Source organism: Nuphar pumila, chromosome 6 (assembly GCF_984573655.1).
Source record: "Nuphar pumila chromosome 6, dmNupPumi1.hap1.1, whole genome shotgun sequence".
NCBI lineage: Eukaryota > Viridiplantae > Streptophyta > Magnoliopsida > Nymphaeales > Nymphaeaceae > Nuphar > Nuphar pumila.
This window is the reverse complement of record NC_143254.1, coordinates 26,401,667-26,686,375: the sequence shown is the minus strand read 5'-3', so window position 1 is coordinate 26,686,375 and position 284,709 is coordinate 26,401,667. Positions and strand designations below refer to the sequence as shown.

Here is a 284,709-nt window from a genome sequence, read left to right as displayed (position 1 = left end):
GTCTTTTGAAAACACAAGAATTTTCTGACTCTTCAATCTTCTTCTTCCTTCTTCTCGATTTGGCTTGCAGAGTACAAGTGTAGTAGAGATCATCTGTCCTTGCGAAGCAGTGACTCTCTCGAGGTTCAAGCCTAGTTGTATCCTGAGAACTCAGTCGCAATAAACCCCTTTTCGCTTATTCGGACTTCCCGGAGTGGGGCGATTGAAGTTCTAAAGATAACGATCTTAAGAACGTGCCTCTAGGCTTGAGATCTCTTTTCTTAAATCCTGTTTTGTCACAAGGTTGGACTAACAATTTTAGAACTTCAATATGGCCTCTGGTTCGACATCCAACTCCATCAATCTGCTTAGCCGTGACCTTGAAAAACTCGATCGATTTGATGGGTCAAACTTCAAGCGGTGGCAATCAAAGGTCTCTTTCTTGTTGTCCGAGCTGCATATCGATTATGTTCTAAAAAAGGCATGTCCCACTGTCGCTGCTGGAGAAGTTGAGACAGAAGAACAAAAGAAAGAGCGAGAGAAGTGACATACTGACAACAACCGATGCAAAGGGCATATCCTGAACACTTTAGCTGATTCTCTCTTTGACCTGTATTCACCATTGGAGTCAACTGGAGAGTTGTGGAATGCTCTCGAGATCAAGTACAATGCAGAAGATGCTGGTAACAAAAGGTTTATCATAGATCAGTATGTTAATTTTTCTATTGTTGATGATAAGCCTATACTTGCTCAAATTCATGAGATGCAAATATTGGCCTATAAGATCAAAGAAGAAGGTATGTATTTTGATGATGACTTCCAAGTCGCTGTCATCATTGAGAAACTACTGGATTCCTGGAAAGAATATAGGAATCACCTAAAACATAAAAATGAGAAAATCACTTAAATGGTCTTCTTAAGGACATTCGAATTGAGGAGCAGATTCGTCTTTGTGACAAAAAGAATTCGAGTCCTAAAAAGGGTTATCCTAAAGTGAATTTTGTTAGTAACAAGGGTGGCAAAATCATGAAAACCCAGAAAATCAAAAAGAATTTTATTTAAGGGAAAAAACCAACTGATAAAAAGAAAATTAGTTGCTATGTTTGTGGCAAGTTTGGCCATTTTGCTAGAGAATGCAGAGAAAGGAAGAGGACTGGTCCTAAACCAAATGAGTCAAGGGAGAGGCTTGTTGTTGTAATCTCTGAAACCTTCAAGGTGGCTGCAAATAAGGACTGATACCTGCATGCTGAAAGCACTGTTTGTGTGGCAAACGACAGGAACTTGTTCAAGTCATATGAAGTAGTGAGGGAGGGATGCAATCTCTTTATGAGAAACTCTTCCTCAACTAAAGTGCTGGAAAAAGGGAGTATGGAGATTAAGTTCACCTCCGGGAAAGTCCTAACACTTGAGAATGTCCACTATGCTCCAGAAGTTCGAAAAAATTTAATCTCTGCAGATCTCCTGTCACGAAATGGTTTTAAGATTGTTATTGAGTCTAGAATTATAATTGTGACCAAAGGAAAAATCTTTGTAGGGAAAGGGTTTGCCACTGGTGGTATGTTCAAGATGAGCATAAATGAAGCTACTACTTCTGTTAAAATGGTTGACTCCTATTTTCTTTGACATTCACGATTAGGACATATAAATTCTTGTTGCATTCATAATATGAATAACTTTGGTCTTCTTCCTTATCATGTTAGAATAGAACATAAACATAAGTGTGAGACATGCATTCAAACTAAGCTAACTAGACTCTCGTTTCCTAGTGTAGAAAAGGATTATAAATTGCTTGAATTAGTGCATTCTGATGTCTGTACGATAGATAATGTTTTGAGTCGTGGTGACAATAGGTACTTTATTACCTTTATAGATGATTACTCAAAATTCTATTATGTTTATTTGTTGAAACATAAATCTGAAGCATTTTCCAAATTTCTTCTTTATCTTGCTGAAGTACAAAATAAGTTTAAAACAAAGATTGTACATTTAAGAACAGATAGAGGAGGTGAATACTTAGGAGGAGAATCTGATAAATTTTGTGAAGATAATGGTATTATCCATCAAACGTCAGCTCTCAGAACTTCTGAACAGAATGGGGTAGTAGAAAGGAAAAACAAAACACTTATAGAAATGATGAATGTTATGCTTCTTAATACAGGTTTGCATTCCAACTTATGGGGAGAGGCTATACTTTCTGCTTGTTATATTCTTAACCGAGTTCCTTATTCTAAATCTGAAAAATCACCTTATGAATTGTGTTTTGGTAAGAAACCTAATCTTAGTTATTTTCGTGTTTGGGTTGTTTAGCATATGTTAAAATTCCAAAAAATAAAAGGAAGAAGGTTGGACCTAAAGCATTTAAATATGCATTTGTTGGGTATGTTGAACATAGTAAAGCATATAGATTTTTGGACATTGTTAATGATGTTATTGTAGAATCTAGAGATGCATCTTTCATAGAACATAAAAATGCATTTGATTCTCTTCTTGATAGCAGTCGTATTATAGTAGATGAACATCCTGTTAATGACATGATTGAATATTCTAATGATTGTGCTGATGAACCAGAAACTGAAGTTAGACACAATAAACACATTAGAAAACCAACTAATTTTGGTTCTGACTTTTATACATTTTTAATTGAGAATGATCCTGTGTCTTTTCAAGAGGCAATGTCTTCTAAAGATGCCGCCTTTTGAAGAGATGCTATTAATGATGAAATAGAATCAATTATGTCTAACAATGTTTGGAAATTAGTGAATTTACCTATTGGTTGCAAAACTATTGGCTGCAAATGGATTTTCAAAAAGAAATTAAAAGCTGATGGTACAATCGATAAATTTAAAACTCGTTTGGTTGCAAAAGGCTTTAAACAAAAAGAAGGTATTGATTATTTTGATATTTTTGCTCCTGTAACTAAAATATCTACTATTAGAATTCTGATTGCCATGGCTGCCATATATAAGCTTCAAATCCATCAAATGGATGTGAAAATGGCCTTTTTGAATGGAGAATTAGACGAAGAGATATATATGGAGCAACCTGAAGGTTTTGTAGTGCTAGGGCAAGAGCGCAAAGTTTGCAAACTTGAGAAATCTTTATATGGATTAAAGCAAGCCCCTAAGCAATGGCATGAAAAATTTGATAGTTCTCTGGTACATAATGGTTTTAAAATTCATGATGCTGACAAATGTGTCTACAGTAAAGTAGATAGTAGCTCAATTATTATTATCTATTTATATGTTGATGATATGCTTATTTTGGGTAACAATAATGAATGCATAAATCAAACAAAAAGATTTTTATCTTCCTTGTTTTGTATGAAAGACTTGGGTGTTGCAGATATTATTTTAGGAATCCAAATTATAAGAAATAATAATGGCATTGTATTATGTCAATCACATTATATTGAGAAAATTCTTACAAAGTATGAATATCTTAATAGTTTACCAGCATGCACCCCATATGATCCAAATATGAAATTGACTCCTAATGTTGGTGCAAGTGTTCAACAATTAAAATATACCAGTGTTGTAGGTAGCCTTATGTACGCAATGAACTGCATAAGGCCTGATATTGCTTATGCAATGAGTAAAGTGTGTAGATACACTAATAATCTTGGTCATCAACACTGGAATGCAGTGAACAAGATTCTTAGATATCTAAAGCATACGTTAGACTATGAAATTCACTATACTGAGTTTTCTGCTATTATTGAAGGGTATAGTGATGCAAGTTGGAATACCGACTTTGAAGATTCTAAGTCTATGAGTGGTTGAGTTTTTACTCATGGTGGAGGAGCAGTTGCATGAGGGTCTAAGAAACAGACCTGTATAACTCATTCTACAATAGAATCTGAGTTTATTGCTGTGGCATCTGCTTGTAGAGAAGCTAAATGACTTAAGAATATGCTAATGGATATTCCACTAGGTGAAAAGCCTATACCTGCTATTTCAATGTTTTGTGATAGCCAATCAGCTATATGTAAAGCATGTAATATAAAATACAATGGAAAGTCTAGACATATTAGTCTAAGACACAGTTTTATAAGACAAATGATTGATGATAATATTATTTCATTGAAATATGTGAAGTCATGTCAAAATTTGGCAGACCCATTTACGAAAGGCCTTTCGAGAGATGTCATCAATAAAACATCGAGGGGAATGGAAATTAAGCCAATTAAGTCATCACCTAAGGATACCCAACCTAGAGCGCTGGAGATTCCACATGCATAGGTTCAATGGGAAACGAATTGGTGAATGACAAATATTGAGCATATTTATGTAAGCCCATTACTGATGTGTGCTCATGAGCTGTAACTGATGTGAGGGTTGAGCTAATATCTCTTAATGAGTTTGTAGGCCTTAAGGCTAGGGTGTGTGTTACAGTACACCTAGACAAACTCACCTATATGAGTGTAGAAGTGTGAGCCATTTCTTATAAGAATTGACAATTCTCTAGAGTACTCATGAATCCAGAGAAGCACAAGGCTCTAAATGTGCCAACATGATATCCACACAATTGAACTTTTGGAAACCTATGTATGATTGAAAAACTCCGTTAACAATATAAGGAGCTAAGTTCAAGGTAAGTCCACTTAGCACCTTGGTTAATTTAGTTTTTCTTTCAAAAAGTGGGGGTTCAAGTCTTGCAGACACTCTCACTGATGCACAAGTTTCTATGCAAGCCAAATATATTTTAAAACTAGTGGGGGATTGTTAGGAAAGTTTTAAAATATTAAATCTTGATGATTTTGTTTACTACCAAAAGTGTTTTGAAAAAGTTTAGTCTCATATCTAAGAGAGAAAAGTTTTTCAAGAGGTTTAAATAGAGACTTTGTTATCTATTCTTTACTTTGGTAAGCCTTGAGTCTTTAGGTGGATTGCGGACGTTGTTGCGCATCGTGCAGCAATGGACGCGCCTGTTCGCGCGCTCGCGTGTGTGCTCAAAGGCGCTTGAGGCGCAATGTGGCATTTTGATGGCGCACTTTGCACTTCGCACGCTCGCAGCGGTGCGAGGTGCAAATGTCCGTTTTGACTTTTCGGTTTTGAGTTATCTAGCCGTTTGAAAGGCTTTAAGTTGCATGTATATCGAGTTAATGTTGCATTGTGACTGTTGGACGGTTTTAAAGACCTTTGATTGACAGTCAAAGGTGGGTGATCGTTCAGGTACCTTTTCATCCTATTTTCAAACCGTCAGATTTATGGCCATTAATCTCATTTATCGCAAAATGTTTTGGCCTCTCTAAAAGTCTATAAATATCTTCTATTTTCGTCTTTTGAAAACACAAGAATTTTCTGACTCTTCAATCTTCTTCTTCCTTCTTCTCGATTTGGCTTGCAGAGTACAAGTGTGGTAGAGATCATCTGTCCTTGCGAAGTAGTGACTCTCTTGTGGTTCAAGCCTAGTTGTATCCTGGGAACTCAGTCGCAATAAACCCCTTTTCGCTTCTTCGGACTTCCCGGAGTGGGGCGATTGAAGTTCTAAAGATAACTATCTTAAGAACGTGCCTCTAGGCTTGAGATCTCTTTTCTTAAATCTTGTTTTGTTACAAGGTTGGACTAACAACACTAACAGTCAACCTTTTCATGTGTTGTATCTGTTTCGTGGGGAAGGTGGCAGCTGCTAACCACTTTTTTAGCAAACTGCCAACTAACTGAGATTTCGAAGGAGTTTCTCCACATTTTTCTTAAATTTGACTGTACATATGTTTTTTACATACTTGATTTAATAAAAAATCAATTATCTGCAAATTCTCCTGTCTTTGATGTGTAGATAACAAAGAAAGTAGACACAGCAATTTTGAAAAACAAAGATGGGCACTGACACAATCTTTTCAAAAAATTTAGGCAAAAAGACAAAAGACAATGATGGCTGAACATGCATGTTATATCCAAAGGCATGTATATACATAGCTTAACACAATAGTCTCTTTATGAAGCTTGTCCATGTAGGTTTAGATGTCTTACCGAGCACGTTCAGGCTAAAGACTAAGTTAGCACTTTGTTTCACACGAAAGATTTTTCTTGAACCCAGTCAAATGAGCAGAAAGTCAGAAAATATTTACTAAGCACGATTAGAGAAAGGACAAAACAATTGCCTTGTCACGTATGAGATGAAAAAAATGACTAGCAAATTTTTTAAAAGACAAACTTCTTGAAAAGATAAGGATATAGACAAGCTTTTGGGCAAAAGCATAATAATATGACAAAGATATTTGGAATAAAACGATGACATATTTGCTCTAGATACATTTGGAGATAAGGGTGGTAAGACAGTTAGTGTGCTCGTTGAAATGGGTAATAGATTGCTTCATTAATTCATAGGACAACCTATGAACCTAATGTCCTTTAAGATAGAATCGGGCAAGGCTTATCTATTGGGTTCTTGCAAGAAAATATGTTAGAAAAATATATAAAAATGCATGGAATGTATGTAAATGATTACTAGAGGGATCATTTATAGAAAAACAAGCTTTCTTAGGAAGAAAAGTGCTAACGACAATTGTAAGACCTCATAAATTTTTTAGGTTTAAAAAATATAGTTAATAAAATTGTATGCATTTTATGTGTTAAATAATAATATTTTATTATTTAAATGAAACAACATGGTTAGTTTATGCACGAACACTTAATGGATCGTGGGCCCTAGATGAAATCCATAGCCCAGTACACGTATGAAAGGGTATTTAAATTAAGCAAGTTTTTATTAAGGCACAGGCATGACATAAAAAAAACTAGTTAAAATGTAGCTTAGTTTTGAAGCTTGACAAATAGGCTTAAATTACAATTACAAAACTGAATTAATAAGGCTTCGTTTTAAGCTATGATAATTAGATAGCTTAACTTACAAGCTTATTTATTAAGTTTATTTTTGGAAAGTTTAATATTTAAGTTTTTGTAATTAAAAACCTAACTAACTTGGGAGTTTTCATTAGGAAAATCAGATTTCCTGATAGACTCCTCCATGAGAGGCACCACTTAGGGGAAATCCACCCTAGGTGGGTTACCTCATTATATTATGAGCTTGATTGCCCCTTTTTCGCAATATCTATTTTTGAGAAAGAGAGAGAGAATTAGAAACCTAACTAACTTGGGAGTTAATTTTCAGATGGGGTGAATGACATATGAGAGGCAATAGAATATCTCTAATTCTATTCATAATGCTGCTACACGGACTTTAATTGTAGCTTTCTCTCCCTAGAAAATAGTCTTATAAGATTCAAGAGCATATCATATAATTTAAAAGCATAGAAAATAGTCTTAGCAGACTGCATTATTGATGCAGAAGCGGAGCAACTTGAAGTTCGGGTCTAAAAGATTCATTTGGATCCAATTTAAGTTTGTTTAATTTTTGTATTTTATTTAGATTGTGCTTGGATTTCCAATCTACTCAAAATCCATCATAGGATTAGAGTTTTCTTTTCAAGTATAAATACATTATTTTAGATATTTATAATTTGTCTTTTATAATGTATTATTCTAAACTTGGTTGATTCTTCCTCTTCTATAAACCCTTTTCCCACATAATTTAATAGTGTAGTCGTAGTTCGTAGCTTGGTAGATTTTCGTGAATCAGGCAATCGATTGTCTTAGTCGATAGATCTCAGGTTCAAATGCCATTGGGTAATAAGCCTCAGCTTGGCTAATAAAGTCGACAAAAAAATTTACTAACACCAGCTTGGATATATTATGAAATGAAAAAGAAAGGTCGAGATGATTTTATGTACATGGTAGTTTTGTCATATTTGAAGTAATGAATGTACATGAAAATCACCATCTACGGCATCCATGGTCTTTGACAAGGTTGTTGCTCCACTTTCTCATTCTCATGTAAGCCCTCACTTTCATGATTGATTTCATGATCGATGATGGGCCGTTCATTGGTGTGGAGTTGTTGGGCCTCCCTATTTTCTCCTACATTTTTTTTTCATGAATGATATTTTCATCTTTGGTAAGGCCATCGAATCCAACGTAGCAAACTTGCTGTCGTATGTTTTTAATGAAGGGGAGGAAACCACGTTATTTGCATCCTACCAATTCTTTCAAAAATGAATTCTTGGGTTGGTTTCAATCTTGCCATTGAGTGAAGGGTGATGCTCGTGAAACATGTGCTTACTTCTTACCTCCTGCGTTTTTGTGCAAATCTTTCCCATCCCAAACAAGACAAAAAAAAAGGATCAATAGAGATTTTCAGATCTTCATTTGGTATGTGAAAGTACAAAAAGAAAAAATTTATTGGTGTCTTGGGATATCATTACTCTAAGCAAAGATGAGGGTGGTTTGAAAATTCTAGAAGTAGGTAGATGGAACAAGACTCATATTAATAAAATGGATTTGGTTAATTTTAACCATAGACAAGCCATGTGCGATAGTTTTCAAGCACAAGTATGAGCTGCTTGGCTGGTTGTGGGAATGGTGTGGTGGTTCAAAATGGGTTGGATGATAAGGAATTTGGAAAGGGATGATGAAGATCATTCTTGAATTTCTTGAAGCAATTTTCATGCAAATGGGTGACGGTTCCAAAATGAGATTTAGGAAGGACGCTTGACATCAAGAAGGGTGTTTGATGATCGATATATATCTCGCCCTCTATTAGGCTTCCCGAGGTAAAGAAGAACCAATATCATCTTTTTGGGACCAAATTCATGGTTGGGGTATCCAATTGCGGCGTAATCCTTCTCATCAAGTGTTCTATGAGTGGATGGATCTAATGAAGAAATTGTTTACATTAAGGCCAAATGATTTATTGGATTCCTTGTGTTGAAAACACTCCAATGATGGTGCTTAACCCTACTTTGGATGCCCAACAAAGCGTTGTGGGACATAGCATTTCCGATCCATGGATCTATCAACGCTTGAATGATTCTATATAATGGGATGTTCACCCACCAAGTGCTCAAATCTAGAAGTATTCATATTGCAAGCATGTGTACTCTTTGCAAAAGGGAAGAAGAGTCTAAATTACATTTATTTTGGGAGTGCGAAGTCATTAAAGAGTGCTTCAAATTGGTTTGGCAAACTGCAGCTCCATACACAGCATTGAATTGCCAAGCACAGAACATGGACACCAGATTATACCTAGAAAACTCTTGCCCTTATTATTTCATCGTGCTAAACATACACTATTCAGAACACCTGTAAAGATGAAGGCTTTATTATAGATATCTCATATCAGATCATCTTCCTAATAGCTAGAAAATAAAGGAATATTCTACTCCGTTGCTGCAGGTGCCACATCTATATCGTCATCATCGTCATCTCCATCATTTTCAACGATGAACAGCTTCAAACTCTTCTCTTTAACAGCAAACTGCATTGAGTAATACATGCTATTATCATATGCAGTTGCCCACAGAGACTTCATCCCAATCATGGTGTGAGTTTACTAAGACAAAACGAGAAGCAAAACCTGTGGAGTTGCATAAGATGGGGGCATCCTAGCTTCATTCTTATAGTGAGGAGGTCACTGCTTTTCCTTCTCCTGTACATTCTTGAAATGGGAAAGGTATGGCTGGTGATATGGCACGTGCTGGTCCACACACGTGTGCTTGCAGGGGATTCACTTGAGGGGAGCTCATGGAGGGAGGTGGCATACACGTTGGGCATGTGGAGACAACAGCTCTTGCACGCTCAATCCTTGGTTTAAGGGATGCCATATAGGATGGTCAAGGTGTGAGTCAACATGTCTTTGACTATGCAATGCCCGTGCCTTCTGTACTTCATTTTGAAGTAGGGTATGTCATTAAGGTTGGAATTATGGTTAATGGTCGGCATCGAGTCCAGTGCGCGGCCCCAGATGGGTCAGGTTTGGGCTAGTTGGCATCGGGTCCAGTGTGCGGCCCAGATGGGTCAGGCAGCCCAAACCTGATAAGAGTTGGCTAGCCAGGCCCCACTAATAAATAAATGGGTTATGACGTGATCAGGTAGGGCCAAAATAAATCATGTTTGAGCAAGTACCAACCCATCCCATTTATTGATCATGCTTTACGGGACCAACCCGACCCACATAGGCCGGCTCGCAGCTCAGCTCATGTTCGACTCTCAAAGAGCTTGTCCCAATGCCAGCAGGGCTTGGCACAATAAGCATGTCTATATGATTATGTAAGATAAAGATTAAAGGGAAGTGGCTCTCTTTGAATACCGCCAGTTATTCAGAGCAAAATAGCATTGATTTTTTTTATAGGAAAATTTTTCATTTGGGGCTCAATCATTTGCCCTTAATTTAAAAATTGATACTCACTTTTCTGAATTTTCTAATATGTACCACAGTAGGTTTCCTAAAAACTGTAGAGTAGAGACCTTAGGTTAACCTCTAAGATCCTCAAAAACCTTAGGGATGTTCGGATTTTATCCAATATCCAGCCAAATTCGATTCCATTTAGTTGCATTTGGTAAACCAAGACCATATCCCATCATAATGGGATGCAAATATGGTTTTAATTTTTTCCTACCAAGTTTGACGAATATCCGAATTTGATAGATTTCCCCGTTTATATGTAAAAAGGTGAAACTAGTATGAACTTTTCACCATCCAAGTCCTAATATGAATCCATTTAGCCAACATTTGATTAGTTGAATATGGTATTGAACCAGAATTACTAAAAGCTTCATAGATAGGCAAGAAATCTGCTTTCTCGAAACTCACTTTGAAAGTGCAAAATGTTGGTTTCCGGCGAGGCGGCAAAACAGACGGCGTCACTGTAGCAGTGGCCCTGCAAAACAAAAACAAAACACACAGAAAAAAAAAGACAGCGTACCTGATGCTGCCATTTACGGAGGTTGGAGGTCGCCAGAGAAAAGGATTCTTCAACTCAGCCTGTCTGCAGCCACCACAAGCGCAGGCCTCCTTATGCAGACGGTGAGTCGACCTCTTCCCCTCTCAAATTTCTGTATTTTGCTTGACTTGGGTCGCTCATGATACCCAGTCAATATAAAGCATACGGTGGGAACGGTTTGCGTAACCGTTCCCCTTAATCGCATGCATATTTATCGGATGGATCATCCCTAATGTGGGGATGTATCCACATCGTGGATAACCACCACGTTAATCGTGGTGGTTAATCCAACATTCTCCCACTTGATTCGACGATAAATCTTTTTAACCAGAAAACCTTATGGAAATAACTTGATGAATAGAATGGGATCTATTCTAAAGGTCCTTAGTTGAATCTCTAATCCTTATGAGATTAACAACAACCAAAATGAGAATCAAAAAACTGAAAGTGATCACTTTATTTATATGCATATGTCAAAAAGAGTTTAACAATCCCATCCTCATTACATGTTCGGAATATAATCCCGGTGCTAGCCCTTTAGTAAGAGGATCAGCGATCATCTCTTTGGTACCAATATTGACAATATGCATTAAATGATTCTCCGTCCTTTCTTTAACAACAAAATACTTCAATTCCATATGCTTGCATGACGTAGTACTTTTGTTGTTGTTTGAAAAGGACACCGCAGCTTCATTATCACAGTAGACCTTCAGTGGCTTCCCAATGGAATCGACCACCATTAACTGTGATATGAAGTTCTTTAACCATATAGCCTGCGAAGTAGTCTCGTACAATGCAATGAATTCTGCCTCCATGGTGTGGGCAGCAGTGGTCGTCTGCTTTCCCCTCCTCCAAGAGATCGCTCCCCCAGCAAGTAAGAAGACGTACCCAGTAGTAGACTTTCTACTATCAAGGCATCCTCCTAAATCCGCATCTGAGTAGCCAATGACCTCGAGGTGATCAACTTTATGATACGTTAACATATAGTCTTTTGTCCCTTGCAAATACCGCAAGACTTTCTTGGCAGCCTTCCAATGGGGTAAACCTGGATTAGACTGAAATCTACCAAGTACCCCTACTGCAAAAGAAATATCTGGTCGAGAACATGTCTGCGCGTACTGCAAGCTGCCAACAACTGATGCATATGGATAAGCACTCATCTGTGCTTTGTCAATATCGTTCTGTGGACAATCCTTTAGGCTCAGCTTGTCACCTTTTGATATGGGTGTAGAAGTAGGAGAACAATTCTCCATCCCATATCTCTTTAACACCTTTTCTATATAGGATCTTTGGGAGAGGCCTAAAAACCCTTTTGCTCGGTCTCAACGAATCTCAATGCCAAGAACATAAGCAGCCTCACCCATATCTTTCATATCAAAATGTGATGCAAGAAACTGTTTTGTCTCTGAAAGTAACTTAATATTGTTGGTTGCAAGTAAGATGTCATCCACATACAATATCAATATAATGAACTTACTCCCACTTTCCTTAAGGTATATACATTGATCAATAATGTTTTCTGTAAACCCGAAAGTCACAATGACTTGGGAAAATTTAATATACCATTGTCGGGAGGCCTGTTTAAGTCCATATATTGATTTGTTAAGCTTACAAACCAAACAATCATTTTCAGAGAAACCAAGAGGTTGTTCCATGTATACCTCTTCATTCAGATCCCCGTTGAGGAACGCTGTTTTCACATCCATCTGATGTAGCTCTAAGTCATAATGAGCTACGAGGGCCAGAATTATCCTCATTGACTCCTTAGTTGAGACAGGAGAAAATGTCTCATTATAGTCAATGCCCTCCATCTGGGTGAATCCTTTAGCAACCAATCTTGCTTTATGTCTTTCTATGTTACCTTTGGAGTCCTTCTTGGTCTTAAAGACCCATTTACACCCTACGGGCTTTACTCCTTTAGGTAACGTGACAAGATCCCACACTTGATTTTTAGCCATAGAGTCTAACTCTTCTTTCATGACTTCAATCCAGTGCGAAGATTGTTTGCTCTCAACAGCTTCCATAAAATTCAACGGGTCATCATCCATATCTATGAAATCACCAGGCTCCTGAAGGTACACCACATAATCAGGATGTATTGCAGATCTCCTAATCCTTGTGGATCTCCAAACAGGTCGTTCCTCAGGCTCAGATTGAACCTGATCATCCTGTTCGTGCTCTTCCGCATTGTCCACAATAGGTTCACTTTGGATTTGTGCATTAACAATTGAATGATCAACCACACCATCATTAGGAATAACAATGTGGTATCTTTCGATGTTTTCCTTAACAGGTGATGAAACTGGATCCTGTATTTCCTCAAAACCAATGCTTTGAAGTGCACTTAATCCTACTGAACCATCTTCTAGGAATTTAGCCTTATCCGTTTCAACAATCTGTGGTGAGTGAGATGGGCAATAAAACCTGTACCCTTTTGATCTTTCTGGATAACCAATGAAATATCCACTGGTTGTTCTTGGATCAAAGGCTTTAATGTGGGGGTTATATAATTTAGCCTCTGCAGGACATCCCCATATGTGCATATAAGACAGTGATGGTTTCCTACCTGTCCACAACTCGTAAGGAGTTTTAGGCACAGATTTCGTAGGAACCTTATTCAAAATATGCACAGCTGTCCTTAAGGCTTCACCCCACAACTTTATGGGAAGTGTTGAATAATTCAACATAGCCCTGACCATTTCTTTAAGCGTACGATTTCTCCTTTCAGCTACACCATTCTGATAGGCACTACCAGGCATGGTATATTGAGGCACAATGCTTTCCTCTTTAAGAAATCGTGCTAATGGTCCTTCCCTTTGCCCCATCTCAGTAAACCTACCATAATATTCGCCACCTCTATCAGACCTGACTATTTTAATAACCTTATCGGTTTGTTTCTCTACTTCTTTCTTAAATTCCTTAAACATTTGAAAAACATCAGATTTTTCGAAAATCAAGTAGAGATACATATACCGAGAATAGTCATCAATAAAGGTAACGAAATATTTTTCGCCTGTGTAACAGGGGGAAAATGGTCCACATACATCCGTATGAACTATTTCTAATATCTCACTACTGCGTTTGACACCCTCTTTATATGTGTTTGTATGCTTAGCCTTTATGCAATCAACACATGGGTCATTGTTAGTAAAATCTAGAGATTGCAAGATCCCTTCATTTACCAGTCTCTTTATTCTCTTTTCAGAGATATGACCCAACCTTCGATGCCAAAGCATGTAAGATTTATCATTCATCATGCTACGTTTATTTCCAACTAATGCGTATTCAGAAGTCAAAGACTCCTGAGTTTGGATCTTCACATTCAATCTATATAAACCATCATAAACTGATGCAGAACCAATTTCAATTGAATTTCTGAATATGAACAATTTGGAATTTTCAAACTTAAAATAATATCCAAATTTATCCAACTTTGAAATTGAAATTAAGTTTCTACTATACGATGGAATATAAAAGACATCATGAAGATCTAAAACTACGCCCGTATCCAGAGTAATCCTGCAGGTTCCAACACCCTTCACATGTGAACGCATCTTGTTTCCCGAATAGATGCTTTTCTCATGCATTGTTGGTTCCCTTCTGCTCAGGAACAGCTGTAGACAGTTGAAAATATGAACAGTAGCACCAGAATCAATCTACCAGCTATTTTCAGGAATTTGTAATAAATTACATTCATGAGAAACAAATGACAAATTACCTCTCTTTTCCAACCACTTCTTGTACTTTATGCAATCTGCCTTTATGTGTCCCTTCTTCTTGCAAAAGAAGCACTTTATGGGAACAGAGTTTGATTGCTTATCTTGGGATGACTTATCCCCAGTTGGCTTTTTCCTAGCATTTCTCTTAAATGCATTCTTCTTTGGTCCTACCTTGGACGTATGAGAAGCCATATGTGCACTTTGCACCTTCTCACCTTTCATCCTCTCTTCTTCTTCAACACACTTAGACATGAGTTCATTAAATGTCCATTCATCATTATGTGTGTTGTACGAGATTTTGAAAGGTCCGTATTCCAAAGGTAAGGACGTTAGAACTAAATGCACTAGGAAAGAATCAGAGATAGTGAGCTTCATGTCATTCAGCTGAGACGCTATGTTTCTCATCTCCAAAATGTGCTGGCGAATGTTTCTCCCTCCAGTATATTTCATAGATATCAGTTTTTGACATCAGGGTACTGGCTCTGGCCTTGTTTGAACTCACAAACTGTGCCTCAATGGCATTCATGAATTCTCTCACTGTTCTGCATTGTGGGATAGCACTCCGAATGTTCTTAGCTACTTTAGATTGCAAAAGCAACAAGCTAAGTCTATTCGAGCGCTCTCACTTCTCAAAAGCAATCTTTTGATCAGCAGTACTCTGATCAGTGAGGGCAGCGGGTTCATCTATCCTTAGGGCCAGATCTAAATCCATATACCCTAATGCAAATAAAACAGTTTCTTTCCAATCACTAAAATTGGATCCATCTAGAAAAGGTATGGAGCTAGAGCCATCTAAAATCACAGAACTAGAAACTGCATGACAAAAGACACGTATCAGGAAACATTCATACGAGACTAAAACTTTAGTGGAAAAAGCAAAATGATAAAGGCCCTTGATATGCTTCTTTCCAGGCGAGTGAAGGGGGTCATCGGAGTCCTACTTTGGTAAGAGTTCCGACACGCGAAACCACTTCGCCTACCAACTATATTCGGTAAAACTAAGGTTCTTGTGAAGATAGACCATCAACACAAGGTATCTTTGGATACACATGTGTGATGTATCTCGACACATTTACCTTATTCTACCCTACTTAAATTTCAAACACGATAAAACTACCTTTGGGTCGTCTATCGTTTCATGAATATAAGTACAATGTGCATATCGGCTTAGGAACTGTATGATAGTATAAAATTCATTCATGACTCACGTGTATTCAGTCACTTTGGTGACATTAAAAACACTGATTCATTTAACTATCCTTAATGCTAATATGCAAAATTATATCTTAAAATAGTCCATAAACCGAATGGACTAGACATATGACCCTCGAAATGGTTCTTAAACTGAATGAACCAGTCATATGTATCACGATCCGGTCTTAAAGCACTCTGAACCGATCTGAAACAGCCCCGAACCGGTCATCCAAGGGTCCGAACCGGTTCTGAACCTTATGAACCGGGTCAAATATGAACAAAAGTTCATTAAAACCCTATAACCGTATGCCAAAACCCATATATTTTCTTATATTTAAGGAAACAGGGTCTTAGCATCTCCGAACCGGTGAGAAACTGGAAGGAACCGGCCAAAAACGGCTCCGAACCGGTCCCGGAAGGGGACTGAGTCAGTCCCTGATCCGGTTCAGGCCAAATAATGCCTGGACCCTTCTGGATCCGGATCAAACCCGACTGCTAACTGGATCCGGATCAGACCCGGGGTTATCCGGATCCGGGTCGGACCCGGTACAGTCCTTATCCGGGTCGGACCCGGTACAGTCCTTATCCGGGTCGGACCCGGTACTAACTGGATCCGGGTCGGACCCGATACTAACTGGATCCGGGTCAGACCCGGTACTAACCGGATCCGGGTCAGACCCGGTACTAACCGGATCCAGGTCAGACCCGGTACATACCGGATTCGGGGTCGGACCCGGTACATACCGGATCCGGGTCGGACCCGGTTACCACTGGATCCGGGTCTGACCTGGGGTTTTCCTTATCCGGGTCGGACCCGAGCGGGTCCCCACCCGAATCCCTGATCCGATCCGAATCACTTTATGGATCGATTTCAGGTGGGCGGGTCCGGTTCAAAAATGAACCCGACCCGAAAAACAAAAACGATAAGAGTCGAAATTAGGGTTTTCCAAAACCCTATTTCGCCCTTTTCATTTTGTTGCAGGGTTTTGCCGCCGCCTGCCGACAGCCAACGCCGGCGCTGCCGGCGATCAATGCCGCCGTCCGCCGGCGACCAACGCCGCCATCTGATGGCGCCCTTCTCCGACGAAAGCATCCATCCGCCGGGCAAAAACGATGCTGCAGAAAATTTCAGAAATCCGGCGACTTAAAAAATCGCCGGCGACAACTCCCGCAGCCTCCTGATGGCGGATGAAGATGAAGACGCCGGCGGGATCCTCGACGACAGAAAAACCCCCATGAACAGAGGTAAGATCTTTTTTTTTATTATTATTATTATACTGTCGCCCAACGGCGACAGTCGCCGGTGCCGGCGACAGGCGCCGGTGACCAGCGGCAGGGTCACCCCACGGTGACCTGCGTTTCTGGTCAAAACCGGAGCACACCCCGCGCAGCAGGAAACGGGGTGTGGGCCCATAACCCAATGTTGGTTTCCGGCGAGGCGGCAAAACAGACGGCGTCACTGTAGCAGTGGCCCTGCAAAACAAAAACAAAACACACAGAAAAAAAGGACAGCGTACCTGATGCTGCCATTTACGGAGGTTGGAGGTCGCCAGAGAAAAGGATTCTTCAACTCAGCCTGTCTGCAGCCACCACAAGCGCAGGCCTCCTTATGCAGACGGTGAGTCGACCTCTTCCCCTCTCAAATTTCTGTATTTTGCTTGACTTGGGTCGCTCATGATACCCAGTCAATATAAAGCATACGGTGGGAACGGTTTGCGTAACCGTTCCCCTTAATCGCATGCATATTTATCGGATGGATCATCCCTAATGTGGGGATGTATCCACATCGTGGATAACCACCACGTTAATCGTGGTGGTTAATCCAACACAAAACTCCTTTCTAAACTTGATTTGAATCTCGATTCTCATGCTTCTCCTATGCTTCTCACACGTTTCTTCCCTGCTTCCATACATGATTCTCATATGCTTCTTTCACCCTTCTTTTTTTATTTTTTACGTGCTTTCTTTCATGCTTCTCTCTCACTTTTCATGTACCTTCTTTAAATTGGCAACCATCATTTTTAGATTTTGAGAAAATTTTAATTTGTACACTAAGAAATCACAAAATTTAAGAATAATTATTTTTATTTTAGTTTTTATTTCTTTCTCATTTAATTTATATTTTGATACTCATTTGATCTGGTATTACTTTCTCTTTTATTACTATTTTGCTTTTAAATTGATTCTAATCTTTTTGCTTCTTATAAATTTTAAAATATCTCGCTTATTGCTTTTGCTTTTCATTTCATTTCTCGCTTCTGCTTCCTAGTTTGGATCCTTGTATTGGTCAGATGTGAATTCAAACCATTTACATCCCTAGAAAACCTGATCCTAATAAGTTTCCTATATTGTCCTTCGGAGTTGAAAAATGTTTCTTTACATTCACAGAAAGTGGAAGTGAAAGGGTAGGTATTCAAGATTAACTGAACTATATCTCTTCAATGTAAAGTGGTGCAGATAGTGTCGAAAAAGAGTGGTGAGGTTATTTGGTAGGAAAAGATTTCAACAATGAGAAATTCACACTGAACTAGACAGATGGGGCAAAGTTCAGTTTGAGAACAGAAAAATATATCAGACGTGGCTGATATCGTTCCAAGTGGTGATCAGGGGCTTGGGGATTTATGAAATAGAATGCTGTTTCATCAAGAGACGATTAATTAGTCTCCAACATAATTGCTGGTATTCTCAGTCTCATTAGAGAGAAAGTGATTCCTTTATTCAAAGATGTGAGCCACAATATTCATTTGATGGTATTATCATCATTTGACCCAATTTAACTGAGATTTAACCTGAATTAATGACCAATGGTAAGAGTAGGTCAAGATCAGGCTGTTTTTTTTTATTTTAAAAGAGGCCCATGTCAGGAAATTCAGAAACATGGGAGCCTCTTTTGAGACTATGAGCAAAAGTTTGGCCCCTAAATGGAATTTTCCCTTATAACTTGTCACCTCTGGTGGGTCACCTAGTGTATATAACTCTATTCGCAAAGCCCGATTGCTTTTTGAAAGTTTCATAGTGGCATAAAATAGATTAACATTTGAGCACTATTCAAAATGAGTGCTCTTATCTGGCAAAACATTGAAACTTGATCTCAGCTCACACTTGTAATCTTAAAATTGGATCTCAGCCTTTTTAGAAGGAAAAATAAAATAAGAGGAGACCTCAAACTTACGCAGAAGTACACAAACAATAAGCAAACAATCATCCAATACAAAAAACAATCTACAACAAAATCAGAAAAACCACAATAAGCTTTTCTGCAGCAAACAAATGGCTCCAAAACGCACACAATACTGTAAATTTATTACAACTAAATCACACCTGCTAACCGTCTCCGTGAAACTTGGGAATGGAATGCCTCCATACACAAGTACACCACATACTGGAAATTTATTACATCTGCAAACAAGTCTAACTAAATCACACCGGCTAACTGTCTCCGTGAAATTTGTCCTTCAAAAAGCATCCTAACAGGATCAGACACCAACATGCTCTCCAGAAGCAATATACCTTTTATATGGGATATGAAACACTAAACCAACCAAGCTACCTGAGCCATGCAACCTGCTATACAGTATTGATCTTATGATGGAGGTGGTGCCAAGAAAGGAATTGGAGGAAACTGGAACTTGGGAATGGAAGGGAATGTGGGTATGAAAGGGATAGAAGGAATCGAGGGGATCTTGGGGATTGATGGGATTGAAGGCATTGGAGGCAGAGATGTTGGCAAAGGCGGGATGGTTGTGGGCATGGTTGGCAATGGTAAGGTTGGCAGAGGAAGCGTTGGATTCGGCAGTGTAGGGATTGAAGGCAGTCCAGGATTTGGCAGTGTAGGGATTGAAGGCAGACCTGGAATGACTGGCTGCGCTGTTGGTGCAGGTGTCTGCAGTAAGTGGCGAGCAGCAGTGGCCATTTCAGCGCTGAACAAGCAGAAGGATACAATGATGGTTAAGAGGAAGAGAGAGTTGTGAGCCATGGCTAAGATGGGAGTTGAGCTACTGCCTTTTGCAATTACTGAGTTACCAAATGTGAGATGAGCACTAGTGGAGCATGTGGATTGGTATTTATGGAGGTGTAAGTGATGAATGGAACAATGTGGTTGGCCTCTTTAGGTTAGCTTGGTAGTTTACCTTCCTACCAAAACTGTGAGCCATGTCAACCATGAGTTTTGCCACCACCACCAACACATCTGACTCCCACGATCACTTTGCTTATAAATAATGAAAAATGCATCTTCTTCTTCTACTCTATATGGAAAAGAGCCATCAGTCAGGAGGGTAGTAAGACTTTAAGGTTTTATCCATCTTCAATTGGCTGAATTGACAGGAGAGCTGCATGTGAATAGCGTTTGCTAAGGTTTTCTCTTCAATTTCAATTAGCTAGCCTACGTTAATTAGTAGGTAGACTGCTGAATAGCTTGTTGCCTGGTAATCTTAGCTAATTTGGCTAAGGTTTACACGTGGCAAGCTTAAGAAGCAAGTGGTCTTCACATATATGAACGAAACGTGGTGCCCCACGAAGCCGAACTGCCACGCAGCGCATACTTTCTCTCTATATATATAGAGAGAGAAAAGTTTTGAATGATCGATCATTTAACCGATGGCATTCTCTACCGATCGAGTTTTTCATCCATGGGACTTTACATATTGCATTTTTATCATTCATTTAGTGAGCGACGTGTCTTGGGTTGTAAATGTTTAATGTTTAACTGTGTTTTGGAAAGCGCTAAAAATCAACTGCATACAATACTTTATTTTGTAAAGTTTTTTATTTTTCTTGGGAGGAGAAAAATGAGTTAAATGCATTATGCGCCATCGATTTTTCATGTTTAATAAAACATGTCTATATGCCATAGAGTCTTTGTATAAAACATATCTTTAATAAATAAATTATAAATAACAAATATATGAGGTTGGATTGACGAGATGCTTAAGCATTGGAGAAGAGAAGTCGTCCGATTGGTTGTAGATTTTTCACCTTCCTTTGGTTAGATGGTCCCCTTTTCCTCTCTCTCTCTCTGTATATATATATATATATATATATATATATATATACTATGCTCATATCGTTCAACTAACCAACCTACACATAAAGCAAAACACTCAAAAGCCACAAAGAGTATTTTTTTTAAGGGAAAGGACATGATTTAATATATTGTATCTCAGCGAGGTCCTGTGTCAAGCTGAAGGCGCAGGATCAAATCCCACTGATGCATGGGAGCTACAATTGCTTTATCACGGTTTGAGCATGTAAGGTTGAGTAGTCATGTTCTTAACCTGGAGTTTTACTTCAGAAGAAGGCGAGCCTGCTAAGTGACTCAATTCTCAATGAGGGTTTTCATTCACCATAAAAAAAAAAATTGTTGTATACCAGTTATGTTGCCCATAAGAGCTCCACTCAACTAGTAGGAGGAATTAATGAATGTCACCAAATTTGATGGGATGCCAGGAGTTCAACCTCCATGAATGCACATCCTTCACCACGAGGCTGAATTGTGGGCTCTCCTTGGTGGGCAAGGGCGGGGCCCTAAATTTTTATGACAATAAACTTGGTAAGCAAGACTGTTTCCCCAATTTTTCCAAAGAAAAAATGCCATTTGTCAAAGTACATTTTTCAATTGGAGACAATTCTACTATCATAATCAGGAGTCTTGGGTTCAAATCCTGCATAAGTTTATATATATATATATATATATAGAGAGAGAGAGAGAGAGATGGGTCCAACCCCATAAATGTGTTGGGCATGGTCGATTTACGAGGAATCCACACCTTGATCATGTGTTTTCAATGAAAAAATGATATTTAAAGCCTTGAAAATTTACAAAAACTTTGGACCGTTAATTTTTTGAACCTTATAAAATCCCACTCATGTGTTGGAATTGAACACTTCAAGAGCTGGTCCTTATAAAATTAAGTACAGAGATCACATCTGTATGGTCAGAATTTAAATATAAAACAAAAAACCCTGAAAACTCATTTAGCACCTATCATTTGGCACCTACCTGTTATTCTCTCTCTCTCTCTCTCTCTATATATATATATATATAGAGAGAGAGAGAGTAATCCGCTGGTTCTGCCCACTTTCTTGTTCTGCTCTGTCCCCTCAAAATCATATATCTTTGGTATTTTTTCTCACATCTAACACCATAGATGTGATCTGCATGTTTTGTTTAGTGAGAAACAACTTTTGGATTACCGGGATCTGACCTGTATACAAGTTTTTCCGTTGATCCAAAATCAATGTCTGTGAAGCTGTCAGCTTTTCTTGGGTCATAAATTTTTTTTTTTCATCAAAAAACATGATCCAAGAGTCAATTCCCACTAAATCGAGCATGAAAAACACATCTGATGGTTCAGATCTATCATAAAGCACTTCAAAACTATGGGGCAAAACCAGAAATGGGGCATGATATGTTCATTTCTCATGTATAAATGGGACGGGAGTAATGCCTAACTTTTTGTTCACCATTACTTGGATGTGCATGCACACACATTAATAATAAAACTAACCGTTAGTGACAGTCATGACTGCCCATAAAGGTCTTTTTTCTGCCCACATCTTTAGCAGCGGTCAAGGAACGCCACAAATTCACTTAAATCAACATGGGGTGTGTGTTCAACCTTGTGTCCGACGTTTTGGTCATCCACTATTACTTAATTTCTTTTATATATAGTGCTTCGGGAGTACCTAGTAGAATTCATAGATGTATGCTGCGTCTTTATATATATATATATATATAGAGAGAGAGAGAGAGATTGGTTTCTCCTAATAGTCTATAAAGTGTAAACAGTAGTGATTTTTCATATTTCAAGCCATGTTTGATGAATCAGACCCCATCGACGTCTTCAGCATGATCCATTTGCTAGAAATCGACTTTTGAATTATGTTTTTTTAAATTAAATATAATTTTATGAGCTTTCAAATTTATAAAAAAGCATTGCTATTGAATTTTGTATCCTTATAAGAACCTGCTAACATGTTATAATTGAATATTTCAAAAGTCGATTCTTAATAAGTATACCATGTAAATCACATAGGTTAGATTAGATTCCAAACAAGGTATCAAAAAAATAAAAATTTGAGACCGTTCACACCCTTCTACCATTAGGAAGAACCAATTACTATATATATATATATATATATTCTTTCACGAGTGTGTTCGCCTACTCCGCCAAATACAGATATACCGCCATGAACTTTGGTAATGTTGATCAATTCAATGATGAGTATTGTTTTACCCCTATGACTCTCTTGTTCCAAAGTCCAATTTGGTCAAACCAATGGCCAGCGTAGGCATTGACAATGGACTTCTTGTGCTGACCTGATTGGGATGGAGGGGCCTTTAACTGTGTGCATATGGATAGCACCCTTTTAGGTTAGGTAGGGAGTTGTTAATGCAATAGTATGTAAGCTCACACCTGACCCGATGGCCTGGAGCCGTACCCGGTTGTGGGTCTGACTCGTGTTGGGTCAGGCCAATTTTGACCCACTAGTTGGGTTCGACTCGACCCCGTAGGCCGGACCATTGCATGTGTCTCAAAGTTTATAATAATAAAAAAATATTATAAGGACTTTTATTATTTAATTTAAGGCTATTTAATATGCATTATGGGTCGCTTTAGGGGGTCGTTTTGGTTACTTTATGGCCCTATACGAATTATGATTATGTTTTCTTTTTATTCATATGCATGTATTGACGTATTTGAACCATGATATTCTTTTCAGAATAAGGGTTTGATATTTTAATTGAGTTGATTGAAATAATATGTTACCAAAGTAACCTCTCTTGTGTAGATTGACTCGTTTAGAATATTAAGATGTTTATATATTTGAGGTTCATGCGAATAGCGATCGGCCCAAAGAAACATTACTATTTGGCCTAGCTTGAATATATATTTTTTAATAATAAATATGGGACAATTGTATGGTTTTTCATGTGAATAATGAGTCAGTCTAAAGAAATGTTTGTTGTTTGACAAGATTAATTATCTGTGTTTGATTACTGTAATGAGAGTACCACTTACAAGTTGACATTTTTATCCAAAGACTAAATATCAATGTTGTGCTGAGTATCTTGTGATGAGGTTCACCATAGTTTAAATATATTATTTTATTTTAATGCATGTGAACATGTATGCTAATTGTGAGCTAATTTAGTTCTTGATTTAGTTAATACTTCTATTTTTACGATATCTACAAATATCAATTCAATCCCTATTTTGAATGGCTCTAACTTCAAAAACTTTAAAGAGAATGTTATGATTGTTCTTGAATTATAGATTTGGACCTTTCATTTTGAGATGATCAACCACCCGCTCTTACAGATATGAGTTCCACTGAGCATAAAAAAACTCTAAGCGGTGGGATCGATCTAATCACATGAGTCTTATGATCATGAAACATGCAATTCCTGAATCCTTTTAGGGTACTTTGTCTGAAGAGATTAATGTCAAAAGGTTCATTGAAGAAATTTAAAAATGTTTTGCTAAAAATGAAAAGGCTGAGACAAATACTCTTCTTTCGAGTCTAGTTTCAATGAGGTATAAAAGAAAATCAAACATTAGGGGGTACATTATGGAAATATCTCATCTTGCTTCGAAACTAAAGGCATTAAAGTTATATTTGTTTGAGGACTTATGCACTTAGTTTTGATATATTTTCTTAAATAATACAATCAGTTTAAGGTCAGTTATAACTGCTAGAAGAACAAATAGACTCTTAATAAACTCATTTCCCACTGTATGCAGGAAGAGAAAATGATGAAACAAGAAAATACATAAAGTGCATACTTGACAATAGCCTCTAAGAACAAATTTAAGAAAAAAAAAAGGAATAAGGAAGTTACAGTGGACTTTCAATCACAGAAGAAACAAAAGAGACATCAGGATCCAAAGTCCAATTGTTTCTTTTGCAAATGAGAGGGTCACATGAAGAAGTACTGTATCAAATATCATGCTTGGTGTGAAAAAAAAAAATGTACAGTCCTTACTTTGGTTTGTTTTGAGATTAATTTAACTTTTGTACTCAAACACACTTGGTGGATGAATTCTGGTGCTATCACTCACATAAGTATGTCTAAGTTGTTGAACGTCAATTAATACTGAAAGATTTATTTATATGGGTGATGACAAATCAATTCAAGTTGAGGCAACAGGGACATTTAGGTTATTATTGAAAACTAAAAATTACTTAGATTTGAATAAAACATACATTGTACATTCTTTTAGACGAAATTTAGTTTCTATTTTCACATTGGACAAATCTGGTTATTCTTGTTTATTTGGACATAATCAATTTAAATTGTTTCTTGATTCAAATCTTATTGGGACTAGTTCTTTATGTGGTTGATAAGTTATCACTACAAAAAAAATGCTAATTAGCGACAGAAATTTGCGATAGATTTTTTCTGTCATAAATTTGCGATGGATTAACTAGAGAAAACTATTTGTCGTTAACATTCAAAATATTTGCAAAATTAGCGACGAAAATATCTCTCTCGCTAAATCTGTCGCTAATTAGCGACAACATTTTTTTGTCGCCAAAATGCTAGAAAAAAATGCTAATTAGCGATGAAATTAGCGAAGGAATTTTTCTGTCATTAATTAGCGACAGAAAAAATTTGTCGCTAATTCCGTCGCTAATTTTTGATTTAAACCGTCTCACCTAAGGCGCGAAATTTTCCCTCCCTCTGTTTTTCCCTCCCTCCGTTTTTCCCTCCCCCCATTTGATTTAAACCATCCCCACCTAAGGCGCTTCTCAGGACACCAGAAGCCTCGCCCTTCCTCTAACGACGTGTAGCGGCCTCTTGCACCCTCCGAGCGTGACAATGGCGTCGGCCCCCGAAGGCCAAAGGCTCACGAGATCAACTCCCGCTACCTCTCCCCCGCACCGTCCTCCTCCTCCCGGCGGTGCCCCTCGCCAGTCTCCACCGTTCGTCTCGCCTCTCCCTCGCCGGATCCCGTCTCCACTACGACCCCGAAAAGGTCGCAGTCGGTCGATCGACGCCGCTCCTCTACCCCCTCCTGCACGTCCACTCCTTTGCCGACAGTTTATTTCGTGAAGCAGGCACCGACGGTCCTCTGGTCATCAACACAGAGCTTGTCGGACTCCTTCCAGGGGGAGTCATTCTCCTTCCCGATCGGCCACCGCGAGAGGCCGTCTGCGGTTGCTCGCGTCCCTTCTCCCGCCGTGACTGACTCGCTGCGGAAGAGCGTCCCGACGCCGGAACGTGCTGGTTCTGTGAAAAAAAATTGCTCTCTGCTGGAGAACGCGCCGGCAGAAAGCAATTTTTTAATTTTTTTTTTTAAAATTTAACGATGGATTAGCGATGGATATTATCCACCACTAATTTAAAATAGCGAAGGACTTGCGACGGATCATGTTCGTCGCTCATCCATAGTGAATTAGCGACGAAAGTAGCGACAAATAAGTTCTATCACTACTTAGCGTCGAAAAATTCGCGATGAAAGTTATCCATCTCTAATCCGACGCTAATTAGTCGCTAAACTGTTTAGCGATAGATTAACGACGGATTTAGGTCATCGCGAATCTACAGATTTCTTGTAGTGTATATTTACTCAATATTGTTGTCTCATATAATAAAACCTCGCATTCAAGTTCTTGTGGTACAAAACAAAAATTAACAAATGAGAACTTTGCTTTATTATGACACAAATGCTTAAGTCATATTTCTAAACAAAGAATTGAGAGGCTTGTGACAAGTGAAATTCTTGATTTTCTTGATTTTACTGACTTTTAGGTTTGTGTTGAGTATATAAAAGAAATGTTACGACAACGAAGTCATATATGACATTTCTAGAACTAGATTTTGATGATGAACAAGTGAATCAATTGCATTTCAGCTAAGGCAATGAATAAAGATGACAAGAATTGAAAAATTCAATGAAGAATCTTTGAAGACAAATGTGCAAATGTAAATTCCATTAAATGTCTTAAATTCTTGTAAGAGCCTTACTTAGAGTGCATATTTCAATTGCATTTCATCTAAAAAGTCTTTAGAAAAACTTTTTTAAAAGAACCCTTCATGAAAATCATTTTAGAAGACTCTTTACTTAATTTTCATGTTTATTAGTCGACCAACAGACTCACAAGTCGACCAACTTTTTTGTGCCAATTTTTCAAAGCAAAAATGTCAACTTTCTGATTAGTCGACTAATCGACTCTTAGTCGACTGGACAAAATGTTTGATTTCTGAAAAATTTAGCAGGAGTCGACAGAAGGTTTTCTTAGTCGACCAGATAAAATGTTTGTTTTTAGAAAAATTTAGCAGGAGTCGACTGAAAGGTTTTTCAGTCTACTGATGATTTCATCAGTCGACTAACTTTTCTTTAGTCGACTAAGTTTCAAACTCTAGATTTAAAAATAGTTCTATTAAACACAATAGTCAATCGACGATAACTGTCAGTCTGCTAATATTTGATTTTAGTCGACTAACTATTGTTCCAGTCGACTAATATAGTCATTTTCCTTTAATTTTTAAAAGGTGTATCTTTTCATTTTTCAAACGAATTGACCGTTCAAAAGTGACTGTTTTGACACCCTTTCATACTACCAACGTATGAAATCTTTCAACTATAAATAAGAGTGAATTCTACACTAAAAAACAAGAAATCTCATTGAATTACAAAGATCAAATTCTTTGCTTTTCACTTCTATGCATTCAAGTATTTGTTTTCTCACTCACTTGATATTTTCACTCCAGTTTTTCACTCAAATTCTTTTGAGAGATAGTGAATTCGTGAGTTGAGTATTTCAACAACCTCAGAAGCCAATTGCATTTCATCTGCATTTATAAGAAAGACTCATAGGTTGATTGTAATTTGTTTATTTCTTTTTTTCTGTAAAAGAAAAATGATCTCCTTGGTTTAAAGGAGGTGTTTGCTTTCAGTAGGGTTGTTACTGAAAGTGAGACCGGATTTGGTTTGTATGTTCTTGTGGTGACACAAGGTTGATAATGAAAATCTCAAGCGAGTTTTGCTTGGGGACTGGATGTAGGTTAGAAAGACCAACCAAGATAAAATCTTGTGTTTTTTGTGTGATTGTTGTGTGAATTTCAAAATCCTTCAAAATTTCGAAGACGTTATTTAAAAGCACTATTCACCCTCCCTTAGTGCTTGTTGCATTGATCCTACATCACTTTTATTTGGTATCAGAGCATGTTTGTTATATCGTGATTTTTCCATCATCTAGCATAGCAACAACATCGTCTTTTCAGCACAAAAAAAGATGCTCCTTAGTTCATCCTCCTCTCTTTGACGAAATAAATTATGCCTATTGGAAAGTAAGAATGACAATATTCTTACAATCTATGGATCTCAAAATTTGGAGAGTTGTTTCAGAAAAGTACCAAACACCATCAACTGATTTTAGCCTATGAACCGATGAAGCAAAGAAAATTGATTCACTCAACGCCAAAGCTATGAATGCGCTATATTGTGCCATTGACAAGGTAGAGTTCAATCACATCTCTCAATATTTTACAGCAAATGAAATTTGGCATATTCTTCTTGTTACTCATAAAGGTACGTCAAAGGTAAAGGAATCTAAGATTGCTTCTTTAGTTCATAAAATTGAATTGTTTAAAATAAAGCAAAATGAGTCTATATCAAACATGGTAAAAATAATGACCGATATTACTAATACTCTAAAATCCCTTAAAAAAAATATTCGAAGTGGATTTAGTTAGAAAAATCCTAAGGTGTTTAACTCCTGAATGGGCGAGAAAAACCACATTAATAGAAGAAGCAAATTATTTAAACACCCTTTCTCTTGAAGATTTGGTTGGCAACTTAATGACATATGAAGTCCAACTTCATGATAGACAAGAAGAAGAACCCAAGAAAAAATCTCTTGCTTTCAAGGTCACTTCTGACTTTGAAGATTCAAAAGAAGATGAAGATATTGCCTTCATCACTAGGCAATTCAAAAGATTCATCAAAAAGGGAATATTTCAAAGGAAGGTAAAGAAAACTGATTCTTCCAATCCTAATGAAGTCAAGTGCTTTAATTGCAAAAAGGCACGACACATCAAGAAAGATTGTCATATTCTCAACATCAAGACCAATTCAAGAAGAAAAAGGTGTTTCAAGCAAGTTGGAATGAAAGTGATTCCTCCTTCGATGAAAAATCAAATGAACAAGTCACCAACATGTGCTTTGTAGCACAAGAAAACTCGGTAAGTCAATTTGATTATGATGACTTATTAGAATCTTTTAATGATTTATATACTAGATTTAAGAGTCTAAGTTCTAAAAACAAAGAGTTAAAAACTGAAAATTTAACTCTTGAGTCTAAAAACAAAGTGTTACTTTAAGAGATAGAAGATCTCAAGAAGAAAAACTCCTGTCAAGCATCTGAGATAAAAGAAATTAGAATTAGAACCAATGTCTTATAAGAAGAAATATCAAGTCTGAAAAAAAATAAAATTATCTTCTTTCTATAGTGACTAAGTTCACTAATGGCCAAGAAAATCTAGAAAGACTTATTAATTCTCAAAGATGCTCAGTAAATAAAACCGGATTGGGATATAGTTTCTTTGATACTCAAAATAGACCAAATTATGTGGTAAAGAATCAAAGTCAAAATTCTCAATCATTGGTTTAAAAAACTCAATTTTCTAGTCATAATAGAAATGCATCTAATCATAGTACTTATAAAGCTTATAAGCCTAGACATGATTATTCTAGATATGCTAAATCTTTTTATGAAAAGAATATTTATTCTCAAAGGAAACCAAAATCCAAATAGATATGGGTTCCTAAGACTAACGCTCATAGACCAGCAAATAAAAAGGAGTCAAATGCTTTGTCTTCCAATATTGTTGTAGGCACACAAAATAAGGAGCAAATGGATCTTGGACAACGGTTGTTCCAAACATATGACTGGAAGGCCGGAGTTATTTTCCACCCTCCAAAGGATTGAGGAATTGTCACCTTTGGTGACTATAAAAAGGAACATTAATCGGTATTGGTAACATTGGTAATCCAAAATTTTCCTTGATAGAAAATGTTCTTTTAGTAGATGGTTTAATGCATAATTTATTATCCAGTAGTCGATTATGTGATAAAGGTTTTCTCATTCCTTTTGAACATGATTTATGCTTAATTTCTGATTTTTGTTCTAAAAAGATCATTTTTAAAGGTAAAAGAAGAAATAATGTATATGAACTTTATCTAGATGAGTTACTCACTTTTAATGAAAAATGTCTTATCGCTTCAAATAAAATTCATTGGTTATGGTACAAGCAACTTGGACATGTTAACTTCAAATTAATTTCTAAGTTATCCAAGAATAATCTTGTTAGAGGCCTATCTAGAATACCATATAAGAAGGATCACTTATGTGATGCTTGCCAAATGGGTAAACAAATCAAGAGTTATTTCAAAGCAAAAGATATAATTTCAACAATGCTTCCTCTTAAACTTTTACATTTAGATCTATTTGGACCATCTAGAATTCAAAGTTTGAATGATAGTAAATATGCTTTTGTTATAGTAGATAATTATTCACGATTTACTTGGGTGATTTTTCTAAAAAACAAAAATGATGCTTTTTCTGAATTTTCTAAACTTTGTAGAAGAATTGCAAATGAAAAATCTATATCTATTATTACCATTCGTAGTGATCATGGTGGTGAATTTGAAAATGAATCTTTTCTAAAGTTTTATGATTTACATAGTATATCTCACAACTTTGCTTTTCCTAAAGCGGCTCCGCAAAATGGAGATATTAAAAGAAAGAATAGAATTGTACAAGAATGTGCTAGAACCATGCTTCAAATAAAAATTTACCAAAATAGTTTTGGGCTGAAGCAATAAATACATGTTATGTTTTAAACTGTGTTCTTATTTGACCATTTTTACATATAATATGTTTTGAATTGTATTATGATTGTATACCAAAGATCTCATATTTCAAAATTTTTGGTACTAAATGCTTCTTGTTAAATACCAAAAATAATCTTGATAAGTTTGATTCAAAATCAGACGAAGCAATATTTCTTGGATATTCTTCTAGAAGTAAAGCTTATCATGTTTTTAATAAAAGAACATCTTGCATTGAAGAATCTTTATATGTTACATTTGATGAGAATAGTGAGCAGATTATACCTCTAAGCAAAGGAGAAGAAGTCATACTTAAAGGAGAACCTTTGATAGAGAGCACTTCTCAGGAAAATATTCCTCTTCCACTGGTTTGAAAAGAAGTTCTCAATCATCCACATGAGCAGATTATTAAAGAAATAAAAAGTGGTGTCCAAACTAGAAGACAATTGAAAAAATATATTGCAAATATTGCTTTCATATAAAAAATAGAACCAAAGAATATCAATGAGGCTTGTGATGATGAATTTTGGCTTTTGACCATGTCTGAAAAACTTAACCAATTTGCTAAGAATGATGTATGAGATCTAGTTGATAGACTAAAGGATCATCCAGTAATTAGAACAAGATGGGTTTTTCGAAATAAGTTGCATAAAAATGGTGAAGTCATTCGAAATAAAGAAAAATTCAGTGTCACTCTCGACAACTGAAGCAGAATATATAGTTGCTAGTTTAGCGTGTTCACAAGTTCAATGGATGAAACAAATCTTAAAAGATTTTGGTTTGAATTACTCTACAACAATTATTTATTGTGATAATACTAGTGCTATAAATCTTTCGAAAAATCTTGTTCAGCACTCAAGAACTAAGCATATTGAAGTGAGACGTCGTTTCTTACGAGATCATGTGTTAAAAGAAAATATTTCGTTAAATTTTATACCCACTAATGCACAACATGCCAATATCTTCACTAAACCACTTAAAAATGAAGATTTTATGAGAATTAGAAGAGAGCTAGGCATTTGCTTATTTTTAGATTTATAAATTTAAATGCATGAAGTAATGATGGAAATGCAAAACAATTTGATTGTGCTAACTTCTTATGTTTTGCAGCATATTGATAGGACGAGTAAAATCTTCATCTATGCATCTAAATGCTCTATCTTTAACTAGTTTATCATCATAAAAAAGGGGGAGATTGTTACGACAACGAAGTCGTATATGATATTTCTAGAACTAGATTTTGATGATGAACAAGTGATTCAACTGTATTTCAGCTAAGGCAATGAAGAAAGATGACAAGAATTGAAGAATTCAATGAAGAATCTTTGAAGATAAATGTGCAAATGTAAATTTCATTAAATGTCTTAGATTCTTGTAAGAGCCTTACTTAGAGTGCATATTTAAATTGCATTTCATCTAAATATTATTTAGAAAAACTTTTCTAAAAGAACCCTTCATGAAAATCATTTTAGAAAACTCTTTACTTAATTTTTCATGTTTATTAGTCAACCAACAGACTCACCAGTTGACCAACTTTTTTTGCGCCAATTTTTCAAAGCAAAAATGTCAACTTTTTGATTAGTCGACTAATCGACTCTTAGTCGATCAGACATAATGTTTGATTTTTAGAAAATTTAACATGAGTCGGCTGAAGGTTATCTTAGTCGACCTGACATAATGTTTGTTTTCAGAAAAATTTAGCAGGAATTGACTAAAAGGTTTTTCAGTCTACCGATGATTTCATCAGTCGACTAACTTTTCTTTAGTCGACTAAGTTTCAAACTCTAGATTTTAAAACGGTTCTGTTAAGCACAGTAGTCGACTGACGATAACTGTCAGTCTGCTAATATTTGATTTCAGTCGACTAACTACTGTTTTAGTCGACTAATATAACTATTTTTCTGTAACTTTTAAAAGGTGTGTCTTTTCATTTTTCAAACGAATTAACCATTCAAAAGTGTCTGTTTTGACACCCTTTCATACTACTAACGTATAAAATCTTTCAATTATAAATAAGAGTGAATTCTACACTCAAAAATAAGAAATCTCATTGAATTATAAAGATCGAATTCTTTCCTTTTCACTCCTATTCATTCAAGTATTCATTTTCTCACTCACTTGATATTTTCACTTCAGTTTTTCACTCAAATTATTTTGAGAGATAGTGAATTCATGAGTTGAGTATTTCAACAACCTCATAAGCCAATTGCATTTTATCTGCATTTATAAGAATGGCTCGTAGGTTGATTGTAAGTTGTTTATTTCTTTTTCTCTGTAAAAGAAAAAAGATCTCCTTGGTTTAAAGGAGGTGTTTGCTTTCAGTAGGGTTGTTACTGAAAGTGAGACTAGATTTGGTATGTATGTTCTTGTGGTGACATGAGATTGATAATGGAAATCTCAAGCGGGTTTTGCTTGAGGACTGGATGTAGGTCAGGAAGATCGAACCAGGATAAAATCTTGTGTTCTTTGTGTGATTGCTGCGTGAATTTTAAAATCCTTAAAAATTTCAAAGACATTATTTAAAAACACTATTCAACCCCCCCCCTCTAGTACTCGTTGTCTCGATCCTACAACACTTTCAAGAAAACTAAACAAACATAAGGAAATTAGGTGTCGAAAGAAGAACATACATCCTAGAACTAATTCATACAAATATTTGTGATCTATTCTCTACGACTTCTTTGAATGGTCAATAATATTTTATTACGTTCATAGATGACTATTCTCAATATGGGTACTTATATTTAATTCATACAAAGTCACAGTCTTTGAATGTGTTCAAATAATTTAAGGTTAAAGTTGAAAACCAACTTGGCAAAAGAATTAAGGTCATCAGATCTGACCGTGGTGGTGAGTAGTATGGTATATATGATGGATCAGGTGAATAAGGTCCAAGATTTTTGGCCAAATTCCTACAAGAATGTAAGATCGTTCTCAGTATACCATGCCAGACACTTCTAGTATGCATGGTATTGCTGAGAGATGAAACAAGACCTTAAATGATATAGTAAGGAGTATGATTTCTCATTCTAACTTACCAGTGTTCCTCTAGAGAGAAATATTAAAGACTGCAGCTTATGCTTTAAACATAGTACCATCTAAAATAGTAATCAAGACCCCATATGAAATATGGACAGGCAAAAAGCCTAGTATAAAGCATTTTCATATTTAGGGATGTCCAGTTGAAGCTAAGCCCGACCGACCATATAAAAAAAACTAGATTAAAGGACGGTTAGCTGCTATTTTGTTGGGTATTCTGAAAGATCCAAGGGCTCTAAGTTTTATGACCCTGTGAATAAATCCTTTTTTTAAATGAAAAACACTTATTTCTTTGAGGATGCTGAGGACCGGATCGACCCATTGAACCAATGTACCATTTTAGAAAACCGATCTGGGTCAGCAGATACAAGAACCGACTCAACGATTTTTGTTTTTTTATAGAGGCCAAAACTTGACGACAATCCTGATTCTCGTCGATCGACGGCTAAGCCTGACATCTTCTGCCGCTGATGGAAGCCCGAATTGAAGGACAATCACCGTTGGTCCTGACAACGATGGCCAAAAATCATTCTGAATAATCATCAAACCCAAAACAAAAAATTGACAAGTCGGTAGAGTATCCGTTCAACGAGCAGAGAAAGAAGGATCCTTTGTCGCTAGTCGTCCGACGACGTGAAGAAGGAGGGCCCTCCTGACGTCCGATAAATAGGGAGAACATCGGTGGGAGGGCCGATCGACCCTCTTGTCTGGCTGTCAAAAGAAAACAATGAACCTTCTTTTGCCGACGTCCTCAGAAATTGAACGATGGCAACCCGTCGTCCGGCGTCTGAGTTTCTGCACGAGTGACACTGCCCCCTCCTTTTGTCGATGACCAGAAAAGGGATGAAACCCTTTTCCATTCGGCAATCAGGGTAGTCCATCCAACTGAATGGGAGGTAGACCCCCCCCCCACCCCCCCCCCCCCACCCCTTCTGTCAAAAGAAAAGGGGGAGGGCCAATTGATCCTCCCTCTTGTAGTATCCGACAAACAAAAGTGGGAAGAGGCCGAATGGCGCTCCCAACCATATTGTCTGATGACGCAAAGGGAGAAGGTCAAATGGCCCTCTCACCCATCCGGGTATAACTGAATGGCTGAGGAGGGTCAATCGGCCCTCCTCCACCCCCGTCTAGCCACCGATCAAGTTAGATCGGCGTCAACAACAAAAAATAACAATTTAGGCAATAAAATCGTATTTTTAACGATTCAACAGAAACACCAGCTTTGATACCAATTGTTGGAATTTTAAATCTACCGAAAACTAAAAGGACCGTCAAACATATTCTTGCTAAACCGTTGAAATCAAAACAGAAACTAAATCTTGATGTGAAAGTGTACCTGAATCCATAAGCGCTTCGATAGATCGTTGATGGGTATGATCTTCTAGAACCTGTATATGTGGCCTTATTCATTTTTCTAAACCTTATGAGAAAAATAGATTTATCTTGATGGTTATTGGGAGCCTCAAAGAGAGGGCCATTATATAAGGTTTGGGGACTATAACTTAATTTGTTTTTAATTAGGAGTATGTCTTCAATTCAGCCTACTATAGAATTGTAGAGATAATATGTCTCTTCACATAATGTACCATACCATATGAGATATCACATAACTCAATCAGATTAGATCATATAAATTGAGCCCTGTGACCGTCTATAATGTGTGATCCACACAATTTTTTCCTAACATGTTGCGCCAGTATTGGACCTCCTTGCTTGTCATAGAAGGATGAGGCAGTAGAGAGTGCAGATGCTATGGCTGAAGGACTAAAACTAGGGAACTTCTGCCTGATCAGAGCAGCAAGTCCTGCAATGTGGGGTGTAGCCATGCTTGTGCCCGATATCATTGATGTAACAAAATGTTTGAATGAAGTTAGACAAACCAACTAAATTTACAAGTTCTTGTGGCTAAGAAAACATGGATGGTACCTTCAAATTCTACTGAGTCAGTTCCTCCAAAACTCCATGCACCCCAGATAAGGTTACCGGGAGCTATTGAGTTGGGTTTCATAAAATCTGCATCATCAAGAAATGCATTTTCTGGATCTGGTCTTCTTAAAGAATAAAACAATACTTTTGGTGCGGAATTATTGTATGAAGGTTTCAATCCTGAAATTCTAGCAATGTTTCCAAACTAGACAATTGTGTTTGACAAGTATTTCTCACCAACGAATCATTGTAATATTGGAGAAGAATCTGCGTATAAACAGTTGCTTGAGATAGCAGAAACATGAAATTTTAGCTAATATGTCAAGCCCAAGAATAGTTTAATATATGCAAAATGACAATGAATAAATATTTCTGCCACTCTACTTCGTGGTTCAAAGTTCTCAATCACTGGTGACAACAACAACTATGCCTTCATCCCAAAACAATTGGGGTCGGCGATATGAACCACAAAAGAAAATCATTCTGGGTCTTCCACATGAATCCTTCTCCTCCAATCATTTCTATCCAATGCCATGTCCTCGGTGAGGTTTAAAGCATTCATATCCTTTTCTATCATCTCCATCCAAGTCTTCTTAGGCATACCCCTACCTCTTTTAACTAATATATTTTTTCATTTCTCCATCCTTCTAACTGGAGCATCATTAGACTTTCGTCGAATATCTCCAAACCACCATAAAAGATTCTCTCTCATCTTATTTTCAATGGATGTGACACCTACCTTCTTACGTATCTCCTCGTTTCGAATCTTATCTTTTATTGTATTTTCACACATCCATCTGAGCATACGCATCAGCTACACTCATTTTTTGAATATGATGTCTCTTAGCCACCCAACATTCCGTACCATATAGTAAAGCGGGCCTAATTGTCATCCTATAGTAAAGTTCTCGATCACCGGTGACATGAAAAAAAAAACATATCCAACAAAACTAATTATTTTAAACAAGTTGGATCAAGCAGTTAGAGTCAGTTATGTAGTATAAAGTTAAAAGAGCTGAACCAGGAGACACGTCCAACAGAAATGATTATAATTTCAAATACATAAATTTTTACATCACAATACCCTTAGAATAACAGGTAGATACATGGAATGAGGAAGAGCACAACATGTAGACCTTTCACCTTTTGCAAAAGTGCAATGATCACAGAACAATTCATGATATTGAAAAGTCACACAATACAGGTCACAAATAAGTCATTCCAACAACTTCTGGTCCTGATAATTCTGCATCATGCAAGACCGTCCAAATCTTGCATGATGCAGCATTACCCTGATAATGCTTGTGTTTTGCATGAGAGAGAGACCTTCGAATTATCAAGCCTGACATTTTCATCGACATTGGGTTTAACTGAAACCCAGTAACAAAAGGATCTAATAAGAATACCACTCCTGCTGCACTGAGATTCTTGGCTGTATCAAGCGCCTGTTTGATGGAGGAGAATCCTATCACGAAGCGAACAGAGTAACTGCATATCAAGATGTTTCCTTTAACCAACTCCTGCTTCAGTTGACTGGGATCTTCGCATTCACCCAAATACAAATCCGTTGAATCTACAGTCTCATTCAATGCATGAATTGCAAAGACCAGAGTGTACATTACATCTTTGCATGTTTCAGCTGCAGACGAGATACAGACGTTAGTGTTTTGATGCATAATGTCAGCAAAATGGACCCATTGATTCTTAGAAATAAGCTGAAGCCAGAAGAAAATGCATCCATATTGTGAAGGATCAAAGTTTCATGCCACGAAATGTTAATCATGCAATCTCAATGCAGATCCAATTCATCATTGTGTTTGGTCAAAATATTGGAGCAGAAACAAGAAAAAGAAAACAAGCCTCACGACACTAGATGGTAATTACATGTCCAACTTACGTTCAAGACCAACTCCCGGGATAGTCACATTATTGCCAAGTACAATTGAATTTGAATAAGTTCTATCATGAGCTGCAGCACCTACTGTGAAGATCCACGGACTGAAGGAAGAAATACTCTTGAATGAAGGTCCAGTATTTCCAGCCGCCAGGATGACAAAAATGCGAGCCTTTACAGCTGAGAGAAGTGCCATGTCTATTGGATTGAAAAAAGTTGCAATTCCTGGAGGGCGTCTGTTTGAAGTGATTGATAAGCTTATAATATCCACTCCATCTTGAGCTGCCTACAAACATAAATATATTATCACTCTGGTTGGTAAATTAACATAATATGACATTTCAAAACATGTGAATTGATAGAAAAAAGTGCAAGATGCATCTATCTCACAGTGCACAGATACATATCTGAAAACACAGCCGCCAAGGCCAGGGTCTAGATTGACTTCAGACAAACTCTGTTCCAGCCATTGTTGGCAAGCATGAACGAATGCAATAAAATAATACATCACCCTTGCAATTTTTTTGTATAATGTGCTAACATCAGCAATTAACCCCAGCAAATATAAAGTGATGAACCCTACAACTGATATGGCCTAGCAACCCACCCACCGATTTTGATTAGTCACAGCACATGACATAGACTAGTTTCAATTATGGCTGGCTTAGTTGGTAAGGTGATGTCTTCATATTATTAGGGTAAATTCATAAGTTTACATGTTCATATTAAGATTATGTTATCATATAATAACATATTCTATGTTTTCTTGACAGTCACTAGGATGATTGTGTTTTTCCCTGTTATGGCCGGGGATGGGGTGTGTCGGGCATCATTAGGCCGCTTCCGGGATGGACTTAGTTGTTAGGTGCAAGAAGGGAGGGGAGAGGAAATTCCAAAAAGAAACGTGGGGTGTTTTTCCTTTTTGGAAAAAGTTTGGCTTTGATGGTGTGAAATAGTCCCACATTGATCGTGTTTGAGTTTGTTGTGGGATTTATAATCCACATGTAAAGTCTTACACTTGTTCATGAGAACAAGAGGGTTGGATGACTACCACACACACATGCATGTGCGCATGAGCCCGCCCGCCGTGTTGGGCCGGGCTCGAGTAATTGGCCCTTTAGGGCCATATCCAATTAAGACCAATGTATCTTTTTGCCCCGATTTTCTGTTTTTCTTTGGATTATATAAAGAATGTCTTTTGGAACTGGTGACCCTTAGCAGAGTCACATTTGTTCAAAACTGATAACTCTTTGCAAGGGTCATATTTATTCAAAATAGGTAACTCTTCACGAGTCATGTCCTTTCGAACAGATCTCTTCCACGTCTATATAAACGTGGTTAGAGAGGTTCCAAGGGGACGGATGGACACTCTATCATCTCTCTCTCTCTTGCTCCACGTCTGCAGTTGTAGTTCCTGAGGTTGTTTTCGAAGGGTGATCTACCATCGGCGTGCACCGATCCAGATCGTCGAGGCTATTGTATCCTGAGGGAAGGATGCCAGACCCTGTTTGCACTGTATGTGGGGGCGAATCTTCTCTAAGGGGAGTACTTTCGTACGCCTTAGCCATTTATATTATATTAACATGCTTCTGTTGTTTATGTTATGTTCTATGCATATGTTTGTTCATTTGCATATGTTTGGATTTTGGTATATGGTGGAACCTGACATGTTTACTCCTTGTTATTATTTCGATCGTCTGTTGATCATGATGTCTACACTGTTATATTTCCTTATTTATATCATGTTTTATATCATGATGATGATTGTGAAACCGTGTGATCCGAAAATCGATCCAACAGTCTTAGAGAATATTCTAAGCATGTCGACCTCTTCCGCTCTTGTACCAAAAGTGGACATGTCCGGGATGCCGGAAAAGTTTGTCGGTCAGAATTTCAAGCGTTGGCAGCAACGCATGAAAATCTGGTTCACTACGATAGGGCTGTTGTCGGTTCTGGAACTCAACTACCCTTTGGTTTCTGATACTGACCCTACTGCGGTCTCTGTAGCTGTAGAGTGAAAAGAAAAGGACAGTATATGCCGTGGTTGCATACTGTTGGCTCTGTCCAACACATTGTTCGATGTGTACTGTTTCTCGTCTACCACTACTAAAGGCCTATGAGATCAACTTGACAAGAAGTACAATACCGAAGATAAAGGTCTTGAAAAGTACTATGTTGCCAAGTTTATGAAATATCTGATGGTAGAAGGCAAGTCGGTCACTGAGCAGGCACACAAGTTTCTGTTGTTGCTCCATAGTTTGGTTGAGGCTGATATGAAACTTCTTGAGAAATTTCAAGTTATGACCATCGTGGAGAAATTTCCTAAGTCTTGGGTAGACTTTGGTATGTCTCTCAAGCATTGTAGATGGAAGATTTCACTGGATGATCTTATGGTATCCCTTGTCATTAAAGAAGAGCATAGAAGCCAGAAACAGTTCGTGATGCCAATTGAACAGCCTAAAGTGAACACAATGACCGAATCTTTTAAGGGCAAGGGACAAAAACCGAAATCTGCAATGAAAAACCCGTTTAAACCTAAGGCCAAAATCCAGAAAAAGGCAAAGAACAAACCGTGCTGGAACTGTGGGCAGGTTGGGCACTGGGCTAAGGAATGTCCTTCCAAGAAGGCCAAAGCTCATGGGACCATATATGGAACGCCTTAAGTCAACATGGTGACTGAGGTCGTTGGGACCAGTACTGGGTATGTTTCGGTTAGCCCACAAATCTATCATGTTTATGAGCCAACAGAGTGGTTGGTTGACACTGGGGCTAATGTGCACGTTTGTGTTGATAAGTCTGTCTTTGTCTCATACCAGGCTGTTGCTGGCATATCCGTGACTATGGGCAATTCAACAGCTGCAAAGGTGTTAGGGATTGGACGCGTGGATCTGAAGTTTCCTTCAGGACGAGTTCTGTCTTTACACAGAGTGCATCATGTGCCTGTAGTTAGAAGGAACATTCTAAGTGGTTCATGTCTTGTTAGAGAGGGTTATGAATTTAACTTTAAATATAATAAAGTTGTTATTTTACATTCTGGAACATTTATTGGCAAAGAGTATTTAGATGATGGTTTGTTTAAACTTCGTGTTGAACATGTTTGCAGTGATAAATTAGAAAATGATGTATCTTTTGATTCATTGTCTAATGTTGCATATAACATAGAATCATCTGATTTATGACATAATAGATTAGGTCATGTGAATTTCAATTCTGTGAAACACATGATGAACTTGAAAATGATTTCTGAGCATTCCATTGATAAAACTAAGAAATGTGAAATTTGTGTGCAAGCAAAACAAAGTAGGAAACCATTCCATACGATTGTTAGAGATTCTGAAATATTGGATCTGGTGCACACATATATCTGTGAGTTTAATGGAGTGTTAACCAGAAATCATAAAAAGTATTTTATCACTTTTATAGATGATAGCACTAAATATTGTTGTGTATCTGCTAAAATTAAAAGATGAAGCTTTTGATAAGTTTTTTATTTTTAAGAATGAAGCAGAAACACAAACTGGTAGAAAACTTAAAAGATTGAAGTCTGATAGAGGGGGAGAATATACCTCTAATAAACTCGATGAATATTGCAAATCTGTTGGCATAGTTCATGAGTTTACTGCTCCATATTGTCCTCAATCTAATGGGATTGCAGAAAGAAAGAATAAAACCCTAACTGACATGATCAATGCTCTACTTACGAGTTCTGGATTACCCACTTATATGTGGGGGGATGCTTTGAATACACCTTGCCATATTCTTAATAGAGTTCCTCAGAAGCATAAGGATAGTAGTCCTTTTGAACTCTGGAGAAATAGGAAATCTAGCTTGAAATACCTTAAAGTGTAGGGGTGCCTTGCAAAGGAACTTGTCTCAGAGCACAACAGGAAGAAACTGGGTCCTAAAACGGTAGATGTTGTCTTTTTGGGTTATGTAGAGAACAGTTATGCCTACAAGTTCTTAGTAATTAAGTCTGAGATATCTGACATAGATGTAAACTCTATTGTTGAGCTTCAAGAAGCTACATTCTTTGAGAATGTATTTCCCATGAAAGTTAGTGTACCTCAGTATCTTTCTTCTTTAGATATACCTTCAACTTCTGATTCCATTCCTGAACATGTGGAAATGGTGACAGATGTGGGGGTAAAACCATCTTGTTCCCATCCTAAACCCATTGAGTCTGAGGAAGTGGCTGAATCTAGAAGAAGCAAGAGACCACGGATTACCAAGAATTTGGGAAGTGATTATATCACTTACCTTATCGAGGATGATCCTCCCACTTTTCGAGATGCAATGGCTTCACCTGAAGCAAGGCATTGGAAAGACGCCATCGAGAGTGAAATGGACTCCATTATCTCTAATGGCACTTAAGAACTGGTTGACCTCTCTTGTGGTAGTTCCACAATTGGGTGCAAATGGATCTTTAATAAGAAGTTGAAACCAGATGGATCCATTGACAAGTACAAGGCGAGACTGGTTGCCAAGGGGTTCAAACAAAAGGAGGGAATAGATTATTTTAACACCTATTCTTCGGTTACTCGGATGACCACAATTAGGGTGTTTATTGCACTGGCTTCCATTTATGATCTTTCAGTCCATCAAATGGATGTGAAGACCGCTTTCTTGCATGGCGATCTTGAAGAAGAGATTTATATGAATCAACCTGAGGGTTATGTGGCTCCTGGTAATGAAAACAAAGTTTGTAGACTTTTCAAGTCATTATATGTACTAAAACAAACACCTAAACAATGGCATAAGAATTTTGATAATGTTATTTTATCATTTGGCTTTGTTGTCAATGAATCTGATAAGTGTGTTTATTGCAAAGTTAAAAGTGATGGTTGTATTATTTTATGCCTGTATGTAGATGACATTCTATTGTTTGGTTCCAATATGGGAATTGTGAATGAGACAAAGTCGTTTCTTAGTAGTAAGTTTGATATAAAGAATATGGGTGTTGCAAATGTGATCTTAGGCTTAAAACTGACTCGTTCAGCTGAGAGGATAGTCATTTCTCAATCTCATTTTGTTAAGAAAGTACTTGAAAAATTTGGCTATAACCAAGGGAGATCTGTAGCAACTTCATATGACCCTTCTATCCCTCTTCATAAAAATATGACTCGTGTTCATGTGTCTCAATTGAGGTATTCCCAGATTATTGGAAGTTTGATGTATCTTGCAAATTGCACGAGACGAGATATTTCATTTTCCGTGACAAAATTAAGTAGATACACAAGTTGTCCAAATCGCACTCATTGGAAGGCATTAGACAAGGTACTTAGGTACCTGAAAGGAACGATTTCATTAAGCTTGCATTACAAGAGATTCCCTGTAGTCCTTGAGGGATATAGTGATGCAAGCTGGATAGCCATGAACTCTGGAAGTTATGGTATGACAGGGTATGTATTTACCTTGGGTGGCGGCGCAGTCGCCTGGAAATCAGTGAAGCAGACCATCTTGTCTCGGTCTACTTTTGAGGCTGAACTCTATGCTTTAGATTTCACAGGATTGAAAGTTGAATGATTAAAGAGACTTCTTGAGGAACTTCCTTTAATGAGCAAACCAATTTCTGCAATATCTGTGCATTGTGACAATATGACCACTATTGCAAAGATTAAAAGCACAAAATATAATCAAAAGCAGATGAGACACATCCAAGTCAAAATAAAGCCTGTAAGAGAACTGGTGTCTCAGTTAGTGGTTGTTGTGGACTATATTGGATCCAAAGAGAACACAACTGATCCATTAACGAAAGGACTAGATAAGTCATTAGTCCTAAAATCCAGAGAGGGGATGAGACTGAAACCCACCAGTAGTTCATCTGCATTAGCAACCCAACCTATCTGAGTGAAGATCCTACAAAGTAGGTTCAATGTGGTAATAACAAACTGTAGGGTGAACGGGATAGAACCTTATTTATGAGATACTATGTATCTATGTTTGTTCTCCTGATTACTCTAGAAAGGTGTTGTAGCTGCTAGTTAAGGAAGAGTTAAAACTCTGAATGAGTTCAAAGCCTTCTAGGTGAGATATTAGCAGTGCATCTCTGGAGAAGCCCACCTATGTGAGTGTGACTGTGTGGCCGCAATTTAAGGAATTGGGTTATTCCTAAAGTCACTCATGAAACAGGATTTGGGCGCATGACCTTAACGCGCTGCCCCTAAATATTACAACTAGAACCTTTATCATGTTGTTGCTAATGGACACTCCTACACCAAAGGTTCAAGTTCAAGACTTCAGTTCACTTCGTTCCTGTGGGGGTAAAGTTAGTCAACTAAGGTAGTGGTTCAAACGGGAATGTACCATTACTAAAAGCATGATATGTCTTGCTGCAGATTATCTCATCTTGCATCTTGGTTTCCTTCTGTTTCATTCTTTGAATTTGTAGAGAAATGTTAGGTGCAAGAAGGGAGGGGAGAGGAAATTCCAAGAAGAAACGTGGGGTGTTTTTCCTTTTTGGAAAAAGTTTGGTTTTGATGGTGTGGAATAGTCCCACATTGATCGTGTTTGAGTTTGTTGTGGGATTTATAATCCACATATAAACTCTTACACTTGTTCCTGAGAACAAGAGGGTGGGATGACTACCACACACACACGCGTGCGCGCGCCTGCCCGCCGAGCCGTGTCGTGCCGAGTTGGGCTCGGGTAATTGGCCCTTTAGGGCCATATCCAATCAAGACCAATGTATCTTTTTGCCCCGATTTTCTGTTTTTCCTTGAATTATATAAAGAAAAAGAGTCATGCCTTTTGGAACTGGTGACCCTTGGCAGAGTCACACTTGTTCAAAACTGGTAACTCTTTGCAAGGGTCATATTTATTCAAAATAGGCAACTCTTCAAGAGTCATGTCCTTTCGAACAGATCTCTTCCACGTCTATATAAACGTGGTTAGAGAGGTTCCAAGAGGACAAATGGACACTCTATCATCTCTCTCTCTCTCTTGCTCCACGTCTGCAGTTGTAGTTCCTGAGGTTGTTTTCGAAGGGTGATCTACCATCGGCGTGCACCGATCCAGATCACCAAGACTATTGTATCCTAGGGGAAGGATGCAAGACCCTGTTTGCACTGTATGTGGGGGCGAATCTTCTCTAAGGGGAGTACTTTCATACGCCTTAGCCATTTATATTGTATTAACATGCTTCTGTTGTTTATGTTATGTTCTATGCATATGTTTGTTCATTTGCATATGTTTGGATTTTGGTATATGGTGGAACCTGACATGTTTACTCTCTGTTATTGTTTCGATCATCTGTTGATCATGATGTCTACACTGTTATATTTCCTTATTTATATCATGTTTTATATCATGATGATGATTGTGAAACTGTGTGATCCGAAAATCGATCCAACATTAGTGACAAAATCTTGTTAGAAAACACCATTGTATGGTTTGGGTAACTATGATCATTTAGACACTACAATGACGAGGCTACTGGTAGTCATTGTGGGGATGAAGCCAACTGTTGGGATACTGGTCTCATAGGCACTTCGGTCAGAGCCAGTCAGTCATGACTGGTAGTTGTCACCGATTTACATCCAATTGTATCTCATCAGGGATCGTTGTTACATAAGAAACGAGTGAGTCATTCACATACAATGGAATTTGAAAAGATGTTTGAAAAACATAACATAGTTTTAAGATGAATATTGTAAGCTTATGAAAGGATCTTACAAAGTAATATGAACAGACATCACCCACCCAATCCAATCATGGAAAATACCACAATAGGTAATAATAATAATAATAATGAAGATTCATTAATTAAGAAGGCTCAAGTAGTTGAATTTCCAAAATATTTGGAATCTTTAAACACATGGATTATTCCATTTGTTAATCCTAAACAGATATATAATATAGGATTCTTTGACTATAAAACTCGTTTTGCTATTAAAACTTTAGAGGAAACGATTCAGTTGTCTGAATCATCTCAGACCCTTAGGTTGCTAAGTCTAAGGGATTTACAACACTATTATGGAAATATGAATTTCTTCACATAGGAATGATCCAAGTTGCTTTTAAACCCTTAACCTTACTTGGACTAAATGCTAGCATACTAGCATATGTCAGGGATGGAAGATGATTGGATTTCCAACCTTCCTTAGCAGCCATAATAGAAACTAGTCTATGCCATGGTACTTCAATGTATTCCCTAACTTGAATTTATCATAAAAATATGTTAGATGAAGTATGGTTAACTATACATACAAATGAGTATAACTTTTACCCAAGAACTGAACCTATAGCCATCTGCTATAGAATCCATTACAAGGACTTGAAAACCTTAACTCCATCGCACTTGTACCTGCACCGGCACCATGCGGGTGCAACACTTGGACATGGCTTCCTTTAAATCAACCACACTGAGGTTCATTTCTGTCCAAAAGTAGATTAAGTTAACCCTAACCGAGTCCAGTTTTATATATATATATATATATATGCAACAGTGTGGTGTTATTTTTTATTAATGAGGAATAACAATTGTAGATTGTTAATTTGATTTATTGTACGATGAATTGTTGATATGATAATTGTTTTTATTTAATTGATGTTAACTTAAAATTGTTAAAAATTATATATATATATATATATACCCTCCCTGCACCCCAGCACCCAAGCTTTTTTAAGGTGCCACATCACCGCATCCGCACCACATAAGTTTCTAGGTAAAACTAAGTTAGTTCAAACATAGCAACAAATAGGATGATTAAATGAGAAGAAATTAAATTCCCATAATCATGGGATCTACCAGAAGTGGTAGCACCTAAACTTGTAGTTGATAAAGATACTGACCAAATAATACAAACTACAGTGGAAATTAGATTTGATTCCACTCGAAGGGTTAGACTACCCAGCTTAACTAGATCTAACTCAGATAGATCATTCCAGACTTTTAAAACTGCACAATAAACTATTCCTTCTAGATCGTCTATTTCTCAGACAGTGAAAGAAGAAATAGTAGAAGGAATAAAATTAAGCCAAAACCAAGTCCCATAAGAAATTCACCATAAGGAACTAAAGAAGGAAAGTAGGAATTCCCCTACACCGTCTGCAATGAGTTTTCATACTTGAAGAAGGTAGTGAAATCAGGGAAATTCTAAATCAAGATTTTTTCTTAGAAAAGTGAAAAAAAAAAATTAGAGAATAGTATTTTCAGAAATTCTCTGAAATTGAACTTAAATATTTCAAAGATCAATATTACAAAAATCTAAATGAAACACAGTAAATAAAAGGTTGTGTTTCTTGGTTCTTAAAATTTTATTAAAACCAGAAAGAAAAAGCAATTTTAGTTGTTCAAAGAAATTGGACAACGATAAAAGATGATAAAATATTATCAATTTCCTCCTGAACAAACAATAAAGTTAGATTCAACAGAAGCATGTGCTTATCTAAATTTACACAAGTTAGAGGAAGCACATGTCGTCATTAAGGAAATAAATTCTTTAATTAAATCACGAAATTACACTAAGAAATCCCTTAGAATACAAAAAGGGGAGATTCTAGCAATTTTTAATAAACAAGATACCCCCAAAGGTAATCTAGGGTTAGGGTTTTCTTCTTCCGTTCCCTACAAAAGGGCGCTCTTCGGCCCTTCCTTCTCTGTGGTTCGGAGAAGAAAAAGAGGGGAGAAGGGTCGCCGTCGAACGTTTCAGAGAGGGAGACGATGAGAGCAAAGGTCAGTTTCTGCGTCCTCTAGATCTCCTGATTGTTGGGTTTCATGTTTTGGGGTTTCTTGTTGGGAAATCCTAGAACCCTAATCTGATTGTTGCTTGTTTTTGAGGATAGAAGTAGGGAAGATGGGTCTTCTATTAAGTTTTTCGTTTTGCTTGTTATCGGAATCCTTATGGATTTGATGCCTGAGTGTGTTTTGATTAATGTTTTGCCTGCGTTATTTGTTTTCGGAACTCTTTTCTTTTTGTGTTTTTTTTCTTATCTGGTTGGGAATATGGAATGCATTGGTTTGTTTGGGATTTATTCTGGGCTTGGTTTTGAATGATAAACTGTTAAATCTTATATACATTGAACTCGTAACATCGCTCTGTTTGTGATATTTTGTTTGGCCTTTTGTTTAGAAGGGAGTCATCCACCAGTTACCATTTCCCTTATTTATCCGTTCCTCGAGCAAAAATTTATAAAAAAAACTCATTTTTTCGCTCCCGTTACCTTATTTATCAAGATTCAGTATGATTTTCATGTTCATTTTCTGTATTTTGTTCTGAAAAAGAAAGAACCTTATGGTTGAAATTTGGAGCATGTGAATTTGTTCTACGCTAGCTAAGATCTTAAAGTTTGTATTGAGGATGTTGATGCTTTTGGATTGAACTTTATTTTTTCCACCATCACCATTGCCATCGTTATGATCTGTTCAGAAGTTCAACTTCGTCTCACTTCAGCATTGTGAATTTTTTGGTGAACAAGTAGCTTGGCTTGTGATCTTGTGCAAGCCTTTTTCCGTGTTTGAAATATGGTAGCTGGACCAGTAAGAGTCACGTTTTCTTGACTGAGGGATCTTGGTTTTAAATCCCTTTGTGGTCATCCCTGTTTAATTATTAAAACGATGTTAGAATTTGATTTAACATATGCCTCTCCTTTCAGTTTCAAGAGAATGATCATGCATCTATTTCTTGCTGGCTTTGTTCTGGAGGCAGATAATAAAACTAGAGGACGGAACTTATTTTTTCCTTGAAATTGTTTTTCTTTTGGATGGTTCCGACTCAGACATTTGTTGTCTTATTCTTTTTATCTTCAATCCACTAAATAGTTAAATTGCTCCAGTACTTATGCATTATTTCATCATAGTAAGAAAATGATCTTTTAGGGAAATATCGGTAGCCAATCTCATGATAAATTGAGAGAGAGAGAGATGGATGATGGTGGAGTGGTTGGGGAATTCTGGTGTTTGGATGAGCTCCTTCTTGATGTTCTTGGGATGATATTCAACAAGCTCCCCCTGCAAGAGTTGTTGTGGTGGTGCTGAGGGTCTGCAGATGCTCACTGCAGAGAGAGAGAGAGAGAGAGAGAGAGAGAGAGAGAGAGAGAGAGAGAGAGAGAGCATTACCAATTCGACCCCGATGCGAATTGGTAGAGGACTCATTCTGAATCGGTTGATTCAGGCTGATTTTAGCAACATTTGGAAATGGAACTTCGGATGTGAAGGTTTTTTCTGCAGTGGAGTGAATTTTGCCGTGGTATTCTGCAAATTCGTAGTTTATGTTTTGCCATTGTTGTGATTCACATGGGTTTCTACAACTGAAAGGGCTCTTTTGTTGCTCATTAGGGTTGTCCTTTCTTTCTTCTCTATCTTTGCATTATTTCGTTTTACACCTTTCATATCTCAGCATGTACGGCAACAAGAGGTACTAGCCATCTGAATCAGTACGATTTCTTCTTGTTTTTTTGGCCTTGAGAATTTCCGTTGATTTACCTGGGAAGGCTGGGATGCTGTTTCTCGAGTCATTGGTGCTTGTACTTTTTTTATGGCAATATTCTCAGTCTCTTTATAACTCTGAATGTATATTGACTTGAAGATACTCCTTTTGTTTCTGCAGTGGAAGAAGAAGCGCATGAGGCGATTGAAGAGAAAGCGCCGAAAGATGAGGCAGAGATCGAAGTAGGCGTAATGGGCTTGTAACCGAGGAGTGGCATCCGTTTTGTCACCGTTGCTTGCTATCTTAATTGCGGGTAGCAGGGATTCTGGTATGGATTCCTTTCTACCTGTACTTGGGGAAGGCCGGTGTCTGAGGGACTGCTAGACCCTCTTGCGATGTTTTTTTTTATCCCTTTTCGGCAGTTGTTAGTCTTAGGGTGAACTTAATCGAAAGGCTTTTTTCTTTCAGTCCTGTAGTTTGTTGAGTGAACAGTTGGAATTAAGTAATCTAATGTTCTGCTTTATTGAACGAGTTTTGTTTAATCATCTTTGTCTGTTTTCTCGATATATGCGTTCATGTTCTTACAGAAGTACCGATTAATATTGGTGTTTGTTTGGTGATCGTTCCAATTGGAGTGATTTTGAGTATTGATTCATGGTGGTGGCATTCTGTTTTTTTCCGGTCTATTCGATGTTTGATTCATGGTGGTGTCGTTAACAATGTATCGCTTCTATTTGTTCATTGCTGTCAAGTTCGTTGATGAAACTAATGTACACACAGCGAGCGAGCGAGAGAGAGAGAGAGAGAGAGAGAGAGAGAGAGAGAGAGCTCGTACTGCAGTGCCAAAAAGGTCATCCCGGTCTGCTATTATCTGCGTTTCTGTATTTGTTTTGTCATTTTAGGCTCTGCAAAAACGTGCGCCTGTCAATGCGTTTCCACGAAAAGTTTCCACTTTTCGTGACTAACAAAGTGGCCCTTAAGCTCTCTCTCTCGCTCTCCATTAAGCAACTTGAGCAATTTTAAGAATTGGATGATAACGTCCTACAATTGCAGACTGGGGGTGGGGGCGGGGGACAAGGTCTCCACCCCTGCCCTATCTCAAAATCCGAACCTCCATCCCTGCCTCCATCTTGGCACGGTGATGGATTTTAACCTCCACCCCCACCTCCATCCCCGTTTCAAGCCCTCCATCTCCAGTCCAAGCAGGGGCGAGGTGTGGCGGCCCCCCGTTTTCCCTCGGTCTATAGTCATCCCTTGAAGGATTGGGGATGGGGCAGGGGAAAACGGAAGTCCATCCCTGCACGGAGATAGATTTTAACCTTCATCCCCGTTTCATGCCTTTCATCCCTGGTCCAAATGGGGTGAGGCAGGGCGGGGCCCTGTTGTCCCTTGGTCCACTGCCATCCCTATCCGCTAGTCACTATAAGTAGCAGAAACTGTCACTTTTTAGTAATAGCGATGGCTTAGTGTCCGACAGTAAGGCCTGTCACTATTACTTATAGTTACTACTTAGAGCTGTCACTATTTTTTTTACCTTCACTATAAGTCCACACAAGTGACATCTTCGTGAGTATTAGTGGCTGATCAAGCCGTCACCAGTTCACAGAAACATACAAAAAATGAGCATTGGTGACAAGACTGTCACCAATACTCATTCAAGTAATGAAAGAAATATTTACACAGTTGAAAGGCCGTATCCGAAGAATGGCTTAATGAAACACTCCCATAGATCAAAATTTTAGAACTATAATCAGGTCTTTAGAATTGCATTTCTTCACTTGAGAAATATGACATCTATTTTATCCGTAGAATCATCGAGAATCATATGGTCAATGTTGATTGGAACCCAGTGCATATAACTTGTTCAATTTATGACCAATATACATTTGCACTAACTTCAAGGTGAATCTGACCATTTTACACTCAATTATTTTGAGTGACAGGAAAAGCATAAAAAGCCTAGGCTGATTCTTGTGGCATGAGTGATCTTCAAAGAGACAATTTCAGAGAAAAAATATTTTTTTAAATGAAATTTGTATCACATGTTAAAAGCATGCTCAACAAATGGAGTATACCATGCATAGATTATGAATCTCGTGTATGCAGATCTTCAGGGATTCCTGTTAGCATAACTCTAGCAAACCAAATAAGTTAAAAACAAACTCACTTCTTCGTTAAGTGGAATGAACAACCACAAAAACCATATGAAGAACCGATAACTTCAATATCTGATCTAGATTCAGCTGTAGAAGTATAACTACTTCTTTCATGTTTATCATTGAAACAAAAAGCACATAAACCACAGTGGGAAAGATCATGCCAAAGATTTGAAAGTTTAGAATTTTACCTTTAAATATGACACCCTAGAATTTGGTTTTGTTCTCTGCCATGCATGTGAAACCCTACTGACTTGTCTTTGGTCTCCCCACTATGTACAAGCAAAAGAAGTGAACTTTGAAATTTTTAGCATCAAACTTTCAATAATCCTTACTCTATTTCATAGAAAGAAATAATTGAAGCCAACTTAAGATCCACAAACAACACCTTCATAATTTCAGGATCATTCCATGACCCTTTGCTAGATTTAAGACAACCTCTTTCAGTAGAACACATGCAAGATCCACAGAAAAACTCTCAACCTTTGGATATGGATGGTTTGGGAATTCATGACTTGAGAGATTCAATAAAGCTTTATTAGCCAAACGAATTAGGAGAATTTATAGGAGAGAGTTTTCTTAGTATTATTTTTTCAAAAAAATACTGTTTAATAGGGTGGTTTTGGTGATGGGCAGAGAATAATAGGTGGGGCTAAAGATTCTGGCATTTGGAAGGGATGAATCTCGGTTTTGGATTTATTCAATGAGGTGGGGGGGGGGGGTTTGCATGTGGGACATTGTTTTGCTGAGAGAGCCATCTAATTTGGCTTCTCAACAATGGATTACACTCATGGCTTTTTTATAAAGTCTCTCTCACGCACGAAGACAGAGTGTCTTGGTCTTTAACTACGAATGTTTTTTTTTTCGTCCTCCATGTACTCTTTCCTCTGGCCACCCTCTATCCTTTGGCTCCCCGAGCATGCTTTATGGGGTGCGAGATTGCCCCTTTGTGGGTCTCTCATGTGCTGGTTGATCCTTATTGACGTGGTGAACTCCAACTCTAGACTCAAATTTTAAGAGGTATTACAAAGGTTTTATCAACCAAAGGCCTGCTAATGTGTGATTAGGTATTTTCTATTAACTTGGCCAAAAAAAATATTAAAAACATAAATGGTGTTGGAAAAGTAACATGGCCATGTCGTGTAGTGTCTTTAGACACAGAACAGCTGCAGCTTGGGGTGCCCACTCGTGGCCTTAGGTTCGCTTAGGGTTTTATGCTAGACGAGCCAAGCTCGGTGAGCTTTGCTTGTTTCACACTAGGTCTTTTTTCGAAGAAAATCAAATTCATTAAACATCAGAAACAGGAAAATACAGGGGATGAGTGGTCACCTGTGTAGAACAACATAAGAAAATATACAAGCATAAAATCAGTAAATGGTTACAACTAAGAAGAAGAGGCTTTCATTCCAAATGGCTTGTTCATAGTCAGATACCTAAATAAGCTGCCTTATGGCTACGTTCACCAAGCTCAATTTTCGAGCTAAGCTGAGAATTTCATGAGCAAGCTGCTCATCCCGTTTCCCATGATTACTCCTAGCCCAATTAAGATTTAAGGAGTTCCCAAAAGTTTATGCCTGACCTTTAAGGATGCAACTCTCCAAAATAATACGATCCTTGTGCTCATATCAAGGAAACTCTACCAATAATTGACAGTGAATGGCACCCATAGGGTGTGATAATGACATGCATAGAATAAGGTTGATATTTGGTGCAACTGAAGGCACCAAATTATACGGAACTATTGAGGTGAAATCATAGGTTTTAATATTTTTTTTATAAAGTAAATCTTATGAATGTGATCTACATTGTTTGTTTAGTGAGAAATGAGTTTGAAATTATATGATGGTGATACATAAGCAAGTTTTTTAAGGGATTGAAAAACTAAGGGTCCACAATGCACTAAAATTCCATCAAATAACACAATCCTAGGTTTGATCTTTAGCAAACAAACTTTCCTGAATACATCTATGCCGTCAGATTGAATTGATAAAACTTAAACATTTGATTTCCGGCTCAATATTTCCATACAATTTGGTACCTTCAATAACACCAAATATTAACCCCATAACTATGCTTAATTTTCAGTTTTAAACTTTCAAAGCCTACGACATTATTTTATGTTGTTAAAGCTGCCCATCAACTAGACGTGCACGTGAAAGAGAGCACGACCGTCCATCATCTAAGACCTCTCTTTATCATGCCACTCATTCGGTCAACGAAGTTGGAGTTGCAACAAGGAGTAACAGTAGGGGGGCGTTTGAATCCCGGACAGCACTGAACAGGACAGTGCATCCTGTCTTGTACTGTCCGTATACAGAACAGGATGTGCTGTCTGACCCTGTCCAATTGCCATCGTGAGGGCATATCCAATATAATTGCACCTCATCTGCCGTCGCCCTCGCCTGATGGCTTGCTTATAAAGGCACGACCTCCTTGCCATTGGTCACACCAACAGGCTTTCCTTGAAGCCCATCTCTCTCTCTCTCTCTCTCTCTAGAGGAGACTGCCCCTTGCTTTCATGGCTGGCTCTCCATCCCCCACCTCCTCCCCTTCTCATGATTTTGAAGTATTCTTAAGTTTCATGGGGGAGGACACTCGTACGTGGTTTCGCAGAGCACCTCTACGATGCCCTCACCGACAAGGGAGTCAATACGTTCATGGACAAGGCCGAATTGAAGGAAGGGGATGGCATCCCTGATCGGCTATGTGAACATAAACAGGAACCCTAGAAGGGTTTTTGGTTCTAAATCAAAACATGAAAGTTATAAGTCTGTGTCTTAGATTTTCAATTATTATAAAAACATAAGTTTTTGACATTTGATATGAGATATACAAATATGATAACAGAGATTATGTGCTAAGGGTAAAGCATCGTTTTAAATCTAGATATTTGTGATTTTGGAGATGAATAATATAAAAAGGTATAGGACTTTTAGGAAAATACATCAAATTACCCGTACGGTCATTTTTAGCAAAATTTTCTCCTACTTGTGTTTAATACAACAAATACTTAAATTGTGATTCATGTGGCAGCATGAGGTAATTGAGCTTCATCTCTACCGGGTCTCCCTAATTGTTGCAACAGTTATCATTTGTCAAGACTAGGCCTGCAACTAGCCAGGTAAACCCGATCCGAACCCGTTATGCTGGACCTAATCTGTTTTTAATAGTTGATTCTTGGGCATGAAAAGGTCAGACTCAAACCCATCTGAACATGAATCATTTTTATGATGATCCTATTGGTTCAATGTAATATGCACCCGAACCAGCCCTAATCCAATGCCACCTTGTACCTGAACATGTTGAATCGACTTGTATCCACACCCATTATAAGCAAAATCCACAAAGGCGCGAGCCGATTCATACCCGAATGGCTATAAAAACAGGAAAATTTATACCTGAAATGAAACCCTACATGAATATCTACACGTAGTCACTTATATCTAATCTTAATTTTTATTGAATACTAATTGCCCCTAAAATTTGTTTAGTTTTTTAATCCAGTTTAACCTTCTTAACCTGGTTTTAACCCAATCCTATTAGCAACTTGTTTAATCCTAAACAACCACTTAAGCCTATTTATACCAGAACCATTCTTACCCAAGCCATAAAAAACAAGGATAATATTTGCTACCCTCGTGGGAAAGGAGCCCCCTAGTGAAAAAGTCTAGTACTTTAAATCGGTTTAATTATTTCTTTGCACATCTGAACCTTTATATGTGATTTCCATGTTTGGTTTAGTAGAATCTGACCTTTGGATCATGTTTTCTGATGTGAATGTTGGATTTTCTAAAAGTTAAAAAATCAACAGCCTGCAGTTACCAATTTTTTGATTCTCAAAAGATTGTATTTTACATAAGAAAATATGATCAAAGGATCGATTCCTACTTTTTGATTATGCTAAAGACATCCATGGGAGATGGGATCAAATCTGATCAAAACAATCTCCACTAACGAGTTCAAAATATGTATTTCCTTACCCACAAGGGTAGCAAACATTTTCCCTTGAAAACTCAACCTGATCACCCTAAATACAGCCTCGGGATCAGATTTGGTCGAAACAAACTCAGCTTATGAGTTCGAACTAGGAGGTTCGTTACCCCCAAGGGTAGCAAATATTTCCCCTTAAAAACTCTAACAAGTTCAGATCCAACCCAAACCCGACCAGACCCACTCACATTCCAACCAAACCATGTAACAGATATATATCCGAACCATTTATACACGACCAGATATTTAACGGAACCCTATAAAACATATTCGGGTCCAAAATAAATCACAAGACCCAAAGAAAACCCTTAATCCCATGAAAATCAATTTGGGTCTAATTTTCAGACCCTAATCCAAGATCGGGTATGATGAAGCCCAACCGGAACCCGAGTTGTGCTTGGCTAGTCTGTTTCCTTATCATCGTATGACAAGTGAACGGGCAACGGGAGCCAACGAGAAGCCAATGGCCTCTACTTTGCTTGGTCTCTCGTTACCCATTCACGGCCAAGGGACCAATAACTCATGCCGGAAAAACCTCAAAGGAGAGAGGAGAACCCATTCCGTGGTTTCAGCATGCATCTCCAATGATCCCCACTTGCTAGAAGCCGCCAAACATGCTGTATGTGTTCACATTTTTTTCTCCCTTTTGCTGTTTACTGTTGAATTGGTTCATTCTCTAGCTTTCCTACAAGTAACCAAGTTGATGGTGTCAATGGGTTGCTGTTCATACGTGGTGGGGATCTTTGGTTAGTTGGTAAAAATTCATGTTCATGGATGTTATACCAGTAAGTGAAAATTCACAGTGCTTGGTGTGTGTGTGCATGGTCACTCATTTTTTGACTCAAAATGATAGTATTGGAGTGTTTTGGTGTTTAACTTGTATTCACAAGTTTTTTTATCAAATGCCTTATAGTTTCAGTTTATAACGTGTACATGCTGGAATAAATAGTCAATCATTTGTATGGGCATACTTTCTGAGGTTCAATCAATAGCATTGCTGGGGTTTTTGTCAGTTTTTCTCGATTTACTGTTGAAAGTCGTATTTGTCGAAGTGAATCCGATGGTGAAAATCGTATATTGAAGCTAATTCTTAATGTGAAAGTCCAGAGGAGAGAAATTCTCAGTTTGTGATGTGTGTGATATTTTTTTCGTTTGTGGTGCCTTTACTTGGGATCAAATTTAGTACCAGGGATTTTCTCTGTGTAGTTTTGTTAGTGACCATATCAATGGAAGAAAATCCCAGTTGAGGGTAATTATTAATGCACGATGGTTTTGCACTTACTGCTTATACATATTGTGCCACCCCCCCCCCCCCCCCCCCCAAAAAAAAAAAAAAAAAAAAAAATTGGTGATATAATGCTTTACCTTGATTTTTTTTTTCAACTAACAATTTCATGGTTTTCCTTGAACCTTTCTTAAGTGGAAAAATGTTTCTCTAAATCATTAGCAAGGGATAATCATGTGAGTTTGGCCCTGTAATCTCAATACCAGACCTTGAAAATTGATGGTCTAGATTTTACATTGTTAACAACCTTTGATACTGGAGCTAGGTGATTGTGGACCTACTGGAGAAATATCCTAGTCATACTTGGAACCTGGACTCCTCAATTCTAATCACCGGAGCAAGGCCCACATTTCATACTGGAACTATGTTGTTCCTCAACAGGATATTTGAGTTTTACCATAAAATGGGGAATGCCTGTTTTGGAGGTGGCCTCACTGGACATATTTTTCATACCAAAACCATGTAATGGGTCCTCGTTGAAAATGCATTGGTTTTTCTGATAAGGGCATGTTTGCATCCCATGGATGAACAGTCCACAGGAAATCCATGCAGTGCCTTCTTCCACAAAGAGCAAGTTCGACAACCCCCATCCGCCACCTGCTCAGTGCATTTTGGTCACATTTGCATTGCACAGTTAGGCCCATGAAAAGTGTTGGTTTCTGTGTTTCCATGGGAAATCCACCTGTTTCTTCGCGATGCAAACATGCCTTGAATATGGACCATCATTTTCATGTTGAAATCCTTAAACAATAGTGTCCATTGAAGTGTTGAAGCTGTTTGGAGACAGGATTCCATGTCAAGCAACTCATATTCATGGTGTCATTCCTTCTATTATCTTCCAAAATTTTATTGTTTGTGACTTTGGGAAGATCTTATAGGTGGATACTTATGTGAGAAATGGCATGGTGGTGGGATTAGGAACCGGCCCTGCTTCTGCTATGGTCATAAAGCAATTGGGTCAACAACTTAAAGTTGGAAACTTGAAAGATATAGTAGGAGTCCCAATGTGAGTGTATTCTCTAATTCCTAATAAATCAATTTCATTTGGCCATACATAAACTTTTATTAGGTTTTCTTAAAGCCTCTAAGTGATCTTGAACATTTGATTTAATTTGTGTTGCCTAATTAGCTTTAGAGTTGTAAGTCCTTTCTCTTTCTTTTAAATCACATATATCACTTTTGGTTGGTTTCTGGTGAATCTAGTGAATCATTAATATGGTCAGAAATTGTGTTGTAAACATATTTTTATTATTGTTTCAGACTTGTTTTTTTTCCTTTTTGTGGCTAGTTACTTTATTAACGTTTTGTTTTGCACTTGTACTTGAAGAATGTGTTAGAAGTAATGAACGAAGAACATTTAAGCATGTGCAAATTGGTTATTTCAAATTTTAATCAACAATTTGCATGCATAACTGTGTTTCCCATTTGTTGTATAGGTGATGTTCAAGGTAGCACAAACTTTTACCAGTTGAATGATTTGGTCTGCACATGATGTGTTACTCCTTCTCTAGTACAATTAGCTTGATGGAATATTGCTTCAATTTGGGCTGCAGAGCTCCACAGTAGTTCTGTAACTAGGTTGATGGTTAGAATAATGCAGAAAGCATGAAAGACATGACATGTATAAACAGATAGATGATTCATATACAAACCATGAGGAAGGATATGAAGGAGATGGGATAGCTGGATAAGCACCTTAGATCTTTCATGTTGATGATCTAATGCTAATTGTAGCCTGCTCACCAAGCATGGGTAGAATCATCAACCACTCTTGACTTTTAGTAGCATATCCTGCATCAGATCTTAATCTGATGTTTGGTATTTGAGAACCTTTTGGTAGACAGTTAGGTTGTCAGTGTCATCCTCTGAAACCACCCCCATCATTTATACATGCTTAATAATCTCTAACCATAGATGTTGCTCTCTCTCTCTCTCTCTCTCTCTCTCACACACACACACACACACAAATCCCTCCCCAACCCATTTATGTCCCAAAGGCCCGGACATGTATGTGTGCATGACATAAACGCGACACCAATTCAACAAAAATTTGAAAAACATAAAAGGTTATATATATATATATATATATATATAGAGAGAGAGAGAGAGAGAGAGAGAGATGTAATATTTTGTATTAATATCATAGTCACCTATATTATTCAAGGTAATTTCTCGGAAAAATCATGGGAGTTTTAAACATTAAAAAATATATAAAAATATAAGAAAAAGGTTTTGCAAAAATATAATGAAATATCTTTGAAAAGTTTTTAAAGTACAAAATAAACAAAAAAATACAAAAACTGGCATAAAATATTAAAATAATGAAAATTTTAAAACAATGTCGCAGACATATCACAATATTTTCATATCTGGTGATATTTTAAAAATATCACGATATTTCTCCGATATTGCCAGTTGACCTGAATTTGCTGATAATGTCACAATATTTTGCTGATATTATCGACTGACCTGAATTTGCTGATAATATCATGATATTTTCAAATTATCGGTGACACTGATTAATATAATACAATATATTGGCCATCTATGATGGAAATTTTGTAATATTTGTTACATGAGATGAGAGTGCTAAAATTACATGTGATATGATTGATGAAAAGACAAAAATGATGACATTTACTCTCTCTCTCTCTCTCTCTTCCTAGCACTCGTACAATATCAAACTTATTTTTTCTTAAATTTACAATGGTTAATGCACATGACACTGTGATAGGTACCTAATCAATACACCAAAAGGCCATAGGGTGATCAAGGTGCATAAAGTCAAGCACTTAAGCCACTAGGATCTTAACAATCCACCATATTCTGCAGTCAACGTCCTTGGTGGCTCACTCTAGGATGGATTTTGAAATGAAGTGGATTGAATCCGATACACATGCAAGAACACATTTTCAATCAAGTAAAAATACTTGATTGAATCACGAAACCACCCACACAAGGGTCTACAAACTTGTTATTGCATAGAAGCACTCAAGAATGAGTTAGGAATACAAGGCCACAAGAGGCCAATTTATAATACAATGGAGCCAATGGGGTGCAGCTCAATATGGCTGTTGGGGCTGCACTCAACAATCATAAATATAGTTGTTGGGGCAGCTCCAACATCTATATGGAGCTGTCCCATCATAAATATAGCTGTTGGGGCAGCTCCAACAGCTATATGGAGTTGTCCCATCAAATCTGAAAAAGACAAAAAAGTAAAAAAAGAAAAAGACAAAAATAAATACATGAAATAAAATGCGGAAATGTCAGCCCCTAATGGGCTGACACCTATTACAGAGAAAAGATCGAAATACCCCTAATGGGTATTTCAGTTAACAATAAACACATATATACATATATATATATATATATACACGTATATGTATATCTTAACACCCCCCTCAAACTCATGGTGCAACAACCGAGAGTTTGCCAAGTAGGAAGTGAAATCTGGGTGAAGGAAGTGCTTTGGTGAAGAAGTCTGCGAGTTGATACTCTGATGGAACATAAGGCAGTGTGATAGTCTTCCGCAGAAATTCTTCCCAAACATAGTGGCAATCCATTTCAATGTGTTTTGTCATCTCATGAAACGTATGATTGCTCACGATATATACAGCACTCTTGTTGTCACAGCATAATCTGAAAGGTTCTGTGGTGTGAATTCCCAAATCCTCTAGTAGTTGTCGCAACCATACTAACTCAGACATAGTTGTTTCCATGGCGCGATACTTAGCTTCAGTTGAGGAGAGAGACACCTTCTGTTGCTTCTTGCATCACCAGGAGATTAGGGAGTCACCTACAAAAACACACAAACCAGTAGTTGAGCGTCTATCATTTACATCCCCTCCCCAGTCAGAATCTGAGTATGCAATGACTTCTAATGAGGAAGAAGATGATAAAAACAATCCATGACTTGTAGAATTCTTAATATATCTAATAATTCTCATTACAACACTCATATATACTGTAGTGGGAGCATGCTGAAATTGATTGGCAGAGTGAATAACATGAGAGATATCAGGACGAGTAATAGAAAGGTAGGTCAAAACTCCAATCATTTGTTTGTATGAGGTTGGATCTTGCAGAGGTTCTCCATCATCCTTCTTCATTTTTGCATTTATAACATCTGGAGTGACAACCCGTTTTTCATCTGAGAGTCCTGATCTCTCTATGATCTTTGCGGCATACTTAGTCTGTGACAAAAAATAACCACGAGGTGAGTAAGCTACTTTAATTTCAAGGAAATACCGTAAAAAGCCAAGATCTGTCATATCAAAGTTGTCTTTAAGCACATCTTTGATATGGTTTACTCCCTGCTTATCACCTCTTGTGATTATCATATCATCTACGTAAAGCAACAGTATAACCATCCCTGCATTGGAAGACTTAACAAACAATGCAGTGTCAGTAAAACAAGATTTAAAATGCAGTTGAGTCATCAGATTACTAAATCTATCATACCAAGTTTTGAGAGCTTGTTTTAACCCATACAAGGCTTTTCGTAGACAAAGAGTTTTTCCATGTGCTAAATTCAAACCTGGTGGAGGATCCATGTAGACCTCCTCATCCAGATTACCATTTAAAAAAGCATTTTTTACATCCATTTAAAAAATTGACCATTTTTTGATTGATGCTATAGAGATGAGAGTTCTGACAGTCGTCATTCGAGCAACTGGGGCAAAGGTCTCATCATAGTCAATTCCATATTCTTGACTATATTCCTTAGCTACTAGTCTAGCTTTATATCTTTCTAATGTCCCATTCCATTTGGTTTTGATTTTATAAACCCATCTACATCTTATAGTTTTCTTTCCTTTAGGTAATGTTTGAATTTCCCAAGTTTTTGCCTTTTCTAATGCTTCTAATTCATCGTTCATGACTTTAATCCATTCTTGATGATTTTTAGCTTCATAGTGGGATGATGGTTCAAAATATGAGTGTATGGCCATTAAGCATGCTCGATATCTTGGTTCAAAGGAATCATAGGATACAAATCTACTAGGGGCTTTTGAAATTCTTACCGATTTTCTAATACTAGCAGAATCAATATCTTGATTTTGAGAATATCTTTCTAAAGCACATGGTGGGTGCCCTTCGGTCCGCCTAGTATATGTTTGTATGTTACTATGGGATGGGTCGATATTGTTAAGATTATTGTCTATATTTTCACTTGCATCATGAGAGTCAGAGTCTTCATGTTTACTTTCATGCTCATTATGAAGATTTTCATACCCTTCATGTTCATTAATGAGATAAAAAAGAAACGAATAATCATAGTTTTCTTGGGTTTTTTCCTTGCTAAAACCATCTTCATTTTCAAGAAATGTAACATTTCGTGAAACATATAATTTGTCCCTTTACCTGTCATAACATCTATATCCTTTTTGATTTTTGGCATAGCCCCAAAAAACACAAGGGATTGCTTTTGGGAAAAGTTTGTCGTTCTTATGGGTAAGAACAAAACACTTACATCCAAAGACTCAATCTTTTATAATCGGGGGGGATTTTAAGCAATTTTTCAATAGGGGATATATTTTCAATAGCTTTTGAGGGCATTCTATTTATCAAATAGACTGCCGTAAGAGCAACTTCGGCCCAAAACATTTTTGGAACATTTTTTGATACAAGAAGTGTTCTAGTGGTCTCAACAATATGTCTATGCTTTTTTTCAGCTAGTCCATTTTGTTGAGGAGTGTAAGGGCAAGATTTTTGATGAATGATGCCATTTGAATCAAGAAATTTTTTAAATTCTTTTGATACAAATTCTCCCCCATAATCGGATCTAAAAATTTGAATATTGGTTTTGAATTGAGTCTTTACGTAATAGAAAAATCTTTTAAAACAATCAAGTACTTCTGACTTTTTCTTAAGAAAAAAGATCCAAGAATGTCTACTATAATCATCTACAAATATAATATAGTAAGATACCCCGCCTTTAGATATAACTGGAGTCGGTCCCAAATCCAAATACATCCGAATGTACTAACTCAAATGGATTTTGGATATAAATTGTCTTTGCCCAAAGGGTAAAGCTTTCATTTTGCCAAGAATGCAATCTTCACAAACCAAATTCTTTTCTTTATAATAAAAAATGAAAACAAGTGTAATTTGGTCACACTAGGATGTCCTAGTCTTTTGTGCCAATTTTCTATATCTTTCTTTTCCACAAAATTACAAAAAGATTGTTTTGATAACTCAAGATTGTCCATTAGATAGAGATCTCCTCTTCTATGGCCTTGCCCAATTGGTTTCCCGGACTGAAAATCCTGTATTAAACAATGATTAGAAGAAAATAAAACTTTACTACCATGATCCGTAATTTGTGAAACCGATAAAATGTTCAAATTTAATTTTGGTACAACCCTAATATTTGGTATGTGAAAGTTTGGTTGTTTTTGAAAGATTCCAAGACTTTTGATTTTTAAGGATGTTCTGTCAGCGGTTGAAACATAAGAATCATTTGAGTTAGAATGACATTCGAATAATATTGACTCATTTGGAGTTATATGAAAAGAGGCACCAGAGTCCAAGATCCAAGAAGTCTTACCAAGGTCACCACTTGTGGATACGGCCGCCCCCGAAAAGGAAGAAACTTGAGTTTTGAACATTGGTTGTAGCGCTTCCATTAATTGAGCTAAAGATAGGGAGCGAATGCATTTGGAGTTGTCAACATCATTCCTTTCCACCGAAGCAACTCTCTTATCATCTCGGTGATCTTCTTTCTTTCTTTTTGGATAAAACGGCTTGATGTGTCCCGGTACATAACAATGATAGCATATGATTTTGCCACCTTTTTTATCATTCCTCTCATAGTTGTTAGGATTTCTCCCATTCTCATTTTTCACAAAGTGATGAGGTTTATAACTCCTAGTATGATTACCGGGCTTTGACATAGCAAGCATGGTTTCTTCATCCTTTGAAGTGGATGGCTTCTTCAATCTATTTTCTTGCATAGTCAATTCTTCAAGAGTTTCGACTATGTATGGCACACCTCTTCTACCTCTTCTATGAAGGAGAGCCGATTTAGTTCCTTCAAATTTGGGCCTAAGCCCATTCACAAATTGGTAGAAATGCTCCATTTTAATTTGATTTTCACAGAGTTCTACATTTTGAGGACAATGCCATTTTGACTCAAGAAGAGCCAATTCATCCCAAAGGAGAAAAAGTGCATTGTAATATTCTCTAATACTCATTTCTCCTTGGGTCATGGTTCTCACCTTGTTTTGAACATTGCATATGTGTGCAATATCTTTAAGACTATACATGTCTTTAAGATATTTTCATGCATCACTAGCGAAATCAAATTTCGCTAAGCTAGAACATTTGTGGATGTCCACACTATTGATAAACCATCCAATTATTTTGGAGTGGCCCATCCTCCACTCTTTCCATTTTTTCTCGTAATCGGAAACAACTTTACCCATTTCCTCTCCTTGAAGAGCAACCGTTTTCCCATTCTCATTTTTCGTAAGAATGAGCTTGGGTTCTCTTTCGGTACCGTCCACCAAACCCTATAATCCCTTTTCCCATATTTTGTGTTTAACTATGGATGCCCACATCACATAGTTTGTATCGTTTAGGCGTACGGGAATGGAGACCATTACCTCTCTTTCATTCTCCATTTCCTTACAAGGCTAAGAGAAAGGGTAGAGAACGAAGAAGAAAGAAAAAAGTGTGAAATACGAGCACTTATTTGAGAGATGGCATGCTTCACGATGCAACAATCCTCGATTTGTTGTATCCCCTGAGCGTACGATTCTCCTCTTGATATTGTCACAAACTTTCTTCAAAAAACTTACCTTTGGACCACCAAAGCTCTGATACCATGTAATGAAGTGGATTGAATCCGATACGCATGCAAGAACACACTTTCAATCAAGTAAAAATACTTGATTGAATCATGAAACCACCCACACAAGGGTCTACAAACTTGTTATTGCATAGAAGCACTCAAGAATGAGTTAGGAATACAAAACCACAAGAGGCCAATTTATAATACAATGGAGCCAATGGGGTGCAGCTCAATATGGCTGTTGGGGCTGCACTCAACAGTCATAAATATAGCTGTTGGGGCAGCTCCAACAGCTATATGGAGTTGTCCCATCAAATCTGAAAAAGACAAAAAAGGTAAAAAAAGAAAAATACAAAAATAAATACATGAAATAAAATGCAGAAATGTCAGCCCCTAATGGGCTGACACCTATTAAAGAGAAAAGACCAAAATACCCCTAATGGGTATTTCAGTTAACAATAAACACATATATATATATACATGTATATATACATATATATACACGTATATGTATATCTTAACAGATTTCACTTTAGCCCTAGCTCCAGGTAGCCCTTTTCATCTTTTATGGCTCTTATTCTAGTCCAGATAGCCTTTTTTCTAGGGCGCCCATTTCGAGAATTGAGCTAGAAACATGATGGTTGCTTTGATACCAAATGTGAGGAGCCTAACTGATACACCAAAAGGCCATAGGGTGATTAAGATGTGTAAGCCAATATACTACTAGCATCTTAACACAAGGGTTGACCATGTCATAACGTACACTACATTGTATCCCGTGTTGTACTGTGTCATGTGAGAGGCACACCTATTTTGGCATCTCTCTCTCTCCTCTTCCTTCTTGATCTGTGGTATCTCTGTTGTGATTTTATATATTACCTTGTATTTTACCAAGATCTCGTCCATGTGCTTTGTGTGGTGGCTGTTCAGCCATTTTGTTGAGAGGAGGCACCCACTAGCTGCCTTTGTATATAAGTGATTGCCTAAACTGTTGGACTGAAGAGCAAGGATTGTTATGAAAAGGCAATCATTTGGTTACTAAGAATTAAAATACCAGAAGGAGCTGTTCTGATACATATTTGATGATATGCATACTAAATCAGCAGTTCACTTTGAATGAAGGATAGCTCATATATGATAAGAAAAATGTAATCATAAATACTACCAGCCTCATGATATTTGGCATATTTGTTACTATAATTAGATTTGACAGTCAGTGGGTGTAAACAGCTTGCACATGCTGTGGCTGAAATGTCATGGATATGAAAATTTGTTTGAATTTATAGTCCATATTCATGAGGTGACTTTCAGTACTTGCTGCAATAACAGAAATGCTACTTTTGGTCACCGAAAATGTTGTGTTGGTTAAAGGACACTTCAAAATCAAATGGATCTTGCATTCAAGAATGGCTCATTCTGGCTCAACCAGTTCAATATTGGGCTCAGTTTCACCATGAGCTTGAGCTTGAGCTTGGTAGCTTGGACTTGGCTCTCCGTGAACTTGGGTCTAGTCTAAGCCAGTTGATCTGAATAAAAAGTAGTTATGTTTTCCTTTAAAATGGCGAGGAAAAAGAATTGAACTTCTGACCTTTAACATACACATATATGATTTATCTTGTTGATCATGTCAGGCTTGTAAAATTAGGCTTGCGTTCAACTTAAGGAGCCTATTTTATGTGCTCAAACGAGCTCGTTACCTAGCTGAACCAAGTGTAGTTATCAGTGGTTTGGTTTGTTTACCGGCCCCCATTAAATTGTAACCAAGGGCATGGAGATTAAATTTGCTAACATCACCCCCTTATTTTTGTATGTAGTCGGCCAAAGATCTTTTTTAACATCTAAAGAGTGCACACTTTCGCACATTGTACTATTTGTCTAAGGTGTATTTGTCATTGTTATTTGTCATATTCAATCAGTCTTCAGGGTGTCTTAAAATATCCAAAGTTTGAGATGAAAATTTTGAGATTACTTTGATACTTTAATTGCAGGTTGCTTATATCCACCAACCAATGGACATATTTTCCAAGAAGAGTTTCATCTATTCTAATATGAACTTACTCAAGAATATCAACTTTCAGTCAATACATAAGATAGATTGAAGAGAGAAACTTCAATCTATTTAAACAGATCTACCAAAAGGTGGGAGTTCAAAGCTTATTGCAGAAGATTCCAAAACATAGTGCTGCTAGAACTATTTATTTTTTGATCACTTCATTATACACACTGTTGGGTTGTGATTTCATTGTTAGGAAAGATGCTATTCAATTCTGTCACTTGTGATGCGATTATGGAGTTCATAAAAAATGGAGGCATTTCAGCTGTATGGCAACTATATAGGCAGATTTAGACATAGCTGCTGTAAAGTCTTATGACAAATCACTATTTCGAAGCCATTGTCCTAAAACATGACCATGTGGGTTGCTTCTGAAATTAATCAGGATGACTGGAAGTCATTTTGAAGTACTCAAGTACTTTGATTGACTACCTGTTGTGCCTTCTTTGAGTTTTTGACATCCAGATTTATATTCTGTTTTTGTGGAAGAGGAATGATTCAACTGCTCGCTTTCATAGTTCTCGTTAAATCTGCTAAAGTATCACATGGCTTGACCATTTTCTTTAGATTCATCTTTGCATTCCTACTGGGGTTATTTGTTCCATTAATTCCAAACTTTGCTACCTGTTATGCTCAGTCAAGGAAACCTTTCTTTTATATTGTATAAGTCTACCTACATATATTTATCATGCTAGCTTAGAGGATTTCACCTGTTATGCCATATCACAGGTCTACCTCCAGTGCAACTGAAGCAGCAAAAGCAGGAATTCCTTTGGATGATGACATACATAAAGTATGCATCTTTCATTATCTAATTTATATTTTTGTTGCAAGAACTGGTTTATGTTTATTATATCTGAAATTTGTTTGTCATTATAAACTGGTTGTGGGGCAAGGCGGCCCATCCAATGTTGTCTCTGCAATGGGTCTTCCAATGTTTGTCATATTATGTTAATTTAATTAATTTGGAAGTTCATCTTATATTATATTATTTTACCAATTCTTCAGCCCATTTTGTTGGCTTTTTGTTGATTAATTTTTTATCTTTGAATTTGCTGTAAGTATTGTGGCAGATAGAACAGAAAGTGATTTGCTTTGTGTATGTGAGTGTTGGTGCTTGTAATTCATGCTTATCATAAAATTATGTTATATCTCCATCATTGAGAAGAAATTTGACAGGCTGTTCGGATTCACAATTTCAATGCATTTTACCATATCTGGATGCTCTAAATAGAGTTTCCAGACTTTTCCAGCTTTTCATACTGGTGCGATCCAAAACAAAAGAAAACACCTTTGTTTTTCCTTGCAATTCAAATACAGAAAAAATTGTCTGAGGACAGAGTATCCAGGACTTTTTTGTCTCGGGAGAAAAACTCACCACGGAAATTTGTCTCACACTCAAATGCATCCTAAAATTTCATATACTAGTACTACGTAGCTTCCAACTAACAATGGAATGTAAAATTGAGATATATGATATATCCTGAGGCAAACATATAACAATTGTTACTACACCTGTTTTCTTGTTTTGTTTTATTACTGTATGCTTTACACTATAATCTATGATCTCCTTTGTGGATATTTTGAATCTTGATTTACATTTTGAGTCATTTTGTTATTATTATAGTTTTTTTCTGTTAATATGGCTACTTTTTCCATATTATTTATTAATTCCATGAAGTTTACCAAATTTCAATGTTCATGTATTTATTTTTTGCAGACAGATTTTGCATTTGATGATGCAGATGTAATAGAAGAAGGAACAGTTGCTGCTATCATTGGTCGCAGGAGACTGCAAGAGTCTGAGTCTATTATACAGGAGAAGGTAAATACTGTTCATTCATACGTTTCTTTCTTTCCTTTGCCTTAAATCCAAAAATTTTAGAACTTAAATAAATATAAAGAACTTCAGAATGTGTGGTGCCATATTGATAAATAGGTAAAAGAAAATGATGATGCATCTTCAGCTGTTCCATGAAGTGGTTAGATGAATCTAATCCTTGTGTATAAATTTTACCGTTTTGTTATTTGTTCATTTTTCAAAGGGATAATTTTCTGGTTTGGTTATTCTTTTTTTCATTTTAATTTTCTACAAAATGTTGATTTTTTGCGGCATAGGTGAAGGGAGAAGAATTATGATTTAGTTTTGGGGTAAATTTCTGATAAAAAAAGCATTTGGTGATTAGGTTTTGCCATTGCATTATATTCTTACTTCTCGGTCTTTGCAGTCTATAATGAAGGCAACAAATAACCTGGTATTCATCATCAGCAAAGAGAAGTACACTGGAAAGCCTGAGGGCTCCATTCCTGTTTTAGTTGCTACCGTAAGTTGTAATGTCCAACTAGCAGCAGTGCTGATTAGTGTGAATGCATATCATAATCGTAACAACTTTAAGACTTTTGTTTCTTTCAGGATAGATGGATGGAAATTGCAGAACAGATTGATGATATGTTCTTAGGGGATGCAGAGGTGTTCTTCATTCCTTTGTTTGGTTTTGATTGCCTAAAATGGAAATCAATTGTCAAAATAGTTGGTCATTTGTTATGAACAGTAATTTTTTGCCAACGGCACAGGTCCATATAAATAATGCATAGTATGTGTGTTTCTAACCATTCCATTCCCAGTTTGAGTAATAATCCAAGGACAAACCAGCTTAATTTTGATGGTATACGTGTTTGTTTAAGGTGGAAATTGCTCAATCTATGAAACCAATGTATATTATTATCTTGTTCCTAGTTGGGAGATGCATAAGAGCAATATATGTACTATCTTTGTCAAGTATTGAAATTGAACAATGCTGCAAGGGAAATCATAATTAATAAAACTGATTAATTTAAAGGGAAGTATTGAATAGTAAAGTTTGTAGACTGTGTTTTTCTTTTGGATAGCCTTGGGTTCTTGTAGCCTTGTGGTAGGCTGTTATTATACACATGGTGTGCACGTACATAGTGCCAACTAAACTTCTCTGATAGCTAGTTGCTGCTGTTGAATCCTTAAGATGCAAAGAGAAAAAAAAAGGCAGCAAGAACGTCCCTCATGCACCTTATTGTGCTCAGACATTGTAACAGTGTCTGAATGGTCAGATTAATATCTCACATGATTTTGAGTTTGAGTAATATTCCTAGACATATCCGGCGATCAGTTTTAACATTGTGTTTAGCGGCATTCTATGCAATCATATTAAGGATCAATTTTACTCTGCAACCAATTTGGTTTATGGTTGTAAAGGCAAAGATGCTTTCAGAAGTTTTTAAGCACATTTCATCTATCTTGGCCAGCAAGATGGGAAAACCTATTGTTCTAGTATGCTTGTTTTTAAGTGTTATGATACATGTTTATTGGCATTCAAGCAATGCCATAGCATTTGCATCCATACAGAAGTACATAATGTTTTCACCTTGTTTATTTTTCTCTAAGAGGAATGAATTGTAAATCTTATTCATGAGTTTTGACCTTGTTAAATTTTCAGGTTTGGAGGCGACCTTCTTACGGATTTGCTGGTCCATTGGGAGGGGACTTCCCCTTGATCACAAGAGAAGGATACAATATTCTTGATGTCATATTCACTTCTCCTATCATGGATCTAGGTATATACTCCTTTTCCCCCTTGGCCACAAGAGACTGATGTGGTATGAAAAGACATGTTTTTTACATTTTAACACCATTTTTACTGATAAATATCTTTTTTTTTGGTATATACAATATGTAATATAATTTATATTATTTCAAATTTTGTCCTTTTTCCTTACAGTCATGGTGTGTGCTTTTATTGCCAAAGCATTATCTTGTTTATTTTTGCTTACTGTATTTACAACTTGACTTAAATAAGAACCATGAACCATCTATTGTGTCCATATGTTTGTGTGTCTGTAAGTGTATTCTGCATGTGCATGTGTTTGTTCATGCATATTAAAAATATGGAATTGGTAGATATATGAAATGTCACGAACAGGTTAACAAACTGATGTTTCTGACTTATACATGGTATAGAAGTATAATCCCCAAGAACACTTCCTTAACCTCAATATGCTATGAGAGAGTGGTGTTACTGAAATTCACATAATGAATGAAGTGGTTTATGGATGAAAAACTATATCTGTAACCTGAACGGAGACCGGTTTACCTGAAGTGCTGAAAGCTTTAGCTCATTATTCAGTTTTAGGACTTGTTTGGGAAGCGGTTGATGGAAAAAACTGAGGGAAAGAATTTTGGGAATCAAGGATTCTCAAAATTGTTTTGTCATTTGATAAAATGGAGTTTGAGAAAACAAAAAAGTAAGCATGGAATCTTCTCCCACCAATTCCTTCACAAAGAGAAGATATTTGCCTATTCCTTCTCGTGTGAAATGTTCTGCTTCTCTTGAAAACGTCCAGAGTTATTTTTGGGATTATCATTCTTTCTCCCTAGTCCCCTAAACAGGACAGAGAACCCAACAGAACTAATCTGAATCCTTGGGGGAATAATAGGTGCACCCAAACAAATGAGGAACCCCAATTCCTCCACAACTCAGGCCTGGTCTGGGTAGGTGTTTGAGATGAGCAGAGTCCAAGTTAAATTGGGTTTCAGAGTGCACATGTAGCCCAAACCCTGCCCATCCCTAGCTTACCTTTGACCATGTTCATCCGTGTGTGTGTGTGTGTGTGTGTGTGTGTGTGTGTGTGTGTGTGTGTGTGTGTGTGTGTGTGTGTGTGCATGTTCCTGTATCTAGCTTTGTGAGCATCAGTTTCTCCAGTACTCGGTGCCCTTTGCACTGGCATTCCTTTCCATGTCTAACAGACATAGCTTAGACACATGGAATGCAATCTGACTGTAGTGTGTATTGTCTGATTTAACTTTTGATGGAAAATTTGTTCTTATAATTTGCTATCTCAGTATTTTATCTTCCATTGCTCTTCTAGGCTAGCATGTTCATTCTATGATTGAGCCTTTTTTTTTCATGAGCAATTTCTCATCATTTTTCTTATTCAAATAAATATTTGGATGATCACAGCAAAAGTAGCAGAAAGCCTCGATGAGATTGATGGGGTTGTGGACCATGGGGTGATACATGGGATTCCGTAAGTTTATCTTTGACAAATCCTCTGCTTTTTTTTCATACTGAACTATTTCCTCCCAATTGCTGAGTAGTAGATACGGAGTTCTATTTATGACACTATGGTTATTCTGGTGTATATGTGGTTCTCAAGTGGCATTGCCAAAGTTGTCTGGTGGCCAATATTTTTTCATGCTTTCATGGCGTAACCCAATAAGGTGCTTGATGTAGCATTACATTTCTCATCTAGATTTCGTTGTCCATCACTGCAGAAATGCTCAAATCATGCATCCACTTCATATGCTTAAATTTTTGCAACATTTCTCATTTGGATTTGCTGTTCACTTTGTTCTGTTACAGCCATCAAACATCCAATTGAAATGCTGGAGTCATGCTATAAAACTCGATCATTCATTTAGCTTTCTATCATTTGTAACTATTCTTTGGCCTTGGTACTAGCATTAATTATTCTTGAACATGGTTTTACTAGTTGGGTCTGTCTTGATAAATTTCATCTCTGACAATTTAATTGGATGTTAGGCCTTGGCCCAATAGTATTTCTTTTTCTTTTGCTGGTTTTGAAATCCTACTATGGCATTTGTTTAGATGCTAAGAAAACTAGACCCTGTATTTCACATGCAAATCAAGATGCTTTTTTCATGTCCCACTTGATTCTGCTTATTACTTCATAATGCATACTCGTTATTTTTTCTCCCATTATCTGAATCGCTGTAACAGATCCTGCTGTATACTTTCACCCATTTATGTTGATGAATTTTCCTGCTTGTTGTTGAACAATATCTTGGACAGAGAGCATGAACCCACCCTACTTGACATGCCATGGTCTTTCATTTCAGGCAGCATGTTGACGTGCAAACCATGATTATGGCCAAGATATGCATTGGATGTGATTTTGACCTTATATGATTTCTCTAATTCACATCAAAATGCTTTTCCACAATTGGTTGTTATTTCATATGCTATATTCAAAAGGGAAACATCTAAGCTAGTGCCTTTCTTTCTTCAGTATTTGTGCAAATCTATATGGGGCCATCAGCAGGAGCCAACCATGCAATTCTCTTAGATTATCAATTTTTCTCGTTATCCATAATGTGATACTTATCTTTCTCCCTTTCCAGCTGCTGCGCAGTAATAGCTTCTAAATATGGTCTGGAAACTGTTGATAATTTGTCAAAGAATGCAGTCAGGTCATAGACTTTATATACTTTGCTGCCCAGCCATCCATTAGATCACAAAGCTATCTTTTGGGACTGCTGATGTAAGAATCCTGTGACCCATTTCTTGCTTACGGTTTCTGTACTATAAGATGCACCTCCTAACATTTAAGGCATTCACCTGTGCCGGATTGCATCAGCCTGTAGTTTGCTATTATTTATACTGTAAAAGAAGAGGCATAGCACCAATATGATGGTTCTAAAATCTGTGTATTATATGTGACAGTTGCTCTTGTAATAATTTTTAATGTTTTTAGGTAATTCAGAGATTTGCCCCATTTTTAGTTCGCTTGTGCTTTCACCAATCAAATGTCACAAGATCTATGAAAAATCTCGTGGTAATTTTGGATTCTCTTGTTGAGTAATGGAGATCACAGCAGAGGATGCCTGGTTGCGAATAGCGAATTACTGAACTCTTGGTGAAAAGCTCTCGTACTACCTTTACCATTAAACGTGCTCTTGCAAGCATGGAGCCAAATCAAACCTTGACAAGGCAATGAAACAACCATTAAAGCCCACTAGCATGCAGGAAAATTTTGAAAGATCAAAGAGAGAATAGTGATACACTGACACTGGAAATTGTGTGAAGATCATGACAACACATCGAATTAGTCAACTTACTGAATCGCCTTTAGAGCATACCTACCTAACTATAGTAACAAGTCAACTCTATCTTCTAATCCACTAGCTGTCTCAGTTCATCTATAAGCCTTCTGTTGCTTTTCTTATGTACTGATACAATTCAAGTCCGATACAAGAATGGAAAGGGAAGAGAAAGATTATTGGATCGTAAAGAACGAACCTTCCAATGGTAAGATTTGAAGCACTAGAAAGGGGAGCTGGACTACGATACTACCAATTTCTTTGATAACACCATGAGTTCTTGCACCTGTTACTTGATCAGAACATATTTTCTACTTGAAAACTCTCTAAAAATGACACTAGCTCTTCTCAAAGACTTGACCGACTCATCTACTCCCTACCACTGTGACAAATATAGCAAGATTTATGAAAATCTCGCGATAATATCGCAAGAAATTGCCTGAAAGTTTAAAACGGCAATTTCTCAAAATCTCGCGAGATTTATGAGAAAAACATAAATACCACGATTTAAACATTATATTTACATTTTAAACGGCTATTTATCATGAAAAAATCATGTATTTTTATTTTTAAATAATTTGTATTAATATTTTCTTATACAAAATAATTTTTATATTTTTTTAATTTATTTTTTTGTTGCTGAGATTTTGCCGAAAAAAATGTGAAATTTATGGAAATTTTTTTAATTTCTCGTGAGTTTTTGAAAAACTAGAAATTGCCGATAAAAACGTTTCACTATGCTCCCTACACTATACAACCTAGAAGATGGAACAAAGAGTTCTTGTGGCATTAGAGGCTCTATTCTCTCTGCCCATAAGTTCCTATGCCTAGGGTCAACGGGTCAGGTGCCCGATCCATCAGGGTATACATGAACCCACCCAAATAACAAATTGCTGGGTTCAGGTTATTCTGGGTCACGAAAATGGAGTCTCAAACATGGACGTGCATAATTTCAGAAATTTATTTTTATCAAAACTACATATAAAATACTGGCGACGTCCTCTGGCTGAGGATCTTAAGCCAACCAACCTATCCAAACTATCTACAATTTAATAATCTACGTCCAGTAAAGGTAGAATTTGGATAACTGCATTTGGGTCTTGTAATGGGTCAGCAAAAAAAGATCCATGCCGAGGATGGATCCCAAAATTCGATCCAGATAGAATGGATTCAGTTGACCCATGTCCAGCCAAATCTGATTCCAGGATGGTTGGGATTGATGTGCTAGATCCAATTATGTTTGGATTGGTTTATTACCTATCTCCATAACTGCGGACCCCAAATTGCTGAGACTCAATTGGATTGGATTTGGTTCTTACTGCATTCAACCACAATCCGACCCATTCACCACACTTCCACTGACCTACGTTCAAAGCTAGGGGTGGCAGTGGACCAGTGCGGGGGTGGGGGACAAGGTCTCCATCCCTGTCCTGTCTCAAAATTATGCCCTCTGTTTGTGCACGTGTTTGGATTTTAACCTCAATCCCCATTTTATGTCCTCCATCCCCGGTCCAAACAAGGTGAGATGGGGCGGGGCAAGGCGGGATCGGGGTGGGGAAAAGCTTAAGTCCATCATGGCCTCCATCCCGTTTTGATTTTAACCTCCATCTCCGTTTTTAGTCCTCCATCCCCGATCCAAACGGGGCGATCGGGGCGGGGCTCCGTTTTCCCCCGGTCCACTGCCATCCCTATTCAAAGCGGCCACCCTGTAAATATGCCAAGCGGGTGCAATGTTCGCCTGATACGCGAAGCCGGCCTCTCTCTCTCTCTAACTATCGAAAGGTTTATACTCTCTCTCTCGTTCCTTTGGTTGCATCGTTGATTGTTTGTGAATCGTCTGGTGCCTCTGAAATTCTAAGTTTACGTCGCTGGACTCTCTATCTCTCTATCTTTTTTCTTTGTTGCCTTATGGATTGTTTCTCGATCCTCTGGTTCCTCTGAAACCCTAAGTTCTAAGTTGATTGGTTTTCTTCCCTCCTTTCAGAATGATGGCTTTAGTTTTTTTCTTCGTTATTTTGATCCTTCTACAGTCAGGAATATGGGTTTTGAGTTTCTTTAATCGATGCATATCCTTTGCTTCAGGGGCGTAGCTAGGATTCATGTGAAGGGGGGGGGGGGGGCAAACAGGGGTGTAGCAAAAAAAAAAATTATTTGTGCGATAGCGGGGGTTCGGGGGCAACGCCCCCGAAAATTTTTTTTTGAGATAAAATAAAAATGGCTACAATTATTAATAAAAATCTATTTCATATGGACAAATCAAACTATTTGATGCAGTCAGGGCTGGGCTAGGACTGGACTGGGCTACAAAAATGGATAAAAATCTATTTCATATGGAATCAGGGCTGGGCTAGGACTGGGCTTTTAAAAAAAAAAACAAAAAAAAATAACTGTTTCGGGAGGCAGGACTGGGCTACAGCCCAGTCCTGCCCCCCCCTAGCTACGCCCTTGCTTTGCTTCTTCGTATTATGAGTGATCGAGATTCTTGTGTTCAGAAAGTTAGTGTTTCGTAGTAGTGGAACGGTCGAACTAAATTAATGGGTTTAATTTTTTGTTTCTGAATTTTGTGCGTCTAACGAAATAGTCATCATGGATGTAGACTCGACAATGATCGAATTATTCTTTTAAATTGTTTTTTTTTTCCTGGCAGTTTCTTTCTAGTGCTGATCTTTTTCCTAGCATTTGTGGGTATTGATCGAAATAGGTTAATATGGTAAAAAACTAAACTTGTTTTTTTGGTTCTACTTTCATTGTTTTCATGCTTGGATAAAGATTTGCAATTGACAATATGCTTTTGGAATTGGGGGTAGTCGTTTCCGTAAATTATCTGCATTTTTCTAATTTGTTGTTTATATGATTTATCTCTGTGGTTGTCGATGGTTGAGTTTTATTCTGAGATTTCCTGGTTTTTCTATTTTTAAGTTGTTCCATTGTGTGATCATGTTGGTGGCTTGGCAATAATTTAAATCACCATCGCTGATTTTATATTAGTAGAATAGATGGTCTAAGTATCTGAATAACTAATTTTTTCTGCTTCTATGATATATATTTATCTTTCTTTTTTTATCTCCAGTAGCAGAGTAGGAAAGAAAAATGGCGACATTTGAAATTTACAGGAGGTCTACAATAGGGATGTGCTTGACTGAAACTTTGGACGAGATGGTTCTAAATGGAACCCTTACTCCTGAACTTGCAATTCAAGTGCTAGTGCAGTTCGATAAGGTTAAACCTGTCATATCTTTTTAGTGTTACGAGTAAATCTACATTTATATTTTCTGTGGTTCAATAAGGATAATTGGTTTGTTTATGCTGTCATTGGAGGTACCTATATTTGTTTCTTCTTTTGATGAAAAAGTGAAAACAGGGGAATTGAACACTTTATTTGCATAAGTACAATATTTGTTTTCTGTGATGCAGTCTATGACGGAAGCTCTTGAGACTCAGGTGAAAAGCAAGGTCACCATAAAGGTAAGAATGTATTTCTTGCATCAATTATTATAGTTAGATTTAAGGAAGTCATAATTTTGTAAATTTTATCGCAAGTAATTTCAATAAAAGTACTGTCGAAAGAATGATGCTTCATTTTAATCTGGAAAATAGAACATCTGAAATCCTAGTTTGCTTTAGCCTTAAGACACTCTTCTATGTATGCTGTTATAGGAGCTGAACAAATCATACAAAGTACAGACTGGTTAGATATCATTTCAAACTTCAAGTTGAGTGCCTGCAACTCTTTCACTTTAAGGGTTGTGTACGGAGTTTAGATGTTGGAACCTGATCTACTAGCTCATTATCTTTAGGAAGAAAGATCATGTACCACATCAGAGGTGGTTTTTGAGTGGATATTTGAATCAAATGAGATAACAGTACATTCAACAGAAATACTAGGATAAGGAAGGCAATAGAATGTGGTATTATTCACTCCTTGGGCAAGTTGGTTGGGAAAAATATGAAGTAAAATCCCCTTTTAGTCTAACACTGGATTGAGCTTTCAAATTGATGCACGTAGTGAGGTTGTATGAAGGTGAATGTAATCTTATAGGTGGTTTTGTCATGGAGGGTTTTGAAAATGAGGGAAAAGGTTGAACTGGGCTTTTGTCCATTTTCCAGATGAAGAAATATATGGATTAGCAAGACAGAGATTGAAGTTCATTGAGGCTTTTAACATAAAGGGGCTATCAAGGTGATTGATCTGGACTATATTAACAATATATTCAAATGGGTCATTAGTTTTACTTTGGCGAACAACTGATGAAATAGAGGAAAAGGTTGCCATGAAAAAAAGTGCAATTAAGAATGGTGTGGGAAGCAGAAATGGAGTTTTTTCTAGGTCCATATGAAATTGGAGAGCAAATATGGAAGCATTTGTGAAGCAAAAAATGAATTTCCTTCAAAATTCAAATGTTAAAAAGGCTGAAGAGTGATTTTGCATCAATTTTCTATGCTTTTTCTTTAATTTGCGCAACTAGACCATTATAAAATTGAGCTTTTACACTATTAAATTCAAAGCAAGATAGTCCACGACAAATTTGATCTGCTTTATAATTCAAAATTGATGTGAAGATCTTGTTGCTTATGATGTCATTTACTTTGGAACGAGGAATTGGAATGCATTTATTTTTTGTCCTAATTTTAACAAAAATGTTGGATTATTCCCTGACCATCTCTTCCTCATATGCTTTCTCTCTATGATATTTTTCTTAAGTATTTTAAGAAACCAAAAAATTTAACTTGGTAAAGTTTGAGGTAACTAAATGCATCATTATACAAGTTCAAGAAGAATATCATCTGATAACTTTAAGACGCCTAATCAACTGCCATCCTTTTGTCCTTCCATTGGAAGGGGCATCAACTTGCGTATTAATTATGCATCTCCTCTTAATAACTTGTCTTTGTAACGCCCCAAAAATTTTAACCTTAATTATAGTTCAAATATTGAAATTTTGCGACCAATTTTTTTCTTTTTGGTAAGTATAAGTAAATCAGATCTTATAATACGAAAACGATTTTTAAAAACGGTTAAGACTTTGGGCGCGGTTACACTAAAGATAACAATCAAATTAAAATGTACGACATATACACATTTCAAGCCACGTACAATATAAGACTGAAATATGAAGAGTTTTAATTTCATTTCAAATCAGAGTATGAAAACAATACTTCAGTCTCTACATGATCAAGTACTTAAAACGAAAAGATCATGAATACCAAGATCGCAAGGTAAGAGTGGACACTCGAGGATGCAGCGACCAGCCCTTCGCTCCAACTACTCATCATACTTTACCTGCATTACTTGTTCCCCATAAAATGGGGTCAGACTCGCTAAAGTCTGGTAAAGCAACCCAAACTCAAACTTAAAGAAAACATATCAAGCATTTAAAGGTAAAGATATATTATTCATCCATCGTCAAGTGATAGACAAGGGAGTAATATCCTATGAGTCATTTATTTCAAGCATTCGAACATAAAGCATTTAAAAGCATTTCATCACTTAATATTCTGATGCAGTGGAGAGGATGCGTCAGCTTACTCGTTCTTGACGTCGACTGGAGAAAAGGGCACGATCCACACGGTTGTGCGTTGTGCAGGAATGAAAAGAATGCCCACCGTAAAGGATGGGGCTTAAATTTTATTCAATGGAAACTTTAAACGAACATTAAAGAAATGTAACTAAAGGATCAACAATAGACTAGAATAAAGAAAGCAAAGGAAAGGACGGTTGGAAGAAAACAGACAGAAAAAAATAAAAGACTGCGGCTCTTTAAGATTTCTCTATTTTCCGCATGCAGCCCTAGAGGAGCTTTTAAAAGCCTCATCTGGATCCGGGTCTCAGGTCCTGCTGTACGGGTCTGGGTCCATCCTGCCCTTCATCATTCTCCCCTGGTGGGAAAGAAGTCGGCTCTGACGACTTGTTGTTTCCACAGTAAGCATATAGATCAGACACATTAAATGTAGGAGAAAGGTGCCAATTTTTGGGCAGCCCAAGGAGGTAAGATCGGTCAGATAGGCCCACTAGCCGAGGAAACCCGGTCTCCTTGGTGGGAAGGAGAACTATCTTATGACCCTTAAGGACAAATGTGTACGTGTTCTTACGACCATCATGGATGGTCTTACAGTGAAACTGTCAAGGACGTCCCAAAAGGATGTGACATGCACTCATGGGGGCCACATCGCACCATACTTCATCGTTGTAATGCTCTTCCATGGAGAACCGAACTAGACAACGCAGGGTGATAGGTACCTTGTTCCCTTTTTTGAACCATGCCATCTTATAAGGTTGGGACAATTTTTTCGTTTCAAGGTGGACACGACATTCTCGGACACCATATTCTCGCACGTCCCGGTATCAATGATAACATCACACGCACACCCCTCACAGTTGCACCGTGTTCTAAAAATATTATTTTGCAACCATTTTGTCGGGGTCGACTCTCGGGATGTGGTCAACACATGACAGATGGTTAACAAGTTTTCGATGCTGCCATCGAACTCTACGACTTTCATCTCGTCATCCCCCTCAACAAGCGACTCACGCTCGCTTTCACTATCGGATGCTGACTCGACAGTGCCCTCTGCTAGATGGGTGTTCTTACTCACGGTGGGACACTTGGATGCAATATGACCTAACTCTTGACACCTAAAACAACGAACGGTAGACTCACTGGGCTTAGCTTTGGATCTGGTATGGTACGCGGGTCCAGACTGTTCGGGTTTGCTAGGGTCGACTCCAGGGGTAGACTTTGAGTCTTCTTTCCTAGGAGAGCTCGCTCCCCTGGTTGGGAAATTTGACTTGGGTTGACTGGACTGATCACTACAGGATGTCCTATGTTCCTGCCTCCTTTTCAATTTCTCCTCCACATTCATGGCATAATTACTTGCCTGATCTAATGACTCGATTGTGATACAACTAAAGTCGTCAAAAATAGCAGGACGGAGATCAGAAATATACCTTGTGACCTGCTGGCGAGCAGTCTCCTCGATCTGCACTCGCAGGGATAGGCAATGAAACTCAACAATGTACTCCGCCACGGTACTTGTGCCTTGACACAAGGTAAGGTATTCCTTGTAGGCTCTCTCAACGTGATCTGACGGCACGAACTTAGATTGCATCAACCTCTGCATCTCTTCCCAAGTCTGTATGCGCTCTAGCCTGCTCTGTTCCCTTGACCTCTGCAGCTCAACCCACCATGTTTGCGCCAGGCCTCTCAACCGAATAGAGGCTAGGGAGACACGACGGTGCTCAGCGACATCGTGGTAGTCAAAGAAGAACTAGACGACATAAGACCAGTCGAAGAACTGCTCTGCATTGAACCAACCTGCGAACTCTGGAAGCTCCAGCTTCACCCCGTACGTGGAGGGGCGCTCTGGTGCTCTCTGCTGACGGGCCTCCACCATGCCGGCAGGGTACTCGTTCCAAAAAGCATCATCGTCCCACACTGCTCCATCATCGCGGTTTTGCTCGCCTGGTTGCTAGTGCTGATGTACTCCGACGACGTGTGGTCGACGCTCAGGTCGCGTCGGTCCCTGCTGAATCTGCCTCGGTCTGGCTGGCCCGTGGGCGGGAGCCAACTGTGGTCGGCGTTGTGGCATCAGTATGACAAGGGGTCCTGCTATGAGTGGAAAGATTGGTCGGGTTTCGGGTTCTAGGTGAGTAGGAATGGGATAATATGGGTGTGGGTTATGGGTCAGGCTAGGATAGTGGTGTTGCGTCGGATACGGTATTGGGTTCTGGATCGGGATTTGGTTAATGGGTTGGTTCGAGTTTAAGTATTGGGTCTGATTGGTATAATATTGGGTTGATTCACCCTATTGGATGTGGATCAGGTCTCTTCCTAAACTATTCGTCGGACCCAGATTTGGATAGGTTGGGTCGAGGATCGAGTTGTGGGGATAAACGACTTGGTTTAAACTCGATCCACAATCTATTTGATTATAGGTCTGGTTTTGACCCAACTCAAATTCAAACGGGAGTTCCGTCTGGGTCCGATATGGGGTTGGGTCGGTGTGGGATCCAATTTGGGGTTCAAGAGAAACGGGTCGGGTTGAATTCAGAGCAAACCGCGAACCGACCCCAGTTGAGTAGGCTGGGTAGGGGGTTTCGGAGCTCGAACCTGTTCTCGGGGATCCAAAGGATGGTCCCCGAGATCCGGGCCTGGGCCCTGTAGTAACCGGGTCCGGTCCGGACCCTCTCAGGTTCGGACCCACCCACACGGGTCCCCCTGCTCCCGCCCGTTGGTTTGTTGCCATAAGGCCTCCACGCGCGGGATCAGGGAGAAGGGAGAGCTCCTTCCCGGGTCAGGTTGCTGCACCCAGGGCTGCAACAGGGTCCCGCGTGCTGCTGGGGTCCTACGGACCAGACCTGGCGTGCGACAGACCCACAGGAAATCGAAGCCTGGGCTGGGGCGCACCCGGGTGCAGCGGGATACCTGTCAGGAGTGTCGAGTTTGCCTGGGTGCCACCAGCTACCGGATCGGGATGATAAGAAGGCCCCACGCTCGGGGCAGGGGTGCGATCAGCAGAAATCAACCGATCGGCATCGGCTGCGACATGAGATGTTTGACGGTTGATGCCGTCACCCGATCCCACCCCCGTATTCAGCACAGCCACCGCACGCGCCTCCCCAGTTGACTCGATGGCCGCAAATCGATTCTCGACCCCATCTAAGTGCCTTGACATGCTGGCCACGTCCCGACTGACGCGCAACATGTTCTCTTGCAGTTTGGTCATCATCTCCATCATCTGCAACATTGGGTCTGCGTTGCCGGCATCCTCTTGCTCATTTTCCGTCGCCGGATCGCCCCTCACCTCTGAAACCACATCGCTGACGAAGGAGGAGGCGCTGGCTTTGATACCACTTTGATGCAGTGGAGAGGATGCGTCGGCTTACTCGTTCTTGACGTCGGCTGGAGAAAAGGGCACGATCCACACGATCGTGCGTTGTGCAGGAATGAAAAGAATGCCCACCGTAAAGGATGGGGCTTAAATTTTATTCAATGGAAACTTCAAACGAACATTACAAAAATGTAATTAAAGGATTAAGAGTAGACTGGAATAAAGAAAGCAAAGTAAAAGACAACTGGAAGAAAACAAATAGAAAAAAAAATAAAAGATTGCGGCTCTTCAAGATTTCTCTATTTTCTGCACGGAACCCTAGTGGGGCTTTTAAAAGCCTCATCTGGATCCGGGTCTCGAGTCCTGTTGTACGGGTCTGGGTCCATCCTGCCCTGCATCATTTTCTATTCAACCTTAACTCACGTAATAAAGCATAATCTATATGCATTCAAGTCATACAAGTAATCTCATATATATATATATATAAGACATTTAAATCATTGCATCATTTTCATATGCATTCATAATTCTTATAAACAATAAGTCAAATCACATTTGACCATTCCAACGTGAAACACATACACATACCTTATAAGTAATTTAGTTAGATATTCATGATACACATTAATCATGATACATAGGTATAATCTATTTACTCAGACAATCATAATGCAATCATTTGCAATGAAACTATATAGGTGTGATGTATCATTCACCTAATAAGTCAAAAGTAATCATTTGTAGGTGATGTGTCATTCACCTATACACTAACATAAGCGTCACAATCATAACCTCATATCAAGATCTAAAATCAATAAGGATCTGATTATCATATCTGAGTTCAATATATAATCATGCTATAATAGAGAAGCCAAATTTATAGATTTATAACTGGTTATCTCAATCAACTCAGAAGATCATCACAATTCACCATAACATTTCATTTATTCATAATAAAGATTTACAAAATTCACGCCAGATCACCTGGTCTGGAAAATGTACAACCTCACAAGGAGTTACCGCCCTAGACAGATGGTCTGCCTGGTCTTGGACAATGCACTTCCTCACAAGAATATACCGTCTTCGCGGGCTACCCGCTCTTGGACAATGTACTTCCTCACAGAGACTTGCCGCTCTAGCCGGATTACCTGATCTGGTCATGCACACCCTCACAGAGAATCCTTTGTAAGGAAACGACTTTAAATATATTAGGTTCAATAATGAACCAATACACATGCACATGAAGTGCGGATATACCCACTAAAGGGGAAAACACAAGCACATAATGTGCTAACACATAAACCCACAAAAGGGGCAAAAATGCTTTTAAGGCATAAGTTAATATTATTGAAGAAAAGAAGGGTGTAACATCCATTACAATGAAGCAAAAGCTCTTACAAGGAGTGACTAATACAAGGGGGGAAAGCCCCTATTTATAAGCCTTTGAGGAGCCACATAGGGGGCTCCCAAAGGAGTCGTAGGGGGCTCCCCAACGACTCTTTGGGGAGTCCTCCAATGTGGCGCAAACCACAAAAAATAAATTTAGAAAAAATAAAAAAGAGAAATAAAAATAAAAGAGAAAATACAATCATATTCCAAAATGAAATATGCATAAAATGACTAAACTACCCCTACGACTAATATAGGAAAATATATATTTTATATATATAATTAGGAAGATACATATACATATATACCATATATGTATATGTATCATCTTTTATATATATAAAATATATCTAATTACAATAATTGATGAGTACATTTTAACACCCCTTCTCAAACTTTGCGTGGGAAAACAAAAAGATTGAAAAAATTGCAAGACTCCAAGAGGCTTCGGTAAGGATGCCATTGAAATTTGCAAATGCCTTCTTCCAATTGTCTTCTAATGGTGAACACATTTTCCGATCTATCCAGGGTACTTCTTTTTATCCCATCTCCAAGATCATGTGGAATAACAAACAAGAACAAGTAAAAAATATCTTTGCACTTTACTCAAATGGAACATTCCTAACAAGATTAATCAAAACCATATCGGATGACTCACCCACAAAACAATGGTGCAAAAATATAACTTATGCATAGAAATTTGAAGCACATGATAGGATAATTACTTTAGCATGAAAAGAAAATTTAGTAAACCAAAATTTCAAAATCATATATCATGTCAAAGAGGAAACGAATTACAAGAATGCATAATGTTTTACAAGCTCTAAAAATAGACAAAACACAACCCTACAATGGGGAATAAAGCAATGGTCCGCCATGGGACCCTATAAGAGGCTTTATAATGAAGTGCCGAACAAGAGAAACGAAGTCTTCAAGAGCAAACAAGAGAGCACGCACATACCCAAATAGACACTAATGGGCAAGAGAATAACAAAACCCCAAAAGTAGCAAAACACCCAAAAGAAGAGAAAAATATATATTCCACTCAAGAAGGCTTCAAAGAAGCATATAAAGAGGTATGAATTAATGGGTGTTATTCATTTTACAATGCATAATCTACTCATTTCTCTATTTTAGTAGGGAACCTTACACATTTAGGAATATCTTACTCAAATGATTGCAATTATAAAAATTCATTTTGCATATTAAATACAAAAGTGGCCAAAACCATAAGCACTTAATATGTAGATTAAATGCCAAAAATTTTGCTTTTAAAATATGCATATTAATAATATGATTCTCTTGTATCTTTAAAGGGCAAAATATGAATGAAATTTTATAAATTTCAACAATAGTTCATCTACTACAAGCAATTACATCATTAGCCTTCCAAAACCCACAAATCAAGTGGATAAGCTACTAGAACAAGAACATAACCAGAATGCCATTAAAGGCCAAAAGACACACACAAAGGTGTGTAAAAATACCTCTTGTCTACATATAATAATACTTGAAATGAGTGTATCAACGACAAGAACAAGAGAATACACGCCAACATGGACCAAAAGCATCTCTTGTCTACGTAAAAAGACACTAAAAAACAAGTATGTTCAGCTATTAGAGCAAGAATATCAAGCCAACCATGGGTTAAAACACAATACATCTCTTGTTTACATAAAATGACACTTGAAATGAGTGAAAGAAGCCAACCATGGGCATACATTTCAGCGACTAGAAAAAGGATACAACTGCCAACATGGACTAAAATCACACACCATGGTGTGAATCAACGTGCCTTGTCTACATATAAAAACACTCAAGACAAGTGTGTTCAGCTACTAGACCAAGAGAACAAAGCCACCAAAGGGCTACCAATACACAAAGGTGTAATAAAAAATCTTGTCTACATATGATGACACTTAGATAAGAGGTATAAAAGGAGAAGACTTTTGAGGCAATAAAACTTGTAATGACAAATATATAAATAAAACCTTGAATATAACCAATAGAACAATATTCGCGAAAGTATCTTTAACAAGATACTACAACCAATATAACAATATTTTTGAAAAATAAATACGTGCACATACGCACAACAAGAACACTTGAAACACTTGTGCACAAAAATCACAAAATACGAACTGACAAATGTGCAAATGTACTCATAAGATTCATAAACAACAAAAGGTTGAGCAATAGTCCCAAAACCCTTGAATTAAATATACCTTAAAACATTTAAGGTTCCAAACACCATATATCCATCACATTTATATATAAATAAGAGCATCCATAAGATCAATGGCCAAAAGAAAACGAGTGACACACTCATAATTAGAGATCATATAAAAATCATTCTAGAGTCCCAAGGTGCCATAACTCACCTCAACAACCATCTATAATATGACAAGTGGACAATCTAAAATCACATAACACAAGGTGCCCATAACTCACCTCAACAATCATCTCTAATATAACAATAAGGCCATAAAAAAAGGATTGATGCATCATATAACTTGTGATGGATAAAAAATAAATGCCTTAAAAAGACAATGAACTCTTAGGAAAATCATTTTACAAATATGTGATTTTACAAAGAGGGCCGATTCAAAGGTCCAACATAATTAATCACAACAATATGCCTTATAACAATGATTTTGCATAAACACGAAATTATGTTCAATTATGATCATTATAAAAAAGACTTAATAAACACAACATGAAATATATAAGCAATGTTATGTGTGAGAACGAATTTGGAATAATCCAAGAATCAAATCAAGCTTTTATAAATTGCAATTATATGCATACCAAGATGTAGAATAACAATAATCTTAAATGAGCAAATTTAGGACATGTAACAAGATATTGCGGAAGCACTTATAACGATAAAAGAAATAATCTCACAAGTCCATTAAGGGACAAAAAACAAGCCCTAAAGAAGGCAATATAAACATCTCTTTATTGAAAAGAGAGTACCATGTGAAAAAGTCTACGAAGAGACAATATGCATACAAGCACAAATACTTTATAAAAGATGTGCACAAAGGCACTCTCACAATACTTGAACAAAATACGCAAAAAACGTAAAAGTAACAAACATGCACTAAGGCATGTAATATATAGAAAAGGGCAAATGCTCGAGTCTCTCAAGCTTTCATAAAGATGATAATATTTAATAAGTCTCATAAAAACCAATATTGTTATTTAAAAAGAAGCTTATAGCAATCATGAAATCTTCCTAAAGAGTATATACTCATAAGAAGATTTACAAGGATCAAACGGCCTCTCAAAGAGAGATCAACACAAAAAAACAAATCCCCAAATGAGGGTACATACGAAAAACTTTATTAAAGTGGAGAAAATCTCAAAAAGAATAATAGGATTGCGTTATGACATAAATCTATAAACAAAAATTCATAATATTATATGATTTAATAGATTATAACCAACTTCTAATGTAATAAGTATGCAACATTAATGAAGACCATAAATTTTATAATAAAACATATTCTTGAAATTGAATTGAAGAATGTAAAGAGAATAACCATATTTAATGAGATCATTTTTAAAACTTAATTCAACCGGTATTATAAAATGCATTCTTAATCAAATATTGCTCGTATGAAAAAAAACTCATTAGGTAGGAAAATAAAAAAATCATTTTTCAAAGACACATGATATTATGAAAAGCCTCATATAGGACATTTTAGAGGGTAAACACATACCTTTAATATGAAATAAATATGATGAGAGTATGTGAGCAATGCTACATATCTCACAAACATTTTACTTCTAACATAACTTTCTTAAAAGACTTATTTTTCAAGAAAAGACATACGAAAGAGAATAATATACGAAAGAAAAATAAAAAGTTCAATGGAATGTTAAGACTCCAAACTCATAATGACAAGGAGAACACATATGCAAAAGCATATCTAATTCTTCATAATGCACAATACTTAAAGAAATATAATGCATACCAAATAATTTTAAGAAGCAAAAAAGAGAAACGAAAACTTCACCATTTTTCTTTAAAATTTCTTGAATAGCACGCTTCCCAATGCAACAAAGAGCAACTCGATCCCAACCTTACTCTGATACCATGTAAGGAAACGACTTTGAATATATTAGGTTCAATAATGAACCAATACACATGCACATGAAGTGCGAATATACCCACTAAAGGGGAAAACACAAGCACATAATGTGCTAACACATAAACCCACAAAAGGGGCAAAAATGCCTATAAGGCATAAGTTAATATTATTGAAGAGAAGAAGGGTGTAACACCCATTACAATTGAGCAAAAGCTCCTACAAGGAGTGACTAATACAAGGGGGAAAAGCCCCTATTTATAAGCCTTTGAGGAGCCACATAGGGGGCTCCCAAAGGAGTCGTTGGGAGCCCCCAACGGTCACATTTGTGACCGTTGGGGGCTCCCCAACGACTCTTTGGGGAGTCCTCCAATGTGGCGCAAACCACAAAAAATAAATTTAGAAAAAATAAAAAAAGAGAAATAAAAAAAAAGAGAAAATACAATCATATTCCAAAATGGAATATACGTAAAATGACTAAACTACCCCTACGGCTAATATAGGAAAATATATATTTTATATATATAATTAGGAAGATACATATACATATATACCATATATGTATATATATATCATCTTTTATATATATAAAATATATCTAATTACAATAATTGATGAGTACATTTTAACATCCTTTGAGAACAGTTCCTCAATGGGTACCATATCCAGTGAAAACTATTGTGATACATGCATCAATACAATTGACCACTCTCTGGGTCGATAGCCATCAACACATGCATAAGCATATATATAATCAAAGCATCACACCATATATCACTTAATATGACATTAAAATTATAAAATCACACATTTAACCAATAAGGCTTCATGAACCAAAATTCACTATTGAACTTAAACATTTATCGCATGCATTCATAATTTCATTTCACATGGCATTTAAATCATATCATAGATAAGCATATTATCCTACGCATCATATCATCGCCACAAAGAACATTACACTTCGTAAATTGAACCTCGAGGCATGTGTAAACAAAACATGAGTTCTATGCATGCATACGTGAACATGTACATTTCATAATACAAAGCAACTAAACCTCAACGTACATAACTCCTACGTAGTTCGAGATTTGCACACACGATAAAAGTCATATGCATTTTTCACCACATGAATCAATATATCACCTTAGATATAATTGTGTAAGCATTGGTCAAAATCCCATTGACCATCCTACCGTACATCATACACATATTTTTCAAGCAAACAAGTCATACAAGTTCAAAACAATTTATAACATTCACATGCTTTCTTCTATACAAGAATAAATGAGTCCATCATATGACAAGACAATATATATAACATTCACAGTATGCATCGAACACGACTTATATATATCCATAGTAGTTATATGTACACTATGTATCAAATTCATACAAACACAAAGCAACATAGTATGCGCAAACCAAAGTATGATGACACACATTGCGTACATATTATACATTCATAAGTGCACAGGCATTCAAACCCACACACAGGTGTACCTACAACAAACACACTCCATATTTCGCTAACTACAATCATGACAAACATGATCTCCGAACTACAATCACAAGAGTCTTAGATATCCACAACTAAGTGAAGTATATGAGCATAACTTGTATTTGCAATTCATTTAGATATTCAGTGTAACATCATGCTTATACAATCAGTGCCTAAACATGCTTTCTATAAGTTCAGTTAAGGTATCTTACCGTAATAATGTGAAGAATAATGAATCGAAACTCAAAAGACCAAGAAGTTTTAAAGTCCGCAAAGAACGCTACCCAAGCAATACAATGAACCCTTCGTGTGTGATCACAAATGCCAAAAACTCAAAAAATGCCAACTATAACAAGATTAGCCAAAAATAGCAAATTACCTTATAAATCATTACCAAGAGCCAAATAACACACAAATACACTCCAATAATTTACAAACTCCATCAAAAATATATTTAAATATAATATATATATATATATAAATAATGATTTATAGCCCAAAATAGTTCTATAAATGCAAATTATACCTTGATTGGCTTGAATGAACAAATGAATATGTAATAAATAAATAAATGAAATTCAAAAGCTAAAAACACATTTCTAATTTGGAGATAAAAAAATAAGTTCTTTATTTATTAATAATCCTTAAAAATTATGGGTTTTACAGTCTTTCTAGAATATCTTCATGAACATTGTTTTACACCTTACTATTTAATCTAAGTTAAATAAGGCAACTCAAATGCGAAAACATGTGCGCTCCAAATAATTTCATGCCTCACGTAATAATAGTACAATTCTTCACACTCTTTGAGCTCTCTAAGCATGCTTGCCCCAAGATTTCATGCTCTTCCAATGTGCTATGTTTCACGACTCAAAAGTATGCTTCTTAAGTGGTAGCAATCCCAGTAATGTTGGCTCTTCTAGAAAAGTGGTTCTAAAAAAATTTTCTTGTTAGATAACCTTAGATGAGGGAGTTGCTTGAGACCAAGCGATGACAATCTATGACAACCATAAATAGATGACTAGGGATGCATCCTCACCTACCTGTATAGGCATGCTTTTACATGCTCATGGAGTAACTTGGACTCTTGATAAAGCAATCACCTAGAGGTAATGCAGACCACCACCACTTATTCATATTTGATGCTCTCATCTACAATGGTGGTGTTGAGAAAATTCTTGTGTAATAGATGTGTAAGACCTACAAATTTTCAGCAAAAATTCGGAATAAATCTACGAGGTTTTTTATGTAAAAATAACATGTGAACCCGAAATGCGAAACAAATAGATTTCAACGAGCCAATTATGCTTAGGGCATATACGTTATTGTAGAAATATGCTCAAACAATTAGGGAGCCATAATTTTCTTCCTGAGAAAAATTAGGAGATTTCTACGAGCCAACTTTCTTAGTTTTGCTGATACGAAGAGAATGATGTACTCAGATTTTTTCGCAAAAATATCGCCGAAACCTCGAAAATTCGCAGGATCCATAAAAATGTTGGTGGGTCCCACATAAAAATATCTCAGAAAATATCTTGCGGGACCCACAAAATATCTCATGAAAATATCCAAGTGGGCCCCATACAAAAGGAATCACTTGTCCTTATCTTAAAAGAGAATGGTAAAAGGGTAAAAAGGACAAGTCTTATTCTTAAGGAAGCCTCTACCTTTTGCCTATATAAAGGAACCCCATACAAAAGGAATCACTTGTCCTTATCTTAAAAGAGAATGGTAAAAGGGTAAAAAAGGACAAGTCTTATTCTTAAGGAAGCCTCTACCTTTTGCCTATATAAAGGAACCCCCTCCCTTTTTATAAAATTCAACCCCCTCCCTCCACTTCTCTCTTTACCTCTCTCTCTAGAACCTCCCCTACCTAGCCTAACATACCTGAGCCCACTTGACTTAGTTTTGACCTAACTTGAGCCCAACTGGGTCTAGTCAAACTTGATTAGAACAGTCTCTTTTGGTCTTAGCCTAGGTCTGACCCACCTAACTTAGACCTAACCTACTTAAGCTAAATCCGGACCCCCCTGATCCAGTTGACTTGGACCGAACTGAGTTGGGTCAAGACCACTTGATGTTAGCAGCTTGACCTACTTTTCCTTTTTCTCAACTAGGTCAAACCCATCTAACCTAATTTAACATCTTTAAAGAAGGTTTGAACCCAGTTTAGCCAAAACTAGGTTCGAAGCGGGCTGAAGCGTAATTGAAGCTATTTTCACCTGTTGGAGAGTAAGTTTGCTCGCCGATTTCTCTTTATCAAGTGATTGCTAATTTCTGTGGTGTGGTATAGATCATATACATTCCTACAAATAGTATCTAACCCTAGTCTTTGGTTTACACCATTTGGGACACTTCGGTGTTCACGTGCGTATCTTTGTAACTATTGTTGAATATTTTTCGATAAAGGCTCTTGTTTGCTGCAATTATATGTATTTGCTTGTACTTTTGAGATTGTCGTTGAACGATGTCAAGGCTTCTGCTCTTCGCATATTACATATATACGTATTTGCTTATTCTTTTAAGATTGTTGTCGCATCGAACAATGTCAAGGTTTCTGTGTTTTGCAATTTGTTTATGCATTTAAGATTGTCGTCACGTCGAACGATGCCAAGCTATGTCACATAGGTGCGGGTGCGGGGGTGCGGCAAAAATATATATAATTTTTAAGTTTTAACAATTAACAAAAATAACACTAATGAAATAAAAAAAAAGTATCATAATATCATCAAATCAATTTATCATGCATGCACTAAATCAAATTAGCAATCTACAATTCTATTCTACATCATAAAAACTAACAACACAATTAAATCAACCTAAATATATTATAGAAACAATCAAATAAGTAAAGAAAAAAGGAATTAAATTATATAGTATACTAACAAAAGAAGCAAAAAATGCATAATTACATACCAAAAGTATATCCTACACAATGTATATGATGATGAGGTAATGAATCCTAATAATTTTCTGCTTCATCATCAAATGCATCATAAGAAGGAAGACTGAGCTCAGATAAATCCATGTTTGTATTGTTGAAATTATGCTTTCCCTCTAAGTCACACTCTTCTTGGTTTACATCCCAAAATTTGGATGATCTTTGTCTGCATTATTAAAAATTTTAAACAATTTGAAAATGTTAAATACAAGTATATTTAAATGAAAAAACTAAGAAATAGTCAAATATCGGGAAAGTAGTCAAAATTTTGAATGAACATATGCTAAATCCTTTGCACGCTTGCTGACGAGTTTGTTTATCTTCATGTTGTGGATTTGAGAATATGTGGTGTAACGACAACGGAAACTTTGATACCAAAATAGTGTAGAATCGACGTATGGTTGATTCATGATCCGAGATCTAAATGGATCTCCATGCGCGAAAGCTTACGGGAATGACTATGGAAGCCGAACAAGACTCAGTCAAGGTGTGATTTGAGGTAGCAGACCTCTGTTTCGACAGAAAAGATAAACACAGGAAATATGCGCGACAGACACGCTTTTCCAACGAATCCAAGAACACAGAAATCGGGTCTGTGTTGTCCGAGATATAACAGTTTCTTCGAGACAGATGGACAGGACACCCAGAATAGATTGGTGAACCGTCCGACAGTTTTGAGAGGGTTTTCGAACCCTCAGACGACGGAGTCTAGAAAAACTCCCAACAAAAAGGTTGTTCGGGATCCACTTTTCTTTCCAACAAACCTATATTTGCAATTTTTTGATCAATATTCTGGAATTTATGTTTGATTTAGGTTGTATTTTCTGTTCTAAAATATATGAATTGCAGAACAGGATATGGCGCATGCAAACAATCAAACAACTATTCGAAGCAGTAGATGGTTGATTCAGCAAAACATCAAAACATGAAAGATATGCTTCAAGATGTAACAATTCTAGAACTTCAATCGGATCAACAAACAACGTTGAAATGAACATGTTATGACAGAAATACGAAACTCTGTCAGAAACTTCAAACAACAGAGGCTAAGTTAGGTCACATGCAAAGGACTACAATTTGCCAAAGATTTTCGACACTCAACGAAAAAAAATCAGGCAAAATGATAAACTTCAAACTTACAGAGCCAAACATTAGCTTTCCAACAAGCTATGACTCATAAATTTTCATGCAACAGATAAGGAGAACAATAACAGAGCTACTTTGCACAAGACAGGACTCGGGCTTTGTCCAAATGTCAGAAACTTTCCAGGAATTTTCACGGCCAAACAACGACGATTCAGGAGAAACAGTAAACAACAAAGTTGACAGATAGGATCTTATCTTTCCAATAAGCCAAAGATCATCCGATTTGGACCCGTATCTAGGGAGATACGGTCAAAACACTGGGATTGTGTCTGACAAACCCGAGTGCATAAACGAGTTTCTTTCACTGAAACAAGATTCAATCAAACCAAACATGCAACAACCACAAACGAGTTGCAAAACAACAAAATCACATAAATAATTTCCTTAGCACTTTGGAGAATAGTTTTACAAGTTCTAATGGAAAATCTAGCATACAAAGAGCAACTAATATGCAAGACACCAAAACAAAAGACAACAAGTTGGAAGATGTTATCTTGTTTGCAGCAACAAGATCAATGAAGAAGATAGACAACAACTTCCACCAAACAAGAAACACCACCACCACTTGGATGCTCTCCGGATAGAACCTCCCACTTATGCAGAAATCCTTACTCACGAACTCTCACAAGAATCTTCTTCCAAACTCACAATTAACCTTTCTTCTCACCAAAAGTTGAGTTTTCTCTCTTCCTCCCCCAATTTCGAATTTTCTTGAATCAAAAGCAAGCTGACTGCTGGAGCCCCTCCCCTTGGACTCTTAAACTCCAAGAATGGAGTGTCATAAAGGGAGGGAGGGCCTTTTCAAGGTCCTCCATTCCAAGGTTGGACTTAACTAAAATTAGCACAGGAGCTTTAAGGCATATCCAACAACTAATTTGACTTTTGAGTCAAATTAGAAATTTGAAATATGGCCATGGACGTCCACTCTAAGTGGCACCACCCATGGGGGTCCAAAAGTAGTTTGGATCTTGGGCAAGATCCAAATGACGTTTAAAGATTCAGACCCACAGGCAAAATGCATTAAAAATTAAAATGCAGAGAAAAAAAAAACTACCCTTAAACCCCATACACCCTCTAGTACCACAAAAAGATCCTACAGGACACTAGAACTATCCAGATTCGTAGAATTTGACACCTAAAAAAATAAAAATAAAAATAAAATATCTAATATGATTCCTTACTTTGACAAGATGGAATCAACATTACAAAATGCAATTTCAGAGAAGGTAAAAGCAAAATCTCAGAAATTCAGAAATTGGAATACAATAATCAAAATGGATTTTGCTCGAAGATCCAAACATCTCGAATCAAGTATGGTGAGTTGGGTTTGGATCCAACTCATCTTCTTTGAATTGAAGATTCAGATGTTCTGCATCAATATGTGCTCTAATTTCTTTCACAACAGGATGGACTAGCAGGCTAGAATAGCAATCTCAATGCAAGACGTTGAAGAAGAGGTGTTTCTGATCCAAATATTGACCACCATGTAATAGGATTTATATTATCCTCCTCTCTCGCGGGTAATGCCTGTCCATATAATCTCGAAGATACAAATTTCCCAAACTCTTGTGTGATTTGATTTAGAATGTGTGATTCTAGATAAAGTCTTGTCATACACATATTTCTATGCCTTGATAGTTCTGGATCTAAATTTGGAGGGACATGACCGATACCACCTTCTTGTCACTTTTTTGCATAATATTTTGGATTAAGAGAATGTGTCATGCAATGCAAAGGAGTGTTGCTCTTATCCCATCTTCTGACTAAAACTGAATGAATATGGTTAAAAAATTCTGAATCATCCAATACAAGATTTTTTTCTTCATGTTTGAAAACTACAACTTGTATTTTTTCAATCATATTATCCCACATTTCATAAACTTTGTAAATCATGGGTGCATTCTTATCAACTTCTCTCAACATTTCTCAAATAAGTTGCGTAAATTGAAGGAAATATACGATTATATCCTAAAACTCATCATCAACAATAAATTTCTTAATTTCTTGAGCCTTGACATCATCATTAACACGATAAAATATCCAATTCTCATTAGTCACCATGCTAACCAAAACATTCTTCACTTCCTTAATCATCTTCACTATCACAATGATGGACGCAAAATGTGTTTCAGTGACCTTCAACAATTTCATGTCAGAATGCTTATTAAATATAACATTAGCATGATGATGGTTGACAACAAAATTCTTAATGCTTTTGACATTTTTTTCTAATTTCTCAATTCATAAACATAGAGCATATGCTAGTGAATTTTCTTCTTCTTTGGGGTTGCAGATGCTCTTGAGGGTCAGATTCAAGTTGTGTGCTACAAAGAGAGTCTAAAAAATATGAGGATACTCATTCTTCAAACTCAATGTTGCACTTTTATAAACTGGAGCGTTGTCTGTGATGATTTATACTACTTTCTGATCACCCACTTCTTTTATTACTTTTATAAACAATCCCTTCAAATACTCAATATTTTTATATTCATCAGATGTAATAACTGCTTTCAAGAATACAGTGTCATTAAACGAAGAAGCAATGAAATTGATTAGTGGACGCCTTTAAATATCTATCCACCCATCAGAAACAATAGAAACTCTATTTTGCTCTCATGAATATTTTTTAATATCTAGCAATCTCTCAACATTTGCCCTCTCTTCTGCAAGAAGTGTAGTTCATGGTTTTTTTGAGCTTGGAAGTATATAACCTCTAAAATTACAATTTGCCAAAGAAGTAACTAAATCCTTCTAATAAGGATTTCTAGCTGCATTAAATGAGATTGAACTAGAATAAAAATACCTCCCTACTTTTCTATCAATCTCTTCCCTTCCATATGTATTAAATGCTGCTTATATCGTTCATCTTCCTCTACTTCTTACATCTATTTTTTTTAGCATCTTCTTGGTGGCTTAAAAATGACACACTAATTGCACAAGAATCACTCATTATCTTCCTCTTCTTGTATTCTTCTTATATTTTCTTGTATTGTTTTTGCATTACCCACATCAACTCTTCTTCAACAATGAGCCTTAACTCTTGTGTAAGACCCAACAAAATATCTTTTACGGAACTTGCATCAAAATCTCTTGTTTCCACCACCTTATCTAGTTTTTGCAAGCTTATCTACATGTATCCATAGTGGCCCCTTGTCATCACATGTTGCAGCTAAAAATCTTGAATTAACACTCTCACTACAACTACCAGAAACACTAGCAGCAGAACTCACATGTGGGGATGAGGATGACGCAAGTCATTTTCCTTTATCCGACGTTTTTGTCCTAAAAACAAAAAAAATGTTATATTAAAATCAATTATACACACGATTAATATTAAAATTATTGAGTGCAAGGTCAATAACATGTACAATAAGTTCTAAAAAATATAGTAGTAGTACATATAAATAAATACCGAAAGGGTTCTTAAATAAAAACTGCATGTACATGGCATTAAAAAATGCATGTACATGGCATTAAAAATGCATGTACAAGTGTTACCAAAACCGTATATACATAGGCACTAAAAACTGCATGTACATGGCATCATCCAAAACACATATACATGTGCACAACAAAAAGAAAACACACGTACCTCTTCATTAAAACACATACATCATAAAAATTGTATGTAAATATGCAACAACAATGATGCAGGTACATAGACTTTTTAGAGGAAAAGCATATACCTCTACACATACAGGTTTGCATAACGGCAAATATACACAGCTAATAGAAAAAAAGAAAAAAGAAAAAAAAAACAAGCAAACAACCTACTGATATGCATGAAAATCCCAACACATAGTATATCCAGATTTGCAGGAGCAATGCATACATGTGCAATGCAGGGAAACAATTAAATTGCACCTCTGCACAGTAAAATAACGAACAACATATAGGTAAACAGGGAATATAGAATTTTTGCATGAATCCTAAAACCCATTCCAATTCCTATCAAACAGAGTTTTTTTTTTAATTTGAACCCTAACGTGAGCATCCGTTAAAGTTTTTTTCCCTAAAATCCAACATGAACAAAAAAAAAATGATTCTCGTTGCTTTAAAACCCAACGTGAACATTTATAAATAAAACCAGATTTTTCAACACCTAAAATTACAGATTTTTCATCAATCTAAAATACAAGTTTTGGATCAATTTAAAATACAGATTTTGCATCATCTAAATGAGAGAGATTGAAGCAGAGAATGAGAGAGAGAGAGAGAGAATGTGTTCGATCAAGATTCTGATTGACGAAAGAAGCCCCTATTGGAAAGGCTTTGCCTTTGCGCAAAATCATTTTTCGTAAAAACCTAAGTCACTTGCGTATGACCTAACTAAGGCCTAAGGTTCCAATGAACCACGATAGATGCGAAGTACGCACAACAGTGCACATCTATCCTCGAGTTAAGCGCAACGTTTCATCCGTCAAAGAGAGAAAGTGTTGCTGAAATTTCTGAAAAGATGTTCATCAAGTTTAAAAGAACGCAACACTTTCTCCGTGAAAGAGAAGAAGTGTTGCCGAAATTTCTGAAAAGAAACTCAATAAATCTCAGAAAGAGCGTAGCACGTACTCCGTCATGCGGAGGAGGTGTTGCCGAAATTCTGACAAGTACTTTCTATAAAGTAGAAATGGTTATCCTGCTTCCTCCATCAAGTAGAGGAAGTGTTGTCGAAATGTTTGGCAAAAGACTTGCCTGAATTAGTTTGAATGGCATTATGATGTTCCTGTTGTCGGAACCCTGTCGGAATGACTTGTTCTACATCTGCCTGTAAGTGCACCGTACTCGTAAGGGTCGGTGCGTCAGAATGGTTGTTGCGCCTTGACTAGGTCAAGTGCTCGTTGCGGCTACATACGCCGAGCAGTCGATCCGATGTGATCGTGGTACATACATGCTCATGTGAAATACTGTTGTACAATTAGACTCGTAAGGGTTGGAGTGTCGGAGTTTGTTGTCCGCTTGAAAAAAGTGAAGTGCTCGTGATGGTTGTAGATGCCGAGAGCAGAGTCATGCATGCATCTCAATAAAACTTAACGATACTCCTTTGACCAAACGGTTGAATCATGCTTCAAAATACTGAATGGGGTTGGGGTACATATTTTCTTAGTGCGGGATGCACTAGTTTGCCCGAATGACATTCGAATGTCCTATAAAGAATGATTATGTCATCGAACCCTTTTAGGACTATTGGTCACAGTGAAAGACGGTGATGGTACAGCCACGAGTGACACATATTTATCATGAACCAAAGAGTTCAAAGGACCTCCCGTCACTCAAAAGGTTTGGAGGTTGAGTTATCCTTAAGATCTGAGAATTGAACCCCACTATTGCAATAGAGGATGCATTCAAAACGACTTGGTAAGGTTATCTTGGTATATGGCCTCTGAGGTATCTAAAATACATAGAATAATAAACTCTCAGAACGTCGCGTTGATGCCGAAGTTCAAGATTCTTCTGTGTACCGAGGAGGGCGAACGGTTAAGATCGAAACAATGCATTAGTTCTAGGTTCGGCGATGTATGAATATATGAATGAATGTGTGTTGTTCTGACAAGTCTTGCATAACCTTGTGAAATGTGTCAATATCGGTATACTATTGGACTTATAAGGCAAAGACTCGTGTTGTATCCACACGATTAAGCTAAGCTCGAGAAACTCTCGCTTGGATTCATGGGATACAGATGTGCTAAGTCGTGGAGATTTGAGCTCGATGTTCCAATCAAGGCCCTGAAGAGGCTCACATGATATATGTGCTAAGTTTTTGAGACTTGAGTGAAATGTTCAAATCATTGCTAAAGATGTGTGTTATGTTAAAGATGGCGTGTTATGGTTCTGGATTTACATTCGGTCCAGATCCATACTTTAGTTTCTATTTTGCACATGTGAATATACTTGTATTTTGTATTTACAATTAGGGACATTATCGTCCATAGTATTTTTGTAAAACACTGTATATTAACACTTCTCTAGGTCACGATATTGACCTATTCTGTGCAGCAACCACCTGTCTTTCTCTTCCCCTTTCTCTGCTGAAGGTTGACGTGGCTGGAAATACAAAGTCTTTCATGGTATCAGAGCGAGTTGAACCGATCCACGCTCACTAAGGTTGGCTTCGTATGACTTCTCTCCCTTCTGCTCATCCTTTTCATTTTATCTTCTCTCCCTTCTTATGCTCATCCTTTTCATTTTCCTCAGTACCCTTCTGTTTTGTGTCAGATCTGAATTTCAGATCTGGGCCTTTTTCATATTCTCTTGTATTCAGATCTGTATTTCAGATCTGCATTCAGTCTACGACTGATCTGATCATATTATTGTCTTCTTTTCTGATCTATACTTAAATCACGTCAAAGCTCTAATTGTTCTTCCTACCCTAATCCTTTTCTTGTTCACACAAAACTAGATCACATCAAAGTGTTCTGTTTTTTCTTCTATCCTCTGAACTTTCCTAATCGGCCAAATACCAGGTTTGTATTTTTCCTTGTTCTTCTTGTTCTCTCTTCTATTGCCTTAATCGGCCAAATACCATTCTTCTAAAATAGTTTCGTTAAGTATACCTTTCTTTTAACACTATTTTCGTTATTCTCCTAATCTCTTCCTTAATTTTTTCGTTAAGTATTTCACAACAGAAGTCCTGCATCTCATTGCTGTTGTGTTGATAATTTTATTTTATTTTATTTACAAAATACGTCATATCTTGGAATCTCATAATCCATTATTCTGAAATATTGGGTGTCATAAAGACCTGTGTTGTGGTTCTGGTACATAACCAGAACTATTTTCGAAAAAAAAAGGCACGGGATCCACCCTTTAACCGCATAAAAAAGTTTGCAATCTATAATTGAAAAATATGGATTTGTCCTCTACTTACTCTGGTCTTTCCTCTAGCTTTCTAAGTCAACTTGTCTCTGAAAAAACTAAACTATTCAAATTTTTTGACTTGGAAAGGACAAATCATTCCCTTCATAGAAGCCAAGATCTTTTTGGGCATCTAGATGGATCAACTCCAGCCCCGCTTCAATTTATCACGCAGGAAATACATGATGATAAAGGGGTTGTTTCATCTCGGATTATTCCAAATCCTGACTTCACAGCTTGGATGAAAAGAGACCAAGCACTAGTTGCATACATCACTTCTACTTTGTCACAGGAAATACTGATTGCCATTCCAGATGATTGTTCAGCCGCTGAACTATGGAATATGTTGGCTCAAACATATTCTCAAATGTCAGAAACCAAGTTTTATATCTCAAGCGAGAATTTCAGTCATTAAAGAAGGAAACCTTGTCTGTTATGAAATATCTGAACAAGGTAAAAAGCATCACAGATCAATTGGCTCTTGTTGGATGTGCGATCTCAGAAAGAGATAAGGTACAACAAGTTTTAAGCGGATTGAGAGCAGACTATCATGTTCTTGTCACATCCCTCACATGCTTGCCTGTTTTACCCAGTTTTGAAGATTTACAGGCTAATCTTTTACATTATGAGATTAGTTTGAAGAACCTTTCTGATGATGGTGGTGGGCAACTTGACTCACAAAATGTTTTGGCTACCGGGCTGGTTTATGGACAAGGTCGTGGTGGAGGAAATAACCATCACGGAGGTAGAGCTCGAGAACGTTATGGTGGACAAGGGGGACGTGGATTGCTTCCTACCCCAAACCTGCCTCCTAATTCTCATACAGGAAATCCAAGAAATATTCTCACATGCTTCCTCTGTCAAAAAAGGGGGCACATTAAAGCGGACTGTTGGTTCAACACTCAGAACAAAGGCAAGAATTCTATTATTCAGTCAAAAAGGCAGCTTGATGGGAGTAAATCTAGTGGAGATGATGTGCAACAACTTTTATTGGCTGCTCTTTCAAAGATGACAATAGCACAAAATGACTAGGGAGTATGGTATATAGACTCTGGGGCAACCACCCATGTCACGGGAGATGCAGGTAAACTCTCGAACTTATCTCCTTATTTCGATAATCGTAGTATTGTCACTAGAGATGGAACTCGTCATTCCATTTCTCACATTGGGAATGCCATAATACCCTTCTTAAATTCATCCATTAAATTGTCCAATGTTCTACTTGCTCCTAATATAAAAAAGAACATTATTTCTATTTCCAAACTTGTTGATGATACACATTCTTCTTGTCGAATTTACTCCCTCTTCTGTGTTTGTCAAGGACCTTCAAACGGGGGAGACGTTCGTTAAAGGGGAGCGATGAGGAAAAATGTATATCTTCAAGGAAGATCCTTTTGTTCATGTTTCTGTTCGTGTCGTCTTGAAGCCTTCGTTGGAGTCCGATGAATCCTCTTCTTAGTATGTCTAAATGTAATAAGTCAAATATTTGGCATAATCGACTTGGTCACTGTAGTTCCTCCTTTATTGAAAAGCTTATAAGAGATAATCGTGTCTCCTCATCTAGTTTGAGTCCTATTTTTTATAATAAGAAATGTACAAGTTGTCAATTGTGCAAGAGTCATGTTCTTCCTTTCAATTCAGTTAATAAAAGAGCTTCAAGACCTTTTGAGTTTATCTATTCTGATGTATGGGCTCCTGCACCTATCTGTTCTTTTTCGGAAAGTCGATACTATGTTATTTTCATCGATAGTTATTCTCGTTATACTTGGATATATTTCATGAAACATAAATCTGAAGTTCGTCAATTGTTCAGAACGTTTCATGCCTTTGTCAAAACTCAATTTTCGTCAAATATTATGAATTTTCAGTGTGATGGGGGAGGTGAGTACACTTCAAATGACTTTATTGCTTTTCTTCGAAACAATGGAATAAGTCGCAGAGTTTCTTGTTCGCACACACTGCAATAGAACGGTGTGGCTCAACAAAAACACCGCCACATTGTTGAGAGTGCGATGAGCATTTTGCACGACAGTCATATTCCTATTGAGTTATGGACAGAAGCTTTTCACTCTGCGGTTTATATTATAAATCGTTTGCCGATGGTCATCTTAGCAAATAAATCACCTTATTATACTCTTTTTGGACAGCACCCAGATTATGATAATTTATGAGTTTTTGGCTGTGTTTGCTATGTGCATATTGACAAATCATTAAGAAATAAGTTTCAGGATAAAACCTCTAAGTGCAGATTTGTGAGATATGCGGATGATTATAAGGGATATCATTGCTACGAGCCTCTGTCCAAGCGTGTTAAGATCTCCAGAAATGTGGTTTTTGATGAGCAAAATTTTGAAGATGGCATTCTTTACAAAATATGTGTCATGATGTTGAAGTTTATTCTCTATGGTTGAATGTTGAGTTGTTCGCTAACATTAACGGAGAGTGTTCATCTGCTTGCTGTGTTGCTCCCATGCCTATTCTTGCACCAGATGAAACCTCTTGTATAACTCAAATCGAGGTTGACAATTTGCCGCCCAAGGAAATTAAGAAGTTTTCAGGACCAGTCTATACGAGAAGAGCAACAAAAAATGTTTCCACCATTCCTGATGTGATTGTTGATGAACCTAAAAATCATTCCTCTATTAGGAGATCAGAAAGAATTCGACACCCAATTCAGAGATAGGTCAATTATAATAATTTCACTTTGGATTTTCAACTATTTTTGTCACAGGTTGAAAAGCAAGATGAACCTACTACCTTCTATCAGGCAGTCAAGTCATACAAGTTGATAGAGGCAATGAATGATGAAATGGAAGCGTTACATGAATGTCAAACATGGAAAGTTGTTCTCAGACCCAATGATAGAAACATTGTGGGATCTAAGTGAGTTTATAAGATCAAGTATAAACCTGATGGGAGCATTGAACGGCACAAAGCAAGACTTGTTGCACGTGGTTTCACTCAAGAATATGGTTAGGATTATGATGAGACCTTTAGTCCTGTGGTCAAGATGAGGACAATTCGTATCATACTATCTCTAGTTGTCCATCACAAATGGACATTGAGCCAGATGGATGTAAAAAATGCTTTCCTTCATAGGGCTCTTAAAGAAGTTTATATGGAACAACACCTGGATATGCGGAAGGAGATCGTAAGGCGTATGTTTGCAAATTAAAGAGAGCCCTTTATGGTTCAAAACAAGCATCACGGTCGTGGTTTGATAGCTTTTCTCTCAAAGTTTAAAATCTTGGTTTTTGCAGATGCACTCTTTATCACTCAGTTTTTATCTTCAGGGACGAGCATGCAATCACATTCTTATTGATTTATGTAGATGACATCATTATCTTCAGGGACCAATTTCATAGAATACTGTTTTTCTAAATAGTGGTGTTTGTAATAAACAACTCGTTATAATAAATCGAACACCTTGGTGGTCAACGAGTGCTTGGCCGCATACCTATGACTTGCCCGGTATTTTCTAAAACCGCTGACTCATTATTGTTCATTTTCGCTGCTAAAATCCTTTTAAAAAAAAGAAAAGAAATCCATGAATTTTCGACTTAGTATTGTTTTGGAAATCCGGGGCGTTACAAGATGCCTCAATTGTCTAACCGCCAGACTACCATCTATGCTAACACAGTAGCTAGTTGGCTTTGTGTTGGTTTTCCTTCTCATACAGGCATTGAGTGACCGAAGGAATCCTGTGGCTCTTTAAGAGATTTCTAACCCAGATACATGACTTATTGATCCGTCACATTGACAAACCAGAAGGTTCTGCTTTGCAATACTCTGAGAGTCCCATAGATAGTGTTTTATCTTTCCACAAGTTTGTGTGTTGAGTCCATATGTAATATGTGCTTGCACACAGTGTGCTAGTTGGTGATTTGATGCTTTTGTTTTGTCCAGCTACACATTGTTGCATCAGCTGATTCAATCCTTTCCCCTATTGCTTACATATTGAACATCCCATCCATTGCCATTGTGAGTTCCTGGCAGAACCCTGAACTTAATAAGGGTGGCTTTCTTGTTATGGGTGAATCAGGAACTGTTCTAGCATTGCGTAGCACATTTAGAGTTTGGATTGATTTGAACTGATGGTTGGGCCATGAAATCTTTGCAATTGTACTGATATTTGCTCTTTCTATCCAGATGCTTATGTGAAGTGAACAAAATGGTTAGGAATAAATAGTTCACTCAAATGTTTGATTTGCAGCAGTTGCTTGGCTTAGTTTTCATCATGTCTAGATCAGGGACAGACTCCTGATTTGGCATGGCTGATTTAAGACCCAGTTTTGTTCTTGTCCCTCGGCCTTCCTGAATCGTTGTCTTATGGAAAATCCGTGCAACCCAATACTTGAATTCGTTGTGGTTGTTGCTTCTTGGACTTTTCTTTTCGTTGCTACCCTTTTTTTTGTGGCTACGTTTTATCTCATCTTTTCTTAGTGGTTAACTAGAGAAGGTTTCAAAGATCTTGCACGTAGACTTCCCTGTTCATTGTGTAATTTAGTGTTGTTGCACAATAGATGCTGAATCTATGCTTTTGATATCATCTCTATACTCTTGCCTTTGTTTATTGTATGAATTTGGGATATGAATAAGAGCAAAATCCATCTTTTTTGCAGGGGCATTTGCACACCTACCGATTCTGCGACAATGTGTGGACCTTCATTTTACAGGATGCATCATTTAAGAATGAAGAATGTCAAGAAAATGTTGGGAGGGTGAAAATTGTGGCTTGCGACTCAAAGCTGCTGTCACAGTGAAATGATCTTTTACCTGCCAACGCTACTAAGTTACGACGGGTAACATTTTCAGGCGCATGGTTGGTATTGGCAACGGGGCACTCAACTTTGGGTTACAGATCTCAGTTTCTGGGTTATGGCTTTCATGCCTGACCGATCCCATCTTCATTTGTCTTCTGGTTTATAGGTTGTGTTATGACATACCTATAGCACAAATGAAAGTGCTCTCTCTCTCTCTCTCCATTTTTTATTGCATCTTTGAACAGTTGATACACCAAATGAGTTGCTGCATGAGTCTACGATGCTCGACATGTAGAAGCAACATGGATGGATATGACTATGTAGTTAGAACGAGCAACTACCGTATGTGGTGGAATGCTCAAGGACTCGCCATATGCTGCCCCCCCGAGAAGTGGGGTCTCGTTGAATGAATTCCATGAAAATTTTAAAACTTTGAGGAATGGACAACAGCTGCTATTTATGAAGGATCTGCAATTGAATGAGATTCACCGTTGACATCATGTTGTACTTTGTGCGCCCAATGGAGCAGCATCCTCCACCCTAATATTTATCAATCCTAGATTCCAATTTCATTAGCCAACATACTAATAGTTGAATGGTGTACAAAGGCAGCAAAGAAAACTAAGTCATTTCGACGGCCATGAAATTTTTGGGTGATATTTTTAAATTCTCAAATTCTGGTTTTCCATCGGGACAAACTTCTCAAAATAAACAAATCAAATGCGGTTTGTGAGCTGTTGTTGGGGGCAGTGATGAAATTGGTGGATTTCAAAAACGTCCTCAAATTGGTGAATTTGGCAACAACGTCCTCATGGGGACGTTTTTGAAATCCACCCATTTATAACACATCTCCCATCCCAATAACTCCCATCCAAGGTGACAAAATGTTTTTATCGGCAAAATCTTGTTTTTCAAAAACTCATGAGGAATTGAAAATTTTTCATAAATCTCGCATTTTTTGGCAAAAATCTTGCAATTAAAACTATTTTTTATAAGAAAATATTACTAAAAATCATTTAAAAATAATAACACAGTTTTTTCATGATAAATAGCTGTTTAAAACGTAAATATCACATTTAAATTGCAGTATTTATGTTTTTTTCATAAATCTCATGATATTTTGAAAATCATGCAAACATTCAGGCAATTTCTCACAATATTATCGCAAAGATTTTCATATATCTTGCGATATTTGTCACTATGCTCCCACCCCCGTCTCTCCTCTCAAAACGGTGACCCTAATCAATAGAGATGTTCTGCTCCCAATTAGGATCCCAAACAGAGCCTAAATGCATTGAGAACCATAAAATCAACAATTAATAAGTGTAAAATGTCAGTTTTTTTGGGCAACCAATTGTTGATAAACTACAGATATTGTGATAAAATATTGATGTTTCTAAACAATGGGATTATAGTACTTTCAAAATATCATGATTTGACAAGTAAGCAAATTCTATCTAAATTATCCCATTTTAAAAATATTTCTGAAAATATCAGGATTTTGTTTCACTTGGAATGAAATTCACAAAAATGCAAAAAAAATTGACTGCCAACATGTGCAGATTTCACGGGCCACGGAATTCCAATCTTGCTGGCAAAGTAACAGCAGTCATTTATTGACCCAATCTTTTGCCAGCAAAACAACTCATCATTAATAATTTATGTATGATACAACACTTTCATCTGATTGCAGGGGGGAATGATGAATCATGAATTTACCAACTTTTCACAAGCTGAATCAGTCTCCACAGCTGATGCTTCCTTAGTTGAAGCAGATACAGACTGTCTCCACCTTGTACAGCCAATACATGTATAAACAGAAGCAACTGCTGTCGCCAAGAAAAGGAATAGAGAATAGCTGACGAATTGCTTGAAGATTGACATACCAGACACTTCCTGGAAGATTGTCAGAAATAGTCAATATAACTTACATAAAATAGGCATTTTAATTGATGATAAGAAATGAAATGATTAGGTTAAAAAAAAAACTTACAAGAGCTGCCTGCAGTAAGGTCTCAAGTAGAAGACCCATGAAGTTGTTGACTGAGAAAAGGAGAATAAACTGTCTGTTTGAGAGGAGTCTGCTACAGCGCACGCTTGCTAGGGAGGTGAGGGTCTGATAGATGCCAGATTGAACCACATAAACCGTGTAAGCAACCCAGATTTTCTGGAAGGAACCCATAATCACACAAAGCATGCCCATGACAGCTGATCCAAGCATGTAGATTAGAAGGCCTGACTTGTCAACCAAGTTTTCAAGATAAATGGCACAGAATGCTCCAATGCTCCCTGCAGCCTGAGATGCAGCTAAAACATGGCCATTTAGTCTTGAGTTTGAATCGATGGCATCAAAGAGGTTGGTACCATAGTTTTGTACCAGTGAGAAACCTGCATAAGAAAGTGCCCACCTGCAGGTATAGGAATCCAGTGACATGCAAAGTAAGACAAAATGGGTTGAGTATAATGACTAGAGAATTTCAGAAGGAACCAAAGTTGAGACTGGTTTCTAATTATTGTGAGATCTGTTCCAATGAGACATGCTATTGAAAGGAAACAGCAAGTTGGAAACCAAATGTCACGTTTCAGCAGCTAGCAGAGGCCAGCAATGTCAACATTACTAATGAAACAGAGATGTAATCTATTGGTGAATCTGGTTAAGGCACAAACCTGCCAACAGGCAGATGTATGGTCAACCAACTCAGCCCTGATTGGAACGGCTTTCCATTCATAATGCCTCTTTTGTGGTATTATGCATTCTGCCCTTCTGGCCTATAACAGATTGCCCCTACATCTAGAGAGTTACACGTTTATATAAACCTTAATAAGTGATCAAATAGTCCCCTTCTTACTGTTTGAAGGGTTCTATTTGTTGGATCACTTGTTCATGGAAACTTGTTCCACCAAAATCCTGAAACTGGACTTTTACAGAGCTGTAAATTGGATTTTGAGTTACCACCTACACAACTCCTCTGTACTCCCACCATTTTGGGAGCCCTTGTTCCTTTCTCATTGGAAGGGGGTTCCCTTCCAACTCAAAGCAAGGATTGCCATTATTGATCATTTTCTGTTGTTTCACGTTATCCAGACATGTCCTAGGAAGAATAGCTGATCACACCTGAGACATCTGTATACGAATTCCACAAGGTCGCCCAGCTTCATGAATCAGAAGTGAGGAAATGATGATAAAATACCACATCTGCTCGACCCAAGAAAATAATGATTTACAAAGTTTTACAGGAGGTCAATAAACAAAAAGTATCATCATTTGTCATTTACTGATTATGTTGAGACTTATGTATGTGTATAAAATTTAGTGTGCTATCCCCCTTTTTGTATTTATGTGTACATTTCATTCTTTTCAGGTGTACTTATGTAATTTAGCCTTAGTTAATGATAAAAAGTAGAGTCAACTGTTTTTGTCTTGTAGTGCCATAGAGGGGACGTCCCCTATTTTCTGGTTGTAGCTTCTCATTCTCAAAAGTAATGAAGTTTCAGTTCTCTCTTCTCTCTGTGTTTCTTCTTCTTTGCTTCTTTTTCAGCTGTGCATATCTGAATTAGGGGTATCAGCGGGTCGGGTTTGGTTCACACCCAGGTAGAACAAGACTTGGGCCCGATTTTTTGGTATGGTATCGGGTCCAGACCTAGGTCTAATCGGGTCCACTATAAGAGAAACCATACCCGAACCCGATAAGAACTACATGAACCAGACCCAGACCATACCCGGTAAAATAATGTTTTTTATCATTTTTACAATGAAATTTTGCAGGTCTTAATCAGAACTCTGGTCGGGCCCGGGTTTGGTATAAAATTTCACAAACTATACCCGGATCCATGTATTAATCGGACCTTTGGGTCCGGACCCGGGTCTTATTATTTATCACCATACCCCGGACCCTATAGGGTTTGGTCCGGGTCGGGTCCAGGTAAACCAGACCCATTGATAATCTGAATAAACCTATAGTTGAAATATGATGTGTCTTTGTACTTCATTTATATCAAAGGGATAATTGTTCCATTTCTACATTGATCTGCATTTATACAAAGCCAAAGATAACATTGCCTCTATTCATAGTGAAAATGATCAGTTAACAGGTATCAGTATTCAATATGTATGTTTTTGGAAATGCCAAAGATAACGAATGACCAATACCAGCATCCAAACAAGGGACTGGTAATGATAGGCAAAATCAAATGATGTCCAAAGTTTTTATTCGATATCAAAGTCGAGCACATGCCAAAACCTGTCGTTCCTTGGGTACCCGTAACCATTAGAAATTTAGTAGTAGTTACGGTGAGGAAAAAGCTTCAAATCAATTTTAACTCATCCAAACTTTGGTTCTCTTATATAACCCATGGCCATCACTAAACAGTTCTTAAAATACCCTTTCATATAGCAATTGACATCTTAATATTTAGGCGAGAGAAGAGTAACAAGCTTTTTCTAATAGCTGTTCAGGTCATCTATGGCCTACTTAATTGCTTAGAAATAAAATTGCAATATGGGAGAAGACTAAGAAGAAAGAAACTAACCACAAAGAAAGAGTCTGCAAGTTCCTCCCACGCCAAGTTTCATGAAATATCCTAAGCCACCCCTGCACTTATTTCGTACAAATAAAAGCTAGTTAGCATGCAAAGTAATAAAGAAAAAGCTTTAAGTAATAAAGAAAAAGCTTTAACTTAATTGAATTGCATCAATTCAAACAAGATACTCAGAAATACTGAAAAGTTGCAAAGCAAACCACATCTAAAAAATTGAAAAGCCAGGCTTTAAGGTTTTAGTAACAAACTCAACAAAATAATGTGCATCATTGCGTATCTGATTTGATAGACCATATGATGTTAAGGATAACTAAAGGGATCAACTCTGGTCCAGCAACATTCAGCTTTTAGGTCTACCATAAAACTTACAAAATGGTAAAGATCAACTCCAGATTGACAAGGGGATTTTTAATAGATAAATACATGAAGTTAATGGAAAGGATGTAAACTCACAATATCCTGGCTCCAGTAATTTGCAAGTGGAGGATATGATGCACTTGAAAATTTGGTATCCTTAGGTAACAAAAATGTGATAAAGCAACAGATCCCTAACTGAGGAAACATCACAAGAATCAGCTGATATCAAGATACAGTTAGTCAACAAAGAGGCACAGTTTGCCAGTTCCTACAGACCGAAACAAGGCTCACTATAAAGAACACTGTATATGAAACCTCTCGCAGAGCAAGAAATTGACCTGCAGCATAAAAACAAGAGAGATTACACAGAATATTCCACTCTCTTAACTTTGATTCCAACAGATATCCATACTTGTTTCATACCAGAAGAGTGCAAGAAAACCAAGGTTTGAAAAAAAAATACACAGATTAGAAAAGCATATTAAAAATGACACTAATTCACAGAGGCCTTGACTGAAAACTTATGTCCAGGTCGAGTAAAGTTTCTCTTTGAGCTACTACACGGTTGTAAGATTGTACCTACCTTATCCTTAAAGAGTCCCAAGTTTTTGTAACCTGCATAGTAGTTCAATCATTTTGACATGTCATCATCTAGGAACTGTAACCCTAACAATTATATTGAGTCAAATTTATTAAGATGAAAAACACTGGAAGTATTCACTAGATATCAAATGGAGGTGATATACTGTTTTTGTACAGAAATAAAAAACATTAATGAAATGAAAAAAAAAGTGGTAAGAAACTGAAAAGCGGTAATAGAAATACAACCACAATAAGTAAAAGAAAAATCCAAAATATGATCCTTAACAGAAAATAGTTAAAATATTTGCCAAGAACAGCCCTCTCAAAATATGCCATTATAATATCCACATCATGGAAATTAATAAAGCATGAATAAAAATCATGTCTGGCATGCATCTATATCATGCAGATTGCAGAGTATGAGGCGTTATATTTTTAAAATGCATGCTATCCTGTAAGATTTGGACATAACAATATTATAAGGCTTTTATTTGGTCTTATGCAATACATGAAATTTGATATACAACTTTTACTTTAAAAGAATATATTATTGAGTTGTGTTTTCCTATCATTAAGGGGTGAGAACATAAGCCAAAGTGACTTCATGGCACAGGGCCACAAACCATGTGCACTTTAAGGGTGCACCCCAATCTCGTTGATGGAAAGCTCCCTCTGGTTGGGAGCATGAAAAAAGTACAAATTAGCTCCTTCGATGTCGGATTGAGACTTGCAAGCCAGGAGCATACCCATATAAAGCTATTAGACTAATAAAGACTAAGGATAAAATGACAAAATACAGAAACAGAACAGCCAAGCAAAAACATTGTGAACAAAAAAACAAAAGATGCACATATTTTGGATGTAAAGAAAAAATTGCAATAGATGTGAATGAATATGACCACACACATGTTAAGTTGTATATATATATATATATTATTAAAATAAATATTCATAAATCTGGGGTGGTCATACGTAATTTAGCACAATTACGTATGCCTACTTGTAATCTTCCATTTTACTAATCCTTATTTAAGTAGGTGATTAGGGTTAATGAAAGTCATGCTCTCTCTCTCTCTGTTATCCCTCTCTCTCTCTCTCTTCTCTCTAAAATATATCAAAGTCTGGTAGTTTCAACATGGTATCAGAGCGGGTCTCCCTTCTGGGATGACGTTGTTGCTGCTGATCGTGGTGATGAAGCTGCTGCTGATCGTGAAGCGTGAAGAAGAGTTGGATGTCGTGGATCGTGATCTGCTCGTGGACCTTAAAAATCAGATTGTGTCCGATCATTGTGATGCATAAGAAGAAGCACGCTGATCTGAAGACAGCGATTGGATCTGAAATAAAGAGATCACGGTTCAGATATGAGTGGTGTCGTCTTGGGTTTAAAAAATTTTTAATGGAGGATGTTAAACTATGTTGCAGTCAGCGATCTGACCGGAAAAAAAACAGATCGTTGTTGAATGTCTGTGATCAGATCATTACCGTGGAGATTAAATGGTAGGTGCTTCAGTCTTGAAGTTGGTAGTCTTTGCTTAAAAAATTTATGTCTTGAAGTCGATAGTCTTTTCCTAAAAAATATATATTTTTGGTTGTGGTGATGATATGATCGCTATTCAGATCTGGAAGCAAGTTGTGCAGAAATAGCTGGGTTGTTGATTTTTTTTTTTGGTTGTGTCTAGTTGCTGGCCTTGGTGAGCAAATAATTTTTTTTATATGTTGAGTCACTTGCTCAAGATAACGACCAAAAAGCAGAGGTCACTGGTGAATATAAGGCCTTTGCGAATCCATTTTCGTGTGGATCTTCAGTTAAGCTAGATGATACTAATTATGCAAGGTGGTCTCACACCTTCATGATGTCGGTTTTTGGTCATCGGAAAAAGCACGTCTTATTAGAATTGGAGCCCACTGAAAGAACCAGAAAATATGTCACCTGGGACGAAGACAATGACATTGTGACGTCATGGATAATGAACAGTGTACAGCTTCATATAGTTGATGGATTGATTTATTATACCTCAGCTAAACAAATGTGGGACAATCTCCGTGATACGTATTCTCATGAAACCAATGTGATTCGTATTCTACAAGTTGAGCAAGAAATTTACCAGTTGCAGCAAGGAGAACAGACTTTGGCCCAATACTATGCCTTTGTTAAATCTGCCTTTGAGAGGCTAAATGCACACAGACCCTTATGTTGCACCAAACAGAAGATCCATCAGGAGCAGACTATGGTTGTCCGGTTCCTTACAGGATTATCATCTGATTTTTCAGTTGCCAAAATTCAAATGCTTACTAGTTCTGATGTTCCTACTCTTGCAGAAGCCTACAATCGTTGAGTAGGCTTGCCATCACTCTTCCTCAAACCCAATCTGAATCACAAGCATCAGCCCTAGCAATCACCTCAGGTCGTGGAAGAGGTACTTTCTTGAATTTTCGAGGAAGAGGTCGCGGTCACAATATAGGAGGAAGAGGAAGGCTTCAATGTACATATTGTGGTAAACTTGGACATCTTGAAGATAGGTGCTGGGATAAGACTGGTCGACCTCCTATCCCATCACCTAAACCGAATGTGTCCAAGGCTCAAGTTGCTAAACTCGGGGCAGAGACTCCCACTACCTCCTCCAGCGATTCTGTTATCCTCAGTCGTGCAGAGTAGGATGAATTGTTGTCGCACATGCTTCCTAGTTCGAGTGCTCTTATGCCTGTTGTTGATGTTGCATGTTCTACAGGTGATAGCCTGAGTTATCAAGGTAGTAGATGGATTATTGATTCAGGTTCCTCTAGACACTTGTGTGGGACTCCTTATAATTTTTCAAAGTTAAATCCTATTGCTGAACGTCGCAATGTTATACTTGCTGATGGAAGATCTTCTCCTGTTGTAGGCCAAGGAAACATTTCTATATCCCCCACACTTTAATTGACTAATGCTCCTTCATTTCCTCAAAATTTATTGTTTGTTAATCGTATTGCTAAGGAACATAACTGTAGGGTGATATTTGATCCTGTGTGTTGTATTTTTTAGGACTTGCTGACGGGAAAGATGATTGGTGGAGGCCATGAAGAGGGTGGTGTCTATTATCTACATCACCCAGTTGGATCTATGAATTCTGTGTCCGAGCCATCTTCCAGTACCTATCAGTGGCATCTCCGTCTTGGTCATGTTCCTTTTCTAAAGCTTCGTAGACTTATTCTTCAGATTTCTTTGTCTGACTCATTCCAGTGTGACGCATGTCAATTGAGCAAACATCACAGAAGCTCCTTTCCTTCTAGTCAGAGTACATCAAGTCAAGGAATATTTGAGATTTTGCATGTTGATGTATGGGGACCTAGTAGAGTTCCTAGTAGATCTCAGTGTCGTTATTACTTAGTTATTGTTGATGATTTTTCTAGATTGTCATGGGTTTTCTTAATAAAAGAAAGGTCAGAGGTTGCCTCCATTCTTATGTCTTTTGTCATTGAAATAAAGACTCAGTTTCATTCTCTTGTCAAGATTATCCGCACTGATAATGCTCTCGAATTCAAGTCTAATGAATTGTTACAATTTTATCAAAATCGTGGTATCCGTCCTCAAACTACTTGGGCCCATACATCTCAGCAAAATGGAGTCACTGAGAGAAAACATAGACATCTTCTAGATGTAGCTCGAACCCTTATGTTGCAATCAAATATGCCACCCTCATACTGGGGGGATGCCATTCTCACTACTTTTTATCTCATTAATCGCATGCCTTCTTCATCATTGGAAGAACAAATTCTTTTTCAAATTCTCTATCCTAATGCTTCACTTTTCCCGATTTCTCCCAAAGTATTTGGATGTGTCTCCTTTGTTCATAAACTTAGACCCAACCGTGATAAATTATATGCCCAAGCCATCAAGTGTGTCTTCATTGGATATTGAAAAAATAAAAAAGGATACCTGTGTTATGATCCCATCTCCCATCGAGAGTAAGTTAGTGCAAATGTATCTTTCTTTGAATATGTTTCTTACTTTTCTACCACTGCATCCAGACCAGAGTTACCAGAAGCGCCTAGGTAAGTGGGGAAGCGCGCTTCAAAAGCGCAAAACATCACGCTTCTGAAAAGTGTGGGGAAGCACCATTTTTTTATGGGAAGCGTGCTTCCTTTTTATGAGAAGTGTGCTTCCCCCTCGCTTCCTCCATTTTTTTTCAACTTTTTTTTTGGATTTTTTTTTCGCTTCCTAGGTCGCTTCTGAGACGATTCCTGATTCGCTCCTAAGTGGCCCCACGCTTCCCGCTTCGTAAAATTTTGAAAGTGCCTCGCTTCCCGCTCCCGCTTCCCGTATCGCTTTCCGCTCCTGCTTTCTCAACTGGCAACCATGATCCAGACTACATGTTGAACAAGGTGATGCCATGCCTCTTCCCGTTCCTCCTTTTCCCTTGGAGTCGTTTTCACAGACTATTACTCATTCTCAGTCTCCCACAACTGCTCGGTATCATAATCCTCCTCTAGTGTACACTCACAGATCACCACCTGAATCAGAACCTACATCACTGCCTTCTTCAGAAGTAAGTTCTCCTAAAAGTATTGAGATGTCTAATGTTGATGATGACAGACCTATAGCTATCAAGAAAGGTACAGGACAATCCACATTACATCCTATTTTCAAGTTTGTTACTAAAGCAAGGCTTGGGGTTCACATGAAGAATTTTATCTCAGCTTTATCTGCCACGTCGGTTCCACTTAATCATCATCAAGCATTGTTAGATCGCAAGTGAAAGCAAGCGATGCAGGTTGAGATGGATGCTTTGCGCTCTTGCGACATATGGGATTTGGTTGTTCCACCTATTGATGCAGATATCGTTGGATGTAAGTGAGTCTACACCATTAAGTATAACTCGGATGACTCCATTGAAAGATACAAAGCCTGATTGGTGGCTAAAGGGTATACTCAAACATATGGAGTTGACTTCTTTGAGACTTTTTTTCCAGTCGCCCATCTTGGGACTATGCGTCTGGTCATATCAATAGTTGTTCATTGTAGGTGAAGTTTATATCAATTAGATGTGAAAAATGCCTTCTTGTATGGGGATCTGTCTGAGACTGTGTACATGCATCAACCTCCCGGGTTTGAGGTTCGAGGGGGTGTAACAAGGTGTGCAAACTAAAGAAGGCCATATATGGTCTAAAACAAAGTCCCCGTGCATAGTTTCAGAAGGTATTTGAAATTATGTCTGCATTTGGCTTCAACAGGTCAGTATCAGATCACTCTCTGTTTATCAAGAAAACCTCTGCTGGTATTGTGGTTATGGTTGTGTATGTGGATGATATTATTCTTACAGAGAGCAGTGAAAAGGACATCTCAGACACAAAAATTCATCTTTAGAAGCACTTTGTCACAAAGGATCTTAGTTCTCTCAGATATTTCTTGGGCATAGAAGTGGTTAGAAGCAGTGAGGGGTTAGTTCTATCACAAAGAAAGTATGTACTTGACCTACTGTAGGAAACAAGGATGTTAGGTACCAAACCATCCAATATACCAATGGATCCTAAACTTCATATGTACGATGAACAAGTAAGACCAATTGACAATAATAGTTTTAGATCCTTGGTTGGTAAACTTTTATATGTTACTGTAACAAGGCCAGATATCTCATTGGCCATGAGCAAGATAAGTCAATTCATGGACAAACCAACCCGAGTGCACTGACAGACAACTATGATGATTCTCAAGTATTTAAAATCCTCTCCTGGAAAGGAATTGCTATATAAACAAAGCTCCAACCTTGATATAATTGTGTACTCAGATGCAGACTATGAGGGGGCCATCAATGATAGAAAGTTCACTACAGGGTTCTGTGTGTTTGTAGGAGGAAACTTAATTACGTGGAGAAGTAAAAAACAGATTGTGGTACCTCGTTCGAGTGCTGAATCAGAATATAGAGCTATGGCTCAAACAACTGCTGAAATGATGTGGGTTAGGTCCATTCTGAGAGATCTACAAGTGATGATTCCATCCCCAATGTTGATGATGTGTGATAATAGAGCAGTCACCCATATAGCTAACAATCCAGTTTTTCATGAGAGAACGAAACACATTGAAGTTGATTGTCACTATATACGTGACTTAGTGCAGTCGGGGCATATTTCTACTAGTCATGTGATTTATGAGGACCAAGTTGCAGATGTCTTCATCAAGCCTATCGCAAGTGCAGTTTTTTCAAAATGTTACAGCAAACTGAGCATGATAGATATATATGCTCGAGCTTGAGGGGGAGTGTTAAAGAAATATTCATAAATATGGGGTGGTCATACGTAATTTAGCACAATTACGTATGCTTACTTGTAATCTTCCATTTTACTAATCCCTATTTAAGTAGGTGATTAGGGTTAATGAAAGTTGTGCTCTCTCTCTCTCTCTCGTCTCTCTAAAATATATCAAAGTCTAGTAGTTTCAACATATATATTAGGGGTATTTTGGTTATTTCAGCCCTTGTAATAGGTTGTGTCCATTAAGGGCACATTTTAGTACTTTTATTTTATTTTGTTCTTTTTGATTTTTTCTGCTTTTATAGGGACTATTCGATCAAAGACCAAATAGAGTTGTTTGGTTCTTTTTGGAATAGTCAACGTAGAGTTGTTTAATCAATAGACCCGTTGGAACAGTCCAACAACTCTTTTTGAGACTACCTCTTGTATATAAGGGGTGAACGCTCCTCTTGTTCTTCAATGCTTCTCTTAAGCATTCATGCTCAATAATATATATTTTTTATGTTCTTGTGTTCCTCTTTTAAATTTTTTGTTGTCCTTAATGCACTTAGTGCTTGTGTAGTGCATTTGTGCTTTTGTATTATCTCTTAGTTGAACTTGTGTAAGTGCATGTGCACTTTTTGTTTATGATCTTGTAAGCCCTTAGAAGCCCTTGTTTTGTATTTTTCGCATATTTTATTACATGGTGTCAAAGCCAAGAAATCATTCTGGGCATTTTTCCTTTCGGGTCTTGGGGATTTTTTTGTTCATGTTCATGTTCATGTTCATGCTTCGTGAAAGTTCATGATCATTGTGTGGCCTGAATTCAAGGGAAATCTTGACCCGGTATGTATCTTAAATCTTTAGTGTTACTTGAGTTATCTATCTCATGCATTATGCATAAAAAAATACTCATTTTTCTTATTTTTGAAAAGTTATTGGTTATTTTTGTTAGAAAACTAAAATCCTTAAATGTTTTTCAAAATTATAGTTAGATTTATTCTTATTAAATGTTTTATAAGGTTTATAATAAATGTTTTATAAGGTTTATAAAATTTGTTTGATCTTGTGAAATGATATATGTATATGCTTTTATAAGATCTAGTTTTAATCTTAAATTTTTTAACTTTTTTTATATGTATGTATATGATCTACTATTCTTAAGCATGTGTTGTTGGCATTTAGATGCTTTATTCGAGCATTTCATAGTTATAAATGTCAAATCATGTTTGTATTTATTGTTATATTGAAATTTGTTTGTTTTTGAAGAATTGTCAAATACTTTAAAATAATTAAATTTTTTATTTTAAAATGGTTTGGTGTGTCATTCACAAGTATGTTTTATAAGATTTTGCTTTGATGTATTATTATATGAAACATAAAATATTTTATGAAATATTAAAAAAATTATGTGGCTAGGATCTTAGTGATCATGGATACCTTGTTAGTTTTGAAATTTGAATAAATGTTTTTTTTATATTGATATATGATCCTTATGCATAAGGTATTGGGTATGATTTTTTTTATGGGAGTTATTCACTTTTATGAATATGTTAAAAATAGTTATGTTATTGTTGGTCCTTTTGTGGCCCTTGTGATAATCCCTTGTAGATAATTATGCCACATATCATATATTACTTTTCATATATATCTTGTATTAGAGTAATCTATTACTTGCATATATGCTTAAATGTGTTCTTATATATATCTTATGTGATTCTTCGTAGATTTTGTATAGGATATGTGACTTTAAGTTATTAATATTATTGCATATACATGAATTTTGATTTCTTTATGAGTATCCATGATTAGTTGTACTTGTGTATGCTCTTGGTTTTATATATAGTTCTTTGAGAATCTCTATATATGTTTTAACCCTCTTTAATGTTGTATGTCTTTGTTGTCTCATAGTAGACTTACTTGTATTGACCATGCATATGATTGCACTATATTCATTCTAAGGTTTCATCTAATTTTATTGGATTTGATTTGAAATTTTGTTTTTTCAAATTGGTTCCTACATATGAACTCACTTATTTGGAAATTGATTTATGTGAGTATGTTTTGCCTTCTTATGACATTGGTTTTGTTCATCACAAATTTGTATATAATGCATCATTTCTTTTTGGCATTATTGGGTCAGAGTTAGCCGTTGAAGTGAGTTATGTGTACACTTCATATCATCTTATCAGTCTAGATTTTCAAGAGTTATGAGTGACGTGTTGTCACTTGTCTTGAGTCTGATTGATGGTTGATTGGCCTCTGGATGCATGTTGCTTTTGTTAAACCAGGGATGTTTGTTGTGGTGAGTTATGTTCACCTCGGTTTTTTGTCAATTTAGATTGTTAGCTTATAGTTTGGCTCTAACTGACGGTTGTTTGATCTTTGGTTCTGTGAGTGTGTTGTATCACTCATTTGTTTATAAAATGTCTCTATGAATTTTTTAAACTTTTACTACTTGTACGAAAAAATGTTTATTGATAAAATTTTATGCATTCCATTGATAATATATATATATATATATATATATATATATTAAAGATTGTTATTTGGTTCCTTATACTTAAACCCATTCTAGGTTGTGTGAGTGAATTCTAATGGGTTGTGATTTGTGAGATTGCTCTTATTCATTATTATGTGCATTAAAAATATTGCATATATATGTGTTTTGTATTGATTATCTTGTTCACATTATTGTATGCATAAATTTAATTAACACTTTTTTTTGAGATTTTTTTTTGAAGTGCTAATACTTTATATGCATTGTTTTTAGTACAAATTGATGATTTGTTTTGTTTAGTATTTTTTTTTAAATTTGAGATATTATTAATACATGATTGTTTATCCCTTCTTGATAATTTATATGTTATTTAGTGATTAAATTCCCTTATGATCAATATTTATGTTTTCTTGAAAAATATGTTGATTTTGGGTTTATGATTGTCTAAAATTGATTTCATAAAAATTTCTCTTTGAGGTATTGATGCAGAGCAGGATGGACCCGGATCCATACAGCCTGACCCAGGCAGTGGACCGGATTTGCATCATGGGATTGGGGATCGGACCCAAGTAGTGGATCTGATCCAGGTTCCCGTACCGAGATGCGGAGAAGAGGTGCCTATGCGTACCTACTCCAGATGAGCACAGAGAGTACAGGCCAGGACGCCCCCAGATCCAGCAACACTCAAGAGTTGTCTCGGGTCCGGGACTGGACTCGAGACCCGGATCCAGCCGAAGCCTTAAAAAGACCCTCCTAGGGTTGCGTGCAAGATAGAGAAGATTGAAGAATAGCAGCAGCCTTTATTTTTTTCTGAATTGTTTTCTTCCGGCTGTTTTCCCTTTTTTTTTCTTTATTCATTTTCATTGTTTGTTCCTTTTCATTTACATTCATTCCATTGTTCATTGAAGATTATATTGAAATAAAATCAAGCCACACTATTTTCAGTGGCCATTCTTTTCTATTCTGCACAATGCACGACCGTGATGGTGGTGCCATCATCAGTCGTCATCAAGAACGCGGAAGCCTATTCTCCACACTGCATCAAAGTGGTATCAAAGCCCAGCGTTTCCGCTTCGCCAACGACGGTTCAAGAGGCGAGGAGCGATCCGACGAGTGAAAAAGAGCGGGAGGAAGTCGACAACGAAGATCCAATGTTGCGGATGATGAAAATGATGACAAAAATGCAAGAAACATGTTGCGCGTCAGCAGGGACGTGGCCGACATTCAAGACGCCTAGATGGGGTTGAAACTCGGCTCATAGCCATCGAGTCGACCGGGGAGGTGCGCGCGGCATCTATGCTGAATGCGGGAACGGGATCGAGTAATGGCGTTGACTATCAAGCACGTGTTGTCGCAGCCGACCCAGGCCAGTAGGCCTCTGGTGATCACGCCGCTGCCCCGAACCCGGTACCCCCTTTCTGTTAAAATGTATCATTCAACATTTGTAATATTATATATATTTTATATATATAAAGGATAATACATATTCATATATGGTATATATGCATATGTATTATCCTAATTATATATATAAAATATATATTTCTCTATTTATAGGCATAGGGGTAGTTTAGACATTTCACAATTTTACGCATATTCCATTCGGAATATGTTTGTAATTTAATTTTATTTTTTCTTTTGTTATTTTTCTCCTTTTTTTTGGGTTTGCGCCACCTAGGGAGGCTCCCCAAAGAGTCGTTGGGGAGCCCCCAACGGTCACATTTCTCTTGTGTTATAAATAGAGGTCTCCCCCTTGTATTTCTTTACTCCTAGGAGGAGCTTATGCTCCATTGTATAGGGTTTTTACCCTCTTTCTTCAATAATATTCAACTTATGACTTTATGTCATATTTACCCCTTTTATGGGTTTATGTATTAGCACATGATGTGCTTGTGTTGTTCCCTTGAGTGGGTATATTCACACTTAATGTGCATGTGTATGGGTTCATTATCGAACCTAAAGTATTCAAAGTCACTTTTTAACACTTTCCACACCGATCCAATAACAGTTGGCACCCTCCGGGTGAACCCGAGACTCCTGGCTGGAACCCCACAGCACTCGGGTGTGCCCCAGCCCAGACTACGATTCCCTGTGGGCTATGTCACATGGGTGCGGGGATTCGGCACTTCCAAAAAACCCGGGTGCGGTAGGGGCAAAAATGTAATATATATATATATATAAGGGGGGTCTGGGGGTTCCCCTGGCGCAGGTCCCGAAACCGTGTCCGAAGCCGCACCCGCGTCGAGTCGCGTCGATGCGGGTGCAACACCCTGCTAGCCGAATCTCTGTTACATAGCCTGTGGGCTATGTCACACGGACTCGACTAGGGAGGCGCCACACCCGAGTCGACACGGGTGCAGACACGAGTGCGGCCTCGGACACGGCCCAGACTTGGTCAACGCCGAGTCGAACTCGGTCAACGAGTCGAGGCCGAGTCCGTCCTTATTTTGGACTCGGTCAATGTTAACTGAGTCCAAAAATGTCCATTTTTAGGGCAAAAAACGAAAAAATGATCTTTTATATATTTTTAAAAAAAATATATATAGCATGAGTCTCAAACATAAGCCCCAGAGAAAAAAATTTGCATCATCCGTGCCGGGGGGAGCCCCCAGACCCCCCTTTCTGCAAGGGCAAAAGTATAATTTGCAAAGTTTGTAAAAACACTCATGCTGGTGCCAAACTTTAGAGGACAATATCCATATATATGCACACACTGGATATATTAATATATATATATATATTTTAAAAAATATCTATATATATAGCCGAGTCCCCATGTCCAAAATTTTTAAAATTGCGCCGCACCCTTGTCGCACCCGCACCCATGTGACATAGCATGTGGGCCTGCTGCAGGCCCGGGTGCATCAACCCGACCCGAGAAGGAGCTTGTCCTTCCCCCTGATCCCGCGCGTTGAGGCCCTATGGCAGCAAACCTGCGGGCGGGAGCAGGGGGACCCGTGTGGATGGGTCCAAGCCCGAGAGGGTCCAGACAAGAAACTTTTTTCACGGGACCCAGACCCGGGTCTCGGGGGCCATCCTTTGGGTCCCTGGGAGCGGGTCCGAGTTCCGAACCCCCTTACCCGACCTACCCAGTTGGGTTTGGTTTGCGGTTCGCCCCGAATCAGACCCAACCCATTATGTTTGAACCCCAAAATGGATCCAATGCTGACCCAAACTTGTATCGGACCTGGACGAAGCTCCAGTTTGAATTTGAGCTGGGTCAAAACCAAACCGATTTTGTTACGGATCCAGGATCGAGTTCGAACCAAGCCTTTTCACACCATAACTCGATCCATGGTCCTACCCATCCCATTCTGGATCCGACGAGTAGCTTAGGACTAGACCCGATCCATATCCAATCGGGCGAATCATCCCAATATTATATCAACCAGACTTAATACCCGCACCAGAACCTTGTATCATACCCGATCCACTATCTCTACCCTAATCCAACCCATAACCTAGACCCATGTTATCCTGTTCCTACCCACCTAGAGCCCGATACCCGGCAAGTCCGTCCACCTTTTGTAGGACCTCCTGTCATACCGATGCCACAATGCCAGCCACAGATGGCTCCTGTCCACGAGCAAGCCAGACCGAGACAGAATCAACAGGGATCGGCGCAACCTGAGCATCAACCACATGTCGTTGGAGTTCGTCAGCACCAGCCAGGCGAGTAGTACAGCGTAGAGGTTGATGAAGCAATGTGGGACGACGACACTTTCTGGAATGAGTATCCCGCAGGAATGGTGGAGACTCGTCAACAGAGAGCACCAAAGCACCCCTCCACATATGGGGTGAAGCTAGACCTTCCAGAGTTCGCAGGACGATTCGATGTGGAGCAGTTCTTCGACTGGTCTTATTATAAGATTTCGTGTGGGGGTTCAGCCTTCACTGCAAAAAATAAAGAAAAGACAAAAGAGGGAGATGCGCAGTGGCTGGGGCGGCGCACGTTAACCCGACCTCCAAGCCCTAAGCTTTATAAATAAGCAAATATACAATGGCTGAGATTACATAAATATTACAAGAATGCCATTAATGAAACATTATTGAGCATGTGTTAGAATATTTAACGTGCGTATGGATCTGGATCCAGATCCATACGCATACTATATTTTAACACCCTCCCTCAAGTTGTACGTGGTTTTGGAGCATGTACAACTTGCTCTTCAATAGCCAAAATTGATGTCCTGTTAACCCCTTGGTAAACAAGTCTGGCACTTGATCTTCTGTTCGAACATGACGTAGTTCTATCTCCTTCATCTCGACTTTCTGCCGTATAAAATGTTGATCAATCTCAATGTGCTTCGTTCTGCTATGCTGAATAGGATTACATGCAATGTTTATTGCGCTTTGATTGTCACATAGAAGAAATGATTGAATAATTGTCTCCCCAATATCACTCAATAAGTGTTTAATCCATGTAGCTTCTGCCGTGCCTGCAGCCATCAACATGTATTCAACCTCTGTACTCGACTGTGCCATTGCGACAGATCGTCTCTCATCTGGATCCCCTGCCCAATCTGCGTCTGTATAAGTGATGAGTTCATGCCCTCTATGCAGGTTATCGTTCTTGCGATAAATAAGTTCATCTCCTATAGTTTCTTTTAAATAGCGTAGAATGCGCTTCACAACTTCCATATGACCTTCCGTTGGGGCATGCATAAACTGGGATACCTGATTGACAGCATAAACTATATCAGGTCTGGTAAAGGTCAAGTACTGCAGCATCCCCACGAGGCTTCTATACGTTGTTGGGTTGACATAAAGATGGCCATCTTCAGAGCTCAGCCTTTGATGTAATACACTCAGAGTGTTGACTGATTTGCAATTCGTCATCCCGGCTCTTTCCAGAAGATCAAGAGTGTATTTTTGTTGCATGAGTGTCAATGTGTCTTGTTGCATGTCAACTTCCACACCAAGGAAGTACCTCAACTCCCCTAAATCTTTCATCTTAAAAGTTTTCATTAAAAGCTATTTCACGTCTTGCACATGATTATCTGAGCTCCCAGTGATCACAATGTCATCAACATATATAAGAAGTATAACGATGTCTGTCTTTTGGTAAATAAAGAGAAAGAGGTCCAGAGAGCATCTTCTAAAACCATAGCTTTGAATTTGCATAGAGAAACTTTCAAACCAAGAACGGGACGCCTGTTTCAACCCATACAGAGATTTCCTTAGTTTGCACACCCAGGCAGTAGGATCCTTCTCGTCATAACCAGGAGGTTGCTCCATATACACTTCTTCCTTTAAAGTTCCATGCAAGAATGCATTTTTAACATCCATCTGGCTAAGCCTCCATCCTCGGTCGACTGCTAGGGATATGATGACATGAATTGTACCTATTTTGACTATCGGACTAAAAGTTTCATCGTAATCTTCACCATATTGTTGTGTGAATCCCCGAGCAACAAGTCGCACTTTATATCTGTCAATACTTCATTCAGGCTTATACTTTGTTTCATAAACCCATTTTAAGCCAACTACATTCTTTCCTTCTGGCCGAGGTACTATTTCCCAAGTCTGGCACTCATGAAGTGCATCCATTTCTTCATTCATAGCTTCAGTCCAATGACGAGATTGAAGAGTTTGATTAAAACAAGTGGGTTCATCCTGTTTTGTGAGATGAGACATAAACAACTGGAAATCAAGAGAAAAGGTCTCATAACTCACCCATCTTTGAATAGGATGCCTAATGCATGACGGCCTTTGAGCCGGATCATTAGCGATGTTTTTTACATTCCTCTGCTTTATATTTTTGTCCCGTCTAGTGTATATCTGTCCAGAGAAGCGTTCTACTGGGGGTGGTTCTACTGGAGACGGTTCAACACGCATTTGTGAGTCATCCACCCCCTACTCAAGCCAAAGGAAGGACAATTCGCCTGACATGTTTCTCCTGTATTAGCAAAAAGATCAGCGCTCATCCATGGATCATATGCCTCTACTTCTCGAGATGGCAACTCTGTAATGAAATATGCGGAAAAGTAAAGAGTGCTCTAAGCACTTACAACATCCACTAATGAACAAACAACAAGGGCTAATACCCAAACCCAAAGGAGACAACACAACATAAAAATATAAATGCCTCTTATTGAAAGAGAGAGAACTCTCAAGAGTGAAAAATACAAGAGGGGTTCACCCCTATTTATACACAAAGGAAGGAGGGGAGGAGTGGCCATATGGCCTTAAAAGAAGAGCCACCTAGGGGCTCCCATGGAGTCGTTGGGAGCCCCCAACGGTCACAAATGTGACCGTTGGGGGCCCCATCGACTCCATGGTGGGGCCCCTATTAAGTGGACAAAAAACCAAAAAAATAAAAGATAAAAAATAAATAAGAAAAAATACAAAAAGAAAGAAAAGAAACAAGTACCCCTATCGGGTACTTGTGAAATGACTAAAATACCCCTATCGGGTATTTTAGATTATACAAATATATATGTATATAAATATATACATATATATGAATTACATATATTTTAACACCCTCCCTCAAGCTTTACGGAGATATGACCGAAAGCTTGTTAAGAAGAAACAAAAACCGAGGAGTTGTAAGAGCCTTAGTGAAGAAGTCCGCCAACTGGTACTTTGATGTGACGTAGGGTAGTGCTATGGTTCCTCTTAGGTATTCATCACGAACGTAATGACAATCCATCTCAATATGCTTAGTACGCTCATGGAAGGTGTGATTGCTTGCAATATAGATTGCGCTTTTGTTGTCGCAACACAGCTTCGAAGGAGTAGAGATGACAATGCCCATATCACTGAGGAGGCTTCTTAACCACACAAGTTTCATGGTTGTAGTAGCCATAGCACGATATTCGGCTTCCGTTGAGGACAAGGATACTTTGTGTTGCTTCTTGCATCTCCAAGAAATCATAGAGTCACCTAAGAAAACACAAAATCCGGTAGTTGAGACTCGGTCATTGGGATTTCCTCCCCAATCTGCATCAGTATAAGCAATTAAATCAAGAGATGAGGCAGAGGAAAGAAAAACTCCCTTAGTTATGGTATTTTTGATATATCTGACGATCCTTAAGACTGCACTCATGTGCACAGTTGTAGGTGCATGTTGAAATTGACTGACAGAGTGAACGGCATGAGCAATGTCTGGCCGTGTGATGGATAAGTAGGTTAGAGACCCAACAAGTTGCCGGTAGGGAGTAGGATCCTCGAGAGGTGTTCCATCTTCCAACCTTAATTTTGCATTGATGACTTCTGGGGTTTCTGTTTTCTTATCGTCGGAAATACCAGATTTGGAACAGATGTCAGCAGCAAGTTTCATCTGAGAGAGAATGTACCCTCGAGGAGAGTACGCCACTTCAATTCCTAAAAAATATCTTAAGAATCCAAGGTCAGACATATCAAAATTTTCTTTCAAAACCTTTTTAATATCATTAATGCCTTTCTCATCACTTCCTGTGATGATCATATCATCAACATAAAGTAGTAAAATAACTACTGAAGACCCTGCACTTTTCACAAACAAAGCAGTGTCAGTATAACATGAACGGAAATTCAAACTTGTCATTACATTACTAAACCTATCATGCCAAGCCTTTGGGGCTTGTTTTAAACCATATAATGCCTTTTTAAGTTTAAGAATTTTATTTTTACCAATACATACTCCTGGTGGGGGATCCATGTAAACTTCTTCATTTAATTCGCCATTTAGAAAAGCATTCTTAACATCGAGTTGATAGATAGGCCATTTTTTCACTGACGCAATAGCAATAAGAGTCCTAACACTAGTCATTCTAGCAACAGGTGCGAAGGTTTCTTTATAATCTATACCATATTCCTGAGCATATCCTTTAGCTACTAACCGTACTTTATAACGTTCTAATGAACCATCACTCTTGGTTTTAATTTTGAAGACCCATCTACATCCTATAGATTTCTTTCCAGTGGGTAACGAAGTTATTTCCCAAGTTTTTGCTTTTTCAAGGGCACTAAGCTCTAAGTTCATGGCTTCAACCCATTGGGGAATATTTTTGGCCTCATTATAGTGTGAAGGTTCATGAAATGAATGCAACGCAATTAGACATGCTCTATATCTAGGAGTTAAGGACTCATAGGAAACAAACCTATTAGGAGGATTGGAGATCCGACTGGATCTCCTTAAAGATGTTTCTTCAATGTTGGATCCTTGAAAGTATTTTTCTAAGGCACTTATTTGAGTTTGTTGACCACGCCTAACATATGTTTGGATTGGTCTATTATTCTCATCTATAGCATTATCAAGAGGAATTTCCTCTAGGTCATTCAAAGACTCATTAGAGATTTCCTCTTCTTGAGGAGTCTCATCTTCTTGAGATAGAAGATCAAATAAAAAAGTATATTCCAAAAATGTTACATCTTTAGATACATAGAGTTTGTTATTTTTCAAGTCAAAACATCTAAAACCCTTTTGATTTTCTCCATAACCCAAGAAAACGCATTCAATAGCTTTAGGAGATAATTTGTCCCGTTTATGAGTAAGGACAAAACATTTGCATCCAAAGACTCTTAATCTATTGAAGTCTGGTGTTCTTTCAAATAGTTTTTCGTATGGAGATGTATTCTGTAAGGATGAAGATATCATTCTATTTATTAAGTAAGTTGAGGTTAAGGCCGCTTCGGCCCAAAAATTTTTTGGAATTTCTTTGGAAATAAGGAGTGTCCTAGTGGTTTCCATGATATGTCTATGCTTTCTTTCGGCCAAGCCGTTTTGTTGGGGAGTCCTAGGACACGATCTTTGATGACAAATTCCATTTACTTCTAAATAGTTTTGAAATTCATTTGATAAATATTCTCCACCCGAATCGGATCTAAGAGTAGAGATATTACTTGAAAATTGATTTTTAACTATCATATGAATTTTTTTGAAGAACTCAAAGACTTCGGATTTTAAATTGAGAAAGTAAATCCATACATACCTAGTGTAGTCATCGATGAAAGTGACATAATAGGAGTACCCTCCTTTAGACATGACGGGGGAAGGACCCCAAACATCCGAATGGACTAACTCAAAAGGTCTTTTGGACACAAAAGTTCGGTTTGGAAAAGGAGTAGATTTCATTTTGCCAAAAATACAATTCTTGCAAACAAAATGTTTCTCATTACAAAATTTCTTTCCAAATGGAAAGGAGTACATTTTTTAGAAACTTGGATGTCCAAGTCTTTGATGCCAAATATCAATATTTTTATCTTGGACATGGTTACAAAAAGAGTTAATGGGGAGTTTCAAGTTGCTCATGTAATAGAGATCTCCCCTTCTATGGCCTTGCCCAATCAGCTTCCCGGACCGGAGATCCTGTATAGAGCAATCCTTAGTTGAGAAGGAGATTTTACATCCATGATCGCATATTTGAGCAACAGAGAGGAGATTTAAATTAAGTTGATGTACAACTCTTACGTTTGGCACAAAGAAGTCTTTTGAAAAGTTTAAAGTTCCAAAACTTTTTACTTGTAAAGATGTACCATCGGCAGTTGAAACATAGGAGTTTTTATAATTATTACATAAATCGGAAAGCTCATTTTCAAGGGGGGTCATATGAAAGGAAGCTCCAGAGTCAAGGATCCAAGACGACATACCTGGAGGAGAGGAAGAAGCTACGGCGGCACCCGAAGTTGATGGAATCTTGAGTAGAGTTTGTAGTGCCTCCGATAGTTGAGCAAGAGAAAAAGAGTCCGTTCCTTTGATTGCTTCCTCTTTCTTTTGAGTGGCTTCTTCAACGGAAGCAACTTTATTTTTTGGTGCTTCATTCAACTTAGGGCAATTAGGTCTTATATGACCCGGTTCTTGACAATAATGGCAAATGGCTTTTCTATAGTTGCCATTATAGTTATTTTGCCTTCCAAAATGAGGAGGTTTGTAGGTTTTCATATGGTTGCCGGGTTTAGATACGGCCAAGACATCATTTCCTCCTTTAATCATGCCAAGACGGGTTTCTTCTTGGCATATTTCGGCAATGGCATCTTCCAAAGGAAGAGGCTTTGATCTATGTAGGAGGGAGGATCTAACTTGTTCATACTCGGGCCTAAGCCCATGTAAAAATTGGAAAAAGTGTTCTTTTTCCATTTGTTCTCTCCTTAATTCCACATCTATACTAGAAACCCATTTTGGTTCTAGCAAGGATAACTCATCCCATAGAGGGCCAAGAGTGCTAAAGTAGTCCCTAACACTCATTTCTCCTTGTTTGATAGTCCGGATTTTTTCTTGAAGAAAGAATTGACGAGCAAGGTCTTTTTGGGTAAACATACCTTTCATGAAGAACCATGCTTCATTTGCCATCCGAAATTTGGCAATGTTGGCGCAAATCTTAAGCTCCACATTGTTCATGAACCAAGCAAGAATCTTGGCATGCTTACTTTCCCAATCTTCTATTTTAGATTGGTGATCTTCAATGGCCTTCATGCGGGCATCTCCTTCAAGAGCTTTTTCTTGATCGCCGTCCATCTTAGTTAGTTGGAGTTGTGGTTCCGGAATGGTGCCCATAATGTATCCCCAAAGCTTTTTCCCTTTGAGGTTGTTTTCCATGGCGGCGGCCCACATCATGTAGTTGGATCCATTGAGCTTGAAGGAGAGATCAATCTTTTGTTCTCCTTCCATAATAATCACACTTAAAAGGATAAAAGAAGAGAGAACCAAAAAACAAATATAGCTACACAACTAGCTATATTAAGAAGAAGAGCATACACAAGGCTCTGATACCATGTAATGAAATATGCGGAAAAGTAAAGAGTGCTCTAAGCACTTACAACATCCACTAATGAACAAACAACAAGGGCTAATACCCAAACCCAAAGGAGACAACACAACATAAAAATATAAATGCCTCTTATTGAAAGAGAGAGAACTCTCAAGAGTGAAAAATACAAGAGGGGTTCACCCCTATTTATACACAAAGGAAGGAGGGGAGGAGTGGCCATATGGCCTTAAAAGAAGAGCCACCTAGGGGCTCCCATGGAGTCGTTGGGAGCCCCCAACGGTCACAAATGTGACCGTTGGGGGCCCCATCGACTCCATGGTGGGGCCCCTATTAAGTGGACAAAAAAATAAAAGATAAAAAATAAATCAGAAAAAATACAAAAAGAAAGAAAAGAAACAAGTACCCCTATCGGGTACTTGTGAAATGACTAAAATACCCCTATCGGGTATTTTAGATTATACAAATATATATGTATATAAATATATACATATATATGAATTACATATATTTTAACAAACTCTTCAGACTCATTGACCTGAAAATTTTGTTCATCAAAAACAACATTCCTGGAGGTCCTAATACGTTTTGTAGTAGGGTCATAACATCGATAGCCTTTGTATTCATCCGCATACCCAACGAATCTGCACTTAACAGCCTTGTCCTGAAACTTATTTCGCAGAGATGAATCAATATGTACATAACATAAACAACCAAAAACACGCAGCTCATCATAAGAGGGATGTTGCCCAAATAAAATATAATATGGAGAGTTCTGATCCAGAAGTGCCATAAGAAGACGATTTATGACATGAACAGATGTGTGAAAAACTTCTGTCCAGAGACTAACGGGCACATTGTTATCATGTAACATGCTCATCGCACTCTCGACAATATGCCTGTGTTTCCTTTCCGCAACCCCATTTTGTTGAGGGGTGTGAGAGCAAGAAACCTGTCGACTTATTCCTTTATCCCGAAGAAAGGCAATAAACTCGTTTGATAAATACTCACCCCCCACCATCATATTGTAAATGCACAATATCACAGGAAAACTTTGTTTTGACCATCAAATGAAATTCCCGAAATATTTGAAAAACTTCATGCTTATGTTTCAAGAAATATATCCAAGTATAACGGGAATAAGAATCAATAAAGATAACATAGTAACGACTACCGGAAAGAGAAGAAATAGGTGCAGGTCCTCAAACATCAGAACAAATAATCTCAAATGGCTTTGAAGCCCTTTTATTAATAATATGAAACGGAAGAACATGGCTTTTGCAGAGTTCGCATGAGGAACATTTATTATTATTTAAAAAGGAACATAAACTAGACTCTGAAAGAAGACCATCAGATACAAGACTTTCAACGAAGCCCCGACTACAATGGCCCAAACGACTGTGCCAAATATCTGGCTTATTACAATGAGATGAATTAAAAATTTCCAATGAAGGGAAAAACAAAGACTCTGAAGGCAAAGACACTGAAGAATGCTTGGACGACTTCAACTGGAGGATTGGGGCTGAAGGCGAAGACATTGAGGGAATCTCCTTGAAGACGTGCATGTTTCCTTGTCGCTCCCCCTTAGCGAACGTCTCCTTCGTTCGTAGATCCTTAACATAAACAGAAGAGGGAGTAAATTCGACAGAAGAATTCATATCGTCAACAAGTTTAGCTATAGAAACAATGTTCTTTTTAATATTAGGAGCAATGAGAACATTGGACAAGTGAAGTGAGAGCTCTGACATAGGGATATGTGCACTGCCAGTATCCAGTATGACTAATAGAGTGATATGTTCCATCTCCCGTAACTATACTATCTTTTTCAGAATAAGGCAATAAGTGAGATAACTTACCGGCATTACCTGTAACATGAGTGGCAGCACCGGAATCAACATACAACTCCCCTTGTTCATTTTGCTTGATCGTCATCTGTGACAACGCTGATAACAAAAGTTGTTGCACATCTGTAGATGGCGCTTTCGTGTCCACAGTAGTAGCTGACTTATTTTCAATTTTGTTTATTTTTTCTCTATTTTGTAGATTAAACCAACAATCAACTTTCACATGTCCTCTTTTGTTACATAAGAAACAAGTGGGCACTCGCCTCTGATTCCCTGTATTAAAAACACCAGAAATATTAGGTGTAAGCAAGATACCATGTCCTCCCTGCCCAAAACATCCGCGGTCTCTGCCTCCTTGATGTCGTCCATTCCCTCGTCCAAAACCGACAGAAGTGTCCATGACCAAAACTGAATGAGAATGAGCTGATTCATTTCCTTCTGCTCTTTGTTTCATAATCATCTAATGCTGGAGAAGTTTCGCTTGAAGATCGTCAAAAGTAGGCAAGTGAGGAAGGCATGACAAAGTTGTGGTAAACATGTCAAAATCAGGGCCCAATCCATTGAGGAGTTGTTGAACTTTATCTTTATCTGAAATAGCACTTCCAATAACCGCCAATTGGTCAATAATACTCTTCAAACGGCCTATGTATTCCATGACTGGCATGGAGCCTTTCTTCAAACTTTGAAACTTATTTTTTAAGTCGAGATCCTGACTCCGTATAAAAAGAAGTATTTGTCTCTTCCAAGTCAAAAAATTAGAGTAAGTTTTTCTGTAACGAGCTGACTCAAAAAATTTGCAGAGGGACCGGAGGACAAGGTGGATGACGAAGAGTAATCCATATCAATGGGACAACGAATAAATGAACAAAACGAATGAAAAGAAAGAAAAAGAAAGTTGGAGATCACTTAATCAATCAATAGAACTTCAATAAGGGATGCACCCGTGCTACCAATAGACGTAAACTGTTATGCCTTTTTTTTTTGCAGATTCAGAATCAAGATTGTAGACTGTTATAACCTGCCTATAGGCGTCGCACAGAAAACACTAAACAGTAATAAAAAGGAAACTTCTGTAATAAAAAATGAATCAAAGGGATTGCAATCAAAGAGACTACAATCAAAGAGGAGAAAACTGCAGTCGTTGATGTCGAAGGACGTTAATGGTGAAAAGGAAAACTGCAGACGTTAATGATGCTGCAGACGTTAATGATGAAGAAGAGAGATAGATGGTGATGATAATGAGTACTGTGAAGAAGAAGAATGAACGAGAATAAAAAAAATGAACGATTAGTAGAAGTTATCAGGAAAGAAGAAGAATAGACGAAGAGATGTATCAAAAACTGTTCCTTCAGAGATCTTCAGATCTCGCTGAACACACTTCTGGTAGGGTTCCGCAACCTCTGCTCTGATACCATATAAGATTCTGTGTGGGGTTTAACCTTCACTGTACAAAATAAAGAAAAGAGAGAGGAGGGAGATGCATAGTGGCTGGGGCGGCGCACGTTAACCCGACCTCCAAGCCATAAGCTTTATAAATAAGCAAATATACAATGGCTGAGATTACAGAAATATTACAGGAATGCCATTAATGAAACAACATTGAGCATGTGTTAGAATATTTAATGTGCGTATGGATCTGGATCCAGATCCATACGTATACTATATTTTAACACTTATGCCGTCCAGTCCTTCTTCGACTACCACACTGTCGCTGAGCACCGTCATGTCTCCCTAGCCTCTACTCGGTTGAGAGGCCTAGCGCAGACATGGTGGGTTGAGCTGCAGAGGTCACGGGAGCGGCAAGGGCTAGAGTGCGTACAGACTTGGGAGGAGATGCAGAGGTTAATGTAGTCTAAGTTCGTGTTGTCAGATCACGCTGAGAGAGCCTACAAGGAGTATCTTACCTTGCGTCAAGGCACCCGAACTGTGGCAGAGTACACTGCTAAGTTCCATCGTCTATCCCTATGAGTGTAGATCGAGGAGACCACCCGTCAGCAGATCATGAGGTATGTTTCTGGTCTTCATCCTGTTATCTCTGATGATTTCAGTTGTGTTACAATCGAGACATTAGATCAGGCAAGCTGTTACGCCATGAATGTTGAAGAAAAGTTGAAAAGGAGGTAGGAGTATAGGTCCTCCCGTAGCGACCAGTCCAGTCGACCCAAGTCGAGTTTCCCAACCAGGGGAGCAAGCTCCCCTAGGAAGGAGGACTCAAAGTCCACCCCTAGAGCAGACCCTAGCAAACCTGACCAGTCCAGACCCGTATACAATACCAGGTCCAAAGCCAAACCTAGTGAGTCTACCATCTGTTGTTTTAGGTGTCAGGAGTTAGGACATGTTGCGTTTAAGTGTCCCACTATGAACAAGAACACCCATCTCGTCGAGGGTATTATTGAGTCAGCATCCGAGAGTGAGAGTGAGTCATTGGTTAAGAATAAGTATGAGAGGGAAGTCGTAGAGTTCGACGGCAACGTCAAAAATTTATTGTTCATCCGTCATGTTTTGATCGCACTCCAAGAGTCGACCCCTGCAAAATGGTTACGGAACAACATTTTTAGAACCCAGTGCAACTGTGAGGGTCACGCGTGTGATGTTATTATCGACACTGGTGCTTGTGAGAATATGGTGTCCGAGAGTGTTGTGTCTACCTTGAACCTAAAAATGGAGAAATTGTCCCAACCTTATAAGATGGCATGGTTCAAGAAAGGAAACAAGGTCCCTATCACCCAGCGTTGTCTAGTTCGGTTCTCCATGGGGAAGCATTACCACGATGAGATGTGGTGTGATGTAGCCCTTATGAACGCGTGTCACATCCTTTTGGAACGTCCCTGGCAGTTTGACCGCAAGACTATTCATGATGGTCGTAGAAACACATATTCCTTTGTTTTTAAGCGGCATAAGATAGTCCTCCCCATTAAGGAGATCGGTTTTCCCATAGTGGATAAGCCTAAGTGAGTTCCCCGGCTAGCAGGTCTATCCTACTGATCTTTCTTGAGTCATTGTCGGAAGGGTGGTTATTGTTATGTCTTGGTGACTAAGCCGTCGATGAGTACGCCCCTACCCGTTCCCGCGGACATCGCGCCCCCTATCGAGGAGTTTTGCGACATTATGCCAGACGACCTCCCAGATGGCCTACCTTCCACGCGAGTGGTGCAGCATGCGATCAATTTTGTTCTAGGGTCGAGTTACCCTAACCTCCCCGCGTATCGCATGAACCCATCCGAGCATGCCGAGTTGTTGAGGCAGGTTCAGGAGTTACTGCAAAAGGGCTTTATTCGTGAGAGTGTGAGCCCTTGAGCAGTACCCGCCCTGCTCACCCCTAAGAAAGATGGGTTCATACGCATGTGTGTAGATAGTCGAGCGATCAATCACATCAATCTCAAATACCTTTTTTCCATCCCTCGTTTGAACGATATGTTTGACATATTGGCTAGTGCCTTTATTTTCTCCAAAATTGATTTAAAAAGTGGGTACCGCTAAATTCGTATCCGAGAGGGGGATGAGTGGAAGACGGCATTCAAGACACGTGATGGGTTGTATGAGTGGTTAGTCATGTCATTTGGGTTATCTAATGCCCCAAGTACTTTCATGAATATGATGACCCAAGCGTTGCGTCCTTATATAGGAAAGTTTGTCGTTATATATTTTGAAGATATTTTAATTTATAGCTCGTCTTTGTCTGATCACTTGAGTCACCTGCGTCAGGTCTTAGAGATTTTAAGGAAAGAAAAATTATATGTTAATGCCAAAAAGTGTGAGTTTATGACGTCCAGTGTCGTATTCTTAGGTTTTATTGTGTCATCTGATGGAGTTAAGGCATATCCCGCAAAAATCCGTGCGATCGTAGATTGGCCTACCCCAAAGACTATGGGAGAGATCCGTAGTTTCCACGGGTTAGCCACTTTTTACCGACGTTTTACGAGAAACTTCAGCACCCTCATGGCCCCTATCACGGAGTGCCTAAAGGGTACTAGTTTTCATTGGATGCCTGCTGCGGGAAAGGCCTTTACGATTATCAAAGAGAAAATGACTAGTGCCCCTGTCTTGGCCCTTCCTGATTTTAGTATAGTTTTTGAGGTTGAGTGTGATGCCTCTAAAGTGGGGATTGGTGCAGTCTTGAGTCAGAACAGCAGACCCGTTGCTTTCAATAGTGAGAAGCTGACTCAGGCCAGGTGCCAATAATCCACTTATGATGTTGAGTTTTATGCCGTGGTACAAGCCTTTCGTTATTGGAGGCATTATTTTATTTATAAGGAGTTTGTCTTGTACATGGATCATGAGGCATTGAAGTATCTGAATAGTCAAAAGAAGTTGAGTGCTCGTCATGCCAAGTGGGTCAGTTTCTTGTAAAAGTACACCTTCACGATTCATCATCAATCTGGTACTCTGAACAAGGTGGCTGACGCTCTTAGCAGGAAGAACAACCTTCTAATGACTATGTCAGTGCAGGGCATTGGGTTCGAACAATGCAAGGAGTTGTACCCGACGGACCCTAATTTCCAGCAAGTCTGGGAAGGGTGCCTCTCCTCTGATCGCACTATCGACCAACGATTTAGTATACATAACGGTTACCTCTTTCGCGGTAACAAGTTATGTGTGCCTGCTTTCTTTCTTAGACTTCAGTTGATTTTCGAGTTACATGAAGGGGGACTAGCTGGGCATTTTGGACATGATAAGACGTTCACACTGTTAGATGAACGATACTTTTGGCCAAAAATGCGCAAAGATGTTGTCAAGTTTGTTTAGAGTTGTCGAGTGTGTCAGGTGTCCAAGGGTCATCGTCAGAATAGTGGTTTGTATACTCCGTTGGCCATCCCTGAGCAGCCCTGGGAACATGTGTCTATGGATTTTATTGTAGGTCTTCCCAGATCCTCGCATCGTTTTGATTCCATCTTAGTTGTGGTTGACCGATTTTTCAAGATGGCTATCTTTGTCCCATGTAAGCAAACCACTGATGCCTCGTTAGTAGCCTCATACTACTTCAAGGACGTGGCTCGTTTTCATGGATTGCCTCACACGATCACCTCAGATCATGACACGTTTTATGAGCCATTTTTGGAAATCGTTATGGGCTTTATTGAAAACCAAGCTCCAGTTCAGTAGTACATACCACCCGCAAACCGAAGGTCAAACCGAAGTCGTGAACCACACACTAGGGAACTTGTTGAGGAGTCTTGTTGGAGAGAATGTCAAAACATGGGACCTAGTCTTGCTTCAAGCCGAGTTCGCATATAACAGCTCCATCAACCGGTCCACGGGCAAGTCTCCTTTGCAAGTGGTTTATGGTCGATCACCCACTCATGTAGTGGATCTAACCCTTGTGACCAGCCTCCCAAATCCATCCCCAGATGTGTTTGATGCCATTGAGTACATGCAAGATATTCATAGACAAGCCTGAGCCAAACTTGTTGAAAGTTACGAAGCCTACAAAGCTTTCGTAAACCAGGGTCGTCGAGATGTCCAGTTCCAAGTCGGTAAGTTAGTATGAGTTTACCTGCGTCTCGAGCATTTTCTAGTAGGTACCTATGGCAAGTTGAGTCCTAAGAAGTATGGTCCTTTTAAGATTCTTAAGCGGTTGGGTCCTAATGCCTACCTCCTTGAACTACCCGACGATTGGCACATTTCACCTATATTCAATGTGTCTGATCTATATGCTTACTGCGGAGACAACAAGTCGACAGAGCCGACTTCTTCCCAACCAAGGGAGAATGATGCAGAGCAGGATAGACCCAGATCCATACAGCCTGACCTAGGTAGTGGACCGGATTTGCACCATGGGATTGGGGATCGGACCCAAGTAGTGGATCCGATCCAGGTTCTCATACCGAGACGCGGAGAAGAGGTCCCTCTGCGTACCTACTCCAGACAAGCACAAAGAGTACAAGCTAGAACGCCCCCAGATCCAGCAGCACTCAGGAGTTGTCTCGGGTCCGGGACCGAACCCAAGACCCGGATCCAGTTGAAGCCTATAAAAGACCCTCCTAGGGTTGCGTGCAAGATAGAGAAGATTGAAGAATAGCAGTAGCCTTTATTTTTTTCTGAATTGTTTTCTTCCAGCCGTTTTCCCTTTTTTTTTTCTTTATTCCTTTTCATTGTTTTGGGATGAAGGCGTAGTTGTTGTTGTTGTTGTATTCATTTTCATTGTTTGTTCCTTTTCATTTACATTCATTCCATTGTTCATTGAAGATTATATTGAAATAAAATCAAGCCACACCGCTTTGGGTGGGCATTCTTTTCTATTCTGCACAATGCACGACCGTGAGGGTGGTGTCGTCATCAGTCGTCGTCAAGAACGCGGAAGCCTATCCTCCACGCTGCATTAGGTATGCTCCTCTTATCTTTTTTAATGATTGTCTAAAACTTATTGCTACTTTGTTTGAAAAATTCTACTTGAGTCTTATTCTTGTTCAATATATATATATATATATATATTTGTTTTAAAAACTATTTAGTTAGAATATCTTCTTTTGTGTAGTTGGGACCTTTGTTTTGTTCTCTCTACAGGTTCTTAAAGATGCGATGGATTGAGAAAAGAATATCTTCGGTGCATCATGAAGATAGAGATAGTCGATGAAGGCATTTGGGGATGATCACCAATGAAGACATTTGGAGACTTGTATTTGCAAAATTCTTTGATATGTTATAAAGATAAAGACTTCTATTAAGACACTTGAAGACTTTGGATCCTTTCCATTGATTCTTTTTTGTGTTTCCAAACTTTCAGTATATCACATCGTAAGTTTGAAGAGTGTTAAGTTATATATATATGATGATGTGTTAGGTAAATACTTATTAGGGGTATTTTGGTTATTTCAGTCCTTGTAATAGGTTGTGTCCATTAAGGGTACATTTTAGTACTATTATTTTATGTTCTTTTTGACTTTTTTTGTTTTTATAGGAACTATTTGATCAGAGACCAAATAAAGTTGTTGGTTCATTTTGGAATATTCAACATAGAGTTGACTAGTCAATAGAATTGTTGGAACAGTCCAACAACTCTATTTGAGACTACCTCTTATGTATAAATAGGGGTGAACCCCTCTTTTGTTATTTAATGTTTCTCTTAAGTATTCATGCTCAATAAAATATATATTTTTTATGTTTTTGTGTTCCTCTCTTAAATTCTTTGTTATCTTGAATGCACTTAGTGCTTGTGTAGTGCATTTGTGTTCTTGTATTGTCCCTTAGTTAGACTTGTGTATGTGCATGCGCACTTTGTGTTTATGATCTTGTAAGCCCTTAGAGATCCTTGTTTTGAAGAGCCAAAAGCCATATAACATGTGGTAAAAATCTGATATGTAGTAAAACTCTCAAAGTTTGTAAGGTTTATATTTTGAGCTACTAGGCAATGAACTATCCAAGCAAGCGACATTCATCTCTTGGAGGTGTGAGATATTCTTGGGCCTTGGCTATTGAGAAGAGAGAGGTGTTGTGAGCTCTCTAGGGTGTCAACTCTCTTCAGCATGGGAGAGGCTTTCTTTTGGTGAAGCCATATAACATATGGTGAAAATCTGATCTGTTGTAAAACTCTGAAAGTTTGGAAGGTTTATATTGTGAGCTGCCAGGCAATGAACTATCGAAGCAGGCGACATTCACCTCTTGGAGGTGTGAGATATTCTTGGGGCTTGGCTATTGAAAAGAGGGAGGTGTTGTGAGCTCTCTAGGGTGTCAACTCTCTTTGGCAAGAGAGAGGCTTCCTTTTGGTGATGCACAAGAGGTATGTATTCTCTTGTGTTTTAGAGAGGAAGAACATTTGCGGATCCAGCCCTGTGAAAGGTGTGATAGTGTGGTCTGGCTCAAGGTTGCCAAACTAGGAAGCGGAAGTGGAAGCGAGAAACAATACGGGAAGCAGAAGCGAGAAGCGAGGCATTTTAAAATTTATACGAAGCGGGAAGCAAAGTTTCAATTTAAAAACAAAATATGAATAAAAAATGAAGCAATATGGAATCAAACAAGAAACAAATAAAAACTAAAATAAAATTGATCATTCTTATATTTCATGATTTTTCTGTAAAAGACTTTAATTTTTTGTTAAAATCTAACAATGATGGTTACCAATTTAAAGAAAGTACATGGAAAGTGAGTGAAAGCGTGAGAGAAAATACATGAAAAAGCTAAAAAGAAATGTGAGAAAAGTATATAGTATGCATAGACCATGTGTATGAGAAGCATAGAAGAAGCGTGTGGGAATCGAGCTTCCCATGAAGTTTCAGAAGCGAGGAGTATCGCGCTTCTGAAGCGAGCTTCCCACCTACTTAAGAAGCTTCCAGTAACTCTGGTCTGGCTACATGCATTGGGTATGTTTTCCTAGTGATTGAAGGTGATCAAGATTAATGGTTCAGTTGGTACTCTCTTTGCTTTGTTTGGCTCTCTTATAATAATTTTGGTTATTGATTCCTTCGTGATAAAGACTCTTGAACTCTCCCCATGGATATAGGCATATTGTTGAACCATGTAAATCTACGTTTCTCGTGCATGTGTTTATTTGTTTGTTGGATGCTATTATTGTTAAAATTGTACATATATAATGTATATATATATAATAATAATACTTTGTAATTTTATTTGTTTATTTTTTTGTCTTATTTTTTGGTCAACATAGTGTTGACCTAGCCGTTGGAGCTAGTCCAACGGCTAGAGGGCTAACTTTTTGCTTGTATAAATAGGGGAGAACCCCCTCTTTGAAAGTATGCTTTTTGCATAATTGGTGTATGAATAATTTTTTTTTTATTTCTTCAGCCTTCTTTGTGTGTGCCCTTTGTGGGTTTTGTGAGTGTGCCCATAGTGGCATCTTTGTGCTTGTCTATTTTGGTTTTTGGTGGACATTTTTGTTCTTACTCGAAGACTCTTGTTTTCTCACAATTATTTATAGTGTTCTAATCACACACAATCAGATTTGGACCTAGCTTGTCATATATACGGACCTCAAAATCACAGAAGAAAGAAAAGAAAATCATATTATTCCAACTATGAAAGTGAATAATCATGTATGTCATGAAATATGTAGATTAATCCAACGGATAATGAAAACAAAATGATGGATCTATAATAGGAAATCTGTATTTCTCAATGAACAATTAACTGATTGGTTTCAGAAAAATGTGGTGCTACATACTTAATTCAGAAGCTAACATAAAGGATGAGAGTGCTGCAGTTGTAGTAACACTAATCTGCAAAGAAAAACAAAGGTAGAATTACATAAGTATCAATATCGAAACTGAATGATAGTTATATCAAACCAAGATAATACAACTATAAAACTTTGACTTTGTACCAAAAGGAAATAGGCATCAAAATCATTATTTTCTTGCAATTTGCGAAAAACTTGTTTGCAAAATTTGAAAAAGCAATTGCTCAGGAAAATTACAATGCAAGTTATCAAAATTCTTTTCCAAGTTGAATTAATAAATAATTCCGGCTGCATGGTAGTCAAAATACTTCACAGCTCAAAATAAGATAATAACACAGCTGAGAGTGTATGGAACAGACATAAAATGGCAGTCTCTCTGATTTGCATCATGTATTTCGGGTGTATATGGAAGTTTACCTTTACATAAATATATAGAATGAAGTTTAATTTTGTGAATATCAAGAACAAAATGATTTTCTAATACCCATTAAATAGATATGTGAACAAGCATTAAGATGTCCAGTAAGGAAACACCTTATTCAAAACACTTGAGGTATGATTTTTTATGGTTGACAACTCTTTGGCCTTGAGGTTTCTTCTTTTTTACACTTATATTGCAGGAGGAGCATAGTTCATCAGCACTGCTTCTGAATTTTATGTTTATATGATGCTAAGCACAAGCATCATATCACAGACATCATTCTGTATGACTATTGGTATCTGCTGCTAGAAGTTTGTGGTCAGTAGTGATAAACTAGAAGGATGAGTGAATGACAGTCTTCTAATCATTAGTTATATATGTTGTACTTGAAAGCTCATTCCTAACTCCAATATCTTGTGCAGAAAAAGGTCCATATCTAAACCTGTATAAAACCTAACGCTTGACATAATTGTATAAGGTGAGGGAAGAGTTACCGTAGCCTGATAATCTTCTTCAGGTACAAGAAGAAAAATGTACGATGTAAACACCAGCTTCGAAGCCATCCCAAATCCATATAGGACCTGATAATGATGGAAACAAAATATTGAGTGAACACAAAACCTTCTTCTGGTTGAGGTAATCACGTTAGCATTAGAATAGAACAGGATGCACATGATGTGTAAAGCAAGTACAGGAAAAAGGACATTTGAACAGCCATATCCACTGAATCCAAGCACTAATGGCATTTTCTATCTCCTTCTCAGGCCCAAGAAAGAAGTAACCAAAAAGGGAAAATTAGAGAAAAAAGTGCATGATACAATTACAGGGGAGAAAATGTTGATGACTTCATCAATGATCATTCAACTAAGATATTGAACTGTACTACAATAACCACAGACAATGAAATAGTTAAAGAAAAGTTTTATGTTTTTGGCTGTATAACCAAGTCCAGGAAAAAGAAATGGAAACAAAATCCTAGAACATAGCTTTAGACATAGCTGGCCCATGAAAGATTCATATGTTGCATGCAACACAAATCAGTAAATTGAACTCTTGATAGCCATTCAAAATGTAAAGTATATCAGCTACTTCCTATATTTCTCAACATAAGGTTTTTAAAGAATTCAATGCATGTATAAGCTTTGCAGAAACTAGCCATCTAGAATAAGCTAAGCCAGTATTGGTATCCATATATTAATTATACCACTTCTACAAGTTAACCTCCAGTTTTGCAAAGAAATATTATAATGAGTGTGTAATGAAATAAGTGGAAATGAGCACAATGTCCTAGAATGGACATTCACAAGCAAGATGCAAAGAACAAGTCCACAATGGACAAACACAAGGCCTAGAATGGCTTGCTAAAAGGAAAAATCTTATAAAGCAAGAAATGGGCTTGGAAAAGCCACACGTTACAAAGGGGTTTACCCCTCTATTTATAAGCAAGAGAGTGAGAGAGAGAGAGGGAGTGAGAAAAGAGAAGAGAGAGTGGGCATTGGGAGGCCCAACAAGGAGTCGTTGGGCCCCCAGATGTCACATTTGTGACCGTTGGGGGTCCAACGACTCTTAGTTGGGACCCCCAATGCATTATGCATTTAATGCATATACAATAAAAGAAAAAGAAAAAGAAAAAAAAGAAAAAGAAAAGGAAGAAAATAAAAGAAAAGGACTAAAATGCCCCTATTGGGCAGAATTACAGAAATACCCTTAATCAGGTATGATATATATATATATATATATATATATATATATATATATATATATATATATATATATATATATATATATATATATATATATATATTAACAGAGTGATGCTGCCTACAGAATACTTATTAATACATATTGTTAAAACAGCAGAACCACAAGAGAAAAGATAAACTAAATTTCAAAATGCTGTGGGCATGGTTGGTTCCTGAATATCTATTAGCTATCCAAAGGTTTTATGGTGAACAGGTGACAGTTCTCCTTGTTTTCATATTGCACATGTCAACAGGCAAATCATCAAGATTCTATCTGAAGTGGAAAGAGAAAACACAAACCACTAAATATACTTTGAACATGCTAGAACCTTCAAAAGAGAACTAAAGACACTGGAAAAGGAATGTCTTGGCAATGTAAGGCATATACCTGCATGATTTGCATTGCAAGAAGGGACATTCCATACCATGCGATTATATATGTCATGAATACTCCAAAGGACCCTAAGGAAGTCATACAAAATATTAATATACCAAAACACACTCAAGTTGCAACAATCAACTTTGAGATTGAATCCAGATAAACCAAGAATAGAAAGCATGAAAAAAAAGGAACAATCTACAGCTGCAGTTTGCAAAAAATAGTTAAGGGACCATGCATCAGGTAAAACAATAACCAATTTTTTATGAAACCCTCAAGAGAAGCAAATGCAAAACCCTTTCAATAATAAAAAGTTTTAGTAAACTGAATTGCACCAAGAAAATCATTCCAACAATGTAGACTCTATGCACATTTAGCTATCTATGAATGCATTCAATGACTATGTCCGAAACAGACACTAATTACTTCTCCAATAAAATGGATAAAAGCATCCAGAAGGCCTCAGATTTTCAAAAACCTAAGACTTAATATGATCACAGATCATGCCTTGTGATTAGGCAACAGTGATCATGTGTTTAATCAGGTAGGGGCTTTTAGTAATATTATGCACCTCTGAGCTCCTATATTTTTTTATGTCTTTCCCTCCTTCCAAACCATCAGTTGCTTCGTTGCAGAGGGAATTTCCCATGGTTGTCAGTTGAGGAAGAGGGAGCGGGAAGCGATACGGGAAGCGGGAGCGGGAAGCGAGGCACTTTCAAAATTTTAGGAAGCGGGGAAGCGTGGGACCACTAAGGAGCGATTCGGGAAGTGTCTCGGAAGCGACCTAGGAAGCGTCTCGGAAGCGACCTAGGAAGTGTCTCGGAAGTGAGGGGGAAGCGAAAAAAATAAAAATAAAAAATAAAAAATACAAAAAAATTGAAAAAAACAAGGGAAGCGTGATTCCCATTAAAGGGAAGTGTGTCCCCCATTAAAGGGAAACACGTCCCCCATTAAAGGGACGCTTCCCCAAAAAGGGGGATGCTTCGCCCACGCTTCGAAAGCGCGACGTTTCGCGCTTCCGAAGTGCGCTTCGGGGAAGCGCGCTTCCCCTTTTAGCTAGGCGCTTCCGGTAACCCTGGAATTTCCACACTCGTATTCCCACGCTTTCTCTCAAGAACCAAAGGTATCCATGTTAAATTGTAATTCATAAGACAATGTATTTTCTATATATAAAACAAGATACATATACATATATATTTCATATATATGTACATGTATCCATCTACTTATATATATAATATATATTTCTTTCTTGTATTAACTGTAGGGGTATTTTAGTCATTTCCACATTTTATGCATATTCATGTTTTTTAATATGATTGTAATTCTTCCTTTTTAATTTTTCTTATTTTTGTAATTTTTCATTTTTATTTGTGTTCTTTTTTATGTAATATTTCTGTACACAGTCTGTACATGTACAACAGTCAGTTGAAATTAGAGAAGTTGGGTTGATTTCCAACAACTCTAATAAGAGCCGTTGGGAATAGCCCGACTCTTTAAGAGTTGGTAAGCATTATAAATAAGGGTTATGTGAGCCCATTGTAAAGTGTAATACAGAGAGGAGTTTTGTCTCCTCACATTTATTAAAACAGTATTGCACTTCTTTTCTTTGGACTTTTTACATGGTATCAGAGCCGTTGGGAATTATTGAAGAAGAAAGGTGATTGTTGAAGAAGATTGTGTGCCTAGAAAGGCATGCACCTACCTTTCTCTTGATCCTCAACTTAGAGACTGCTTGCAATATATATTGAAAGAATCATACCACATCAAGTAAGCTCTAAAGACTCGTTTGTGGTAAGATCCTCTTCACTTTATATTTTCTTTCTTCTCAAAATAATGAAAAAAGACACTTCTCTCTTGGGTTCAAACTCAATGGCTCAAATTATCATGTTTGGGCCGGTAATATGGAAGCCCATATCAAGAGTAAAGGGCTTTGGGATATGTCCAAGGCTTAATGCCGGAACTGGAACCAATGATTACCATGGTAGAAAGAGGAGAAATAAAGATTCTTGAAGGTGAAGAGAGAATCAAAGCGCTTAGACTATTGTAAGAAACATGAGGAATGAGAGATGAGAACTTTTAAAATCCTATCATGGATCTTCTCACCCGTTGAAATAAGAATCAATGCCAACATTATCAAATTCAAAAAGGCCTCTCAAGCATGGCAATATCTTGAAAAAATGTACACTTTAAGAGACTTATCCCACAAGTACTATCTTCAAAAAAGGGCTTCGACCGTCCAACAAGACGAAATGACTATTAGAGAGTATTTTGCAGAGTTGTCCTTCATTTGGGATGAGCTTGCCATGCTTGAGCCCAAATGGAGTGGTGAAGCCATTGAACTTAGGCATAAACCATTTGGGATGAACTTAGGCATAAACAACTTTTTTAAATAGCTTAGACCCAAATTTGAACAAATATGATCCTCTCTTCTATCCACCTTTACTTCCCCGTCTCTTGAGGATGTAATTACTAAATTAAGTGGGGAAGAGAATCGTATGGGTATAAGCAAAAATAACCCAAGTGTTCTTGCAACACCTTCCAACCTATGTCACAGGGATTCGGCTAGCAGGGTGCCGCACCCGCATCGACGCGACTCGACGCGGGTGCGTGTGCGGCACCGGGTGCGGTCAACCCTATCCTGGGTGCGTTGACCGCACCCAGGATCATTTAAGTCCATTCTTGTTTTGGATTTTTTTTTTTTAAAAATTGCCCAAATAGGCTGCGATTTTTTTTTAAAAAAAAGTAATGCTGACAGCTGACAGCAACTGTCAGCTGCAGCAGCTGACAGACAGCAGCTGTTGACCCCCTTTATATATATATATATATATATATATATATATATATATATATATATATATATATTTTACATTTTTGCCCCTGCCGCACCCCCGCACCCGCGCCCGCACCCATGTGACATAGCTTCCAACCAAGAAGAAGGTGAAGGTGTTAATGTTGTTTCAAGACCGGAAAACAATTTAAGAATCTACAAACTTCCCTACTTGAAAAATAAAAAACAAGGAACAAGGGAAAATAGTGGGCAAGGCGGAAAAAGAGATTATAGCAAAGTTGTGTGCCACTTTTGTAAGAAACCGGTGCACATCAAACCAGTTTGTTCAAAATGGAAGAAGTTACTTGCCATGGCTACCACATCCCAACCCCAAAAGGAAGAAAGTTCATCTTCTTCCAATGAAGCTCTTTCTTTGCATCAAATTGTGGAAGCACTTCAACCGCTTCGGAAATTTCCGGAGCCGCCATGTAAAACCCAATATATATATATATATTTCTTTTTTTTGGGGTCGGATCCGGACCCGACCCAGACCCAATGGAGGCACCGCCTCCCTCACGCCTTCTAAAGACAACGAGGCAGGGGGGGTTTCAAATACGAAACCCCTCTCCTGCTCTCGCCCTCTTGTCTCTCTCTCTCTCTCGGTACCCCGACTTCCTCTCCCCTTTCACCCTGCGCCGGCAACCTCACTGCCTTCCCCTCTCGTCTCCCTCGATTCGCCGGAGCAAGCCTGAGCCGCCCTCGCGTCTAGCCTTCCCCCAACATTGACGGCTCCCTGCGGGCGGATGCGACCCCAGTGCCATCCCCTCCCATTTGTTCTGATCAACATCGCCGTCGGCGACCTCCAGGTATGCACCGACTTCTTCTCCTTTTCCTTCTGTCTCTCTCTCCCTTTTCTTCTTCCTTCCGTCGACCGACAGAGGCAAAAGCCTCTGCCTTTCGGTCTGTTACGACAGGGGATAGCCGTCCGGCAGGGGCTTAAGCCTCTGCCACTTTGCTGATAGGTCGGCAAGGGTAAAACCCCTGCCGCCTGTAAGAAAGGTTCTGATAGGGGTTTTGGGGCTCCTGTCTGCCTTTTCTTTCACCAGAGAGGGTCGAACCCCCTCTCTGTCTCGATACGCAGGGTAGGGTTCGACCCTCCCTGCCTCTGTTTGTCGCAGGGAAGGGATCGAGCCCTCCCTGCCTTCGAACTATGCAGGGGAGGGTTCGACCCTCCCTGCCTTCATAGTACGCAGGAGGAGGGGTTGAGCCCCTCCCTGCTTGTCTGTTATGCAGGGAAGGGGTCGACCCCCTCCCTGCTTCCCTGTTTTCCTGCTCCCTTTAACAGAAGGGTAGGTGTGAAAACACGTGAGAGAGAGAGAGAGAGAGAAAAGAACCTTTTGAGAAGTCGGCAGCCTGTTGAATATATGTTGCTGCGCCAGTACCTTTATTGCTATAGGGTTACAAATTACCTTTTACAGGGACAAAACTGCCCCTTATAAGTAACACATGTTACATAATAATACAACTAAAGCAAAACTCGTGGATGGATATGGATCCGATATCGGATCCATATCCAATTCATATTCCACATTCTAATACCCTCCCTCAAGTTGTGCATGGGGTTGAACCATGTGCAACTTGTTCTTCAGATACCAGAAGCGATGACTTGTAAGACCTTTTGTAAACATATCGGCAACTTGGTCTTTTGAAGGCACATAAACTGGTTCAATCTCTTTGTCGGCTATCTTTTGTCTGATGAAATGTTGATCGATTTCAATATGTTTAGTCCGACTGTGATGAACAGGATTGAATGCAATTTGTATAGCACTTCTATTATCACACATAAGTGTCGAATTTGAGATATCCTCTCCCATCTCTGTAAGAAGATGCCTAATCCAGGTCACTTCTGCTGTGGTAGCTGCCATAGATCTATACTCTGCCTCTGTGCTAGATCTTGCCACAGCCTTCTGTTTTCTGCTACTCCATGAGATAAGATTTCTTTCAATGAAAACACAGTATCCTGAAACAGACCTCCTCTCATCTGGATCCCCTGCCGAGTCTGCATCTGTATAGGCCAGTATGTCATGCTTCGGTGATTTCCATGAAGATTGAGTATATGTGAGTCCATCACCCACCGTTCCTTTTAGGTAGCGAAGGATGCGTTTGACAGCATCCATGTGACCAGTCTTTGGTTTATGCATGAATTGAGATACTTGATTGACAGAATACACAACGTCTGGTCTAGTGAAGGTAAGGTATTGTAACATACCTACTAAACTCCGATACTTGACTGCATCAGGATATAACTCACCATCACAAATACTGAGCCTTTGGTTAACAACACTGGGTGTGGGTAGAGGTTTACAATCTGTCATTCCTGCTTTAGCTAGAAGATCAAGAGTGTATTTATGTTGACAAATTGCGGAGGTATTTGAGTAGAACCATCCAAGTGACCTGAAAGATCTTGACTGCGAATAAAAGGGGTAATCTGCCTTTTCCAAGTCAAATAGTTATTTGTATTCAGTTTTTCCGAAACCAGTTGCCCCAGGAAGTTGAAGGAAAGACTAGAATTGCCTGAAGAATCCATTTGTGGACTTATGACAAAAATGTGGCAGAAAACAAAGAATAGATTGACGCAGCTTATGACAAAAATCGGTACCAGAAGAAATGAAAACAGTGAATGAATAAAAAAAAAAAAAAGGAGTGACCAACTGTAAATGAATGAAATAGAAGAAGGGACCTGCAGTATGTGAATCAAGAGGACAAATTCAGCCTCTTTGTGTAAGCTGTGAATGAATGAAGAAGAAGAAATGACCAACTGTGAATGAATGAAGTAAAAGGAGAGACCTGCAGTTGCTGTGTGAATTAAGAAAAAGAAGTGCAGTTGCTGTGTGTGAATTAGGAGGAATAAACAAGAAAGGCTACATCAGTTGCTGTGTGTGGATTAAAAACAAACAACCACAGCAGTTGTTGTGTATGAATTAAGAGGAATAAGAAAAGGAGACAAACAAATCAAGTAGCAGACGCTGACAAAAATGAATAGGGGAAGAATAGAACCTGATTCACGTGAACTAATTCACGTTGAACTGATTCACGTTGCTGAGGAAGACAGACGTGAGGAAGACAGATCCACGAGTTCTGGAAGAAACGAGGAGAACTCGACCGTTGTTGCAGCAGATCTTGGCGTGTGCACGTGAACTGATGTCGAGGGATAGGATTTGGCTGTTCACGTTGCTGAGGAAGACCCTTTTTCACCCAGGAATACAGCGTGCTCTGATACCATGTGAAAACACGTGAGAGAGAGAGAGAGAGAGAAAAGAACCTTTTGAGAAGTCGGCAGCCTGTTGAATATTTGTTGCTGCGCCAGTACCTTTATTGCTATAGGGTTACAAATTACCTTTTACAGGGACAAAACTGCCCCTTATAAGTAACACATGTTACATAATAATACAACTAAAGCAAAACTCGTGGATGGATTCTAATAGTAGGGTCGAGCCCCTCCCTGCTTCCTCTATTGGTTAGGGGAGGAGTCGAGCCCCCTCCCTGCACCCTCGTTGTTCAGGGGAGGAGTCGAACCCCCTCCCTGCGCCCTTTTCTCTCTTTAGGCAGGGGCATCGCCCCTGCCTCCGCTGTTTTTCGACAGACAGGGGCAAGGCCCCTTGCCTCTCTCTTCTCTAGCATCAGGCAGAGGCTTCACTCCCCACCTGTTTGCGTATTCATCAGGCAGGGGCAAAGCCCCTGCCTCTTTGCATGTTTGTCAGGCAAGGGCGAAGCCCCCTGCCTCCCCTTCGTTGTTGATAGGCAGGGGCTTTGCCCCTGCCTCTCTTCTACTTTGTCAGGCAGGGGCGCAGCCCTGCCTGCCCTCGCTTTCTGAGGGTAGGGGTGCAACCCCCTGCCTTCTCGTAGTTTGCTGACAGCAGAGGCTCGCAGCCCCTGCCCCTGCTTCTTGCACTTATAGCAGGTGCACAAGGGCATGATGCCCTTGCCTCTGTTTCCTTTACGTTAGGTCAGCGACAATGCCCCTGACCTTTTGTTTTTTGTGTTAGCTTGCTAAGACTGTCACTTTTGCAGCTTGTATGACGGATCCCGCTCGCGCTCCGTGACCCGAGCCGTCAATCGTTTACACCTGCAGGCGCCAGCAAGCTTGCAACTCCTCAAGGTAGAGGAAGATTGTACGGAGGACTTGGACAATTGAATTGAGTTCAATTAACTAAAAAGGATAATTAAATAAATATATATGCATATATATTTATACGAGTATGCATTTAACTTAAGGATGCGGTTTTGCGATCCTTGTCGTTTACTTTCTATTATGCCTTTCCTTTGCCGTCGTGCTTTGCACCTAAGCTCTTGCTTTTGCAAATGTTTCATTACTGCCTTGTCATTGCAGATGACGCTCAGGTTTTCGCTCATTGCATGTGTCATAAAGCCATCCTCGTGGAGGATGCAAGGGGCATTTACCACTCTCTCTCTCTTACGACAAGAGTTGAGTCGGGAGCTAGCGATACATCCTGGTCTAAGGAAAGGAATTCCTCGCAAGGATCCTGGCTTTTCGAGTGAGCAGTCCTGCAAAGTAGACTTGAGATTTTAGGGAGCTGCACAAAAGCATCAATGACTGCCCAAATCGAAGTATTTGGAAGAATGTCATTGGCTGGTTCTGTTCGTCTATCTGATATATCTCGGGTAACCCCAAATTGGGGCTTGAGCAAGCTTCTTAGCGGGGGTTCTATTGAGAATCGTATCCCGTCTATCGAGGCTGGTATCGAGTCATGCGAGGCATGTAGATACCACAATAGCGGATAAGATTCTAGAAAATCGCATGCCAAATGTGGCATAAGCTGTTGGTTGTTTCAAAAGATAAAGAATGTCAAAAGTAAAGTTTGAGAAACATTACATCTTTGTGAAACACTTCTGTTGAGGCTCCTGTTGAGGAGTTATACCCTTTTCATCCTAGAGTACTTGTAGTCGTGCACTACACGCTAGTACTACAATGATCGGATGAGACGGTTGTGCGACCTCGAACCGTGCTAAATGCACAATGCTGTAAACATATAAAAATGGGATCCCCTTCACAGGTAAGATGCTCATTAGGTCAAAAGACCAGAGCATATAGAATGAGTCGGCAGTTAATTTACCCCTGATGCACTCATTCGCCCTTGTGTTTCTGTCAAGGGAGAGGATGGATTGGTACAAAACTCCAATGGACAGGTTGTTAACAACCACCCAACGGGCAAAGATCTAGCCTCCCCAGTCATTGGAGTTAGGGGAAGGGACTATCAGACATTATCCTAGGTGGTAGATCCCATAGACTTCTACAGAAGTTGGATGCATCCGTTGCCAAGTACCTACCTTTGGGGAATTCTCTCGGCTAAAGTCGTCTCCTTAGGAGCGGACTCAACTAGCTATTTGGGTTATTGAAAATACATAGAATAACAGACGGTCGAACTAGTCTCAGTTGTTTCTACATTTTGTCTGCGCGTACCCGTAGGCCAGTAATATCGAAACATAAAGTATGCTCACACTAGTTGATGGGTCATAAGACTTGCTTATTGCATAGTAGTTCACAACTTATGATCAAATGAATCGTCATGCTGCGTTTGACAGTTGCATTGCTTACTTGCTTTGAACTGCTTACCTGCTTTGAACTGTCTACCTGTTTTGAACAACTTACTTGTTTAACTGCATATCTGCTTTAAATTGCTTAGCATGCTGAATTAAATGTACTTAATTCAGTTTCTTGTAGTCTCTCTTGTGCACCTACTAGTTTTTCGCGAAACTAACTCATTCTATGGGTACAAGTGATGATTAGGTACACCACGGGCGATGACGCGATTGCAAGATGGCTTCAAGATTTCCTCTTTCTGCTCTTAGCTCGCGTCCTAGACGTTTTGGGGTTTTGTAACGGATTTTCCTTGGGATATCCGAATTTTGTAGTATTTGGAAACTTTTTTTAATGAAAGTGACTTTTTCAAGTGTTTTGCAAGTAGCATGAATTATGAGTTTTGGTTCTTTTAGCTAACGTGCCCAAAGTTGTCAGCTTGCCTTTCTAAATTTAACAAAAGAATAGTCTTTCGCTGATTTCATAAACAAACTCTGAAAGAAAGAGATTTTTTTCTAGTCTCTTGCCTGTTTTCTGAAAGAATCGAAAGTTTGAAATTTTGGGACGTTACACGCCATGTCAACTTTCTCTCCTCCTGGTAAGACTTCTTGGCTTTTAGATTCGAGTGCCTTCATTCATATGTCTCCAAGTATTTGTTCCTTTTCCGAATATTAAAAAAATTTCTCTCCATCCTTTGTTTCAACCACGGATGGAACTTCTCTTGAAATCAAAGGAATTAAAAATTTTGAAAAACAAGGTTTTTTTTATCCCCAAAATTAGATTTATACCAAAATTAAACTTAAATTTGTTTTCGGTTTCTTAACTCTCGGACCATGGATGCGATATAAAATTTTCATCTGATAAATGTTGGATACAGGATTGCCAGTGCGGAAGGTTGATTGGAAAAGGCTCTAGGAATGGAGATCAATATTATGTCGACTTCCTTCAAATTCCAAAAAAACCTTTTTGTAATATTGTCCAACATAAAGATATTAATGTATGGCATAAAGGTTTGGATATCCCAATATTGTTAAAATTTCTTTTTTACCTTTGGTTAAACATCATTGTAAAAGTGATTTCACTTGTAATGATTATACTCTTGAAAAGATAAGAAGATTATCTTTTAATCAAAGATCTATATTTACAACAAGACCATTTGAAATTGTCCATTCGAACGTATGGGGACCGACACCTGTTTTATCCTACGTCACAGGGATTCGGCCAACTTGGTGCCGCACTCGCATCGATTCGGTCAACGCACCCAGGGTCATTTGTGTCCAATTTTTTGACAAAAAAATGGCTGATTGATGAAGTATTTGTTTGCTTCTTGTAACTTGTGTTTGGTTGGTAAATACTAGCCGATACATGTTCCTAGGCATCATGAAAAAAACAAGGACGTTACCATTAATGGTTACTTAAAGGGGTTACATGGAAAATGAAAAAAGAATTAATTCTACATGATTTTTTGTTACTTTTATCTTGGGAAGAAACTTATTAGAGGCTAGCAAAGATGTAACAGCCGAGGGGTGGAGATTTAACAAAGGAATGGACTGCTTAATTCCCATTAATTACTCTTTCTCTCTCTCTCTCTCTCTCTCTCTCTCTCTCTATATATATATATATATATATATATATATAAGTAATCAATAAATGCATTAGAAAAGTTAATTGCTTTGACCGGTAAAATATCATATCCATTTATGTTTTACGCCCTGCAGTGTAAGGATGAAAGTGGGGTTGAGTAGACCTGACCCAACCCGAATTGACCTAGCTCGACTCGGTCATGCCCAAGATGAACATTCATTAGTGTTAATGTTGTTAATTGTTAAAACTTAAAAATTATAATATATATATATATATATTATCGCACCTCGCACCCAAGTTTTTTGAAAGTGTCGCACCCGCAGCCAAGTGACATAGGTTTTATCAAAAGGGGGGTTTTCGTATTATGTGATTTTTGTTGACGATTACACTAGATATTGTTGGATATTTTTTCTTAAGCACAAACATGAGGTTTTTACGACATTCAAAACATATCATATGATGATCAAAAACCAATTTAATGGTGACTTGAAAATTCTTAGAACTAACTCTAGAGGAGAATACCTATCAAATGAATTCAAAGATATCTTGAGAGTTATGGTATTCTCCATCAAAAATCTTGTCTGAAAACACCTTAACAAAATGGATTAGCCAAAAGAAAACATAGACATCATTGAAACTACTCGAACCCTTCTCATTTCACATAACATACCAAAAAAATTATGGGCCAAAGCAGCTCTCACATCTGTCTATCTCATAAATCGGCTTCCATAAAAAAATTTAAACAAAATTTTGCCTTTTGAAATATTATACACAAAAGAACCTGATTATAATAGGTTAAGAATTTTTTGATGCAAATGTTTTGTTCTTACAGACAAGAATGACAAGCTTTCCCCAAAAGCTATCACATGTGCTTTTTTTGGTTACTCTGAAACTCAAAAGGGGTTTCGATGTTATGATATTAAAAACGACAAATTATATGTGTCCAGAAATATGAGTTTTTTGGAAAATGTTAGTGGTTTTGAAAAATGTGAACCGCATGACGAAAATATGAATTATTCCTTTTTATTTGAGTTATTATTTAGAGATGATGCTAGTGATGATGAGTTCCCACGTAATGACTCTAGTGATAATGAAGTTGAGGAAAATAACTCTTTACTACACTCATTTACCTATCAACCTATTGATGAAGAAACATCTAGAGATCCTATCACATATTCTCATAGAGATAAAAATAATTTTAGAAGTGCAATAGAAAAATATAACAAATTTAGTAGAACTATCTCTTCAAATGAGGAAAATCCACGAAGAACTGAGAGAAATAGAAAAGTCCCTTCTAGGTTCATTTCTTATGATTCATTCACACCTAAACATAGAGTTTGCCTTAGTGTCATTCATTCATATGTAGAACCCAAAAACTTTGAAGAAGCCAAAAAAAATATTGAATGGATAGAAGCTATGAATAATGAACTTAGAGCTCTTAGAAAAGCGAAGACCAGAGAATTTCAACATCTTCCTAAGGGTAAGAAAACCATAGGGTGTAGATGGGTGTTTAAGGTCAAAACCAAGAGCGATGGATCTCTTGAAAGATATAAAACTCGTCTAGTAGACAAAGGATATAGTCAAGAATATGGGATTGACTATGAAAAAACATTTTCCCCTGATGCACAAATGGTTATTGTCAGATGCCTTATTACTATCGCTTCTATTAAAAAATAGAACATCTACCAAATGGATGTTAAAAACACATTTTTAAATGGCGATCTTAATGAAGAAGTGTATATGAATGCTCCTCCAGGAATAGAGACTCCTAAAGAAAAAATATTTCGTCTTCAGAAAGCACTTTATGGACTAAAACAGGCCTCCAAGGCTTGGTATGACAGATTTAACTCTATATGTTGAAAAATGGTTTCTCCGCATGTTTTACAGACACCGCTTTATTTGTTAGAAAATCTAACGCAAGAATAGTAATATTGTTGCTATATGTCGATGATATGCTAATAACTGAAAGTGATTCTAAAGGAATTAAGAGCATAAAATCTATTTTAAAAGATAAATTTGAAATGTCTGACTTAGGATTTCTGACTTTCTAGAAATTAAAGTTGTATTCTCACATAGAGGTTATTTTTTATCTCAAACTAAACTTGCTTCTGAGATTCTTGACAGGTCAGGTATTCCAGATGATAAAATTTGTGAAACTCCTACTATAGTAGGAACCAAAATGAAAATTGATGATGGAATTCTTCTCAAAGATCCTACTCCCTATAGACAACTTGTAGGCTCCTTGATGTATCTGAGTATTACTAGACCAAATATTTCACATGCAGTTCATACTCTCAGCCAATTTCAACATGCACCAACAATCGTTCATATGAGTGCAATTCTGCGGATCATCAGATACATAAAGGGATCGTTGAATAAGGGAGTATTTTTATCTTTTTCCTCTGAATTAAATTTAAGAGTTTATACTGACTCTGATTGGAGAGGTGATCCAAATAACTGTCACTCCACCACTGGCTTTTGTGTATTTTTAGGAGACTCACTAATCTCATGGAGATGTAAGAAACAACAAAATGTATCGTTATCTTCTACCGAAGCTGAATACCGAGCCATGACAACTACTACCATAGAGATTGTATGGATTCATCAACTACTAGAAGATATGAGGATTAATGTAGAAGGGTCCACCAAGCTATGCTATGATAATAAGAGTGCAATTTATATTGCCAAAAATTACACATTTTGAGCTAACCAAACACATCGAGATGGACTGCCACTATCTCTGAGAAGCATATCCGAAAGGAGTCATAGAACTTTCATATGTAACTTCAGAATATCAACTAACAGATTTCTTCACCAAATCGTTGTGCTCTCTGCGATTCAACTTCCTTCTTGGCAAACTTTCAGTCATTATGCCCTAAGTTTGAGGGAGGGTGTTAAATTGTAATTCATAAGACAATATATATATATATATATATATATATATATATATATATATATATATATATATTCATATATATGTACATGTATCCATCTACTTATATATATATATATATAATATATATATTTATTTCTTGTATTAACTGTAGGGGTATTTGTTAAAATGTATTCTTCAATCATTGTAATCATATATATATATATATATATATATATTATATATATATAAAGGTTGATACATATACATATATATTATATATGTATATATATCTACCTAATTATATATATATAATATATTTCTCTATTATTAGCCGTAGGGGTAGTTTAGTCATTTCACTTAATTTTATGCATATTTTATCTAACGAATATGATTGTAATCTTTGTTATTTTTTATTTTTATTTTTTTTATTTTCATACTTCTCAAAGTACAATGAGGGGCCGACTCTTAGAGACGTTGGGCCCCTCCAACGGTCACAATTGTGACCGTTGGAGGGGCTCCAACATCTATAAGAGGAGCCCCTCCTTGCTTCTCTTGGGAGAGATAAATAGGGGACTTCCCCTTGTATTTTGGTGATTTTTTAGAGAGCTTTAGCTCCATTGTAAAAGAGTTTTTACCCTATTTCTCATAATAAAGAAATATTCTTTTAGCCTTTTGGCTTAACCCCTTTGTGGGTTTATAGGTTTAGCACTTTATGTGCTTTTGGTTGCCCCTTAGTGGGTTTGTATATTTGCACCTTAAGTATGCATTTATGGGTTCATTATCGAACCCTTTGTTTTCTAACATGGTATCAGAGCGAGGTCATGATCGGGTTGTCTTTTGGTGCATCGGAAAGCGTCACTCAAGAAACTTCAAAGAATGGTGAAGTATTCATTGTTTTTTTCTCTTTCTTGAAGTTATTCTGTATGTATCCCTTTTTCTTAAAGTATTATGAAACTATTTTCTTGCATGTATTTTGCACATTTTAGTGTTTGTGGTACTTGAGAACCCCTTTCTTTTCGCATATCACATTTCACTTGTTCGCATGTTTTAAAATTTTTCTTTTTAAAATTGGTAAACTTGTTTGTTTTCTAGATATATGATTGCTCAAAAATGGGTCTTATATCATATTTTTTAAAAATTTAATGTCAATCCTACTTGAACTCGTGTATGGCTTTAGGAGTTTTCTATTTTTATGTTGACTTCAAGTATTAAAAGCTTGAAGTTCATTTTTTCCATGCCTTTGTGCACTTGTGAAAGTTCTCCTTATGCCCTTGTGCACACTTCTTGTTTTTAGCATTGTGTTTATATACAAATATTTTTTTATAGAGATTTTTACATGAATGAACATACATGGTTGTAATAAAAACCTTTTATATGTGTAGAGATCTCTTAAAGAAAGTTTGATTGAGATTGAAAATTTTAGTATATGAAGGATTGTGATAATTCACATACTTCACTGTGCATTCATCGATTACCCATCACATATAATAGTAATTTATGTTTTTCAAAATTGTCTTCAATTATGTAAGATTGATAATTTTTACATAGTTGTTTCATGATTGACTCATAAGTCAACTTCTAAAATTATATATGTTTTCTTGATAAATGAATATTATTGGTTTTTGCTTAATACTCTTGACTCTCATATGAAACCTAATTTGTTTTGAGGTCCTCTCTTGTTTGTGTGTCTTAGTGCAATTTTTTGTGAAAAATTGATATATGAATTTGGTAATTCTTGAATGTGAATTTCTCACATTTGAATTAAGTCTTTCATTTTTTTGTATGAACCCTAAGTGGTTCTTGTTATTGATAACTATTTGTGAGAATTCCGCAATCTTTGTGAAAAGAAGGATTATAAAGGTCCTTTAATGTTTTTGGTTTATTTAAAGAATCTTTAAAAGTTTTTGTGGTAAGTATTAAATTTCATATTGTATTTATTGCATAATAAGATCTTTTGGTATAAAAGATTTCATTAGTTTGGATTTTTTTCTAATGGTGCAAGTTTATAAACTTGTTTGTTTGTATTTTTCATATGAGATTTTCAAACCTCTTGATTATATCACTTTTATTAAAAGATGCCCACGTTGGCCGTAATATGTTCTCATTGAAAATATAATTGCATAATTAAAGCTTGAGAGTCTCAAGCATTGCCCTCTTTCAATAGATACATGCCTTTGTGCATGTTTGCTTATTTTTACTCCTTTGTGCGTATTTGTTCAAGTGTTGTGTGAGTGCCTTTGTGCACATCCTCTTCAAAGTATTTGTGCTTGTATGCGTATTGTCTCTTTTGTGAAAGTATTAGTGCTTGTTTGAATACTCTTTAAAAGAAGCTTTTATATTTTAGTGCCCTTCACAAGGCTTATGTATGTATTGTCCCTTAGTGGACTTGGCTATTGACTCTTTTATTTGTCCATTGTAGGACATTGTAAGTGCTTATAGCATTTTTATGGCTCCGCATATCTCATTACAATCAAGGAATATTAAAGCTTGGTTTTAGTCTTGATTATCCCAAAATGATTCGTTCACATAGCATTGCGTATTCGAAAGAATGTTGTCTTTAAAGCGTATTTTTGCCTTTTATAACACTCTTATGTTGTCCATCACAAATTGTTATATAATGCATCACTTTTTGGCCTTGTTATTACAAAGATGTTTGTTGGGGTGAGTTATGTGCACCTTGTGTTATGTCATTTTAGATTGTCAACTTGTAGTTTGACTCTAAATGACATGTTATGTGATCTCTGATTAGGAGTGTGTCACTCGTTTATTGTTGGCCATTGATTTTATTTTGGATGCTTTAATTATGTATACATGTGATGGATGTCTAAGGTTTGAAACCATAGTGTTTCAAGGTATATTGAAAAATTAATGTTCTTTAATTGTATTTTCATTATAAGCTTCCTTACCTCAAGTGTTTTCTCCTTTTATGTCTCTTATCTAAGTGTCATCATATGTAGACAAGAAATATGTTGGCTTTGTTCTCTTGATCTAGTAGCTGAACACACTTGTTTTGAGTGTCATTATATGTAGACAAGGATTGTTGTTTCACACCATTGTGTCTGATGTTAGCCCATGGTTGGCTTTTATATCCTTGTTTTAGTCGCTGATACACTCATTTCAAGTGTCATTTTATATAGACAAGAGATGTGTTGTCACACCTTAGTGTGTGTTTTAGCTCATGGTTGGCTTTGTACTCTTGTTCTAGTAGCTAAACATACTTGATTTAGAGTGTCATTATATGTAGACAAGAGTTGTTTATTTACATTTTTATGTGTGATTTTTAGTCCATGTTGACATTTGTACTCTTGTTCTAGTTGCTGATACACTCATTTCAAGTATTATTATATGTAGACAAGAGATGTTTACACATCTGCATGTGTGTCTTTGGCCCTTTGGTGACATTATATTTATGTTCTTATTCTAGTTGCTTATACACTTGAATTGAGGTTTTTTGAAGGTCTAATAAGGTGATTGCTTGTAGTGGATGAACTATTGTTGAGTTTTACAAAATTTCATATTTATGAGAATTTGAAATTTGGTTTTAATATAAGATTTTCTAATTTATGTTCATTTTATAGCACAATTGCTATGTGCACATGTTTTCTTTTAATCAAAGAATATATTTTGGTTGTTTTGTCTCATAAGTGAAACTTTTGAACTCTTGTGTTTTATATACTCTCTTTTATCATATGCTCTTGAGCATTTCCTTTGTGAAATCTCCTTTAAGAGAATTGCTCAATTCAATAACACTTGTCTTTCTCGTCTTGTAAGCTTAAGTAATATACCTGATTAAAGAGTGCTTGGAGCATTGTTCTCCAATTGTTCAATAAAATTCTTTATATTTTGGCATTTGTGTACATTTTGTTCTAAGTGTTCTAGTGCCTTTGTGCACATATCCCTTTGTGGAGGTGGTGTTTATTTTGCACATTATCTCTTTTGAGATATTTTTACATGGTTCATTAAATGACCTTTTTAGTGTTGATTCATTTCATTACATGATATCGTATGCATATGCTCACAATGGCTTTTTAATCCCTCACTCAATTAAGATTTATATATTTTCTTATGTGTTGCCTCTTTGAAGGCTTTTTGTGTTGTTCCTTCGTGGACTATTTCTTTATTCCCATTGTGGGTTTGTGTTTATCCATTGTTGGACTTATGAATGCATTAAGCATTCTTATTATTAATTTTTGCCTACTTTCTTACATGGTATTGTACATTTTCGCATTCACTTTAAAATTTTCTCATTTTTACTTATTTTCAAGGATATGTTTTTAAAGGTTGGTCTTCTAAGAACAGTTTGCATGCATAAGTAATTATCCTGTCCTGACGAATATTGTGCTTTAAATAAAATAATTATGCCTTTACTATGCATAGAATATCTTTTTGCATTATTGTTCTTTTTTTATGAATCATATGATATGTTTTTTATTAATTCATCTTGTTTGGAATATTCAACTTAATTAAAGTGCAAAGATATCTTTTACTTGAACATTTTTTTGGTTTGTTCCACAAGATCTTGAAGATGAGATAGAAAGGAGTACCTTGGATAGATCATGGAAGGTGCTCACTATTAAAGACAATTGAAGAAAGACATTTGCAAATTTCAATGACATCCTTACTGAAGACTCTTGAAGCCTTGAGATTCTTCCTCTTGTATTCTTCAATCTTTTCGTTCCCCCACGCAAAGTTTGAGAGGGGGTGTTAAAATGTATTCTTCAATCATTGTAATCATATATATATATATATTATATATATAAAGGTTGATACATATATATATATATGTGGTATATATGTATATGTATCTACCTAATTATATATATAAAATATATATTTATCTATTATTAGTTGTAGGGGTAGTTTAATCATTTCACTTAATTTTACGCGTATTCTATCTAACGAATATGATTGTAATCTTTGTTTTTTTTTGTTTTTTCTTTTCGTACTTCTCAAAGTACAATGAAGGGCCCACTCTTAGAGACGTTGGGCCCCTCCAACGGTCACAATTGTGACCGTTAAAGGGGCTCCAACGTCTATAAAAGGAGCCCCTCCTTGCTTCTCTTGGGAGAGATAAATAGGGGACTTCCCCTTGTATTTTGGTGATTTTTTGGGGAGCTTTAGCTCCATTGTAAAAGGGTTTTTACCCTATTTCTCATAATAAAGAAATATTCGTTTAGCCTTTTGGCTTAACCCCTTTATGGGTTTATGGGTTTAGCATTTTATGTGCTTTTGGTTGCCCTTTAGTGGGTTTGTATATTTGCACCTTAAGTGTGCATTTATGGGTCCATTATCGAACCCTTTGTTTTCTAATAGTATTTTAGTCATTTTTATATTTTACGCATATTCATGTTTTTTAATATGATTGTAATTCTTCCTTTTAATTTTTCTTGTTTTTGTAATTTTTCATTTTTATTTTTGTTCTTTTTATGTAATATTTCTGTACACAGTCAGTAGCTGACTGTGTACAGTGTACAACAGTCAGCCACTGACTGTTGTACACAGTTTGAAATTAGAGACGTTGGGCTGATTCCCAACTGCTCTAATAAGGGCCGTTGGGAATAACCCAACAACTCTTTAAGAGTTGGTAAGCATTATAAATAAGGGCTATGTGAGCCCATTGTAAAGTGTAATACAGAGAGAAGTTTTGCCCAGGGTTACCGGAAGCGCCTAGCTAAAAGGGGAAGCGCGCTTCCCCGAAGCGCGCTTCGGAAGCGCGGAACGTCGCGCTTCCGAAGCATGGGGGGAAGCGTCCCCCTTTTTTGGGAAGCGCGTTTCCCTTTAATGGGGGACGCGTTTCCCTTTAATGGGGGACGCGCTTCCCTTTAATGGGAAGCGCGCTTCCCATCACGCTTCCCCCACGCTTCCCCCTCGCTTCCCCCACGCTTCCCCCTCGCTTCCCCCTCGCTTCCCCTGTTTTTTTAAAAAAATTTGTATTTTTTATTTTTTATTTTTATTTTTTTCGCTTCCCCCTCGCTTCCGAGACGCTTCCTAGGTCGCTTCCGAGACGCTTCCTAGGTCGCTTCCGAGACACTTCCCGAATCGCTCCTAAGTGGTCCCACGCTTCCCCGCTTCCTAAAATTTTGAAAGTGCCTCGCTTCCCGCTCCCGCTTCCCGTATCGCTTCCCGCTCCCGCTTCCTCAACTGGCAACCATGGTTTTGCCTCCTCACATTTATTAAAGCAGTGCATTTACTGCACTTCTTTTCTTTTGTGGTGTAAAGCATTTGAATGCTATTTTATGCTATCATTTGAAGTATCAAGTTATTTGAAAACTTGATTGCTTGCAAGGACTTTTTACAATTCATCATCCCTATTTCCCATCTTCAATTGCTCAAAAAGATATTTTGCCATAAAGAACATTTGTTTTTCTTATAACCTCATCTTATGTAGCGCAAATGGTTTCTTGTCCAAGGCTTTGTCTTTCATTTTCTGTTTCATGAATGGAGCTTTTTCTTATTGGTTTGTGTGATTCAGTGTCTTCCATTAATGAGTTTGTCATACTCTGATCAAAACAAAATCTCCAAATTCCAAACCTTCAAAACATGCATGTGATGTTTCTCTATTAACTCATATGTTAGTCGTAATTGAAGCTTGAAGAACAAACTCATCAAAGAAAGTCCAACTAGATTTGCCTACACAAATATACCTCGAGATTAATAAACTCCAAGTCATTTACTGTGCAACCTACCAAAGCACAAATTGAAGCTAGAAATCCATTATGTAACACTTTACAAATCCATATTTAACATTATTATAGAGCCCCAACACATTTACTCACCTTAACATTTAATAATAAAGTAAAGTTGTGGAGTATGGTGTGTCAGGCTTAAATACTTCAAGCAATTTAACTATTGAAAATTCTCTTTTGGCATCACGTTCATAAAATTCAAAAAAGATAAATTTTTATCAAGAAATATAGAAGCTATGAAATATCTTCCCCATTGCCACATTCCTTAGATATTTCCTCAATCACAGACCACATTTATCATATCATGTCAGAGAATCTACTGCTAATTTTTGAGAGACTTGAAATTGCTAGCCGAGTAATCTTTAACTTATAGCACTAGCATAGTCACCTAGAACAATGACCACCTTGTGAGAGAGATAAAAGCAAAGAGGTGTCATGAGCAAAGTGAAAATAAGCTGCGCATAGACACTGTAAGGATATATGTCAATAGTGACCTGCAAGGGGAAAAAGAAAAAAGATGTCTCTTAGAGGACCTCAGATCTAATATGTAGCCAGGCAAACAAATGCATCAATTAGAACTGATTGCAGTTCATGAATTATCAGATAATAGAGTTATCATAAACATCTTTTAAGTAATAAACAAGAAAAAAACAATGGAACAATGGGATTTAAACTTTAAAGCCTAGCAGAGCAGGGAAGACACTTATGAATGATAAAGTACATTCCTTTCAAAAACACAAGTTCTTTAACACCTTTTGAACTGATAAAGGGGGGGGAAGGAAAAACTGATGGCAGATAGGAACTAAGCCACCAAACGATAGAACATAAATTAACATATCTAGGTTTATTACAAGTTGAGCTCCAGACAAGCACATTATTTACAATGAAGTGCTTCTATACCTGCCAGACCAAATCTTAATGAGTCAAGAACAGTCAGATTACCATGTTAACCAACCTCAAACACAATTTACAGAAATTGTTGCATAAATGAAAGTATGTCGCTCTGCATGACTTATTTGTTTATTTGGCACATGGTGATGATGCACAGGCTTTTAGAAGAGACTTTGATATTTTCAAATGTTTGCAGAACACTGAGAAGGCAGGACCAGAGAATATCTTCATATAACATTGCATTACATGTTCTTGACCAAGCCAATGGAATGGAACAATGACTAGGCACATAAAAGATCAGTATCCTTAAAGTCTGAAGCAGATTTGAGAAAGGGATTGATTGAGATTTTGAACCTTTTCTTTTTCACGAGTTCTATTAATTGAGACGTGAAATGCAACCTGCCTAAATCACGAATTAAAAATTCATTAAAAGAGTACACTAATTTCGATTCCAATTTTACTCTTGCAAATTTTTCGTTAATTGTGGTCTTTGCACACACAGAAAAAAACCAAGTGCTTCTAAGCCTCAAACTTACGCTAATTGAATTCTTATACGAGCTGTAGAGTCCACACAAAATAACAGGATAACTGTGCCTTCGATCAAATAAAAACAAACCATAAAACACAGCATCCATTTTTGTGGTAACCTGTCTTTCGAACCATTGAAATAGCATCTCCCACCGTTCATTTACAAAATCAATTGAGAGTATGTGGCAGGCCAGCAGCAACGATGCGACGGTACACCGCCATGATCGTTCTTCCGCTCATATTAAGTCTCACTCCGAAAGACTCCACTCAAGGAATCAAAAAATTGATATTGATGAACCGAAATATGGAAATTACGGTTTAAAATTAAAAAACCAAAGCATGATACTATCAATATTACATAAGTTAGCCAGAAGTGAACCCTGAACTCGTTCTTTTTTTCGGTGAGCTTACATCAGCATGAAAGAGGTCCTTAAAAGAACAACAAATCCCAAAAGCAATATAGCGAGCAGAATTTTGAAAACCAGTGTGAGCTTTACCTGATAGTTGGTGAATTGCTTAACGGTGGTCAAGTAGGGGACGAGGTAGGGTTCGATGGGGAGGAATTGCGAAGAGAACGAGTAGGCGAGGAGGAGAAAGAACAAAAGCGTCGGAATCCCCCTCTCTCGCAGGAAAAAAGCCCCAATTATCCCCCCGAGGCCCTCCATCGCGCCGGGAACCCGCCGGAGCGCCGACGAGATTCCGGTGGGAGTGCCCGCCTTTTTCTTCCCGGCAGTTGAGAGAGAGAGAGAGATTATTTGTTTTAGATTTAAAATTTTAATAACTTGAATACGGGAAAAGGGCGCCGGAAATTCCTTCCACACCGAACCCCGTTTGTTTCATGTGGTTTTCATGAGAAATTGCTGACCTGCAATCCTTTTCTCTTTCTTTTTACTCAAGCAGGGAAAGTGCTATGCTGACATTGACATGAGTGGGCCCAATTTATTTCTAGCACCATCCACTTTTCCTGTGTAAATCCTTTCATACATCCCCTCATATGAAAGGATTTTTCTGGAAAAACTAAAGTGGTGGGTGTTTTTGGAAATCTGCACCCTTTCCCTTAAACAGACGTTTTCAAAAAAAAAATTTCTTTTTTTCCCAATTTTTATTTTTTGTCATTGTTACCCTATTACACAAGTTTCATCATGTAGATTCGTACACTTAAATATTGGGTTTAGGTTAGAGCATTGCATAAAACACGTTGGAGCTCATACAATTGGTTATGCTTTACGTGAAGCTATGCTCCAAATAGAGCACATGCATCCAGTGTTATCAGAATCGACGTGAATCGCTTCAAGTGGAACCAAGCCCACCGGTTCAACCTCGATTCAGTTCAAATCAGGCAGAATCAGCCGGATTCCGGCTGAATCAGGGTTGAATCGGCTTTCTTGTTTCATTTTTTTATTATTTTATGTTATGATTTCTTAAATTACAAAAAAAAACTAACCATTGGATTCAAGGCTTATTTCTGAATCGTTTTGAAAACTGATTCAGGTCTGAAATCAATTTTGACAACAATGCATGCATCGTATGTATCTTCAAAGCCAACTCAAAACTATGGTATAGATATCCTTGATGGAGATAAGTACTATGGTAACTTTGTAGTAGGTAGTTAGAACTGTCAAAACCTAAATTTGACATTAAGGATTAGCTCAAAGCTTACCATCTAGCGTTAACTTTGAAATATGAAAATAGTAAGCGTGGCGTGTTAAACATGATCAATAGGTTACTTTTTACTTTTGAAGATTAAAACTATGAAAATTAGAAGTATATCACGAGAAGTTCTACTTTGAAAATTAAAGGTGACATAAGATCTAAAGGTCGCCAAACTGTGGTCCTCATGCTGCGTGACATAAAATCTCAAGGTCGCACCAACGGGGCTCCGCTTGTCTGGCAGTAGTAGTTAGTGCACATCTCCTTGTGTTGGAACATTGCAAGTTCAAACCCCAAATGGTATGGCTGTATAAACTGGTAGGGGTCGGCCTAACCCCAGCTTTATCTGTCCAAAAGAAATCTCAAGGTCTCCCCCTCACTTGCAAAGAGCCTGCTGCTTTGGCCTTCTGGGAAGGGGTGCGAGGTATTGAACTCGTGACATCCTTCAACTTGAATGTCTTAATCGGCCAGGTGTGCAGAACCCTTTGTTGGTTCATCCCCTCAGTTCATCATTTTTTAAATCTATTACTCAAAGAAGCCGCATCTGGGATCGAATACCTGGTCACATTGGCTCAGCCTCACACCTACAATTGTCATCCGAAAGGCATAAAGCTCTGAAGCTAGCACCCTAGTCCGCAGGGCCTATGCTGGGAGTCGGCTTGTACAAGGGGTGATGACCGCAGCCTCTTGGAGTCAGGATGAGAGAGAGAGAGGGAGAGCTACTTTCATCCCTTCTATTCATAAAAAAAGAATCAATCAAGTCACGAAATCCCACAGGAGGGTCCCCATTCTTGACTACCCCACCCCAAGAAAAAAGTGACGAGCCAACAACTTCTACAACATAAACATGACCTCAATTTCAACTAAAGAACAAAGAAACAAAATCCTCACAACAACCGCATCCTTCAATTTGCTGGCAGACAACAGCTACATTACATCGACAAGAGATTGAACTCAGCTTGGGTCCCACCTCTCCAGATTTCTCACGCAAAGTCCCCGAGAACATGCTGGCAAACTTTCTATGCTCAGGAAAACAGAGCACATCAGTTTAGAACAGCAGCTGGCTTCTGAGAATCAATTATCTTCAACACCTCTTCCCCCATTCTCTTGCATCCAACCAATATCTGTTAACAAATGAAAAATACTAAGAGGTTACAAAATCAATCGGTGAAGTACCGTGGTTACCACTCTAGCAAACCCGTGAGTGTATACTGATCGATTCACCTTTTGTTTTTAGTTAACTAAGGCATATGCGATGGGCACTATCTGCAACATTACTTAATTTTAGACAGCAAAACACATTTTCTATTTAATGTTAAAAATTCCCAAAACATGAATTCCCCCTACCACCAGATGATGCCTTTGTGTGTGTGTGTTAGCTTTCCAACATTTCTCCATTTAATTTTTCCTGCTTTATTAGACCATATCATATTCATCAAATCTGAAAGACATTACCTTTCTCATGGTAACTGGAAAGCTTTCTGATCTCAATTATATTTCAGACGTTATGAGAATACCATCTTTTAGGTGATAGCTAGACTTCCCATGTTTATAACAAAAACGCATGTTCTACATCGAGTCATCAACCCATGATAAGAAACAGTTTCCTAAGGCATGCTCATGGGAAACACCTCCCAGAGGATAATCTCAAGAATTATGTAAGACACTATTCCTCATCCAGCTGCATTATACAGTCAGTGTGTTTCATTCTCATCTATGAATTAGTCCTTCCTATGCCCTTCTGAATGACTAGTCACTAGATCACATAAAGCATGTGATGAAGACCCAAAAAAAAAGAAAAAAAGCTGGAAAACCACACAACCACAACCAACAGGAACAGACCGGCAAATAGAATAAAAGAAATTGGTAAACAGGCAAGTACCTTTCCAGTTGAAAAAATGTCACCAGTTCGAAAACCTTTGTCCAATGTCTCGAGCACAGCGTTCTCTATTCTTTTGGCTGCACCCTCTTCACCAAGTCCATACCTCAAAAGCATAGACACACTCAGTACTGTTGCCAATGGATTTGCCTTGTCCTGCAAAATTGGTGTAAAAAATTCACCTAAGCACGCCTACTTCTAGGCACTTTCAGTACAAAATGACACAAAGGTTGAGAATTCAACCTGTCCTGCAATGTCTGGAGCAGAACCATGAATGGGCTCAAACAGCCCAGGACCCTGTAGATGCAACATTAGTTAGAGACAAGTTGACAATAAAGAAAAATAAATAGCCGAAAGATCATACAAGTTGTTACCGATTCACCAACGCTTGCAGAAGGGAGCATTCCAATGCTTCCAGTAAGCATGGAGGCTTCATCTGACAAAATGTCGCCAAAAATATTGTTTGTCACGATAGTATCAAACTGCATTACAAGAAACAGAATGAGAATATAAACATAGAGAAGAAGATAGACTATGATTAGAAAACTAATGCATGGGAACAGAGGAAACCTGTTTGGGATTACGTATGAGTTGCATCGCTGCATTGTCAACATACATATGTGACAGCTCAACATCTGGGTATTCTGGTGCAATGTGTGTCACTCTTTTTCTCCACAGTATGGATGCCTGCAAATCATCACGGCAAAAATAAACATGAGCATGAATTTGATTCTATTAAGAGAATATACTAGCATTTGAATTTTGTAGTCCTAGTGAAGAGGAATGCTCTAGTAAGTTATGCACACCCAATATCACTCTGAATCATGGTCTGGTAAGGACCAGTACCATCTGCCTTATGTACAACCAACTGAATAAAGCATAACAGGAAGCCTTCATGACTCCAATGCATGGCATTGGTCACAGGAAGAAAGGTACAATGTGAAGGGCTCTTCTAAAGGTAGAGATTATCTACGAGACTACTTCCAAGTTTCCATACTTAAACAAGGCCATAATATATCCTGGAATTTCTAATATTAAAACAAAAAATTCTGACATCAGGGCACTCAATAATGTATAAGGGTGCCGTTCTCAAATTCGAGGGATCTGCTTTGAGATCCTCAGTTTTGAGAACCGAGAATCTCTGCCCCCCCCCCCAGGTAAGGGTTGAGAACCTTGGCTCTCTCTTATAGCTACACGTATCTGATGAGATCCTCAAAAAGTGAGGATCTCGGAGAAAAGCACTGAGAACCTTGGTTCTCCCTTATGGGCCCATGCCACATCAGCACTCCACCACGCCACATCAGATCAGGTCTGAGGCTCTCAAGCACAGCCTAAGTGAACCTAAAAATGCTCGAAATAACCTAGAAAGGATTTAAATCCTGACAAGTCCCTACATCAACCCAGTAAACTTGAAATCAATAAAACAAGGCTATCAACCACAAAATTTTCCTGACTTCTTTCGTGAACTGTATTGCTCAACCAATTTAGGATCCAATGATTGCTCTTAGTCCAAGTATATGTGTTAGTATACAACACATCAATGGCCATCAAATTTTCCATAATAAAAGAAATTAAATTGTTGATCAGTCTACACATCAATGGCCATCAAACTTTCCATAATAAAAGAAATGAAATTGTTGATGCTGAAAATACCTCCAGTACATTGGCCTTATCGACAGAGCAGATCTTCCCACGACGCCTTCGAGCAGTTTCAAATGCAATACGAGCAATCCGATCAATCTAAATTATGTGTTCCACCACAACCATAAATGAATGAAAAGCTAGAAAACAAGCAGTACAAAATAGAGAAACCCAACATGGATACACACACATGCGTGTGTGCATACACAAAAAAGACATGCACAAGTGCAACAAGATGGACACCTTTAGAAATATTTTCAGGCTATATTTAGTATGCTCCAGCATGATATTGACAGAGAAACCACATAAACATGAGCATGCATGCATGTTAATGTGAAACCTAATTTTGGAAGCATTCAGAAGCATCCCAGTCAATTCAACAATAACATCAAATGATATTGTCAACTGGCCAAATTTGTCGAGGCAATCCCTTCATTTTCTTTTTTAATTCAATCAAATAGGTATAGCCACAGCACACACGTGAACACAAATACAGGAAGCATCAATTTTTGCTTTCAATCAAGTAATGTGTTCGATCAGTGATAAGGAAAATGATGATTTATAAATATGAAAAAGTTAACTCAGGTACATTACTAGATAACCACAGCATGCACATGTACATACATACATGAGGCATCAATTCTTGCTTTCAATCAGGTAATGTGTCCAATTGGTGATAAAGAGAAACAATGATTTAAAATGTGAACAGTAACTGAGCTATGTCACTAAGAACTACAATCCGCAGCCAACCACATGCAAGAGCCATGAGGATACCCATTTAACAAGGGTATGTATGACCAATGTCGATATGAAAATAGAGGTGACGTCTAAGTAATATAAATAACTGCATCAACTCAATTTCTGAATAAAATACAACCGTTGCAACTCTGCAAATTTTGACACTTTGATAATTTGAAAAAAATATATTGATTCTTGAAAACAGAGATAATTTATTGTTAACAAAGAACCACCATCATCAATTTCCATATAAATATAACACAAACTGCAATAGTATACCTTTTGAAACTTCAGTCAGTTCAAGAACATATTTCATACATCAAATTTTCACAAGGAAAAAAATGATATATAGATTCTTCAACCAAGGAAAACCTTTAGACATACATGCATATTGAGATAAATTCCTCACTACGCCTTTTCATTTAGCTTTAAAATGAAAATTCCCTTTATCACATGCAATGTAAATGATTTATCAACACCTAATCAAACGGTGCCACATGTAAAGCGAAAGAGGAAAAAAAAATGACCCCCGAAAAGAAAAGAAAATAGACACAGTATGCACCTCTCAATCTCTCATAAAGGATTTACCACCAACTTAAACAAAGAGAAGAATAAATCTCAGGTTGGAGGAGTAAGGGAACTCATGAGCAAGATATAAAATATTCAACCAAAAGACTTGTAGTCACCTACCTCATAAGAGGAGTAGATCTCAGTGTTGAAGCCAACATCATCACCTTTTTCATTTATTTTAAAACCTCTTGGTTGTCCAAAATATATCCCTGATGAAAACATATTAGCTTAAACAATAGGAAACTAAAGATTTCATTCATCAAAAACTAGTAAAGCATCCAATTCGCAATGGGGAAAGTTTCACGATATATACACACCATCAATCATAAAAAGGAAGAATTGAATTTCAGATATGCAACAATCACTTAGAATGCACCTCCAGTAAGTTCCCTCACAACCATGATGTCAACTCCCTCTGCTATCTCTCTCTTTAAAGTGGAAGAGTCGGCTAGCTTAAAAAGCAAAAAAAAAACAAATTAGGAAGAGCATTAAGCAGCATTCATAAAAGAGATCAAAACACATCTCATATCTACATCTTACCAACCTAGAGAAGCTAACATACCAAAGCCATCAATTATCAATAATAAAAAAGCTTTGTTGAATCAGATAATAAAACATTTATTTTGTTTCTGTCTGAAACAGATAATAGATATTACAAAAATTCCATTTTTATGCAAGTCAAGCCTGAATCAAGTTTTCCTTTGACTGGAAAGAGGGAAATTGTTTATTGGGCTTCAACATATATCAGGAGTTTAAATGACCATAAGATTTTAAAACAATGTGACTTACACATGCTGATGTGGCTCAAAACAGGATCTGCAATTGTTACATCATCACTCTCTGATGAAAGGAGACTATGAGGTCAAAAGAATGATATAATCATGTGGAGAACGGAGTCTATCCATGTTACCCAATGAAGATATTATGTAAATGCTCTTCATATATAAATATACATATAAAACATGTATATGCAGCAAAAATCCAAGGGTGCCATCATATAAGGATACACTCATGAATGACAAACCACCCCCTTCCCTTTAAAAAAACCAAGTCTAAGAAGTGGCAGTTAACTTTTGAAATTAATGAGCCACTATTCAATGTAAAAATCAAGTTCTATAAGTGTTGTCCATCAGAGGAAGATGTTATTCTAAACAATGATTGCACTTATCACCATGGAATGCAATAAGCAGTAGAGTTGAAAAGCTCGATATTAATGAAGATCATAACTATTCACGAGTTACCCGATAGAAAAAAAAAAGATTCTTTATGCTTCTCAACCTACAAGGCATTAGAAATTATTTTGGAATAAATTTATTTGGAAAAAAAAAGAATCGATCATTAGCAAACAAGGCTAGCAACTTCAAGAATCATGGTACTTCCATGCTTCGGGTTATCAATAGGATTTGCATTGCCTTATGTGTGCAGAAAGAGTTGGCAGATGTCTAATCTACTACTATATCTTATTCAAGTTCACTATAAGAGCACCTTAGGACTTCAAGATGCCAAGGCAAGTGAAGCACATCCAGAGACACAGATCCACATTTCAATTACTATAATACCTTGCCTATTTTTGTCCAAGTTGAATCAAATGAATATCACAAAAAACAACAAATTCCAAAACAACTACATTTGCCACTCTCAATTCGAGTCCAGTAAAGTTTCGCTACAAAACAGCAACAACAACTTTATTGAGGGATTATTAAGCACCTGTGGCAAAACCATTGCTGGGCGCAAATTGGCAAAAACATCAAGCCCTGATCGAAGTGCAAGCAAACCAGTTTCCGGTTTCAGGTGGCGTTCATTATTATCCCACTTGTAGCTGCAAAACCCGTGATCTCATGATAAACAGATACTGCTTAACAAAACATGTTTAGCCACAAATCCGTCCAACCCTCCAAACATACTCACAAAAGGAAAAGGTAACAATTGGAAAAAATGAAACATCACCCTCCAATGGCCCCAAGAAGAACAGCATCTGCATCTCTAGCAGCGGCCAGAGTTTCATCTGGCAATGGAAGCCCCACTGAGTCAATCGCCGCTCCCCCCACCGGCATCTCACATAATTGGAAAGTGATTCCTAGTTTAATCAGAAAACTGATTATCACAAGCAGCAAAGGAAGATTTCATAACAATGACCAACCAACTTAGTAATCAAAACTTAAATACTCACTCAAACTTGAACTGCTAAAAGATAAGCAAATACAGAACAAAATCATGAAAGTTTTTCTCTTATTGCAAACAAAATCATTGTATAAAAGACTTACGAGTAAAATTGGAACGCCGCCGCCCTCCTGGGGCGGTTACGGGAAGAGGAGGAACCGTCATCCCCTCCCTCTCCCACGTAAATGGAAAGTGGGAGAGGGAGAGGGGGGAAACGACCCCCATTAAGGGTGGCCGGGGTGAGGGGGGTAACCGACGCCCCTATCCATGGCTATAAAAGCCATAGGGGGTTCCTCCCTTCCCCATTCGATCACCCAGAGAGAGCAGGAGAAGGGAAAGAGGAGGGTCACATCCGTCGGCCAACAGGTAAGCCCCCTTCCCCCATCTCTTTTTCCTGTTTTTCTGCATGGCATTTATAGGAAGTCGTTGGGACCTCCATAGTTGCCGGCGAGTTTCGAAGGTACAGAGATAGGGGAAACCTTGTCCCTGCGCTTCTTCCATCGATGAAGTAGCAGAGGGTCTCCCTCTGCTACTGCCACCGGAAGGTGAAAGATGGAGCGGCATCCACAGACGATCGGAGATCGCCAACGGTGCCGACCCTTTTTGGACCTAACGACAATCCGACAACAAGCGTTGCCGGCTGTCGAGAGATTCGTCTAAGGCAGACTCAATCTGTGATTCTGCAGACCGAGTCGGCCAACAGACTCAGTCTGCACTTCTACAAACTGAATCGACCATCGATCTAGGCGAACCAGACTGAGCTTGGTCAGCCTGACCAAGTAGGATCAGTCTGGGTGTGCCCAGACCAAGCCAAACGAAAAAAAATGCTTGACAGACCGACTCGGTCTGCACAGACCGAGTCGGGTCTATATTATTAGACAGACCGACTCGGTCTGGACAGACCAAGTCGGGTTTGTGTTATTAGACAGACAGACTCGGTCTTGACAAACCGAGTCAAGGTCAGTATATGGTGACAGACCGTCTCGGTCTGAGCAGACCGAGTCAGATTTGTATTTGTGGATTGATTCAGTCCAGACCAAAGTCGAGCCCAATATGGGTTAGACCGACTCACTCTAGACCGAGACAAATCGGACTTGTGAGGTATATAAAGCAGAGTTACCGGAAGCGCCTAGGCAAAAGGGGAAGCGCGCTTCCCCGAAGCGCGCTTCGGAAGCGCGAAACGTCGCGCTTCCGAAGCGTGAGGGGAAGCGTCCCCCTTTTTTGGGAAGCGCGCTTCCTTTTTATGGGAAGCGCGTCCCCCTTTTATGGGAAACGCGCTTCCCATAAATGGGAAGCGCGCTTCCCCCACGCTTCCCCCACGTTTCCCCCACGCTTCCCCCACGCTTCCCCCTCGCTTCCCCATTTTTTCATTTTTTTCGCTTCCCCTCGCTTCCGGTTCGCTTCCTAGGTCGCTTCCGGTTCGCTTCCTAGGTCGTTTCCGAGACGGTTCGGAATTTTCTTCTAAGTGGTCCCACGCTTCCCCGCTTCCTAAATTTTTTAAAGTGCCTCGCTTCCCGCTCCCGCTTCCTCGACTGGTAACTCTGATATAAAGATATGTGTGTGTGATTAATCGAGTGCGGTAGAAAAATCGAGATAGCGAAGACCTCGATTTTTTATTACGAATTGGATCCAGGTTGGATCCTAATTGGGACCCAAAACTCAAGTCGAATCATGAACACCCAAGTAGATTTGAAACTAAGTGGACTTAGTAGAGTTTAGTCCAAAATTCAAGAATGTTCAGCATAGACACCATGAATATACCAAATCATCACAAATAGGTTTGGATCAAGTGTACCAGATCTAAGATCCAATTAAAATTTTGGTTGAAAAAACTAAGTGATCCATTTTGAAATCAGTATGGATTTGGATCCAGAATTTAATACGAAATTGACATGATGTAAAAAAGTGGTGTATAAACAACATAGATGTTGTTATGAATGGTTGAAAGAGCAAAGAGACTATTTTACCCTTAGTATGCCTACATAATATACAAGGCATAATTTGGTACCTTGAAGTCAAATTCAGATGATTCTTGAGTCCTTAGATTCTACTGCTTGAGTAGAAGCCATTAGTAGGGGATGTGAGGACAAACTCTAAAAGAATGAAGTTAGAGTTTGACAGTAAAGTCTAAGAGTATTTTAGTAATTTTGACAATGATACGAGGTATTTATTGATTTCAAATCAAAGACTGTGTGAGACTAAGAATTAGAATTTAAGCATTTCAGGTAAGTGAACATTTGCAAATTTCTTCTCAGTTGATTAAAACACATGCTAGCTAGTTTAGGCATCGTTTTATGTGATTTCAAATACTTTAAGTATGCTAGTCTTGTTTAGTGTGAATATACACTATTTTGCATGCTTAGGAATTTATAAAGTTCAAGTATGATGCTTAAACATGATCATCCATATTTCTTGATTTATTATATAAATATGGCATGATATGATTGTATGTAAGAGATTGATGTATTATGTGATAATTGAGGGTAGAGTTTCAAAGTCTCAGGGTAGGTATTACCTTGAAAAATGTCACGCTTATGCCTTGGGAGGGGCATTATAAGTGTCGTGAATTAATCTGTGGTGGGTTGTCATTCTTAACAGTTCAGACATGTGAACATGTGTTAAAAAGTAATTAGTGGAGATACATTGATGATTGTATAATGCACTGACTTCAAGATGTGAATATTAAGAGAAAGTTGTGTATAGGATGACCACATAGAATATGATAGAAAACTCTACTAGGAGGTATGGTGTAGGGCAATGTTGAGGTGTGTACCTCTTGAGTAACTTGGGAATACTTCAAATATTCCTAGGTGACCCTTAAAGGTTAAAACATTGTCCACTAGACGCATGTAGGATGTAGTATGAACCACAAAACTTTGGGGGCAGTTATAGTTCCTTGAGACACCTTAGGGGCAGGTATAGCTCCTTGAGAGCAGGTCACCATGGCTCTTCAGCTAGCTACCGATTGAGCTCCTTTCGCTCCCGACTTGCAACCAGCGAGTAGCTACATCACTTGTATCCGTAGTTTGGGTCGGTTTGGACTACGTTATTGTGAGTGATTCTTATGTCTTACCAACATCGTAGACTCTGAATTGTCTACATTGGTTGCTACATTCGAGAAAGTTATGTCAAGAATAGCCGATTAGAGTAGATGATGTGTTTGAAAACAATAATAAAGATACGGTAAAAATAAGGTAAAACTTATAAATAACACGTGTGTATAAGAAGCAAACTAAACTACGACTAGGAGCTTATAACTCACTACAGTTACAACGGTGCGGTCGTGTCTATTTGTAAATGAAATCTTACTGGATTGTAACCCTTCTTTTGGTTGCAACTATAAGTTTATGAACTACTGCAGGGACTTAAAGCAACTCGCTCATAGTATGGTTTTAAATTGTTTATGTATTTTAATAATTATTGTAAAAAATGGATGTATAGACCTAAGTATTGAATGAAAAAAAAAATGGCATAGTTAATTTTTCAGTGAACTAACGTTCAAGAACCCGGGCTCCAGAAATACACTTATTAAAAAGGCAATTTTTGCCATAAAAAACAGCAAAAGTTTTCCCCGACTACACACCAGAAACCCCAGATCCCACGCCAAAGCAAAGGGAGAATAAGCACGTGAAACTACGAATTCCATTCTTCCGACTACAAAACCCCAAACCCAAGAACATTCGATATCCGTCAAGACGACAGACAAAGAATGCGGAAAGAGTGGGAGAGATAGAAAGGAGATGATGATAAAAGTTGTAGAACCCTAAACCCCAAAAACCACGAAAGTTCTAGAAGCAATACCTTCGAGTGAGCCGGAGAGGAGGAGGACGTCCTTAGCGACGGAAACGACTTCGGGGCCGATACCGTCGCCTGGGAGAAGGGTTATCTTGTACGACTTGGAGGAAGGGCGAGAACTCGAAGAGCAACGAAAACTCCTCCTACTCCCCCATTCCTTCTCCGGAGGAGCTCTGGTTGCGAGATTTAGGGTTCCGCTAGAGTTCGCGTAGTTCAACTGCAACGATGCCATGACCGACGATAGAGAGGGCGGGGTTGGGAGAGAGACAGAGAGGGATTTACTTAATCAATTCGGACCCAGGCGGGTCCGATTCTGGATCCAAACACAAGATCCAGCCAACAATTTAGGCCGACACTCGATAGTCGATAGTGACTGACGATTCCGTTTGAAAACGGCAAATCCATCATCCAAAATCTTCCCTCACAAGGATTCGTACACAAGAGGACACATGAAGTGAGTTCGACTCGCAAGTTAGAAAGCTTTCCGGAAAAAATAGGGCACGAAGACACATTTTTTTTAATCAATGAAAATTATTTTCTATATTTTAATAGTAAAAAATGTATTTTATTGAAAAATATAAACTTTTATTGAAATATCATTGAAAAATATTAAAATAATGGCCATATGTGCCAATGTTCTGTGCGTCCGTGTCAGCATGTTCACTCGTGTCATCAGGGACACGCTCAAGATGGTGTGTTCCTTTGAGATAGCAAAATATCGTCAGAAATTGAGAATTCTTATAAATTTTGTATTTTCTGGCAAAATATTGGCAATAATAAATATATTAAAAAAAGATAAAATTCTTTATGAACAAATAAAATTAAAAACAATACATAAAGCTAAAATAGCAAGCTCTTCACAAAAATAGCCATCAAAAACATAAATATATTGTGATATAGATTTACATTTTTATCAAAAAAATTATATTTTGAAAATCTTGGGAAATTTCCACTTAAAATGTTTTGTCAATCTCTTTCATTTTTTGTGATTTTCTTAAAAAAAATATATAGCGATATTTGTGTTTGGAGGATTTAGAATTGGATGGAAAAAGGCAATACCAAATCCGGATCCAATTAGCTGGATTTTGTTTACATGTAATCAGGTTGAAATATGCATCACTTCTTATTCAGTTTGGATTCTGATTTTAAACTGCATAATGAGTCCGAATCTGATTATTGATCAATTGGATGCTACCTCGCCTAACAAAATCCCACCATAGTGGCAAAAGTTAAAAACGACAAAATCTCAGGAATCAAAACCTCGGGAGACTTTGAATTTTTTCATAAATCTCATGTTTTTTTTGGCAAAATCTTGGCAATAAAAAATAAATTTAAAATATAAAAAAAATAATTTTTATAATAAAATATAAATAAAATATTTAAAAATAAAAATCTTGAGATAAATATCTGTTAAAACCATAAATATCGCGATAATTGTCATGGTTTGTAAATCTCGCGAGAAATTATGGTTTTAAACTTTCAGGCAATTTCTCACAATATTATCACGAGATTTCACGATATTTCTTAGAGAGAATCCTACTAAAGGGATTCCCATTTGATCAGATATCCTACCCAAATCCGAGACCTTGACATCCCTACATGAATACATGCAAATCTACATCTCTTCATGCAATCTCCTTTGTATTTTTTGGAAACTGCTCTACATGAAAGCTTTAGGAAAAAATGTGCATTCAAGCATGAGAAGCTTGCTTTTCCCTTGTATTAAAAATGAACTCTTCTATCGATGTGGTATCCCATGTGGTAAACGGGGTCCTGGGTCAAGCTGAAGGCCCAGATCGAATCCCTCTGCCACATGGGGCGGCTGTTGTTGTGGTAGGGGGTCCGCCTAACCCCAGCTTGCCTTTTAAAAGGAAGAAAAAATGTACTCTTGTACCAATGGGGGCTTCCACGTCACCATATATTGGGAGTTGCAAGTTCAAATCCCAATAGTATGATTGTATAACTGGTGGGCTCTGTTGTCTGGTAGGAGCAGTTTGTGGAGGTCACCTTGTGTTGGGATGTTACAAGTTCAAAACCCAATGGTACCGTTGTATAACTGGTGGGTTCTACCTAACCTCAGCTTGACTATAAAAAAAGAAAAAAGAATTATAGTTTTCTATTAAAAGACGGGTAGGAGATGAGCATCTTTTTAGTTAAAAAGATTGGAGAAAATGTAAAGTAAAATACATCTTTGATTGTTTTAACAATTCTAACTTTAATTAGAGTTGGTAAAACGAACTAAACCACTTGTAATTCTGCTTGCTAATGAGTTCATCTATAGTCCTCGGTCTACAGATCATTACGAAATAACCCTCATGGATTTTGGTCCATGCAACTCTTATATCTCTATCATCTACATTATTTAAAGAGTGTTTGAACTTTAGGTCAAGCTCATATGGAAGCAAAATGATCAAAAGCGGAGCTAAAGACTCGGGCATAAGGGTCTATTTGGATCCATTTTATGTTTTGAATTTTTAGTTTGTATTTGGATATTAAATCAAAGTGATGGACCCATTTATGATTAGTAAGTTAATCTTGATAAGAACTTACCTTAACTAGAGTTTATTAGTTAGGTAGTTTGTTTTTATTGTGATATAGATGAGAAAATCTTATTGTGAAGGTAGATTTGAGGTGAGTTAAATCCAGTTATTTAAATTTTTATACTTTTTAATTTTTTTATACAAAGGCACAGCACAAGAAGAGAATAAATGCAGCCCTTGAAAATATGATGACAAAGATTAAAGTCTGTCTAATTAAGATATGATACTTCCTTTTTCAAGGAGTTCATACAAGAATACATAGAGAAATTTTATCCCATGACATTGAAAACTCAGATTCAGGAAACTACAAAGAAGTGGATTACCCGTTGTATTGAAGGACTAGAATTTTGTATATCCAAGAAAATGGGAAACATCATAACTACTTCTTTGGGGCAAGCTATTCAGCATGCCTTAGATATTGAAAATGAACTTAATATAAAATAGGAAAAGCCTTCGGACATCCATAAGCCTACCTAAACCCAATCCAAACATCTCTTCTTTAGATCTCATCCAAGACCTTTCTCAAGACTCAAATCTAATTCAAGAAGATTTGGATCCAAACCCATATTTTAAATCCAAATATTTTATATTAGATCCTTTTAAACTCATTGTAAACACTTATATCCCCATCTCTAGAAACCTTAAGTTGGACCTAAACCTGAACTTGTAGAATCGAATCCAAGAACCTTACCCTATCCTATTTTCTAGTCAAATTCAAACCCATCCCCAAACTATATTGTCGAACCCGATCCTACTCTAGACCTTCAACTTAGCTGGACCAGATAAAATTTCTTCAAAGTAGATCTATATTTTGTCTCAGCTAACCGCTCCAAATCCGTTTGACCCGTTTCACTTTAAAGGCATCTTACATGACTTTGGTTGATTTAGACATAATGGCTTTGGCTTTAGTATGCATGTTAGAGCATATTCTTTTTTGTTTGTTCAATTTATAGAGCATCATATAGATTTGATTTCATATTATAGGCCCATAACCTACAAGGTGAAACAAAATTGAAAAAAGCACAAGCAAAATTCAGACTTTAGGGCAAGTCTTCTCCAACCCATAGATAATGATGCAGGTGCAAAGCTGAAGACACAGGGTCCATAGAGATGCATTTGAATCCATTTTATGTTTCAAATTTGTAGCATGTATTTGAATATTAGGTCCAAGTGATGGACTTATATCTAATTAGTAAGTTAATCTTGATAGAAACTTAACTTATTTAGAGATTATCAGTTAGGTAGTTTGTTTTGATTGTGATTGGAGATTCTCATCTATCGAAAGATGAGAAATCTTATTGTTAAGGCATAATTTCGGTGACTTAAATCCGGTTATTTAAATTTCTATTTATTTTCAAAATTTTCATGTTTTTCTAAATAAAGTTAGATAATTTTAGATTAGTCGTAGCAGTAGGCGTAAGTAGTTCGGTAGATTTTATTTAGTACGTCAGGTTTCAGGTTTACACTACAAAACAAACAAAACTTAAATATTACAAGCTCATGCTTGTTTAGTTCAAGCCCAACCTTATACCTGAAATAGATGTAAATCAGTTTGAATCAAACAGGTCCAAATCTGAGTAGAATAAGCCTATAGGGAGCAAGCCACGCACAGACGACGAGGGGAGTCTTTGATTCGTTTAGCGCTTAGAAGTTGTTGGATCCACATTTAGTTACCCAATGTCGTGGTTTGGATCGGATCCAACCCAAGTAATGAATTGGGTAGACTTGGGCCGAACCGTGTAGATTTAATATGGTGTAGTGGACACAGAAGCAATCTGTGCTTTAGTGTGGTGAACTCTGTTTTTCTGCATTAATTCCTTTGATTTCTTGTTGTTCATAGCCCTTCCTAATGAATGATGCAAATTATAGAATAAAGTTCATTAGGTTAGGAAGACTGAAAGAGTAAGAGTTTTTAATTTTATCCAGATTCAAAACCTATCAAGTTGTTTTTCCTTTGTTTCTTTATTCACTTCCAGTTTCTATTTCATGACATCTGTCAAGTTTTCTTTTCTGTTCTTTTTATTTTAAGTTTGCACCTTCGTGCTATCTAACATGGACACTTCTACCGTCCCTCCCTACCTGTGTCGTACCCAAGCTGTTATTTGGGTACTTCGGGTATGGGTGAATTCATTTTTGGAATTGATTTAACCCATTTCGTCCATTCAATGATAAAGAATGTGTAATTAACACTTGGAATCAAGTCAGTCGAATGTTATGGATGTACCCAACATAGTTTATTTGATAGGAATCATGTTTCTTTGACATAAAAGTAAGATTTTTTAAATTATTAATATTTTGATACATTGTGAGCCATCTTTAAAGGTCTCTCTCTCTCTCTCTCTCTCTCTCTCTCTCTCTCTCTCTCTCTCTCTATATATATATATATATATATATATATATATATATATATATATATATATATATAAAGAGAGAGAGAGAGAGAGTAATGCTACGGTGAGAGTAATTACTTCCACATACTAGAAATCATGGTTGTAGGTTGTATCTTCTCAAATAAACCTTGCTCAACATAGTTTATTTGATAGAAATCATACTTTGGATCATTTTTTTTTGACATAAAATAGAATTTTTTAAGTCATAAAATTTTGATACATATTGTGAGCCATACGTGTGCTATAATCACATGATCCAAAACTTGTTTTCTACTAAATAATGCTTATATATAGGGTCAGATCAACAACAAAAAAACTTAAGAAATTTAAAAATCTAAAGTTTTTATTAGATGGGAGTAAGTACTCCGGGAGCACCTTAACCATATTTTCTGAATTCACCATCTACCTCCTAAGACGCACTCTGTACCTATGTGACAAAGCCTTTGTTTGCAACTTATTACGTTTTTGCTTCTTTCTCACTATGAGTTTTAATTAAAAAAATTTTTATTTCCAAAACGGAAAAACTAAAATGTAATTTGATTCCTATGTATATCGGTGATCTGTATCTTGTCAAGATTAAGTTGATCTCTTATCTTAAAAAAGAAAAGGTTTTTTTATATCATCCTTAACATATGAGCTATTGACACATCCATCCCTATCTTATTGCCAATACCAAAATCAGCCTTCCCTTTTTAGATGTTTGGACAAGTTTGTCTTCACTCAAACCGAGACTTAAGTTAGCCATGGTTAAATGAGTTGCAAAAAGTCTAAATATCTTTAAGTCTTGAACTCGCCCGGCTCAGTGGCTCACCTCTTTTAAGCATCATTCCTCTCTCCTTCATGCAGCTAAACTTCGGCAAGCTCCTTCTCCTCTTCATTAGTCTCCTTCCTTCATGCAGTCTTCATTATAGTAACTGAAATACAGTTTTTTCATTCACAGACTCTTGCCTTTCTCACTTGATATGGGTTTCTTAAATCTCAAAATTTTTCTCATATCTTCTAACATGGCCTTGAAGGCCCTTTTGTAACACTTGAGAAGGGGTTGGATTTCATCTTTTGAGAAACATGTAACAGTTGGAGGTGGCCCTTCCCAACCGTTACCTTATGGCCACATATTCCCAACATTGATGGTGATAAAAAAAGCGAGAAACCCATTTACATAGTTACCAGAATGCAAAATGAATAGAAGCAAAAATGTAGAAGCAAGTGTTAAAAAGTGAAATGATATGAAGCTAGAGGCAGAATTTATTTTAAAAGCAATGTTACACTGAAACATAATAGGAAACAAGGAGGAAACGAGTGGGAAGTAAAAAATAATAAATATTTATATGAAAAATGCAAAAAAGCAAGGAAAAAGCAAGTGGGAAGCAATAGGAATAGAGAGAAAGCAAAAGAGAAGTGAGGCAAAAGCAAGAGAGACATTTTGAAAAGCGAGAGGTAAGCACACTTCCGTCGAATGGGAAGCAAGTTTTTCCATGCTTCTCCGCGAAGTGTGGCGCTTCTCTCTTCAAAAGTACGCTTCCCCACCTAAGGATTCTTCCAAACTCAGGGTCTAAAACATGCTAAACTTACATGAACCGAAGGCCAAGCTTGTCTCAGACTATATTTGAGTTGGTGCCCTACAACTCAAGTTCGATATGAAACCACAAGCTGATACAAGGCACTAGATTGTAACGGTTCTCACCAGCATCTTTAGGTTTGGAGCCCGCCACATCAGCATGAGTGATTTTAATTTGTAGTATAATTTCATGCCATGATCCAACCCACAGCTTATTGCATAGATATGTTAAGGTAGATGCACAAAGTCACAAAATAAAGATAAGATTAGAAAAGGGGATGACCTTACCCCCCTTTTTTTTGTTAGGTCCCATTAAGACCCTCTAAAAATAGCTTTCAAGTATTTTTTTACTCAATCTCAACTGTTAGATGTGTTTATCATTGCCTATTGACCAAGAAACAAGCTTTATGTGTTTATCATTGCTTATTGAACAAGAAACAAGCTTTCTTTTAAATTGATTTGATGTAAAAATGCAAGTATTTTATCATCAAATTTTAGTATAATATCAACTATTGGTTTTTTTACATCTTTAAATTACAAATGTGAGCATAAAAAATCTTAATCAAATATATGATTCCTATTGAGTAAACAATAATAAACACATCTAACGGTACAGACTGAGCAAAAGTACTTGAAAATACAATTTTCAGGTCTTAATGGGACCTAAAGACTTATAAAGCCGACCTTATGTAGATGGGAGCTAGGGATAAGGATTCATGATGATGATGATGATCCAACCCATGCCATGTGCTTGTGTGGGCAGAACAAATGAAAATTTCCTGGTATGCATCAGATAAATTACACTGGATTCATTTTTATCAAAGCATTCACTTTCACCGTTTTCAAGTGGGCATCTATAATGTGTGCATGTGTGTGTCCCTTGGATGGTGCCTCGTGTGCCCCTACCATAAACCATCTAATCAAATGATCAGATAGAGAAAAAAGCCTCGCAAATGTGATTGACATGGAATTTTTTAGGAGGGCTCAAAAAGAATGGGATCGACATGGTCTGATAGAAAACATGTTTTTGGATCATATCATTGCAATATGTAAGAAAAAATTTCAATGGTGTCAAAAATCAATGACTCACAATGCACCAAAATTTCATGATTTTAAAAATCATGATTTTATTAAAAAAAACTATGTTCAACACATCCATAAGGTTAGATTGTGAGGTGTTCCTGACCCAGAACACGTGGCACACCAAAACTTGGAGCACACTATCCAACTTCGTGAAAAAACTAATTGCTTGGAGAACTGTTTGGCTAGAGCGGAATGATAGAACATTCAGGGAAAAACTCAAGTGTAGGGGTGTCATTCTGGACTCAATTCAGTGGGAGCTTTGGCAGAGATGCAGATTAAAATGGCCAGACTCGGACACTGGATGGATTGACATCCCGAGTTTTGGAGGAGTATGAGCATGCTTCTGTTTCGGTTTCTCTATTTTTCTGCATTATACTTGACAATCGGGTGACATCTCGTCCCCTACAAATGTAATGTAACGTTATAAGCTGTTTTAATAATACTATTGTTAACTAAAAAAAACAATGACAGATGATGTTCGCCTAAAAAGGATAAATGTTTGCTTATGTTATCAGATCAAACTAAAAAGGATACATGACAATGTACTATGCAACTTAAAACACTTTAAGAGATTAACTTCATCTAAAAGACCTGCACGCATGCAAGCATACATCTACAAAATAGATTTATTACTGAAACAATGTAAAACTAAGGTTGGTTCTCCAGCTATGACTGATCTAAAGAGATTTTAGAAAAAAATCAATTGTCGTAACAGAGTTTATTGGCAAATGGCGAGTGTGTAACTTACACATCTGTTTGCTATGATTGCCAAGAAAAAAGGAAAGAGAATTTACAGACAACAAAGGAGCAATAAGAAATAAAAATGTATCCTACTCTTCTGATTGCAACGTGTTGTGTTGTTTTCTTTTATCTATCTTACTCCATTGCAATGGTGGATGACACCATTGCTGGAACATGTATTCACAAGCTTCGAGCCAACATCACTTAGACCCCAAATTCGTACTGTTCGATCATCACTAGCTGATGCCAAGATACGGGGGTTAGCAGGGTTCCAACTTACACAGTTCACAGCTCCTGAATGCCCAGAAAGCTTCTCCAAGAGTTTCCCTGTACCTCTGTGCCATATATAAACCTGCAATTTTCATGTTGTTTGGGAGCTAAATAAGAAGCATAGATTTAAAAACCAAAGAAAAAGAGAAACAAAAACAGGCATCCATGAAAATATGGTTAGCCCCAGAATTTAAAATTTAAAGAACTTGCGATTTGGGTATAAGCCATAAATCAGCCACCAATCTTGCAACTGCCTTGTGCACATTTCAGAGACTAACCTGGTAGATGCCACCAAGTTACCAACCTTGCAGGTAAAAAGATGGACAGACATAGGATGTGATAGTCAGGGCCTATTTAGTACCTAAATACTTCATCAGACCAAGTATTTGGACACACACACACGCGCGCACACACACACACACGTCTATGTGTCCATGGGTGCAGATGTGCATTTAGTTTCCCATGACTGAAAAGAAAAAGGCTACAGTACAAGAGTTCACATACCAGTGAATCCTCACTACCACTAGCAACGAAGGCTTCCTCAGACCCACCAAAACAAGATCGTATGTCTAGTCGAGTGCGCTTGTGACCTCTATACTTGGCCATGAGCTTTGGCTCCTCCACTATGCTCCACAAGTGAATCTCCTGGTTTGACAAGTTAACAAGTAGATATCTGTCATCTCTTGATATTGAAAATGAAGTGATAGAATTGTCTTCTAAGATCACCCTCTCGGTTCTTGTTTCCTTGTTCTGCAAAACAATGCTCGTCTCCTTACTCATGCTTATGACATTTCCATCTCTTGTGACCACCATGTCAGACATCTTAACAGCCCGCTGCCCTTTCCACCACTCAAGTTCTTTCCCATCTAAGTCCCATATACAGATGCTTCGATCATTGACACCAGCAAACAACTTTTTGCCCTCTGGGAACCATCCACATGAGATAAGGCCGAAGTTGCTTTTCTCATATATTTGCAAGCAACTACCAGACTCAACGTCCCACCGGCGAACAACCTCTTCAATGCCACAAGTTAACAGTTGACGATCGTCAGGGCTCCATGTGACAAAAAAGACTGGTTTCTGATGCCCTGTTAGTGTATGCCTAAATGACACTTCGCCATGCTCATTTACCTGAATCATGCATAATCATAACAATTACCGGGTTATCACCTACCCAAAGCAGGATCCTAAAGATATATAAATGTCGTTACAAAGTTAAATATACAAAGTCAAATCTGTTGATAGCTACAAAGAGATAGCTATCCAGATCATAATGAAAAGCATTTAACATGCTCAAAGCTTAATTTAGCATGAAGCATCAGAGCCAACACAGACAAGGATGATTAAAGTAGGTGAAAGTGCACAAGAAAAACTGACAACCCAATATTAACATCGAAATGATAACTTCAATCCCATGGCCAGCTGCCTGAACTAGTTAGATCAAATCAAGGCAGCCTGCTACATTCAAGAATCTAGAGGAATCGAGGCTATCTGGCCAGACTTTCCTTCCTTGAGCAACCTTTTTTATGTACCATGTCTAACCATACTTCCAAGATGTGATGGCCTAGAATCATGCCATATCCACCCAATTCTTCTAAACATTATCAAACTCTGCAACAGAGTTTTGATTAACCAAAATAAGCATTATGATTGCTGCATGACACAAAAGAACACCATTTGAAAGTCATGAGCAAAGGTTGTCCAATAAATCCTTTTTCATGTTCCCTTTACTGTAGACCTCCAGCACAAGCTTCAACCAAATTAAAAGAACATTAATATAGAACTGTAAAATCTAACAATAGATTAAGAACTGAAAAATGATAGCGACAATAAATTATTACAGCAAGATAGCATGGAAGCGACTTTCTAAAGGAAAAATAGATGGTTACCTCCCATATTATTGCAGTACAATCATGTGATGATGAAGCCAAGTATTTTCCATTATGAGAAAACTGCAAAAACCATACTTCATCATGGTGTGACTGCAGCACCTGAGACATGAGATCACAGATTAAGAGATGATTAAAATTGAAGTTCAAGAAAGATCGCAAAGCAGAGAAGTATCTAAACCATGTATCCTACAAATTCAGACTTTAAAAGACATTCAAACTTTAAAGCCCACAAGGTCGCCAGATTTTGCAGCTGCTACAACTAACAATAAGCATCAAGACACTAATTACTTTGAATAATTAATAATAAGAAATATAACCACTAAAAAAATCAGCTTTTCGCCCTTGTCAGCTCTAGAACTTTTGTAGCCAATGTCAATTTAGCACAATAATGGGTAAAAAAATGAAGAAATAATTAATTAAATGAGTAAGCAAATCAAATGTGCCATTCAGATAAAACATCACTCTTTGATTCACTAAGCAGCATGAAAGAGATTACTGAAATTTCAATTTAGATAACCTCTCCTTTGGTTGACATGTTTATGCTTGTGTTTGAGTGCATTCCTTGCATGGATAGAGTGCATTCCAGACATATCATGTACACACTGACATGGATCATGGATCACCAATCACCAAAAATCCATATTTTTGTCTGGATTGTGTATTAACAACATTCACTTGATATGAAGAACACTAGTCATCTATAGGACAGAGTCAAGGGCGATCAAGTAATGGCCCCAAGAAAACCTAGATACCATGGTAAAATTCATACCAATGACAACCCAAAGCAATTAACAAAAAAAACAAAGAGGTTCTACGAAGTTTACAAGTAGCACCAGTGAATCGGCACAGAATATAAGGCTCTGTTTGGGTGCCTTGAATCAGAGGTGTGTTGTGGTTTCCCCCAGTTCTCCCATGCTCTCTGCTGTTGAAGAGCAATGGTGTTGCCAAAACACTGAATTGTGAATGCAGATAACAGCCCCAACACCACATTTCAACACCATTCACAAGAGGATGTTTTGGCAACTCCATCCTCAACACCACACTTTGGCAAAACCATATTTTGGCAACACATGGCAATGTTTTTTCCATTAAATTGCAAGGCTCCCAAGTCCCAAACATAGCCTAAATTGCATGGTAGTCATTCATGCTGATGGGTTTACCACATCACAGCTCATACAATTTACACAGACCTAAAAATGGCGTGTAGGAAATTGCTTTGACACTGTCATTAATGGTTCCCTCAAGCTAGAAAATTGTTAGAGATACAATGCAAGTCGACACTGGAAAAGAAGCATAAATTCCCGATATCTTGGTCATGGCATTGAGAAATATAGAGCACATGTTACTTTTTAGCAATGTCTTGCAGGAACTATGGAAACTATGTCAGCTGATAATCTCTCTCTCTCTCTCTCTCTCTCTCTCTCTCTATATATATATATATATATATATATATAGGGAGAGAAAGAGAGAAATTGGTTCCTCATAATGGACGATTTTTTCAGTTTTGGTTTATTTGTTCTAATCCGAGCTTAGAGATTTGATCTACATGGTTGTTTAGCAGGAATCCACTTAAGATACTCAAATATGACATGTGAGTAGGTTTTTATAAGGTCTAAAAAACCAATGATGCAAAACTTTTGCCACGTCGCATTGGTTCTCTAAAAGTGTGACTTTTATCAGAAAAGCATGTTCCAACAGCTGATTCCTAGCAAATAAATGATATTGAACTGTTAATGAAGCCAGGAAACAAAATGGATACGAGAAGCGATGTGGGGAGCAGAAGCAGGGAAAAGAATGTTAAAAAGTAGTATGAAGCGGGACACAATTATGAGGCGATTATGCAAGTGCATGAAAAATGAAAAGAAAACACAAAAAACAATATGAATCATGGGCTGAACCAAATAAGAAATGGCCTAAACACAAATATAAAATGATATAAAAGCTACACATAAGCTTGTTACAAAAAAATTAACTTTCTAATATGAAAATTTGTAGAAAATGAGGAGAAAACAAATAGAAAGTAACAAGAATCGAATGGGGGAACGTTAAGGAAGAGCAAAGGAATCGATTTGTGAAACAAAGAAGCGAGCTTCCCACTAAAGGGAATCGAATTTCCCATATTTTGGAAGCAGGTTTCCCAAAGCTTTCCCTCCTTTCAAGGAAGCGAAGAGTTCCCCACTTCCGATGTGAGCTTCCTGATGTAGCAAGAAGCTTCCAGTAACTATGGATAGAATCCAATCCCCATGGAGGAAAGCATAGTTAGCCGGAAGTTTGTGGTAGTGGGAACTCCAGTGGATTCCAAAGTTGTGGAAGATAAGGAGGGGGGATGGATGTTGAAACTCTTGGGAGGAAGGAACCCCATCAATCCAGTGGAGGCAAAAGAAGGAGCAAGGGGGGCTCTGCAGGCCCCTCCATCAAAAAATCAGCACTGTCCACACCATATGCACCGTAAGAGGAACTAATTCTTTTATATGTGTGTGTGTGAACTAGGAAAAGTTTGCCATATTTTTTGCAAATACAACCCTGCAGATGTGTTCGACATGATCCAATTGTTAGGAATTGACTGTTGGATCGTGTCTTTTCGACGAAATAACACGATTTTTGGATGCACATATATTTTACAAAAACTCTTTGTTGTTGATATTCAAGCCTTAAAAAAACTTGCCTATGAATCATAATGGGATGATCCAAGAGCTTGTTCCCACAAAACCAAGCCCGTAGAACACATCTACACAGTAAAATTTAAGAAAAAAGACCATAAAAATCTCAATTCACGCTCTAGTTCACATATTTTCAGTTAGCATATTCTAGTGCCCCATATATATACATGTGTGCATATGTATGTTTAGGGGGAGGAGTTTAGTTAGGGACATAACCAAAATGGCTAGGTCAAAACATCATAAAAAAAAAGGATTGGGTTTATAGGTTGGGTTTGAGTCGTTTGACCCAACCAATGTTGTGAAAAGCATGCCTCAAGGCACAAAAAGCATGCCTCACAGTAAGGTGAGGGCCCTTGAGGCGTGCTGCAAAAGAGCAAACACCCTGAGGCGTGCGCCTCATAGTGTTAAAATATATGTACTTATATATATACCCAATAGGGGTATTTTAGTCTTTTTATGTAGTTGTTTCTAGAAACAACTATTTTTTTGGTAGATTATTTTCCTACTTTTTCCTTCTTTTTTTCCTTTTTTTAATGTGCATTGGGGGTCCCAGCATAGAGTCGTTGGGGGCTCCCAACGACTACATGTGGGAGCCCTCAATGGCTTCTCACTCTCTCTTCGTTGTGTATAAATAGGGGACTTTACCCCTTGTATTTCTCAAGCATTTTTAGGCTCTCTCTAATAAATATTTCATTATTTCTCATGTGTGTGTAGCCTTTTTAGGCTTTTGTATTGTCCCTTGTGGACTTTTTGTTTGTGTGCCTTAGTGCTTGTCCATTATTTGACTTTGTGAATGCTTGTGCATTCTTGGGTTACATTTTTGCATACTTCATTACACATAGGCTACAAGGCATACGCCTCATGGCGAGGCATGCCTCAAGGTGTTTGGGTCAAATGGGAAGGCCCGACGGTTTAGGGCACTCCTCTCATCTCTATTGTCTCTTGCTCTCCCTCTCTTTCTCGTCTTTCATCTCTCTCTCTCTCTCTCTCTCTCTCTCTCTCTGCCAAAAGGAAGAAGAAGAAGCCTAGGAGATAGGTAATATCAATCTCTCTTTTTCTCTTGTTCATTTTATGGGATTATATTGTGAAATAAGGGTAGATCTTTTTCTGTTAGATATTCTTTTTGCATGTTATATACCAGAAAACATTTAAAGTACAATGTATTTGTCTTATGGATTCATCTAAGTTCATTTATATTGAGAGGATATCATGCCTAGGAGCTTCAATTATTTTTACATCACTATTTTAGAGAGTTTTGGATAAATACATTAACTTTTGGTTGTTAATGCTAATATGCATTATATGAAGATGACATGATGTTAAGGAATTTGATTGTCAATGATTTTATTACTTAATTTTTTATTAAATGCTCATATTTTATTTGTAAGATACTTACACGGATCAAGTTGTTGCATTAATGTTACTTTTACATGTTAATCTCATATTTTTCGGTATATATTTGAGATTTTCTATTTCTTATTGGTTGTTGCTTTGTCAATAAAGCATTTCTTTTATTTATTTGTATTTTTAGATATTTTCTAAAGCTTTTTTAAGTTTTTAAAAATATATTTTTGAAGCTTACGATTTACGCCTCGCTTCATATGTTGGTGGAGCGTTTCGCAACGCCTCAACGCTTTTCACAACATTGGACCCAACCCATACCTATGTCAACACAGGTGCAGGATCCAAGGAAACATGCCCATGTTACATAGCCTAGAAGGGAATAACACAAGGGAAGAAGCATTTGGAGAGTGTCAGGAAAGAACGTCAATAAGTCATAATTTAAAAATGTCAGAGTATATGGTTTAGGTAACGCAACGTTGCCAGACTAGGAAGTGAAAGCGGGAAATGATATGGGAAGCGAAAGTGAGAAACAAGACATTTTTAAATTTATAGGATGCGAGAAGCAATGAATCAATTTAAAAGCGAAACAGTAATAAACAAGGAACCAACATGGGAACTAAATAGGAATCGAACAAGACGCAAATAAAAACTAAAATAAAAATGACTATTCTTATATTTCATGATTTTTTAGTATAAGAATTAATTTTTTGTTGAAATCTAACAATGATAGTTACCAATTTATAAAAGGCTGAAAAGTGAGTGGAAGTGTGAGGAAGCACGTGAAAAGCATGCTAAGAAACGTGAGATAAGCATATAAGAAGCACGTAGGAAAGCATGGACGAAGTGTGTGGGAAGCATAGGAGAAGCATGAAAGAATTGAGATTCCTATGAAGTTTCAGAAGTGAGGAGTATCGCGCTTCCGAAGCAAGTTTCTGGAAAGCGTGCTTCCCACCTATTTAAGAAGCTTCTAGTAACTCTGAGCTGACGTGTGGTTCACACAAGTTGCCAGATATGGGGACTAAGCACTAGTGATACATTCCTTAGTATCGATAAAGTAAGTCACACTACACCTAAAGCACAAAATATAATAAACTGAATTTTTACTCAAAGAAGTCACAAAATTCTTCATACATCCCTACATGACTTATTTAATATCACAACCGTATAGAAAAGGACATTCTTAAAATGGATATAGAAGATAATATTAACACTTTACACAACATTCATCACGCCAATGACATCATTACATTTCAAAAGTGGAAAGCAGCAAAAATGACTTATATATCAGATCTACTAATTTACATTGTGAACAGGAGTCAAGGCATATGGCCTAAAATAGAGATGCGTAGAACTTAAACTTTTCTAATTTCCGCAATCTATACAGTCTTCCTACTTGCTCCACTATTCTAGTAATTAACATAAATGCACATGGTAACACTGTCCTATTGAGAAATACTCATATAATAGAAAAATACACAAACACAAAATGGAATGTACACAAAAAACTAGCAAAGAGTAAGTTGCAAACTTGCAATGACATTAGAATCTTTCTAATAATGTGAAGAAAATACTAACCACCATGCCCTAGTGTGATCTCCATAGCAGTTTTGTAAGTATCGTAGCATATTGTACATAGCATAATGATAACCAAACTAGATATGAATACACCCTCATATTGTGATACAAATGTATTATATTCACATTGAGTGTATCGTACAATACACCCCTTGCATCATATGATAGTAGATATGAAAATACTAACCACTATGCCCTAGTGTGATCTCTATAGCAGTTTTGTAAGTATCGTAGCATATTGTACACAGCATAATGATAACCAAACTAGATATGAATACACCCACATATTGTGATACAAATGTATTATATTCACATTGAGTGTATCATACAATACACCCCTTGCAGCATACGATACAATATGATATAGGGTGTGCATCATGTGTGACAATATCGGCACAACTTAAGTTGTGCTGATTTCAATTTTTTAACATAAAAGGCCCTTTTCTTTTTAAACATGAAGATGGAGAACAAGATGATGATGATGTCTATAACGATTGAAATCATCTACTTTGTTTTTGTCTGAATTTTGAGAAAGATTGGTTATATACAATTTTAAGTATTGAAAAACACTGTGATTTTGTTTTATGCATGAATCTTGTGACATTTTAGCTTAATGCTCGTTGTTTACTGTAACATGCATAGTTGCACAATTTCATAATTTGCATTTTCGTTGCAAGATATGCATGTATTCACAACATATTATCTTTAATGCAGTTGTTTGATATGTGATACTAAGGTTACAAATTTTTACAATACAATACATATCTTATTTTGGGCCTACCGGATAAGGGTTCTGGTATGTTTTTCATAACCTTCTTCTACAGTCCCATGGCAAAAATTTCATTCCACTAAATAATGAAAAAATTGGAAGCTTAATGTAGTTGGGAACTTGGGATAAGAATTCTTTTTCTGAGTCTAAGAACAATTTTTTTAAGAATCATATGGGCAATGAGGAGTCACCAAAACATCAAGAACAAAAACGAATAAAGGAGAAAGTTCAGTTCCAGATGAGCCAATCCAAGACAGATCAGTATGTGACCATTTGCTCAAGGCACAAAAACATATCTCAGCCTGAATGTGTCTATATAGAATGAAAGCCCTACTAACCTTATTTTTAGGGATTTTTAAAACTTAAATAATGGAAGCTAAGTTTTTACTCTTATGATTCAATTAACATATAAGTCACAAGTCAACCTATGTTTCTAGGACACTGACACAGGTGTCAATGTCAGACACAATGGATTTTGAAAAACTAGATATGCGGATACAACCTTATTTTTCCATTATCTTTATCGACTATCTTGACTCTTGTCAATTGAGAGAGAGAGAGAGAGCCTTTCTGTACAGCAAAGGGGTTTATCAACTCATTTTCACAAAGTTGGGACCCAATAAAATCTATGAGAGTAAGAGGAAATTTTGTTACTAATCATATGGTGAAATAGAGTCATCAAAACATGGCAAAGGCAGAACAACATGGCTTTTCACTTAGCTAGACTGCAACGAGCCTCACTTAATTGAACCGGTTCCCAATCTCCATAATTCAGATGAAATGAGTTCCCATATCATGGCAAAGGCAGAACAACAGGGTACAAGATCCACTGGTACCAATGAGTATTAACTGTGCTGTTCATCTTCAGCACCTATGAGTAATTTGTTGTTGAGTTTGTTCTTTTTATGCTTGTTTGTTTGTTTAGACAACAGTAAACAGGTAAGATGTTAGCTTGGAAATAAATGCGTTTTTCATCATTTAAGCAACCCTTTGCTTGTTTTGTTACTTTGACAACAATGAAGGTAAAGATGTTACCAGAAAATAGTTTGTTCCATCAAATAAGTGAATTTCAACTATTATAGCAACCTTTTTTACCTTATTTTTCCCAGTGTTTTTGGACTTACCCCTAGAAAAAAGGTTGATGTGATGTTCAAAGAACAAAGCTTCCACAGAATATATTTTTTTTTGCAAGGGCAAGAATCCAGGAGTGCAAGATCCAAGCCTAGAAATAAAATACTTCGGGCATCCAAATCCAAGCAATGCTTTTAAATACACAGAGATCATTTTAACAAATCCAAGATACAGATGTAGCTCATTCTTTAGAGAATTGAATTTTTAAGGCAAATGACAACTTGATTCCACAAGTACATCAATACTTGGACCAATTCAATTTGTTGGTCAATTCTGACCGAGTTTACTAACACTTTTCTCTACTTATTTTTCTTTTTTTCTGAAATACAAGATAAAATGGATAAGATCAGACTGAGATACAATAACCTAACACATCCATTGGGGCGATTGAAGTTGCCCAATTCAAATAATGAACAACAACGAGTCAATTAAGGTTCTAGGAATTTGTTCATGCTCTTTGATCCATTTAGACCATGAAACTGAAGTGAAATATCGAGTTTTTGACTCTTGAATGTATCTGAAGCTCAAAAAACATAAAAAAATGTAAAAACCAAAAAAAAGTTCAGGATTTCCAAAAAGACACAATAAACACGTCACTGGGAGTTTCAAAGAAATAAAGTTTGTGGATCTTCTATGAAGATTTAAATCCTTCCTCAAGTCTCACTAAATGAATATGTGAATACCATAAACTTCAGCAGGAGACAGTGAATCATAGAATTCTTTTCATGTGCACTCTTCTCTAACACGGATGTGAATGAGTACAAATCAAAAGCTTCCATATATTCATCCTTCTAGAGGGTACCAATGTAAAAAAGTTCCAGTCCATGTCACACATAGCCAGGGTTGTGGCCATTTTCAAGGCTGAAGTGTCTGTGAAATAACTTTCAATACAATAACAGGCAACATATAGAAATTCAGTACCTATAGAACTGTAAAAGCTAAAATCATGAGCAACTGTTTCACTAGCACATGAACATAGTTTTAAACAAAAAAGTAAGAAAGCCAAACGACAAACTATTTAAAGATTTTGGTTATAGACTGAGTTGCATGTGTGTGTGTGAGAGAGAGAGAGAGAGAGAGAGAGAGTAATTCAATTCTCATTTATTTATAAAGGAGCAAAGACCCAAGAACCTTCGGCACCAGTAGAACAACATAAGATGACAAGTGATCTTACAAGCCATCAAAGAGCATAACAGTTAAGTCTATATCAGTCCACTATATCAGTTTTTCTAACAGGAAAGCAATAATGAAGGCACTGTTGATAGCATTACCTATAAAGAACATTTGCCAGAAAAACCCAAAAAAAAAAAAAGGAAAAAACAAAGGAGTGAAAGCACTGATGTGTAACCTGAAGTGTCTTGGTAGGAATCTGATCTCTCCCACACTGATGATCGGTGTACAGAGAAAGTGCACTGTCTAGGGTGTTGTGGAAGATACAAGATTCCCTTTGCACGCTAAGAGCCAGTTCAATCAGATGCTCTAACCTCCTCTCGGGCACCATAACAGAAGGAGGAAGCAACTTTTGCAGTTCCTCAAGAAGCCTCAATCGTGGATTGCCGCCACACAGGGGATCTTGGTCTCTAAGAGCAAGTATCTCACATTGAGAAGGAGAAACAATACAGCCTGCAAGCTCATGCACTCTGCCCTTGTTTATATGCAGAGGTGCAATCTCCAATCTCAATGTCTTTAATGCATCAAGAACTCTTCCCTTTCCAAGAAGTTCAAAAAATTTCTGCTCCAATATCAAAAAGGATGCAGACTTCAATATGTTATTTCCCAATTCCCGAATTTCTCCCAGTGAGGCCACACTCTCATCCCAATTCCCATCAAGAATCTGCCTCCTAAACAAGTTTACCGTGGATGAATGCAGAGGTATTCCTGATTCTTCTTCCAAAAGGGCACCACTTTTCTCATAACCTAAGGAATAAAGAGCCTTTGTTATTATCCTCACGAATTCCACCTTTTTTATAATACCCTTAGAACCGATTGTCTCATCCCCTATAGAAGGTACAGATTTTGCCATTGTGTCTCCAAAAGAGCCACCAGGCTCTATCAGAGACAAATCCTTTGGTATGCTCCTCACTTCTGGGGATGACTTTACACGTTTGAAGGGTGGTTCATCGTCTTCTACACCTCCCATGAAATGCTCAAAAGCCACGGTTTATCCCATAAATGGATCGACCACCAATTAGGCAATGTGAAGCAGAGCCAGGAAGTTTACTTAAAATGCCGCAAACGAACTTCAGGTTAAAGATACACCCTACCAAAAAAACACAAAATACAGCTAGTTTTAAAACTCAAGAAAAACTGTGCAGCAAAACCATGGACACTCAACAGGCATCAAGAATCATGTAGAAAATAGAACAACTCTAACACGACCGCTCTTGGAAGTAAAACATACATTGGTTACTGCATTGCACAAAGAAAACCATGGAATCATCCCAATGCATGGATATGCCTTGGAATAAAAATGCAGTATCAGATTAGAAAAACATAGAATTTATAGAATTAGTTAAAGAAGCATAACCATTTGATCATCAGTCTACCACTAACACGAAAAATATGGAAGATGGATACACTCGACCGGAGTTGCAGAGCAAGTATATGCAAGAACACCAATTAAACAAACAAGAAACGTGAACCAACTCGACCATCTGGGACATGCAAGGGATAATAGATAACCAGAAATTGATACCAGAAACTATGAAAAGAAATTGACAATCATCAAAAAGAAAGCAAAGCAACCTATAAATATCAGACAGATGAAATTATCAGAATACTATATTGGGATTCTTGACAAACATAAGGAGAAATAAAGGGACTAAATAGCAAAAAAAAGAAAAAAATCAAAACCGGAATCTTGCAAACAGTAAACTTTCAATAAGAAAAAAACATGGAGATCGATGATAAGAAGCCAAACGGTTTATTTTTACAGAATATAAAATTGGTTAACAGGAACGATAGAAAAAAAGGAAGATTCAACAGTAGATTCACCAGAAAGAATGAAAAAGCCAGCACCCAAATAGAAGTATAACAAAAGACAGGAAGAACCAACAAAAGGAAAGACAGGAAGAAGGGTGATCGGCGGCAGATTCTTACCCTTCGAGCATCCGATTAGATTGCATAGATCTAAGAACATCAAAGAATTTCGATAACCCACCAAGGAAAAACCAATAAAAAACAAGAAGAAAATGAATTGGAACTCCCCAAAACTGCGACCCACTTTGGATTTGATAGGAAAGGGGATTGAGTCTTTATGGCGAAAGAGGAAAGATCCAGGCGTGATTGGAAAAGCGGCGAAGAGATAATGCAAGAGGGTCGCAAAAGGCCAAAAACCCTCAGCTCCCCTTCATCCCCTCTTGGATAATAATGGTATTATCACCTCGCACCCCTCTCTCTCTCTCTCTCTCTCTCTCTCTCTCTCTCAATGTTCGTTCTTGCGTTGGGAAGTAAGAAAAAGGAAGAAGACGCACACCCACAATCAACCTCTCTCTCTCTCTCTCTCTCTCTTTTCTTTCCCTCTCTTGCCCACGTCTTTTTTTATGCCCCCATGTGTAAACAATGCTGCCTGCGGTGAAAAATCAGCCTGTCTGCAGCTAAGGCCCTAAGCCAAAAACAAATATAAATCATTAAAAAAATTACATCAGAATTCCTTAAAAAAAAATACATCAAAACAAAAAGAATAAAAAGTAGCTTAGATTGTGTGTGCGCCAAGCTATGCTTAGCGTGGAGGGAACCATGTCAAAAAGAAAAACGAGTTTTGCAGACTCGGCTCTTGTTTGTTGGTGCAAGCCGGTCAAAATGTGTGTACATTGAACAGATGTGCATAAACTTTTTAGACATTTGGGATATGAAACCTTATTTCTTTGCTTATATAACGTGAATGATATTAATCGCATAGCATTTTTGGTGATATTTTTTTAAAGATATATTATAATATTGTGCATAGGTTACAGTTACATGAATATGTACCAACGGGGATCCGCGTGGTTGGTAGGAGCTGTCAGTGCACGTCTCTTTATGGTGGGACGTTGCAGGTTTAAACCTCAGTGGTACGTTGAAGAAGTGGTGGGTCTGCCTAACCTAGCTTGCCTTTGATAAAAAAAAACTAGTTACGTGACTAGTGTGCACATTGACAAATATGGATTTGTTTATGTAAACTAACGCATGCTTACATGAACTCGCACTAGCAAACTACAATGTTGTATACCTGTTTGAGAGAAATGGGTAGTGCCGGAAGTTTTTTGTGCCTACTGTGTGTCTACTATCAGTAGATAGAGGTTTTGAAGTTGTTTTTCAAAAATCTGACCCTGTAGATGTGTATTGCATGATCGATTTGCTAAGAAATCACACTTGGATCATGTTTTTTTGAGAAAAAATGTGATTTTTTTTAAATAGTAGACGGTCCATTTTTAATCTTATAAAAACTTAACCTGGTGTTGGAATCTGACGATCCAAAAGTCGATTTCCATAAAATCAAGCATTTTAATCACATCCGTATGGTCAGATTTTAGAAAAAACAGAAATAATCTTTTCAAAGCTCAATTGGCAAGTGGTAGGCACAAAAAACTTCAGGCACCTACCCGTTACTCCCTAGTTTGATAGGCACCATGAAATGTCATGATCATTTTTGGTGAATGCACTTGCATGTTTTTTTTTTCATTGGCGATGCACTTGCATCATTAAGGGTCAGTTATCATTGTTGTTGGTGGCTGGTGCACGTAGCTGCTTAACTCACAAATGCATGTGTGTGTGGTAATGGAGATGACTGAATTCTCGGAGGAAGTTGCATGATGAACCTTCGATTAGTGTGCAGGTTGAGAACGGCCATGCGTTCAACCAACCAATTGAGTATAAGGGATATCTTAAGTTTTGCTTTCTTTGTAGATCCACTAATTACTTAAAGGCCTCTTGCTCCAATCCCCCAAACCACCAACAACAAGAGGACGGGTAGACAAAGGTTAGTATGACTATGAAACAAGTCCTAAGAAAACAAGACGAGATGATGATGGATTCCAGTGAAAGCAAGGAAACAAGTCTCAAGAAAACAAGACAAGAGATGGTGATGAATTCCATTGGAAGCAAGAACCCTAGTGGGAGGCAACTAAAAGAGACCATGGACGTGGACCTCCCCTTGTTAGATTTCTAGATCTGTTGAAAACCAAAAGAACCAAAGTTCATGTTTATGCTAAATAGTTGAAAATAATATTGAAACCAAATCTTAACGTGGAAGTGTATTTGAATCCATTGGCACTCCGATAGATCGTTGACGGGTATAATCTTTCATAACATGTATACGTGATCATATTCCTTTATCTAAACCTTATGAGTGACAGAATAATAATGAGGAGCCTCAAAGAAAAGGCCACTATATAAGGTTTGAAGACTGTAACCTAATTCGACTTCAATTAAGAGTTTATCCACAATTCAGCCTATCATAAAGTTGTAGACAGAACATGTTTCTTCACATAACAGACCATACTATATGAGATATCATATGTCCCAACCAAACTAGATCATACAAAGTGGGCCTGAACCTGAGACAATCTATAATGTGTGATTTATCATATGTAGGCCCGCATGATTTTTCCATCAATCTCTCACTTGGGCTACATATGTAACCTTATAATCACACATTAGAATCAAAGTGATTTTCATTGCAAATAACATAATTGAACCTATCAATGATCATGTATATCGACATAACCAAATAGCATAGATCAAGTATGAATGTGAAACATGAAAATTACATGCAATGTGATCAAACATGCTTATTTTCAACTGGTTATTTCTTAAACTTTAGTGAAATCACAACAAAATGAGTATAAAATGAAACCGAAACATTAACTTTATTTTGGAGAACTTTATTATATCATAGAATGTCTAAATATAAACTCTTACTAAACTAGCATATCATAAAATGATAAAATATTTATTCGAGCAGTATGCTTGTGAAAGACCTTGGGTGACAAATCTTTAGTAAGTGGATCCACAATCATAGAGTTTGTGCCAATATGTTCTATCGATATATGACTATTCTGCACTCTTTCTTTAATAACAAAGAACTTAATGTCAATATGTTTTGCCTTTAAGGAACTCTTGTTGTTATTGAAATATAGCACTATTGAATTATTGTAACAAAATAAATATAAAAGTCTTTCAATATTATCCAAAATCCATAGCTCCTTGACAAAACTATGTAACCATATTCTATGATTGGATGTCTCATAACAAGCTACGAATTATGCGGCTATGGTGGAAGAAACAATGAGTGTCTGCTTGGCACTCTTTCAGAAAAAAACTCTCTTGGTCAACAAAAAAACATAACTTGACATCGATTTATGACTGTCTTAGCATATCACAAATTCAGAATCAGAATACCCAATTATCTCCAACTGATCTGACTTCTTGTATGTGGGCTTGCAACCTTTTGTTCTCTACAAATAATGCATAACTTGTTTGGTTGCTTTTCAATGATTCATACCTAGATTTTTAAGATATCTGCCTAATATCTCAACAATATATGCTAAATCTTGGTTCATACATACCTGAGCATATATAAGACTCTCCACAACAGATGCATTGGGAATCTGTTTCATATCCTTAATTTCATATTGGTGTTTGGGGTACTAAGTGAGACTAAATTTGTCTCTCTTAGCAATAGAAGTATCACTTGATTTGCAATCCTTCATGTTAAATCTATCCAGAATTCTTTCAATATAGCTCTTTTGCGATAATCCAAGAATACCTCAAGAATAGTCTTGATGTATTTGAATTCCTAATACAAAAGAGACATCCCCAAGATCTTTTATTTCAAATTTCTTTGTTAGAAATCTCTTAGTTTTGTATAGTATACCTATATTGTTACTGGCAAACAATATGTCATCAACATATAAAACCAAAAAAATATATTTACTTTCACTGAACTTATGGTATATACATTTATCAACTATATTCATCTCAAAGTCAAATGAGATGACAACTTGATGAAATTTATGATACCACTGACGGGAAGCCTGCTTAAGTCTATAGATGGATTTATTTAGTTTGCAAACCACTTTCTTGGCATCGCCTGAGACCAAATGTACTGGTTGAACCATATATATTGTCTCATCAATGCCACCATTACAGAATACAATCTTTACATTCATCTGATGCAACTTCAAATCATAATGAGTCATAAGTGCCATCATAGTACTAAAAGAATCTTTCGTAGAAACTGAAGAGAAAGCCTTTATGTAGTCAATGCCTTCTCTTTGAGTAAATCATTTTGCAACAAGACGAACCTTATATCTTTTTACATTACCCTTTGAATCTCTTTTGGTTTTAAATATCTATTTGCAACCAATGGGTTTCACACCTTTAGGTAATGGGATAATAATATTTCACATATCATTATTTTTCATGGATTTAATCTCTTCATGCATTGCATCAATCCACTTTTAAGAGTTAGAACTTTGAGTGGTTTGATGGAAGTTGATTGTATTATCTTCCCTTAGGTCAGTATCACCCTCATATTCTTGTAGAAAGACAATATAATCATCTGAAATTATCCTTCTTCTCTCTCCAGTGGATTTTCTTAATGACACTGATTCTTGATGTGCTTTTTGAGGTTAATGAGTTTGTACTCTAAGAGTAAAAGCTTGGTTTTGGATAGGGAGAAATAAAGCATTGCCTTGATCTGGATTTGTGAGAATGATGTCATGAATAAAAATCTGATCATTGTCAGCCACAACTGTAGGAAGAGAAAAAAACTCTTTTTCAAAAGCAATGACTTTTACTTTATCACTCCCCCCAAACTCAACACCCTCAAAGAAACAAGTGTTTTTCGTTTCAAAAAAAAAATTATTCACAGGTTCATAAAACTTATAGCCACTGAACCTTTTAGAATAATACCCAAAAAAATAGCAGCTAACCGTTCTTGAATACAGTTTTTTTTCCTGTGACCTGTAGGGCCTCGCCTCGGTTGGACATCCCCAAATATGAAAATATTTCATACTAGTTTTTTTGTCTGTCCATAATTTATATAGAGTCATAGTTATTGCTTTAGATGGTACCATGTTCAATACATAAGCGATAATCTTTATTGTCTCTCCCCAGAGAGACTCTAGTAAGGTAGAATGAGAAATCATACACCATACCATTTTCTTAAGGGTCCTATTTCATCTCTCAACAACACCATTCATGCTAGAAGTATCTAGTATGGAATACTGATGGATGATCCAATATTTCTTCAAGAATTTAGTAAATGGCTATCAACGTTGTTCACATTATCCATCATATCTACCATATTACTCACCACCACGGTCAGATCTAACGACCTTAATTCTTTTTCCAAGTTGGTTTTCAACTTCAGCCTTAAAAGATTTGAACACATCCAGGGACTTTGATTTTTCATGAATTAAATATAGATACCCATAATGAAAATAATTGTTTATGAACGTAATAAAATATTGTCAATCATTCCAAGAAGCTGTAGGAAAGGGCTCACAAATATCTATATGAATTAGTTCTAAGACATTTGTTCTTCTTTCGGCATCTAATTTCTTTATATTTGTTCATTTTCCTTTTATACACTCAACACAAACCTAAAAGTTGGTGAAATCAAGAAAATCTAGAATCTCACTCGACACAAGCCTTTTAATTTTTTGTTTAGAAATATGACCTAAGTGTTTGTACCATAATAAAGTGAAATTCTCATTTGTTAATTTTTGTTTTGTACCACGAGATCTTAAATACAAGGTTTCATAATATAAGGCAACAATATTAAGCAAATAAAGGTTATCAACCGTAGATAAAGAACTGGTCCCAATAAGATTTGAATCAAGAAATAATTTAAATTCATTATTTTTAAATAAACAAGAATGACCATATTTGTCTAAAGTAAAAAAAAAAAATCAAATTTTGCCTAAAAGATGACACAATAAATGTTTATTTCAAATCTAAATAATTTTTAATCTTTAAAAGTAACCTAAATGTTCTTGTTGCCTCAACTTGAACTGATTTTTCGTCACCTACGTAGATGAGTCTTTTAACATCAATTGATGATCGGCAACTTAGGCATCCTTGCATAAACACACTTATGTGAGTGGTAGCACCAGAATCTATCTATCAAGTATATTCGAGTACAAAAGTTAAATTAACTTTAGAACAAACTAAAGTAAGGGGCGTACATTTCTTCTCATGTCAAACATGATATTTAGTACAATACTTCTTCTTGTGACCCTCCCCTTTGCAAAAAAAAGACTTTGGGTTCTCATCTCTTTTATTTTTCTTCTGCAATTGAGGGTTCACTGCAACTTTTTTAGTCCTGATCACTTTTTGTCTTGTATTGCTTCGTCCTATCCTCTTCTTGCACATAGTGTGAAATAGGCTCATTAAGAGTCCATTTATCCTTTTGGCAATTATAACCGACTGTATTGTGTAGGAAGGGATATCAAAACTAAGTGCACAAGTCTTCAGACAACTCTAACATTAGTGTTTTTAGTTTCAAAGCAAGATGAAACATTTCTATAATGTACTCTCTAATATTTTCTTTACCTTTATACCTCATTGAAACAAGACTTGAAAGAAGAGTGCTTGTTTCAGCCTTTTCATTTTTAGCAAAACACTTTTTTATTTATTCAAAGAACCTATTGCCATTTACCTCTTCGGACATAGTGCCTTTGAAAGATTCAGAAATTACACGTTTAATGATCATGAGACTCATGCGATTATATATATCCCACTGCATGAAGTTCTTTTTATCCTCAGTAAAACTCTTATTCATAAGAGCAGGTGGTTGATCTTCTCGTAATGCAAGATCCAAATTCATACATCCAAGAACAATCATAATATTCTCTTTCCAGTCTTTAAAATTGTAACCTCTCAAAACAGAAATAGAATTAATGATTGCAGATATCATAAAAGTAGAGGTATTAACTTAATCAAGAACAAAACAAGCTCACAATTAACATACATTTTTACATGCATTAAAATGAAAACAACACATTTAAACAATGGTGAATCCCATCACAAGATACCCAACACAACATTGAGATTTAGTTTTTGGACAGAAATGTCAACTTGTAAGTGATACTCTCGATACAGTAATCAAACATGAATAATTAGTCATGTTAAACAACGTGCCTTTCTTTGTACCGACTCGTTATTTATATAGAAAAACTATATAATTGTCCTATATTTATTACTGAAAAAATATACATTTGAGTTCGGCCAAATAGTAATATTCATTTAGGTTGATCACCATTCACATGAATTACAAACATATAAATATCACAATATTCCAAAATGAACTAATCTACACAACAGAAGTTACTTTGGCAACATATTGATTCAATTAATTCAATTTATAATATTGGACCCAAAATCAAAAGAATATCAATGTTCAAATATGACAATCTATGCATATGAACATAAAGAAAGCATAATTATAATATGATAAAGCCAAAATAACTGAAATGACCCGGCAAAGTGACCCATAATGCATGCCAAATAGTCTTGAACAATAAAACCCTTATTTTTTTTATTGCAAAGCATATGCATGGGTGTGGCCTATGGGATTGGGTTAGACCCATCAGTGGGTCACATCGGGCATGATCGGGCACAGGTTAAACCCAAATAAAGTACACCCAAAATGGGTCTGGCCATCGGGTCAAGACGAACCAGGTCTGACTCGCGGGTCAGGTCAAACCTGATCCGGCACGGGTCAAACCCTTAACAAAGTCAATTTAGTCCCCTCAACCTGATAGGGATTGAACCAATTCAGTCCCTTATGTGGTCCCAACCTGGCCATAACCGAAAGGCCGAGCACAACCCGACACATCTCGGAGGGCCCAACTCGACCTGACACCACCTAGAGGGCCGAACACGACCTAGCGCCACCTAGAAGGCTGAACTCAGCCTAGCTCAACCCGGTAAGCCCGAATGAGTTTGCCACCACCCAGAAGGTTGAAAATGGCTCGGCGCCTTCCTGATGGCCAAACTTGGATTGGCACTTCCCTGATGGCCGAAAGCGGCTTGGCACCACCCCGTAAGCCTGATATGAGTCTGACACCACCTAAAAGGCCAAAAACAGCTTGATGCCTCTCTGATGGCCGAACTCGACTCGGCACTTCCCTGATGGCCGAAAATGGCATGGCGTTGGTTGACCTCATCACTCAATGTTGATAGAAAAATAAAATCCCAGCCTTAAGTGTCGATCGAATCAGGCTCTTATTACCGGTCAATCTCGATCATTAGCGTTGATCGAATCCTGGTCAACATAAATGCCAACCTAAGAGGGATATTGATTGGAGCCCCAACTGCAACATGTGCCAAAATAGTTGGTGACGATAAAGCTTGGCATTGGCTGTCACTGATGGGATTGGGAATAATCCAATCCGGTCACAGGGAAAAGATTGAGCTTGGTTTAGAGTCATCACTTGGTTGCCTGACAGTGGATGGGCCAAACCAAATGTCCATCCACCGTTGCCGGACCCTATACAGTATCCGGCAAGGGTAGCCAAGCATAGGCAGTGGTTACCCCTATTTCCTGTAAAAAAATGAAAGGGCCGAAACAACCCTACCTTAAACCAAGGGTAACCAAAATGCGTGAAGAAAATAAATTCTTCTTTCATGTAGTGCCCAGGCACTGAATCTAGGTAGATCGATGCCACCAACAAAAAATGTATATATATAAGAATAAATTTATCATGGGAACATAATGCTCTGATACCAATTGTTAGATTTGTAAATTCATCGAAAACTAAAAGGACCGATGTTCATGTTCATGCTAAATCATTGAAAATAAAACTGAAACCAAATCTTAATATGGAAGCGTACCTAAATCCATTTATACTCCGATAGATCGTTGACGGATATAATCTTTTAGAACTTATATACCTTGAACTATTCTTTTCTCTAAACCTTATGAAAAAGAGAGATTTATTTCTCTTGATGATAATAATGAAGAGCCTAAAAAAGAAGCCAATATATAAGGTTTGAAAATCATAACCTAATTTGACTCAAATTAAGAGTTTGTCTACCATTCAACTTATCATAGAGTTGTAGTCCTCACGTAACAGACCATATCACATGAGATATGGTATAACCCAAACAAACTAGATCACTTAAAGTGGGCCTCAACCTGAGACCTTTGATTTATCAGGCCCACACTATTTTCCCAACACCCCTGGCTTTAAATCTTGTCATATGGATACAATTCCATTAGATATACAGATGAATCCCACCACACAGAACGGTGGAAGAATCTGGTGAGACAGTCATAATCCTTAAACCAAAGGACATGCGAAGACTGATGCCATTTCAACTCATCCCTGATCTACCACTCTTTTATACTATCAATCAACTCCTTCTCCCGATCAGACATTGTGTGATCATCCGAGTCAACAGAAGCGAGAGCAAGAGTGGAAAGTAGACCCGGGGACAACAACTCAGCTTCCTTTTCCTCAATCAGGTGAAATTTTGAGGTGTGATTGGTACGCAACGCTAGTTTTATTTCAACATAGAGTCGTAGAAGCTTTTGGTGCAACAACCTAGGTTGGGCCTCTGATATTCCATACGAGCATCTTCATTAACGTCGATATACTGACCTAGTTCACCTCGGCAAATGCCTAAGAACAGCCCAGCAACCTCTCTGTTGTAGGGACACCCATAGAGTGGACCAACCGCTTGATCCTCTTGAGAGAAGTGGGCATGGAGGAGACCTTAAACCGAAGTTCCAAGCTTAGGGTCTCTAGCTGGTTGGGTAGGAGATGCCAATAGAGGGTGGAGAGAACAAAGGTGAGAGAAGAACCTAGAACACCCGTTAGGGGGTCCACCGGAGGCGAGCTTTGGCTAGAGGAAGCAAACCTGTCGGGGGGGGGGGGGTGAGAAAGGTGGGCATCTACAAATATTCTCAATCCTAGAACTAACCCCTTCTTCCAGACCACCAAGTTAGGGAGACCAGTCCAGACCTTATCCATCCAAACACTATGCCTATATGCAACAACCAAGGCTCCTCTCCAACTATAGCTAGCACCTATTGCCTAATGACCCTCCTAAAGAGACTAAACCCATCCCAAAAGATCACCCTATCCCTCCCAAATCAGCTAGATCACACCCCCACCCCCAATAGGTAAACCTACATCTAGCTTTCAATACTGCTAAAAAAAAAGATTTATAAAATGGAGTCTTCACCAAAATGGAGTGAGCTAGCTGATACAACTAAAGCATCGTTAAAGGCACCTCGTCAAGCTGAAGGTTCCAAGAGAGCAGCTCTAGTTGAGCTCAATAACTTCTCTAGAGAATTAGCTACGTATGGAAGAAAACTAAAACATGAAATGGATGAGATTGGATACCAGGAATTTGTCATGGACTAATAAGCTTCCTCAGATTAGAATGAGGGGACATCATTAGAGTCCCACATAGCCATACAAAAGGAGAAGTTAGATTTTCTGTCACTCGGTCTCAGGAAATCAAGAGGGTTCAAAATAAAGGTTGTTACCTGGAATATTAGGGGGCAAGGCAATGGGTTGTCTCAAAGAGAGCTGCAACATCTTTTTGTTGAGACAAACTCTAATATTGTGTTTGTTATTAATCTCAAGGGTTCGAGTCATGAAAGTTCTACAACACATCAAAGATTTCCAAGTTGTTGTAAATGGTGAAGACTTGGATACAGTTAAGGGTGATTGGGTTTTGGAACCCTAATAATACTTAAGTGAGGCAAGTGGCCAAAGGTCGACACTTTATCCACCTACATTGCTACCAACGCAATAGCCTGAAGGAATTCATTGCTTCAAGAGTTTATGTATCCTAAGAGCCAAAACCTTTTGCCACCATTAGCACCAGCTCAATGATATCATTATCTCCCTTCTTGTGATCGACAAATTTTATGTCATGAAAAGGAAGTAGAATAAGACCAATAGGGCACTCTCTTCTTGTTGTCACTCATTTTAATGACTTTATTCTCAATTGTGGATTCATAGAGATCGTTGATCCTTTCTTAGAGTTCACTTATGCTAACAGTAGAATGGACAATGAACTCATTTACTATAGATTAGACTAGTGTTTCTTGAATGGGGGATGGTTAAACTAGTGTGGGAGCTTCAACATCCTCACCACTTTAGCATGCTCTACATGAGACCATAACACCCTCTTCCAATATCTCAACATTTATCCTTCTAGTTATAAGTTATTTAAATTATTTAAGCTTTAGATGGTTTATGACCATTGTAGAGAGATTGTGGTGAGAGTGGAATTTGAAGTTTAGGGGTTGTGCTTTAGAGGGGGTGGTCTAAAAACTATTCAAGATTCTATACCAGCTGAAACAATGGAACCCCAGTTGCATTGGAAACATGTTATCATCGCAAAATTTTACTTTTGCAAGTCAAACTGACATTTGAAAAAGATTTTGAAAATAACTCGCCTCCGTTTTTAAAATGCGAGAAATTCCGTAAAATGAGACTCGCCTGTTGGTACGAGGTTCAACCATTCCTGACATCTTTACCAGGTGTAATTGAACCAAGGATCAATCTGGTGCTTTGCTTTGCTCAACTTATCTAAATCGTGTTCTATTTCCTAAATGCACAAAGAATCAGGCATGTGCTATGAATTTAAAAAAAATGCAGATTTGAAAACATGATATTTGTTTCAGAGATTTGAAATACTTTGAGAATTTTTTAAAATGGTAATGCTTTGAAAATCATGAATTAGAGTTGGGAAAATATTTTGAAGAAACAGAAAATCGATTTATGAGGAAATCTTGAAGTTGTGAAAATCGATTTCTGAAAAATTTCAAATAACTTTGGAAATACTAGTTTTCCTTGAATTCGAACTTTGAAATTGAAGATATTATGACCTGAAAAATCATGATTTGAACTTGAGAAATATTTGAAATACCATTTGAAATCTCAGAGTTTTGAGAAAATCAATTTCTGATTAAGACTTAGAAAATTTTGAGAAAAACGATTTCTCTGAATTGGAATTGGAATTTGCAAATTGAATGAAATGAATGAATATGGATTTGAAAGACATTGTTTTGAAGAATTGAGAAAGTCTTTTTGTATTTTTGAGAAATGCAGTGCATTTTGAAGTTAGCCTAAGAGTGTAGGTTGAATGTGGCTAATACGAAGATCACAAATTTGGGTCTCATTCATATTCTGACTATGGCCATAAATACGAATTCCACCAATTTTGTCAACTCCCTAAGAGCTTGTGCATGTGTAATTTATGTAGATCATGGTGGATTTGTAATATGTGAATGAATGACAAACATAGCAGTTATATATCAAAGTTTAAACTATGTGTGATGCAAATCCTAATCTAAGTAGAAATTGAAATTCTTATTCCAAAGTTTACATTTAATTTACATCACTAATTGAATTTAAATAAAGGAAAATAAAGTCTTCAATATCCATGCAAAACTAAAAAACTTGTTAGTGAAGATATGTCAGTTTTTCTAGATTTATCCAGCAATATCTGGAAATTACTGGATTTATCTAGACATAAGTCTTTTTTCATGATTCTTTGAGATAAACATAATGAAATATGAAATAAAATTGAAGAAATATAAAAATGAGATTTAAAAATTCGAAATTAGGGTTAAAATAACCAAAATGCCTCTGATAGCAAGACTATGGCCTTAAAATCAGGGTTTTCAGAAAGATATTTTGTAAAATACAACTTTTGAAATTCAAATAAGAATAAATCAATCACAAAATGATGTGATATGATTGAAAATATGAAAATAAAAGTTTAGAATTTTGAAATTGAGGTCAAATGACCAAAATGCCTTTGATAGCAAGACTATGGCTTTGAAATCAGGGTTTTCAGAAAGTATTTTGGTAAAAACTTTAGATTTAGGGTTTAAATAAAATCAAATAACAGCAAAATCGAATATGAGATGTCCTAGCATGATTATAAATATGAACAAACCCTAAAAACATGAACTTATATACAAAAAACTAAAAATATCACAAAAATCATGATTTTGGCAGTGTTTCAGGATCCTGTAGGCACCCTGTTTTGCAATTTAACTCATCTAAGCATCAAATGAGATCCAAAATTGATAAAAATAGACACATGCACTCTTTATAACCCTAAAATTAAATTGGAAATAGAAAGATCAAATTTTGACAATATTTCAATCTGAAATTTGCACAAAACTCTAAAATATGCTATTTTTTACCCGTGGACACATATATGTTTCAGTGTCAGACCCGAATCAGGAGTCAATCCACTATGAAAATTTATAAAATTTTACAGAGCAATAGTAGACAAAAAAACAAAGAATCTATTTTTAACAGATTGGAAAAATCATCTCCGGTTACGAAGATATTATTCCAGCAATATTTGATCAATTATAACGAATATAAAATCCATTAAAACAGATGCTTCCAGTTTTAAATATAGATTAAAATAGAAGAATATATCAGAAAATTCTAATATTTCAGAAGTGAATATAAGATATGCAAATAATGAACTTCCCTTTTTACAGATTATTGATTGGATCTACGGTTAAGGATCTATGATCAACACAATTTGAATTAGAGTTTGAATAAATCATAACAAGTTTTAAAACATGGGTCTGACTATCTGTCAAAAGAAAAATAGCAAGCTGTAACAAAAAATTATAGAAAAATTACAGTAAATACTAGGCACTAACATGAGACTTATACACCTTAAGAATTGCAAATTGGACTTCAGATGAGATAAATAATGCAACTGCAAGTTACCTATGAATTTCAATAATGATTTTAATGACTGGAAATCACGATTTGATCTTTTATTTTTCTGATAGGGTTCCTGAATCCCAAAACTTTTGATTTTTTTACAGAGACTCACTGACACATTCGTTGACCACATATAAAAAAAACCAAAAATTTCTAACAAATATTTAAATGCGAAATAATATTCTTTTTATAAATCTAGAATCAAAACACTCAAAAATATAATAAAGCATTAAAAACTATGATTTAAACATGGAAAATAACAAAAAAAAACTCATAAACAACATAAAAAAATAAATTTAATATTAGAATCTATGAAATAAACATTAATATGACAGAAAAAAAATACAGAGAATCTATGGTTGAAATTGATTTGCCCTTTGAAAATATGGATTTAGCCCATTTCATAGGTAAATCACATATTTCATTGGTTAAGAATATAAAAAATGTACCTCTTATCGATTCTAACGAATTAGATTCCTGGAAAACACCCTCAAACTAACTTAGATCATCTTCTTGGGTCAATTTTGGGGTTCTTGGATGAACTTCATGGTTAAATCCATGAACACAAAAGCGATAATGGTGAAATCATGATAAAAAGCATAAAAAATTTAATAAAAACATGAAAGAAAATATAAAAATCTTACCTTGTGTAGCTGCAGCTTCAATGGAGGAAGGAGAGGTTTTGGAGAGAGGAGAGAGGCCACAAAAATTTGAGAGAGAAAAGATCCTTTCTTGACCTCTTGAAGTCCCCCTTTTATAGGTTTTCAAAAAGTCACTTAATTAGGGTTAATTAAGAGGTTTTTCTTTTTTTCAGGACTCTTTCTAATAGATCCACTAAGGAGCAACAATTTTCCTAGAGACTTCTAACCTAAATGGACTCTAACTAATCCCTAATTAACATCTAATTAAACCCTAGAAAGTCCAAATGTGGCACTATCTAGTGTGGGCCCACATTTGGTTTTTAAAACGTGAATTTAAAACTTTTAAAAACCAATAGTTAAAAACCAAAGTAAAAATAATTTTTTTTTTTAAAATCAATTTGGACTCTTCTAAGCCCACCACTTAACTAAAACACTGACTAATCCTAGTCTAACCTTGACTTTTGCAAATGTGGCACCACCTCGAGTAGGCCCCACTTGAATTTTTAAAAACGATTTTAAAACTTGAAAATAAGAGGTTTTTTAAAAAAGATTCAAAAATAAACTTGGAATTGAAGGTTTTGAAATGGCACAGAGTTCTGACCGGGTCAGAACTCCTCTATATATGACTCCAACTGAGTGGGCCCCACATCAAAGTTTTGAAAATTCTGAAATAAATATTGAAAATGGCTTTAAGAAGGGGTTAAAATCAACAAATGGAATTTAAAGGTTTGAAAATAGAGTCCTAATCGAACTGGAACTCTGGGCTAGAGTCTTGAAATTTTAGGACTCTAAGATTTTAAGATTTTGAAAGCCAGATGAAAAAGGTTTTTGAAAGATTTCATCAAACTGGTAAAATAAGTCAAAAAACACAGTTAGGGTTAGAGTCCTAACTCAACCGAAGCTCCAAAATAGAGTCCTGAATTAACTAGACTTTGCAAGATGACCTAATTTTTGAAAAAAAAATGAAAAAGAATAAAAACAAAAATAAAAACAAACTTAAGAATAGACTCCTAACTGGATTAGGACTTTGGGACAGAGTCCTGATCAGACTAAAACTCTAGTTTTTTTGGTATTTTCTGAAAAACAAATGAAAGAACTTGTGAAAACAGTGAAAATAACAAGTATTGAAATCAAACAGAGTTCTGGTCCAGCTGGGACTCTGGGGACAGAGTCCTAATCAGACTAGTACTCTAAGATTTTTTGGATTTTCTGAGAAAACAAATAAGGAAATCTTGAAAAATAGGTGAAAATAAGCTAAAATTGAAGTCTGGTTTAGAGTCCTGATCCAACTGGGACTCTGAGAAAGAGTCCTAATTCAACTAGAACTCTAAGAGATTTTGGTTTTCTAAGAAGCAAATAGTGAGGTTTAAACAAAACTTTTAAAAACTGATGAAAATGAAGTGAGAAAATAACTTTGGATAGAGTCCTGATTCGATCAGGACTATAAGATAAAATCCTAGAATTTGGGAATTCTATGATAAAGGTATAACAATTTTGAAGTTTTGAAAGATAAATAAAAAGATTTTAGAAAGATTCTCTCAACATTGAAATCAAGGTCAGAATCCTGATCTAACTAAGACTCTTTAAATAGAGTCTTGGTTTAACTAAAACTCTGAGTTTTTGACTCATTTCGAGAGATTTTAAAAGATTTGATTGAAAATAAATAAAATAGCTACAAAAGATAGAGTTCTAAATCAACTGAAACTCTGAAGAAGAGTCCTAATCCGATTGGGATTCTTGAAAAAGTGTCTTAATCCAACTAGGACTAGGATTTTGGTCAAAATAAAGATTTTGAAAGGTTTTCTCAAAAACAGGTGAAAAGAGTAGTAAAAGCTAGAGTTCTGATCTGACTGAGACTCTGAAAAAAGAGTCTTGATCCATCTAAGACTCTAAGATTTTGACCAAAATGACAGAAATGTGCAAGGGATATGAGCACAACTGGTTTAAAACGAGAATAGAGTTTTGAAAAGGTTCAAAAAGATAAAAAGACAAAGTTCTGATCCAACTAAGACTCATAAATTTTTGAAATATTTGATAAATAAAGGAATTCAGAAGCGACACCACCTAAATGGGTCTCATTTGAGAATTAAAATCAGTTGAAAATTGATTCTAAAACAAATCCAGATTGTTTTTCTGAAGAAAATGTTTTTGAAATAAGAAATGCAAAGCCCTAGGGCTTGGCCAAATAACAAATGTTGATTTAAAACCCAAGTTTTTGAAAATGGATTTTGAAATAAATGTTTTAAATTTATATCTGGATAGATGTTTAGAAAAATCAGAGTACTAGATCTCAAAAATGAGATGAAATGCTGAGAAATGATATAAAATGATGATGAATGTCATGTGAAATAAAAACCCTGGAAAAAGGATTTCAGGTATTGGACCTTGATTGGCAGTTGTACTAGTTTAGAAAGTGGTAAAATTGATAAAAATGGGCAAAATAGTTTAAGAAATGATTTTTGTCTCTGCCTGACGAGAGTGACACTGAAAATTGAGTTTTGAGCTGGATTGAACTGGATTTTAAGGTTTCAAAACTCACAAGGACTGACAAGACACTAACTCAACTGAACTCCTGGACTGGATTGTAGAGAAATGCTGACATTTTTAGAGAAATGGTCACTGGAGTAAAGTGAATTACGAACAAGAGCTGGGTTTGAGCTGGAACAAAGATCAGTAATACTGAGATGAACTATAACTGAAGCTCAAACACTAGCTCAACTGACTTGACTCAGCTCAATTTTAGTTGAATGAGTTGAAATGGGCTCCTAGACATTTAGAAATGAATTTGAACCGAAACTGGAGCACTTGAACTTTTGGTGAGCTCAAGCTAGACTCAGGGGAATATGATTGACTGACTTGGAGACAATTGGTTTGGTTTTGAGTGAGAAATGAGCTCATTTCTGAAGAAATGATCTCATTTTGGCAGAAATGGTCAGAAATGAACATGATTGGCTCACTGTGAGCTCAAATGAGCTAGAAATGACTAGCATCCTAACTATTTTGAGCTTAAGAATGAGCTTGGTTGACTCTGACTTCCATGGGTCTAGGATGACCTAGGGGTAAAATGGTATTTTTTAAAATAAAAATAGGTAAAATAGTAATTTCCTAAGACAGACTCAAGGTTAGACTCCTAAACTGACCTACCAGGGTTGGCATCTACACAAGGGTGTTGTCTGAGAATGGATGAGGAAAATTTGGGGTGTTTACAAAACATTGAAGCCAAAGTTAAAGAAATCAGAGGTACCATTGAGGCCAACCACAACGAGATCGCTATAGGCAATCTCGAACCAACAAAGCACAAACCTGAATTGCAGGATAAGCTGATTAATATTGTAAAAGAGGAGTCATACTGGAGGCAAAAATCCTAGGTGAAGGTTGCAGAAGGGCGATGCTAACAACTCATTCTTGCACTCATATGCTCGAGGAAGAAGATAAACCAACTGATAGTGTATGATGCAAAAGAGAGGTTATAAATGGTAACCGTAGGTCATGAGTTAGTGGGTGTGTGAAACAATTTGGATTTCACATTATGTGTGTGTGTGGTTCCTAAACGTAATAAATAAGTTTGGTAAGTTACAAAAGTCTACATTAGTAATAGGAATAATAGGGTAGTGCGTATTAATTAGGAAGAAGGAGTTATAAGTTTTTATCTATAAATAGTAGGTTTTGTGGCCTGTACGAGTTGTAGTTTCTCACCTTATATTTTTACCTTATGTTAAAGGTTTTTAGTATTTATTTCTTTATTGTTAAGTTAATATTTTTATAGTGTTGCTGCGTGTAACTTTGTTTTACTCCAACAAGTTTGGTATCAGAGCCCCAGGTCTGATTGAGCTGGCATATTTGAGCATTGCGAAGATCGTTGTCGAAGTCAGATCTTCAATTTGGTTTGCAATTTTGTGGTATAATTCATGATGTCTAATGGTACAAATCTGAACTCTATAAATCTTTCACATGCCTTGGTACCCATTTTTAATGGAGAAAACTATGAATTTTGGAGTATTAAGATGAAGACGTTTTTCATCTCTCAAGATCTTTGGGATCTAGCTGAAAATAGTTTTGTAGACACACAAAGCTCAAAAGCAATAGAAAAGGCAGCAAATGAAGTAAAGGAGTTGCGCAAAAGGGATGCTAAAGCTCTTCTCATTTTGCAGCAAGCCGTGACTAAAAGTATTTTCCCTCGAATTGCGGCAGCCACCAAGTCGAATGAAGCATGAACTATTTTAAAGGAATCCTATCATGAAGATAGTAAGGTAACAACTGTAAAACTCCAAACACTTCGTAGAGATTTTGAGACCCTGCTAATGAAAGAAAATGATCCCGTGCAAGATTTCTTTTCTAAAATGTCTACTATTGTAAATTAAATGAGAACATTCAGAGAAATAATTGATGATAAAAAAAGTAGTAGAAAAAATCCTACGAAGTATGCCACCAAAGTTTGACCATGTCGTCACAGCTATAGAAGAATCTAAGGACATGAGTAATTATTCTATTAACGAATTAATAGAGTCTCTTTTGACACATGAGGCTAAGTTGAATAGGTCAACCGAAAAAAGCATTGAACATGCATTTCAGGCCAAGGTAGAAATTTCCAACAAGCAAGCAAGTGGCGAAGATACCTTAGAGAGTAAATATGCAAAAAAAAGTAGAGGATGATATTGTGGTCGTGGGAGATTTGAAATGGGTCGGCACAATGAAAGCAATCAAATGCCAAGTTATAAAGACAAACAATGCTATTATTGCAAGAAGTATGGGCACGTGGAAGCAAGGTGTTGGGAGAAATCAAAGAAGCAGGTCAATGTCATTGAAGAACATGAACATGAACATGAACAAGAACAAGAACAAGAACAAGAACAAGAACAAGATAATCTTTTCCTTACTCAATTTGAAACCAAGGTTAATAATATGTGATTTCTAGATAGTGGTTGTAGTAACCACATGACAGGTGAAAAAAGATTTTTCACAATATTGATGAGTCCAGCAGAATGAATGTTTGGCTTGGAAACAACAAACAAGTGCAAAGTGAAGGCAAGAGAACTATTAAAGTTGATGTTAAATCAGATAATAAAAGGATGATTCATGATGTTTATTATATACCAGATTTATCGTACAATTTATTGAGTGTTGGACAATTAATTGAGAATGGTTATGCACTTAACTTTTATGATGGATTATGTGAAATTAGAAAAAGAAAAATAGACATTGAACCTCTCGTAAGAGTCAAGATGGCACCTAATAGAATGTTTCCTCTTGAATTTACACACGTGAATGATATTGCCTTGATTGGCAAAGAGGATGAGTCTTCTCATCTTTGGCACTTACGGTATAGACATTTACACTATAATGGGCTGAAAATACTAAGAACCAAAAACATGGTTTTGGGGTTGCCTAGTATAACATGCACTGATGGAATTTGTGAAGGGTGTGTATATGGGAAGCAACATCGTTTGTCATTTCTCATTGAAAAGGTGTGGAGAGCCAAAAAGCCTCTTGAGTTAGTTCATGTAGACCTTTGTGGGCCCATGAACACTCCATCCTTAAATAATAGTAGATATTTTTTATTGCTTACTGATGATTTTACTTGTATGAGTTGGGTGTTTTTTCTCTCTACAAAATCATAAGCATTTAAAAAAATTTAGGAGTTCAAAGCCTTTGCAGAAAAGGATAGTGAGCATGTTATAAAGTGTCTACGTACAAATAGAGGAGGAGAATTTTTGTCTAATGAGTTTGAAGATTTTTATAAGAAGAATGGAATTTGCAGGCAACTAACAGTAAGAAAAACACCAAAGCAAAATGGTGTAGCTGAGCAAAAAAATCGTACAGTTGTAGAAATGGCCAAGAACATGTTAAGTGAAAAACGTCCCCCAAACGAATTTTGGGCTAAAGCAGTGAACACGACAGTATACTTACTCAATATATCTCTAACAAAGGTTGTGCATAACATGACTCCATATGAGGTGTGGTGGCAGCGAAAGCCAAATGTAGGTAATTTAAGAGTTTTTGGTTGTGTGTCATATTCCTTGATTGATTATAGTGATGTTAACAAAATGGATAAGAAAAGTGAGAAATGTATTTTTGTTGGTTATAGTGACACAACAAAGGGGTAGCAATTATATAATCCAACAACTAAGAGTTTAATTATTTGTCGTGATGTTATTTTTGATGAATTAAGCTCTTGGAATTGGAATCAAGATGTAGATAGATCAAAGATGGAGGTCATTTTCCTTGTATCTCATAAGACGTTGGAAGCCTCAACAAGTATGTTTCAAGACAACGATGATACTATGGACACAGACTCACCACCTAAAAAGGTAAGATCTATAAAAGAAATTTATGAATCTTGTACTTTTGCTCTGTTGGTTGAAGAACCTATGTGCTACAAGGATGCTAGTGAAAAACAAGAATGGGTAAGATCCATGGAAGAAAAAATGGTAGTCATTCAGAAAAAATGATACTTGGGAACTTATAAATTTACCCACAGGTCAAAATGCTATTGGTGTGAAATGAGTTTACAAGGTTAAATATAATGCTGATAGAAGCATGCAAAAATACAAAACAAGGTTAGTCGTTAAGGGGTATGCTCAAGAATTTGGAGTAGATTTTTCAGAAACTTTTTCTCCTGTTGCACGTTTTGAAACTGTTAGAATTATTTTGGTATTAGCAACTCATATGAAATGGTCAATTTTTCAATTTGATGTAAAATCTGCATTTTTGAATGGGTTCTTGAAAAAAGATGTCTATGTTTGCCAGCCTCAGAGATTTGTTGTTAAAGAGGAGGATAAGGTGTATAGGTTGAAAAGGTGCTTTATGGCCTTGAATAGGCACCGCAAGCCTGTTATAAGAGATTGAACTCATACCTAATGCAAAGAGGATTTCACAGAAGTGAGAGTGAGCACACTTTGTATATAAAAGGATCAGGTACTGAATTTTTTATAGTCTGTGTCTATGTAGATAACATAATTTATATATGCTCATCAAGTACACTTTCTGAAGAATTTAAGGTAAGCATGATGCAAGAATTTGAAATGTCAGATCTAGGGTTGTTACATTATTTTCTTGGACTTCAAGTCCAACAAAGTGTTGATGGTATTTTTATTTCTCAAGAAAAGTATGCTTTAGACTTACTTGAGAAATTTAATATGGTGTCGTGCAAGCCATATTTCACTCCCATGAATACTAATGAGAAATTATCGGTACACGATGATACTATAAAGGCTGATGAACAGTTGTATAGAAGTTTAGTTGGACGACTAATGCATCTTACACAGACACGTCCAGATATCGTGTTTCTAGTGGGCCTAATCTCAAGGTTTATACAGTGTCTAACGATACATCATCTTGGAGCAGAAAAATGGATCCTTTGTTATATTCGAGCAACCATAAATTATGGGATTTTGTACCAATCAACTTCTGATTTTAAATTAACTGGCTTTTTGGACAGTGATTGGGCTGGTTTTGTAGATGACAGGAAAAGCACAAGTGGATTCATCTTTAAGTGTCATGGATGTCAAAAAAGCAAGCAACTGTGGCACTTTCATCCTCAGAAGCAGAGTATGTTGCTGCAAATGCAATTGTATGTCAAGCTATTTGGATAAGAAGAATTTTGGCGGACTTGCATCAAGAATAGGCAAATGCAACAAAACTCTATTGTGACAATCAAGCAACCATTGCCATGACAAAGAATCCAGTGTTCCATGGGCGAACCAAGCATATTGAGCTACGTCATCATTTTATCAGACAAGCTGTCACCGATGGAGCTGTAGCAATGAAACATTGCTCTACAAATGACAAAATTACAGATGGATTTACAAAACACTTAGCTATTCAAAGTTTGTGAGATTCAGATCCACTTTAGGTGTATCGAGTTTTTGCATCAAGGGGGAGTGATAGTGTATGATGCAAAAGAGAGGTTACGAATGGTAACTGTAAGTCATGAGTTAGTGGGTGTGTGAAACAATTTGGATTCCACGTTGTGTGTGTGTGGTTCCTAAACGTAAGAAATAAGTTTGGTAAGTTACAAAAGTCTACATTAGTAATAGGAATAATGGGGTAGTGCCTATTAATTAGGAAGGAGTTATAAGTTTTTATCTATAAATAGTGGGTTTTGTGGCTTGTACGAGTTGTAGTTTCTCACCTTGTGTTTTTACCTTGTATTAAAGGTTTTTAGTATTTATTTCTCCATTGTTAAGTTAATATTTTTGTAGTGTTGTTGCGTGTGTCTTTGTATTACTCCAACAAGTTGACCATCAATGTTCTCAATCATGAAAGTGTGTTGCTCTCTTCTGTTGATCACATCTAGAAGGCAGCCAAGATGCACTTTCATGACCTTCCATTGCAACCAAACAAGGCAACATGGATGTTCACCAAAATGGCGTCAATCCTAATTATCTGTCCTGGTGAGAATCTTAGCTTACTGGAACTTGTAACCTTAGATGAAGTAAAAAGAGTAGTTTTTCAGACTCGTGGAGACAAATCCTTATAGCCAAATGGGTTTCCAGCTTGCTTTTATCAAACTTATTGAGACATTATAGGCAAGAAAATTACTAAAAGCAATTCATGATTTCTTAAAGGGGAAATTGGTGCCCAAAATCAACCACACCCACATGGTCCTTATTCCTAAATCGCCGAGGGCTAAAAGCTTATCAGAATTCAAACTATAGCCTGTGTGATGTGGTGTATAAAATGATTATGGAGATTATGGTCTCATAATTAGAGTGTTTCCTCAAGGAAGAGTAATCAATGAAAACATTCTTACGACTCATGCAACACTCAACTTTTTGGTGACTCATGGAATCCCATCAGTGTGTATGAAACAGAATTTGATCAAAGCTTATGACAAGGTGGATTGAACCTTCTTGGAGCCGGCTTTGACAATACTAGGCTTCCTCCCATTTTAGATTAAAAAAATCATGGTTTGTGTCTCTAACTGCGACATTTTTGGTCTTGATTAATGGACTTTGGGTAGAGAAATTCAACAACTCATGGAGCTTGAGACAAGGTGACCCCATATCACCTTATCTCTTTTTAGTAATCATGGAATGCCAATCTAAACACATTCAAGTTGAGATGGATGAATGATCCATTAAGGCCCCCAAAATTCCTTGATGTCATGAAAAATTCATTCCATATTCTTTGCAGATGATGCCATGTTCTTTTGCAATGCCAAAGAGGAGACCATTGCTTATATGAAGGGAGTTTTCAAGGAATTTGAAATTTGTACAGGATGATGATCAACCATACAAAAACCCAACTCATCCCATTAAATTTAACAAATAATAGAGCTCTAGAGTTGGTTGCCTAATGCCAATAATAGAGCTCTGGAGTTGGTTGCCATCATTAGGTGAAACAATAGCAGCCTTCTGCTCAATTATTTGAGTCTGCCCCTATTCATGGGTAAGATGAAGGCAAAACACTATGAAAAATTAATTGTTACTCTCAATTCAAAACAAACTTGAAGGCGAGCAAGAGAAACTACTCTCATATGCAGGTCGTGTTTGCTTAATTAAGCATATTGTCATGCCAACCACTCTACATTAGAACCATGCCTTCAAACTCCCATAAAAATCACGTATGACTGTTTAACAAATTTTAGTGGCAAGATTCCAGCGTTCAGCCCAGACACTTGATTAAGTGGTCACCTTTGTTGGCCCAAGGAAGATGGAGGGATAGGGATAAGGACAATCAGAGATATCAACAAACCCAATATGTCCTTCCTAGCTCTTAGAGTATTGTCCTCCAACTTGAGGTGGGCCACCCTTATGAAGAAGTGTTTGCATTCTAAGAGTACGTAGAATTTCAGGTTGTTTGGCAAAGGCTCATACACTTGGCAAGTTCTTGCTTTAGGGATAACAAGCAATCACTAAGCAAGTGAAATGGAAGATTCAGAATGACCTCATGGTTCACTTTTGGATTGATAAATGATAGATGGTCGCCTTGTTTGGATAGATAGCCTTGCAGATAGGATATTAGCAGAATATTGTGAAAAAGACTTGCATTTGACACTGTTGGCAATGCATGAACACTTGACATTATATAGGTTTCAACCGAATATCCGCAAGATCATTCCACAGGGAGTCCCCTTGAAACTTCCATCCACTAGTAAGGGTTCGGGTGTCTTTACCTAGAAAGGCATGGAAGCTCATGTGGTCACCAAAGAGTGGAGGAAACTAATCTGGACCAAGAATTAGCTTCCAAGGGCTTGTTGGATGCTATGTCTTGCTTGTCAATAGAGACTCCTAAGTATGGACAAGCTTCATAAACTGTCAATAGGTGTCCCCTATGTTATAAGGCTTTGAAATAGCACCTGCTTATAAAGTGCTCCTCTACTCGGGACATCTAGGAGTATATCCTATTCAAGTTTGGTATAACTATAGCTCCTTAAGGAAATATTCTCCAGCTACTCCAATGGTCGCACATGACCAAGTTCAAATAGAAATGGATCCATAGGTGGCGGATGCTTACCCTGCATTTAGTAGTTACTAAAATTTGGGACAACAGAAACAAGGTCATTCATGACAAAGGTGGGGATTCGATTGCTAGGGTTAAACATGCTATTTGGTATTTTTGCCATAAGAATTACCGTAAATTGAAATAGGATGATGTTGATAGGCAAAAAAATTGAATTTGGGCAACTTTTAGTACAATCCCAATGTCTTAGGAACCGATGAATAAGTAATTAAAATGATCAATAAACAAATCACAAAATAAGCAATTAAAATATAAAACTTTTAAAATCTAAATCATATACAAGAAAAAATATATTTAAGATGCATTAAATAAATAAATCATAAAATAGATAATTAAAATATAAAACCTCTAAAACCTAAATCATATATGGAAAAACATATTTATTATGTATTTAATAAATAAATATATTAAAATAAAAACTCTTAAAATCTAAATCATATATGAGAAAAAAATACATGCATTATCTAAATAAAATAAAAAATTAAACAATTAAAATATAAAATCTTAAAATTAATAAATTTTTTTTACCCCATTGATGAACACAACACAAGAGAAACCGAGAGAGTTGCCAGTTAACATAGTGCGAGGAAGATAGAGAGAGAGCAGGGGCAAGAGAGAGGGGGTGACAGAGGGTGGAGGCAGGAGAGAGAGGTGATGGGGCGGGGGTGAGAGAGAGGAGGGCAGGGCGAGAAAGAGGGTGACATAGAGAGGAAGAGAGAGCAAGAGGGTTCTAGAGATAAGGGAAAGAAGTTGCATCTCTCGAACCTTCATTTTTTTTTTAACAAAACCCTTTAATGGTGTGATTTTTTTTTTGCGTTAGTAAAGATCTTTATTCACTGGCACCAAATTTTTCACGTAAGTAATAGCACATCTTTACTAGTGCGAATGTATTTTGCACCAATGAAGATGTTTACTTCACTGGTGCAAAAAATAATTGCACCATTAAATGTGTTTACTTCATTGGCGCGAAAAATAATTGCTCCCATAAAGGTGTTATACTGATGTAATGTAAGGCGCTTTAGTATAACACACATCTTTATTGACACAAGCATATTTTGCACCAGTAGTACTAGAACCTTGATCGGAAAAACAGTCCAAACTCACCTTGATTGAAATTTTAGATGACATTCATAAACAAGATAACGGATACACAAAACCTACCAAAAGCTTAATTTAAAAAACCTTAGCCATCTATTTATGGACATTTATGCCATTCATCTACAAAGTGGATGGCATCACGGAAAAATGTAGAGCCCATTTGGTTGGGGGACCATTCTCTTAGATGAGGTGTCGAGCATCTTGATGACAAAATGGCATCCAATCTAATTACTTGGACAACTTTCTGCCCAAATTCCTTGGACCTGATCCGTGCTCCAAAATATGTGAGGTATGGGATTTAGGAATTAGGATTACTATTCATTGAATGGCGCTCATCTAGCAGAGAAGGTGAGGGTCAAATTGGCAACAATATGGGAAACATATTTGTTCGATTGATTACTTGATACAACATCAAGACCAAGGTATTCAACTTTAGCAACCCTTTGTGCATGCTCTGCTTTTTCTTTCTTTTCCTAATCCCTACTTTCCATATATGTGTAGGTACAATAAATGACAACGAGAGTGGTGTGAATCTTTTGAACCCCAAGTCGGTTTCCTAGCTGTTCAGTCAATGACAATCAATAGAAACGACATATGCAAGTTGGAATAGAGTTGAGACCTGAGTCAGATACAAATCTATGAAAATCTGAAAAAATAGACCCAAACAAAATGATGAAATTTTCCTTCTAATCTGTAATGAGTAAAAAAAAATTTATAAAAACACCCATCGAGAGATGAGCTCATGAACTTCATGCGTGCAACCCTTGGAAGCTAAACCACAATGATTAAAGTGCCATGGCTCCATCGTCCCCACTTAACTGGTACATGTATTCTGTTAGAAATTGCTTCATAAACAGAAATCTTTTTTTTTTTGAAGTATGTTCAATTAAAGAAAACCTCAAAAACAGGTAGGATACATGTCCAATGGACCAGTACTCATCCCATTGGCATAAAGCCAATGAGAGGTGGATCACAATACAGCATAAAACACAACTAGAAGAGCCCTACTAAAAACTCAAGCGCCTCGTGACCAGGAGTTTACATTAATCCTTTCAACTTCAGTCTTGCGAGACTCTGCTCTCTCTTTTGAAGCTCTCTAACACCAATTTGATGAGGGGCATGGATGGAGTAGTAACAATATTTGGAAGTGTTTGAGACTTGGAACCCTCTCAAGAGATTAAGCAAATGTGCGAGTGGATCTCCTAATGAAAGAACGGAAAGCAACTCCTGTTGGTTGTGAAGTCAGGTTACAGGTAGCATCTCTGTTATGAACTTTATCCATGTGCTTAAGCTGGGTGCTCCAAAGAGGCTCACAAAATCCAGGAAGAAAAACTGGGTCATAATAAAAAAAAGGTTTTCAAAAATATTGTCCTCACATGAGTCCCCCAAAGAATGGTGCTCAACAGTAAAACAGATGGACTCATTGCTGTCCAAGCGGGGAAGACAGGCTTTCGCCCTAGTATTCACCAAAGACGGACCGATACCTTGGCAGGGAGCACCACAAACTTGAACCCCAGACTCAGAAGAACAAGGTCCGAGGTTATCAGGTGGTTCCAAACTTAGGCGGAGGAAGAGGAGGTGGAGCTGAGTAACCCTTGGTGGCCATGTGGCAAGAACCAGTTCCCATCACGATGTGAGGAACAGATGGTTCAAATCCACTGCCTCACTCAGTTGACGCCTTAATGATAAAGTCTCGGATCTCGAGCCGGATCTAGTCCAGCGAAAGGCAAGAAGAGGAAAAAGAGGAACAAAGGGTGATCGGATCCGATGAATCAAGCAAGAGGGATACAATGGGATCCATAGTTGCATTTTGGATTTGTTTTTTTTTCTGTTCATTTTGGGTATTCGAATCTTATCCAAGATCCAACTTAGCATAGGGTTTCTATTTTACTATAAATAGTTATTATGAGGTTCTTGTGACATTAGTTGGATGGTTGATTATTATTATTTTTGTTAAATTTATGCAATTTCTTTTTATATTTTTTATTTTTCTTGGTTTTTTTTGTATAAGAACAGTGTAACACAGTTTATTTTTGCCAATCAAAAATTTGATTTACATCAAAGTGGTATCAAAACAAGATCTCAATCTTGTGATGATGCCAAAAAGTAGTCAGGAGGACGTGACAAAAATCATGGTCAAAGAGAATGACACAATGATGGATTTGCCAATGGAAGTGATGCCTTTGAGAGCTAACATGGTGAAGATCAACAAAAGTCTTGTTATGCTGGGGTGAACGGTTCAAGCAAACCAAGAGATGGTTGAAGCGCTCATACGATGATCAAAGAAAAAAAGGGACTATGCGCAATGCTCAGGAGTATCGTGAAAAGATGACCATCCACATGGGTGAGACGAACGGGTTGGCCATTGGGAATGCTCAACCGCTATTCATTGATAATGCAAGAGCACAACAGAAGACCAAGTCCATAAAGATTAGTTTAAATTTAATTTAATGTTTTTTTATATTTTTATCATTTGGATCATTTTCAGGTTATTTTGTAATGGATATTGAATCCTTATGCTTGATCTATATCTTAGTTAAGATAAGTTTTATCCTTTTAAGAGTTTATCAAATTAGGTATTTACTTGGATTTGAATTTGAGAGAATTTAAGAGGCATCATCTATAAAATGATGAGAGTCCTATGTAAAATTAACGATTCAGAGTTTATGAAAATATTGAAATTATTGTTTTTAAATTAATTTTAGTTATTTTTTGTTTTTGCAATAATTTTCTATATTTTTTAGTTATTTCACTTTATTTTTAATATTTCCTAGATAATCTCATAATTGGGTAGTTTTCTCATAAATAGAAACCTCTCAATTTACATTAATTGGTATCAAAGCAAGGGATCATTGTCTCAATTCTATTGGAGGGGCAATCCTATCAGTTTTATTGGTTCATGGGGTTTGCTACCTGGAATCATTCACATGAACGACTTGAGGGACAATCCTATTGGTATCAATCACTAGTTTTTCACTCAGGAAGCAAACATTGATCGAAATATGGTTTATCATTACTGGTGGATTCTTCAGATTATTGACATTCATGGTCTTCTGCTAATCAATTTTCTAGCATCATAGATGAATCAATGCATTTTTCATTGGTCAAAGCAATTCTTTGTCATTGGTGCAAGAGCCTACATTATTTCCCAAAGTTGGAGCCACCAGAAATAGTGCATGGATGCACTCAACAAAAACTGCATCTAGGGCATACCCAGCCCCATCAAGCTTTCCCGGAGCCATCCTGTTTGATCGTCAGTCAGACCCTGTTTGATGACCATCTGTCAGACAACTCAGGCCGGTAGGATCCTACCCCATCGATGGTGAATCCTCCTGCTGCTTTTCCTATTTCCTTGTTTCCTCCATCTCTTTCAAATCTTTCATCTCTTCTTGCATACTGTGACAGGTTGTCAGTCAGCACAGATCTCGCTCAACAGTGGCTGCTAACCCTCAGACCACCAACTTCCTTGGCTTTCTGTCGACAACCCAATCGAAGCCCCTTATTTAGCCAAAGCCCCTTGGTCGCAGCTCGCTGCCAACCCCTCATTGTAGATAATGAACATCAAGGTAGGATGGGGAGGGGCGGCATTGAGCGCTAAACCCATGGGTGGAAACTGATCCGATGGATCTTTGAAGCAAACTGGGCCACTGATTCTTTCTTGAATCAGTTCAAGCATGTGTCAATCAGTCAAACTGGGTTGCAAGCACTGAAGACCAGTTCATAGCTTTCTCAAACCGCTTCTTAGACCCAGAGCAAATTTTCCATAGGTCCAGTTCCTATTTCAACCCAATGTGACCCAAATAGTGAGTATGGACCACATGCCTATTTAGACCAATCATATTCTACAAAAATTTTTCATTACCAATATCTATAGCCTAGCCCAGTCTAAGATCTACAACAAAACCAAATATAAACCTTAACCAAACACCCAAAACTTTCTCAAGCCCTAAAGCTTGAATATTCATAAAAAAAACCTAAAGCAATTGCTAAAACATTGGTTTTACACTAAATATGGGGAAGAGTTTCCTATTCCAGAGTTCACAGGTTATTGTTATTCAAAAACAGTCTTTGATTGGATTTAAGCAATGGTGTAGATCTTCGAAAACCAGATCCTAAAGTATCGAAAAAGACTTCTAACCGAGCTTGCATTGCATGAGGAGGCTAGAAAGTGGTTCATAAACATGCAACTTGCTTGTTTGAGAAGAGGAGGCAATGATCTTGCATAGATTGAGTTAAAGCAAATGATGCAGGTATGTTTCATGGGTCCACTACCCCTTGCTTTTGGCCTAAACGTTACCCAAAACCAATTAGAGCTCATTCCAAATGATCCCTCATCCATTTAAGACTTATCCGAAGTCCCATACTCAATTAAAGACTATATGGATCCAAGACCCCTCCTAATGATCCAACCTTAGATCCACCTGACCCAATCTAGAGTGACCTTTTGGAAACCCTACCATACCCAAACATATACTTCATCCAAATCCTAACCACCATATCCAAGATTGTCTTAAATCCATATTCTATAATTTAAACCCATTTAAGACCTTGGACTTGATCAAACTAGATCAATATGGGCTTCCAAAAGTGGCTATAAATGATGTTCTTTTAGAGTGGATCTGAATTTTGTCTCAGGCAAATGCTCCAAATCTGTTTGACCCATTTTACAGTGGAGGCATCTCGCATGACTTTGGTTGGGTTAGAAAGAATGTTTGTGGTTTTCAAGTACATATTGGAGTAGATTCTGCTTGGTCTACTCAGTTTATGGTGCAATATAAGGATCTGATTTTGAATTGTGTGCCCATCACGTGAAACGAGATTGGAAAAGTCTAAGCGGGATAGAGACACTGGGAGAATAATGCAGGAGCGGAGCAGAAGGCCTGGGTTCATAATGATTTGTTTGGATCCATTTTAATTTTTTTGAATATTTTTATTATTTAGATCATTTTCATATTTAGTCTATTTTATAATGAATATTGGATCCTTATACTTGATTTATATCTTAATTAAGATAAGTTTTACCTTTTTACGAGTTTATCAAATTAGATGGTTTACTTGGATTGAGATTTGAGAGACGTCATCTATAAAAGGATGAGCGCCCTATGTAGAATGAACATTTCAGAGTTTAAGAAAATATTGAAATTTTTATTTTTCAGTTAATTTTAGTTATTTTCTATTTTGAGTTAATTTTAGTTATTTTCTATTTTTGAGTTAATTTTCTGCATTTCTAGCTATTTCTCATTATTTTTAACATTTCCTAGATAATCTTGTAATTGAGTAGTTTTCTCCCTATTATTAGAATGCGCTTAGCGAGAGGATCTACCGCCATGAGGTAAACTTCTGTTGGTATGTCAAGCAGGATCCGACGATCGATGCCCTCTTACCCACCCTCCACTCTCCTTTTAAGAGAACTAGTGGGGGAGAGGCTCCCAAGGGACCTCCCACCATCTGATGGCCTTTAGGTGGGAGAGGCCGGCAAGAGACCTGTAAAGAGGCCAATGAGGCTTGGGCCTCAGGGCCCCTGGGCTCAAAAAAATTTTTAGGGGTTCATTTTTTAAGACGGAGCTCCCCATAAAAATTTCAGGGGCCCATTTTACTGTTATTTTGATTTTGTAAAAAAAAATCGAAGGCGCTGCCCCCGAACTCCTACTATTAATAGGGGGTCCATTTTTTCCCTCGGCCTCAGGCCCCGTAAAACACAGGTACGACTCTGAGGCCGGCTAATAGGGTTTTTGATCATCGACAAGTAGCCCCTCCACTACTCGACTATTGTTCAACGACCATTCATGGGATGATGATTGACGATGGTAGCTTCATCTATCATTGATGGGTGCCTCTTTGTTGACGATGATGGCCGGGGTTAGTGGGTTCCCCACGTGGGTGGAGAATTCCACCCGATGTTTCTCTATGTGGGTGGAGTCCCAGCTGCCCCACTACCATTTGACAGAGGGGTGTCAGACGATGATGGGCGACAGGCCCTCCACCAATTGGCGGCACAACCCTCTTCACCGACGATGGGGAGGTGGGGCGTCACCATGTGGTTGAGGAACTCTACTCAACGTGGGTGAAGTCCCACCCATTGGAATGACTGGGAGATCTGGTTCGACCCCAAAACTGAGATTTAAGCTTGTTTTCAGGCCTAGAGCATAGAGTCCAACCCAAAACCCATTAGTTTCGGGCCCTGAACCATCGGTTCCACATTGGATGAACCCTGTTTAATATCCAGGTCTACTTGGTTGGGTCCCATCACCTATTTTTGTTCTTGATATGAGTACTTAAACCCAAAATAGACCTAATCATACCTAAATGAAGCTCCAATTTTAGTTCAGACCGGGTCAAAATATGACCCAATATAATTTTAGATATGGATCAAGTCTTAGCCATATCTTTTACCATCAAAGCTCGGTCCAATATCCAACCCAACCCATTCTGGGTTTGACAAATCAATATGTTCTTGATTCAGTCATAATCTAGTTAGATCTTTAAGCCCCTTATCATATCCACCCAAACCCAAATCCGACATATGAACAAAACCCCACCCAAACCCAAAATTAGCCTAACAGACCTCTAGCCTACCCGCAACCACCCATATATTCTAATTATTCCCCACCTAGGCTTGCTTAATATAACCCAAACACTATTATTGGACTGTCTACTTTAATGACCAAATCCACAACCCGCTCCAAGGGGCACTCAATATGGGCAATATGCAGAAGTACTAACAACAGTATAGCGATTTTAAAAGGTACTTGAGGCACCTTTTATTTGTCCACCAGATCTTAGGCATAAAAATCGTGGAGATCCCGAGAACCCATATTTGGGTCCAAATGATAATGTTGAGTTTTGGCGTGACCATCCACCAGGACTGGTTATACATTGTCAAGGGCGACAAACAAAGTCGAGAGAGAGAGAGAGAGAGAGAGAGAGAGAGAGAGAGAGAGAGAGAGAGAGAGGATCAACATTACCACTCATAAAGATCAACAAAAGGTTGAACCCATGAACCGAACAAGATAGAAAAAAAAAATAAAATATAAAAAAATAAAACGCTAACAAAAAGAAACTACAGACAGATAGCAACAGACAACAAAGCCAAGCTCAACCAGGATCTGCTGGATTAGAAGAAACCACCGATGAGTGAACGTTGTTCAGAGGAAAGGAGAAGTCTCTAAGATAAATACGTAGAATCGCATATACATCAATCAGGATTTTATGGACAAGATTATTAAGGACGACCGAAATTTGACGGAAAATAGCATCATTGTGTACCATCCAAACAAAACACCAAGTAGTAAACATCCACATATTCCAGATCATTCTCCACCGTTTGTATCGTCTAATTCCAATAGGGCCTAAAAGTAGATCAAGCGCGAAAGACTCATCTTTGACAATTACGTCTGAAGATCTCCACATCCTATTAAATAGGACCACAAAGATTGGGCAGAACCAGAATAAATGAGGGGTAATTTTTTTAGCAGCTTGACAAAGCACACACCACCTAGGAAACTGAAAACCCAACTTCTTTAAATAACTGTGAGTCTGAACCCTATAATGCAAAATTAACCAAGCCAAGAATCAAGATCTTGGGGAAGGGCCCTTAGCCCATAACACACACTCAGGGAACCAATCTGCCGTTGGGGGGAGCAACGATCTATACACTTTGTGGGTGTGGAACACACCATTTGGCATAATCGCCCATTATAACCACTGATCGTAATTTTCCGCATCCCCAATTTGATCTCTGAAGAACGATAAGGCTCTCAGCCGCATGCTTTGCAAATGCGAGATCGTCAACCCCCAGATTCCATGACGAAAAAGAGATAAATTAGGATCACCATAGTTAACATGAAGCAAACGAGCACATAGAGAACCTGGTTAATGGGCCATCCAACATTGCTTGGCCACAAGAGCAATACAATTCTGTCTTGGAGCAAAAACACTTAAGCCAACCATACGCCTAGGTAACACCACCGTTCGCCAACCAACCAAATGACGTTTACCCTGGAGTTGACACCCAGACCAAAGAAAAACTGCCATTAAACGACAAATCTGCTTCTCCACACCCATAAGCATCACGAACATTGACATGTAAAATTCAGGAATAGAAGAAAGAACATGTCTGATTAAAGTCAGACGGCCATCGATGGAGAGATAAGACACCTACCATAAAAAAAGCTTGTTTTTTACTTTTTGAATAGTTGGAGCCCAAGCAGCAGAAGACATGTACTTCACTTGTAACGGCAGACCCAAATACATTATCAACAACTCAGAGATTGCGCAATTAAAAATCCATTGACCCGCTGCAAGCATAGAAGACTCAACATTGAACATGGTAAGAGAGCATTTGCTATCATTTAGGGAAAGCCCAAAAAGAGAGAGAAAGAACTGGAGAATAATTTTGAATCTAAGCATCTGCTGCATATTTGCTCACCCAAAAATAATCATATCATCAACATAAATAAAAATATAATTCGAGAAATTCAAAACATCTAAAGGATCTATCAAGCGCTTCTCCGCAGCACGCTTGAACAACACCACGAGACCCTCAACAATGGCATTAAACAACAAAGGCGAGAGAGAGAAGCCTTGCCGTAATCCATGCCTCAACTTGATTTAGCCACCTCTAATGCTGTTAATCTTAATCATGGCCTGAGCATTAGAGACCAATTCCCACACCCACCCAGAAAAATGATGACCAATGCCAAAATTGGATAACATTTGAAATAAGAAGGGCCAATGCACAAAATCAAAGGCTTTATGAAAATCTAATTTAAGAGAAAAAGATGGTTGACCACTAAGATGTAAGGAGTGAATGACTTCAGAGGCCAAGATGAAAAAATGGTGAATCCGCTTATTGTTGATAAAAGTGAACTGAGAGTTCAAAAATATTAGGTGAGCCACGACCTTCAACCTATTAGCCAACACCTTGGCGATCATCCGATAAAGGGCACTCATAACAAAAATCGAGCGAAACCTAGATATATCAGTGGCAGCAACATCTTTCGGAATTAAAGAAATAATTGTCAAGTGGGTTTGAATAGGCAATCTGGAGTTGAGATAGAACTCATCAAACATGTTAATAACATCAGGCTTGACACAAGACCAAAAAATTCTGAAGAAATCCACATGAAACCCATCAAAACCTGGAGTTTTCTATCCCGACAAACCTTTGATGGCCCTAAAAATCTCGTCTTCAGAGAACTTCATTTGCATAGATCTGACTTGATCTTGCTGAATCAAACCAACAAAAACAGGACCAATGACACCCTTCGCAGTAAGTGAAACAAAATATAAATCTTTAAAATACTGAGTGACAACTGAAATAACGTGTTGATTAAAGTACAAAACACTCCCAATGGTGATTGCTGGGACGACATTCCTCCTATGATGATGAGAAGCATATGTGTGAAAAATTTAGTATTATTGTTTCCAGCCGCAAGCCATTTCACCTTTGCCCGTTGCTTCCATCTAATTTCCTCCTTGACCCTCCAGTTTGTCAAAAGCGTTGATAACTCAATAGATCTGGCCTGCAAACTCTGCAGGTGCAAATCAGATAGAGACTCTAGGGAAGACATAGTTTGATACAACGCTGAAATCTCTTGCTTCCAAGCAACCATCTTGCTGAAATTTAACCACATCTCGATTATGGAGCCAAGCTTTGATATCCTTAGCGAGACGAGACAACTTCTCATGACACTAGATAGCCATCCACTGCTTATTTGAGGGCTTGTTCCAAGAGTCTGAAATAATCATGTGAAAGTCTGTAAACACCCCAAATTTTTACTCATCTTCTTGACATCACCCTCAATCATCACATTTCAGTCCTCCGAAGCAATGAAGGGCAAAATGGTCATTTTCTAAGATTGAACCTTGTAGAAAATCCAAAATTTCATTCTTGAGCCTCAAAATTTCTATATTTAAGTTCAGAAACATCTTCAAATTGCAAATTTTCAAAATCCTTTTCTGGATAAAAAAGCTAGAATTTTCAAGTCCTGTCTCAGAGTAGCATTTCTTGAAACATGTCTTTGCATAGCATTTCATGAACATTTCATATCATTTCACTGCACAACATGTCATTTCGAGGTCTAGAAACTCTCGATTTCAAAATTCTCAATCCAAATTCGAGTTTTAAGTATTTCAAAATTGATTTCAAACCCCTGGGTTTTCAAAATTGCCAATCTTTCCCATTTTACCCCCAGGACTTTTTAATTACAAAAGTTTTCTCAAGAAAATAATCTGGATATTTGGATATTGATTTTAAAGATTTTATCTAAAAACTTTTTGCAAAAAGATTTCAAATCTCTTTACAAAATTTTTTACATTTACTTTATCCATATTTTTGCCCTGAAAAACCAATTTTTTCCAAATTCTTGAAAACAAACAAAGTTTTATCTCGTATTATAAAAATTTCAAAAAAAAAAGAAGTTATTTCTTCTGTTTTTATTTTCAAATAAATGGAGCGGGACCCGCCTTTGAATTAACATCATACTCAGATTCCCAGGTAAGTTTCTTGTTTTCAAACGGGACCCACCTGAAGATCGCCCCAATTTGCAAATTCTTCTTTTTAATTTCTTAATGTTAGTTATTTATTTATTTATTTTAGTTAGTGGGCCCACACACATGTGGCACCCCAATTGAAAATAAAAGATTTGCAAAATCAAAATAAAACTTTATTTTTCAAAAGGATTTTAAAAGTGGATTGAGGTGGCATTTCCATAAAAGCCTCTCATATTTCACTATTCATTTTATTTCTTTTCATTTATTTGCTTGAATAAGTTTTTTTTTTTTTTTAAAAAAGAAGCAGCCTTAAATGGCACAACCCAACTTCCCTAAAGAAGAAAGCAAATAAATTTCATTTTACCTAGAACTTAGGTAAATGAAATGAAATATTTGAAAAAAAACACAAGATGCGCCCTTTTGAAAACGACAGCATTGAAGTTTCAATTTGAAAAAAAAATCAAAAACCATAACGGAACCTCATGAAAGGGGGCTGCGTTTTTCTTCAAGGGGCTGAAAGTTTTTAAAAGGGAGGATGATTAATCGAAAGAGGGAGAGGGGAGCCGATTGAATTTTGCTTTTTCGGTTTTGCAGGGGTCTTCCACCTCCAGCCAGCTGCTGTCCATCTTTCCTGCCACAGAAACCGCCCCTCCCTTGCTGGTGCAGAGGATCCACAAACCCATCTACAGCTGCTTCACCTGGCCTTCAGCCCAATCGCAGGGAGTCCATCATCTACAGGCTCAAGGGGTCCATCACCACAAGCTGCAAAGGGAGGTCTTCTTCTCAAACGTGAGGCTGCCCATCCTTCATCTTTTTTTAGTCCACCAGCAGAGGTCCAGCAAGAAACCACCTCTTCTTCAGCCCACCAACAAGGCTCGTTCCACATTTCCTTCAGCCCAGCAGCTGCAGATCTGCAGCCTACCAGTCGGAAGCACTCCTCTCTACCAGATCCAACACTGCCCCTTTCCTTCACTCCAGCCAGCGTCTCCCCATCTGCCTTCAGCCCAGCAGAGGTCCAGCAGGAAACAACCTCTTCTTCAGCCCACCAGCAAGGCCCGTTCCACATTTCCCTCAACTCAGCCGAAGGAAATTCCTCTTTCTCGTTGGTGCAGGGGACCCACAAGGTACCTCTATGGTTTCGTTTCAGCATAATGGAAGATTTTGAAAGGAGCAAAAACAGGTAAAGTTTCAATTTATTCTTAACTTTTAAAATCAATATGTCTTTTGTTTCATTAACAAAGCATAGTTGCGTTCGTTGCATTGAATTATGACAGAGCCTTTGATATCTGTAAGTCATCATACTAATTCCTGCACTTAGTGTATTGCAGAAGTGTTTTTACATACACCCCTGTATCTATTATTTCATGTATTTACCTTAATCCCCTGTATATGTTCTAAAAATTAGCATTTTCAGCATCATGTGTGACTGAGCCTATTGTTTTATTTTCAGCTACCTTTCTTTTTGCTGTTTTATATCTGTTGATAAAACAACATCATTGTTGTTTTACATCTACTGCTTTATTTTCAGTTTCAGAGTCATTGCCCCTTTTGAGCATCTGTATTTACATTATATTGTTGTATATTAATGTTGCTACATTAGCTGATAAAAGGGAAATGGTTTTCCCTTCATTAGTTCTGAATTTCTCAGGTAGGTATAGATGATATTATAATCATCAAATGGCTGAAAAGCTAATTCCTAATAATGAGTCTAAAAATCTGATTCACTCCCACAAAGGCCATACATTATATGCATATTAACTACCTTGCTGCCAGACTCATACATTTGATTACCTCCAACATGTCATTATAACCCCATAGCTATTGACCTTATTCTCTTTACATAGAATTCTGTATAGTCCATGTTAACAACATGCCATTTTCTGCAAAATCAAATTGTCACCCTGCATCTACATCTCCACTGTGTGCATCCCATCTTCCTATTTTCCTATATATTCCAACCCTACTAACCTATTTTACAGCATCTTCACATCTCCACTATCCTTTTCACAATATCCTTGAAACAGCCCATGGTGTTTCCATGGTGCATTTCCTGCACATTATGTATGTTATGTATTTACCATCTCTTTTTCTGCAGGTGTGCAGTCTTGATAATTAGCCACATTCATGAACGAATATATCCATATCCATTCATGATCTCTAAACCACCTTTGGTATGCTTGGTTATTGATATATAGGGAATCTCCATACCCAATTTTACTGAAAATTATATTATAACTTAGGAATTACGGCTTTGTGAAATCACCTACAGAAACTGTATATACCCTGTATTTTATGATTGTACCCATCACATGTAGAATTCCAATTACTATATGTATTTTCTCATTATACGTATATATATCTATATATATATATATCTATGTATATCTACATATACATATATATATATATATATATACATGTATATACATATATATATATATACATGAATATATATATATATATATATATACTTATATATATATAGAGAGAGAGATATCTCCATGTGCACTTGTTTTCACATACAAATATTTATGTAGATATTTTTCTTTTTCCTTTCCTTTTTGTAAATACATCTTCATTATCACATGTTATTTAACATAAATTCAAGTATTTAGATATAACCATGTATATCTTCGTTGTATATATTATATATATACCCATTTCCTTGGGTATTTTGTATATCCATTCCTTGTACTAATTCTCATTTTGCAGGAAAATCTGGAGGATGTTGATTCTTTTATACTATGTATTTTTTTATTTATTTATTTTGACTTATGTCAGAGATGTAACAATCAAATTTGGAATAATATTTACTTTTACTGCTTAGATTATGATGCATCTCATGTAGTTTGATTCCTGCAATATCCTGATTCTATGATTCATATATCTCAATTTTCAAAATTCACTGTGGATGAATACGAATGGCACGTGCACCAACTCTTAGAGAGTTGATGAACTCGGTGGAGTCCATATTTACGGCCCTAGTCAGAATATGGACAAGACCCAGATCCATCATCTTTCTACCAGTCACATTGAGCCTACACTCTTAGGCTATTTTAAAAATGCACATCATATTTCCAATTTTTCAAAATATTATGAATTAACTCAAATAAACCCTGAACATATTCATGGCCACAATCAGAATATGTGAAGGATTTACTTTGGCTTAATACACATTTTTCCAACAAATTTCTTATAAAAATCTTCTCAAAGTGCATTCATTCATTTAAATCATCTGCATCATGTCATCATCTGCTTTTCTCATGATTTTCTCAAAAAAAATTTCATTCTTTGGAAATCGATTCTCAAGAAACCATGAAGATTCTCAAGGTTGGATTTCCCAAGTCAAAGTTTTCCCGTGATTTTCCCTGAAAATGTTATTTTCTTAAGATTCATTGTCAAAAAGGAATTTCTCATCTTTCTCAAGAATCAAAGTTGATTTTCAGATATTTCAAACACAAGATTTTCAGGATTTCAATTTCCTAAGTTTTGATTTTCCATCTCCAAATAGCTTTCTTATAAATTTTCTATCATTTTCCTAAGAAAATTTTCAAAGTCAGAGTTTTCCTGATAAATATTTCCTTTTTCAAATATTCATTTTTTCTCAAGAACCTTCTTTATTTTCCTAGGACTTTCATCTATTCACGATTTCCCAAAACTTCATAAACTTTCTGGTGATTTTCAAATATTTTCATCTGAGTTTCCTGAGAGATTGATTTCTTGAGAAATGATTTTCAACTACAAATGTTTTCTAAGCATACATCATATTTTTCCAATTTACATTTTCCCAAAATCTCATATCACATGCCTGATTTCTCTATGCATTTAGGATAAAACACAATTTCGATGATTTAATCAAGTCAAGCACAATTTTGGTCATTGGTTCGATTACCCCTGTTAAAGGCGGCAAGAACGGTCGAACCTCGTACCGACAGGTCGAGCCCCATCACATGGATTTTCCTGCAAATTTTCAAAACGGAGGCGAGTATTTCAAAATATTTTCCAAAATCCGGTCAAGTTTGAATCGCGAAAGCATTTTCCTCTCTATTCCGCAAGGAAGGGAAGACGGGAAAAATTTTGCGCCTATAACAAAGTCTGGCTCCTGGAGCCACCATTGTTCAAACACAAAACTCCTGGCAGATTTAAAACCATCCCCCCAAAGAGTGATTAACTGACCATGATTTGAGATAGAAGGAGCTAGCATGACACACTTGACATCAGAAATGAGATACAACAGATTTAGAGTGACAAAACCTTGTCAAGAACTCTGCAGCATGAGCGAATCTGCCTATTCGACCAAGAGAAACACTCTCCGATAAAAGGAATAGGGTAAAGATGATGCTGATGAACAAAATCTTGAAAACCTCACATAGATGAATTAATAAAAATGAGGTTATTAGAATCATGAATAGACAAAAGGCAATTAAAATCCCCCATTAGAAAATGATACTCCCCATTTGAGATAACGATCCTATTTAAGTCATTCCAGAAAGCATGCCTCATGATGGCGTGATTAGGGTCATACAAAACAGTGACCACGACTCTCCTGCCACTATCTTGCAAAGTGAAGACAATATATAATGAAAAAAGACCCATGTCCAGCTGAAAAATTTGTAAAGACTGCTTCCCTAAAATATGGATACCACTAGTATGGCTGACTACAGGCTTAAAAAAATAGTCAGCACCCCTCTATATACCAGAGGCAACAGAATGAAAAACGTCATCCATCTTAGTTTCACAAATAGCAATAAGGTCGGACTTCTTCTGTCTAACCCAATTAGCCAGAAACATACGCTTGACAAGGCAATTCAAGCCCTCAATATTCCAACAAAGAGACTTCATGACACACAATCAGGAAAAATTCGAGGAGTATGTGACCTCACTGACCTTCATGGAGACCTGCCATCGAAAGCCATAACATTGAATGAGTTGCTCCTCCTACTTCTACTACCACTGCTAACGTGCTGATGCCGAACAACCCCCGCACGCTCAGTAGCCCCTGAAGAAACGAAAGAATTATCCCTCAGACCGGATACAACACCAAGTGAAGGACCTAGGGAGCCATATATGATAGTAGAGACTGTCAAAATGGTAGATACCATATCGGAACTTATATGAAGTGGCTACGACGACGAGAGAGAGATATCAAGCAACTGGGTTGCCTCTTCAATCTCAACACCCAAAGGCGATAGAAAAGGGCACTGCCAAGAAAGGGGTGGAGCGAAAAGGAGAGCCAACCCCCTCAAGAACTATACACAAAATTAGTGACGGCAGGGATAGTAGTAGTGGCCTTAGTGACGGCAGGCAAGAAAGGAAAAGGAACCGATATGCCAATAATCATGCATCTTTTGCATGACTGTCCAACCAAGCTACCAATCCACCTCGAGAAGGGGCGCTAGTCGTGTAAAGCACAGAGTTACTGACAGAGAATCCATGATGAGCATGAGCATAGGGAATAATGATGGACTGATTACCAGTAGGATAATAATCAAAATTAGCTATAACAAATTTCTTGCCCCCCAGCAGCACGTTCGACGACTATTGAAAGCGAGATACAAGAAGTCAAACAGACATGCTTGGTTTGCCAACGTATGTCAGAGATGGTGACGATATAGCCAGAACTGGAGTCAAAAAGGTTTTTTTGGTAAACTGTCTCGGCAGAGCATGCGATAGCCGGACTAAGACCCAGATAGTCTTAATTAATCTTGATGGCATGAAAAGAAATCTTTGGCTCTTGAAGATCTCCAATTTACACCCATGGCGAGAAAGAAGTACGTCGCAGAGGCCGCTTAGAACTCTGACGGGTGAAGTAGCTCCCTAACACAGAAGAATCACAGGAGTCAAGAGGCTTCTCGGCTGAATAGTGGTGAGAAAAATTTGTTCGCCTTCGCTTCCAAAAAGGATGACGACGAGCAAGGGAAGAGGAACCACACCTATGACAATCAAAGCTTTCTGAAAATTCAGAGAGAAACATGTTGCGCACCACCAATCCCTCAGTCTAGCGAGATGCAACTGAGATCTTATGCGAAGGGTGCAGAAGAAACGTTGCCATGCATGGAGATGGGACCTGCTGCCAGCCCGATCAGCGACCCAACGCGGAAGCTCCCCAAAAAAGAAAGGCGGGTCAAGCAGCGCCATGGCAGAACAGGCTTCGAGAGGCTCCCTCCTAATGGCACAGATAAATTTCCTGACGTCCGAGATATGAAGAGAGCCCGCATCCAGGCATGAACCAAAGACCTCTGAGAGATTGAAAAATAATCGATGTTTGAGTCTCAATGGCAGGTCAACATCGAAAGCCCACCGTCAGAGGACGAATGTTGTGCCATAGTCATTAAGAGTATTCTGAATGATATGGAGGGCCCGCTGATTTTCTCCCAAAGAGTGATCAAAAGCAAGACCCCAGAAAATACGCGACGAGCGACTCATGAGGAAGAAAGGGGAGAGAGAGAGCACCTGATTGCCGGATGCGCGATGGATAATTACAATCGAAGGTCGACCTAGGGCTGGAGCATGGCGTGTGAGCGAGAGTGATGCAACCCACAAATCTCCAAAGGACTGAGGATCTGTTGTCGATGGCCCTCTTTAGCAGTCATGAAACCCCCAAAACTCCAAAGAACTAGCTGTTGGAGGCGCGGTGAACGATTGTAGCTGGTGGTCCACCTAGGAATGTTTCTTGCATGACTCCTTCATCGAGGATTGGATGCCAGAAACTTCCAATATCCCACCATCATAGATGTTGAGTAGGACGACGGGCGTGAACGGGTGTCGTCCGACCGTCTCCATCAAATAGAGGCGGGGGAAGGGGCGGTGTTGGAGAAGAGAGGCAGTAGGGTAAGGGTTAGAGAGAGAGGAGGGGACAGTAGGGAGGCTGTCTGGCGATGGGAAGGCCAGGGATGGTGGTGGTGGAGGCCGGAGAAGGGGCAACAAGAAAACTCATGGGCCTAATCTGGTTGGGGTTGGGTGAAGCGTAGAAATGAGAGGGAGGAGGGGGCGGTGGGAAGGCTTTCTGATGGTGGTAGAGGTTAGGGATGGCAGTGGGGTGGCCGTCTAGTAGTGGGGTTTGCTTTTTTTGGAGTTAGGGTTTAGAGAGAGAGCCCCACTACTCTAATGATCAGGCATAAAAGACAATACGATGGTGATGAGGGTGACGAGCAATGGGACGGTCCTCTGCGTTGACTGGCTCCCGCATGATAGCAACCTCAACATGATCTCAATGGCACACACTTTGAAGATGAAAAGTTCTAGCTTGTGAAGACGAAGGCATGGGAGTGGTCGTGGGCAGATTTGGCGATGAATGACAGTGTCTTGCATTGGGACGATGTGAGGAATGCGCAAGCGTAAAGGTACATGAAGGAAGGGGTGAAGGAGGGAGACCTCTGCTTCTTCTACCACTCAGGCGCTAGGGCAAGGGAGGTCATCGGGGTCGTGAGGGTCATTAGGGGTGGTACCTCTACGAGGACAATAGAGGAGGGGCGATGGGCCTCAAGGCGGTGGGCGAGATGCAGAGGCCCGTGACCCTCAAGTAGATGAAGGAGGAACAAGGCTTTAAAGGGTTCATAATGCTGAAACAACCACACCTCTTCGTGATGCCCGTCCCTCCCCATATTTGGAATCATATATGCAAACTCGATCCTCTGTGTACCAAGGGGTTGCTATCGTGCGCGTGCAAGAGAGAGAGAGAGAGAGAGAGAGAGAGAGAGAGAGAGAGAGAGAGAGAGAGAGAGAGAGAGAGAGAGAGAGAGAGAGAGAGAAGAAATTCAATATTACCACTCATGAAAATCAACAAAATTTTGAACCCATGAACTGAACAAGAGCAAAAGCCAAAACAAATAAAGAAAGCAGAAGAGAAAAAAAACATCAGACAGATAAAACGGGCTCACGCCGGAGCCGCTTGCCCAGATTGCAGCAAAAGAGAGGTAGCGTCAGTAGGAGGGAGAAGAAGATCACTAAGATGCATACGCAAGATCACATAAACATCTACTAAGATTTTATGCATCAAGTTTTGAATGTTAACCAGAATTTGATGAAATTGTGCATTGTTTCACGCCATCCAAACAAACCACCAATAAGTAAGCTACCACGTCCGCGAGATGAACCTCCACCTCGTGCTGCACCTAATATAAACTGGGCCCAAGATCAGATCTAGCGCAAATGACTCCTCATTAACAAACACTTTCGGATGCCTCCAGGTCCTGCTAAAGAGTTCCATAAATATTGGGCAAGACCAGAACAAGTGAAACATAGATTCTTTTGCAACTTGACAAAGCACGCACCAACTCAGGAGCTGAATGCCCCACTTCTTTAAATTACTATGGGTTTGGATCCTATTGTGCAAAATTAACCAAGCCAGGACTCAAGAATGGGGAGAAGGACCCTTTGCCCAAAGCACATCCTCGGGCAACCAATCAGCCCTCGGGGGGAGCAACGATCTATAGACTTTTTGGAGAGAAACTCTCCGCTTGGTGCCAGCGCCTACTGCAACCACTGACCAAAATTTCTGGAGTCCTCAAAATGGTCTCTAAAGCAGGCTAAAGACCTCAACCACGATTTACTCAAGTGCGAGAGCGCCAAACCCCGGGTTCTTAGACGAACCAGGATAAGAGCAGGAGCCCCATACTTAGCAAGAAGCAAACGAGCACAAGGGTTATCTAGTTGGTGGGCCAACCAACATTGCTTGGTGACAAGAACAATGCTTTGCAGTTAGGGAGCAGGAATGCCGAAACCAGCCATACGTCGAAGTAAGACCACCAAACGCCAACCGATCAAGTGACGCTTACCCTTGAGTTGACACCCAGACCATAGAAAACCTACCAGCAAGCGCGTCAGCTGCTTCTCTACTCCCACAGGTGTCATAAACATAGACATAAAAAATTCTAGAATAGTTGAAAGAACATGTCTAACTAAGGTTAGACGGCCAGCAATAGAGAGATAAGACGACTGCCACGAAAGCAATTTGCACTTCACTTGTAACGGCAAGCCCAGGTACATAATAGGCATGTCAGAAATAGTGAAATTAAAATAATAGTGAAATTAAAAATTCTCTTTCCAGCTGCAAGCATATTGGCATGAACATTGAACATGGTAATAGAGCATTTGATCTCATTTAGAGAAAACCCAGATAGGGAGAGAAAGAACTGAATGATAAGCTTGAACCTAAGCATATGTTGAACATTTGCACGACAAAAAATGATCATATCATCAGCATAAGTAAGAACATAACCCAGGAAGTCTGAAACCGACAAAGAATCAATGAAATACGATACCGCAGTCCGCTTAAGCAAGACCACAAGACCCTCAGCAATTGCATTGAACAACAAAGGTGAGAGGGGGCACCCTTGCCGTAAATCCTGCCCTATCTTGAACCTGTCTCCTCTAACACCATTGATATTTAACATGGTCTGGGCATTTGAAACCAGCTCCCTCACCCAACCAGAAAAATGATGACCAATACCGAAATTTGCTAACATTTGAAATAAGAATGGCCAATGCATAGAGTCAAAAGCTTTATGAAAGTCTAATTTAAGGACAAAGTAAGGTTGACCGCTATACTGCAAGGAATGAACAACCTCGAACGCCATGATGAACGAGTGTTGGACCCTCTTATTACCGATAAAGGCGAACTGAGAGTATGAAAAAATCTGGTTAGCCACCGATTTCAGCCTTTTCGCCAAAACCTTGGCAAACATCCGATAGAGAGCACTCATAACTGAGATTGGGCGAAATCGTGAAATATCAGTGGCCTCATCCTCTTTCGGAATGAGCAAAATAATAGCAACATGAAAATGATAAGGCAGTCTGGAGTTACGATAGAACTCATCAAACATGCTCACCACGTCTGATTGAACATAGTCCCAAAAGATTCTAAAAAAGTCGACATGAAACCCGTCAATGCCAAGCACTTTTTAACCCGACAGATCCTTAATGACCCTAAAAATCTCATCGTCAGAGAACCTCCTTTGCATAGATCTGGCTTGCTTAGGCTGAATTGACCTAACTAGGACATTACCAAAGACACCCTCTGCAGTTAATGAAGCAGAATATAAATCCTTAAAATATAGCGAGACTGTCGGATTAACGTGCTGATTGAGATAAGAAGCACTCCCAATGGAGATAGAAAAAACGACCTTCCTCCTATGACGATGGGAAGCATATGAGTGAAGAAATTTAGTGTTGCCATCACCAGCCGCAAGCCATTTCACCCTAGACCTCTGCTTTCAACGAATTGCCTCTTTGACCCTCCATCTTTTTAAGAGCATAGTTAATTCTATAGACCTGACCTGGAGACTGAGAAGTTGTAAATCAGAAAGAGAGTCAGGAGAAGACATAGACTGATACAACGTACAAATCTCCTGATCTCATGCGGCCATTTGCTGAAATTTCTCCACATTACGACTATGAAGCCAAGCTTTGATATCCCTAACTAGATGAGAAAGCTTATTTTGAACCCGAAGTGTTGCCCAATGCTCATCAACAAGTTTGTTCCAAGAATTTGTAATAACTGAGAGAAAATATGGCTTTTGAAGCCACCATTCTTTAAACACAAAGCTTTTGGTGGGTTGAAAGCCACCCCCCCAATGAGTGACGATCTGCCCATGATCTAAGATAAATGGAGCAAACAACACACACTTAACATCGGGAATGAGGTCTAATAAATTAGGAGTGACAAAGACCCTATCAAGGACCCTACAATACGGACGAGATCGCCTATTCGACCCAGAGAAGCGCTCCCCGATTAAAAGAATAGGGTAGAGAAAATATCGATGTACAAAGTCTTGAAAACCTTGCATAGAGGGATTAGGAATAACGAGGTTATTAGGGTCATGAATAGATAGCAAATAATTGAAATCCCCCATAGCTAGAAATGACAACCATATCCAAATCATTCCAAAATACGGGTCTCACGACGACGAGATTAGGGTCATAAACAACAGAAACCACTATCCTTCTACCAACTGCCTTCAAATTGAAAGCAACAGATAGAAAGAAAAGACCCACATCCAGCTGAGATAAATTTAAAGACTGATTTCCCAAAATAAGGATACCTCCTGCATGATTGACCGCAGGCTTAAAGAAATAGTCAGCTTCCACACATGATCCTGGTGAGGGCCCTCCTCACATGATCATGTCACTCCCAAAGGATACTCTCACAGGATTGGTTGATTAGGTGAATCAGGACCCATTTTGTGTAAGATTCATTTGCGACACTTGCAATTTTTATTTATATTTCAAGTGGACTTCAAATAACGGATGCTGATGTCTCGTTTATTAGATTCCATATCGTAAGCATATTCTGGTGTGAAGTGTGTCCTATCCTGACCGGGGACCGAGTGACATTTGGTTTGCCCCTTGGTCCATGAAATTAACCACAAAACCAATCTTATTTCTGGTTTGGGCATCTCTTGGTCGCCCTTCGGCCTGTTGCTGACTTCCAGTGATTAATAACGTTCTTTAATCTCAGAAAAGAAAGAAGAATGAATTAAAGACGCAAAGCCACGCATTAATTCCAACCTATTAACCACGGAATCAAACTAACTGAACCTTACTCATGTTCAAGTCATTCATTGGATGAGCATGATCAAATGGTGACGCTGCGTCTAATTTTTTGTGCACTTAGGACTTTCAAGAGTGGTCTTGACCGCCACTAAAAGTTGCTAATTCTATTTTTTTATGAAAAAATGCACATGCATTCGAATGGTTCAAAGAAAAACCCGTTTGAAGATATATATATATTGTTGGTCATGCCTAAGCCAAATGTGTTTTTAGGCCCACGAGGGCTATGCTTATCACCTTAGGTTGGGCAGGTTCAAACCCCAATTGTATAGTTGTATAATTGGTAGGGGTCTGCTTAACCCCAGCTTGCCTAAAAAAAAAATTTGTTTTTTAAGGTTTTGGCATACGCGGGGCCATCCATTGCATATATATATATATATATATATATATATATATATAGAGAGAGAGAGAGAGAGAGAGAGAGAGAGAGAGAGCTCTTCAATTTTCCTCTCGTATTGCCCACTACTATATCATCATGGTTTTCTTTCAAGCAGGCTCCAACTGAAGTTCCATTCGGTCAGGATTTATGCTGTGAAGGATGAAATATAGGTCCACGCGTAGCAGAAAACATGACAAACTTACACAATTTAAGGTGATGTACATGTACTTGCAAGACGAGATAATGATCAAAATCATTAATCAGAGGGACAAACTCAATTATTGGCTTGTATTTTTTAAGAAGTGAATCGGGTACATTTACCATAGAGAATTAATTCTTCACTTTATATCTCTTGAGAAAAAAGCGAACCGAATTCATTAATCAGAAAGGCATTCTCAATTCTCGACTTGGATATCTTGAAAAAAAAAAAGAGAATCGAATACAGTAATCAGAGAGACAGAACTAATGAAACGAAATGCAAAATATCATAAGTATTCTATGATATTACGACTTGAAGATGGCAAAATTAATCCATGAATGTTGATATGGGTATCTGAAATTCCATCATTTGAACATAAAAATCACCGTTTCCTTTCACTGTGATTACTATATAATTCTTGAAAACAAGTCTCATCTACAATATATATAGAACAAAATATAAATCATATTCTTCCTTCCCCTATATTTTTTTTCTCTTTGGCACTTGGCAGACGATTAACCCGCAAAACAAAAAAAGGAACAGAAATATAATATAGGAGGACCAAGAGAAATCTATCACCAAATCTGAATCGCTCATGGTCGACCGGTACTATCATACTCTTGTTGAGTTACTCGTCCTCCTTCCTCTTTATGAATCAAAGCGGTTTTGGATAAAAATGAAGAAACCGATGACCATCAAAACGGGGATCACCAAGAGGTAGAAGAAGGTTCCTGCTGCTGCTAAGCCGTTGGTTGCTCCGGATGGGTGGTGGTGATTTCCCACGGTGTGCATCATGGTCGCAAGGAGCAAGATCAGTACGAAGGCCGCTACCGCCCTTGCTGAGTCTTTCTCCCTGCTTACGCTGCCAGTGCTTGTCCAATTTCCAGGTCCTCCTGCAGAAACAGAAACTCGTGAAGGATAAACAAAGAAGAGAGGCACAAGAGTTGGCTTCTCTCACCATCGTTTTACAGCAACTAAGGAAGGAAGAGCAATGAGAGGGTGCCGATTCTCGGCAGGTGTTCCTCCGCCAACGGAGATTTCAGCGTCTATTCACGGGGAAGAGGGACTTTTGAGCTGTGTTGTCGCCGGAAAACAATGGTATGAGGGTACATGGTGTTTGATCATTTTTCGGATCACACAGTTTCACAATCGTCATCATGATATAAAACACGATATAAATCAGGAAATACAACAAAGTAAACAGCATGATCAACAAACGATCGAAACAACAGGGTGCAGGCATGTCGGTTTCCGCAAATAACCAAAATCCAGACGACAGCATAAGAGCAAACAGATGCAAAGAACATAAAGAAAACAACAGAAACATGTTTAGATTATGTAACAGGCTAAGGCATACGACAATACTCCCCTTAGAGAAGATTCGCCCCCACATACAGTGCAAATCAGGGTCCGACGTCCTTCTCCCAGGATACAATAGCCACGACGAACCGAATGGTGCACTCCAGCGGATCGTCCTTCGAAAACAGCCTCCACGAACCAAATGTTGCAGAACACTCTTTTCGGGATAACTCAGGAAAGAGAGAGAGAAAGCAACAGGGGAGATGGGAAATCGCAGAGCTCTTCTTCAGAAAACCATGGCATCTCAAAGTATTCTGTAACCCCACCCTCACCACGCTTTTATAACCCACGAACGGTAACAAAGCGTGGAAGGACCCATTACGGATTCTGAGGAGACATGATCCGTTAACGAACTTCGAAAGATCGAGATCCGTTACAGAATCCGAAGAGCCATAATGGGCACAGACTACGAAGAGTCATGACCCGTTATCATATCCCATAACCCGTTACAGAATCCAAATACCCAAAGAAACTTTGGGTAAAATGGTACTTTGTCTTGATTGGATATGGCCCTAAAGGGCCAATTACCCGAACCCGAGCCCGAGCCCGGCCCGGCCCGGCCCGGCTCGGCACAACACGGCACGGCGGGCGGGCACGTGTGTGTGTGGTGGTCATCCCACTCTCTTGTTCTCAAGAACAAGTCTATGAGTTCACATGTGGCTTATAAAGCTCACAAAAAACTCAAGCACTATCAATATGGGACTATTCCATCTCATCAAGACCACCTTTTCCAAAACAGCCCAGTTTCTCCTTTGAATTCTGTCTCCCTTCCTTCTTACACCTAACATTCTCCCACAAATTCAAAGAATGAAACGGGAGGAAACCAAGGTGCAAGATGAGACAATCAGCAACAGGACATATCATGCTTTCAGCAATGGTACCTTCCGGTTTGAACCACTACCTTAGTTGACTAACTTTACCCCCACAGGAACGAAGTGAACTGAAGTCTTGAACTTGAACCTTAGGTGTAGGAGTGTCCATTAGCAACAACACGATAAAGGTTCTGGTTGTAATCTTTAGGGGCGACGCGTTAAAGGCCATGCGCCCGAATCCTGTTTCATGAGTGACTTCAGAAATAACCCAATTCCTTAAACTGCGTCCGCACAGTCACACTCACATAGGTGGGCTTATCCAAAGATGCACTGCTAACATCTCGCCTAGAAGGCTTTGAACCCATTCAGAGTTTTAACTCTTCCTTAACTTGCAGCTACAACACCTTTCCAGAGTAAACAGGGGAACAAACACAGATACAAAGTATTATATTTAATAAGGTGCTATCCAATTCACCCTACAGCTTGTTATTACCACATTGAACCTACTTTGTGGGATCTCTACTCAGATAGGTTGGGTTGCTACTGCAGATGAACTACTGATGGGTTTCAGTCCCATCCCCTCTCTGGATTTCAGGACTAAAGACTTATCTAGTCCTTTCGTTAATGGATCAGCTGTGTTTTCTTTGGATCCAACATAGTCCACAATAACCACTAACTGAGACACCAGTTCTCTTACAGATTTTATTCTGACTTGGATGTGTCTTCTCTGCTTTTGGTTATATTTTGTGCTTTTAATCTTTGCAATAGTGGCCATATTGTCACAATGCACAGATATTGCAGGAATTGGCTTGCACATTAAATGAAGTTCCTCAAGAAGTCCCTTTAACCATTCAACTTCCAATCCTGTGACATCTAAAGCACAGAGTTCAACCTCAAAAGTAGACCGAGACAAGATGGTCTGCTTTACTGATCTCCAGGCGACTACGCCGCCACCCAAGGTAAATACATACCCTGTCATGCCATAACTTTCAGAGTTCATGGCAATCCAGCTTACATCACTATATCCCTCAAGGACTGTAGGGAATCTCTTGTAATGCAAACTCAAGGAAATGGTTTCTTTCAGGTACCTAAGTACCCTGTCCAATGCCTTCCAATGAGTGCGATTTGGACAACTTGTGTATCTACTTAATTTTGTCAAAGAGAACGAAATATCCGATCTCGTGCAATTTGTAAGATACATCAAACTTCCAATAATCTGGGAATACCTTAATTGAGACACAGGAACACCAGTCGTATTCTTATGAAGAGAGATAGAAGGGTCATATGGAGTTGCTACAGATCTCCCTTGGTTATAGCCAAATTTCTCAAGTATTTTCTCAACAAAGTGAGATTGAGAAATGACTATCCCCTCAGCCGAACGAGTCAGCTTTAAGCCTAAGATCACATTTGCAACACCCATATTCTTCATATCAAACTTACTACTAAGAAATGACTTAGTCTCATTCACAATTCCCATATTGGAACCAAACAATAGAATATCATCTACATACAAGCATAAAATAATACAACCATCACTTTTAACTTTGCAATAAACACGCTTATCAGATTCATTGACAACAAACTCGAATGATAAAATAATATTATCAAACTTCTCATGTCATTGTTTAGGGGCTTGTTTAAGTCCATATAATGACTTAACAAGTCTACAAACTTTATCTTCATTACCAGGAGCCACATAACCCTCAGGTTGATCCATATAGATCTCTTCTTCAAGATCGCCATGCAAGAAAGCGGTCTTCACGTCCATTTGATGGACCAAGAGATCATAAATGGAAGCCAGTGCAATAAGCACCCTAATAGTGGTCATCCGGGTAACCGGAGAATAGATATCAAAATAATCTATTCCCACCTTTTGTTTGAACTCCTTGGCAACCAGCCTCGCCTTGTACTTGTCAATGGATCCATTTGGTTTCAACTTCTTCTTAAAGATCCATTTGCACCCAATTGTGGAACTACCACGAGGGAGGTCAACCAGTTCTCAAGTTCCATTAGAGACAATGGAGTTCATTTCACTCTTTATGGGGTCTTTCCAATGCATTGCTTCAGGTGAAGCCATTGCATCTCGGAAAGTGGGAGGATCATCCTCGATAAGGTAAGTGATAAAATCACTTCCCAAATCCTTGGTAATCCGTGGTCTCTTGCTCCTTCTAGGTTCAACCACTTCCTCGGACTCAATGGGTCTAGGATGGGAACAAGATGGTTCTACCCCCACATCTGTCATCCTTTTCACATGTTCGAGAATGGAACGAGAAGTTGAATGTATATCTAAAGAAGAAAGATTCTGAGGTACACCAACTTTCATGGAAAATACATCCTCAAAGAATGTAGCTTCTCGAAGCTCAATAATAGAGTTAACATCTATGCCAGATATCTCAGACTTAATTACTAAGAACTTGTAGACATAATTGTTCTCTACATAACCCAAAAAGACAACATCTACTGTTTTAGGACTCATCTTCTTCCTATTGTGCTTTGGGACAAGTACCTTAGTAAGGCACCCCCACACTTTAAGGTATTTCAAGCTAGCTTTCCTATTTCTCCAGAGTTCAAAAGGGCTATTGTTCTTATGCTTTTGAGGAACTCTATTCAGAATATGACAAGTCGTATTCAGAGCATCCTCCCACATATAGGTAGGTAATCAAGAACTACCAAGTAGAGTATTTATCATGTCAGTTAGGGTTCTATTCTTCCTTTCTACAATCTCATTGGATTGAGAAGAATATGGAGCAGTAAACTCATGAACTATGCCAACAGACTTGCAATATTCATCGAGTTTATTAGAGGTATATTCTCCCCCTCTATCAGACCTCAATCTTTTAAGTTTTCTACCAGATTGTGTTTCTGCTTCATTATTAAAAATAAGAAACTTATAAAAAGCTTCATCTTTTGATTTTAGCAGATACACATAACAATATTTAGTGTCATCATCTATAAAAGTGATAAAATACTTTTTATGATTTCTGGTTAATACTCCATTAAACTCACAAATATCTGTATGCACCAAATCCAATATTTCAGAATCTCTAACAATCGTATGGAATGGTTTTCTACATTGTTTTGCTTGCACACAAATTTCACATTTTTTAGTTTTATCAATGGAATGCTCAGAAATCATTTTCAAGTTTATCATGCGTTTCACAGAATTGAAATTCACATGACCTAATCTATTATGCCATAAATCAGATGATTCTATGTTATATGCAACATTAGACAATGAATAAAAAGAAACATCATTTTCTAATTGATCACTGCAAACATGTTCAACACGAAGTTTAAACAAACCATCATCTAAATACCCCTTGCCAATAAAAGTTCCAGAATGTAAAATAACAACTTTATTAAATTTAAAGTTAAATTCACAACCCTCTCTAACAAAACATGAACCACTTAGAATGTTCCTTCCAACTACAGGCACATGGTGCACTCTGTGTAAAAATAGAACTCATCCTGAAGGAAACTTCAGATCCACGCATTCAATCCCTAACACCTTTGCAACCGTTGAATTGCCCATAGTCATGGATCTACCTGAAGTAGCTTGGTATGAGACAAAGACAGACTTATCAGCACAAACATACACATAAGCCCAGTGTCAACCAACCACTCAGTTGGCTCATAAACATGATGGATTTGCAGGTTAACATAAACATACCCAGTACTGGTCCCAACGACCTCAGTCACCATGTTGACTTGAGGCGTTCCGTCTGTGGTCCCATGAGCTTTGGCCTTCTTGGAAGGACATTCCTTAGCTCAGTGCCCAACCAGCCCACAGTTCCAACACAGTTTGTTCTTTGCCTTTTTCTGGATTTTGGCCTTAGGTTTAAATTGGTTTTTCATTGCAGATTTTGGTTTTTGTCCCTTGCCTTTAAAAGATCCGGTCGTCATGTTCACTTTAGGCTGTTCAGTTGGCATCACGATATGTTTCTGGCTCCTATGCTCTTCTTCAATAGCAATGGCTACCATAAGATCATCTAAGGAAATCTTCCCTCTACGATGCTTGAGAGACATACCAAAGTCTACCCAAGACTTAGGAAATTTCTTCACGATGGTCATAACTTGAAACTTCTCAGGAAGTTTCATCTGAGCCTCGGCCAAACTATGGAGCAACAGCAGAAACTCGTGTGCTTGCTCAGTGACCGACTTGCCCTCTACCATTTGATATTTCAAAAACTTGGCAACAGAGTACTTTTCAAGACCTTGGTCTTCGGTATTGTACTTCTTGTCAAGTTGATCCCATAGGCCCTTAGCAGTGGTAGATGAGGAACAGTACACATCGAACAATGTGTTGGACAGAGCCAACAGTATGCAACCACGACATATACTGTCATTTTCTTTCCACTCTACAACCGCAGTGACTGCAGTAGGGTCAGGGTCAGTACCAGAAATCGAAGGGCAGTCGATTTCCAGAACCGACAGCAGCCCTATCGTAGTGAACCAGATCTTCATGCGTTGTTGCCAACGCTTGAAATTCTGACCGACAAACTTTTTCAGCATACCGTACATGTCTACTTTTGGTACAAACGCAGAAGAAGATGGCATGCTTAGAATCTTCTCTAAGACTGTTTGATCCATTTTTGGATCACAAAGTTTCACAATCATCATCATGATATAAAACACGATATAAATCAGGAAATACAACAGAGTAAACAACATGATGAACAGACGATCAAAACAACAACAGGGTGCAGGCATGTCGGTTTCCGCAAATAACCAAAATCCAGACGACAGCATAAGAGCAAACAAATGCAAAGAACATAAAGAAAACAACAGAAACATGTTTAGATTATGTAACAGGCTAAGGCGTATGACAATACTCCCCTTAGAGAAGATTCACCCCCACATACAGTGCAAATCAGGGTCCGGCATCCTTCCCCCAGGATACAATAGCCATGACGAACCGAACGGTGCACTTCGGCGGATCGTCTTTCGAAAACAACCTCCACGAACCAATTATTGCAGAACACTCTTTTCGGGATAACTTAGGAAAGAGAGAGAGAAAGCAACAGGGGAGATGGGAAATCGCAGAGCTCTTCTTCAGAAAACCATGGCATCTCAAAGTATTCTGTAACCCCACCCTCACCACGCTTTTATAACCCACGAACGGTTACAAAGCGTGGAAGGACCCGTTACAGATTCTGAGGAGACATGATCCGTTAACGAACTTCGAAAGATCGAGATCCGTTACGGAATCCGAAGAGCCATAACGGGCACAGACTACGAAGAGTCATGACCCGTTATCATATCCCATAACCCGTTACAGAATCCAAATACCCAAAGAAACTTTGAGTAAAAAGGTACTTTGTCTTGATTGGATATGGCCCTAAAGGGCCAATTACCCGAACCCGAGCTCGCCCCGGCCCGGCCCGGCTCGGCTCGGCACGACACAGTACGGCGGGCAGGCGTGTGTGTGTGTGGTGGTCATCCCACTCTCTTGTTCTCAAGAACAAGTGTATGAGTTCACATGTGGCTTATAAAGCCCACAAAAAACTCAAGCACTATCAATATGGGACTATTTCACCTCATCAAGACCACCTTTTCCAAAACAGCCCAGTTTCTCCTTTGAATTCTCTCTCCCTTCCTTCTTACACCTAACACAGGGTGGGGGTATTTATCCTATTTTGAGATGGCCGGACCGTCGCGAGATCAAAGGGAGAAGAAAGAATCCAAAAGCACTGCCTGCAATAAGATTATGCCTAGGTGTGAAAGAGGTTGCGCCGCAGTTTCAGCAGAAATGACACTACTTCCCAGCCAGAGTAACCACCATAGTGACAAACGTTAAAAATAAAAAAATCTCGTTTTAAAAAACTTGCGAGAATTTGAATTTTTTTCATAAATCTCATATTTTTTTGGCAAAATCTTGACAATAAAAAATAAATAAAAAATATAAAAATATTAATAAAAAAATATTTAAAAATAAAAATACATATTTTTTTCATATAGCAGTTTAAAATGTAAATATTGTGTTTAAATCATGGTATTTATAGTTTTTCACAAATCTCACGATATCTTGAAAATCTCACGAGAAATTGCCGTATTAAACTTTCAGGCAATTTCTCTCGATATTATCGTGAGATTTTCATAAATCTCACGATATTTGTCACTATGGTAACCACTAACCATTGGGTGGAGTGGAGTGAATTTTTTGTTTTGGAAAAAAATTCAATTAGGACAACCTTTGGTCTAAAATTTCAAACATGAGCCACTTTTCAAAAATTCCAAATATAGGCCATTTTTTTTCACAACAGTGATACAAGGTCCTCAGGTTAACATGTGTCATCTTGGAAATCATGAGATCTTTTTAGTTTCCTGCGTTGCCAATTGAAAATTGAAAAATACTTATCTATCCTTAACTAAAAAAAGGTACATTCGATGAAGGATAATGTTGTTAATATTGGCTCCTAATGAAGGTATGAAACTAATGAACTAGAAATCATAGGTGCAAGTTGTGTCTACTCAATCTAACCACGTAGATCTGCTTATTAAGGATCAAGTCTTGGATCATGCTATTTTAATGTAAAAATGTGATCTTTTGAGTTATAAAATTTTGGCACATTATGAGCTGTTGATCTTTAGACTCCTTAATTACTTATCATAATCGCATGATTCAAAACAAGTTTTTTACTAAACAAAGCATGTAGATCATACACTTAACATTTGATCTACAAAAATTTTAAAAAAAAAATTGAAGAAAAAAGTGAATGATACTCATTAGTTCGTTACCTTCATTAGTAGTCAATATTAACCACTGTTGTAATTTGGCTTGTGAGTTAAGGATAATAACACGTGTAAGCCCTTGTTTTGACAGTTTCTAGTAAAGCAGGGCATACATTTAAAATTTCAAAAGTATAAGGGTCATATTTGAAATTAGGAGCAAAACTTAGGTTGGCCCTTAAGCAGAACTTTCTCACTTTTTTCCCTTGGAAATGCATGCAGGGGTTAGGCGGATCCATATCAATCAATTGGTCAAAAAAGAGATAGACGAGCGTTGCTTTATCAGATATCCCAAAATATCAGCGCGTTTACGAAGTGGAAAAAAGGCGCCATGCATGTAGATGTGCAAATGGAGTGGGTTCAGCTGAACTTTGGATTGGAATTTGGTTCCCTACGGTCCAACGCTCACTTGGTTTGGTCCCTCGCCTTTCAACGCTATTGGTGAATTATTGATGCTACAATGTGAGGATTCAATGAGTTGAATCTTACATGTGCAAGTTGTTTGGACTTACTCTGACAGCATAGTTATGCTTTATATGATGGTAAATGAGGAATGGTTGGATTATGCTTTTGGAATAACAAAAATATTTTTTAAAATTGACTCAGTTTCAGCTGTTGATTTTTCAATCACCAGAAAAATCTGCTCACACATTAGAGTATGGCGATGCAAGGGTTAATCCTCACTAAACAACCTATGTGGAGCACATCTACGATGTCAAATTAAGCTGATACTAATTACATAAATGAGTTTCAACTCATTGATACTACATGGACATCCACACCAAAGACATTCTCTCTCTCTCTATCTCCATAGCTGCTAACCATGGTTAAGCTAGTAGAAGTTAACAGAAGAGCGGTTTCGGGGGTGGGTTTGGGTTTAGCTGATAAAGCAGGGATGGATATGGAAGAATCACACAAACAAAACAAAAAATTTCTGTTTCTTTGCAGCGCAGATGGCCTAGCCCCTCGTCTCCCATTATCATTATCCGCTCATCCTTTCCATTTTTTCTACACTGCTACCATCATCTTTTTCTATCCATTCATTTCACCACCACCCATGAATCACCATTATTGACATTCTTCCACTGCTATCGGCTGCTACCATCCACCTCTTTTTATCATCTCTCTCTCTCTCTCTCTCCATGGTAAGCTGCTAAGTGCCATGGCTAAACTAACAGAAGTTAACAGAAGAGAGGGTTTCACCTAACGGAGCAAAGCGCGTTAGGGTTGAATTTGAGATTAGGAATAAGGCAGGGGTAGATATGGGTTTAGCTTTATAAGGCAGGGATGGATATGAAAAATGCATAGAAACAAATAAATAAGCAAACAAAACAAAATGTTTCGTTTCAGTTTCCATGCGGGGCGCAGATGCCCTGGCCCCTCGTAAGCTAAAGTGGCAGGATTCAAGGAAACTTCGGTTGAGACCAACATTTCCACTTTATTGGGTTGGGATGAAAGCTGGTGAGAGGCCAAGTTTATTAGGGCATCTTCTGAATTGACCTCCTCCTTCTTCTGTTTTCTACTTTTCATCAGGAAACTGACGATCACAGTGATGTTTTTCGCTGCAATAATGATGTATTCACCAAAACTTTAACATGGTTCGGTAAACAATTACCATACATCCATGATTCTCCACTCAACAATTCACACGTGGAGTTTTTCACTATTTAAAGATATTACATGATTATCAACTAATCTCAGTCGGTCCTCTAGATTCTTCTCTTTGTTACATTTAATAACATGATTAACATCATTACATTTGATATTATCTTGATATTCTTTACTGTCTATTTGTCGCTCTCACACGTGTCTCCTTTTATATGATTGAGATTATAGATAATCTTGGTATTATCGATAATCTTAGACTCCATCTTTATTGTTACATTTGGTTCTATCATATCCGACTGCTAGAGTTCCAATCTTATTGTGATCCTCATGGTAACCGCCTGGTAGAGTCCCAGGTCCATCTTTATCGTGAACTTCATGGTAACTGCTTGGTAGAGTCCCATTAGCACTTTCAAGATTATCATGATCACGATCACAATATCTATTGTTAACAGTGAGGAATTCCACAGCTGATGGAGCTTTCATTTGCACAATCTTCACGATGGTGCCCCTGATCCTCATCTTTGTGTTGCTAGCACTCTTTCTGTTGAACGTCGACAGTTGGATAATGTTGTATAAAATTCCAAGATAACAATTACTAGTTAACTTTTGTATATTCATTTTGAGAAGTTGTGACCCTTGATATTATGATTGTTTACTAAAGGTATTTTGTGAAGAGTTTATGTGACATCATGATGCACCTTCTCAAGATACATAAAATCCCTACCTAATGAAAATTGCAAAACATTTAGAGACAAATAATGACGTTCAATCATCCAACTCTAAGTTAGAAACCCCTATAATGAGTTCACGTGAGAACCCTACATCTATTTTGGATCCAAGATGGATCCATTACATTGAAAAGATTCAAATTAAAAGCCTAAATTGAAACAAGATCAAAATGGATCTCTTGGACTTGAGTTGCACACTACTTTGCTCCTGCATCAAATTCCCGGTTTGGAGAAAAGACTCAGCCTTGAATTTGGTCCACTTTCATCTCTTTCAGTTCCACTAAACTTCTAAAGAGCATGAAGGGGACCCAATCTCCAATGGGTGCAGATTGGTGCACCGACATGAAGAAACTAACGATGACAATATCTGTTGTGTTGATGATCCAAATAGAGAGAGTATTTGGACTTTGTAGCACTCCAATGACGGGTGCAAAACAACTCCAAACAGATCCACTTGTAATATATGATCCAAAGTAGAAAGGTATAGTTGTAAATGCTTTTGGATCCAATTGAGACAAATCAAGTCCAAATTCGTTCTACCTTGGTCAAATGGGTACTTTGCATACTTATTAGGTAGTGAGCAAGCTTGCATGAGTATTGGGGTGTAAAAGACCTGATTTATACCTGATCCATTTTTCAAAAAGATATTGGGTCTAGCCTTAACCTAGTCCAAGTACAAACTTGGGCTCCGCCAGGGTCCAATAAGGTTCAACTTGGATTTGGGTTATTGGGAACATGTTTAATTTGGATAAGACTTTGTGGGTTTGAGACCAAAAATAGATTAATTTGGGTCAGACTTATTAAAGTTTGAGGTGCAACCGATTCTAGAACACAAAAAATTGGGCTAATCACTTGTGAACCAATCCTGGCTACACACGACAGCTCGTATGGGGACCCACCCAAGTTAGGGTATGGGGGCGGAAGCCCCAACCCCCAACGCAGTGTGGGAATCCCACCGATGGAGTATCACCAAAACTGACCTAGTCAATGGTGGCTGTGTTGCTGCCTGGGAAACTGCAAGAGGTCTAGTCAACTTTAGCTGGATTTGGCCATAAAGAAGAAAGGGCAGGAGGGGGTGGGGGGGAACCCATAGCCCCTCCTCTCAAGTAGCTAGCTCGGCTTCCTATCGGCACTACCTAGTTCTATAAAAAACTAAAGAGAAGAAGAGGAAGGAGGGGTGGGGAACCCCTATCCCCCTCCTCTGAGGGTAGATTGGCAAGTGCCTCCTACTGGTGGGTTGGTTTCTCACCGGCCTACTCCTCCTGGCCACTTGACATCGAGAGGAGTAGGATCAACAATGATGACCTTCTCTTGGTCGTCTAGCATGTTGATGGAGTGAGAGATAGGCACGAGTGGAATGGACTTGCTGCCTTCTAATGAGACCTAAGATGGAGGCACAATGAGCTACTGCAAAACTCGCCTTCAAATTATGCACCATATTAATGAGATGTGGTTGGGGGTTGTAGGCTTGTTAATGAGCGGTGACAACAACTACGTATCAATTGACATAGAACCCATGATCCTTAATGACATCCTTTTGAAATAGTTGTTGTTTTAAAAAGAGTTTTAAATGAAAAGCACGTGAAAACCAAACATCAGAAAATAAAAACCAGTTCTCACAAGTGGTAGAGACCGGGTCGAGGGAACGAGAATACTTTGTATTCAAACAAACAACTAAACTATTTTTTATTGCCAAAAATGAAAAGTACGAAGAAAAGTAAACTACTTGGCTATTACAATGAATGAATACCCTACGCAGAGGGCTTAAAAGACTTTATTTACAAACCCCGAATTAAATTCCTAAATTCTAAGATAAAAGCAAAAGTCTTCCATTCTTGTGCTTTCGTGTCACTTGATAACTTTCGCTCTATTCCAGTGCGATCCTGCACAAGTCAAACGAACACGAGCAGTATAAAAGATAGAAATAAAAACTATACTAAGCAAATTATACTAATTAATTGCTAAACAATGATAGATAATATGAAAGAAATCTACATGACAAACAAAACTATATTAAATGCTAATTATTTCAAATCCGTTAAGTATTCTAATTACAAAATGCTAAATCAAACAGATGCTAAACACTAGTGTAATGCTAAACTAAATGCTAAATTAAAAGAAAAAAAATGTTAACTATTTTAACTTGCATTAATCTGCTAAATGCACAACTAAGTAAAAATGGACTAGATAAACACCAAAGACTAACTATTTTAAACCTAATAGCAAATCATTAAGTAAACCTAAACATTACATCTAATATCAAACTAATAAAACTACCTACTAATTAGCTAAGTAATCTAATTACAAAGCAATTAACAACTGACTATTTCAAATTAACTAAGTAAATCTAGTATCAAAGTATAATCTAATTACAAAACAACTCATCAATGCTAATTATTTCACTTAACAACTAACTATTTGCCTAACTAACAACAAACATTACCAGTGAAATTCAGTTTTAAAATCAACACACCCGTGGAAAACAGTTTTTTCACAGTTGAATCACAATGCCCGATCTCACGCAGGTGAGATCGGCTCTCACAGTGGCTCAGGAAGAGGATCTACCAGAGAAAGGGGTAGCTACCGGCGAATTGGACATAATCCAACGATCCTGCCAGAAATGTTGTTCACGGCATCAGAGGAGACCAGCATACAGATGGATTTGGCAGCGCAGAGGGAGCTTCAGCAGGATGATGCCAGCAGACCTACAGGGATCCCAGCCAAATGGAACCACTCCATCCTTTGCTACATTACAGAGCCCCAGTAGATGAATTCAAATCCGGCGAATGCAACCCGATTCAGGCAAAAAATGAAGATTATGGTGAATTTTCATGGTGATCCACCGTGACTCTAGCAGAACACACTGGAAAAGGATTTTTTCAGTGAAATCAAAGGCATTCACCATGAATTCAATTGCAGATTCCTATGGCATATCAGATCTGCTAATTTCTATGGTAAAATTTCAAAAGATGCACAGCAAATCTGATTAATCTTGAATTTTCATGATGAAATCAAAGACATTCACCATGAATTCAAGCAAATTTAAGAAGATTTCGAGCGACTGAAGAGGAATCCACCGGAAGAGGCACTGAAGGTTCTGACAGATCTAGAATTTCACGACAGGCTGAAGAGAGGTTCTAGCGATGAACTTTTACAACAAGATACAGGTGGAATTTAAAATCGAAACACACTGGTGCAGAGTTTAAAACAAATTGATTTTTGCTGAATGCAAAACATTGAAACATGAACTGTAATGCTAAGATGATAATGTATCTAAACTAAAAAGTGGAATTTGATATAAAAACTTCTGAAACAAAATGCATCCGAATAGAAAAGGGCAACCTAAATGCGTAAATGAAACAAAAAATTAACCTACATCTATTTTTATTTTTTTTAATTTCAAGAATCAAATTCAACTTAAGAGAGAAGAAGAAAGAAGGTGAAATGGAAGGAACTCACCGTTCAAATTGGGTTGGGAAAAGAGGTTGGAATCCTCTCTCTTGCTTCAGCCATTGTCGGAATTCTCCACCAGAAAGAGGATGAGAAAAAGAGGGAAAATAGGATAAGAAAAGGCAAGAAGAAGTGGAGAGGAAGGGGAAGAAGAGAAGGCTTGGGCAAGAAAGAGAAGACAAACCCTCTCAAACCCTATGTATCATATTTATAAATTTTAAACATTTTCCATAAGTCCTTCTCTTTTCTGAAAATTCTATTTTAAAACCTCTACTAAAGAAAACTTATTTGCAAAATACCTCAAATTCACTATATTTTATAAAAACCTATTCTAACTCTAATTTTTTTATTATTTTAAGAATTAGACCTTATGTATAAATGACAATCACTAATATATACACTAAATTGTAAAATAAAACTAATTTTCAAGCATTTTTTATTTTTTTATCATTTTAGCAAATTTACTCAAAACTAGCATAAATTTGGGGTTTTAAAACATTTTCTCATGAAATCATGCATATTTTAATATGAAATAAATCCTAAATATATGCATGATCAAATACCCCCATGCTTATGTTTTGCTAGTCCTCGAGCAAACTAGAAAAAGGCATGCATTCAAACTATCACTAACTCACTTTCGTAGGAATCACGGTTGCATTTAGCATATGCAGCAAGCCCTTTCAACCCCTGGGTTGTCCTAGTGGACGAGTAAGGTCTCGTGAGGGTTTGCAATGATGCTACCCACAAACATCTATATCATGTATGCATAAAAATTTTAGAACACAAAGCATTAGACAATTAAGGAGTTTGTTTTCACAAATATTTCATGCTATTGCATTATTAAAACATGATTAGAGTCTTCTACTTGCCACCACAGAATAAAACATTTTCTTTCACTTTTCTAAATAGCATAATCATTTATGTTTCATTCGCATAAAATCAAATATATACATATTATTAACTTATCCTCACTCATATGTGTTCTGCACAGGTTTTCTTAATATTTGCTTCTAAGCAGTGAACTTTTCTCTTTTTCGCTCTTTTTTTTCTTGATTTTCAAATTTTCACACATTTTTTTTTCTTTCTTTTATTTAGCACTATATCAAATTTTCAGTTTTTGTGACCCGTGTAATGAGCTTTGGGTTAGTGACTCTCAGACCAGACGACCTTAGGGCACCAGATACAAAGTATCCCTCAGACTTAATTGCTCGAGTCACTAGACCTTCAATTTTTTATAGTTTACGTATAGTCTACTTCTCTGTCATGTGCAATGTCAATATCTATTAGGCTCTCTATAAAGTTCATGTAACGAGCTTTCGAGCTGGTGGCTCCCAAACCAGATGGATTTAGGGCACCAGGTGTAAACATCCCTCAGGCTCTACTTGCTTGAACAAAATAGGCCACAGATATCAATATAGACAAAAAATTGACTTCCTTCGTTAACCTTTTCGACATAGAACTCAAATACTTCAACTTGTGTCTATGCTCAGCTGATAGAGAGTACAAAGATATCAAACAACTAAACGTATACTCTTTTCACTTTTTGAGCTCTTTTGCAATGTTGTTCATTTGCTTAGTTTTCAAAAATAAAACTGTGCATATTCATACTTGTGATTCAAAATAAACTCTAACATGCATCTATCGCCATTTCTTTGAAATCCACATAAACAACCATGGTTTTCTAGATTCGTGTTAGAAAAAGTTTTTTTGTGGGGCTTAAAAATTCTCTAAAAACATTAGATGTTGCAAAACAGTCATATAAGTTCAAACTCGCTCCTTAAAAGCCCAATTTTTATGAATTATCATCAAAAGTGCAAGTACTAAGACAAAAAAAATTTGGGTGCTCCAACTACATCTTTCCTCATGCTTGAATGACCCTGTCCTCAGTGGCACTCCCCCATGCTTGCATGAAACTAAGGGAATGCATATGAGAACGAAATGAATGGTAAAAAAGGGTAGAGGTCACCTGATGCACTCCGTGAAACCTTACCTGATACGACATGCGAATGGCTCTGCATAGGTTCCACCTGTCTCACAGTTTATAGCTCATAGAAATATGCAAAAGAATGCAATGCATACATGATCTAGGCTTGACGCTCATGAAGAAAAACTACCTAAAAATAAAAAAATATTAAAGCTACTAATGGTACATCAAAAATATGGGTTGCCTCTCATAAAGCGTTAAGTTTTACGTCCTTAGCCAGACGGATCTCTGGAAACCCTTCATCATCTATGAGATCAATGGGCGTGAAGTCGTGCTCAATTGAGCTCTCTGAGAAAAAGTGTGTCATCTGTGACACTACACACTGTGTTCACATTCCTTCTACCTCTAAATGTAATATCATGACTCAATGGACAGGAAGGATGAAAAATAGTCTCATCTGAGAGACTAGTCAGAAATTGAGAGTCTAAAACTGACCAATTATCAACGAATTCAACTTCAGTCAAGTGGTGAATATGATTTGGCTTGACTTGGTCAAGCACCTTCTGCATCTGTACTTTTTGCTTACTGAAAGCAATCGATGATCCTAAAGGCTGAGAAAATGGGGCTTTATGAATATGTGAAGAATGTAACAACTGAGGGCCTTGACCCTTCTGCTTGAGGTATAATGGAGATTGACTCATCGGTGAAAATGATACGGGGCTCATGAGTCAATTCTCGAGTGAGGTGACATGCCTTCCCATACTGAAGGGATGTAATAGCTTTGACTTGCGCATGGTATGAATCAGTGGAATGCAAGTCAAATGAAATAGAATCATCTTCCTTGGATGAGACAACAGACTAACTATGAAGGTTCCCCTGGCTTTGTCTACTCAGTGTCTGAGCTAACTGTCCCATTTGAGTCTCTAGCTTGGCTATTGACTGCGTATGGGAGCAAAGAGTGGCCTTGATATTAGAAAAGGCCTCTAACATCTTCTCCTGAAATGATGGACTCAAAGTGGTCTCTTGAGGAGAAGGTAGACTAAACTGGGGAAGAACCTGTGGAAAAATAGGATACGAGTAACCTTGTGAAGGGTTATTGTGTCTATACTGTGTCTGGGAGGGTTGATGGGATGGGAAAATGGAATGGTTTCGCCAACCTGGGTTATATGATGGTGTAAATGAATCAGGCATGGGTCTAGCGAAACCTTGGGCAATATTCAGGATATAGCGGCGCTGCCGGACAATCAGAAACACAGTGTGCAGAGCTAGCACAAAGCTCACACACTCTTCCTACTGAACTTCTCGAAGAGTTTTCTAGGAATTGATTTAACTTCTTATTCATCTGGTCAACCTTGGTACTCAAATCTAACTCAGACCCAACTTTGAAAATCTCAAGTTTTCTATGACCACTAGACAATTGTGTAGTTCTATCGAGCCGTGAAGACAAAGCAAGATGCATCGTGTTTTCACTCAAGGTCTCAAATAAAGACCAAGCCTCATACTCACTCTTGAGCATGAAGGTGCACCCACACGATGAATCAACCATTTGACGGTTCTTCTCAGTAAGACCATCATAGAAATATTGCACTAGTTGCCAGCGAGGCACCTGGTGGTGGAGACACTTGTAGAGAAGATCTTTCATCCTCTCTCAAGTTTCATGAAATTGTTCTCTATCAATCTGTGAAAACCTGGTGATGGCTTTGCGAAATTGATTCGTCTTACCAATTGGGAAACACTTTTTAAGAAAATCATGCTGCATTTCTTCCCAAGTGGTAATCTGAACTGTATCGAGAGCCTTTAGCTAATGCTTGGATTTATCTTTGAGGGAGAACAGAAACAATGACAACCTTATTGCGTCATCTCCAAAGTTGTTGATCCGCACTGTCAAGCAAATCTCTAAAAAATCATCAAGATGACTATATGGGTTTTCGTTGCTAAGGCCATGAAAGGATGGTAGCATTTGAATGATATTGACCTTTATTTCAAACTGATTTGCTCCAACATCAAGTCTCGTGATGCAGGAGGCGGGAGTATAAGTGTTAGGCATGAAGTACTCTCTAAGGGGATGAGTAACCTACTAATTCGCAGCCATGGTTGCAGATCTTTGGGCTCTCCTAATAAGGGACTCGAGGTCTTCGATCGGTTCTACCAACTCTGGGTCAAGCGAGCATCGCCCTTGCATACACCTCAAAGTAGATCGGTGTAGCACATATCCTAATGTGAGGTTTTTTACCTAACTAACGCGTTAGTGGCCAAACTACACAAACCACAAAGCGAGTAAACTAAAAACAACAAAAACTAAACAAACACCACGCAGTTGCACACAGCAGGGATTATGCAAAGAAAATGAAATCTATGTGTACGGTACCAAACATACACAGTCACCTCTAAGGAAATCCTAGTGGGTGGGCTATGCAGAAAAGTAAGCTCGTCTCTACAGTATGCACACACGTGGTTCTAAACCTAAATGCAAAACAAATACTAGCCAATAAAGTGAATACTCGTATTTCACCGTTCCTTGGCAACGACGCCAAAAATTGATGTCTTTTTGAAATCGTTGTAGTTTTGAAAAGAGTTTTAAATGAAAAGCATGTGAAAACCAGGCATCAAATAATAAAAATCGGTTCTCACAAGTGGTAGAGACCGGGTCGAACTTAGGGAACGGGAATAGTTTGTATTCAAACAAACAACTAAACTATTCTTTATTGCCAAAAATGAAAAGTACGAAGAAAAGTAAACTACTTGGCTATTACAATGAATGAATACCCTACGCAGAGGGCTTAAAAGACTTTATTTACAAACCCAGAATTAAATTCCTAAATTCTAAGATAAAAGCAAAAGTCTTCTATTCTTGTGCTTTCGTGTCACTTGATTACTTTCGCTCTATTCCTGTGTGATCCTTCACAAGTCAAACGAACACGAGCAGTACAAGAGATAGAAATAGAAACTATACTAAGCAGATTATACTAATTAACTGCTAAACAATGACAAATAATATGAAAGAAATCTACTTGACAAATAAAACTATATTAAATGCTAATTATTTCAAATCAGTTAAGTAATCTAATTACAAAATGTTAAATCAAACAGATGCTAAACACTAGTGTAATGCTAAATTAAAAGAAAAAAAATGTTAACTATTTTAACTTGCATTAATCTGCTAAATGCACAACTAAGTAAAAATGTACTAGGTAAACATCGAAGACTAACTATTTTAAACCTAATAGCAAATCATTAAGTAAACCTAAACATTACATCTAATATCAAACTAATAAAACTACCTACTAATTAGCTAAGTAATCTAATTACAAAGCAATTAACTAAGTAAATCTAGTATCAAAGTAACCTAGTAATCTAATTACAAAACAACTAATCAATGCTAATTATTTCACTTAACAACTAACTAATTGCCTAACTAACAACAAACATTACCAGTGAAATTCAATTTTAAAATCAACACACTCGTGGAAAACAGTTTTTTCACAGTTGAATCACAATGCCCGATCTCACGCAGGTGAGATCGGCTCTCACAGTGGCTCAGAAAGAGGATCTACCAGAGAAAGGGGTAGCTACCGGTGAACTGGACATAATCCAACGGTTCTGCCGGAAATGTTGTTCACAGCATCAGAGGACATCGACATACTGATGGATTTGGCAGCGCAGAGGGAGCTTCAGCAGGATGATGCCAGCAGACCTACAGGGATCGCAGCCAAATCGAACCACTCCAGCCTCTGCTACATTGCAGAGCCCCAGCAGATGAATTCAAACCCGGCGAATGCAACCCGATTCAGGCAAAAAATGAAGATTATGGTGAATTTTCACGGTGATCCACCGTGACTCTAGCAGAACAATACACTGGAAAAGGATTTTTTCAGTGAAATCAAAGGCATTCACCATGAATTCGATTGCAGATTCCTACGACAAATCAGATCTTCTAATTTCTATGGTAAAATTTCAGGAGATGCATGGCAGATCCGATTAATCTTGAATTTTCACGATGAAATCAAAGGCATTCACCGTGAATTCTAGCAGATTTAAGAAGATTCTGAACAACTGAAGAGGAATCCACCAGAAGAGGCACTGGAGGTTCTGACAGATCTGGAATTTCACGGTAGGCTGAAGAGAGGTTCTGGCGATCACTACAAGAAAAATGCTATTTAGCGACGGAAATTTGCGACGGATTTTTTCTGTCGCCAATTAGCGACGGATTAGCGAGCGAAAACTATTTGTCGCTAACGTTTGAAATATTTGCAAAATTAGCGACGGAAATATCTTCGTCGCTAAAGCCGTCGCTAATTAGCGAGGGATTAGCGACAACATTTTTTCGTCGCCAAAACACTACAAAAAAATGCTAATTAGCGACGGAATTAGCGAGGGAATTCTTCCGTCCCTAATCCGTCGCTAATTAGCGACGGATTAGGGACGAAAACATTCCCTCGCTAATTCCGTCGCTAATTTTCGTCCCACCTGAGGCGCGAAATTTTCCCTCCCTTCGTTCAAAATTTTTCCGCCCTTTGTTCTCCCCCTGTTCAATTTAAACCATCCACGAAGCTCCGCTGACGACACACGCACAAAGAGTCGATCCCCACGAGAAGTCGCAGATGGAGACACCGTAGCTTCGTCGGAGCCGAGACGTCAAAGGGGCGACGAAGAGGAGGCGTTAGGGAGCCACTGCAGCCTGCCAGAGTCGAAGAGAGTGGCGACAAAGAGGTGGCTGCTGTTGGGGAGCCACTGGAGCCTGCCAGAGTCGCGAAGATCCGCGCGAAGTCACGAAGAGCCTGCCGGAGTCGCAAAGAGCCTGCCGGAGTCGCGAAGATCCGCGTGAAATCGCGAAGAGCCTGCCGGAGTTGCAAAGATGCTGTACTCGTTGCTCCTCCCCCTGCAGCTCGCGAAGATCCGCGCAAAGTCTCAGCTGAAGCTGAGTGCCCCCGCCATGAAGCTCTTCGGCTGGTTCTCGTGGCAGACCTAGAACTTGAAGAAAGGAGCTCCCCCCGGAACGCGCCACAGCCGTGAAGATCTTCGGCTGGTTCTCGTGGCAGACCTGGAACTTGAAGAGGAGCTTCCCTCGGATCCGCGCAGAGTCGCAGCCTGCCGGAACGCGCCGGTTTTGTGAAAAAAAAATTGTTCCTTGCCGGAGAACGCGCCGGCAGCGAGCAATTTTTTTTTTTTTTTTAAAAAATTTAACGACGGATTAGCGACGGATATTATCCATCGCTAATTTAAAATAGCGAAAGACTCGCGATGGATCATATCCGTCGCTAATCCGTCGCAAATTAGCGACGGACTTAGCGGCGGATAAGTTCTGGCACGGATTAGCGTCGAAAAATTCGCGATGAAAGTTTTCAGTCGCTAATCCATCGATAAATAGTTTAGCGACGGATTTAGGTCGTCGCTAATCCACAGGTTTCTTGTAGTGGATGAACTTTTACAACAGGATATAGGTGGAATTTGAAATCGAAACACACTAGTGCAGAGTTTAAAACAAATTGATTTCTGCTGAATGCAAAAACAATGAAACATGAACTATAATGCTAAGATGATAATGTATCTAAACTAAAAAGTGGAATTTGATATAAAAACTTCTGAAAGAAAATACAACAGAATAGAAAAGGGCAACCTAAATGCGTAAATGAAACAAAAAATTAATCTACATGTATTTTTTTTCATTTTTAATTACAAGAATCGGATTCAACTTAAGAGAGAAGAAGAAAGAAGGTAAAATGAAAGTACCTCACCATTCAGATTGGGTTGAGAAAAGAGGTTGGAATCCTCTCTCTTGCTTCAGCCATTGCCGGAATTCTCCACCAGAAAGAGGATGAGAAAAAGAGGGGAAAATAGGGAGAAGGAGAAGAAAATGCAAGAAGAAGTGGAGAGGAAGGGGAAGAAGAGAAGGCTTAGTCAAAAAAGAGAAGACAACCCCTCTCAAACCCTACGTATCATATTTATAAATTTTGAACATTTTCCATAAGTCCTTCTCTTTTCTGAAAATTCTATTTTTAAACCTCTCCTAAAGAAAACTTATTTGCAAAATACCTCAAATTCACTATATTTTATAAAAACCTATTCTAACTCTAATTTTATTATTATTTTAAGAATTAGACCTTATGTATTAATGACAATCACTAATATATACACTAAATTACAAAATAAAACTAATTTTCAAGCATTTTCTATTTTTTTATCATTTTAACACATTTACTCGAAACTAGCATAAATTTGGGTTTTTAAAACATTTTCTCATGCAATCATGCATATTTTAATATGAAATAAATCCTAAATATATGCATGATCACTTACCATATGGCATGTCCTTGAGAATCCAAATTGGGCTTTGAACATCTCTACCTACAATATGATGGCTTGCCTTATCTCGTTGATTTGTTGTTTCATATCGCATACATCATTCTCTACACAACCCATATGTGCTTTAATGGCTTCTCTCCATTGGCTTATTGAACTATGTGACATAGCAAACAATCAAATGTGATGTGACTCTGATATAAAATTGATACACCTTTGATCTCGAAGATGAGGAAAATTCCTATGTTACCCTACTCCTATACATGAAAATCAAAGGAAAGAAAAAATTTAATGATATTTGCATAAAAAATCAGAGAAAAATAATGAAATTTAATAATCCAATTCTAACTCAGAAACCTCTATAATAAGTATTTATAGGAAAATCTCAGAATTCTAGGTCTATTTTGGATCTAAGATTGATCCATTACATTGAAAAGATTCAAATTAAATTAAAGCCTAAATTGAAACCAAATCAAAATGGATCTCTTGGACCTAGGATGAACATTGCTTTGCTCATGCATCACATCACCTTTCATAAAAGGATACATGGAGGGTGACCTTGCTAAACAGTATGACTTTTCATTAGATATTCTCACTTCTATTTAAGGGTTATAAACTAGTTATTGAAATCAACCTTGAAATTAATATCATTTCTTATTCTTAGCATTTTGAAAGTCTTTGATAACCTCCTAATTATAGTTATAGGATTATTTTATTTATTTTAGAGTTTAAGACAAATCAAGTACTCTTTGGCATAGTTATTTACACTTCAAAATGTGGTGCATGTTAAATATGTTTTTTTCATATATGATTTAAATTTTAAGGGTTTTACATTTTAATTTTTTATTTTATGATTTATTTATTATAGGCATGATAAATGTATTTTTTTTATATATGGCTTAGATTTTAGAGGTTTTATATTTTATTTACATATTTTATGATTTATTTATTGAATGAATGCTAAATATATTTTTTTCATTTATGATTTAGGTTTTAGGCATTTTATATTTTAAATACCTATTTTATGATTTATTTATCATAGGCATGTTAAATATATAGTTTTTTCATATATAACTTAGATTTTTTGGGGTCTTATATTTTAATTGTCTATTTTATAATTTATTTATTAAATGCATGCTAAATGTGTTTTCTTTTTATATGACTTCGATTTGAGGGGTTTTAAGGATTTTACATATTAATTATTTATTTTATAATTTATTTATCGAATGCATGTTAATTATCAATTTTTAGGGACCTAACGCAAAAAGGCAACAATCAGCACAATCTCATTCTTCATTTAAAAAGCACCTATCTTTTGGGTAATAATAAAAAAACACTTATTCTTTTCAAAATTTTAAAAACGCTATTAAAGATTGTCTTGGTTAATTAAGAAACTCCAATTTCTTAGATGGTTCAACCCGCTATTAAATTATTTTTTAATAAGGGTTGCGGTAGGCCTACTTTTACCCCCTCTCTCTCTCCAACTCTTGCCCTTCTTGAGCAACTACCATATTCTCTATTCTTTTCCATCATCTACCACTATCTTTTCGTGTATTTTCCCTTTCCTTTTGAACAACCATTGTCTAGTTCTCTCTTCCTTCACGTCTACCATTACCACCCATCCTTACCATTTTTTCTACACTGCCACCATCATCTTTTTCCACCCAAAATTTCTTTCGTCTTTCTTTCAAAAGGCAATTAATTAATTAATTTATTAATGAGAGAACACTATGATACATTTTTAGATTTCGGTTTACAATAGTTCGTTCTCCTATACAGGTAGCAGGAACCACAGATCGTCACCTTGGGCCTCCAACCATGGATAGACTCTCCAACAACAAACTTGACTTTTCAAACACCACTACATTGATTTCTTGGTTTTACACTAGGGGGGCTGATCAAATTTCACTATAGATTTTGCAATGTAGTTTTCTGTATACATAGGGCCGCCCCCTTAAAAACTATCTCATTTCGGTGCAGCCACATTTGTGGCCATGTAATAAGCAGCCAACTTCACCAATTAAAATCACTTTCGCTGCCCGCATGAGCGAGGCAATGAAACAGGAAAAGCTCCTGTGGGTTCCTTAATGGTTTGGTGGAAGCCTTTTCCAAAATTTGTAGGGCAAATCCTCGAACCACGTACATTGACCAAACAAGTGTTCCACATTTTCCTCTTCCATTTGGCATAAGTGACATCGGCTTGCAAGTTACACTCCCATACGCTTGATGTTTTGGTTCTACCATGAAGAACAAGCCACACAAACATCAACACACCAGCAACTACAAGATCTTCTACAATTGATTAGTGGGATATTACTCTCGCTGCATGATGATAGACTTCATTGTAGAAGATCTCATTGTGTGTTATATGTGATTGCACCTTACCTGAATCAGACATCCTTGCTCATCCGTCCAGCAATCATATATTGAACCACTGGTTTCCCTGCATATTCTAAATACATTAGGATATAGATGTCTATTCTCTTTTTTATGGGATAGAGAACAAAGTGGAATCTTCAATTTGGCATTATCAGTTGGTTTTTCATTTATTTACATAACCGAGTGGTTGTAGCAGTGTGTGTGTTTTTTTTTCCTCTAAGCCATTTTTCTTTTTCTCTATTTTTTGTTGGGGAGATAGGTCTATCAACCTATGGTAGGAATGCGGCATAGGTGTTCACCAAGGAAGATTTATACAAGCTTGTGAAAAATTCCATTTTGGAAGGCCAAGAGAATGTGGCTGCTCTTGGGGTGCAGGTTAACTCTCTGTTTCTTCTTCCTTCGTGACCAATTCATGAAATTGCTTCCTCTTTTTTTTTCTTAGTTTCAATTCAAACGTTTGTGTCAACGATCTTTCTGTGCGTTCATGTTCTTTCTTTTTTTGTTGATCTGATATTAGCCCGAAGGCTTTTGTTTTGTGTTTTTCTTGGATGTTCTGCTGCTTCATTTCTTAGACTATTGTTGTTCATAGCGGTGTCTGTGTGCAGAGTAGTGAAAGTAGAATGTTCTTTGCTAGTCATGTTTTTTCTTCTAGAAATTAGAGTTAGTAATGATCACCCTTGTTGTCATGTTCATACTGATAAGATAAGTCCTTTCAAATTTGTCCACAGATAATAAATTTTCGGTAATACCGGGCACGTGAAGAACATTCTTTAAAGTAAACTTAGAGTCTTTGAAGAATAAAGTCAAATCACCAATATCAGATACGGGGTAATGTCTTACCATTCTCGATCATAATATAATCATTGTCTTGATAAAAGGATTTGTTTGTAAACTGTTGATCATCCATAGTCAAGTGATTGGTGGTACTCGTGTTAGGGTACCAATGGTCATCAGTTGACTGGCGTAATGACATGGCTGAAAAGGCTTTGAAAATATCGCAATAGTCTTTTGCAATGTGTGGTCATGCTTTTTAAGTTCCACAATTTTAATGTTGAATAGGGGACTTAGTTATACAAATGAAAGCACATTTTATGTCATATTTAATGTTCATTTTGTTCTTAAATCGTCAAATTAGATGACTCTTATGATTGGTTTTGTTTATGCTTGGGCATTGGTTATGACCAACATTGGTAAATGAGATTGTTGTTATGCCTGTTGCTTTGGGAATGGTTATGCCTGGCACTAAAGCCTTTGTTGTATACTTGTAAAATTGTTTCATACTTGCATATTTGACTAGAATTCTTATAAGTGTTATTTAGTGTATAGAAAATGAAGAGTTTCATTGCATAAGAGAAAGAGGTGGAATTTTATTTTTTAAAGATACAAAGTAACATGTGCACTTGCTTTTGCCTTGTGGAGTTCTAGAACACTTAGAGATTGCCTCAGGGCCAAGGTACGTGCGTCAGGTCTAGTGGAGTCAATGCGGCATAAGACACCTTAATAATTTTAGCATAGAAGTGGTTATGTTCCATTGCTTGTGTACACTTAAAGAGGATTATGGCTCATAAAGAGGTCTAATGTTGATGCTCAATAAAGGATGGTGGACTTTGAGGTTTTCATCAACAAGCACAAAAAAAATAAAAAGAAGGAAAGAAACAGAGAAATGCAGTGTAGCTTGTACTAATTTCTCTTTTTATGATATTATGAAAAAAGATATGAAATCATAAAATAAAATGTCTTTATAAACATGGCTTGAGCACTATGAGCTTGAATATGGTGGTTTGAGCTCAATCCTGGGATAGGGGTTGTTGAGTGGAGCTTAAACACCTGAGATAGGAGCTCAACTTGGGTTGTGTACTGTGCTAACTCTTATTACATGTCTTGTTATAATGGGTGATAATTAATGATGTCATTCATATATTTGTAGTAGCATGGATTTAATCAATGTATCTCTTAATTTTTTATTGGAAATAAACTTATTCATATTTTTTATTGTTCTTTCTTGACATATCATGAGTCTACCCATATTCTTCTTAACAGCATTGGCTTCACAAGAGTCTTAAATTTTATGATGATCTTTGACATTATATTGTTCACATATCACATATATTAGCATTTTTTGGCAGTGTCTCGATAAGTCATTTGTTTGTAATTTTTTTGAACTCTTCATCATACAATTACCTTGTCTAGAGTTTTGTTCCTATGTTCATTTCAAACATAGGGTTGCGATGATCTTGATTCAAAATTATAGTCTTTATTTTCTTTTTGGGCTTGTTCATATTTTAGTAAAGAAAAGGTTGTTTAGTATATCATATAGAGCTTTGTTTCTCCATCATCATGACCTTTTTTAACATAGGGATTATCTTCTTACTTATTAGTAATAGTAGCTTTCTTTGTTCTCTTCAAGGCTATATATTTTAGTGGTGATGCAAAATGCGAGTGATCAATCCAATATCAAGGTTGGTTGTTCTTATGCAAAGCTTTGGAAGCTATCATAATTACTCGTTGATTGCTGCATTCATCTGAGCACCTTGTATGTTGCATTAAGAAGAGCTCATCTACATTAGTAGTTTCTCTAATTACTTATAAAACATTTGTGATGTTCTTTATAGATTTGTTGGAAGATTAACTAATTAATTGACTATTTATTTATAAGATGTTTGTGTTCCTTTATCACATCTTGTTGAATGCATGAAGGTCCGATTAATAAGAAGAATACATAGATCTGAGTTCAGACCTGAAGGTCCGATTAATACATAGATCCGGGTATAATTTATAAAATTTTATAACAAACAAAAATGATAAAAAAATGGTATTTTATCGTGTATAGCCCAAGTCTGGTTCATGTAGTTCATATCAGGCTCGAGTATGATTTCTCTTATGGTGGGTTTGATTAGACTCAGGCCCGACCCGATATCATACCAAAAGTCGGGGCTAAGTATGGTTCTACCTGAGTCTAAATCAAACCCTACCCGTTGACACCCCTAGGCTCATCACCAATTAGAGGAGGGTGGTGGATCAATTGCACTTGGTCGCCCTTCATCTTGGGCTGACAGCAGCCAGAAGTTTTTTGTTGGGTGGGCAGACTTCGGGTTTCTGGGACAATGCTATGGTCTTGAAGGATGATCCATTTATTCGGACCAATGGCGGAGCCAAAAAAAATTGGCCCACCTCTATCAGAAGAAATTTTGGTTGTGCATGGTGGATCTGACATGCTCTTCTAGAAGCGGCCTCCCTGGCCGAAGAAGGCGATGGCCATCAAGTTGATGGTACCATCTGGTTTCATCATTCTGAGGGCCTTTCATGGCATCGGCCTGCCTGTGGCTAAGCTATAACAACACACTTTCAATCCCTCTTTTCCTGAAGCAAGCATAGTATTTTGCATGACACCCATAACCACAATTAGGTTCCAGTCATCCATATAGCCATTCCTGTCATTAAGACCCCACCAATGCAAGTTGTTTTCATAAAATGGAACCTGTGTATGTGATCTACATCATCCATTTAGTGAAGATCGGCATTTGAACAGACCGAATCGACTTACTTGGAGGACTTTTTGCTGATTCAAAAATCAATAACCATTAATAAAAGACATGGTTTTTTTTTTGTTAAAGAACACTGTCAAAATAAATTGAAAATCATATTTTTTTTTTGTTAAAGAACACTATCAAAATAAATTGAAAATCATATTTTTTTTTTGTTAAAGAACACTATCAAAAGATTGATTTCTATTAAATCAACCGTGTTGAACCTATCGATAGGGCCAGATTGATCAAAACGACTTAGAACCAATGAGATCCCAGAGAGAGTTATGACCACAAAGGATGATATAGGGATGAGTGAAGCCGGGTTCCTCGTGAACCTAGGTTACACGGTTTCACAAAGAACAAATGACAAAAGAAGAAGCTGGGAAAAAACACACGTGAACGCATATTCTGACAGCCTATCAGTTGGGGCCCGTCTGCCTTCTGGTCGAAGCAATCCAGTCATCGACACAGCCATCCATCTTCCATAAATTATAATACCCACATAAAATTATCCAAGCGCATGTCTTTGTTCTCTTCGTTATTGTTTAGGGTCCGATCCCTACTTTTTAACCCTGATTCTCTCTCTCTCTCTCAGCCAAAACAGGTATGTGATCAAAACTCTTAGTTATTTCTATTCTTTTCTTCGTTTAAGGGTCTTGTGACAGCTGATGTTGGTTTCCTTTCCTCATCTGATTGTGTTTGGTAAGAGTTGATGACTCCCTAAATCCTTACAAGGGGGACGAATCAAATGAGATCTTGGTCGACGAAGTTACAGTTAGGAAGGGTGGTGGTGTTGAAGACCCACTTTGTTTTGGACACCTTGAGTCAGTCATGTCTGGACACATGGCCGGATCCCAGACCTATAGGCCCCAAAACAGTATCGCAGGCTCCATAGAAGACAAATATCGGCGATATTTTTGGAAAAAATGAGATTTTATTGTGATATTTTTGTAAGGTCTTAAAAATTCTGGTAAAGTCGTGATGCATTCAATATACCACCAATTCTGCAAGTTTTGGCATGTTTTATCATGATAATATCACAATTTTGATTTCTTATGTTTAAAACAGAACCTTCTTTATGTTTATATGTGTTTTCTTCAAATTTTAGATCTTTATATGCCAATATTTTCCGAAGGTTTCTTTTTTATTTTCACTCGCAAACGAGATTTTCTCCTGATTGATCACAAGATTTTCGTTAATTTGCCGAGAAAATCCCGGTACCAAGATGAAGGAAGCAGATCCTTGGCGAATGGTGCCAACAAAAGATGGGAGCTGAAAGTTGAAATTAGACCCTGGCAATTATGGGTTTCGAGTTGGGGTTGAGGTTAGGGCTAGGGTTTTAGCATGGGTGCGGCAACCCCAAAAACAAAAAAGACAGGTGGGTGTTGAAACTTGAAACCCTATAGCCAGGCTAGGGCTAAACCCTGAGCCCTGACCAGCTGAGGCTTTTTGGGGTTTCAAGTTTCAATGCCGGAAAAGGAAAACCACCAAATTTACTCGAGCCAAGGGTTGTTGCCCTTGCTTCTGACTGGAGCCTAATTGTATGACATCTGGACTGCGACCTGGCTTAGATCTACCTGCTTCCTGCATGCACCCAGCAGGACCAGCCCTAATTGGCCACCAGGATCGAGCCTTGAGTGGCCACTCCCTATAGTGGTAAACCAAGGGTTACCGGTCACGCCATAAGAGTTTCCCCTTTCTGGTGAACCTATGGGAAAGTGGACTGGCCCTACAGTGCTTGCTCCATACCTGCCATAAGTTTGACCCTAGGGGTAGTCGAACTTCTGATTTCCAGGGCCCCTGGACATTTTGATGGTCTTGCCCTAACCAGATGGACGACCCCGAGGGGGCGATGATAGGTTAGAGTCATTGTCACAAATATTGGTGATATTTTCAAAACATTAATGCTGTATTTGCAAAACATCTAAAAATTGTATTGGATGTTCTAAGGTATACCTGCAATGCCTATAGAAGAGAAGTGTCCCGATTTCAGTAGGACTGAACTAGCATTTGGCAATAAGCTTGACAGAATTTATCTCTACTTTAGCATGTCACACATCCTTACCGGATTTTAATTTTTTAATTTTCTATGAGAGTAATACCTGAATAAGTTGCATTCAGAAATATGCTGTTGTTTGCGACCTTCACCTTCTTGTGTTGCAACTCATCCCTGAACTTGCGTCATGGCATTGTAGGTCGAGTTATTTATTATTGTATGGATATTAACTCATAGTTCCTATTCCTTTCTTGTTCCCTCGTTCATCATGCCACCTGTGCCGTTGCTGGATAGTAACTCTTGTGCAGAGGAATGTGTAGAAAAAAACTAAATAGCTGAAGTTATGAAGTTTCTTGCTAATCTAACTCCCTTATTCTTGTTTTGATAATGAAGAACCTGAAGGTGCAACCACCTAGAGTTGACAAACTCTAGGTGAGTTGGGTTGCATCTCAATCCGCGACGCATTTTTCGAGCTCTGCTCTTAAATTTGGAAGAAAGTTGTTCGAGATATTCATCAGGAGTCAGATCAGCTCTGCTCACTCCAACCCACTTGGATAAGGTAAATCTTGCAACTATCCATGATGGTACTTTGTTAAACCAGATTGGTATTTGGTAGGAGAAACCTTGATGGATAAGAGGGGACCTGATGCAGGGAGCCTCGGGTAGAAAAAAATGCTCTGTGGATGCCATTCATCATCAAGATGAACTGCATCCGAGAACCTGCTGGCTTGGTCATTATCTAAACTCTCTTTGAGTCTATACGGGAGGACTACACTTGGCTTTTAATTACTAAGTGTATAAGATGAGCTTGCTGCTCAAGCTCTGTTGCTTGGCAAAGTGATCACTGAACTCAGGCTGTAGCTTAATAGTCAGGCTTCAAGGAGCCTGTAAGCAGTTACAGAAACTAATAGACAGGCTCAGAGGAACTTCATTTTCTTTTGTGATCAGAGACAAGATTGAGGACTAAGTAACATGGTGCATTCGTCCACGGTTAGAAAGAACAGGAGCCAAAGAAGGGCCAATAAAGAAGCACAGAAGTTGGCAAGAATTGTGACCGAAAATGCTTTTAGCTTGATCTCTGCCATCATTCTTGATCCATCCCAAGCAGTCAGCTATGTAACCACTGCAAATACATTTCAATTCTATCTGTATGTTACATTCTTGGTGGTAACCTTCGTCTCCCTCCCTGTTGGGCTCCTGCTATCATTTCTCTCCAAGAAGGAGCCTGATTCAGATGAGATGATCTCGATTCAGCACAAGCTCAGTTGTGCAGCTGTAGCATTGGTGGTTCTGGCCATGGCAACTGGTCTCTGTGTCGTTTTGCCAGAAGGACTAACAGGCATTGTTGCCTTAATCTGTTTCAACACTGGGGCTTTTGCCTATAAGATGAATCTCCATGTTTTGGTGCCCAATATACAAGATACCAGAGAAAATCAAAGCTGCAGAATGGCGAATGAAGCAGCTCTAAACATGGCAAGGAAGGTGATCTTAACCGCTTCCACAATAATCTCCACAATGGTTCTCTCTCCGTGTGATGTGATGGACTATGTAACAACCATGAGTAATTTTGGATATTATCTATCCATCATCTTCGCGATTGTGACGTTCATTTCACTCGTTCTGAGTTTCTTGCTATTGCTTCTCTCGAACAAGGTTGGCAAGCAGGATGAGATGATGTTTGTTCAGGAAAAGCTCAGGGTAGCAGCTGTAGTGTTCATGCTCCTTGCAATGGCAACTGGTTTAGGCTTAATTGTGAGAGAAATCCTACTTGGGTTAGGCATAATTTGTTCCCTTGCATTTGTTTTCAGACAAAAAATGAATCTTAACATCTTGATAAAAGATGCAGACAGATGCTGTTAGGAATGTATACGCTGACCCCTTCATTCTAGCATCCTTGCTTTTGCCGTGGCTACAGGTCTACGAATAGTTAGGAGGCTTTCCTGTACCATGCAATGTGCACACGTGATGTTTGTTGTGTTATATTCATTGTTTAAAATTTGGTTACTTGAAGAAGATTTCATTGTAGAGTAAAAAAAGGAAAAGGAAAATCAGAGATCACAGAAAGTATAAAATAGCATACACTGGGTTACTTTTGCTCGTATTTCTCTTTTCTTTTTCATTGCCCATGCTCTTTTCTTTTGGTACTTGGACAAGTTTTTCTTTCTATGTTGCTTTGTTGAATGATGAATTGATATCTCTTTTTTCTCTGGGTAAAGCTAGGGGAATGCCCCATTCCAAAATTTACTTTGGCCAAAATGTGGTGTTGGCATCCACTTGTGAATGGTGTTGAGATGTGGCGTTCTGGCTCTGCCAACTCCATTCCCAATACAGTGTTTTGCAAACACCCAGCTCCCAAACAGTAACGAGAATGAGAGCAATCTGCAACATACCTCTAATTCAGGCTTTTAAACAGAGCCTAGACTGCTTCCTTCTCGCGTTTATATAACAGAGCTCGAAAAATCTGCCTTGATTCGTTTTTCCTAAACATGACACGTTATCTTAGACATCTGAAAACAGCCAACTTCTGGAAGAGAGATAATTTCATTAATTTGTTTCCACAAAAAAAAATATATATATTTTAGGTAATTTCTTGATCCAACTTTTACCTGATATTTCTTGTCAGGTACAATCCTTTCTAAAACTCTTGATATAGTTCTAACATTTTACCAACCTTGGGTTAACCTCCTTCACACAAAACTTTGTTGAACGCTTTAAATGCATTAAAATTCCTATTTTTACCCTTAACACCGACGTATACTTCATTGCCCTTTTAAAACATAGAAATCCCTTGCTATCCTACTTCAAAAACTTATCGAACACCCACCCTTACATGTTTAGGAACTTTACTAATGAATAAAAAAATGGATTAGAGTTTGGACCCAAATAGGTCTGACCCACATTTTCAATTTTGGATAATGTATATCTGTTTTTGGGTCAGATCTCCGATAAACATATTTAGGTTTATTAGGGTCTAGGTTGTGGAACCAAATAAGCATTATGGCTGGCTTGGGACAAATCCAGGCTAACCCAACAGGTTTTTCACATAAAAATCAACAGGTTTAACTCGTTCTAGCGGATCGCGTAGCATAAGGTCTCATTTTTCAAGCAAGTTCAAAACTTTATTATGAGACCTGAGTTGCATCCAGGTCTAAAATTAGAAGCAACCACTAAAAATCGAATAAATAACTGGATCTGGCCCATATTTTCATATTGGATAGCATATATATGAATTTTGGGTTTAATCATTAACAAATATATTTGGGTTTGTTCGAATCCAAGTTAGTATTGAAATCGGGTTTCAATCAGAATTGTGTTTAGTGTGACCTATTTTTTTCTTGAAAATCTGCAGGTTTAATTGAAGAGAAGGGGAAATGGTCCACCCCACCTGTCCACTTCGAAATTCATATGTGGGTGTATTTTTGGCCAATCTGACCATACAGATGTAATCTCCATGGTCGGAAACTTATAAAATAGAGTCCTGGATCAATTTTTTTTTATGTGTAGCTAGGATTTTACAAGGATCTAAAAATCAATGACTGAAATCTTTGAAATGTTCTACATTATAAAATTGTTTCTACACATCAAAACAATTTGATCCAAGAGTCTATTTATAGGTTTTCAAAGAACAGATTAGACAAAAACAAACATCTATTTACGATTTTTGAAGTGAAGGACAAGTGACCATCCCCTATTTTGAAAGTATGCAGACACCATTCATCTAATGCTTACATTTGGTTGCTTGTGGGGTGCTCTGCAAATGAGATTCACTTTCTAAATTTCATGAGGTCTCATGAGAGTCGAGTTTTCACACAAATTAAATTCACTTTTTAAATGACAAATGAGATTCAATTTCTCATTAAGGTACTTTTTACATTTCATTGCTTTTGCAAAAAAAACAAAACAAATGAGATCCACTTTCTAAAGTTTACCAAGAGGTGAATTTTATGTGATAAAACCTAAGGTACTATTAGGGCTTGTTTGATGGGTTGTCTAAGATTGAATGAAATGAAGAAACAAAATGGCCAGAACGCTAGTTCTATAACAACTATACCAAGTCCAACAATTGTTTCGACTATACAAGAGGTTATGATCCTTGTGTCCAATGTTTGCTTTACACTATATGTAGACAACACGAACATACACGGATAACGGATCAGATAACTTTGTTTTGGATCTTATGACTCAATCCGTCGAACCATATGAGTGTTTTGACATGTTTATTATGGATCTCAGATTAGCTCTAAAAACTAAAAAATGTTTACGATTTGATTTATTTAATAAAAAATAAAAATGCCTTTTTATATATAAATAATTTAATCAATGTCATATCACATCTAATTATGAAAGTTTATCATGAAATATCAAACCCTAAAAGCAAATTAACTAAAAAAAAGCAAATTATCAAATCCTAAATTTGAGTTATTTGAGAAAAAATAAAAAATAATAATTGTTTATATATAAATGATTTAATCAATGTCATATCATATCTAATTATGAAAGTTTTATCATAAAAATATCAAACCCTAAAAGCAAATTAACTATAAAAAACTCAAACAATCAAATCCTATTCAATCATAAATGCTTAAAATGCAATAATATAAATCATAAATAAACCAAAAAACCTTATAAAATTAAAAAAAAAACTAATTCAAACCCTAATCGAAGAAAATAAAACAAAAATCTCTATAAACCTTAAAATACAATAAAATAAATCATAAACAAACCAAAAAAACCATAAACTATAAGAAAAAAACTATAAAATTGAATACAAATCACTAATTCAAACCCTAACCAAAGAAAATAAAAAAATCCTTAAGCAAATATTAGAAAAGCCCTAATAAAATTAACTATTCTTAAAATGCAACAAAATAAATCATAAATAAACCAAAAAACCATAAACTATAAGAAAAAACATAAAATTAAATAAAAAACCCTAATTCAAATCCTAACCAAAGAAAATAAAATAAATTGTAAATACAAAAAAAATCCTAAACTATAAAAAAAAAACCATAAAATTAAATAAAACCCTTAATTCAAACTCTAACCAAAGGAAAAAAAAGCTCTAATCAAATACAAGAAAATCACTAATCAAATTAACTATAAAAAGCTTAAAAAAAATAATTCAAAGCCCTAATTATAAAAAATCAAGGAAAAACTCTAATCAAATAAAAAAAACTCTAATCAAATTAACTATAAAAACCACTAATTTAAAATACTTAATCGATAAAAAAACCATAAATAATAAAAATCAATAGAAGAATAAGAAGAAAAAAACAAAAAATAAGATAAATGAAGAAGAAGAAGAACACCAACAAATAAGAAGAGAGAGAGAGATGGCGTGCCTAGTCACGGACTGCCGGTGACCTTGCCCAACCTTAACGTGGGCAAGAGAGAGAGAGAGAGCCGAACTATAACCATCAACATTACGATACAAAAACAGGTTCAACCAACATTGAACCTACCGGGTAACCAAACACGGGCCCAAGACATGCCAAGGAGCCCCCAAAAAAGGAAAAAAGAAAAGTAGAGATGCAAGGAGAGAAGGAAGAAAGAAACAAGAAACAAATACAGTTAGGCGACGAGCATCATCCTGGATCATGAATGGTCCCTGGAGGCAGATGGTGTTGCAGATCAGGGATGTTGATGCGGAGAATGGCGTATACGTCCGCCAAAATAAGGTTCACCATTTTGTTGAACACTGCCGGAATATGCCGAAAAATAGCGTTGTTGCGAGTCATCCATACGGCCCACCATGACGAGAGAAGCCAAGTTCGCCAAATAATACGCCATTTGTTGCAATGACGAACTTGTTGAGGACCCCACAACAAATCGTTGGCGAACGATTCCTAGCGCACGCTGACCCCCGGCTTATTCCAAGTCACCTTAAAGATGTTTTGAAAGACAGACCACTCCCAAAAAAGGTGAAAGGCAAATTCTTCAGCCGCCTCACACAACACACATTTACTCGGCAGATGATATCCGATGGATTTGAGGAAGTTGTCAGTCTGCACCCGATTGTGTAAGAGAGAGAGAGGGGGGGTTGGGGATACACTCCCCGTGTCCCTGTTCTCATCGTTACAAAAGGGCAGAGCAAAAATTACATCCAAAATAAGATGCGGTAGACACGATTCTCATGTCCAGTGCATCTAAGGTTTGATGGTAGCGGCGCCCCATGCAACGCCCGAGAAGCACCATCAAACATGCCCTTGATGATACCTTCGTAGTGAAGTCCATTCACCAAGATTTTGCCATGGCAACTGATCGCTTTGTGGTTTTGCCTGAAGGACTAGCACGTAAGAAAATGGGTTTGAAACCATATCTAGTCACTTCCTCGTATTCCAGGTCATATCGTTTACTCTGATTTAACATTATATGGTTTCAGATCACATGACATGATGAGGAAAATGAAATGAGAGGCCAGCAGGCGCACCCAATGCTGTCAGGATTCCCAGGATATACAATTTCTCTCATATCCAACTAAATCATCTTGGCATGCATGAAATGATCCACGTGTATTTGTGGCTTTTTCTAGAAGATTCCCTGGGTTTGGACAAACATTTTTTTTCGGCAAAATCTAGTTTGTCAAAAATTAGCGAGAAATTGAAAGGTTTTCATAAATCTTGCAATTTTTTCAGCAAAATCTCGGCAATAAAAAAATAAATTAAAAAGTATAAAAAATATTTTTATAAAAAACATTAATAAAATTTATTTAAAAACAAAAACACGTGTTTTTTTCGAGATAAATAGCCAGTAAAACGTAAATATCACATTTAAATTGCAATATTTATATTTTTTCATAAATCTTGCGATATTTTGAAAATCTCTCAAGAAATTGCTGTTTTAAACTTTCAGTCTATTTCCCACGATATTATGGCAAGATTTTTATAAATCTTGTGATATTTGTTATAGAGATTTGGACACAACTTAAAAGATGTCCTTTGTTTCGGAAGGTAAGGTATCACTAAAATATGCAAGTATTGTATGTACTCTATACATATAAATTTTGTGCAAGACCATATATAACCTATATATATTGAGTGATATTAGTGTCACAGGCCTATTTTCTTCAATAAGCCAACGCGACGCAATGGTCTTTTCTTACCGACGCAAGTCTTCTTATCGTTCGCTTGTCCGTCGCGAAAGCTAGTAATCAGAGTGCAAGAGAGAATAGAAGAAGAAGAATTGCAATTACAATGAAGGTGAACAAAAAAAAACTTAACACATTTAATTCATTCACAATTTAGCCTGTAAGCTTCTTACCATTCAAATATACAGGCTACCCCTTCGAGGTATTGATTAACCTGAACCAGACAACTTACATCATACTCAACGAAAGCAAAATAGACTCTAAACGCAACTTTACAATGTAAGTCACAAAAGAACAATTGAAATGTAATGCAAAAATTCATAAATATTATTATAGGTTATGACATGTATTACACCGAGCTCCTTATAATTATTAAAGGGTATAGGGATGCTGGCAGGGACACCAAATAACCATCATCCATCCATGGTTTACTTTGAGAAAGTAAGGTAGCATTTGGATGCCTTAATAAAATACAACATTTGTACTTATTTTAAGGAATTTTATGTATGTTTGGATGTTTTGCTTTTACATTTTGTTTGAAGATATTATTAAATTAAATGTTTGTCTTTATCATAAAATTAGTAAGAAAAGATCTTATTTTTCGGTTGAATAATCATTGCCGCATTTGAGTAGCTAATAATTTGGAACTCAGAGCTAAAGGAGATTGATATACATGTAGTCTATGTTATCAGTATCGGGCCGATATGCATGGTATTGGCAGAAATTGGATATGCTTCACCAAGAATCGGCTATTTTTTTAAATAAATACAAAAATTACTAAACATTATTTTTTAATATTATTTTGATGGTTTTAATATGTGTCACGTTATGATTGATACATAATATGTTTTTTTTTACTTTCTAGCCGATACAGAACGATTCACTCGAGTTTCGGTATCGCCTGATACAGCTGAATCGGTGGCCCAACGATTTAGGGTCGATGCTGATACTAACAACATTGGTTTTGGGTAGAGGTGTCAATTGGTCGGGTTTGGTTTGGACCCAAGGTGGAACGAGACTAAGACTAGATTTTTGGGTATGGTATCGAGTCTGAACCGAGTCTAATCGTATCCACTATAAGAAAACCATACCTGGACCCGATAAGAACTACACGAACTAAACCTAGACCATATTTTTTATCATTTTTACATTAAAAAATT

At 37.6% G+C, this 284,709-nt stretch overlaps 5 protein-coding genes, 2 long non-coding RNA genes and 1 pseudogene across 8 annotated transcripts; 4 read left to right on the top strand and 4 right to left on the bottom strand.

Moving 5' to 3' along the window:
• Positions 1–36,685: 36,685 nt before the first annotated feature.
• Positions 36,686–41,527, bottom strand: LOC149834448 (subtilisin-like protease SBT2.2 pseudogene; annotated as a pseudogene).
• Positions 41,528–46,972: 5,445 nt separating this feature from the next.
• LOC149834447 (uncharacterized) lies at positions 46,973–49,278 on the top strand. The gene is made up of 2 exons (XR_016432775.1): positions 46,973–47,047; positions 48,921–49,278. It is a non-coding gene; the product is annotated as an uncharacterized LOC149834447 (long non-coding RNA).
• A 6,052-nt stretch (positions 49,279–55,330) lies between these two features.
• Positions 55,331–72,571, top strand: LOC149834446 (NagB/RpiA/CoA transferase-like superfamily protein). Of its 2 annotated transcripts, none has more exons than XM_090011406.1 (9): positions 55,331–55,505; positions 57,050–57,177; positions 66,749–66,812; positions 67,740–67,844; positions 68,248–68,343; positions 68,433–68,489; positions 69,490–69,607; positions 71,011–71,077; positions 72,192–72,571. In XM_090011406.1, exons 1-9 carry the CDS (start codon positions 55,350–55,352, stop codon positions 72,265–72,267), a joined length of 867 nt encoding a protein of 288 aa, XP_089867532.1. In that variant the 5' UTR covers positions 55,331–55,349; the 3' UTR covers positions 72,268–72,571. The 2 variants fall into 2 exon arrangements, with proteins under 2 accessions (XP_089867532.1, XP_089867533.1); XM_090011407.1 differs by having other exon boundaries at positions 72,203–72,362.
• Positions 72,572–74,619: 2,048 nt separating this feature from the next.
• Positions 74,620–104,818, top strand: LOC149834445 (transcription initiation factor IIA subunit 2-like). Its single transcript, XM_090011405.1, has 4 exons — positions 74,620–74,672; positions 75,961–76,109; positions 76,305–76,355; positions 104,262–104,818. The coding sequence occupies exons 2-4, from the start codon at positions 75,981–75,983 to the stop codon at positions 104,400–104,402; spliced, it is 321 nt and encodes a 106-aa protein (XP_089867531.1). The 5' UTR covers positions 74,620–74,672; positions 75,961–75,980; the 3' UTR covers positions 104,403–104,818.
• An 812-nt stretch (positions 104,819–105,630) lies between these two features.
• Positions 105,631–164,469, bottom strand: LOC149834444 (uncharacterized). Its single transcript, XM_090011404.1, has 10 exons — positions 164,225–164,469; positions 162,697–162,802; positions 142,804–142,877; positions 141,168–141,254; positions 140,238–140,292; positions 109,575–109,636; positions 109,395–109,493; positions 108,933–108,994; positions 106,396–106,810; positions 105,631–106,298 (listed from the first exon to the last, which is right to left on the bottom strand). The coding sequence occupies exons 1-10, from the start codon at positions 164,390–164,392 to the stop codon at positions 106,110–106,112; spliced, it is 1,317 nt and encodes a 438-aa protein (XP_089867530.1). The 5' UTR covers positions 164,393–164,469; the 3' UTR covers positions 105,631–106,109.
• A 1,725-nt stretch (positions 164,470–166,194) lies between these two features.
• Positions 166,195–176,396, bottom strand: LOC149834443 (3-isopropylmalate dehydrogenase 2, chloroplastic-like). Its single transcript, XM_090010129.1, has 11 exons — positions 176,167–176,396; positions 172,153–172,282; positions 171,913–172,024; positions 170,582–170,657; positions 170,326–170,414; positions 168,910–168,996; positions 167,827–167,943; positions 167,631–167,738; positions 167,500–167,553; positions 167,260–167,412; positions 166,195–166,501 (listed from the first exon to the last, which is right to left on the bottom strand). Exons 1-11 carry the CDS (start codon positions 176,390–176,392, stop codon positions 166,421–166,423), a joined length of 1,233 nt encoding a protein of 410 aa, XP_089866255.1. The 5' UTR covers positions 176,393–176,396; the 3' UTR covers positions 166,195–166,420.
• Positions 176,397–184,398: 8,002 nt separating this feature from the next.
• Positions 184,399–197,681, bottom strand: LOC149834442 (WD repeat-containing protein 26 homolog). Its single transcript, XM_090011402.1, has 5 exons — positions 197,213–197,681; positions 195,462–196,373; positions 186,632–186,733; positions 185,247–185,873; positions 184,399–184,824 (listed from the first exon to the last, which is right to left on the bottom strand). Exons 2-5 carry the CDS (start codon positions 196,251–196,253, stop codon positions 184,603–184,605), a joined length of 1,743 nt encoding a protein of 580 aa, XP_089867528.1. The 5' UTR covers positions 196,254–196,373; positions 197,213–197,681; the 3' UTR covers positions 184,399–184,602.
• Positions 197,682–274,988: 77,307 nt separating this feature from the next.
• LOC149834441 (uncharacterized) lies at positions 274,989–278,573 on the top strand. Its single transcript, XR_016432772.1, has 3 exons — positions 274,989–275,070; positions 276,856–277,021; positions 277,411–278,573. It is a non-coding gene; the product is annotated as an uncharacterized LOC149834441 (long non-coding RNA).
• The last annotated feature ends 6,136 nt before the right edge of the window (positions 278,574–284,709 follow it).

Bases quoted from the DNA above. Each gene is read 5' to 3' on its own strand.
- LOC149834446 (XM_090011406.1), top strand. From the start codon at position 55,350: ATGGCCTCTACTTTGCTTGGTCTCTCGTTACCCATTCACGGCCAAGGG. The intron at 66,813-67,739 runs GTATGCATCTTT...TATTTTTTGCAG, and splicing joins TGGATGATGACATACATAAA to ACAGATTTTGCATTTGATGA. The intron at 68,344-68,432 runs GTAAGTTGTAAT...TGTTTCTTTCAG, and splicing joins TTCCTGTTTTAGTTGCTACC to GATAGATGGATGGAAATTGC.
- LOC149834445 (XM_090011405.1), top strand. From the start codon at position 75,981: ATGGCGACATTTGAAATTTACAGGAGGTCTACAATAGGGATGTGCTTG. The intron at 76,110-76,304 runs GTTAAACCTGTC...TCTGTGATGCAG, and splicing joins TGCTAGTGCAGTTCGATAAG to TCTATGACGGAAGCTCTTGA. The intron at 76,356-104,261 runs GTAAGAATGTAT...TCTTTTTTGCAG, and splicing joins AAAGCAAGGTCACCATAAAG to GGGCATTTGCACACCTACCG.
- LOC149834444 (XM_090011404.1), bottom strand. From the start codon at position 164,392: ATGGAGGGCCTCGGGGGGATAATTGGGGCTTTTTTCCTGCGAGAGAGG. The intron at 162,803-164,224 runs GTAAAGCTCACA...TTCCCCTTGCAG, and splicing joins AGCAATTCACCAACTATCAG to GTCACTATTGACATATATCC. The intron at 106,811-108,932 runs GTTAGTTTCTTT...CTATACCTGCAG, and splicing joins TTGCAGACTCTTTCTTTGTG to GTGGGCACTTTCTTATGCAG.
- LOC149834443 (XM_090010129.1), bottom strand. From the start codon at position 176,392: ATGGCATCGTTGCAGTTGAACTACGCGAACTCTAGCGGAACCCTAAAT. The intron at 170,415-170,581 runs GTGCATTCTAAG...TGTTTTCATCAG, and splicing joins TGTGAGGGAACTTACTGGAG to GGATATATTTTGGACAACCA. The intron at 166,502-167,259 runs GTACTTGCCTGT...ATTTGTTAACAG, and splicing joins ACATTTTTTCAACTGGAAAG to ATATTGGTTGGATGCAAGAG.
- LOC149834442 (XM_090011402.1), bottom strand. From the start codon at position 196,253: ATGGGAGGTGTAGAAGACGATGAACCACCCTTCAAACGTGTAAAGTCA. The intron at 186,734-195,461 runs GTTACACATCAG...CTCATGTCTCAG, and splicing joins TTCCTACCAAGACACTTCAG to GTGCTGCAGTCACACCATGA. The intron at 184,825-185,246 runs GTATGTGAACTC...TGAAAATTGCAG, and splicing joins GTGGTAGTGAGGATTCACTG to GTTTATATATGGCACAGAGG.